This window comes from Daucus carota, chromosome 7 (genome assembly GCF_001625215.2).
Source record: "Daucus carota subsp. sativus chromosome 7, DH1 v3.0, whole genome shotgun sequence".
NCBI classification, from domain to species: domain Eukaryota; kingdom Viridiplantae; phylum Streptophyta; class Magnoliopsida; order Apiales; family Apiaceae; genus Daucus; species Daucus carota.
The window spans coordinates 22,805,221-23,084,853 of NC_030387.2; the positions used below are offsets into that span (position 1 = coordinate 22,805,221).

The following is a 279,633-nucleotide window of genomic DNA, read 5'->3' on the forward strand; positions in this document are numbered from 1 at the left end:
GCCATCAGAAGTAATACATCCTCCTGAGAATTTTAATTAAGAATAAGCGCGCCGGAGAAATAGTCCATCAAAATGATCAGCGTTTGCTCTTTCTGAATTGAAAGATATCGACATTAGGCGCGCCTAGACATACGGCGCGCCATGTTTTACTTACAAATATTATGTGACATAGCATAACAAGGAAAATGAACGAGCAAGCAATATCATAAAAGATAGCACTTGACAAAAGCAGTTAGTAATTAAATGCAAGAACAGCAATATGAGGGCGCGCCTCATATTCAAAATCCATCACAGTCTAGTTAACGAAAATTACAAATTGCAAGGTTACAGGGACCTGCACCCAAATAAACATTCAGACAGATAAAAATGCGATAAATTTAGACCTGGTCCTGAGAAGAGTCATGGATGTTGGGTTGTGACCCAGTCATCTCAGCTGTCTCGACAGTGAAGGGTTCCTGGAGAATATCACCACCAGACTGGATTCGAGGGACTTGGTTCTCTTGAAGTTCTTGGCCAACTTGGCGCGCCTCATCTTGATCATCTAGGCGCGCCTCGAGAGGAGAAGGTTGTTCCAGAAATTTCTTGGCAGAGTCAGACGCAGCCTCCAGTTCAATTTCCAACCTCCTCTCCTCGATGGCCTGGGCCTGTTCCACTTTGAACTCTTCAATCCATGTTCTGGTTGCAGGGACAAATTTGCTCCAGTCATAGTCTGGGTCTACGGCAAGAAAGCCAGTGACATAACTCCTGAATCCATCCGCATAAGCAAGGCGGCTGGCCTCAGCTTGTTGCCCCTCCAATTCTTCAACTTTCTTTTCCAAAGAGACAACTGTCTCACCAGCATTGGACAAATCTTGGGCTGTCTTGTTCAGTTCCACCCTGAGGTTGTCTGCATCTGATTTTAATCTGGAAATATCTTTAACAGCTCTGTTTTTGAACTTTTCCAACTCTGTCTTATCCTTCTCAGCCTCAGATAACTTCTTCTTTAACCTGGTATTCTCTTCCTTAGCCGTATCAAGGCTCGCCCTGAGTTTCTCAGTATCCGAAGGATTACAAGTCAGATGAAAAAACAGCTCAGCTGCGGCACGCCTACAGGCTTCGGCCGCCTGCTCCCCATTTCGCTGTTGCCAGCTCATGAACTTAGAGGGCTCGATATAACCGTCCGCTACCTTAGCGAACCAGTCGCCTGCAGCTGTCACTGGCGCCTCGTAAGGAAATTCAGACGGTGTTTCTTGCAGCTTTGATTTCTTTGGAGTGTGCACCTCCAATTCTTGGCTCTTTCTCTTATCAGTACCCCTTTTTTTAGGGGAAGGAGGTTTGGCAACCTGTTGACTGACAGACACCTTCGGTATCTGTTTAGAACTGGACGCGCCCTCGTTGATGGCGCGCCCACCTTTTACACCAAATCCAGCGGGCAGTGACATGTCTGGAAATATAAGAAAACATGAGAAAAGTTATGGACAGCAATATTAGTTAATACAAGTATCAGCATGTTTAACATAACAATGAAAGGGAATGTGAATAGCAGAGAACATGTAAACATATAGGGATAAAAGATTAACCATAATCAGGCGCGCCCTGATATTCAGGCGCGCCCTGATCCATGTCTTCTTCAGATTCAACTTCCTCCTCAGGTTCTGGCTCATCCACAACTTTTGCCTTTCTCTTTATAGGGCGGCCCCCGTAAAACTCCTGATATGAGCATATGTTACCCACAGATTCGCTTAGGAAACCATATTCTATCAAACGCTCAGTCGTGACTAGGTGATTAATGATCTTGCTCTCATAAGGAAGGTTGATTATGTTTTCCGCACGCTTCTTGGCGCGCCCAGAAAGCGTGGATTGTTTTCTTTCAACTAAAGAAAAAAGAGGGAGTAAAATGACTAAGTGTAAAAGAGTTAAGAGCAAAGGTGACCAAGGAAAAATTAACAAGGCGCGCCCAGAAGAGATGAAGACTTACTAGGTTTTATGTTAAATTGAGTCCTGATTCTTTCATCAGGCCAAGTATAGAAGAATGGTTCCTTCCATTTTTTGTCGTGGCTAGTCTTTCCTTCTGACCAGCGGGTAGAGTTGTGGGTTTTCCAAACAACCAGATAGTAGTATCCACAGCTGGACGCGCCCAAGCGGAAGAAAAAGCTGAGATCCTCCATGGTAGGGGCCCGGTTATTATGGTCACGGTATAGCATGTATAAAGCGAAGGCTAACTTCCAACTGTTGGGAGATAACTGAATAGGGGCGATATCATACCATTCGATGATGGACTTGAAGTAAGGATGAAGTGGGGGCCCGATGCCAAGCTTCACCAATTTAGGCGTTAAAACCATTCTTGGAATACGCAGTCGAGGGTTGTAATCAAAAACATGAGGTCTCATCCATGGATGAGGGCGCGCCCAGATGCATCCTTTATCGTAATACCGCAAACACCATTCAATCTCTGCCTTAGAGGCAGTAGAGGATAATCCTACACAGGCTAACTTTCCTGCCTTCTTGCGCCTCTTAGCTTTCAGGGTCTCGCGGATGTCCCCCTCCTCTTCCCAGTCAAAGTCCAATTCAGCATCAGTTATTGGGGGATGGGCATAAGGATTTGGAGAAGGAGCTGGAGAAGGAGGGCGCGCCTCATCTGGATGGCCCTCCTCATCTATAGCATTATAGAAGTTTCTAGCCTCTTCCTCAGCTGCAGCCTCCTCAGAATCTTCATCGCTTTCATCACCATCATTCTCTAAGCCATCCTCAGCGTGTTTATTTAGTTGATCGTTCTCAGATTCCGAAACGTGGCTCTTCTTAGAAAAATTACGAAGATCCTGCTCATCTTGATCTAGCAACTCATTTAGGTCAATTTGACGAGATTCATATAACTCAGGTGAAGAAGCCCCACTTTCCGTCACACCCATGGTAGATCGAGGAGGGAACGAGCGTAAAGGAATGGGTGAAAGAGGACCTGGCGCGCCCAGAATAGCCAGCTGCAAAAGAAAATGAACGGATTGTGACAACTGGGCGCGCCAAAATAAATATAAAAAAAAAGAAGAAGAAAAAGGAAAAAGAGATTGAAGCATAAGTAGAGAAGAAAAGAAGGGATGAATGAAAGGAATAGGTAAGCTTTAACCTCTATCCGCAACAATGCAAAAGAATATTGTACAGAAGGGTAAAGAGCGCGAGATAAGAATTAACGAATAGATGGGGACAAGGGGCGCGCCAGGAAAAGAGAAAAAGGAGAGCTCGACATAACAGACATATTTAATCCTATGGCATACACCTACATAGTAAAGAACCAGGAAATTTTGCATACTATTACGAGGCGCGTCTAGTCTATATCAAACAACTCAGACATCACAAACATCTATCTCAGATTAAAGATTCCTTAAACAAAATCAAACGCATATACATACACATATATGTACAGTAGAAGCGTGAAGAACAGCGAGGAAGATAAATAGTCACATGCTCAAATCTATTAAGTTACTCGGCGAAATAGGGGGATAAAGGTATGAGAAGATACCTTATGAAGAGAGGAACGCTGGGCTGGTCTCGGAATTTGAAATGGAGCACAGATGCGACCTGAGAAGCTCGATGAAGGTCGACGGCGACGAAAGGCGGTTATGGAGTAAAAGAAAGTGAGATGAAAATGAAGAAGTGAAAAAGAAAACCCGTATTTATACCTGGGAGAAAATAAAGAATTAAAATAAAGGAAAAATCACACGATCATGGGATACAGCTGTATACAACAAGGGCTTCAACGGTCATGAACCTAAGGCGCGCCTAGATAGGTCAAAGACAGTTGCTGAAAGGAGGTGAAAGTTTTAAAGATCTCGTCGACATTTTCAATATCACCAAGATCTGGGGGGTAGTTGTTATATACGAAATTGCGAGGACTTATTAAATGGGCCGAGCCCACGGAAGAAAGACTATCTGGGCCAGGGAAATCAAGATCAGTTCAATCTCAAAGTAACCCTGTCAAAAGATAGGGCGCGCCCTATCTTTAGGCGCGCCCACTTTCCGAGGGAAGTTCATTTTGTCATAATTTTGAAGGGCAGTGAGAGGTACTTTGTGCTCGGGGGGACGCCCTTGAGCGCGGGTAGATCTCATTGTTAAAGTAAGAAGACCCTACCTTGTAGTCTAGGGAGTTGTCCTCCTTGGGAGGTAGAGGATAGCGAAGAAGACGCCTTGGAAGGTCCTATCTCTGTAGTCTGGCGGGTTGTCCCTGTCGGGGAGTAGGGGAGTGTCCTTGCATTTGGGGTAAGCCCAAAGGGCTAGGCCTCATCGTATTGGACCCCTTCCAGGAGGAAGATTCTAGAAGGGGAGGCCCAGCCCACATGGGTCTCTTAGGAGAAAGAACTACGTAACGGCTTGATCCCCTATAAATAGGGGTACGTAGGCAGATTGTAGGCATCGATCATTCTTGAGAGCTATTCCAGTTAGCAATCTCGAACCCTTTGCTTACAATTGCAGCCACCCCCATAACAAACAACCAACCATCTCATACATTCTCGCCGACAGAAATCTTGATCCACGCCGCGAACCTCATCTTTGTTAACCTACCAGTTTTCTCCGTTAACAACAACATTTCAAATGAACAAAATCAAATAGAAATTATAACTAATATTAGGTTATAGTAAGGACTAGTGGAGTGGCTTAATCTAAAATATAGTACTTGCCCTGTATGAACAGTGTCTTAAATACTTTCTTCGGCCAAAATAAATCATGAAGTTAGTATAATCTTTTAATAAATAAAGATGTGATATATTATTATAAGAATAATATATGTATATAATTATATAATATAAATATTATACATATATTATATGCGGTGCGGTGCGGTTTGAACCGCGATACGTAAATATAAAACCACAACCCGCACCGCACCGCGCGGTTTGTAAAAAATTCAACCCGCGACCGCACCACGAAAATTTAAAACCACGTTCTGTGGTGCGGTTCGGTGCGGTGTGGGCGGTCCGGTGAACACCCCTAGTTAAAACAGAAAAACATCTACAATGATCATATATTTTATTTTAAATTTTACTAATTCTTCGATTTTACATTTAATCTTTTTTTTAAAAAAACTACCTAACGTTTAACTTATAATTATATGATATGACGTGTTAATTTGAGTTCCATCTATTGTTCAATATTTAGAGAATGGCAAATTTTGTTTTTTTATTCTTATAATACGAATTTGGATTTGAGGTTTTTAAAGATGAAAATATATATTCTCCTTTCAAATACACAAAATCACACCACAAAACAGCAAATCATGTCAACAAATAGGTACATGAGCGACAGACATACAAGCTGACTCAAGAGATATCTTATATAACATATTTTAAATTATAATTTAAGACATTTGGTGAAAAATGTTGATCCAATAAAATTCCAGCCATGTCAACTTGCAACCCTTATGCTCTTTTATAGAAAAGAAAAAAATCTGCCGAAAGTGAATCGTGGTTCGCTGGTAGCGTAAACCTGTTGTCTTATACCACAAATCATTTTTCATCTTTTAAAAAATATTACTTGCATAGACGACATAAAAAAAAAAAGGAAAAGAAATTGTCGCCTAGAGACAGCAGAATTGCGTATGTTGCGTTGGATTTGTGGTAAGACTATGACAGATCATATACCGAATGTTACTTTTAGACGCCTTTTAGGGGTTGAGTCTATCTCTAAGAAAATAAGGGAGGGGCGTTTACGTTGGTATGGACATGTTCGGCGTAAATGTAACTCAGCCCCGGTTCGAAGGGTTGAACGCATATCGGTTCGGGGAAAGAGAAAGAGAGAGGTCGGCCCCGTCGGACGTGGTCTGATCAATTGAGTTTGGACTTGGGAGCCCTAAATCTAACGGGAGATATGACATTAGATAAGAATGATTGGCGAAGGCGTATTAGAGTAGTTGAGACTCGGTTTAGTGGCTTACAGGGGTTTTGAGTGTTCTGGTGTTATGCTTTTAGGACAAGGCGCAGGTGCAACGGCTCAGATCATTCATGCACAGATGCATTGCCGATGAAGGTGAGTCCCATGTGTTAGCAATCATGGGCTAAGGTACAATCTACTTATATTTCACACAAAACTTTGTCTTGCACTAAGCCGGGGGTCTCACGGAAACAGCCTCCTTACTCTAAATGAGTAGGGGCATGGTCTGCGTACAGTTTACCCTCCCCTGACCCTGCTCTAAGCGGGATATACTGGGTTTGTTTGGTTTGGTTTACTATCATTTCTTTCTGAAGTCAGAGCAACTAAATTCTCATTGCAGTTTTCTTTCATCAACCATCCCACTAAAAAATCTCGGACTCCTCAACTTATCAAGTGATCAGCACCAAAAACAAACACTGATATAAATCACTATACAATCAAATGTTCTCCTTGTGTTTCTTTCTAATTGTATGTGCTCATTTTTTGTTTTTTTTTTTGTTTTTTTTTTGCATTGTTTGTAGTCCTGGATAACTTGGCTAGCACACGAATCCACTGAATTTGCATATTATATCACTATTTTCCATATATGACATTATAGGGACAAACCACATATCATTGAATCAAAAGGATGAAAATCTCTGAGTGTATGAAGACAGGACTCAGGAGAGTACAACAGCAATAATCATCACGAAAAACCAACTGAAATCTTCACCAGTTCTCAATTTTTTACTTAAAAGAGTACGTAATAAAACTGAATCTGATCACAAATATTAAACTGAATACGAGTCCACTCTCTGAAATCTTGTCCAACTAGCTTCAAGCGTAATTCAGCCGGAATACGTCATTCAACACATAAAAGCTTCCCTGTGGTGTAGGCATCAAATGGAACATCTGCGAAAAAATAAAGATGAATAAATTCCCAGTTATAACCAGAAAAAATAATCAATTGACAAGATAGATTAGTAAAAAGACATCAGAATAAGAAAAAAAGTTCTCTTGAACTATGCTGATTAGTGGAATAACTAGTTGTTTTGAGGCAGAATATATTACACGCTACCACAGACATTGTATAGTAAAACTTAAAACATCATAGGCTAGTATCCCATCTATGTACGAAGACCATAGCATTCAATTGAGGACATATAGTCAAGTGAAAAAAAGGATATATCTATCCTTACAAAAACAAAATAAGTAAAGAACACTTGTAAAGGTAATACGCGTGCCCATAAATCAAAGATGACCATAAATCACTCACAAGCAGCCATCAGACTTATGACAAAGAAGTGGCTGATTAAAAAGACACTATTACCCGATACTTCAATCGACACGATCTAAAGCTAATGTCTTTAATCATAATAAAGAGTCATAGTTCTAAATTAAAGCAGAAACTGAACCGATATTATGACAGACTACACACAAAGGACACCAAGAAAAGGTTCAATTAAAGATTTCGATCATTGGAACACAGTTCTTAATTTAATTTAGCCCCAATATTACCTAGTGATCAAGTCAACTAGAGGTACCATGATATCAAGTTTGGTTGCGGTGCTGATACGTATAAGAACTATATTACTACCTTCAAAGAGAACCCTATGGTTACCAATATTTATATTGGGAACTGTGTGTCCTTTCAACTAGAAGTTACAAAAATCAGTTGTACACTTGCATTCTTTCAATGTTCTAGACAAACAGAATTATATACATATCTTTCATGTAGACATCAGGTTACTTACGTTAAAACATACACTCCATTTCAAGGGAAGGAGATTATGATGCATGTTGTTTGGTCTTAAGTAATCTAACTGATACGTATGCAACTCCAATTTTTCTTAATTACAGAGAAAATTTTGGATCACATCTTTTAGTGAACAAAACATAATCAAACTCATTTACTAACCAAGTAATTGATACAGAGTAGGTTTGACCATATATCATCAATAAAAGGTGTGCAAGATGAAAGCATTAATAATTAAATTACACTTCTAATAAGAACATTATCAGGAGTAAGTTGACAGATTATCAAACCAAAAAATCAAATTTGGTGAAGCCCAGCAAGATCTTCAAGATTCACTACATAAATGCATATGCTAATGTATCTAGCAAGATATAAAAATAAAAAATATAATTATTCATTAAAAATATAAAAGCATTCAAAAGCATCCTTGCTAGCTTTGTGGTTCATTATTAATAATCTCTTCCTTGGCCAAACAAGACAGTCCAGCTTTTAGTTTTTACAAAAAAAACAGTGCAGCAAAATAACACAAAATTTGATGAGGGGAGAATGAAGTCAAACTATCAAAGAAAACAATTCCAATTCCAAATACTTTCAGATAGCATAATAGGCAGTACAATGCCATTAATAGTTCAATAGGTGATTTGACTGCTACAGACAGGTTGACAGGAAGCCTAGAGGTAAAAAAGACGTTAGACTTGACATTAACAAAGATCTGAGTAATTTTTACCTCTTAGACCTAGTTTAATACTGTAGTAAGAATTACCCTAATATTGAATTTCGAACCTCCTATCTAAGTAACATAAGAATAACATACACAAGCCAGAAAGAATCACACACCTAAGAACGAAATTCATTAGAGCATAAGCCACGAAGGAAAGCCCTTACATCTACCATCATTTAAAAAGCACATAATTCCAACAATCAAGCTGCCGAATCAGTTACATTACACATCTAAGTGATCTAACCAACCACAAAGCCATAGCAAGAGAAATCAATAAAGCCAATTTCACAATAATAGATCAATTCAGATCAAACACCCCCCCCCCCCCCTCCCCTCTCTCCAACACTAATTCTAATTCCAATTAGCATAAGCAATTGCAATACCAGAACAACTTCGAAATCGACTACTAACGTATAAAACACCTCAAACAATTACTAAGTAGAGGGAGGGAGGGAGGGAGAGAGAGAGAGAGAGAGAGAGAGAGAGAGAGAGAGAGAGAGGGAGAGAGAGTGAGGGAGGGGGAGGGAGAGGGAGAGAGAGACCTGACTAAACCTAAGAGCATGCTGTTCGCCAGCGAGCTGAAGATTCCCGGAGACAAAAACAAGCATACCACCAGCAGGACCAGAAGGCTGACAATCAACAGTGGAGATGCTATGTTTACACTGCTGAAACGGGAGAGAAGTAAGCTTAGCAACGATATTGACGGAGCCTTGAATCTTCTGACCTTCGAAAGTCAACATCGAAGCTTCCTGATACAAATTCCCCAGATTCGAACGATTGTTATCGAATGTTGAGTAGTAGTGCTCCACAAACGCCTTGGCCACTGCATCTGGATCCATCTCGCCTATACACACAGCTGCTCTTCTCTGCTCTCTGTATATATTTCTATGTATCAAAAATACCTAACTCTCTGGACCTTGAATCTTCTCCCCTGCCCCTAGTACTCTAATTATAATAAAAAAAATTATTAATAATTTATGAATTAAACGGTGTTGACAAAATTCTGATTAATTTTCAATGAAATGATGTCAATGAGATATTAACTTTATCTGTATCTAACTGAATTGTCATTTTTATATTATTAATTAATAATTAACAATATCTTCATTTTATGTCATCAATAATATAAATATAGTATTTTTATAATAATATAAATATAGTTTTAAATATGTAATATCTAAGGAATAATATACTATATACATTAATTAATTAGGGACATATTTGAAAATTCTGTAATTTTGAAAATTAATTTTACAAAGTAACTTGACATATTTATACTTGAAATATTTGTGTGGGATATAAATATAAGTGATAAATTCTTTTTCGATATTTTCAGATTTATAACAATCGATTGTGAATCAGAGCATGTCCAATAATTATGTTAAAAAAGAAGGAACTATCAGTATAATTTAATATTAAAAAATGATTATTTTTTGTGTTAAAATAGAAAAACATCTACAATGACTTTAGATTTTGTTTTAAATTTCACTAAATCACATATTTCACCTAAATTAAATCAAGCTGGATAAGAGTATTTTCTATGAGTTGGCTATAGTTGGAGATGATCTAACATGTTATATCTATTAGATTAAATTCTTGGATGGGATGAGTGAGACACAAACGATAAACTCTTAACCATCCAACCGTGCTCCTAACATGCTAATTATAGATCCAACTTTTTTTTTTTTTTTGAACAAAATTATAGATCCAAGTATTGTTCAATATTTAGAATATTTAGAGAATGGTAAGTTTTATTTTTTATTCTTATATATATATACAGATTTGGATTTGAGACTGTATACTGTTTTTAAGGATGAAATATAGATTCTGCTTTCAAATACACAAAATTACACCACAAAACACCAAATCATGCCAAAAATATGTACGTGAGCCAGAGACATAAAAGCTGACTAAAATTTGCTTCACATTACTCGTTACTAATTCTTAACAGTAATTACACCAAGTCCATAGATGATCAGATCATTGGCATTGTACAAAACAAACACACTCATTTGAGTATTGTCCTAGTATAACTACATGTAATCTATAGGAGAAGCTAGTTTATATATATACAACCTGCATAATCTTCTCTCAACCTAATTCTACTATTTCTGTAACACAATAAATATTATCGATCTCTATGATACAAACATCGACTCTCCGAAACCCCCTCAGACTGTATCTTTATCATGTCCTTCAAATTCTTCTCAGGTTTTTAGGTGATAATATCCTTCAGAGGCTCTTAGAAGACGATGAGATCAAAACTGCGTGGAAATGAATTGTGTCATCTCGCTCACAATCTGTACAAAGAATTCCCACATCTAATGCCTAGTATATACACTCCAGTTTGGTGGAATAAATTGGGTTCCTGGACAGATATGAAGCAAAGTCAATAAATTCGAATGCTGGTTTGGTTACTGATAAGGCCCAATCAAAGTTGGAACTGCCGACTAAGAAGTAAGAACTTACGATCGGGAAATATCTGGACCCCTCGTGAGCATTTCAACAAGATGTCTCAAGGAGCAGGCAAGAATGCTTCTATTATTGACATGCCTGCACCACTCTCCTGCAGATTAAATGAACTATACGAAAAAGCGTGAAACCTCACGATAGAGTTGTTCAGCTTCAAACGGTTTCGAGACATAACCATCCATTCCAGATTTTAGGCATTCTTCGTTGGTAGCATGAATCACGTCAGCAGTCATTGCCATAATAGGAATATGACATCTTGAGATGTCTTTGTGAGCTTCTTTTAACATTTCTCCATGTTGTATACGGCCATTAATTTTAGATTCCATGTCTCGGATCCTTCGTGTAGCTTCAAACCTTTATCAGAAAAATCTCACCATCAGTCATATTATGTAGTATTGAACACATTGACACTGACCAGATAAGCATGCTCAGTTGATAACAAAAATCAAAGAAGTGTACAGAATAATTAAAAGGAAAAAAAAAAAAAAGATAAGCTTTCAGGTGGTACTATCTACGACTGGCATAAATGTAAGCCACAACCATCTGCCACAAGGTTGAGCTTCGGATATACAAAATTAACTATTAAAAATAATTGTGATCCTGAAATATTTTGAAGATAATAAAAAAAGAAAAAATTGGAAAAGAGCTAGTAAGATAGTAACTTATAGGAGAATAGAAGATTTAATACGTACCCATCCATCTCAGGCATTTGGATATCCATGAAGCAAGCATCAAACTGGTGCGGGGGCTCCAGCAGTGATATTGCCTTCTTTCCGCTGTCTGCACAGACAACGTCAGCGCCATACTTTTTCAATGCACCAGCAGCTACTCTGAGGTTAACATTATTGTCATCTACAACTAGAATTTTTCTACCAAGGAGAAGACTACGGAGAGACAAACTCGGGAGCTCCCCATTTCGGTAATTTCCTCGGTTTTTTGCACCCGTGGCACGTTGTATAGAAGCAGCCAGCATGCTTGCTCTCAAGGGTTTCACAATGACGTATGGATAATAGTTACCCAAAGTTGCATGCCCGTTTCTGCTAGAATTTACAGAGTTAGCTAAAAGGAATACTTTCGGAGGAACACCTTGGTCAAAATTCATCAATCGACTGACAAAGAGAGCTGACATGCCTAAATCCTTGTCCCAAACTTCTTGTTCAACTAGGACCATGTCAATAACCTTTTTTCCACTGCTCATGACAGATAAACCATGACTCAAACCAATCACTACTTCGACCTGGATCCCAAGACGTTGAATATGATACCTTGATGCTTTTGCTCGGACCTCCCTACTGTCCACAACAATTGCTTTCATGCCTTGAAATTCTTTATATCCCGACTGCTGATTGATTTGCTGAATCTTCTGTGAATATGAACTATTGCCTCCATTCGTAAATACAGCAGTAAAGGTGAAGGTGGATCCTACCTTGGGTACGCTTACAAACCCGATTTCACCATTCATAAGGCCAACCAAGCACTTGCTTATGCTTAATCCAATTCCTGTGCCCCCATGTGTTCGAGAAATAGAGGGGCCTACTTGCATAAAGGGAGTGAAAACACGGGATTGGGCTTCTAAAGGGATTCCAACACCAGTGTCCTCCACTGATACAATGAGATTGATGGTATCAGAAGAAGATGATACAGAAGAATTTGACCCCTCTGGATTTAATATTTTAAATCCTGCCCAGCTCTTGCTTTGATCTGCTACTGGCAACCCACTTAAGGTGTTCTGCCACGATGATTCCTTCTCAACTTCTGTCATGTCCATCACCTCGTCAACAAGATGGACCGTTACGAAGATATGCCCTTTCTCAGTGAACTGTAAAATCGAAGAATAAACATTGCTGAGATATTTACAATTTTTTTTTTTTTTTAAGTGAGCTATTTACATTTTAAGAAACAGAATACAAAAAAAAAAGTAACTCGAGAAGAATGGTGTAAACTAAGTTGCACAAATAAATCTGCCTTTTGCAAGCTATCGAAAACTAAAGTCCAGACTAACACAGAATATATACTCCCAGTTCAATCTTTTCATATAGATACGTTTGATTGTCTAATGGAAGGAGTCTTATAGTTTGACCCCTTCCTATTTCATTTTCTGACAGCTGCTACTTTATACATGCCACGGTGATGTACCAAATTATTTTTTTTACATTAGATAGTATATTACTTGGTGCTAATTCCTTTGGTACGGACCCCGACTTCAGGTATTTATTTAACAACTGGGTCACATTTATAAACTTACTTTGATTGAGTTGCCCATAAGATTTGTGATGATCTGTCGGAATCTTCCAGGATCGCCAATTAGCATCTCAGGGACCTTGTCAGAAATGTAAACTGACAACTACAACAAGTGAAAGCCCTTTAGAACAGATATAAAATATTAAAAAGAAAGCCACAAAGGCAATTAAGAACAAAGAATGATGTCCTTTAGAACAGATAATAAAATATCAAAAGAAAACCTCAAAGCCAATAAACAACAGAGAAAGGTAACTACAAAAACTATATAGTTTACCTCCACTCCCTTGTCTTGAGATTTTCCAGAAAATAGAGACAAAACATCATCCAATATCTCTCTCAGATCAAACCGCACTGCTTCGAGCTCTAGCTTACCAGCTTCTATCTTTGCTTGGTCCAGAACCTCATTTATAAGAGAGACTAAAGCTTTTCCGCTGGCCTGTGCAGTCCTAACATAGTCTTGTTGAGTAACATCAAGATCTGTGTCCATGAGCATATGCAACATCCCTGCAGAGATGAAGCTACACATGAAATTTGAAACAAAAATACCTGGCATTTCTGTTTATTTTTCCTACCAATGTATAATGGTTAATGGAGATTAATTAATCTTACCGAGCACACCATTCATTGGGGTCCTGATCTCATGGGAAACTGTAGCAAGGAACTACAGCATGCAGATAGATTATTAGGAGCACATTAAAAATATATAAACGTAAAATTTAAATCATTAGTAAAAGTTATATACCTGTGATTTGGCAACATCAGCTGCCTCAGCACGTTTCTTCAGCTCTCTCATCTTTTGGAAATCATCTTCAACCTTGGTTATTCTATTCATAGTTGCATGAAATATTTGGGCAACAAGAAGCGTAATTACAAGGATCCCATATGAAGTTGTTATTGCTAGCCATGGCCAAGGGCGTTTCTGCTTAAATCTGCACACAAAATTTTTTTACTGAGGTGATCTGATAATAGTTGCATGAATATTTGTGTGAAATACAGAACACGCCGGTGGTTCTGATATATATAATAGCTGTTAATCATCTTAGTTGATCAAAAGTCGTCAGTTGTAACTAGTCAGTAACTTGAAATAGATGGGAATTGCAAGGGACTGCTTATATGAGGCAGGAAACCAGAAGAAATTAGTGCTCCGTAGTCAAAGAGACAAATAAAACTCTTGTACTCACTGCCAAAAGAGACATTAAACCCTTCTACCCACTGGCATTCTGTCTAGAAATTGTTTGACCGCAAAGTGTATAATATCACAATCAAGTGTTTCATTTCAACAGTGTAAGAGCATTCACTGTTTGAGAGAAGTTATTTAGGTAATGTAGGAGAGCTAGCATGGAGTTTGCATTTACAAATGACAATTACTCCTCTGCCTGATTATATGTATTTATGTGCGAGTCAAGGTGATTTTTGTCTACCGACCTGAGAAAGTATGATACTGATCCAATTCTTTAACATTCACAAGTACAATATTGTATCACTCACCTGCAACGCATCTCATGCTTTCTGAAGGGATCTCCAAAGTTAAGGGGACTAACATGCTCCAACAAATCTTCAAACTCATTTGAACCGTACATGCTGATAGGGGAAGATAGGTTGGTGGTATCATAGACATTCACGAGTATTGTTTGTTTGCTCGCAAGCTGTTGAAGTAACTTTTCTACAAGCGATTCAATATCAAATATTCCACCAAGGTACCTGATTGAAAACAAAAACCATTGTGATAAGGTTGTTCAATGTGTTGAAACTTTCTCTATTTCTTTTCTTGGCTAACGATAAGTATAGAAAATCCATCTGCGCTGAAAGTATTATTCGTTACACCCATTATTACATGGGGGTCGTTCAGTTTTCAAGTATAATAAAATTAATCTGGACTTTGTTCGTATATCATATCAACCAAAATAACAGCACTTGCTTATATTGGCACCTAATAAAGCACTTTGGTGTCAGAAGAACAAGATAATAATATTAACTACAAAGCAAATGATACTAGTTGAAACTTGAAAGTAACACTAAAAACAATTTGCAAGAGCTAAATATTAGGATTATAAATATTACCCATCAGTTGCTTGGACTCTCTCATCTGGTGTTGCATTAGAAGGAAAATCTATCTTGTAGACGGCAAAAGTCAGTATGACACCTAATCGATTTGATTTGAGCAGCTTGAAAGGAGCAGTGAGAACCCCTTTCCCAGATTCTCTTGCACGCAAGATATTATCACGATCTTCCTGTTAGTACCTAAGATGTTAAACTTTGAATTTATAGAGCAGTACTCCTTGTATATCGAACTTACCCACACATAATTATTCAAATATTTTTAATTATTCCTTTATACAGTACTAGAGCAGCAAGCAGATGCAAATTGTTAATATCATATGTGCAGCTTATATACTTTACACCACAATGGCCAACTTCAAATGCAAAATTATACGATCCTCTTACTGATCAAGTGTGAATATGATAATGCCATATTTTGAGATGATAATATTAATATGAATAGCTAATAACAGGAAATGTCAGTTAAAGTAGTTTAAAACTTGATGAATTTCTAAAATTTACCTTCCCTGACAGCATATCAATGGAAATTACGTGAGCAACAGTCTCCTGAGCAAAAATAACTGGAGCATATTCCTCCTGATTTGGCTGAATTAAAGATGGCTCTGGGGCTTCGGATTCTTCCCCATCATATACACCCTTAGGAACTGGGACTTGATCAGAATGATCCATCCTCTTAATTTTCCAGCCTTGCTGCTTCTCAAAATGTTCTCTTTCTGAGTGGAGCACCCTTACAGCATATGCTACACCACTTGTAAGGGGCCTCTCAAAAGCTGTTCTTTCAGTGTACCTGGCAAAGGTCCCCTGCAGGTTCATGATCAACTCTAAGATTCCAATCTGAGCTGTGCTAATACTAAATGAATTGTATTATTACAATTATATCAATATACGATATGCAGGCTAGAAGAAAATTTAATGCAATCAACGTTAGAATCATAAACACACACACACACACACACACCACTATATCAACTATAGCTACCTAGCATCCGGATATACGAGAAGAGGACAGTACCTGATCGATAGCAGAGGGATTCTTGGCATGGTGAAAGGTTGAAATCAAGATAGACATAGCTTGGACATGATTCATACTCACATTAAACTGATCTTGTAACATTCTAGCCCTCTCATCACACATACTTGCAAGAGTCTCCTTTCTTTTCTCCAAAGCTTGAGAGTTCATATACCAAAACACCCACATCGAAAACAAGGTTCCAATCAGCACCCATGTCACCAAAAGATTCCTCCACCAGCTTTTTCGAAATCTCTTTGGACTAAAATACTCAAAATAGAAATTATAAATCTTATAAGCACTGATCTTATCCCACCACACCAGCCATAGCTTCCTCCCATCCCCAAGCAAATCATTCTTAGTGCTCATAATTCCTCCATTAATGAACCAGCTCATTGAAATCAATGATATTATCCATCCCCATAGCATCAACAGCAACTGCCCCACCTTCAGAGCAAACCCAACAACATAAAAATAACTCATCCACAACAGTAACAACAATAAATTCACTCCTTCAAACAGTATCAAATTAATTAACCCCAACACAACAGTACTAAAAAAATACTCTACCAAAATAGAAGCCTCCCACTGTCAAATCCTCACAACTCTCTAGACAGACACAACATCAGTATATACATACACCACACTCAAACGAACTTAAAAGAAGAAAGAATGAAGCAAGAGAGATTGATATGACAAGCCCATCAGCCATCTCAAGAGCAGTAAATAAAAATATAAAAAAAGTATTTATATGATGCCAAAGGAAAGGATGATACTACCTTATCCACCCAAAATATCTTGAAAACTGGAATGCTGCAAGAAGTGAAAAAGATAAGAAACACGAGCACCCAAACACCCACCAAATCAAACCCAACCAAGAATCAAACCATCCTCAAGATTCTTAGTCCAAAAATTTGATCTTTATCCTATTTATCCACCAATCAAGCATAAAAACAAAAACCAAAAACAAAAAAAAACCCCAAGAAATAAGAAATCAAATCAGAGTAACTCAAACAAAGAATCTGACAGGAAATCTAGCAAGTAACTAACAAGTAGTAGTACTTGAAGAAGCTAATCAAAAGCATGTGGGTGTTGTTTGACTAACTCAAATAAGCCAATTATAAGTGTGTAATAAAGAAGCATGAGTGTGTGTATGTGTGTATGTGTTTTATGGACAGGAAATATAGGCAGAAGAATCTATGTAAGAAAAGATGAGGAGGAATAAATATGGTGGTAAAAATGTTTGTTAGCTAGCACATGCTCTTATCTTTATCCCTTCTTTCTATCTCCGTCTCAACTCTCAACCCACAATAATTCAATTTATAAATCACTAGACTCGTTGTAAATTTTTAAAGATTTATTTTTTATCTCGAAAGCTACTTTTAAGTTGGGAGCAGGCCGGAACTATACAGTGTCACTATAAACCGATAATAGATGCTGGCTCATTGTTCGGAAATTTCAGTAAGATTGGATGTTGATAATATATATTCGATTTGAAAAAATGTTGGACAAGAAAATTTTAGAATAAAAAATTTTTTCTGGATGATAACTAATTTTATAACATTCGTATTTATGCTCTCTCAAAAAACAAAAACATTCGTATTTATGCGGAGGTGATATATAATCGCTATATAAAAAGGCATACATTATGATGAGTTGATAAGCAAAATCACCAGTGTTTATAGTTCCAGGCATTGTATGTATCGTTTTCATACCATACATGTGTCAGAAGAAGAAAATGTGCTTTCCTTGATCTGCTTTTGTATTGCAGGTGTAACACAGATGGTTAATTATAATTTATAAAGTATACAAGAATGTTATTTATTATTTGTAATTAAGAAATTGTTAAAAGATAGTAAAACATAAATTTTAATTTGGTAATCTGAATAAATTTATTAACAAGAATTATCCAAGTGAGAACAGTTTGCTTGTGAGAATAATGAAACGGTTATTCAGTATTTTTTAAAAAGTGCAAAACAATTATTTTACAGTTATTTTATTTTTTCTAATATTATATTGTACTACAACAGAATAACATTGTTGCTAGTGTTTTTAAGCTAAAACGTGTACTTTATATAGCGCGATCCTTTGTTAATAATATATAATTTATGAAATATAAATAATTTGTAATATAATAATATAAATATTATTTATATTGAATCAAATTTCAGAAATCAATATAATTTAAGTAAAAAAGTTATTATTCACAATTCCACAATTTTAAATTAATAAATAATAAATTATTTATAAATATAATAAATAAACAATATAACAAACTGTTTTTGGTTTATGTCTAGATTAAATAATCTCATCCAAACAAGTTTGTATGTTTGCCCCCAAAATTGCACACAAAATTATAAAATAGAAATCCGGATTAATCAAACTCAGTACTCAGTAGACACATCATTTGTCAATGGGAAGAGCAGAACCAATATCAATGTTAAAAATAAGAATTATAAGACGGTTTGACATAAGTTAAAAAAATAGTTATTATTTATGAATGAGAAATTAGTTATATGTGAAAAGTAACTTTTTTTGACGAAAAGCGAAGATTTTGATAAAGAACTAAAATCCTGAGACACAAACCCTCGAATTGTCAATTACAACGTGATTAAGAAACGAAAAATGAGCTAAACATAAAACCGTTTTGTTTTTAGATCGCTTAACAAATATAATATTTAAATTCTTGATCCAAAAAGTATTACAATTAAATCTCAAACCTACATTAGTGGTGAAGATAGTAGCATCATAATAGACAATCACATAAACAGCATCTGTAGCCCAATGTTCAGAATTTTTAGTTACATAAACTGATATTGGATTAACAAATAACCCCAAAACATGAACAATTTTATGTAGTGAAAGGTGAGCTCTTGCGATATTCACCATCGTGCCATATTTGATACAAGTCTTACAGATCATCCAAAATATCATGTCTTCCCTTCTTAGAAACGTTATCGAAACTGAAACCAAAAAGAAAATACACAAAAATATGAAAACAAACACAAGCATTCCAAAAAGATGGGTACGGCCTTGATGACAATATACTTGATAAGAAAACTCACCCAAAAAGGGTTAGATATTAATTTTTATTAATATATTAATTTTTATTAATATATTAATTTTTATTAATATAACGACAATTAGGAAAAAAGATGAAAGAGCGAAGATGATTAATCAGTATGGAAGATGATGGTTGAAGAGCGAAGAAGTGACGGCTAGGACCCTAATTTTGGAGATAGACTCTCAAAACTGCAAACCCTTGTGAAAAGTAACTTTTATTTTATGTGTTTGGATAATTAACTTATATATATAACTTATAGGGTATAAAAAATTAATAAAATAAAAAATTATTATTAATTACTTTTTAAAATGGTCTTCAAAATATTTACAAATCAAGTTTCAAAAATAAAAAATAAGTCACTAAAAAAGGTACGGATTTTCAACAAGACTTGTATTATAACGACCAAACAATGAAGCAAGCCGATATTTTTACTGTCAATCTATATTTGATATTTTTTTCACACAAACGAAAATATTATTCCCATAGTCCTATCAGGGTTTTTACACGAACGGGGATTCGACAGGTATTTTAAAATTTTGATTAAATATAATTTTATAAATATTTTTACAAATACTTTTCTTTTGAATAAAATATAATATTCAAATTTTTATTCATAAAAGAAAATTTTCAAAAAAAAAAATGAAATTATACTTGATCGGAATCATGAAATACCTGTCGAGTTGTGAAAAAATATATTAAGTAATGAGTAAGATAAAGATATATTAAACAATACTCCATTTCCAAGGAGGCTCACGCAACAGAACAAAATCTTTGCACGTTGTGGACTTGTGGCCTTATTAATCGGTCGAAGCATGCATCTAACCATAACTCCACAAGTCAAGAATCACCGCTGTATGACAACCAACGTCCCATTGTGTTGGACGCTTGTTCACTTGCGTGCCATCATGAATTTGGCTCTCTTTGTCATTGCCCCTTAATTTGTTGCCATGTCTTCGTGTTCGCTTCTTTCATTCATAAACTGAAGTGTTGGTGGATACATATAATTTATTCGTCACTCGTGGATGTTAATTTCAGACACCTCTGTGTCCTATCAACATTTTCCTTAGCCAACGTAGTGTATACATGTAATTATTAGGTTAAGTAGGATTAAATAATCTAAATGTTGAGCACGATTGGAGGGTCAAGGGTTTATCCTCCCCGCGGTCAATACTGACACTATATCGCTATAAACCATATTAGTAAAAAAAATAGTTTAAATATCTTTCAGGCTCTGTTCTAAAAGTCGGTGATTAGTCATCGATTAATCCTTGTTCATAGCTCACTGAACTGATTAATTCTCCAATTAATCACCGATCAATCCGATTAATCTCTGATCAATTCAATTAATCCCCGATTAATCATTGTTCCGTGACTTCACCGATTAAATCCGTTTCCCGCTTTTTACAACACTGTTCAGGTCACTAAAGCAAGTATAATAGTATCTTAAATTGATGTCGTAAATCTAAATTCAAGGATCCAACGATATTCTAGTAATATTTTAACTGAAACTTTATTTCAAATTATATTCTCTTTTAATTATATTGTTTAGCTGAAACGAAAGAAAATAAATACATAATTTAACAACTAAATCATCACAATCACCCAGTCCCGTATAACAAGTGTTCGTCATAAACAATAAACACAATAATTCCGTTTTAATAATCATTTGCAAGATAATTTTTTCAAATTTTAATCTTATGATGTTTTTATTTTGGTCACGTAATTTTAGGTGGGATGGTGTATTGTGGAAATTGTATATTTGATTAATTTTATAATAAATTATAATTTGAAGTAGGTGTTTTTATTTTAAAAAAATTAAAACAATAAATGTAGTCAAAATATATAAAAGAACTTGTCAAACGTTACTTTTGTAAATTAGAATTTGGATTATATGTTTTTACTTAAATAATATTTAATACCTGACAATATATAAATATATATATATATATATATATATATATATATATAATCAAAACATTAAAAGAACGTGGTCAAAAGTCACTTTTTGTGCATTAAATTTGGATAATATGTTTTTATTCAAAAAAAAATTATACTAATATTTCTAAATACAGTTACAATAAACGGAAAAATATGTGTCAAAATTTGAAATAAACGAAAAAATATGTGTCAAAATGTAAAACGCCCCGTAATTATAAGAGAGTAAGAAAACCGCGGAGACTATATGAAATTTTGGACAAAATCAGTAAAATGCACATGTTAGTTCACCATGGAACTCGTACATATCTATCTGCTCACAAAAAAAAAAAAAAAAAAATTCATATATGAGCTTGGCAAAAGTTACAAGAACCCAAGGCTTCCTTAACAACCAAAGACATTGCAGCTAGTCAAATTAGCAGGTGTAAGATTAGGCTACAATCCATATAATTTGCTTCGTCCATTTCTGTTCTTCGCCGAACTTTAGTGCACGCTGACTTCTCGTCTTAGGTAAAAGTATCACTTTGATTAATCATTTTTATAGATGATCAATGGCTATTAGAGTATTAGGTAATTTACTTGCGACTTTGAACTTGTGAAAGAAAGAAAACAGAGTAAAAGGAAGAGAATTGTTTTTTTCTTTGACAGAAAAAGGAAGAGAATCGTTCAGTTTAAAGTTTTTGAAAAATATTGAAGATTGGAGCCAGAATTCACCAATGCACTGTAAATAATAAGGTTTTACGAGAAAATCATAAATTTAATGATTTAAGGAAAATTTGATGTATTAATTTAAGAGTGATTACAAGTAAACTGGCAGTGAAATTTTTGATTTCGAGTTAATTATGTATAAAAATTTGTAATCTGAAGAACACATAATAATAAATATTCATACAAAATTTTACACATCAAATAATTCAAAATTTTACACATTAATTAATTTTAATCGAATTTTGATTGTTCAAAATCTGACAACTAAAAAAAGACGGAAAAAGGACCGGGGATGAGTGAGAGAAACGGCTGGTAGATAAGAGCAAGTCCAATAAGTTACCTATCTCATTACTTATAAATAATATAAAATAATGAGGGCTAGTGAGTGCTAGTGATTTAGGAGCTCTAATTTTAGTATCCACTCCAATAGTGAATCTCTATTCTTGTTCCTTATTATTATTTTAATAATAAATTTGAATCTTACCCTTATTTGAATTTTAAAAAGCTGCAGATAAATATGACACGTATTAATAACATAACAGAGGGTTCGAGTTTACCTATTGTTTTCTAACGATTACAAAAGTAAGGTGTTTTATATATATACTACTCATGTGTGTCTATCTAGTATCAATCTTTTATTCAATCACCTTGTATATTCTTTCAAATCTCTGATGGATCCCCAGGATATTGTGACATATTTAATTCAAGAAGAAGAGGAGGAGGAGGAGGAGATGAACACGGTTGTAGCTATGTGTTATTTAGACAATGCAAACAATAAGTAATATTGTAGAGGGGGGGGGGGGGGGTTGAATACAATCTACAAAAATTTAATAACTTTTTGCACAACAGATCATATTCAAACTACAAGAGAATATAAAAGCTAAAACAGAAATTTAAAGAACAAGGGTCTTAAAAATTTCAGGTGGATTGTTTGATCCACCTGAGAGATTTTTATATCAAGAACCTTCCGAGTAAAAATACTTGGCTGCTTACAAAAGAATGAAGAGCAGAAGCTTACAATTTCTTGCTAACTTTCTCTAGTGCTTTGCTCTTCAGTTCTTGGTGTTTTGATACTTTTAAAATGTAAAATTACAAAGTGAATATATACTATTACAAACAAAACTAGTCTGTAAAAGCATTGTCCTACTCAGTCTCTAGCTAAAACAAATATAGAATTTCTTGGACTTGATACAGCATTTGGCAGCTTGAAATCCTTGTTGTTTTGCCAGAAATGGTAGGCTTCGAGGTTCTCAATATTTGACTAAACTGCTTTTTGTTTAGCTTCTAAAACTTGTGCAGTATCTGTCATATCAACCCATGTGCTCTTTGTCTTTATCTTGACTTGTTACTGTCAACTGCTAATCATCAACTGCTAATAATACCAGTTGATACTTTTCTGAAATAGCGGTTGATAGTCTTCTTTGAATTATGGGATAATGGTGTTGATGTAGCGGTTGATAATCTTCCTTCTAATTAGCCATTGATACTCCATGATTAGCGATCGATCTTCACTTCACTTGGATAGATTACATGACTTCTCATATTTATAATTATGTCACCCTATCTACACATCCATTGATAGATCAACTGCTAATCTAAAAGTATACATATTATTACATCAACTGCTAAGATACTCCAGCTTTGTTACAATTAGGGGTGTGCATTCGGTTAACCGAAACCGAAACCGAATTTTTTTTCGGTTAACCGAAACCGAACTTTATCAAAATCCTCTACCGAAAACCGAACCGAATTTATTTCGGTTTTATAACCGAACCGAAATTTAAATTTCGGTTATTACCGAAAACCGAATTTATAAACCGAATTTTTTAAAATATATTTGAAAATGTGAAATTTTCCTTCGCAAATCTGAAATCGGCAATTTTACATTATTACATATTCAAGTAGATTCAGCAGCAACAAACTATTTACGTCTTTAGACCAGAGCATATTCAGACCCAAGCACCCTGCTGCAAAGTCTTTGCAAATATATGCATCAAAGCTCTGCCAGTTTTATCAATTGTAAATTGCAGATGATATCAATTATATCAATTTTATTTATTACTCCATACACATTGATAAATGTTGTTGAATCACTCAGTGTATACACTATTCATATAAGATATATATAAATTTAGTTTGCTATCTCTCATAATTATATAATATTTATAATATTACCTAAAATATTATTATTTTAATTAAATATATATAAATTCGGTTAACCATTCGGTTTTCGGTTAACCGAATTAAAAAAACCGAAAAACCGAAAACCGAAATATATAAAATTTGGCTACCGAAAACCGAACCGAAATATAAATATCGGTTAACCGAACCGAAATTATTTCGGTTTTTCGGTTCGGTTTTCGGTTAACCGAACCGAATGCTCACCCCTAGTTACAATACCTCATCAGCCGTTGATGGGTTAATCTGATCAATTGATACTGCCTTAGCATGCTATCAATTGATCAGTTACATGCAATTTTATTCTAAGTAAGAATAAAATACTTTGTATCATCAAGCATCACATATTCCTAACAATCTCCCCCTATTTATATCAGTAGGAATTTCAGATTTAAATTTGAGGTGCTTGATGATTACAAAACACACAATAAAGAAAACAAATATCTTTGCATTAAGAATAAAACTTTTAATTGCATAAGGATAGGAGTTTTACAATGATTGGATTTTTGCTCCTCTAGACTGAGCAGATATTCATTGTTTCCTTTTCTTTTGTCTGGACAATTTATTGTTTATCTCCCTCTCTAGATCTTCAATGAACTTGGCCTCTTCTGTGATCTTAGAATTGAGTTTGTTCTGCATTGCCCTCAAGATGTCGATATCAGCATTTCTAGCATGATCCTTTAATCTGAAGAATCTCTTAATGCCTTGATCATCTCTAAAAGTCATCAGTCTTGAGGGATGATTGTGAATACAGCTGCCAATATCAGGAAGGGATAATCTTAAGGGGAGATCAGAAGGTTCATTCCATTTCTTCCTTATATCTTCAATTCTTTTAAGAATTTCACTTCTGATTCCTTGTGAATATGAGGTTCTGTTGTCCAGCTTCAGGTACACTGTCTTCAAATCATTGTAGTCTTGATCTAAGACCCTTTCTAATGGCCATGTAATTCTTGTCTGAGATGAGTAGTGGAATTCCAACCTTTCTGGAAGCTTCTTAGTCCTTGTCCGCCTTTACACTTAGAAATTCATTCGGATACAGATTGATTGTGGGCTGTTCACTGATATGAAATGCATAAGCATAAGTAGATTTAGGGACCTTGACAATTTCTGGTACAGGAGGGATCACCACTTCTCTTGAGGGAGACTTAACTTGAACAGGTCCAACTGGAGCCTTTTAGGATTTCCTCCTTTCTTTTTGATGTTACTAGGCACATGCTTGGCTTTACCTCCAGTTTTACTTTTCTTTGGCCTTAGAGAATCTGCCAGCCCATCCTCTTTAGTCACAAAGATTTTTGGAAAATTCATGGATGAGATGTCAAACTCTACAGGCTCTTCTTTTAGCTCTTTTGGATTTATGAAGGGTTCTAATTGAGCAGTAGAAGCAGGAGGTGGATCTTGTCTTGGAGACTTACCTTTTTCTTCTTCATGTACCACAGTTAAGTTTGGTACATTTTTCTTCACACCAGCCCTGGTCTTCTTTCTAGCCTTCTTTTTCATATTTTTCTTGGCTTCATCCAGAATTTGTTGCTGAATAGCAATGTTGGACTCATCAGCCAAATCACCAACTTCTTCACCAAGTTCTTGCAGCAATTCTGCAGCAAATCTTTCAATGTTTGCATCTTCATTTACAGAAGGCCCTTGGGTTCTTTCTTGTTCTTCTTTGGCCTTAGCATACAAGGGGTGTCAAGGAGGCACACAAATAACTTCATTGTTCCTTGTAATGTAGGCAAATTCAGATCTCCACACAGAGTCTTGATCTAATTTGCCAACAACTAGCTTTGGCTTGACAGGCTTCCCTTCTGCAAGATCTTTGGCTTCTTGCTCAGCCCTTTCCTTCTCAGCCTTCTCACTCTCTCTCTCTTTTCTTCCTCAGTCTCATCCCATTTCTTGCCAAATTTACCCATATGAATGGCAAGACCAAGTAGCTTAGATTTATCTGATTTTGGCATAGGGAAATCTATAGCCAACTTGTTCTTACCATGTGGCTTTATTGGTGATGGAGGATCAATCAGGCATGGCTTGAATTCATTCACTGAAGATGACTCACCTTGACATTTTATGCTCTTGACTGTGACAGTCTTAGCTTTCTTTGATGGCCTCTTCTTCTTTGCAACTGGAGGAGCTTTGGATTTTGACACAAGAGCAAGTTGCTCCCCCTTAGATAGTGGCTCCCTCTCAGATGTAGGCAATTGTTCTCTGGAGGGTAGAGGCAGAGTTGCAGGAAAGTTTTCAGAGATGGTGGTTGATGTAGATGGAGCTGATGTTGATGGTGGTGTAGTAGAAACATTAGAGGTTGCAACAGTAGTAGCAGCAACAGGAGCAGTAGAAGCAATAGAAGAAGTAGCAGCTCTTGAAGACTTATCCCCTTTTTTGGAATCAGCAAGCACATCACTAGGAATAGGAATGTTCTGAGCTTGGAGGAGAGTAAGAAGTAACCTTTGTTGAGTGTTCTGATTGATGAGAACCTGATTAAGTTGACACTCAACATCTGATACTCTTTTGTCTAGAGCATCAATAGAAGCAGCAAGTGGAGAATCTTGATGCAACTTGGATCTTATGTTGGCCATGGTGTCATAAGACATCCTAGCATCTAGATTTTTCTCATTATCCTTCTTGACATCAGATACTGCATTGTGAAGATCTCCAATTTCTTGTCTGAGTTGGGTAAGGTGAGATTTGTGAAGTCTCAAGTTATCCCTCACAAACATAGAGAGAGTTTTCTTCATTGGATCTTCATCTTCAGCCCACTCCATTGCTCTTTTATATTGCCTTAGAATTTCAATCTTTGTGTCACCAAAATTGAATTTGGCTGAACACCCAATCTGGCATTTCTGAAGGCCCAGCTACTTCTTCATCTTCATCATCATCTTCATCAGCCAGGGAGTCATCATATTTGGAATCACCCTGTGTAGAGAGCATGCCCTTAGGAACAGCAGCATGTGCAATTTGAGCTCTCTCCAGTGCTTTAGATGTGTGAAGCAGCCCCAAAGTTTCTTCTGCTTGGACATTGGATTGGCCAGCCATAATTTGGTAGGCTGACACTGGATGAATGAATTTAGAGGCATCCAAGGGGTCCACAGCAGTTTCCATCCTTGTTTCTTCTGTACCTGCATTTCTCTCATTATCTCTATATTCTTGCATCAGGGTCTCACCCTGGCTCACCACACCCTCACCTTCACCATCTAAGGTGGTATCCACAATCTCTCCTTTTGCCTGGGAGGAAGAAGTTCGCAGCCTCTTACTCACATCCTCTCCTTTTGCCTGTCTGCAAGACAGCCTCTCCTCTAGCTCACTTTCTCTCAGCCCTAAAAGTGCAGTAACAATGATAAGTTCTTCACTAGCAGCTCTTGTGATAGAAAGATGATCTAATTGAGTTGCATCTGCTAGTGGAACTTCTTCTATCAATGGCTGAGGAATAGCCATTGATGCTACATTGTCATTCATCAACGGCTGATTGTTGTTAAGCACATTCGTTGACAGAACTGCACTTACCGATTGGTGAGAAATACCGATCGATGATGTGAAAGAATTAGCAATTGATGCATTAGCAGTTGATGCATCAACAGTGACAACTAGTGAATCTGTGAAGAGTGATGGATTTGGTAATTCCACAACTTCACTAGTAGTCATAGAAGAAATTGATTGATGACCCAACAAATCCTGTGAAGGATGATCACCAATTTCAGAGATTGACTTCTCCAAGAACAGAGTTGGAGAATTTGGGTGGGGGATGTTGTATAGTAGATCAACATCCTCCATATGGAAATCTGAGATTGGAGAGAGTGTTTCAACTGGAGGGGACTGTGACTCCACATTTGTTGGAGCCACATCAATCTGAATTTGAGAAGTAGTTTGTACTGTCACAAAATCTGTGATTTTGGACTGCACAGTAGTGTGTGTGGCAAGTGTCCTTTTCTTGTTTCTCCTAGAGAAGGTTTTGGGAGGTGTTTGGTCAGTGTCCCTGCCCCTCTTGTTCTGTGCTCTTGGAGGAGAGCTCTTTTCAATAGTGGCATCTTGTTGAGAAGATGTCACTAGCAATGTGTTTGATTCTATATTAATCACCACATCTTTTTGGGAAGATGTGGGATGGTTTGGCTGGACCTCACTCACCTCTCCTTCCTTATTCTGGGGGCTTCTTTGATGATCACCCCTCCCCTCACCACTAACCACCTTCACACTCCCCTCAGATTGTGAAGAAGTTGTTACAACTGGTATCTTTTGGGAGACACCAGAGGTGGTTTTCTAAGATTTGGACTTAGGAATTTTCTTGGTTTTGACAGCTTGGGTAGGAAGTTGGGGGTGTTCAACTTTCATTGCTGCACTGGAAGTAGAAGAAGGTTGGGGATTGGAAGAAGTAATGGGAATAGAAGGTACCTGCATTAGTGATGGAAGTGACAAGGGTACTTGCTCATTTGCAAGTATTCTCATCAAGTCACCACAGACCCTCTTGCTTTGCATCCGGCAGTCCATCTTGTTTTCTGGCTGTGCAACTACTAAATCCTTGACTAGATGATTAGCAATGATCATCAAGAATCTAGCAAAATAAATATTATTGGGTCTTCCTTCATGGGGACCCAATTTAGCAACAATTTCATACAATACTAAATTACCAATGTTAAAGTAGTCATCAGTTAATAGCATGTAGAACATGGATTGCATAGACATAGTGAAAGCATCATAATTAGACACTTTACCAGAGAAAACCTTTATAAATGAATCACAAAGAAAACTCCACTCTTTGCGCATATGGCGCCTAAGAATCTGTCCTAAGTTAGATAAATCACCATTATAGTGCATATTTCTAAGCATGCTGACAATTTCATTATCCCTAGGCAATCTATCAGTAGAGTTCCTAGGCAGATTAAGAGCAGCCCTAACAATTTCACCATCAATATTGTAGCCAGTACCATTGATAGTAACAGACAAAGTTTTGGAGGTTGGGTCATACCTGGCAGATGTCCACATTTGCTCAACAATCTCACAGAAGATAGTTGGAGCATGAAGCATGGCATATGAGAACTTACACTCCTTGATGAAATCCATCATGGTATGAAAAGCTTCAGCATTTTTCCCATCTTGACATGATTATTCTGCTCATAGATAAACCCAGTTCGACTTGTGTTCTTGACAACAGGCGCCATTGATGAAAAAGCTTAAGAAAAGATTAGGGCTTGTAGGAGTTGAGAGAGAAGGAGAGTTAAAAGTTTGCAAATGCAGGTGAAAAGTGAAATAAAATTAAAGGCAAACTATTTATACTCTCAGTAAGAGTAAATGAAGTAACCGTTCAAAAAGTAGCCAAGCGTCACCGATCGATATATACACATATGTATGTATATATCGATCGATAATTTAATGGGGAACTGGCGGTTGCTATTTTAATATATCAATGGCTAAATAAAAGAGTCATTGATGTGTTAAAATTTCATTTACTTATCCAGTGATATGTGACACACTATCAATTGCTAAAATAGCGATCGATAGTGAACATTTAGACTAAGATAGCACAATATCCCATCTGTCACTTATCACAGGCTGCATAATATGAGATAAAAGCTAACTAGAGAAATTTAACATACCAAGTTCACTTACTAATCTTGAGAATGTAGATTCATCAAGTGGTTTGGTGAAAATATCTGCTAGTTGCTTTTCACTGGGAACAAAATGGAGTTCAATTGTTTCATTCATCACATGTTCCCTAATGAAGTGATACCTTATGTCAATGTGCTTTGTTCTTGAGTGCTGCACTGGATTCTCAGTTATAGCAATAGCACTTGTGTTGTCACAGAAAATAGGGATTTTGGAGATTCTCAATCCATAATCAACTAATTGATTTTTCATCCATAAAATCTGTGCACAACAGCTTCCAGCAGCAATATATTCAGCTTCTGCAGTCGATGTAGAAACTGAGTTTTGCTTTTTGCTGAACCAAGAAACCAGCTTGTTTCCTAGAAATTGACAAGTACCAGTAGTGCTTTTTCTGTCAATTCTACACCCTGCATAATCAGCATCTGAAAAACCAATTAAATCGAAACCAGAATCTCTAGGGTACCAAATGCCAAGATTTAGAGTACCCTTGAGATATCTGAAAATCCTATTAATTGCTATTAAATGAGATTCCCTAGGATCAGCTTGGAATCTAGCATAAAGACATGTGGCAAACATTATATCAGGTCTACTGGCTGTTAAATATAAAAGTGAGCCAACCATGCCTCTATAACTTGAAATGTCCACTTTCTTTTCCTTAGTATTCAATTCAAGTTTAGTGGCAGTGGCCATGGGAGTTTTAGCAGTTGAGCAATTTATAAGATCAAACTTTTTCAATAAGTCGTAGACATATTTAGTTTGACTTATAAATATGCCATCACTTACTTGTTTGACTTGCAAACCAAGAAAGTAGGTCAATTCTCCCATCATGCTCATTTCATATTTACTTTGCATTAGCTTGGCAAACTTTTTACAAAGTTTCTCATCTGTAGACCCAAATATAATGTCATCCACATAAATCTGAACAAGTATACTAGAACCATTAACATTTCTATAAAATAATGTTTTATCAACAGTACCTCTTGTGAAGTGATTCTCAAGAAGAAACTGTGATAAGGTGTCATACCAGGCTCTAGGTGCTTGCTTCAATACATAGAGAGCTTTCAGGAGAAGATACACAAATTCTGGAAAATTTGGATCTTCAAAACCAGGTGGCTGACTTACATAGACTTCTTCTTCAAGCTCACCATTCAGAAAGGCACTCTTGACATCCATTTGATAGACTTTGAAATTGGCATGGGCAGCATAAGCAAGAAAGATTCTGATGGCTTCAAGTCTGGTTACAGGAGCAAATGTCTCATCATAATCTATTCCTTCTTCTTGACAGTAGCCCTTAGCAACCAGTCTTGCTTTGTTCCTTGTCACCACACCATTTTCATCCATCTTATTTCTGAATACCCATCTTGTACCAACAATTGCTCTATCTTTGGGTTTGGGTACCAGCTTCCATACTTTGTTCCTTTCAAACTTATTTAGCTCTTCTTGCATAGCTAGAATCCAGTCAGGGTCAAGAAGAGCTTCTTCAACCTTTTTAGGTTCTTCCTGTGATGGAAAGCTGTTGTATAGTAGCTCTCCTTGTTTTGACACCAGCAGCAGCATCTCCAATAATAAGCTCAAAGGGATGATCCCTTGTCCATTTTCTTTGTGGAGGAAGATTTGATCTGGATGAACTGGCTTCATTTGTAAAGTCAGTTTCATTTTGAGAAGCTCCCCCTAAGTGTATGGACCTTGAACTACTAGCCATTGATGAACTAGTATTGAATAAATCATTAGCCATTGATGTAGATTGAGTTACATCAACTGCTGTTCTGGTATTGGGTAAATTATTACCAATTGATGGAGGAATCACATCAGAATTTATATTTTCAACACAGTCATCATCATCACTTTCCAGTTCAATTATTCCTTCAGATTCATTTTCAAATTGAAGGATATCATGAAATCCTTCATCATCTAAGCCTTGTATTTTTTTGTCATCAAACATCACATAGACAGATTCCATAACAATGTTTAATCTTAGATTATAAACTCTATAGGCTTTTCCAGCAGCATATCCAACAAATATTCCTTCATCTGCCTTTGCTTCAAATTTACCAATATTTTCACCTTGATTTCTTAACACAAAACACTTGCATCCAAAGACATGCAGAATGTTCAATGTTGGCTTCTTCATAGAGAGTCATTCCTTGTGCATGATTTATCAAAGAGATATTTTGAGTATAGCATGCTGTGTTAACAGCTTCAGCCCAAAAGTAAGTTGGCAACTTTGATTCTTCAAGCATTGTTCTAGCAGCTTCAATAAGAGTTCTGTTCTTCCTTTCAACTACACCATTTTGTTGGGGAGTTCTTGCAGCAGAGAACTCATGGTGAATACCTTTATCTTCACAGAAACTCTTCATAACAGAGTTTTTGAACTCAGTCCCATTATCACTTCTGATGCTTGAGACTTTTCTTCCTGGATCAATGTTGTCAACTATCTTAATATGATTGATGATGATTTCACTTGCTTCATCCTTGGAGTGAAGAAAATAGGTCCAAGTAAATCTTGTAAAATCATCCACAATCACAAGACAGTATTTCTTCTTTGAAATGGACATTATGTTGACTAGTCCAAACAAGTCCATATGTAGAAGCTGTAGAGGTCTATCAATTGATGATTTCAGTATGCTTTTGAAAGAGGAATTTTTTTGCCTTCCAATTTGACAAGCATCACACAGACCATCTTTGGAAAATTCCAATTTTGGCAATCCTCTAACAAGATCTTTTCTCACAAGATCATTCATAGCCTTGAAGTTTAAATGAGACAGTTTCTTATGCCACAGCCAACTGTCATCCAAGCTTGCTTTGCTGAACAAGCAAGTGAGGGAATCTGCACTGGTAGAGTTGAAATCAACTATGTAGACATTGCCTTTCCTATTTCCAGTTAGAACCACTTTGTTATCTTTCTTATCAGAGATAACACAGGCTTCTGTTGAGAACCAAACTTGATGTCTTCTGTCACAAAGTTGACTGATGCTAAGCAGATTGTGCTTAAGCCCTTTCACTAATGCAACATTATCAATGATGACATTTCCTTTTGAAATACTGCCATATCCCAGAGTAAATCCTTTGATGTCATCTCCAAAGGTAATACTTGGGCCAGCCCTTTTCTCAAACTTGCTGAGCAGGGTAGAATCTCCAGTCATGTGCCTTGAGCAGCCACTATCAAGATACCAAAGATTCTTTCTTCCTCCCTGCACAGATTCAAGACACTTTAAGTTGATTTTGGTACCCAAGCAGTCTTGGGTCCAGTTTTGTTAGATATAACCTTTGGTTTAGAAGAATTAATTTCTTTGGATTTAGAAGGCTTGGAAACAACTTCATCCTCAGAATTAATTTTCTTAACCTTAGGCATCACAGCAGAATTAGAGGAACCAGCATTAGTAGAGTTCACAGAAAATTGATTTAAATTAGCATGATTCATGTTGACATGAGGGTTGGACACAGCAGGCATGTTAAATGCACCAAAGAATGGATTAGGCATGAAAGGCATATTAGCATATTGAATGGGAGCATGTGGAAACATAGACATATAAGGTATGTGAGAATTCATCATAGGATTAGGCATGCAATAATTAGGTAGAGCATTTTTGCAGTTAACAGCAAGATGATTAACACTACCACATTTAGAACATGTTTTTCTGACAGCATTCTTGTCAGGTGTGTAATCATTCTTTTTGTTGATTCCAACTTTGCCATTCCTAGAGTTCTTCTTCTTTCCTTTTCCAGCTTCCATTCTTTCTTCACTATGACCAATCCCTTCTTTTTCAATCTTCTTGGAACTCCCAGATTCCTTCACAAAATTCTTATTGATGGGCCCATATTTCTTATCCAACTTCTTGAGTTTGTTTTCATCAACTGCTGTTTGATTCTTTGATGGATAGCTTTCATCCGTTGATTGAGTATCTATCAATGGATGATCACTATCCACTAAGAGATCAGATTCATCTAACAGTTTGTTGTTCTTTTTCCAGGAATTTTTACAAGATTCCTCAAGAACTTGTGTGGAGCACATGTTCTCAAGAACATTGCTAGAATCCTTCCATTTAGCAATTATCTCTTGTTCCCTTTGCAATTTCATTTTGAGAATTTCTTCTCTTATCAGAACAGCCAACAACTCATCTTTGGCAAGCTCAGAAGACTTTTTGATTTTATCCATTTGGATTAGATCAGTTTCAAGCTTTCCATTTCTTTCAGTAAGCAAATCATTAGTCCCTTTGATTCTAACATTTTCTTTTGTTAGAGATTTAAGAGAGACTCTAAGATTATAGATTTCATTAGACATGTCATCAATGATTTGCTTGCATTGAGATTTAGAGAGATCAGATGTGGTGGCAGTCTTTACCTGTCCATTGCTGGTGGTGGAAGAATCAACTTCATCTCCTATTGCCATCAAGGAAAGGTTGACATGCTCCTCATTGTCAGAATCACCTTCATCAGCAGCCCAGTCATCATCCTCAGTTATGAATGCCTTTTCCTTGCTTTGCTTGAGTAGATCAAAATATTTTCTTCTGTAATCTACATTTTCTGAAGATGATCCTTTCTTTTCAGCAGAAGGTCTTCTGCACTCATTAGAGAAATGTCCAGGCAGACCATAGTTGAAGCACTTGAATTTAGATCTATCAACCATACCAGATGGTTTGGATTGACTTCCTTTGTTGAAAGGTCTAGAGCTGACATCATTCCTTTTGAATTTGAGTTTGGAGAATATTCTGGCAAGAAATGCTAGATGTTCATCAAGATCATCTAGCTCATCTTGAGCTGAAAGTTCTTCATTTTCTTCAATAATTTTTCCTTTCTTCTTTCCATCATCCTTCTTTCCTTCACAAGCAGAGCTGCTTGAGGTCTTTCCAGCACTCACAGACTTTAATGCCTTCTCCTCTTCCTCTTCCTTTTCTGCTACAAGAGCCACAGTTTTCTCCCCCTTGGAGTTCTTTTACAGTTCTTCATCTTGCTGTATTTCAAGCTCATAAGTTTTAAGAATACCATATAATTTGTCAAGAGAGTATTCATTAAAATTCTAAGCCTGTCTTAGAGCAACAGTCATAGGTTTCCAATCTCTTGGTAAAGCTCTCAAGAATTTGAGATTTGAATCCTTGACCATGTAGATTCTGCCATACAGCTTTAATCCATTTAACAGTTTTTGAAATCTGTTAAACAAATCATTTAGAGATTCTCCAGATTTAGAGTGAAAGCTCTCATACTGTTGAACAAACACCTGCATTTTGTTTTCCCTAACTTGATCAGTGCCTTCACATAGAGTTTGAATAGTGCCCCATACTTCTTTTGCAGTTGGACAGTTGATAACACTATCAAACATGTCATCATCAATACCATTGAAAAGAATGTTCATGGCCTTGTTATCCTTGTGTACTTCTTTCTCATCTTCCTCAGTGAACTCAGAAGGATTTTTAGGCACTTCAACATCTTCTACTTCACTTCCATCAAGTCTCAGGGCAGTGTTGATTTTAACTGGAACATGTGGTCATTTCTCAATACAGTTGGTGTAGCTAGGATCCAAGGAGAGAAGATGCATCCCCATTTTTACTTTCCAATGAAAGTAGTGTTCTTTGACCAGCATTGGAATCTTGACTCCTTCATCTCTTCTTCCCATTGTTGATTGTCTTTAGGATCTGAAAACTTCTTGTATGTTAGAAGCCCAACTCTTATACCAATTGTTATTTAGACAATGCAAACAATAAGTAAGATTGTAGAAGGGGGGGTTGAATACAATCTACAAAAATTTCAATAACTTTTTGCACAACAGATCATATTCAAACTACAAGAGAATATAAAAGCTAAAACAGAAATTTAAAGAACAAGGGTCTTAAAAATTTCAGGTGGATTGTTTGATCCACCTGAGAGATTTTTATATCAAGAACCTTCCGAGTAAAAATACTTGGCTGCTTACAAAAGAATGAAGAGCAGAAGCTTACAATTTCTTGCTAACTTTCTCTAGTGCTTTGCTCTTCAGTTCTTGGTGTTTTGATACTTTTAAAATGTAAAATTACAAAGTGAATATATACTATTACAAATAAAACTAGTTTGTAAAAGCATTGTCCTACTCAGTCTCTAGCTAAAACAAATATAGAATTTCTTGGACTTGATACAGCATTTGGCAGCTTGAAATCCTTGTTGTTTTGCCAGAAATGGTAGGCTTCGAGGTTCTCAATATTTGACTAAACTGCTTTTTGTTTAGCTTCCAAAACTGGTGCAGTATCTTTCATATCAACCCATGTGCTCTTTGTCTTTATCTTGACTTGTTACTGTCAACTGCTAATCATCAACTGCTAATAATACGAGTTGATACTTTTCTGAAATAGCGGTTGATAGTCTTCTTTGAATTATGGGATAATGGTGTTGATGTAGCGGTTGATAATCTTCCTTCTAATTAGCCATTGATACTCCATGATTAGCGATCGATCTTCACTTCACTTGGATAGATTACATGACTTCTCATATTTACAATTATGTCACCCTATCTACACATCCATTGATAGATCAACTGCTAATCTAAAAGTATACATATTATTACATCAACTGCTAAGATACTCCAGCTTTGTTACAATACCTCATCAGCCGTTGATGGGTTAATCTGATCAATTGATACTGCCTTAGCATGCTATCAATTGATCAGCTACATGCAATTTTCTTCTAAGTAAGAATAAAATACTTTGTATCATCAAGCATCATATATTCCTAACACTATGTATGCAAAATCAGAGCAGATGCACAATCCAAGTCGTCATGTCGGGCCAGTTCCTAATCGTCGATTTATTGATCGTAATAGAGCATTAGGTCATCAACGTATATATAGGGATTATTTTGGCGACAATCCTACATATCCCGATTATATTTTTCGTAGAAGATTTCGTATGCGAAGAAATTTGTTCTCGCGAATTGTAGAAGCCTTCGAGTCCCACGACTCATACTTTGTGCAAAGGTTTAATGTTGTTGGAGTCCCAGGACTATCAACACTTCAAAAGATAACTGCTGCAATGAGAATTATCGCATACGGAGTATTCGTTGATGTCGTAGATGATTACATTCGTATTGCTAAAAGCACAGCCATCGAAAGTGTTAGAAAATTTGTGATAGCAATTGTTCATATATTTGGTGAGCAGTACTTAAGAAGTCCAAATGACGCTGACATTCAAAGGTTAATGGAGGTGGCTGAACAGAGGAGATTTTCGAGAATGTTAGGTAGCATAGATTGTATGCATTGGAGGTGGAAGAACTGTCCAACCGCGTGGCATGGGGCTTTTTTATGTCGTTATCATGAGCCAACTATCATTCTTGAAGCTATAGCTTCACATGATCTTTGGATATGGCACGCTTACTTTGGATTACCAGGGTCACTGAATGATATAAATCTTTTGGATCGTTCTAATTTATTTTCTGAATGGGCAGAAGGACGAGCACCCAAAGTTTAATATACAATTAACGGTCACGCGTATGATATGGGATACTATTTAGCCGATGGCATATATCCACCCTATCCCACCTTTGTGTAGACAATTTCTGCTCCCCAAGGGAATAAAAGAAAGCATTTTGCTCAAATGCAAGAGTCGGCCAGAAAAGACGTTGAACGAGATTTCGGAGTGCTTCAAGCCAGATTTGTTATAGTGCGTGGACCAGCTCGTTTTTGGGATATTGAGACACTTAAACACATCATGTTAGCATGTATAGTGATGCATAATATGATTATTGAAGATGAAAGGGATCTACAAAATCTAGATTATGATTATGAGACATTTGACGAAGCACTTTCTATTCAAATATCACATGAAAACACAAGTACAACTCAAGAATTTATGCAGTTTCACCATCGAATTAGAGATAAAAGTGCTCATATTCAGCTTCAAAATGACCTTGTGGAGCATTTATGGGAAAAATTTGGTGGGTAGATAGTTCTCAGGTGGTCTGCTGTTTTTGTGGGCTTTGCTGTTGGTTCCCTGTCCTGCTGGATTTTTTGTTTGTTCTTAGTCTGTTGTTTTCAATTTCTCAGTCTGTTGTTAAGCTTTCCTTTCGCAAAGAAGGGTTTCTTTTCATGAATGGATGTTTTAAAAAAAGAATATGGTTAAAGATTGTATTAATTCTGTTTTGGTTGTGTTATATTTAATCACTTAGTACTTTAATCACTGTTTTGCCTAAATATGACATTTGTACTTTGTTAATGATGTTGGTCTGAAATATTCTTGTATTTCAGCAGGTTATATATCTGTTAATGTGATTAATTTACTGTTTAGAGCTTCTTTTTCTGTCTTCTGATGGTTTCTTGATTTCAGCTTAATATTCAATATACAAGTGAGGGGATGCAAGAATGTAGTTGCAGGCTTAGTGTGTTCCATGAGGTTTTGTGGTGATTCACATTCAAGCAAAGGTTCTAGTTATTTAGAGCTCATACTATTCATGTCGAGCAATAACTATTTCTTACCATTTTTACATTGTCTGCAGGCTCCATGCATATAAGATCAGTTTACATTGTCTGCAGACTCTATTTATTTACAGTAAGTAGCACAACTCATGAAAAATTCACTATAAGTAGCATCACAGAAATAGAACTACTATACATCACAGAAATTGGTCTGGTAGATCATTCACAAATTAAGGCAATCATTCACCAGCTTCATTCACAAAAGACTACAAAATTAGCATCATTCACTTGCACTGCTACCATTCACAAAATAAGGCAATCTGCCAAAGCATCTAGACATTTAATAACTTCACAAAAGATTTAGAGGCGGAGAATGTATTATCTATATAGAAAAACGAGTGCGCCTTCTTTCCATGATTTCTTGTTTCCTCGAGTTAAAATATTCAACTTCAATAGCTCCCATAGCACTTGTATCCATTGCCATTATTTTTGCATCAGCTTCATCTTGTTCCTTGATTTCTCTTCTCTTGTCACGTTCATCCTGCTCCTTTGCTAATTGTATCATCTCCTTAAGGTGTTCATTTCTTTGTTTTCCAGATTCAAGTAAATCAGCTCTCATTTGTTCCAAAATTGCAGCTCCACCATTATCATCACATTCACTTCCCATTCTCTTTTTTTTTTCTTTTGCAGCTCTTTAGCAGCCTTTCTTCCAACAGGCCTTTCAAATTCTGATTTCTCTAACATTTCACATTCTTGTGAGGAAGAAAGTGGGGGACTTTCTTTCCGAGCTTTCGATTTTTTGGTAGCAAACTCAGTATTCCATTTCAGCAAATGCCTTAGCATATTCCAGCAATGCTCCAGAGAAAAGGTAACATTGAGAACATCCTTATACAGCTTCTTTGCATGTGCAATCTGTTGTTAGCCACAATATTAGATAACTACTATGATTAACAATCAATTATTAGCCAAAAAAGAAGGATGATTACCTTATCAAGTTCTGTAAACCCACTCCGTCCATCAAATTGGTTATAAAATCCTTGAAATTTGTTGACTCCAAGTTGAATCACAGACCAGCGGTGCGTTAACGAAGTGATACTACGATCAGATTTGAAGTATTTATGTTTCATAAAATAGCTTTGTATTCTCTGCCAATAAGTACCATTTGTTTGATCAGAACCCGTAATCGAATCTAGTGAAATACTTTCCCACGCTGGAATAAGCATTTCATCTTCTTGCTTTGTAAAATTTTTAGTTCTAGCCCTTTTTTCTTTTGCTTTTTCCGGAGAAACTTGAGATGGAACAGGAGTTGCTTCAACAATTTTTTCTTCACCGATTCTTTGTGAAAAATAAAAGTTTTGAGTTGGCCTTGCAAGCTCCTCATACTCAGAATATTCTGAGTTAAGCATGTCCAGAAATGAAGACACTTGATCACTGGAATTCGTCTCGAAATGCACCTAATAGTTATATGTCACAAAAAATGCAAGATTTAAATATCAAATTTGTATTAAAAAAATAATGGACTTTATACTGAATAATCCTGGGGTTGATGATTCTGTGATCCCATCTACTTGAATTGGAGTGGTTCGCCAAGAAAGTCCTGGGGACTTTTAGTATCTCACTGATAGAAATAAAAGAGGGGAAGGGTGAAAAGAGAGGGAAAGAATGAGAAAGAGAGGGAAAGGATAAAACGAAAAGGAGGGAAATAAATTTTTTATTCATAAATAATATATAGGTAGTGGCTAGTGGTTACTTAAAAATAGGTAATGGCTAGCATATTGGAGCATGTGCTAGTGATTTAAGAGCTCACTAGGAGAGTGTTCGAGTGATTTTTTTTGGTTCATTACCTAAACGTGAGTTTAACACATCTTATAGGTAACTTATTGGACTTGCTCTAAGCTGCGGTAAATGATGGCAAGAGGGCAAAAGGTGAATGGCATAAAACGTAATATAACTAGAAAAGAGAGGGTGAAAATGATGGTGCCGGCGCTCTTTTATCAAGACATATCACGGCAACTGATTAGGCCATCACTCACTCCCACCGCACCCCCTCGAAAATGACTCGCCACCTCACCGCACCGAGTCCTTTCCACGGTCCAATGAGGTGGCCACGCGTGGCGCATTCGTAATGGCTTTGGCTTCCTGCCTCGATCCGTGTAAATTCCAGAGGGCAGAGGTAAAGTCCAAACGGCCTTATGACACGTGGCTTGATGGGACGACCTGCCAACCCCTGGACAACAACGTTCTCGTGAAACTTGTTTTTATTGGACACCTTTCACTTGCCCTTTGTTTCTCGAATTGTTGATGCGTTTACCGTAAATCCGTGGCTTGCGTTTAACGAGTATTATCCCGTGCTCGGGTCGGGTTGGTTTAGTTTGGTTCAAGATTAAATTTTATCGAGCATATAGAAATATTTGATTATTGAAATATTTGTTATAAATTTTTTTGTTTGATAATAAATAATAGGGGTGTGCACGGGTCGATTCGGCTCGGTTTCTACCTAAAACCGTTACCGAACCGTGTATTTCGGTTCGGTTTTTAGGTAGAAACCGTAACCGAACCGTTTCAAACGGTTTTTTCCGGTTCGGTTAACCGTTGGTCGGTTTCGGTTTTTTTCCGGTTTTTATATGATTGGAAGCTACTACTCCCTCTGTCCCATTTTAACTGCCTTTTTAGAGAGATGCACACAAACCAATTTTTACATTTATGGAGGTGTTTATTTGAATACTTTTACCTAGTTACCCCTAATAAAGTCAAACTAAACCACTATTTGTATTGCATAGAAAATATAAGGTGCATTAATGAGGGGTAGAATTGAAATTCACCTACCAAATAGTTCACGAAAACAAGAAAAAATCACTTATTTTGGGACAACAACCAAATTCTAAAAAGGCTGTTAAAATGGGACGGAGGGAGTATACAAATTTAATACTTTTATTAATTTTAGAAAAATATTTATATACTTATTATATCAATTTCTCTTACTAAAATATATAATTAATATATTGTTGCACATATATATATATATATAATATGTTATATATAATAATATATAATAAATGTTGTATTTTTATTATATATCATATAAACGGTTTGGTTTTTTGGTTCAAACTACTATACAAATTTAATACTTTATAAATTTTAGAAAAATATTTATATACTTATTATATCAATTTCTCTTACTAGAATATATAATTAATATATTGTAGCACATATATATTTAATATGTTATATATAATAATAAATGTTATATTTTTATTATATATTATATAAACGGTTCGGTTTTTCGGTTCGGTTTTAGGGGTAAAACCGTAACCGTTACCAAACCGTTATATCGGTTCGGTTCGGTTACGGTTTTTTTCGGTTTTTGTCGGTTACGGTTTTTCGGTTTTTCGGCTCGGTTTCGGTTTTCCGGTTTTTTTTTGCTCACCCCTAATAAAAAATATTTTGATTATCCAAATTTGTATATAATTGATCATTATAAGTAATTTTCTTTGATAAAAAAAATTAATTCATTAACTAAAAGTCATACGACATCTGCAAATACAATCGAAATTAGACAGACGCATAAGAATATCGTTGTTGAATCTTTCTTTTTTGGAGAGACAACTAAGCGATTTGAAGATGATTTGAATATATGTAGAAGTATGATTTTTTTACACCTCAAATTACGTGAAAAAAGTCAAAACGACACTTATTTTGGGCAGGGCCGTGCCTGAAATTTAAAGTGCCATGTGCAAAAATGTAAAACATGTGCCCTAATAGTCTGAAATACAACTATATGAAATAATAAAATTTGACACAAAACTGTAAAAATCATATTACAATTAAAGTGCATAAAATATTTTTTTTTCATATTATAAAAATTAACTGAAAACTGTAAAGAAATTAAACAAGTACATAGATAACATAAAATTATCTGAAAATTGTTCTTCTAGCATTTTTTGAAGCAAAACTATTTTAATGACATAAAATTTTTTGAAGCATTTTCTAACAAACTATTTTCATATTTGATATATATATATATATATACATGTATAAATTAAAAATGAATATAATTTAAAATAATTTTGTTACTAAAGATTGAATCATTATTATTTTAATGATATAGTACATCATATGGTCATCAAGAAAAAAAATAGTATAAGTATCTAAATTAATTAACTTTAATGAAATCATTGAAGTTAACAGTTAAATTAGAATTTTACCTCGAGAGCAGAATAACAGTAACTGTTACAATTTTCTATGCAATTAATTTTCAATGCAAGTATCTATTTCTATCAACATGATTAAGGTATTAGTATTCTTTAGAATTTATATAACTTATTCAAGATAACATTTTTCATTTTTTTAAAGAAAAAAAATAACATTTAAAAATTATTGAAGTGTATAATATTTTTCATTTACAATTTTTAATCTTAAAAATAAAGTTTATCTTTTTTTTACTATTTTTTCATTTTGATTATACACATATATATATATAAGCCTACATAAAAAAAATGTGCCCATAACATTTGAGGATCTTGTTCTATTGAACACCCCGCACACCCTCATGCTCCGGCTTTGATTTTGGGACAGGAAGTATATCAAAAATCAAAATATTAAATAAAATATATTTTTAATATAAATGATTCGATGAATATCTGAAATTTAATATATTTGTCCGTTTCCAAATACTTGAGATCCAATCTAAATTTTATAGTACTAGACTACTAGTGACAAACGAATATGAAACTATCATATGAATTATGACCTACTTGAAAGTTGGAAAGCAGTGCATACATTCTAGTACAGGAGTAATTTTTAAAGGGTTAAATATGGAGGTGGTCATTGAGGTGGAATTCATATATCACTTTGCTCACTGATCTTAACAGGGTATCATTTCAATCATTAAAATCACAATAAACATCAATCAAGTACCTCCAAATTTTAGTTCAAGGAGTAAAAATACTGTTTATAGAGTTTTACACATTTTATTGAATGTTACCACAACCAAGTAAAATGTTATAACTTCTAGTATTTATGACAATATATTTAGATTTATCAATTTTGTTTACTATTTATTTTTAATTAAAACAAAAATAATAATTATATAATAAAAAATAAATAGTAAATAAATTTTATAAAATCTAAATATATTATCATAAATAATAGAAGTCATAATCTTTTACTTGGTTGTGATGTCATCAAACTCTATAAATAATATTTTTACTCCTTAGAACTAAAATTTGGGGGTATTTGATTGATATTCATTGTGATTTTAATGATTGGAATGATACCCTGTTGAGATCAGTAAGAGAAGTGATATGTGACCTCTATTTCATTGACCAGTTTGATATTTAACCCAAATTTTAAACTTCTATCCGGTATAATTAACACAAACATTGTACGTAACCCCTGCATGGCATATATCCGAGGCGTGACGTGTCTGCCCGGCAGGGAGACAAGAAAATTAAGCTAATGGAGTCCTCAACAGCTAGCCATCTTCATTCTTAGCTAGATCCCCAACATATTTGTCTCTACTCTCTACTAACATCACCCACCTTTATTATAGGAGTGATAACATAAATTATTCGTAGCCGAAAAATTTGTTTGTTAAATCCGACCCAAAGTCCAAGCAACCAAAATTTTGGATGATCGACTCGTTCAAATTGTTCATATAAAGACAGCAGAACAAAAAGCAAGAACCGAAATTCAAAGCTAATAATACCCAACATCAAGTTGTAGCATATTATAATTGTTAATCGGCATTTAAAGTCTAAAGGTGCCGGAAAATAATTACTACAATATAATAACGGCGCCTTATATTCATACCACAAGGAACACTTCTTATATTTTAAGCCCGTATGTGATGTTATCACACGCATGGGACGCCAAAAAACTGCATTTTTGTTTATATCTACGTGTGGAGAGTTTATAATTTATTTACACTTACTTTATAAATTATATTTATTTATTTACACAACATAATATTTATAAAATATTTAATGTTATTGATTTGACGGGAAAATACTTATTCTTGTATTTCTTTTAAAATAAGTGACTCATTCCTAAAAACTACAATAAGTTAAACGAACCCAATATATAAAGTTCATCCAGATCGCTATTTAAGCAAATATTAATCAAATTAACATTTATTTACAATTAAATAAAAATCTAAATTTTAATAGCCAAATATCTTTTATAACAGATAATTCTATTCATTTAATATTATAATATTATACTCTCTTCGTCCCAAAATAATTGTCGTTTTGACTTTTTTCACGTAATTTAAGATGAAAAAAATCATAATCTTATATATTATTTTTCAATTTTTTTTCCTGAATAAAAGTTTAACATTTATATTTTTATTTATAAAAAGAAAATTTAGAAAATAATGCGTAAAAGTATGTCTTTTTTGTACTTTAAATTATGTGCAGAACGTCATGACATTTATATTGGGAACGAGGGAGTATTTGAAATAAAAGTTATTCAGTCGACAACGTTCCTCGCTAATCAAGTAAAGTTCATGTTTCTTGTCGAGATCAAGGTTTTACAGAATGTTATGCCGGCTGCCGCCATGTCACCGTCACTATAGCACCAATTTCGCAAAATACACGCACACGTGTAACTAACAGAAACAAGACATGTTACTTGTGGGAATTAAAAGCCTAGCTTAAACTAGTCTACCTAATCCTGCTACTATTACTTTAATCACTTGAGTTTTCATATAATACATGTGTTCATTGCTTGATCGTCCAAATAATACTACAATAATCATAGTGGGGGATTAAAGTCTTTAGCTAAGCTCCTCGGATAGTGATTTATCCACGCCAGCTTTAATGTTGACAACTCACAGTTCTGTGCTCTCGAATACGGTTCTATAGTTACGTTTATTTGTATAAAATAAATATATTAGTGTGTGTGATTATAAAATATTATTATGCGAGTGACAGGATAATATAAGTTTGTTTTCCTCAGGATTTATATATTTTAGGTACTCATAACCGAATATGGGAGGCCGTCCGAGTAAATTTTAAAAAAAATAATTTTTGTTTAAAGTAAAAAAGGATTAGATGAAATGAGAAGTGAATTAATATTTATAACAAATTCAACTGTTTGAGAAATATCTAAAAGTCATCAACCAAAAAAAACTAGCTTCTTCCCGTTTGTTACAAGTGCTTCGGACTTTTTACACAAACAGATCAAAAAAATAGAAGCCGACTTCTTATGAAAAAAGCCAATAAATCAGCCAAACTCAGCACATTAACACTCCCTTCGACTTCCGAGTGCTAATTTTGTATCGTTTTATGTTATAGAAAAAATTCACCAAATTAATGATATTTTTATAATATGTATTAAAATAAAATAATGTTATTATTTGTTCTAAATAAAATAAATGATGGAGGGAGTTACAGTTGTCACCTCACAAATAATGAAAATGATGGAGGTCCTCTTAGAATTAAGTTAAGATTAAAATTATATGTATATTTAGAGAAGTCTATTTGAACATGATATAAAATATGAAAATTATATGTATATTTAGAGAAGTCTATTTGAACACGATATAAAATATGAAATCTAGAAGGAGAGATATGTTGTAATTCTAACACCAAACCACTTTTTGAGGCTAGATCATAGCTATTATATTCCTCCGTCCCTCCCATTTCTTATCGAATGGGTTGGGCACGGAGATTAAGAAATATGAATAAAGTAGTTGAAAAGAGAAAGAAAAGTGGGTGAAGTGGTGGGACCCACTGATTTTTAATGTATACTGTAAAAAGGAGATAGTGGAGTAAAAGTAGTGTGAAAAGGAAAGAAAAGCGGAGAAGTGGTGGGATCCATTAACCATATTTGGTAAGTTTTGAAATGTAAAGAATTGGATGGGACACCCCAAAAAAGAAATTGTAAAAAAATGGAAGGGTCGGAGGGAGTATCTATTTTAACACAATCTTCGACTTGCTCTAACATTTTTAAATATTTATGTCAAGACTAAAATAATAAGACAAATTTTATAATTGTAACTAAAGTTATGCTTGTCTCGCACTCCCGGTTGTCCGAATTTCAAATTTGTAATTTGACAGTCACATGTTATTTTTATGTTTTAGAAAAATGATTAAGAGATGCTTCTTTCAAGAAAAAACTACTCTTTGCTTAAACAAGTGATCCTAATTAACCCCTTTTCCCTAATAATTAAAATAATATATATATTACTATTCTAGTATTCTTTTACAATTTTCATATTCTAGTTATCAGAATGCTAAAACCGATAAAATTCAAGCATTAATATATAATCCTGCTCTAAATAATGATAAATATAAAAGTGAAACTTTATATATTAATTTCGTTTATTATATGATCGGTGACTCACCGAATACAGCCTGCACTACAAGTGAACAAATGGTGGAGATAAATAAAAGCGAGAGATGAAACTAGGCAGTGGGGGAGAGAAAGCGTGGCATATATGCGCAAGCAATTATGTGGAGACAATAGCTTTATGACGTATATTAGGTACACAGTTTCTACAGCTACGTGTGGAATAGACACAGGAAGCTAACATCTTTGTAGCGTTTTATCATTACTTGGCATCTTTTAAATTATTGATCCAACCACTAACTTACTTAGCCTTTTTAATCATTGCAACAAATGCTTAAGCAACCACACACATATTACTTGTGATTTTCGGTGCATGCATGCTTTATTAATCATGTTCAGGAATATGATTTTGGGCAACGATCATTAATTAAGGTTATGTTTTGTGGTTTAAAGGGAGTTTCTGTTCATGAAAGATGACTTTTAATATACATATGACCATGATTTAATATACTTAATAAGAAGGATTAATGTTGGGTCCGGAAATAGACCACACGTATAATGTGACCTAGAGGAGGCTTCGATGAGATGTAGAGGCCCGTGTGAGTAATAACAAGATTGGAGTGGTGTTTATCAAAAAATTTTAGATGCTTTGAAACTTGTTGAGAATCTTGACGTGATTCTGCGAGACCGCGACAATAACTTATTAAGACTGCCGCATGGTGTTCCAGATGGTTGGACAGTGACGCTTAAGACTTGCTATCTTGATGTCATGAGTTCGAATTCCTGAATGTTTTGGAATTAAGTGGGAGTAAATGAGCTACCATGCTCGATGGTATAAGTGTGCTAGTATGCTCAATCGGATTAGTCGAAGTGTGCACAAGTTGGTCGGATACCGATTTACCGGAAAAAAAAGAGAATAACTTATGAAGTGAGGTCGAAAATGAATCAAAATAAATATTTAATTTCTATTGTTCATTTACCCAGGTCTGTATATACAGAGAGTTTGTTCCTTGAATAACACTTTTCTATTCAAGAAATAAGAAATCATTAGTCTTGATATAATTTTTTCATAAATACACATACAAATATATATTATTAAAATTTAATAAGACACACAGTTCAATTATTTTTAATCTCGTGAAGTTTTGACGGCGGCTCAATATATTTTAGCATGCGTGTCTGCAGGACACTGGACCTCGAATTATTTATTTAATGATGACAATATTTGAAAACAAACAAACAATTGCAAGAATGATAGTAACAAGTACCTGAGTTGTAAACTTGTAAAGTTATAATATCAGTTGCCGCGAAGTCTCTCTCTATAGTAGGTTGTAAAATGGACCATTTAGCTCCGGCACTTTTAAAATAATCCATCTCTAGCCTGTCTATCCTATTACTCTTCACTACTTGAGATGATGATGATAATTTTGAACCAACGTCTCATAGGGCTAAAAAAAATCAGCCGGGTCCTCGCTGCACAAGGAATAAATAAATCTATAATTTTCAAATTTTTTTATATAAATATGAAATTTGAAGAATATATCGCACCTATATTATTTATAAAGCGAGCGAATTTGATATATATATATATATATTTTTTCGAGTCAAATATAAATACAGTCTGATCTGTTTGGACGGATGAATTTACAGCTTTGAAGTGTACTGCAGTTTTATTTACCATGACTTCCCAATTTAACAATAGAAAAAACAAGCACACATACAGTAGTATAGTTAACAGTAGTATGAAACTAGTGCTTGACAACTATTTTTGACAAGCATGAAAATGACTTGTAAAGGAATTCATATGTCGGTATGTTCTGAGTTTTGACAGTTCGTTTACAATGGGACGTTATCGTACATTTTCTAATAAATAAAGTCACTGAAGATTATTAACTTAGGCAACTTCAGTAACTCTACCAATATAAAACGCGTGAAGCCTTAGGATAAGTAGGCCCGCCCTTCTGAATCTGTCAATTGATTGCAACCACCACAGCCGAAGGAAGGAAACACATTGCTCATATATTTACGCTAGCCTACATTTTCAGAATTGGGTCGGCCCAATGTGCATGGGTTTGGGTCATAATTTCTTCATAAAGCCCATGAGACTAGTATCCCAATAACAATACTTTCAACATTAATGGAGTTGTCTGGCCGGATTGAAAAGTTACACCCTTGTTTGAGGAAAAAAGCAACATGCTTATTTTAGATTTCAAAAGTGGAAATTGAGAAGTTAGGAGTTCCAGCTTCTTTTTTTCCGCTTCTCACCTATTCACTAAAAAAATTTGTAAGTTCAAAAATAACAATTAAAAATTTTACTTTTGCTTCTCATTTCTATTCCATCTTTTTATTTTAACCAAGAAGTCACTTATTTTAAATTTAACCAAACGGCCCCATTATCTGTACTTCATCTGAGCAAGACAATTAGTAATGGTTGGGATATTTGATAAAGAGTAATGTTACAGACTTAGAGTTAGTAGTATCATTTTTTTAAGATGGCATATCACAGATTTTAATTTATGTTATTTTAAAAGTGGTTTATATTAAAAATATTTTGAAATGTAAGGAAACGAGAATCCGAAAATAATAATGTAAAGAAAATATCAGCAAATTAAGAAATTGGACCACAACATATACTGAGAACTAAGAGCATCGGGCCGCACCAAGACTTAACTTGCTATCAACCAGCCCACAACCCAAACAGAATGTCTGTTGTTATGTATACCCAATCACCACTTGCCACGTCTCAAAAACACGTGGCCAGTCCAATTAAATTGAAGAAGTAAATATAAAATAAGAGCCAAAAAAATAAAAAAATTCGTCTCGCCAGAAATCACAAAACCACGTCGCAATATCTCTCCGGCGATTATTTTTTCTGGCAGCTACAAAGCTTCTATAAGCAATGGTAAAGTTAATATTTTTAATTAAGTCGTTATTTCATTTCCTTGAATTGTTTTTATTTTATTGGAATTTTTAATTCTTTTAATACACTTGATTTCCTGTAAAGATTCAATTTTTACTACAACCTCAAGAAGCTTTAATCTTGATTAATGTTGTTGTCTATGGTAGTTAGCAGCGTGATTTTTGTTTTTAATGTGCGTTAAATGATAATATTGATCATGTTGTTTGATAAATACTTATTGTTCTGTTGTTCTATTTTGAAATTGAGCTTAGATACATGCTTTTGATTATTATCATGTGCTTGTATGCTAGCTTAATCAACTCACGACACTTTCTGGTCTTAGAATTAGTCCCAGTTCACTCACAGTTGTTTTACTTTAAGTTTGGTAGAGCTATACAATTGTATGATAGGCAGTTAGGCACAAATCACAATTATAATATTTTAGTGTTTTTACAGCTCCTCGGTTTGATCTGAGAATTATCGTTCTTAATAAATCTTTCACTGCGGTTTATATCACCTGCTGATTGCTCAAATGAAAGACTGCTATTGAATTGTGATATCCGGGTTATTTAGTTATTTCCTGTATAATGTATTTGGTGTGAATTAGGGAAAATTATGAGAAATAAAGTTGACAAAAACATGAATTGATACCGCGTTGTACAAAATTACTTCTTCTGGACGGTTTGTATTTGTGTATATGAGTTGTTTCTGGTGGAAATGAACTTTATTGGTATGGCTGGCTTGACAAATTCTTCTTTTTCAGACAACATCAAAGCGACTTGCTGATAAGAAGGTGCAACGGTTCCAGAAAAATATCACCAAGCGTGGAGCTGTGCCAGAAACAGTCTCAAAAAAAGGGGAGAAATATCCTGTCGGCCCTATATTGCTCGGGTTTTTTGTGTTTGTGGTGGTTGGCTCATGTAAGATAACCTCGCCTTACCTTTCCGGATTTACAAGTTGTTTACCTCTAAAAATTGTTTTTTTGTTCACTTTTTTGGGTGATATAAAATATCCGTTTTCTATGCTAAATAAGCTTGTTTGCCCCCTTGTAACTTTTTGGTTGTAAACTCATGATTAGTGTGACGAGGTTGTGAATTTGTTAACAATCCATATTCATTTACACAGTCTATGATCCATGAAATAATTTCATTAAGCTTCCATAAAATTATTTCAGTTGATGAAAATAGTCATATAAATAAGGCCCTAGTCCTGCTTTCGTTTTAGCATTGCGAAATCCATCCCATTGTAGTTCATGACTATTAACATAATAGATTAAGAAGTGATGATAATAATACTTTGGGACTAGATTAGATTAGAGTGTAAACAAAAAATCATGGTGTGTGAGCATTTACGCCATCAGAGGTTATATTGAGGTGGATTGTATAGTTAAGTTTCTTTTTCCTTACTAATGCACTCTCGTCTATCATATCTTCCTTTCTGATAGAGGACTTTTCTTTCTATGATCCAGCTCTATTTCAGATAATCAGGACAGCTACTAGCGGGGGAATGGCTTAACAATACAGTTGCACTGCTACAGTTGGCTTGTCTGTGTTGTAACACCATGCACACCCCTCAAACCTTGCCCAAACGTAGGATTGCAAGATTCCTTGTTCTGCTGAATCTGATCTATTGGTCTAAATTTGAAGTAAACTGAGCAAGTAATATATGAAGTTTGTTGTGTTTGTCCTGTTTTAACTTTCAATAACATAAACCACTAATTTGATAAATTACCATGATGTTTGTATTCGATTCATTTTTGGATTTATAGTTTAGGAAATTGTATCCGAGCAGACTAATTACCATGGTTAAATTACCATGTTTAACCCTAGCTGTTAAAATGCGTTGGACACTAATGTTGAAGTTAAATCTCCAATGGCTTGAATCGGTGGTTCACTGAATAGTAGAAATTAAATTCAAAAAGAAAAAAAATATGAAGGATTGTCTGCATATAAGCTTACTTTCGGAATTTAAATATTAGGATTCGATGAAATTTAACAGGCAATCAACATCGGAATTCCCTTTCGTAAACTAACCCAGCTACTACTGGATAACGACGGAGATCCAAGCACCGGGAAGCATCGATATTGGAATTTTATGATCAGCTCGTCTCAATTTGTTACTCCTCGACTCTTTGGGATATATATTTTCTTAAATAATTGAAAGCACCTTTTGACGCAATAGCGAAATTGGGCTCTTGTTAAAATCTCGGTTTTAAGCCATTTTCGACTTTAAATTGAAATATGTATATTTGTGGAACAAAACAGAAGCATGTTTAAAGTAAGAAGTAAAATAATTCAAAATTTGACTTAGAGTAAGAAGTGAAATAAGTCAAAAATTGACTTAAAGTGATAAGTTAGTTTGAGGTACTTTTTTCAATGATTTAAATTGTATCAAAACATATTTATTCTAATTCATTTAGGATTTTTGGTATAACAAATAAACTAAAGAAATCATGGATAAATCCGAGCGACCTTTTCTTAGGCGTCTGTCTCTAATTCAACCGGGGATCGAAAAGAGACTCCTATAATATTTAAATAAAAATTAATGTTTAAATTATTTAAATAAAAATTTAATGTTTAAATTTTTAATTTAAAAAAGAAAAAGAAAACCCCAAGAATAAGTTGTGAAACTATACTTTATTATATACATAATACACCTTACAATACATGCTAAATAATGAAATGAATCATAAACAAATTAGTGAGATGGAGGGAGTCTCGTACAAGGACCGAACCAAATTCTTTTTTTACAAAGATTTATATCCTCATAAATAAATTGTATCAAAATAACAAGGACACTCGACCATTTTGATAATACTCTTGAAAACAATATAGTGTCACATTTTTCTGAATTCTACTTGCTATAGATTGCTAGAATCCCAGCTCCAGCATTGTACCTTCACCAATATATATCACCCATACATGAAAATACTACACCGACGAAAAGACTACTAGTCAGAACTATTATCTATGACTGGCACACATCTACCAAGTTAAAAGAGTTGAGCACATGGATATTGCTTTCTTATGTTACTCGTGAATTTTTTCTGGTGCAGCCTGTTATCCACCTTAATGGACCACTAGTTAACAGTATCAACAAACAGTATAAGATTGCCCAAAGAAGCACCTCCCAGACTCCTAGGTGATTGCCCAAAAATTCTAAACCGGTAAAGAAAGTCTAGTTCTATATCATGGCTGGCCATCTGCCTTCAAGCCTCCAGGTCATACCAGTCAGACTATCTAAGATGCTTATTTTAAAAATCTAGAGCAAATAAATTTTTTGACAAAGCAACAACGTAATTCAGATGAAGGCAGCAAAGCTGACATCAATGTCAGAAGTAATGTTTTAACATTGAAGGAACATGGTTCATATAATATTTAGTTCAAAATATGTCAGAACTGCCATCTTAAAGAGAATCTGTAGAATTGCATTTTTGGAACATTTTTTACATTTTGATGGTACATTTACTCTTAGATATTACAGGAAACTCTTCCAATCAAAATGATCTCACCTATGGATTCGCTTCTTCCTGTTCACAAACCTCGCTGACAGGGATTGCTGGCAATTCCAAGTAGTCAAAATCCTCATTGATTCCTACCTACATTTAGTTTCAAAGGTACGTACATTAATTAGAACAACAGAAACAAGAGAAAATTTTAAAGGTAGACACCTATGTAATGAATAAAAAATCAGCCCATTAGTTTACATCTTAAGTATTATACTATCATGAATTATATAGTTTTATGATTCCACACTGATTGTGAGCATGATCAGGGTGTACTGTGGAATGCAAAATTATTTAAAAATGCAAATCTAAAAGTACCTCCTCATACAAGTGCTCCAGCTGCTCTTTAGCATTAGGAAAGTTTTTTGAACACCATTGTTGCAGTGTGAATGTGTTATCTGTTAAATGTTAGCAAGTGAGATAGCAAGGAAGAAATAATATAACAAGATTTACATTTGCAGTTAAATAACTTAAACCTGTCCATCTGTTAGCTGCTGCATGGGCAACTTCTATAGCACTTTCTGCCACAGTATATGAATTGTTTAGTGTATATATATGTGCCCATAAATTTTACATAATACTGAGATATGACAAGAAGACTATAGATATAGATATAGTTCAGCATATATACTCATAGCTTCGAAGGCAGCTGGATCGTTGTCTGCAAATTGGGCCATTTCATCCTGAAAGAGACAAAATAAAATGAATCACATTTGCATGAGGAGTATTTGATACTAATGTATAGTAGCTCAAAGTGGGGCATCAGCCACATGATCAACCTTTAGTTCCTTGTGTTTCTGTTCAGCAGCTTTCAGCTTGCTCAAAGCTTCCTCTCTTTCATCCTAGAGAAACAAAAATAGTAATGACTTACATATAAAGCAGCAGACAAGTTGGTTTAAATAATACTAAAAACATATTGGTACAAGGAATGTATAATAGACGGTTAATACTAAAAGGAAAAATATAATTTTTTATGCCAAAATGTAGGTTGCAATACTGATATTGATGGCATAATTTGCTAGTAAGCTAATGCTAGAGCATGAGCTTTGGAGACAGTCTTGTTTCTGAACAAACTGCAAGCATCCAATAGGCCTGGGTCATTCAGAGGTCAAAGTATATGACGCTTGGATAAGCACTAGCTAAAGTATATCTAGTACAAATTAACGTTCTTACAGAGTCTTCACGGCCCTTCTTTAAATCATTACATTGCTCAACAAGTTCTGTCATCCGCTTCTTACTGCCTCGTAAATCAAATTCAAGTTTTTGATACACATTCCTTAGCTGTAAAAAAGTGATATTACTATTTGGTACAAGAAAGGATTAATATAATTGCAGAAAAACACACACCGGAGATCTAGTTGAAACTGAAACAATAATCTGACCTGATTCCCAGCGCAACTAGGGAGGCTCCAAAAGTATACCTGCAATTTAATAGAACAACCTTAATGGCCGATATTCAGAAGCAAATCTCCAATTAATATTTCTGGAGTCGAATATACTTACAGAAGTTCCTATTTTATCTTTGAAGACAAGGTCATCATCTACTAGACTTTGTATAACATCTTTAACAGATTGGGATATGACACCCTTCTTCGGGCCTAATTTTTCAAGTTCCTTGAGCTGAATTCCGTGTACAATGCACAAAATAAACACAATCCGATTATAATTTGTCAAAATCCAACTACAAAATTTAAAGTCATATGTCCAAGGAAACACAACAACAGACCTCATGCAGAGAAGCTAAAGTACAAGTTCGCATCGCCACACAATTAGTCAATGAAGAAGCCTCTAATTTGACTAGCCGAAGAAATATATAAGAAACGCCTTATAAAGAAGTTCTGTAAAGGCTTAAAATACTCACAAGGTAGAAGTCTTGGGAGTCATAGAAGATCTGAAGCATCTTCTCTCGCTTCTCATCCAATGAAAGTCCTCTTTTCTTCGACTGTTGAGTCACAATAATAAGTAGTCTGATAGCACTAACCATCAAAGTCGTACGATAATCAACAAAAATATACTAAGCTGCTCCATAGTTTGAGAAAGAGTAATAATGGGTACAATTATCACACAATAACCAATCTACTCCATAAATTCAAATCTAAGTAATCGGCATTAAGAAACCTTACTAGAGTATGACTTGATGTCAATTTTAGGTATTCTTCCCATCACCGTTAATTTTACTTCGGTCCTTAGTGTTGTATTATTATCACAGATTACACCAACGAAAAATTCAGTTGCGCATTAGCTATTTATATAACTTTGATAAATAGATTAACTCCTAATCAAAGACACAGTAAAGTATGCCATGGAATTAGCAAATTGTACTCATAACTGATCTCAAAACACATGTAATTGAAATACAGAAATTTATAATCTGGTGGAGAATTAATCGGAATAGACATGGAAACTTATGATGTCGTACAAGTGTTCGGTGACACAATTAAACAAAGCCACAAAGGACATAATTGGCGGATAAAATACAAACATACATGTATATAATATAGCGATAGATATGTAAATACCATTGGAACTGATTGATTTGTTGCAGACCAAGCCGAAAGTGGCGGAAGAATGAATCAAGAAGCTCCAGGTGTTTTGATAATTGAGTATCAATGCCCTTTTCTTTTATTGGCGGGAATAAATTTTATCGGGTCGAGTCAGGTCAGCCCATTTGCCTGACTCCCTTACTCCTGTTCATATGGTTCCAAACTGGTACTCCCCGAATTTTGATATTTTTATAAAATATAGTTTATAATATTTTTTAATTTATTTATTTTTAAATAAAAGTTTAAGTATCAAATTTTTATTCAGAATTTTTTTTAGAAAATATCAAGAAATTATATTTTAAAGAGATCTTAAAATGTTTACCAAACAATAATATTAACAATTCAACGAGACGGATGAAGTATAACATCTAACAGAAGAACAAAACCGAAGAAAATGGTCCCAAAATCACAATTTGAAATAAGAAAAAGAAAATATTCAACAAAGAAAGGATAGATGTTGCATTTGATAAATCAACACATTATGATCATCCGTTAACAAAAGAACCATCAACAGATGAGATTTGTTGTTGAAAAATAAAGTATCAGTTCACGAAAAAAAATTGAATGAAAAATTTGATTTTATATGTATAGAAATAATTTCAAAAATATAATACATTAATTTTGAGTGGTCATAAGGATAAAGTACTTGTTAGAAATTAATATACACATTATTACCTTTTAAACGGTTAAAGTTAACGATTGTTTTTAACAGAGTGATGAACCAGGGTTACAAACTGAACGCTAACACAAATTTAGGAGTACGAACTACCACGTTTCAAAGTGTGAGTACTCATTTGCTAATGACCCAAGTCTAGGGGTATAAAATGCAATACTCTCATTTTAAAAACGATATATTGTTGTCCTGTTTAAGAATTAGTTGTTAGCGGATTGGATCACATGTTTTGACTAGCTGATTGAAGTAGATGTTTTAACTAGCGGATTAAATTAGTTGTTTCTCGTAAAACTAGCAGATTGATTAGCTGTGTCTGGCACAAACCAAAACCTCTAATCCAAAAAACTCCTCAAAATAGTTTTTTCAAAATTAAGCTTTGGTGTACAAGACAATTGAGTTATAAATATTGATTGAAAAGAATAAATAAGACATCAATTTTTAGTCTATTTTGTAAACAATGTAATTTTGTAGGGCACTCTTTTTCCCCCGAGTTTTTTTCCCGTAGGGTTTTACTCTTGAGAGGTTTTAACATGGCCCTTTTTGTGGGTTATCACTTCTGACTTGAAAGGCTATGCTATCTAAGCTTCGGAGTATTTACATACTTTCGGTTAGATGATATACCTTCTTGAATGAAGGAAACTCTGTCCATCCGGATATTGTAACTTCCAATCTTGGTATAATACAACCGTTTTATGACAAAAAAAAACAATAAAAAAAATTAAATCTCTATTCCAATCGGCTAACCACCAAACACTAATTTTAACGGACCTCTAAGACAAGCCAAACATCTAATTTTGTCCCAAAACTCTAACTTACGGGGGCCATGTAATTCCAAAATTTAAAAACAAAACGATATCCACAGTAAAATCGGGGCCCGGAAACGTGGGACCACCGAGTCGTAATTTTAGCTCCGGGGTCACTCCTGGTAAGAATGAGCACTAAAGAATACTACTCCTCTCCGGGTAGATTGTAGAGCAACCGAGCCCACAGTCTCTCTCTGCACTTTCCTCTCTTTACATTTTCCTAAACCATTTCAATTCCAATTTAATCATAAATACAAATAAACACACAAAATCTGAATTCAAACTGATGATTATATTCCTTCTCCGATGTCTACATCATATTCACTCTTAATATATCTACTATGCTTACACATCCTCCAAATTTGTATATACACATCGGCCGTTGATGATTTTCCGGCACTGTTTCACGGGGATTACTCGCCGCCGTCGCCACCGCCGTCTTTACCGCCGTTACCTCCGCCGTTATCGTGCAAAGACGGATTAAACGGAACAGGATCGTTATACACCTCTTGTGAGCTCACTCACGATCTTTATTTCACTAGCAATATTTATATTTTTGGTGAAGGTAATTTAATTATTCATCCTGGAGTGAGGTTGAGTTGCCCTAGGCTAGGATGTGAAGTTACTGTCAATGTCAGCGGTGATTTTAAGTTAGGGTTAGGTTCGGTGATTATTGCTGGAAGTGTTCATGTCGTTGCCAAAAATGTTAGTTTGTTTAATGATTCGGTGGTGAATGTTACGGGACTGGCTGGTGCGCCTCCTGATCATACCAGTGGGAGACCTGATGGTGCTCAGGGTGCAGGGGGAGGGTACGGTGGGAGGGGAGCTAGTTGTGTTATGGATAATGACAAGTTGCCGTCGGATGTTTGGGGTGGGGATCCTTATGGGTGGGAATCGTTGGCTAAACCGGGGTGTTATGGGAGTAAAGGTGGAACCACGAGTAACGATGAGGATTATGGAGGGGAAGGAGGTGGCAGGATCCGGGTTGAAGTCAAGAATGTCTTTGATTTTCAAGGGAGTTTGCTAGCTGATGGAGGTGATGGTGGTGTTAAAGGCGGAGGAGGGTCCGGTGGCAGCATTTACATCGTGGCACATGATATGTAATTTTTCTTTCTTAAGATTTACTTGTTGTGATGCAGTATAGTTTTTTAGTCATTAGTGTATTGATACTTCAGTTTGTCATTGCTTTTATAATTAAAATTATGTGTTTCATATGGTTACAAAAATTCTGTAGTTGATTGTAGAAAATGCGTGTGTGCGTCTTCATAGTGTTTAGATATTCAAATCATATCTTCTGAACATTGTATTCAAAGAGTTAGGTTGGCTTACTCTGACGCTGGAGTTAAATTATTCCTTTTAGACCTTTAAAGTTTGTTTTGAAAGCATTTTTAGGTCTTAATAAATTGATAATAGGGACTATGGGATACTCTTCTTATGAAGCAAATCCTGAGATTTGTAAACTGCGAATTCATCTTTAGTTAAGATATTCAGGCTTAAGTATACATTTCCTAAAAATGAATTATGGATAATTGCTAATAGAAAGCAGAATAATGTAGGGTCAATAGCTGTTGATTAAAGCCGCAATTGGTTGTCTGATGCGTTTATTTGCAGATTTGATATAAAATTCAGTACAAGAGAGGTATACAATGAAGTGAAGTCCTAATTCTTATTATTTTTTCTTTTTTATCTTTTCGCCTGTTTGTAATATCAATAAACATATCTTGGTCATAGATTTTTATGTTGGAGGAGATGCTGGTTAGTTAAGTTTTTTCTTTTTTGTCGTCATTTGCTTTCTGATAGAGTTTGCATGTAAAAAGGTCCACTTGAACTGACATAATAGTAGCACATACCTATTCTAAAAACAAAATAATCATTACGCTGGTTTATAAGCAGATATCAACATCTAGGATTTAAAATTTATGTACATATATTTGTATGTAGCAATTATATTAGGATATGCTTGATAACTACTTCTAAAGAAAAAAAATGGAACCACAAGTTTTGAGAGGTGGTCAGCTGCTCTTCTCTCTACAGTTAGGTAGTATTAATTGACTTGAGATGACTACATAATATTTGGACATATTTTCACTTTTCCACCTATTTATAATTCTATACAGACTTAATGTCTAGACTAACTGGCTTCATCACGTTCAGAATGCTATGAAACTGATCTATAATTGATATTGAATGCATATCCAATGGCAGTTGCTTGTTCGTGTAGCAGTAACTACTAAATCTAAGAACACTTACAGTCATGAATACCAATTTTTTTTTTTTGGTGAATGTCTTTAGGTATTACTTTGGTTTTTCTCTCCATATTTAACTGTTTTTTTGATTAAGGGCAGGACCGGTAATGGCAGACTAAGTGCATCGGGAGGTAATGGGTTTGCTGGAGGAAGCGGTGGAAGAGTTTCTGTTGATATCTTCGCTGTTCGTGGTAATCCCATATATCTATTTCATGGTAAGTCTATATATTAGAGATATTTCATTTACTGTAGTCAGTATGCGTGGCCAGTAGTTAGTGTCACAAGTGATGATGTCAATTCAGTATTTGATAATTAATTTTTTGCTGTTGGTCCTTAACTTATTCATGAAGTGTATTTCTTTGTAAGGGCTTGCTCTTCATGGGTCTGCATGGAATGACGTGTGTGATAATTACTTGAGTTTTAAATTCCATATGGTTTAATGCTATGTCTATAAATAACTGATTACATATGTAGGCTTATTGAAGGTATGTAGTAGAAAATATATACTCATTTACTTTGTGGTAATGCTTATGTAAGAATGTAATGCCTCTCTAATACAGTCACATCATACAGTATTGCTAGTAAACTAGGCACACCTAATTCTAAACTGTATAAACAATATTATGATCGTAAGTTCGTAACCTTGAGTATAAGTAGGATCTATATTATGTTAAATGGATCACTCTTACCTGCAGATTAAGATGTACAATTTATTAAGGACTTTTTTTTCCTGTTGGATTGATGAGTTCCGAGCCACAAAATAGAGGTTAAATATATAATGATGTACCAATTGCACAACACTCCTTCAGACAGAATGGTCGAGTGATTGTAAGTAACTATTGTTATGTAGGTTTACGCTCATATTCAAAGGTGAATTTTAAAAAAATTAGAGATATGTAACTTTTTCTGCTCATGTGTAAATGTTCTATTTTCTTTCCCTGTCATAATCGAACAGTTTGACTTGACAATCGTGTCTCCCCCAGTGCCCTTTTCTCAGTTCAATTGCCAGCATAATGTGAATAGTGAAACTTATAGTTTGCATTGAACATCTCTCATCTCTTTCTAGCAGTATCTCAGGTCATAAGCTTATTATTATTTATGTTCTTTGCATCCTTAAGTGTTGATTGTGTTGATTTCTGTGGTTGGCATGAAGTAAAGTAAGTTATTGGTTTTTGTTTGTGTTTTTTTCCATAATAAAGCTCTCTATATATGTTTGCAGGAGGGCTCAGTTATGGTTGTTCTGGGAACTCCGGTGCTGCAGGGACATTTTATGATACTCGCCCCCGGAAACTTACAGTCAGCAATCACAATATGTCAACGGAAACCGATACACTACTTATGGAGTTCCCATATCAGCCACTTTTGACCAATGTTTATATAGAAAATTGTGCCCGAGCTGCAGCACCTCTTCTTTGGAGTCGAATGCAGGTAACTAGATGGGTGACATCGTCTTCATTAAGAATCTATGCATGCAAAGATACTGTTGTTGGTGCAGCAAGGCTCTTGTTGGAGATGTATACCATCAACATGTCCTGCACACTATTAATTAGTCATGACACACTTTGTTGACCCATGTATTATGTTTTTTCTCTTTTAATAGAGAAGGTTATGGAAGAGTAGGTATCCAAGTAGAGGCTTAGTATGTGCAATATTATCATTTATTAACGCCTTCAAGGGTTTACATTACTTTGCCTCTTTAAACAAGGTCCTATAAAGTGTGAGACACAAGTATTTTTGGCTCTTCTGTCATTCACCTACTTTATATTTTCCCCTTTGTTTACCTGTTTTGTGGTATTTCCAGTGTTTAGCTTTGTCAAGGGACATATTAGCAGATATTTGCTTCTTTTGTCACCCAGACTCATCTAGCCATCTGAAGGAGTTCAACATGGATATGTGACCAAGTGTTAAGCTCGCCAATATTTTAAATAACTTCTAAATTATTACCCTAAAATAAGTGAAATTCCCTGTTCGAGTGTCCAACCCGTGTCGAGTGTAGACAGGTACTTGAGGTGAAATAAGAAGTTGGGGTAGCTACTTATATATAGTGGTTGTTTATATACTTGTATGTCACCTTGGTCAAGAAGATGTATAGCTAGATATTTTGCGTTATCTAATTTATTACTGGCACTCTTTTATTATTTTCTTGTTGTGATCGGTTTACATTCTAATATATTATATAGGTTCGAGGACAACTTAGCTTGTCCTGTGGTGCAGTTTTAAGCTTTGGACTTCCACACTATGCACTATCAGAATACGAGTTGATTGCAGATGAGGTTTTGTTAAGCGACTCAATGATCAAGGCAAGCAAGAGACACTAATTTCTGGTTTTGAATTTGGCATAATTAGATTACACTAAACAATATATTATGTTTTTAACCAATGTGTACTCATTTGATTTTTGGCCTCCTTCGGGTTCTTGTTACAGATTCTAGACTATGTTCCTAGATATGCTTGTTTCTTTATTTGTATGATGGTACAATAATTACAAGCAAAATCTGGTCGCTTGCACCACCACCTGGAAAAGAATAGGAATAGAGACTCTAAATAGTATCCCCCATCTGGAAAAAACATCTAAGACGGGAATACGGGATAATATATGTAGCCTTTTCCTTAAATTTATGGCAGCATAAAACCTGTTTGCTGAACCTTCAGCTTATTCTTATTCCTATGAGTATCTGTCCTTGACAGTGTTTCTTCATTTTCTTTTGTTTTAATTCGTAGCTGAACAACTTTTGAGTGTTCAATTGCCATTTGAAAGTTGTATAGCATGTCTACTTTGAACCAAGTAAATGCAATTTACTTTGAACCAAGTAAATGCAATTTACTTTGAACCAAGTAAAGCCCGTTGTCCAAACTCCAAAGGAGTTGGTTTCACTATACTAGTGTCTAAGAATTTCCTGCTGTTTATTAATTGCCTTGTGTTGTCAGAACCAAAGAAATAACAAATCAAGAAGGCATCGTTTAGTACAAATGGATCTTTGCTGACTATTTAATTTATTACCTGCACGATGCACCTGATGAGCTATAAATTTTTGTTTTTTGTTTTAACATGATTCGGCTTCATGGTGTCAGTCTCTGGAATATCTGGATTACATATCTTTTAATTAATAATAGGTATACGGGGCCTTGCGAATGTCTGTTAAAGTCTACTTAATGTGGAATTCCCAAATGCTTATAGATGGTGATGGTGATGCTATAGCTGCCACATCCATGCTTGAAGCCAGCAATATAGTGGTGTTACGGGTAACTTGCTCTTTGTTATTTAAGTATCATCCTCATATTCTTATCTTGTGGAATATTTAACTGGTGTCTATGTGCTTGTTAGGGATCATCTTTGATCCAATCAAATGCCAATTTAGGACTTCATGGGCAAGGTTCACTAAACTTGTCTGGACCTGGTGATGTTGTTGAAGCTCAGCGCTTGGTTTTATCACTATTCTACAATATTAATGTACGTATAATCGATTTATTTTGTGATTGCTAAGTATATCATTTTGTTCAACTCTGTTATTTGATTTCCTTTATTTAGAAATGAAATTTGCCCAAACTTTTACAGAAGGCCTTTCTTTATTATAAACAGTATAAAGAAGTCCCATATTGATAGAGTGTATATTTGTTTTTGGACCGCAGCTTATTAGATGAAGTTCGGTTCTTGTATATTGATTCTTTGAGTAGTCTTCTTAAACCTCTGAAGGAACAAGTGTATTTTAGTCATATATCTCACCGTGCTAGTTCTGTTTTGTCATAAAGGTTGGTCCTGGATCTACTCTGAGAGGTCCCTTGAAGAATGCAAGTAATAACAGGTAGGTCTGAAAAATATATATTATCCAAGATAAATCATGTATATGACTTCGGCAGTCAGTTGGTAACAGTCTTTATCCAGCAGTACGTCTATGCTATATTGTGAGCGCGAGGATTGCCCTATTGAATTAATTCATCCACCAGAAGATTGCAACGTGAACTCTTCATTGCCATTCACTGTTCAGGTGTCATATTTATATAATAATATCTGATAGTTAACTTCTCTTGCTTCTCATTTCAGTTTAATATAGTCAGAGATGTGCACATTAGAGTGCCAAGGTGTGCTTTTCACTTCTTATAATTGGATCTCTATTTTTTAATTATATCATGCAGATATGTAGAGTTGAAGATGTTAACGTTGAAGGTAAAATAGAAGGATCCGTTGTTCATTTTCACTGGGTTAGAACCGTAAATGTTGAATCGTCTGGAGCAATAAGTGCAACTGGGCTTGGTATCCCTCTATCTCAACTTTAAGTAGAACATTTAAGAACTTAAAAGTTAAAATTGAGAAGTCCTATCTATTTTGTTGGTATTGGTGGTTTAATATCCCACACCTTAAAGAAAAATTATGTCTTTTACACAAGATACTTACGCAACACAGGTTGTATAGCTGGTGTGGGTAGTGGAAAATTGTTGAGCAATGGTTTTGGGGGTGGTGGAGGACATGGTGGAAAGGGAGGGGATGGATACTACAACGGAAGCGTTATCGAGGGTGGTATTACTTATGGGAATGCTGATTTGCCCTGTGAACTTGGTAGTGGAAGTGGAAATATCAGTCTTCCTGGTTCAACTGCAGGTGGTGGAATAATTGGTAAGTTTTTTGATTTGGTGCTTATGTCTGCCTCACTTTTTGAGTTTTGTCCAAGTTCTGGTAAATGAAGGCAAAATTAGAAATATCTGAGTGACCTAGTGGCTAATATGCATATATTAATGTTATGATCTATATAATAGAATGTCACTTGGGATGTCTACTTTTACGAGATAAATGTCTTTAAGGTGGTAGTGTTGGACAAAGTCTTTACTTTGTCACAGTGGACTTTCTCCAGGACTTATATGAATTTTAATAAACATTCTTTTGCATATTTAGATATACATCAAGCATATCATATCTTTCGTATTACAGACATCTTTGTTGGATCCTGTACTAGAGCACTTGATTAGTATATTCCTGTGATATCTGCAACTAACGAAACTGCTCCCTAGTTTTGTGATGTCAGATATGGAGTTTATCTAGTCTGCAAAGCTTACAAATAGTACCTGGTCTTTATATTAGGATTGGTTTGTATATATCTATGGGGGAGTGGCCACATAGCATTCAAGTATCCTTCAAATGGATAAGTCTTGTAACAGGAGGCTAAGAGCTTATGTAAAATGTAAAGGAGAGTAAGAGATGTTACGATATGATTCTGAACACAGCATTTCTAATTTGTCCATGCACTAAATAATAACAATCTTTTAAAGAACTAATATAGTCTTCATGAGCTATGCTGATAATTATTGCTTCTAAAGTTCAGCTTCTATGTTTCATAATTTGATTGCGGTAAAACTTATTTTCTGTTATAGTGATGGGTTCATTGGAGCACTCGCTGTCAAGTTTGTATATTGACGGTTCCCTTAGAGCTGACGGAGAAAGCTATGGAGAAAAAATTGTAAATCAACACGGCATGCAAACTGCTGTCTTGAGCAATGGAGGTGGTGGATCAGGGGGAACTATCCTTTTGTTTCTTAATTCCATAGTCCTGGGTGACTCTTCAATTATCTCAACAAATGGCGGACATGGCAGTGTTGATGGTGGTGGTGGAGGTGGTGGTCGGGTTCACTTCCATTGGGCTGACATCAGCGTTGGCGATGAATACCTGCCTGTATCAACTGGAGAAGGAGCCATAAACGTCAGGTTTGCATCTGATGAAATATTCATTGTTACTGATATGATCTAGTTTTTTGACACTTCAGTGTAGTGCATATAGCTAACACACCTTAGCTTAATCTCCTTCTCTAATAAACTGTGTTAAGGCTTTCCTTGAGTTTTAGTATTACAATTTACAATTTTTATGAATGTTCTAAATAGTTGTAGATTACACCACATATAATCTAGTGTGTTTGGTTTTAATTTTGGAAGTTATGCCTCCACAAGTTTTAATAAACTCGAGGTTGTGAAAAGAGTCAATTTAATGATATCTGCAAAACCACTAGGGAGTTTAAATTGTATAAGTTTTAGGTGAGAAGTTACATGTTCGATGACTCTACACTAGATAAAACTAACAAAAACTAAAAACACAACCTTAGTCTCTGGGCCAGTACAGTTTCCTTTCAATTTACAGTTATGTAGTACAATGTGCATAAGCGAAATATTGAGCAAATGTAGACTTAAAATAGAAACTAATATAGCACATAGGGTGTAGGTCGAAAGGAAATGCTGTTTGCAACTTTTGTTCGGCAACAGTTAATCATGCTATAGCCTTATGCATCTAATGAATTAATTCATGATGCATGTAAAATTATTAATAGTTGTCTGTCGTCATGCCTGACGTGTTAGGCGAGCCAACACCTGCTCTTCCAAGCAATCAAAATCAATAGAATCAAAAAGACATTTTAAGTGTCTAAGTTTTCTTTCAACTTGGGATCTGATGGAGTTCTATCTTAGATGTCCACTGTTTTCCTGTTCAATTTTTTTAAAAAAATATCGAATCTTACATATGGCAGAGGAGGATCAGGTAAAGGTCTAGGATATGGTGGTGAAAACGGGAGTCTCAGTGGGAAATCTTGTCCTAAAGGGCTTTATGGCATTTTCTGTCAGGTAGTTTTACCTCTCTTATTTTCTCCCAAATTTTGATTAAGATGATTTCTATCTGTGCATATTTTTGACCCCACACTTGAGAGTCAGCTATATAATGCTTACTCTAAATGAATTGAGGTCATATACGTGTAACGTGATGGTCAAGTGATTGCTTGTTATTAATGCATGAGGCTTATGCACTGATTGAAAAACAGCAGTGAATGTTTTTGATAATGTCTGTCACACTGGGTTGGTTTGCAATTTATGAGAATTTCATCTCTGCTGTTTACCCATCACTGGAAAAAAATAGATATATCAATGTCTATGCTGTGTTCTTGTACTCATAGGTTTTTTCAAACAAGTACTGTATTTTTCTATGTGCAGCATTTAATTCTCCATACTACCAAGTACCAAAACTATTTTCGAATCAAGACCATCATAATTAAGGCTCCTAGAAGATAGAGTAAGTGGAAGGCCAAGTTCAAAAGCCTTATCTGTTTGGTATTATTGTAGTAAATGGAGCTCCATAGTATACTGGGTGGACGAACAGGACGGTTAGACAGCATACACCTTAGTGGTAGGAGATAGAATTCAGGTGAGTGAACTCTCATTTGAGGGCGGTGCATGTTGAGAGAAAAATCTGTAAAGTAACAAAATACTGCAAGGCATTGGCATATGTGGGGCAAGTACAGGTCGAACCACGGAGAGCGCAAATCAAGTTTTTAATTTTAAAAATCGAACGAAAAAAATCTAAACTAGCATTAAAAAAAAATTATCAATTAACAAATTGAAAGAACCGATTCGTAGGCTAAATAGAAAAATTATGGTGTAATCAATCTCTACTAAAAAATAAACACATAAGCATTCAATATATAGACAACCAGTAATTTCGAATCATATATTATTTAGAAGTTGTAAAAATTATTTTGTATAAATCTTACCAATTAAATTAATTTTCAAAAGCCTTAATAAAAAAATTAAATTACAAGTAAAAGATGTCTATGCTAGGAGCCTAGCAGGTCCAATTACAAAAGGAAATCAATTACAAAGATTTTTTTAATTCTGAATTACAATCATCTTGGTGACTTATCCCTTGCACAATTTTTGCTTCTTAACTGATTTGTTTCTTTACATGATCTCGCTGACTTGCCACGACAGGTCACTGTATCTTCACTTATTAATACAATATTCTGCCTTCATTAAGAAATCCTGAAAATCATCTTAATAATTTCACAAATAAGATAAATACAAACCAGGCATAAAAGGGGAAGTAACGTGTTAAATACATAATTTTGAACGCTTATAAATTGCAATAAACCAATACATAATGTTGAACGCTTATAAATTACAAATTAACTTATATATTAGTGTACATTATTTGACCGAATGGATATTAGTTAGCCATCAAGTTCATAGTGGTTTATAGTTGGTGCAGAAAAGAGATGAAGCAAATTAGACATCCCAATACCAGAGAGGGCTGAGAAAGAAACCTGTTAGGTAATGCATGAAATTACACAGCTTGGTATGAGGAAATAATTAATAAAAAATTGGACAGAGTAGGATGGAATGTAATGAGGTTATAGCTGAATGATTGGACAGTTAAGAGTTCAATTGTTTTGATTTATTGTGAATTTAAAGCGTAGAATTTTTTTAAGTGAATCGGTAGACTTCGATGAAGTGTAGGCGTAAAAGAGCCTGAATGAATCAAGACAAAGTATGTGGGAAATTGAAAGTCATAAAACAATTGTCATCCACTTGGTTAACTGAAGCAGTGCACTTTTCATTCAGTGTCAAATAGCACCTATACCTGTTGCAACTTATGCATATGTGTATGTATGTTTTGTATTTAATTAAATAAGAATTATATTTTAGATTTGAGGTCTTGACAATAATCAATTGTTGCAAAATTAAATTCTGAATTACAACAAAAATGCAAGTTACATGGAAACTAAAAGCGCCTTCTCTTAAGTTGGTGAGTTGGAAGCAATTATGTCGTCTTTTGTTGTACTAGCTTCTGTGATAGTAGGTAACTACTTAATTTATAGCACATGGAAAAATATTTAGCCATAGGCTCTCTGCCATGTTTCCTTCCCTAGTTTACAGATAATTGTCCTGCTTATTCTAAGAGCATCTTTTCAGGAATGTCCAAGAGGCACATTTAAGAATGTCACTGGATCTGACAAGGCCCATTGTCTTGAGTGCCCACCTACTGAGCTTCCTCGCCGTGCTAAATATGTTGCTGTTCGAGGTATATTGATTTCGGTGCGACTTTCCTATTGTCTGAAGTATTTCTTTGGCCTTGCATTTACCACGTTTTTATTAAGAGTTCATATTGTATTCGCTATACCCAGCTTAACTTATATCACCTCTACCTTCAAGCCTTGACTAGGCTCTGCAGAAAAGTAAAAGGCTTATCATGGTATATGCAATATACAAATTCTTATGGAAATTATGCTCTTTAGATATTAATTAGTAAAGAGGATCTTGGACCCTCTCAATGATTCTCCATGAAGTCTCATGTTTAATCTCATAAATACAAGGGATATTCTCAATGGGGCCACTGTGTAATTGGCTTTTCCTAGTGGTTCTATTTCGTATTTTCGACATATTCATTGTGCACCTGAACTTTTGAATTCGTTAGTCTTTTACTCTTGGTTTTAGCTAAATCAAGAAATTAGCAAACTATCCTGGAATATTTTTATATTAAAGGGAAATTATCTTTACTACCACTGGAATTTGCTTTCTCTCTGATGCCATTACTTTATTTGCTTCTATCAGTGGTTCCCCTGTGGTTCTGTTTTCCAAAGAATAATACCTCGGTGGTTTTGTTTTCCAAACAATACTACCCTTCCTTTCATCCAAACGTTAAAATCAAATCCAAACCTTATTTTAGTGCCGATTTTAACAAAATATAGTAGAGAATAATAATTTGTTTTTACCAAATACTTATGCATATTTGCATTCATTTAGCATCAAACAAGTGTTTACATTCGTTAAATAATGTTATTTAGGGATTGGTTTTTAAAGTATCGCCAAAAGGCAAATTTCATATCCACTGCCACCACACACAACAAGCCCACACGTTTTGACAACATAGCTACGGTTAATAATTAAGGTTTGCTGGCAGGTGCCTCTTTATAAACGGCCTTAATTTTGCAGTTAGCAGGTGCTTTGTCGTCCTTGATCTCTTCCTGAGGGTGTTTATTTCAATAACAAACAAACTTAATATAATACCCGCCTTCATTATCATATCAATTGCCTTCATTATCATTATCAAGAACATTGTCACAGTCCTCTCCATTCCCACCCATTTATTCCAATCAAATTTTTTCAACGTCGGAGGTTTCCCCTGCTTCTTTAGTAGTCTGCTTCCTTATAGGAGTCTGCTCCGCCATTTACTTTCAACTTTATAAGGAAAACGATATTTCTTGAGCAATAATCGTCTTCAATTTGTAAGTGCACGTTATTATTAGATTATTAAAATATAATCTAACAATAACATCCATAACAGTTTGTACTTAAGTATAGTACTGTTTTTTTTAAGTCTATTTTCTTCATTATTTTAAACTGTAATTTGTTAAAATTAGCGCCTAAATAGGGTTTGAATCTGATTTTAGTGTTTGGATAAACGGAGGGGTACTATTGTTTGGAAAAAAAACCCACAGAAGTATTATTGTTTGAAAAACAATAGTCACATAGGCACTGCTGAGAAGCAAATAATGTAGTGGCATCAGAGAGAAAAGCCAATTTCATAATCGGTACTAAAGAGAATTTCTCTTTACATAAAAATCAGGAAAAATTCCCTTTGATACTCTTTATCCTTTAAATCAACAATCACTAATGTATATTCATCAGAGTGTGTGTCTGCATCGTCTTCTTCCTAATCAGGTTCTTTCACAACTTCTTCCAACATTACCCGGACTCTTCCTACTAAAGAGAATTTCTCTTTACATAAAAATCAGTAGGGGTGTCAAACGGATAATTCGGATACGGATCTGCTTATATCCGGATTCGGATCCGAAAATCCATATCTGTATCCGTATCCGTATCCGAATCCGAAATTTTTTAAAGGATGATATCCGAATCCGGATCCGACGGATACTATCCGGATTCGGATAATATCCGGATCCGAATCTGATTTTTAATCAGAATTTTTATTTTTCTATTAAAATTTTTAAAAAATCATAAAAAAATAGTAAAAATAAAAAATTGATTTTTAAAAACTGAGTAAAAAAATTAAAATCATTAAGGAAGGTTTATATTAATTCAAAATTTTAATCTTATTAATCTTTCAATATAAATTTGTTATCTTTAAAATATTAAACTCAAATAAAATTATGATATATGTCTATAATATTTTAAAAATATACAAAATTTATATAAATATATTATTTTATGTATACATATATAAATACACATATTATATAGTTATTGAATAATAATAATAATATATAATATTTAATATCATATATATTTAATTTCAGATTCGGATATTATCGGATACGAATATGCCTATATTCGTATCCGTATCCTGAATTGTCGGATTCGGATGCGGATAATATCCGCTTTGTCTCGGATACGGATAATATCCGCTTTATCTCGGATACGAATGCGGATTTTTCGGACGGATATCGGATTTTTCGGACTTTTTTGACAGCCCTAAAAATCAGGAAAAATTCCCTTTGATACTCTTTATCCTTTAAATTAACAATCACCAATGTATATTCATCAGAGTGTGTGTCTGCATCGTCTTCTTCCTAATCAGGTTATTTCACAACTTCTTGACCCTACGTTACCCGTACTCTTTATTTTGCCTCGAGTACCCGTGTCGGACACCCGACATTCGGACATGGATATGGACACTCTGACACTCGTTTTAGGCCAAAAACATGTAAAATTTTCAGAATATTGCCGAGTCCGACACTCGAACACGTATCCAGTTTGGACACTTTCAGCTGAGTCCGGGTAACATAAACTTCTTATCTAATGTTTTTTAGTGTTGATCATGGTTGTTACGTCGCTCGACTAGTCGCGACTAGTCGACGACTAGTCGAGTAGTCGGTGGAGGACGGTCGACTGGCCTCCTCGACTGGCTGTTTGTAAGTATTTCGCTCGACTGGTTCATGACTGGTCGACTGGGTCGACTTGTCGACCCGACTGGTCGACCCAGTCACCCGACTGGTTCCAGATTTGCAAAAAAAGCCCAGATTTGCAAAAAAAAACCCGTCCAATCGGCCTCCAGTCGCCCTAATTCGCCTCCAGTGGCCTCCAACTTCAAATTTTCACAGGTATGCTTCATATTATTTGTAAAACCAGAGTACCCACACTCATATATACATACATAACACATATATATACACAGACTCACTGAGTCATATATGTATATACACACAGAATAGTTGTATGTATATATACACATAGTCAAACAATATATATTACACACAATTATACACACACACTTATAGAACAGATACTGGAATTAATACACTTGTTTTTTGTTTTTTGTTCAATGTTCCAGGATAACAGAAAATGGGGGACACAACTGACCCTAATTATGATCTCTGTCTTAGTTTACTTTGCTTCCTTTAATCCTATTTGTGCAGTCAGTTGTGTGTAGAATTGTAGAATATGTAGATATATATAAAATTACTAATTTTATACTTCGTCGACTAGTGTCGACTAGTCTACGACTAGTCACGACTAGTCACGACTCGACTTGCCGGACACTTCGGTCGACTCGACTCGACTTACCGACGTAACAACCATGGTGTTGATATCTGATGAGAGTATTGTCAATGCTACCACTAAAACCATTTGGAAAAGCCAATATTATTGAAAATGGCACCATCCAAAAAAGAAAAAAACCACAAGGATACCCCACACTTCTGATTCCCTGATAGTTCGATCTCTCCACAACTGCAGTTATTTTACAAATAATATATCCTAATGATACCTTGCTACGAGTATTTAACTTAAAGGTTTGACTTTTAAATATAAACAACTACTTTTCTTTTGTAAATAAAATTGTTCTTGTACATGCTATCTTACTAAATTACTATAAAAAATTTGAGAAGGGCTGCACATCATGAATAATATTCTTATATCAAGTCCTAAACAACTAAGCAAAATAACATACACACATATATGTATATATATGTGGTCTTAATTCAATAGAAACAAGTAAAACAGAAATCATGAGAAAGGGAAGGGTTGTGGGGGCCAAGAATCGACCCCGAAGTGGACCTAGTAGGGCCTGAATGGGGTCGGGTTGGGGGCTAGTTGGACCAAGGTGGTGCCTAGTAGGGCTCTTGGCGTGTCTGAGGTCTATTCTGAGATCTATTGGGAGCCTTTCGTGAGGCTCTAGTGGCACCAAGGTGGGGTCGCGGGTGGGTCTCGGGCGGGTTATTTCATATAAGGGGTGGGTGATGACATATAGGGGTGGGTTATGTCATATAAGGGATTCTCTTGGTTTCCATTTAAGTTGTTTCGTTTTTAATATTTGAATATATATATAAATATAAATATATATATATATATATATATAGAGAGTTTTACTCCAATAGAAACCTGCTTAGTCTAGAAACTAAAAACCAAGCTGAAATATCACTAAATCCTAAAGCAGATACCACTAAATTCTTAAACAACCACATCTCCACCTCCATCTTCACCAACCCCACCTCCATCTTCACCAACCCCATCTCAACATCCGCCATTGCCACCACCTCCGTCTTCACCTCTTCCATAACCACCACCACCTCTATGCCACCCGCCTCCTCCATCTCCACCTCCATTATTTCTCTAACAACACAATCTCCACCTCCATCTTCACCAACCCCATCTTGGTCGCTGCTTCAACCTTCTTCAGCCCCGTTCATACTTCTTTCTCCACCTCAGCTCAACTTCAAAACGCGGCGGAGCCGCCACTATTCCGGCAACGCTCCAACCCCCTACTTCAAGTCACCCACACCTTCGCTACAATCATCCTTCCTCCATCTCTACCTCCACCTCCACCATCTCCACCACCGTCACCACCATCTGAATCGAAAACGTGAACAGATCTGGAGATTTGAGCAGTTTTTCGAACATATATGGAGATTCTGGGCTGTTTCTGCAAGTTTTCACTAATTCTTGCAATACATATCACTAAATCCTAAAGAGAATATCACTAAATTGTACTGCGAATATCACTAACTTGTATTGGTTTCTAGTTTTTATTTTAAAAGTGGTTTCTATTTGATCATGAGCCTATATATATATATATATATATATATAGTCATTCTCCAATAGAAACCTCCTTATTCTGGAAACTAAAAACCAAGCTGAAATATAACTAAATCGTAAAGCAAATAACACTAAATTCTTAAACAACCCCATCTCCACCTCCATCTTCACCAACCCCACCTCCACAACCGCCACTGCCACCACCTCCGTCGTCACCTCCTCCATAACCACCACCACCTCTACGTCGCACGCCCCCTCCATCTCCACCTCCACCTCCATTATATCTCTAACAACACAATCTCCACTCCATCTTCACCAACCCAATCTCGGTCGCTGCTTCAACCTCCTTCAGCCCCGTTCATACTTTTTTCTCCACCTCGGCTCAACTTCAAAACACGGCGGAGCCACCACTATTCCGGCAACGCTCCAATCCTCTACTTCAAGCCGCCCACACCTTCACTACAATCATCCTTCCTCCATCTCCACCTTCACCTCCACCATCTCCACCACTGTCACCACCATCTGAATCGAAAACGTGAACAGATCTGGAGATTTGAGCAGTTTTTGGAACATACATGGAAATTCTGGGCGGTTTCTGCAAGTTTTCACTAACTCTTGCAACATAGATCACTAAATCCTAAAGAGAATATCACTAAATTGTACTGAGAATATCACTAACTTGTATTGGTTTCTAGTTTTTATTTTAAGAGTGGTTTCTATTTGATCATGAGCCTATATATATATATATATATATATAGAGAGAGAGAGAGAGAGAGAGAGAGAGAAAAAAGTTCTATGGAGATTGATTTATGTGGAGGCTTTAGAGACTTAATCATAGCCATCCATTTCTTACTCATATAAGGGCTGCAGATATTTGTCTTGCACATTTGTTTTCTCTCCTTATTCTGTCCTGCACTTCTAAATCGGTGAACGACAAGCAAAACTTCTAAATCCTGCATAATATAAAATAATAATTTCATAATATTGGTGTTCAATCACCGAAATCCTATCAAATAAAAATAATAATTGCATACAAAACAAAGATGTAGTTGGGCATTGCTATGATTGGCACTGAACTCATTGTCATTGTCCTGCAACGAATTGTATTTGTTGCAATACAAAATAACACTTCGATATATCACAAATATGCGGGACAAATTATTAATATTACATTACTAGAAATGCAGGATAAGAATATTAATAATACATTACTAGAAATGCTGGACAAGAATATTAATAATACATTACTAGAAATGCAGGACAAGAATAGTGTAAATTATTAATATTACATTACTAGAAATGCAGGACAAAAAATATTTAATCATGTCCATTAATTGCCAAATTATTTTAACGGTAGATCTTGTAGTCTCTAAGGACTCCAAAGATTTTGGTCTTCATTGAACCCAACTCCACATATATATATATAAGATCTTACTCCAATGGAAACAAGTTAAATAGAACCTAGGAGAATGAGAAGGGTTGTGGGGTTTGGGAATGGACCTTGAGGTGGACCTTCGATGGGCCTGGGTGGGACTTAGTGGGGGCTCATTGGTATGTTGTATGAGGTTTGTTAGGAGTCTTGGTGAGGCTCTAGTGGGCCTGGGGTGGTGGATTGAGTGGGGCCGGGGCTGGCCCCCGGATGGGTGAGGACAAATAGGGGGAGGGTGATGTCATGTATAGAAGTTTCTCTTGGTTTCTATTAGTTACTATATAAGTTATTTCTGCGCGCGCGCGCACACACACACATATAAATTTGCATTGCATGAAATTAAAACCGTGTACGTTAATAGTTGCAATTTGGTGGCGATAGTTTGCACCAAGTTTCAAAATGATGACTATAGTTTCAAATTTGTAAATCGGTGGTCCAAATTTTTGCTGAGTTTCAAAATCGAACTTGACTTGAACACGAACTTGATAACCTTATGGCTTCAAAATAAAATATGTGTTCTCAAATTTTTTTTTAAAATTACTATATGACTATTTTTCATATAGTATTTTTGGAATTATATTTGTTAAATTGAAAAAAATACCGCCACCGTTTTATAACTCGGCATAACTTATGGCCACTGATTGGTAAGTTTTTATGTTTAACCACTCTGTTATCATTTATCAAATATTTTAGCCAACGATATGCAAAATTAAAACTAGAGCCACCATTTTGAAACTCCGTGTAATGTAAGGCCATCGAATTGCAACCGACTTTTTTAGTAATTGTTAAAAGAACCAGAAATCTGTTTTTTTTCTTTTTATGACATTATTATCTATTGATGCTACAAAGAAGGAATTACTGTTACTTTGGCATTTCAATTTTTGTCCTTGTTCGTTGCAGGCGGTGTTGCAGATACTCCGTGCCCTTACAAGTGTATTTCTGAGAGATACCACATGCCACATTGCTATACAGCTCTTGAAGAGTTGATGTATACTTTTGGTGGACCATGGTTATTTGGTTTTATTCTCTTAAGCCTCCTCATTCTCTTAGGGATTGTGCTCAGCGTTGCTCGAATGAAATTTGTTAGCGGGGATGAATTGACGGGCATAGTGCAAGCTACACATGGTTTGCAAATAGATCGTTCATTCCCTTTCTTGGAATCTTTAAATGAGGTCCTCACTGGGATTTCTTGTGTTATTATCTCTATCTCTCCATCCTTGGAGAACTTTATATTTTTGGTTAAAGCACACTAGTAAAAGTGTCATTCTAGTCATTGTTATAGTTTTTCACTTGTAGGTTCTAGAAACAAATAGAACTGAGGAGTCCCGGAGTCATGTTCATAGAATGTTTTTCATGGGATCTAACAGTTTCAGCGAACCTTGGCATCTCCCGTATTCTCCTCCAGAACAAGTAGCACAAATTGTGTAAGCCGTCTCTCTCTCTCTCTCCATCCTCTTGATACTAGAGGATCACCCCCCCCCCCCCCCCCTCCCTCCCTCGAGTTGAATTATCTGTTTACTTGGCAGTTCTGAGGATCCCCCCCCCCCCCCCCCCCCCCCCCCCCCCCACACCATTGCCCTCTCCCTCCCTTAAGTTGAAATATATATTTACTTGGCAGTTATGAGGATGCATTCAACAGATTTGTGGATGAGATAAATAACTTAGCTGCATATCAATGGTGGGAAGGATCAATATACAGCATCATCTCAATTTTTGCGTACCCGCTTGCCTGGTCATGGCTTCAGTGGCGTCGGAAAAAGAAAATCCATACACTACGAGAATATGTTCGATCAGAGTATGACCATTCGTGTTTGCGCTCATGCAGGTCTCGTGCTCTATACGAGGGGCTCAAGGTTATTTTCTTCCTTGGAAGCCTTCCAACTGAATGTCTTTAAATAGCTCTTATATATGACATTTTAGCTGAGTTGTCACGTATTATTGTGGTCCCTGTGGAACTATACATTTTCTGGTAATAGTTTTCTTTAAGCTGCATATGTTGTACATGGTAAAGTGGAAAAGATTTCAGCAACTATGTTATGTCCAATTGTCCATGCACTCCAATGAGTTTCTAATTATCTAATTGTTTGGGACTTCAGAGAATCACCTTTCCAACCATTGCCTTATTAATTGTTTATGCCCTGATTAGTGCAGCTACAGACTTTTTGCTATTCAAGTTGCCACGTTCTTGTATTCTATTCAGTTTTTTTTGTTTTTTTTGCTAAATTCTATTCTTTTTATTTTTTTCCCCTTGGATTCATTTTGTTGTAACTCTGATTAATTGTTATAATACACCTTTACATTGATTTATTGTCTTCAGTGTTTAATAGGAAACCTATACATATATTTATTGTTTCACTCTGTTGATGTTTTCAGCTACATTGCAGGTTGCCACAACTAGTGATCTAATGCTTGCATATGTTGATTTTTTCCTTGGTGGAGATGAGAAGAGAGATGATCTTCCTCCTCCCCTTCATCAAAGATTTCCTTTGTCTTTAGTATTTGGGGGAGATGGAAGTTACATGACTCCTTTTACTCTTTACAGCGATAATATTTTGACAAGCCTTATTAGCCAGGTTTGTTATCAGCACCACTGCAATTCTTGTGTTTTCAACGATAGGGTTTTATATGAAATTTGTCGCAGTGTTAATATATCACTTTATTGCAGTCGATACCATCCACTATATGGTATAGATTAGTGGCTGGACTAAATGCGCAATTACGTTTAGTTCGACTTGGACATTTGAACAAAACTTTTCGACCAGTCATCAGCTGGCTTGAGACATATGCGAATCCAACTTTGAGACCTCATGGTGTAAGAGTTGAACTGTCCTGCTTTCAGCCCACAGCTTCTGGGTATTACCAATTTGGACTAGTTATGTGTAATTCTGATAATGAAACTGCACCTTCAGTTGGAAGGCCTGATTTATCTTCGTCTCCTGAGAGGCAGTCTCGGTAATATTCTTATTTTCTGTGATTTGTTTGATTGTTTTTTGTTAAAAGATTTATCCCTTCTCACCTTTTTTTCCTTGTATGTTTTTTTTTGATGCAGTTTCCTCAATTCTTCTCCTAGGAATTCAACAAGCCAATTAAGAATCAGCAAACCACTTTTGGTTCATAAAAAAATGATTAGTGCCACTGTACACGCAAAGAATTTAGAAATGGTCAAGGAGAAGAAAACAATATGTTACCCTTTCTCCTTTGTACTTTATAATACTAAACCAGTTGCTCATCAGGTACTTTTAAATTCATATTAGTTAAATTTTGTGTAATTTATTCACAACATACTTCTGATTATATACTTCATCTGGAATTGGTGCAGGATGTTGTCGGATTGGTCATATCTGTGATGCTGTTAGCAGATTTTAGCCTAGTCTTGCTAATGTTGTTGCAGCTCTATTCAAGTTCTCTGTTGCATTTCTTTTTGGTTTTGTCTATTCTTCCGCTTGGCATAGTACTTCCCTTCCCAGCTGGTCTAAATGCCTTGTTTAGTTATGGACCTAAGCGTTCTTCAGGTCCCGCGCGTGTATATGCTCTGTGGAATGTCACGTCTTTAATAAATGTGGTAAGTTGTTTGGGTGATTACCACCTCACATATTGACTCAGGAACTTGGCTTTTTTTTAAAGTCAAGTAAATGGACCCATAATACAGACTTATGTTTTCACTATAATTTTTGGTTATCAAGCATTTTATATTTTCACAGCTAAATTTATTATTGCAAATCTTATTAATTTCTTTAATATAATCTGCTACTAAAGGTAGCATGACTCAGTCTCTTCAGCTTCTTGATTGATTTAGGACCTTGTTCATTTCAAATAATACCTGATACTATTGTTAAATGATATGTGTCATGCTGAGTGACATCCCTGAATGGCGTTCTCTTCTGCTTGTAACAGGTTGTTGCATTCATATGCGGAATCTTCCATTACAATGCAAAGTTCTTACCTAGCAACAAACTTTCAAACATACAGTCCTTCAATTTGAACATGTAAGGACTACCTTTCCATTAAAACTAAGTTTCATGATATAGTCCATGACTAAGCTGAATAATAGTAACATGCTAACTTGTTGATATATCGGTGAATGCAGGGATGATAGCAGTTGGTGGGTGCTTCCTTCTGTTTTGGTATTTTGTAAATTCATTCAAGCACGGGTCATCGATTATCATGTGGCTAATCTTGAAATTCAGGATCGGACATTATACAGTGCCAATCCCCAGGATTTCTGGCAGACCTGAAAGACAATCTTTATGATCTTCTTGTTCTTGCATGCCTCTTCTGTCTCTGTAGAAAATTTGGTGAATTAGAATTCAGCGAGTGGTGAATATAGGAGAGAAATTAGATATACTGTACTTGTTGTGCATCCAACAAACTTTAGTCAGTCTAACCTTTTGACATTTTTCAATTTTCTTATGAAAAAAATTTAACTGGTTGTGTTAAATCCTGGCTGCACAATCAGATAGAGGGAACAAGGGCAATACTGATCTATTGCATAATATGGCATTTACAAAGTAAACTTGGGTAGAAGATAAGATGGAGTACAGAAACGGCTACTCAGTTTTATAAGTGGCTTTCATGTGCATGTTGTTCTGGTTTGTTTTTTGTAATTAACGTTGAATTTCGCTAGCTAATTTTGATTTTATTGTACAGTGTACATAGTAAATATACAGAATTATTTGTTATTAATTTATGTAGAATTTACATTGTTCTATAATAGTAGTGTAGGTATTTAACGCGTTTTGGTTTATAATAGCTTGCTAGATGGCACGGGTGATGTATAACATTTATAATTTCATCGTCTATATTTTAAATTTATTTCAAATATAAATTGATCATACTGATCGAATTTTTAAATGTTTTGGCTTAATAGCTTACTACTCTTTCTCTTTTTTCCGTATTCTCATCCTCCTCCCTCTTTTGGCCTTTAAGATTGTTGTCTTGTTATTCAAATATCAAACAATTTCTTATTTTTTTTCAGATCATATATTTGGATCATGATCAAGAGGGCAATTGACTCGATTATATTTAAGAGATGTTAAGTTCATGATTAATGAGTCCGGTTAATGGGAATTGAAACCTTAAAATCATGTTGTTACATGGTTAGTAATTGCTTGCACATCCTTTAGGATATGGCTGTCAAAAAAATCCGAAAGATCCGATATCCGTCCGAAAAATCCGTTACCGTATCCGAAAAAAAGCGGATATAATCCGTATCTGGAATAAAACGGATATTATCCGTATTCGAATCCGGGGTTTGCGGATACGGATATGGATATAGGCGTATCCGTATCCGAAATTATTGTTATATATATATAATAATACTTATATAAATTTATTATTTACTTATATTTTTTTATTTTATCATATAAATTTTGAAAAAGAATTAATATTTAAAATAAGAAAGAAACATTAAGTATCTTGCAAATGGAGAAATGGAACTATCTTTATCAAGCTTTTTCTTTTTAAAATTGTTGCAGATAGTGTTGTTTTGTGATTTTAAGTTATTCAAATTAATAGTATATTCGAAAAATTTGGCCTGAATCCCCAAACTTCTGTAAAGTATGTTATTAATTTCTGACTGGGTATATATTTGCTGTTGAACGGTTCAAAATATATTTTTTTAAATTAATCTCAGAATGTATATTTGATTTTTGATGATGTTTGAAAAAGCGGATACAGATATTATCCGTACCCGGATAATATCCGGCCGGATACGGATATGGATCTTTTTATTCTAAAATTTGCGTATCCATATCCGAATCCGATTTTGAGTAGGCGGATACGGATATAGGCAAATCCGTATCCGTTTTATCCGTTTGACACCCCTACTTTAGGATTCTCATTTCCAAGTCTTCTTATCCCATTCCCACACCCTGTCTAAACGCTCCCCAGGCCATTTCGCAATTGTGCAAGATGAGATTGATAAGGGTGATATTATGATCAAGAACTTACATCGAGGGATGAACTTGAGTTGTAATCTGACCAAATTTATATAACCTAAATAAATTGGGTCAAGGGATGAACTTGAGTTGTAATCTGATCAAATTTATATAACCTGAATAAATTGGGTCAGATAACTCATATTCCTCACCTTACAACTTATGAAATAACATCAATATACAATCAAAACAACAACTTAAAGATATATTAATTATATATAACCACATATAATCAAAATATATTTTACAATAATTTTTGAATGAAAATGCTACAAGCAGACCGGGTTCGGTTGTGTGTTAAAACTGTAAAATCTAAGGCCAAAGGAATCCTACCCACGCCCAAACTAGTTTAGGATTGGTTTGGGTCGGGTTATGCTTGTTGGTCGTTTTATGTTCAACCCGGTACCATATACAATTTAGGGGTGAACAAAAAACTGTTTAAACCGCAAAACCGACCCAACCCGCTCTTTATTTCGGTCGACCAAATCGAACCGTTCCAAACCGAAAAATAATTGGGTTCATTTTTTATCAACCCGAATAGATTGGGTTGGGTCAGGATTTTTAAATTATTAACCCCACCCAACCCGACCCGACCCAACCCGTTTAATATTTCAGCTGCTAGAGTCCACACTCTACAGATTATCTGCTTTTAAATCATTTACATGTTCTGAGTTTAATTTTTGCTGCTTGTGTTTTATGTTTCGTTGAATTATCTGACAGAACTAAGGATGATATAAGCAAACATGATCAGAGTTTTGTTAAGCTGAAGTGATAAATCTTTCACACACGTAATTGTTTTCGTAAGATACTACACAGGGCAATGGAAGTGGTCTAAAAAATGTCCAGTTAGGTTTCCCCTTCAGCGCTTTATGGTTTTGTCTTCGAGCCTAGACTTGAAATATTCCCGTGACCTACTATGTATGTGAAGCAGTGTCACTGGAGAATTTATAGAGAATCTTAACCTTCTGTCCCATAGAACTACAGAAACTGTATTAGCCAGATGAGGCTGCTTTTCATAATGCAAAAATGGGATTATTTTTTCATTTACTAACTTCTTACCAGCAAATGCAACTTGATCAGGATAACCCCATAAACCCGACTCTATCCAACCCAACCCGACGTATAAAAAATAGAGTTGGGTTGGAAATATTATTTTAGAGTTAACGGGTTCGAATTTTTATAAACCGACTATATTGGGTTGGGTTGAATTTTTGCCACTAACCCAGTCAACCCGACCCGTGTTCACCCTGATATACATGACAAAACAAGAACATAAGTTCGCTGTCAAAAAAGAAAAAGAAAAAGGAAGCAAAGATTAAATTATCTTTGTTTATCTCAATTAAAAAAAACACACATGCTTTTCGTTGCTTTACAGTTTATACTTACTAGCTTATAACCCGTGCAATGCACGGACGGTTAATATATTTGTTATTTTATCGTATATGTTATAAATTTAATTAATTTTATAAGATGCTTTAGTTAAAAAAGTAATTGCTATATTGCTTGATGTTATTTTAGAAAATTGAGTTTTTTAGTTAGAAAATATAAAAAGATAATATGTTTCAGTTAAAAAGAATAATTGGTTATATATATAGACCCGTATCCCGGCTCACATATCGACCGATCGGCCAAATTTTTAATGTTTCGGTATTATTGTGAGGTCATTAGAGTGTTTAAAAATAATTTTTATTTTAGTTGAAAATATCATCGATAATTTTATTTATCATTATATATAATAATGTTATCTTTTTATATTATGTTGCCCGTATTATTTTAGAAGATGAGAGTTTTAGTTAGAAAATCTAAAAGATGATGTGTTTTAGTTAAAGAAGGTAATTGATATGTTGCTCAATGTTAATTTTGGAAGATTGAGCGATTTTAATTAGAAAATATAGAAAAGATAATATGTTTCAGTTAAAAGTGATAATTGTTTGTATAAATAGGGCCATAGGCCAAGTACCGACCGACCAAACTTTTAATGTTTTGGCTTTAATAGTATAGTATAGATATGATCTTGGCTATCTTTCGAAGATTAATTCATATTCGTACATAAACTATAAAATAAAGATCCTTCTTTCTTTCTCTCTGCAGCTATGTCGAGAAAGACGAGAGATGAAAGAGAGGAGGAGAGGGGTTTGTTCTGGGATGGGGTTATAGAGGGAATGCCTCTGTTTGCTAAAGAATTGATTGCTGGTGGCGTGGCTGGGGGCGTTGCAAAAACTCTCGTCGCTCCTCTTGAACGTGTCAAGATTTTGTTTCAGGTTTCTTGTTCTTATGAGTTTCATCACTGTTGTTTATCTTGATTTTTGTATTTTTATTATTCTATCTGTTGTTTGTTTTATGGGTTGTTAGTAATTGTGTAGCATTGGTGTTGGTTTTACTCAATCTGTGTGTTTTGGGGAACATTGGTTGTGGCTAGGGATGTAAACCTGTAGAATATTGCCAGACCTGGATTGTGGCATGTATGTATTAACTTAAAGTTCTGCTTGACTTGAAACTCCGGATACTTAAATTTGGCTGGAAAGCTTGAATTTAATGTACCGAATATTGTATTTTTCATGAGGGAAGGTGGAATTTGATTAACTCGGCTTGAATTGGACTTGGTCTTATGCCTGTAAGGTGTGATTTGATTTGGAATATTAGGTGGATTTGAAATTATATGCATATAGGAAAATGATCAAGTAGAAACTAGAAACTCTTTATATTATACCTACCCACTCTATTTCAACCCACCTCCTGCACATCTACTTGCCATCCTCGTCCATCATGCCATCCAACCCGATACCTCATATCAGACGGTCTTCTTTATCCACCCTGTCTAATTATTATCGACCATCTTCCTCCACAGTCCATCATTGGTTCCCCACAACCACCGTCATCGTCCTCCTCTTTTGTCTACATTTCTCTACACATAATAATCCCTGTGAATTCTAATTATAAATTCCAGCACCTTCCTTCATTAAATATCGCGATGAGAGTGAGATAGGAGATGATGATATAATGGTGTCTATACGTATGTAACAACTATGTATCATTCTTTTTAGTGATTTCTACAATATAAATCAGTGATTTTTGTAACAACAATTGGTGATTGCAGTCAGAATCTGACAATTATAAGTAATATGCGAAAGTAATGATTCTTATGTAAGATGTTGATCGATAGTCATTGATAATAGCTACAATTAATGGTGGAGTGGTAGTCGGTCAGTGATTGATCGAAGATCCATTTGTATATTTTGATATGTGTATTTATTTAATTAATAAAGCTGAATAATCACTAAATATAATTGTAATAATCATTGGTTTCTAGTTTCTAGTTTAAGTGGGTTTCTAGTGGAGTAAGCCCATATATTATATATATATATATATATATATATATATATATATATGTGTGACCAAAATCTTAATGAGGATTGCAAGCTTCACGAATTGAGTAATTGGATTTGAGCTCAAGCTCGGCTAGATTATTTAGGAGTTAAATTCGAATGTCTTGTCTCTTGTGAGCACATTCAAGTAGCTCACTAATTACTTGACAGCTTACACCCTTATTGTTTCAGGACAGCGGGTCAACAGGTCATATAGCCCAGTATCTAAAATCCCCCTGTCCCCCTGGATAGCATACATTAGGGGACGTGGCACACACTTTAATGCTCCTATAAAGTATAGTTTTGTAACTTATTTTTAAGATTTTTTTTCCTGAATAAAAATTTAACATCTAAGTTTTTATTCAGAAAAAAATCTTAAAAATCAGTTATAGAACTATACTTTATAAGAGCATTGAAATGTGTGTCGAGCAGTGAAAAAAAACGTATAGAATTAAATGAGACAAAGGGAGTAATAATGATCTACTTACTATATAAAATGTACAGTAAAGTACACTTAGTCCTAGATAGGAGCATAACATAAAATATATGCGAGTTATGTATTATTCGTTGCACTGCAGCACGCCCCTTGTTCTTTATGTTTTGATGCTAATAATATTCTTTACATTTTTGTGGAATGTGAATAGGTGACTATTGCATTTATATTGACTTTTAAGCTGGTTCTATCATTTTTTATTATATTTATTGCTGAGACTGGTAGATGGTTTTATGAGTATCACACTGTTCATAATGTCTAGCTAATTTCAGAATGGTGTTTTTTCAGCATTTGGGGAAGCATACATTTTAGTTTATGCAATTGAATGGCCAGGGATTTAGCATAAGTGTAATAAAAGGAAGAGGAAGTGGGACTGAATATGGATAACTAAATTTTTTTGCCTGCTCAGGAGTTCAATAATATAGGTCTAATTTGGTTGTTCTTGGTAAAAATAATATACAAGGATTTTTGTGTAGAATGGGATCAGATTTGTCTTTTACCAGTTTAATGTCTAGTACTATAGGCTTTATGGTTCTGCAACCAGCTCCAGGAAGAATTTGTTGTCGTCATAAAGTAACCGAGAAGAAGGTTTTTCCTACTTAATAAGGAGGTATGGCACATAAAAATGATAAATATAGAAAGAATCACATCTGTGTTAGGCGGTTAGGCATTTGGGCAAGTACTTTATGCTGCAAGTGTATGTTTACTGAAGTTGTTTTGTAATAGTACTTGAGCTATGTACAATCTTCAAAATTCATAAAATTGGCACAAAGTAATGACAAGTGATAAGACTGGTAACTTTTCCAAAAATATATAAACTTAAGAGTAGGCTGCTGCTCCTTGGTGTATTATTAATGTTCCTACGCAGAACTAGATCTTAAAGTCATTCATTCCATCATCTTTGCTTTCTTTCCCAGACTAGAAGAGCAGAATACCACAGTGTTGGGCTTTTAGGCTCCTTTAATAAGATTGCTAAAACAGAAGGACCACTTGGCTTTTATAGGTAAATTTTTTAATTTCATTGTAAAGATGTTTCTATTGTTTAAACAGGTTAGATATGTGTTACAATCCCATATTTTGTTGTCCAACATTTGTGATACTAGTTATCTTTAGGGGGAATGGAGCAAGTGTTGCTCGAATTGTTCCATATGCAGCACTGCACTATATGGCTTATGAGCAATACAGGCGGTGGATTGCATACAGCTTTCCTGAAATTGGAGGAGGTCCCATTCTTGATCTTGTGGCAGGATCTTTTTCTGGAGGCACGGCTGTTCTCTTTACCTACCCACTTGATTTGGTTAGGACCAAATTGGCTTATCAGGTAATTAGCAGTAATTAAGACCCATACAATCTCTACACAGGTACACAAACCACTCCCTCTACGGGCGCATGCTGTTAAACAAATTACCAGCTTAGATGCTCACATCCTATAAAGACAGACACACTCCAATATCCATGTTCTGATTTTGCTTTTTGATGAATGAACTAGTGAAATGTCAGTTTCTTGTATGTGCAATTGAAAGTTTAGCTCTTTGTAACGGTATAGGTTGTGGGAACCAGTAAATTGAATGTTAAAGGGATTATTCCCTCTGAAGAAGCTTATAAAGGAATATTGGATTGCTTTTCCAAGACTTATAGAGGGGCTGGATTTAGAGGCTTATATCGTGGTGTGGGTATGTTGTACTGCAAGTCTTTTCTTTGTCAGCTCAAATCCGTCATCTCTTTTCTCTATGCCTCCTCTGATACTTAAATGCACTTGTGTCAGCTCCATCATTGTATGGGATATTTCCATACGCGGGGTTGAAATTTTACTTCTACGAGGAAATGAAAAGTCGTGTTCCAGAAGAACACAAAAAGGGTATAATGGTGAAACTTGTATGTGGATCTATTGCAGGTTTACTGGGTCAGACTTTCACTTATCCTCTTGATGTCGTTAGGCGGCAAATGCAGGTAATATTGTATTTCATTATAAGTTATCATGTTTATGCACTGTTGTTGCTTGTGACTTTAGAAATTCTCACTCCGTGACTTGTGATAAAATATGCAATAAAGCTTATGTTTAACATAAGTGAGAAGAGTAGAAATATGAGGAATGCTACGTACCCCAAATTCTGTTCCCAATTTTTTTCCCGAATGACGTGGCAGACATATGACTAATTTTAATTGGGTGGTTTATGTGCATACAGAGGGCCCCATTATTATTAGTGTGAGTGGCAACTAGATTTGGGAACAGTTTTTGGGTACCTATATTTTTTCAAGAAATATATACAACTTGATTTATTAGCAGAGTAGAATTTTGGCATAATAATTAATTGATGATTATTTTTTGTTTTTAACTATACCCTAATAAATTGTATTGCAAATGGACAACTTGGTAACGAGTTGAGATCTTATTGGATTTTGGAATATATGCATTGCACTTTGCAATATCTGAGAATGACACTTAAAATGGAAATTCAAAAAATGTGGAAGGAGTATATAGCACATATACATTTCATTGTGCAACCATATTAGTATTGTAATGTTAAGTTTTATACAGGTCCAGCAACTCTCGCCTTCTAATAGCCAAGAAATGAAAGGCACGATGGATAGTCTTGTTATGATAGTACGAAAGCAAGGATACAAGCAATTATTTTCTGGGCTTAGTATTAATTACCTGAAGGTAAGAGGAAGCCTGTAATATGGATGCTTGCTGTGGCACTTGCTAATAAATTTAATATTTTCTGTTTGAACATTTTGTAGGTTGTACCATCAGTTGCAATTGGCTTTACTGTTTATGATACAATGAAAGCATTCCTAAGAGTTCCATCTCGAGATGAAGCTGGCATAGTAGTGACAAATCAAACAAGCAACAAACAGGCGTCCTTGCAGTCCTAGTAGCCACCAATGCTGGAATATGATTTAACCAATAATGAGGCTCCTTGAGGTCATTTCATTTGTACATTCCATCCTATTGTGATTCAAGACGACCATTAGGAAGGTTGCTATTCTTAGAGTAGAGATTAACATTCTTGAATTTATTGCGACGAAAAGGTCGTTGTATAGATGTACTGTCTGGTGTCTCCTTTCACCTCTGGGAGATCCACTTCCGTGTACATAAAACATTATACAGATCAAAGGTGGAATCATTTCTTTTATAGGAACATCTATACAAGTGTAATAGATCCAGGTTTGACAGTTTATGAATGATAAATAGACTCGTGTTAAAATTTATTCCTCAGAAATCTCAGAAAAGCAGTAACAATCTTAGGGGCACACCGCGGGACGTAGGCCTGTAAACGGATCGGATTTAGATCAGATCTAGCTAAATTCATATCCTAATCTATTTAATTTTACTGGATTTGGATCGGATCAGGAGTCGGATATTTTACAAGTCAATTTATATCCAGTCCATTCGGATCATGGATAATCGGATCGGATCTCCGATCCACTAAATTTACGAAATATTTTTTTTCACCATGGACAATGTTTTAACCTTCCACAAAGAAACAAAGTGATATTTTCTAACTATATTAATTCATGAGTTTTAACATAACAAGCACAAAAAATAAAACTAATAAAGCAGTAAAGTAAAGTCTGCAATTTCATGTTATTAAAAAAAATGTAACTGAAAAATTTTGTTGGTTGTTCCTGTAAAACCTTTAACATATAATGTATCAAGTGAATTGGAAAAACAATAAATAAGTTGCTTAATATTTTTGGAGGAAACAAATTATGATCTGCTCTTCTATTCAATAAAGATTAAAATCAATAAATATGTCCTAAATACAGAAGTAGGTGATTGAGGAGGTGTTAAGTGCAAGAGTTTAGCTCTCATGTGTTTATACTCACTCTACACAAGCAACGAGTGATTATTTGATTAACCAGATAATAAAAGTGAGAGTCGGGTCAAGATTTAGAAGCGGCTGATTGGTTATAAGAAAATATGATTTAGGGTTCTGTCTTGAAATTTTTATTTTGTATGTAATATATTAATATAATATAATATAGTTAAGCATGAATCGGATCAGATCGTTAACAGATCGGATTTAACCATATCCATATCCATTCTTTATCGGACCGGATTATTATCGGATCGGATTATTAGCAGATCAGATTATTTTAATAAGGATCCATATCCATTTATTTAACCACGGATCGGATCGGATATCCGATCCATTTACAGGCCTATGCGGGAGGAAGCAATGCAATACAATACAAGAAATCTGCGTGACAAAAGCAACGTACTGTTTTAAAACATCTCCGCTGGTATTCTTAAATTGTTTTTAAAATATAATATTTTGTTGGGGTTAATAAAATAAAACGTTATGAGTTAACATTTTTTTCAAAAATTAGAAACATTATTATTTATAGTTGATAAATGATGTTTAAAATTATTTTTCTCAATTTTATTATTTTGAACATTACTCGTCAAAGGACATCCTCGTTTTAAATTTAGCCATACGAAGAGCAAGAGGCCAGCGTGCATCATCATCGACCATTAATGGTTCGATTCGGCACTACAAAGAAACAATATGATGTACTATCGTAACTATGCTAATCATAACAAAAACCCATTTGAAATGGCCAACCGTTTTGCCTCTATTTTAACTGGCAAATCTCTTTCCTTATCCTCTACAGCTACTTCACCTAGCATTCTAATTTTTAATTCTATTTCTTTACCACAGTTTTCCAACAAATTAAGCAAAAGGGTTGGTCTTTTTAACTATAATAAGAGACCCCGTCGTGTAGTTTTGGGACTTGGGGTTGCGTTTTGGGCACAGTTCCTTAATATGGCGGGTCATTTTGGCGGCAAATCCTTCTTGGCTTCAGCCAGACAAAAGAGTGAAGTTGATAAGGTAATTTTTTGACTTAAATTTGGTATTTCTTGGTGCTTTGTTTTATTTGATCTCTTAGAGTTCGAAATTTGATGATTGGTTGCTGTTTAATTGGGGAAACTAGGCGGAGATGATCGAAAAAATATCTTAGGGTTTGGTGAATTTGGTTAAAATAATGAATTTGTTTTCTTTGTGTACTAGGTGTTCTTTTTTCATATGAGCATACATGAAGGGGGTATTAGAAATACTTTCTTTGAAATTTTAATTGATTACTGAATCTTGTCGAACTGAGAAGTCTTTTTCTATATAAAAATTATGTGTTAAAAGGTGAGGTTCTCTACTTAAATTCCACATAGAGTCACTAGTCAACCTTCAAGTATTTAAATACCTCCATTGCAATATATCTGTATGTGCTGAGATTAATTTTTTTATTTATTGTGTCATTCCCCATATGTTTTTAAATATTACAGATACTAGAGAATGTGGAGTGGCCTGAGCAGTTTCCTTTCAAGGAAGAGGACTTTCAGCGTTTTGATGAGTAAGAACTCTTATTGAATGTCTTAGAGCAAGTCCAAGAGTGTCCTAAACTAGTGTCCTAAACTAGAATTTAAGGCATTTTGTATAAATGGATGGTCCAACAATGTCCTAGTGGTGCCTTAAAACACTAGGACATCCATCAAGTGCCTCATTTATAAGAGCATCTCCAAGAGCCTCTTAGAGCAAGTCCAACAGTGTCCTAGTTGGAGCTCTAAATATAATATAAAAAATTATGTCCTAGTAGTTTAGGACATATTGTACTAACTTCAACTCCAACAATGTGCCTTATTTTTACTATATGTCAAATATTTTATTATTAAAAGTGCACTTTCATCATTAAAACATAATATAAAAGAGAGAGAGAATGAGAGTGTTGGTAAGAATTTATTATAAAATATGAGATAGGGCAAGGAGAGAGAGCCTCAAAAATAGGGCTTGAATGGGTTGTCCTAGTGATATAGGGCATCACTAGGACATTGTTGGATCAAGTTTTTTCATCAAATGCCCTATATTATGACTTAGGACACTAAATAGGGCTGCTGTTGGACTTGCTCTTAGTTGGCTCCTAAATATAATATAAACAATGTGGCTCTTAGCAATTTAGTACAAATTTAAGAGTGTAAACTCCAACAATACTCTCTATATCTCTTCTCTATTTCATATTTTATTCATATTGAGCTCCACTATAAAACAAAAAGGAGAGGGAAAGGTGGAGATAAATTGGAGTGAATGATTTTTTTATTGTGTAAAATTAAGTTAAGAGCTATGTGGTGGCTCTTAACTTTGAGGAGAGAGGAGAGAGAAATAAGAGGCTCTTAGTGATTTGAGGAGCCACTGAGAGTCTGTTGGAGCAATTTTTTTCCTCATCCTCCTCAATCTCAAGTTAAGAGCCTAAATGAAGAGTCTCTTGGAGATGCTCTAAGGCATCACTAGGCATTGCCCTATTTCACTTATATCAATAAAAAATTCATTTCCCTCACTTTTTACCCATCTCTTCTCTCTCACCTTTTCTCTTCCCTCCAATTATAATTCCAATGTAATATTATATTAATTATAGGGCACTATTATAAGGCATATTGTTGGAGTTCATATACAAAAATTATGTCTTAAATCACTAGGACACTATAATTTATTATATTTATGCATGTAGTTGGACATTGTTGGACTTGCTCTTAGGTGGATTGCAATTTCTCTTTCTCCATGTTTTGATGTCTTATCTGCAGCAACATGCTACATCATTGTTAAGTGACCTTATTTTTCAAAACCTAGGTATTAGGACGCGAGTTGATATGTACATCATGTTTTAAGCATCTCCAATATAGGCGCCAAGAAGGGTGCCAACATCTTTGTGGCATTACACTCTTGGGTGCCAATTGGAGTTGCAAGGGTGCCTAGAGAAGTTGCCAACTTCTGGTAACCCCTTGAAATGATTAAAACAAAGTTTTTGTATTAAAAGTAGAAAACATCTATATCTATTGTATTATATAGGGTGCCAATTAACTGAGTTAAACGGTGCCAAATTTGACATTGATGAAAGATAATATCATAAATAAGTTGGCACTATTTTTTTTGCTAATTGAAATTGTATTAGAAAATATATATATACATAATCTAGAGGCATGCCCTGTGAAACAGAAAAAGAAGGAACCAGTAACATTGCAGAAGAAGCACAAGCTCTTACCCGAACTTGGATACAAACCAGAAGCTTTAGAGAAGCTAGTGACAGAGTCCATATTATTACTCCCTTTACAGAAAAGAAATAATTCAGCACTATTAAGGTTCAGGGACTAAGGGACCTTGCTGCAAACCAGAGTTACATTTAATATATCCCTTTAGAGACTCGTTGACTTTTATAGAAATTATACAGCCCTTTATACATGTGCAATCCAGTTCAAGAAAGTGGTGGGGAAATCCCATTTTTCACAGAGCTTCAAATAAGAACTCCCAATAATCATATCGGATGCTTTGTGGATGTCGAGCTTAAATGCACACCTAGGAGTTCCTGCATTACAGTGATAGTCCTTACATAGTGCTGTTCAAGCATAAAATTGTCACCAATATTTCGGTTAGGAACAATAAGCTGGCAATGTTTGGCACTCCTAAATGGTGACTCTGTTGGAGATGCTCCTTCACTGGGAAGTCTTTTGAACAGGAAAGTAGAGCACTTGATTTTTCACTCGTGTCCTTAAGTTGGAGTACAAATTCATTTGTTGGTATGCGTAATTTTGAGAGTAAAAAGAGCTCTGACATAGATCCATTAGGTAGAAAGGGCTACCATATGATATTAAGACTTATAAGTGATTAATGTGTTTGGGAAAGAAGTAGAAGCCCTGAAACAAAAGCTAGTATTCCTAGCTTTTTACAAGTACTTCTTGACTTTTTACACAAACGGTACGAATAAGTGTTTCTGACTTATAAACCTAGAAGCACGGCTTTTAAGTGGTAGCCAAACACCCCCAAGTTTATAACTATCCTAAAACATTAAATAACTGGAATGATACCTTATATCTACTGTATTAAGACATGCTAAATATGTATTGCATAGCATGACTGTCTTGATAATAACCAAGTATAATGTGTAAGAATATTGTTTGTAAGTTGTATCCAGCAAGCAGATTATTGAGATATAGAGTCTTGAGTGGTACTCAATTACGCAATTATACAATTTTGTGTGTCATTGCATCTTTTTGTGTATTGAATACTAACTCGGTAAATTTGCTTTTCAGGTCACCGGACACGGTTTTCTATGATGCTCCACGATTTGTGACACATATAGATGATCCAGCCATTGCTGCACTCACCAAATATTACTCACAGGTGTTTCCTCCCAGTAACACCCCAGGAATAGCTATCCTTGACATGTGCAGCAGTTGGGTGAGCAATTGTTAATATACACAGCTTGGTTCTTTGCTCTGTAATGTGGACTAATCATAATTTTTTCTTATATCTAGGTTAGTCATTTTCCTGCAGGATATAAGCAAGAACGGATAGCAGGAATGGGTCTGAATGATGAAGAGTTGAAACGTAATCCGGTAAAATATTTTACTCCTCAATTCTTTTTTCCATTCTTACAGTCCTACAATTGCAGAGTGATTGTCAGTACTTATTGCAATTTAATTCGTCTTAGTAATATGCAATTCGAATGTCAGTTACAGAACATCAGCTTGTTACATTTCCACCTGAGCTTGGTAAATATTTGTCTGTGCTGAATGCTGATTCCTGAAAATCAGCCTTGCATAAGCAGTGGATCGACATGTCCATCAAATTGATAATGGTTCTAATTTTACTTACTTTTTGATAAAAGAAAAATTACTGAAAATGCGAAGAAATTGTTATACTAGTGTAGACGTACTGAATAAACTGATTTAAGTTTCATAAGAGGCGTTGCAGTATTCATAGTTATAATCTGGAAGAATGTGATGAGATTTAAGAATTTTGAAATACAGTAGTTTCCATAATCAATATTCTTCCCTTTTAATCATGAGATTAAGATATATCAGTTCATTCAGTTTATTTTTACTTATAAACTTAGGTTCTGACCGAGTATGTTGTGCAAGACTTGAACACTAACCCTAGACTTCCATTTGAAGAAAATTCCTTTGATGTTATTACAAATGTGGTATGTGGATCTTTCTCTTCATTTGAATATTTGGTGTTAAAGTAACTTATGTATAATATATTGGTCGGTGAATGTTTGACATTATATACATACAGTGAGATGCTATTTGAGCACTTGATATCTGCAGTTGCACATTCTTTTATACATCCTAAAGCTAGGAGTTAAGTTCTTGAACAGTAAATATCATGCACATGGAAGGTATAAGCAATTCTTAGCAATCACATCTAATATCATGATGGTTATACCATATCATTGAACAGGTCAATAAACCTGTATTTTCTGCAAATATAAGTTGCTTAACTAGGAATGTTGATATCTTCTTGTAAGGATCAAACAATCGTAAAAATTACCGAACTTCCTCATTTAACAGATCAAAGCCTCAAATGGTAACCAACTCAGAGCGGCACAAACACATTATCATTAGAACTCGATAAAGGTTTTCATTCCACTCTTTTTTCTCTTCACTATTTCTTTTGAGAGCGTAATGAGTGTTCTGTCATGATGCCCAATCTACTCCAGAAGTCCGTGCTCTAATACACTCCTTTGGCCTAGTATTTTATCATACAAACCCACAGAAATATATTTCATGTTTTGCTTTTTATTTACATATATTTTCAGTTGTTTTGTTCTTGTGCAAAACATATCTACTTTTGCAGGTCAGTGTTGACTATCTGACAAAGCCTTTGGATGTTTTCAAGGAGATGAACCGTGTCCTGAAGCCAGATGGTCTGGCTATAATGAGGTAATAAATTGACTTGATTTTTATCTCTTCTAAGTTATAACCCCTGAACTAGAGTTCAAGGTCGACTGTTACAACTGTTAGAAGTTAGAACAATAGTATGACCTGTGGTGAACCAAATATAAATTATCTTTAGAATGTTATAACCAAGGAAAAATATGTGAAACAATCAAATTTCATATTTCTGTACGCTATTTGGGATTAGTGAAAGTTGAAAAGTAAATACAAAATTTTCAACACCATGGTACTATAGCAACTATTGTCTAACAAATGTTGTTGAACCACAAGTATCAGAGTGTGGAACACATATTATGTAAAATTTCTTTTTATGTGCTTTTTTTAATAAAAGAAATGTTTTTTTTAATTATATTTGACACTCTATATAAATAAGGATTAACATGAAAGATTTACAAGTTTGTATTTGATCCTCTCCCTATATATGTATTAATGCATTCATATGGTGAATTAATTCTGATTATGTTGGTCACTTGTAATTTGGTAACCAGCTTTTCCAATCGTTGCTTTTGGACAAAGGCAATCTCGATCTGGACGTCAACTAGTGATGCTGATCATGTTATGATAGTTGGATCTTATTTCCATTATGCTGGAGGGTTTGAACCTCCTAAGGTAATTTAAAACCAGTTTTCCTGCAACCGACCCCCTCTTACACCCTCCCATTTGACAGTAAATTTGTGTGGTATGCTGTTCTATAATTCCGGTGAATAATTGCTTAATATTGCAATTCGACAACCAGCAGTGCTTTATATTGCAATTTGACAACCACTCGTTGCTTTATATTGAAATTCGACAATCATTGAGTATTGGTGCGCCCTTGTACATCCAACAAATGTTAATATATCCTTTTATTACAGGCTATGGATATATCACCAAACCCTGGTCGTACAGATCCGATGTATATTGTGTATTCCAAAAAGCTATCTACTTGAAAAGAAATGCATCAAAATTGTGGAAGCTGAAAGATCTGCATTCTTCGGATGAAATTCTTACACGAAAGTAGAGTCATGACTAAGGTACATATACAACTGGACTTTCCTTCTTTATCTCAAGCAGGTCTTCCATTTGGAGTAGCAATGTAGACAAGGATGACTACTTTTAATCTATCTTGGTTTTAGGAGGAGAAACTGAAGCTGAGGTTGGTTTGTGAGGGTCATGTTGTATTGAATTCAGATGTTTTTGTTTACACAAGAACTAAATTTGTATTACATTTGGGTTAATACAAATGAAATTTCCGACAACAGCAGAATAGGCGGAGAAATTTACATCAGTTCTACGAGATGGTAACTGGTTGTCTTCTTGGTGCAAAGGTTTGTCTTGTTTAATAGAGTCTGAGAAAAGCACTGGATCTTTAATGTTCTTGCTAGTAAATTCCAAAATTTTCTTCAAAAGCCAAAAACAGTTTGTAACCATATGACTGCTGTCCAAACAATTGGAATCCCCATACACAGCTACTCGACCACTACTTGCCTCCAAAAATCCGAGAATAGGTGTATCTGCCTGAAATCAGTTAATATCATCATAAATCCGTAGTGAAAAAATATGAAAGGTTTTATAAATACAAATCAGACAGCATACAAAAATACAGTTCGCTAACTTCAGCCATCCACCACCTTTAACTTAGGAGATACAAGAAAGGCTATGTCACTCGGACTCTTCATTTTTCCTCGAAGTATCCATGTCGGACACTCGACACTCAGACATGGACACTTGGACCAGGAAACTTGTTTTAAGCTAAAAACATGTAAAATTTTCAGAATATTGCCGAGTCCGACACATGGACATGTATCCATGGTGGACACTTCTAGCCGGGTCCGAGTAACATAGAAGAAAGGAAGATAACTTGATCCCATCTTGATTGAAATTATTTTTAAAAATGTACTTTAGGACAAGAAATAAGAAAAGGAAGGACTTGAGAAGACACGAGACATGCCTTGTTTACAAAAACAGATTTAGATTCCCCTATAAATTAATACAAAGGTCCTTATCGTTCATTTTATAAGTATCCTTAAAATTTCGTTTTGTGATTAGCATATTTTCGGGTAAAATAAATATTTTAACTATAAGAATCATAATTAAACTGTATATTGTTTAATACAAAAATCAGTAAAAAGGATCATCATATCAACCTGTGAATCCGATTCACAAGTTATCGTACCCGATTCATAAAAGCAAACTAACGTTTCATGTACCTGATCCTGTACCACGTGCCAGACTCGCTAACCATGCAAATTTAATATAATATCCAGGAAAAAAAATTAAGTTGGGTAGCTTACAAAAGTTTTTATTTGATCCGGCTCCTATATATAATAGCACAAGCTGCACAACAAAGGGTTTGTCAATTTTTATGAAATTACAATCTAACCCCTACTTATTGATAATAATAAATTAATAGCATAAATATTAATGTATATTAATTACTTTGTTACTAAATCGAATCATCTCTCCGATACTGACATATTAATCACATATTTATTGTTTATATGTAATGATTAATAAATTCATTCATGTGGAATTACAATAGTATCCCTTTACAATCATATTATATTTATATTACCTCTGTTAATGTAAAATAGTTACTGAGACATTAAACCTATTACATTATTATATTTGTACATTATGTTTTCCTAATATATTTTGCAAGCAGTCTGGCGATGCCTCCCAGTACTTCAATTACAATTAGGATGAGCTTTTCCACCAAGAACCAATCTATGACATAAGTCAGCAAGAGTAGACATATTCTTCAAATTTGGATGAACAAGAACATCTAATTCTTGTAATTCATATTTTAGATGGATCTTTTTTCTTTCAAAAAATATTCTGGATAAAATTTCTCAGCTAACTTGCAAAATTCTTTATGTTGAAATACTTGTAAGCAGATTTAACAACTCTGGCTAAAGAAATTTATCAAATCAACATTTTTGAAGTTTACGAGGATGATTTTCTGGACCCGAGAAAGTATGAACTTGCACAAGCTGATATGGACCAAGATCAATATATGCCCTCCAAATTATTTATTTGGATCATAAGTCTCAATTTGTTTATGCAAACTAGAATCGCCTATTAACGAATTGAAATCAATACATTCATCAATATAATCAGAATCAATACTTTCATTAAAAATCTCAAGGAAAATAGATATTTTTCATCACCCACCTTATTGTGTCTTTGGAAACTTACCACTCAACTATAAAAATCCGAATATAACGTTAGTGACTAAAAAAATCCGAACATAATATTAGTGACTAAAAGAATTTTTTTTATAGTTTAGTGGTAAGTTCTCAAATACACAAGTTGGGTGCGAAGAAAAGTTATTATCCCTTATAATAATAATAAAATATTCGTTTTTGAAGAGAATAAAATATTATATTTGATATTTTTTTTATGTGTCAAATTTGTAAAAGAAAAGGGAAAATGAATTTTTTTGTCACTCAACTATTACTCTTTTTAGAAACCTACCACCCATCTATTATGTCTTTATTTTTTGTCACTAACGTTATATGGGCACTAGAAGTTTACCACTCTTTTAAGTTCCGTTAAATTGTAATGCCAGTCTGGTTCTATTTTGCTGATGTGACTTGCTGACATTGCTGATTTATAAATGAGTTATAATAAAAGAGAAAATATTGAAACATAAAACCTACTGCTAAAGAGTGAGATCGAGGGAATTTAAAAAGGGAAAATAAATTTAATCGTCCTTGAACTTTACTGGTTTTATGATCTATGTCCTTGAACTATAAAAAAAAAAAAATACGATCCTTGAACTTTTTAATATTTCTGATTCGAGTCCTTCTGTCCAAATAAAGTTAACGGACGTTAACTTTTGCTTAGGTGGCAGCTGATAAAATTAAAAGAAAAATGTTGGATGCTATATGGATATTATGTGGCACTTTAATAAAATTTTGTATTGGATGTTATTGCACTTTAATAAAATTTTATTTTCATTAATTGATTTTTTTTTTACTCTAATATTTTTCTATAACACAAAGCAAAACTGAAACAAAAACAAAGATAAGATTGAAATAAAGTACTTGAACATTAATTGATAGACCCAATTACCAGATTCTTGTTTTTTCTCTGTGAAACATATATGTATATTATGTTTTTATATGTATATTACATATTTAAATTAAATTAGTTAAATGAACTTATGAGTCAGCATCCACGTGTTTAATTCTAATAATATTTTATATATTATTTATTTAAATTCCTGCCACCTAAGCAAAAGTTAACGTTCGTTAACTTTATTTGGACAGAAGGACCCGAATCAGAAATATTAAAAAGTTCAAGGATCGTATTTATTTTTTTTATAGTTCAAGGACGTAGATCATAAAACAAGTAAAGTTCAAGGACGGTTGAATTTATTTTCCCAATTTAAAAATTAGGGTTCTAAAAGGATCTACTGTAAATGCACGTAAATCTAATTGGTATACCTCCCTTATAGTAATATATACCTTGTTTCTTCTCAAATTCACCTTCATCATGATGATTCTTCGATTTTTGAAACCCGATTAATTCTTATAATTTTTTCTCAATCGAAATATATATAATAAATTATTAAAATAAAATAAAATATTGTATTTTATTGTATAATATCGGTAGCTCAACCGATTTTATTTTAATATTGTATTTTAAAATAAAATACAATAAAAGAATAATGTTACAGACTACAGAGGAAGGCGGGGGCCTAATTTTTTAAATCAAACTATCCGTTGCCATTCTAAAACGACATTAGCATCTTTGTAAACAGAAAGAAATTCAGCAGTACAAATCTGCTGTTATTATTTGACGGATTCCATATCATACCAAAAATATCTCAGTTCAACATTTGATTTGATTGAGTCGAATGGAATGGGCGCGTTTCCTAGATTAAAGAGAGAGGATTACACCCGCACCAAACATGATTCTGCTTTCTCTGATTGGAAGGTCTCTCTCTCTCTCTCTCTCTCTCTCTCTCTCTCTCTCTCCCCCTCTCCCTCTCCTGTGTGTGCCATTTAAACAGCAATTGCGATAATTTTGGGTTCAATTACCGAAAGTGAATATATTTCATGTTTATAATTCAATCTATCATGTCTTCGGTTACTACCACTTCACTGCCTTGTATATGATTATATTTTACTTCTAAATTTTGGCAATTGGAAGCTTTAAATTTTATTTCCATTAAGTATTAAGATCTGAGAAGTTCCTGAAGGCTGAATGCTTAACTGGTAAACGTTGATTTAAAAGTAAAGATGCCCCATTTATGCTCTTAAGATATTCGGTCTTAGTACTAGGATAATTCTCCTAATCAAATTAATCTTACAGCGTGGGTTTTGCCACCGAAATATACAATTTAAATATTGTTCAAGTATGGTGGATTTAACCTTCAATTGAATTTTAATAACATAAAAAAAAAATTTATATAATATAATGACTATTATCGGCACATTGATGTCAAAAAACTTTGAAAATCAGCAATCAATTTCCAGGATATGACTAATACAAATAAGTTCCATCAGTGTCATAAGTATCAGTGGTAATTTATGTTACTGTGTAATAGTCAGTTGTCACGGTATCAAACAGTACATATTAATATATTATAGGAGACATGTATATGGTTTATAATTTTAAAAAGCAGAACCTTCATAACATTTCTGCTGTCTCACTGGAAGGCCTTGAAGATATCGATAAAAATTGTTTAGCCATCTTATGATGGCTATGTTTGAAGACTATATTTTCCGTCCTAGACTAGACTAGTGAGCATATCATAATAAGTTATTTGAAGTATCTTTTGATATAGGATATTTGTGTATGCGGCTTACTTATTCTCCATGAGCAAATTTCATTTAATCTCATGAAGCACCTCACCGCAAGTAAGTTTAAACTGTTACTTCAAAAAAGTATCGTTTGTCAAATGAAATATAATTTTTCAACCCTTTTAACAACAAGAAACTGTATTAGTGTCGTGTGGATATTAAAGTACCTGGCAGCTTTGAGACTAAGTTTCTTGAGGTATCCCTAATTTACAAACGTTGTCTTGCCATCTTTTGCTGCTTTATGTGTTGTTGTTTACATTTTTCATAATCCGTTACAACTTGGATACATTTTGTTCATTTTCAGATTCTTATTGGGCCATCTGATTGGGAAGATCATTTACTGAATAAAGATGGAGCAGAAAGATATAGGACCCAAAATCTCCCAAATTGCTGTTCTTGTCCAGGACTTTATGAGCTTGGGATAGCTGTATCACGCCCTCGGACCGGACGAGAATTTGACAAGCTAAACAGCAACAACATAATTCCTGTTTACGTAGGACAAGCCAACAATGTTAGAACTAGACTACAAAGATATGGCCGCGAAGGTGCTCATTTGGAAAAGGGATTTCCAAATACTGAGCTGAATGACAGCGAAGGGCTTCAATTATTTACCGAAATATTTTCAAGGGGATTTCCTATAGTCTATAGATGGGCACCTGTAAGTACTTGTTTTAAACATTTAGCCAAATTTATATGATCATGTGACTTATATATCACTAAAGCTAACATCATTCTTTTTAGAAAAAAACAATGTAATGTTACTATGCACTTGATTGGGGTTTTGATGATTCATGAGGGAATGATTGATAAACACCCAATAGAAGAAGTCAGATCTGTATCTGCAATGATTTTGTCATGCCTGTAGACATGTTTAAGTGAGACCAAATTTAGGTCTGCGTGATCCAAATGAATATGCAGCATTCTGGTGAAGATCAAACTGTCTCTTCAGATCAATGAAACACTTAAGAATCTAATATTAAATACTATAATCACATGCTGTGCTACTACTAGCTAAATCTTATTTTGTCATCGTTTGTCCTTCAGCATTTTGTTCTGTGTATTTGAGTAAATAATATATAATCTATAAATATATAAGTATATAAGAATTATTATCATGCAAAAATTTAAACAGTTTGGTGTTTCTTTTACTTGATCAGATGAAAAGTAAAAAGGTTGCCGAGGAAACAGAAGCCAGCCTTCTTGGCGTGTTCGATTATGCATGGAACAGAGGTGGTAATGGTGCTCGTCGTCCAAATGCAATATTCCATAAACTTGATCGAAGTATATCAAGTGCTGCTTGGTCTCATCCTATTATTAGGAGGCTACAAAGTTTCCGACAGAAGGAAGTGGGTCTCAAAATCATTACTCATCAAGACGAATCAGATGCCTACAGTGAGCAAGCTAGCAAAAACATTATATCTAGAATTTTTAAATTTGGCAGATCACGGCCAACATTAGTTTCAGATAGGTTCAAAGTGGACAAGGATGGTAATAATATGTGTGGTGTGGCATTAGGTCAAGGATACATTTGTACAAGCCCTCCAGTATATGGTAGAAAGAGATGCAGTGAACACAAAGGAATGAAAGTCAACAGCTCCAAGTGCACGTCCGAGATGAACTCACTATTAAAAAGTGCAGCAAATAATCCCTTTTATGTTGATCACTCGGGTACGCTAAAGCTTCAACATCAAAATTGTGTTGCTGATGAGAAGATGTCTTTTACCTGTGGACTAGTGATGCCTGATGGCTCTCTCTGTGCAAGGGAACCTGTACGTGGGAGAAAAAGGTGTGAGGAACATAAAGGAAGGAGGATAAACAAAACCTTTTTGAAACTAGTTAGAGAAGAGAAAACACATAACTTAGAAATTCCAGGTTTGGATCTGCGAACTCTTAGTGGTGATAATGAGACGAATAAAACTGTTAAACATCAGTCCTCTTGTAGCTCGGAGAGGTGTATTGTCAGTATTCATGAAGCATCTGCTCAAGAAGAATCGCCTACCTGTGGGGCAAAGACTCGTAATGGTTCCTTTTGCAAAAGGAAGCCGGGAAAAAATAGTAAAAGGTGTTGGCAACATCATGACAAGAGTTCTGATAAGTGATAATAGCTGAGACCTTGGTGAGCAAGTCATATACATCATCACAGTGCTAACTCTGATGAATTATACAGTGTAATGGTTGTAAGGGTCTTGTAGCTAAAGGCAGCGGAATTTGATTTCTTCATGAGGTTGGCATATACTTTTTCTTATTAGTTTATGTTTCAATGATATTCATTCTCAGTGTGATATACAATACCATTTTGATTTTCCGCAACCCTTTATTAGGCATCATAAACATGATGCTAAAGAACAATAATTAATTGTCTCAGTTGTAATGTTTGAATTGAGGTCATTTATATTCACATAAAATCGCATGTTTCATATATTATATATTTGTTTAGAAGTTTAAAATATTATGTGAATATTTTTAAATATAATATCATTGATGTATCTTATAATGTTACAATTTAATTTGATTGCTAAGATGGTCTGTGTATACTTCTTAGTTCTTACTCTTTTCGTGATATGTCATTAAACCAAAAAGAAATTTGAATATGTATACAAAAGTATAGCCACTCATGTATATGTTGATAAGTCTGGTCTGTGCTGTAATAGCCTGAACTGCCTTGCAAATGGAATCTCTGGTGCCAAAAACCTCAGTTCTTTCATTTGTCTGCATTCCAGTTCCAAGACCCTCCTTCTTCTGTTCATCCCAAAACAATCTCACTTATAAACATATCTCCATTAACTCGGCACTTTCGAACAAAAGCCGCAATAAATCTCTTAAATCCTCAAACCCATCCCTCTCAAACCCCCTAGCAACTAATGCTGATTTGATTGGTTTGTGCCGACAAGGTAAGATTGAACAAGCCCTCGACTCCTTGTCTCTTGGTGTTCAAGTGGAACGTCCTGTTTTCGAGCTTCTTTTGGATTCTTGCAAGAATTCGAGGGCTCTTGACTTGGGAAAGAAGGTTCATAAATTGTTGATCCGGTCGCCTTTTAATGGCGATGTTGAGTTGAATTATAATTTGATTGAGATGTATATGAAATGTGGGAGTATGAGAGATGCACGGAGGGTGTTTGATAGAATGCGGGAGAGGAATATGTGGTCTTGGCATTTGATGATATATGGGTATGCGAGTAATGGGCAGGGTGATGATGGGTTGCTGTTGTTTGAGAAAATGAAGGAGATGGGGTTGCGACCAAATGAGGATACTTTCGTGCTTGTTCTTTTGGCTTGTGCTGCTTCGGAAGCTGTTGAAGAGTGTTTAGTGTATTTTAAGTCGATGAAGAATGACTACGGGATTGTTCCAGGATATGAGCATTATTTAGGCGTGGTTGATGTTCTTGGAAAATCTGGTCACTTGAATGAAGCTGTGGAATTTGTAGACAATATGCCAGTTGAGCCCACAGCTGAAATTTGGGAAGCTTTGGTAAATCTTTCACGACTACACGGGGATATTGAGCTTGAAGATCGAGCTGAGGAGATGTTGGCATCTTTTGATCCCTCTAGAGAAAGAGTTGATAAGCTCCCTGTGCCTCTGCCAAAGAGGCATTCAGTGCCAAATATGCTTCAAGTGAACAATAAGGTTAGTGAATATCGGTGTTTGAATCCATATAAGGGAAATCGTTATGAAAACTTCAAAGGCCTGAATGGGCAGATGAGAGAAGCTGGGTATGTGCCAGACACGAGATATGTGCTTCATGATATTGATCAGGAGGCTAAAGAACAGGCCTTGATGTATCACAGTGAACGTTTGGCTATTGCGTATGGTTTGATTAGTACTCCGGCAAGAACCACTCTTAGGATCATCAAGAACTTGAGAATATGTGGTGACTGTCACAATGCAATAAAAATAATGTCCATGATTGTCGGCAGGGAACTGATTGTACGTGATAATAAAAGATTCCATCACTTCAGAGACGGTATATGCTCATGTGGAGATTACTGGTAAAATATAAACTTGAAATGTAACTAGACCTACGATAGACTTTTTGAAGGTGCCATCAGCCTTGTGTTACTGTAAATTCTGTAGTACTCCTTCATCAATGCACATCTAAATACTTCAGATTAAGATGGTAAATTTGTTAGAATGGAAATAAACTTTGAAAACTTGTTCCAAGAGGTTTGTTGATGGAATATCCTAACTTGTTACTCCCAATCCTATTTAATATTATACATTTGAGACCGGGTTCGGCATTGTATTTTAAGACTCTTATAAAATATGATTTCATAAGTTCTTTCGTATTTTTTATTCTTTTGTTTAAATTTTTATTCAAAAAAACAATTAAAAATAAGTTATACAATTATTTCAGAAAAAAGTTATACAATTATTTTTTTTTTGACGAAGTATAGAACTATATTTTTTAGAAGTCTTAAGATACGTGTCAAATGGAGGGTGTACTTGTTACGAGAATTTAAAGATTAATATTTAAATTTAAGATATTTTTTAATAAAATTCATAAATATGTTGAGTTAAAGTTGTTCGAAAATATGTTATGCGAGTTTAATCTCGCAACGAGTTTATAGATCTTGCGTTTACAACTATTAATATAAGTGAAATAATTGTGAAATATATATGTGTGTGTCCAAAGTTTTATGGAGTCCATAATAAATTGGAGTATTAGAGAACAAAATTAGATAAAATATAATCTAGTCATTTTAATTTTAATTTTAATTCTATAATATTCCTAAACGTCCAAAAACTCGTAGATTATGTTCTACAATATTATCATTGTAATTAAAAAAATAGAATAATTATTTTTATAAATCGCATGACACTATGTTTTTCAATATAATACATAAGAAGAATCTTAATGATCGTTAAAATTGAATATGTTAATGATTAATTGATATCATGTTTAAAACTACTTATAAACGATAAATTATATATAAATTTGAATAATCAAAGATAATATTTATTATTAAACTAAAACCTTATGACACATATGTCAATACTCCAACTTAAATGTGATGATATTTATTTAAATTTGTCAATATATTTCATTTGCAGAATATTTAATTACGATCGTTTTCGAAATCCAAATCCAACAAGTTCAAGTAATATATCGTTTCTCGAGAGTGCTATAATAACTAACAGAAAGATTAGCTACGAAGACAACAAACTACAATTCCTCACCAGCTTTTGCTTCTAAAAATAATTTTCTCCCTAGTTAGTGGTATGTAAGTGGTTGTAGTGTGCAAAATGTATATTAGAAAATACTTTTTGTTAGCTAACATTGATCAGTTCATTTTGGATGGTAAATGTTTTAAAGTTTGATTACGAATAATCAATTTAACGATAGTGGAATTCACCGGCACTTCACACTATATTAGTAGACAACTTCGGAGTCCTAAAATAAGTTATACTTTATTCTTCACCGACACGTGAACATGTCATTGAACTTCTTTCAGTATTCTGTGATTTCTTCGATTTCCTTGATAGTCTTATATATATGTACCTGTTTGTCATCTATCAATTTCTGTATCAAATTTGTTTATTATTTCTTATTATGGTGTTGAGTTATCACTATTATAATATGCATTACAACATTTATATATTTTTTTATTACTCATCATCTGACTAATTATCAATATGTATAAGAGCTCGTTTAGATAAATTTAAAATAATGACCCGTGATTATAATAACTTAAATGTGATAAGTACGAAATTTTAATTATCTATATGGATAATTTTATATTATAGGTGACTTATGAGATTTTAAAACTGGAATAATGAAAAATAAATCTAATAGAAGATTTAATTGAGTGATAAAATTTGCTTTTATTGAAAAAATCATAAAAAGTAAAATAAGTTGTTAAAAAAAATATATCCTACCAACATATTCAAAATTGAAAAAAATACTTCATCTGTCAAAAAAGAAAAAAAAAAGAAGAAAAAGATACTTCATCGCTCGCACTCATTTCTATACACTGCTGGACACATATTTTAATGTTATTTTAAATTTTTATTCAGCAAAAAATTTAAAAAAGTGTATATTATTATATTTTAGCGGAGCATATGTATATAATTCAGGATATGAGAGAGTAATATTATTTTTCATATTCAGAATTCAAAAATTCAAGAAAATTAAAAAAGTTAACTAGAACTATTTCAAAACATCTTTTTATTTGTACAAGTATATTGATGATATATTGATTGATGATTATATATACAAGTATATTGATGATATTATTGATGGATGATTATAGTTTTAACTTATCCTATATTGATTGATGATTATGATTTGAACTTTTGGAAATTATATTTATCATTATTGTGGTTTGTTTGGATTTGGTTTAATATATGATTGGGGAGCCGGCACCAAAAATAAAAGTTTATAAAGAAAAAGTTATATTAAGCAGTAGAGAATAAATTGAGTGGCCTCATCCATTTGAACTCCCCTCATCTAAAATTACACTCTATCTCATGGATGATCCAAGATTTGTGATCGAAGCTAGCGAAGCTGAATCAATGGCCAAAAAGTACGGGGTTTCAGTCCCTGAACTCCTCCCTAGGCTGGTGAAATCAGCTCAGACACTCGCCCGTCCCCCCACTTCCAACTACCACGTCGCCGCCGTCGGATTATCCTCCGATGGCCGGATCTTCATCGGCGTCAATATCGAATTCCCCGGCGTCCCTCTCCACCACTCGATCCATGCTGAACAGTTTCTTGTCACCAATCACGCCCTTCATAACTCTCCGCGCCTTTTGTATATCGCTGTTTCTTCTGCCCCTTGTGGCCATTGCCGCCAGTTTCTCCAAGAACTCCGGCAGGCCGGAGAGATTCAAATCTTGATCACATCGGAGCCTCAGAAAGATGTGATTTATAAGCCTCTTTTGTCATTACTGCCCAGCCCATTTGGCCCAACTGACCTTTTGGATCAGCAAACGCCTTTGATTCTTGAGAGTCATGATAATGGCTTGTGTTTGATGCAAAACAAGAATTTGGCAAATGGGGTTGATCAAGATTGCGAAAAGTTGAAATCTTTGGCTTTGGAAGCTGCTAATCATTCTCATGCTCCTTATACTCATTGTCCATCTGGTGTGGCTTTGATGGATGTCAATGGGAATGTTTTTAAGGGTTGTTATATGGAATCAGCAGCTTATAATCCTAGTTTGGGTCCCGTGCAAGCCGCATTGGTGGCTTTCATCGCTAGTGCTGGTGCTTCTTATCATGACATTGTTGCTGCCGTGCTTGTTGAGAAGGAAGAGGCAGCGGTTAGGCAAGAAGATACTGCTAGATTGTTGTTGAAGATGGTCGCACCTGATTGTGATTTTCGGGTTTTTCATTGTTGTTCCTCACTGAATGGATGTGTATAAACAAGTCAACCTTGGCTTTGCTTTATTTCATTGTAATACATCTATTCTTCACAATTGCTGGAAAGCTGATATCAATTATGATATGTATGATTGATTCAATGAATGAATGAATTATTATCCTTTGTTGTCCAGGTATGATTCCACTTTCTACTGCTTGTATAATTTCTGATTTCTGCTCGTGTTCGGATCAATAAATGAATTAGCAATATATGTTTTGAATCGTGCTGCACATTTTTATGGAAATATCATATGGATCACTGCTATAAATTTGTAAGGGCTTCTGTGAAAAAAAGAAGATATCTGTAAAAAAGATAAAAATAAAAGTATACCTCATCTGTAGTAGCTTTCTGCCTGAGCAAATAATCAGTAATACAGCTGTTATCCTTCATATTTGATATTTTATAGTTGTGTCATGTGTGCCATAAGATGTTAGGCAGCTAATAACTAAGTTCCTCGGTTATCACCTACTATTCTTATAATTTAATTTAAGTTGACATGACGGTGCACTAGTATTCTTATGAAACTTTGGTGTCCATATGGACCACTTTGATTGTATTGTCGCATACTATGTATGGTTGAATTGTAATATATTGTAATGTATATGATTGGTTGACAATTGAGTAGTTTAAGATGGAACTCTCAATCTAAATGACAATGACTGATAATCTACTACTAAAGCTGAATGCAAATCCACCACTTAAAGTGATATGATCGTACAAAGCTTTTTAGAATGATGATAATAATGCATTTGCTTATGTACAACTCGATGACTTTAAAAGGCTGTTTCAGAGTTGCAAGTAAGTGCAAGTGCAAAGTACAGGTGGAAACCAAAATAAAGATGAAAGGTGTCTCAAGTTCATTGAATAACTTCATTATGATTATAATAGTAAGAGAAAAGGAGACTTTCTTTTAAAGCAAAAGTGAAGACCCAAGTTAAGTGTTAAGCATGATTTTTAATCTACATGTACAGTCTCTATAGATAGAAGTTTGAAAAGAATAAACAACAGAGTTTACATGTATTAATCTTTACCAAAGATTCTGAGGTAGTGTTTGACATGATAATAAAATGTTTACTTGTTATTTGTTAGGTAACGATTTAAAACTCCTCCCAAAACCCAGATGTTGTTTTCAGTGGATACACTGCCATTCCAGTGAATTCAAGGTGCCCAAATTGTCGTTCAAGAACTAGGATGATTAGAATTAGAAATTTATTAGCCTCCCTCCCAAAATTTTTCAAGAATTTGAGTAGAACATTAGCGTCTGTAAAAGTATTGTTGTTTACCTATGTCCACGTGATCTTTATTAATTTCCCCACCTTTTAAAGGAGATTGTAATTTAACTATTTAAGATAGAAATTATGAACTGCACCAGATGGTTGCATACAGATGTCCTATGACACAAATTGTTTCAGTCAACTTATGAACACAAATGAAGGGGGAAATAATTGTCTTTAATAATGAAAGAGAATAATATATTAGAGGTACATATATGTAGCTTCTTTTTGCTTTTATTTGGTCTGTGGTTTAAGTCGGGGGTGAGTGTTCTGATGGCCTATGGCGAATTTGTCTGGAGGAGTTTAGCTTTAAAGCCCGAGTATCTGGTTGTGTTTGGTTGATTTTGTGATTTATTTGCTGCGTATGTTGGAGTCCTGGATGATGTTTGTGAACTTCAACTGCGTTTCTTCCTAGGTGTGAGTAATTTTTTGAGTTTTGGTTCTCCTGGATGATTAGAAGTTGTGATGTCTGGTATCTATCATCTCTTAGTTCTAAAAGCTATTTTGTAAGCATTGTTTCAAAAGGGATTGCTATTTGGAAGGTGCAGAGGAGTATAGCCAATAATATTATAAGTGTTTGATGGCTAACCTCAGGAAGCTAAAATCAAATTGGTTATATGTTGATGGGTCCAGTATTGTAGGGGCCATCTTGGTGAGGCAGTGCCTTTCATTCTGGTATGGACTGAAACTAGAATTATAGGTCCTGTCTTCTTCTTACTAGATGGCCAGCAAGTTTGGTTCGTCCCCAGATTAATCCACTATAGTTGTGTGGCTACATATGGTTCAGATTGTGCATTAATTTTTTTGTAGCACTGGAGCCTGGAGGGCTAATGTGGTAATTTTTGTGGGTCGTCTTGTTGTGGATTTATAAGGCTTGTACCTGTACTGTTACTCTAGAGTTTTTTTACTGTGAAGAAGAATATTAGCCTCTACCATTTGCTGGATTGGTTGGGTTCTTTTGTTCCAGATAATTATCGTGGTAAATGACCATGTTTGCGTTTATAGAAGGGTTCAGATTTTATGTGGTGATTTTGAGGGTTTTAATACTCTACATATCGATTGTTATTTAATTGGCTAATATTTTGGGGTATGCAGATTTGCAATAGGCTTACTGATGGAAGGACTTTGAAGGAATTTGTACAAGGCATCAGTTTGTTAATAGCAAAATGAAGAGGATAACATGTTTCTTTTATTACAAAATGGTGCAAGTTTCTTTGGCTGATTTTAAAAAAATAAATATCTTTGAGTGTTTTTCGAAGCTTGTTGTGAGTTGTTTCCTTCACATATCCTTCAAAAAACAGGTGTATAGGAATTCTCAATCTCGTATTTGGTTGACTGGCTGTGGATTTATAAAATTTTAATGGAATTTATCACTATTTTCTTTGTATTTTGTTCTGGTGTGTCTTTGTTAATTTTTCCTTCATGTGCATCATTCCTGGATATTAGTTTTTTGGGGAAAATAGACAATTTGGGATTGTTATGTCTTGTGTATCCTCTGTTATGCTGAGTACAGGAGTACAATGTTTGTCATGAGGCTGTAAGTGTTTTTGTCTGGACATCTTGATTGGAGATTAATGCTGAAGGAATTATGGAAACACAGGAAGCATAAATGCAGGTCCTTAATTCCTGTGTTTCTGATCTGATGATAGACGTCTGCAGTAAGAGTCTCTGTTATTGGATGCTCAATGCTCGGAAGATTGGAGTGGTGACAGATCACTTATTCAGCCGTCCTGATTCAGATGGTTTTGTTGCTGCGTCCTCAGCTATATTTATGTCTCCAGCTGGTGCAGTTTTATCTTTCAGCAGCAATATAGTTTGTTTTGGGTGGGTTCTACTGTGCGTTGCTGATTCTGATCGTATGGCTTATCCGCTGGGTGGAACGGGGAACAAAGGTGTATATTCTGGTTTTTCAGGCCTGCAGACTTATTCGACATGGTTGGTCTTGTGTTCTTCAGTGAGGATAGCTTCCCTTTGCCACTTCTCTATAGCGGATGTTTTGGGGTGCTCCCTTTGCTGGATTGGCGGAATTTGCAACTAGGGATGAAGTTATTTCAGTGTTTCCTATCGCCATTCATAGGTCTGAGAGAAAGATCACTCTCTTCTTGGTCCTTCTATGCTTAGTTTATATCATGTTGTAGATTGTAAAGATTATTATACTGTAAACTGAACCCAGACCAAAGAGGTATTATAGGACGCCATAATTTACCCGGTAACAAAATAATATTAAAACCACCCATTCTTCCTGACAAAAGAAAAAAAAACCCACCAATTATTTATTTAGAGAAGTGGTACTCTGTTACAATAAATATTAGGTCTTAAACATCATCCAACAATACGTGTGTAGAAACCAAGGTTGTAAAAATCGGAAATCGGTCCAGCTCGGTTTGATTCTGGAAAAATGAGTACTCGGAACTCGGGAGAGTACTCGGAATGAGTTATCGGATAACTAATCGGGTATTTTTTTTTTAATTAATTTTTTCTCTTATATATAGTTATATACTGATTAATAATAAAATTATCTAATAATATTAATATATTTATAACACACTTGAAATAATGAAGTCCAAATAAAAGTTACTTGTTTGATAGTGTTTGACATAATAATCATTCACAAGTTTTAATGATAAGACACATATACTTTCTAATTAATGTCAATACTTTGCAAAAAAAGATCAAAACATATATAAATTTACGTTTAGTCTCTTTTGAAATAATTTTCAAATAAAATAATAAAAAATTGATAAGTCAAACTCGGATTTGACCTCGAGTACTCGGAGTCAAACCGAGTTTTGACCGATTTTTTAATAAATCGGTTTTGAACCCGATCACTCGGAACTCGGATTGGACGAGGGGTTAAAAACGAGTAATCGGAATGAGTACTCGGCCGACTCGACGATTTTTAGAACACTGGTAGAAACTATAACTTCATACAAGTTGATATGGCCGAGTTGGTCTAAGGCGCCAGATTAAGGTTCTGGTCCGAAAGGGCGTGGGTTCAAATCCCACTGTCAACACATAATTTTTTGCCTTTTGGTTGTGGTCTTTAGCACAAGTGCTCTCGCTTACAAAAATTTTTAAGTCAGTCAATGAAAAATAAAACATGCGACCTTCTACATTTGTGTGCTTTATCATACTAGTAAAGAAGGTTTCAGTGATGATTAATAACGATTTATGACGGAGTGGGTTAGTGATTTAGGGTTTTGTTGAAATTGTCCGGGATTAGGGTTTGCTCACAAATCACAAGATTGGAGGTTAAGAGAGTATTTGTTCTCGTAAGGATTGCAACTTATTGGTAAATAATGTGAGCATGTATCTTATTTATAGGGAAAACCCCAGACATAATTTTTGGAGAACAAATAATCTAATCAGAGTCTGATAGGGGTGTATTCGATTGGAATTTTAATGCATTGTTTTTAGTCTATGGATTTTAATGGATTGTATGGGATTTTAATTTTGTGCGGATTTTTGATGAAATGTCGCAGAGTTGATAGGATTTAGGTACAATGCTTCAAAATCCCATTGAATTTGGTGGGATTTCAAAAAACTTAAAATACACTGAAGAATACCATAAAATCCATCATTTTATGAAATGAAAAAAAATCCATCAGCATTTGAATACCATCAGATTTTAATGGATTTTAAACAATCGCAATTGAATATCATCGGATTTTAAAGCATAATTTAAAATCCCAATTGAATACCACCAGATTTTATAGCATAATTTAAAATCCCAATTGAATACCTCAAGATTTTAATGGATTTCAAACAATCCCAATCGAATACCCTCGAATTTCATGAATGCAAAAAAATGTTTTAAAATCTCAATCCAATACACCCCTCGGAGATTAGGATTGTTAGGGATTAGTTTAGAATTAGTTTTTAAATATTATTAAATTTTAGTGTAGTTTTCTGAGGAGATAGGATGTTGATTATATAAACCCACCCAATTGCTTATATTAAGGGGGTGTATTCAACTGGAATCAGCCACTTCGGTTACATATACTGAAAAAGAATGTATATGCCTCGTCCCGATGGACATTCACCATAAATTGTGTTTCAAGAAATAATTGTCATAAGGTAGACCAAAATGTTACTGAAAAAGGTCAATGTACAAAATTCTGCTCGAGGGGGAGGGGGTCTCATTTCTCAACTGATGTTTGAAGACCTGTGTAAGGTAAACTGCTGAAGAAAGGATCCTCTGCTTTTCTGTTACTTCTTCTGAAACAGAAACAAACAATTTAGCTGCAATTGCAATACAAATGCAACATCACCTGATAACATTTTTAAGGTGTATACAAAATATAGTTTCATAACTTATTTTTAAGTTTTCCTTTTTTGTATAAGAATATAAACATTAAACTTTTATTCTGAAGAAAAAAATATTTAGAATAGAGAATAGTTACGAATACTTTAAAGGACCCTAAAAATACGTGTCAAACCATTTACCACCAATGTAAACAATTGGAGGTTACCAAGCGAGCATGTATTTTTGAAATAAATGAGTATACCTGGGCTCTCTTTGTCTGGTGAAGAGAACAAGTGCCCCGAACCCTACAACAATTGCAATTTTTATTGCCTGAAATATGAAACAGGTAAACTTCTTTTTCCTCTAAATGGCTTCAGCATCACAGACCAATCATCGATACAAATGTTGGAATGTCATGACTAAAAACCACTCAGGTAAATAGTTAATTTTATAAACTAGATATGTAGGAGTAGAGAGCACATAATCTTACATGTTTCACTGATCCTGTAAATGCATTATCCGCCCAGCATTCTGGCTTGCTATTTCTCAAATTTAGTGTGTCAGTTTCACTTTCTTTCATCTCTTCTGGTCCTACTGCGTGCTAAAATAAAAACCAAAAAATGATATAATTTAATAATCTATTATGATGAAAATGACATCCATCCATCCCAAATACATTCAAAAGAAATTATTTGTAATCTTGTCTGTCTGTTTGGTAGTTATTCTATAATTTAATTGTTAGCTTTATTTAAATATATCATGTTTAAGATCATGCAGAAATATCATTTTAATACTTGTGTATTGCTTGGCCAACGCCTCAGAACTTACTGTAATTACAAGAATGATAAAAAAAAAAATGATATAAGAAAACAGTTGCATCTTTTGGATTTTGAGAGTTTTAAAATAGCTCCTAATGTATGAAAACTCCTACGAAGAAATGCCATATAACATTGCAGTTGTTCTACAAGTATATCATTAAATTATGTAATTAAACTTTTAAGAGGAACGAGGAATGCTCGAACAGAGGCAAAGGTGCTCCCAGAGGTAGAAGAACTCTACAGTTTCAATCTCACCTCCCCCTCCCTCTATACTTAAAGGCAAAGGTGCTCCTAGTGCTAAAAGATCTCTAAACTTTCTTTCTCACCTGCTCCTAGTTCTAGGAGAAGCCTAAAGGTTGATTCTAACTTCTGCCTCCCCCACTTATAAAGGAAAACACTGAAAATATGTCAACTAAAAACAAATAATTAGAAAACTATAGTATATTACCTTTCCTTCAGTGTGGCAACCATCATACGAGTCAATTACTGCAGTAACCCCAGATGTTACACACATACGCCGTGCATCATTTGGGAATATCCATGCAGTGGAACTTCCATGCTGATGTTGCTCATCCTCATGAGGTGCTACTGTTTTCTGTTTTTCATTTGAAGACCCAAGATATTCATTTAAATATTCAGATTTGACTTCCTTCAATCCCTTAAAAAATGAAAACTTTTCAGAGCCTTCCTGCCAAGCATATACATCAGAAGGTTGGAGTTGAACTGAACCCTTCTCCTCTTGCTTTAGAACACTTGATGCTTTTGAAGCAGATGATCTCTCATCTGTAGAAGAATGATCCTGGTCCTTATTTGATTCTGATTTAATCTTCATAATTGCATCTGCTTCTGCTGATTCGACCTTTATTGCATTTGATATACTCGATACAATTAACTGTCTAGTGGCTACAGATGATTTAATATCACCAATATGCTTTCCTTTATTCATGCTATCTGGAGGTAACTGTTGCAGCTTCCCCAAAATAGTAGGTCTTCTGAGCTTTTCAGAGCTAATTTGGGGTGGACTTAAGAGCCTTCCTGAACTCGACACTTCTTCACTTCCTATCTGTTCTAGCCTCAAATCTGTCAGATATTCTGGCCTTTCAGAGTTTGGTTCTGGTTCTTTAACATTGGATACGACCTGATCTTTCAATAGACCTTCCTTCCTAGCTCTATTTGATTGAGACTTGGATGGAACTTGTATAGGAGTCTTCTTTTCCTGCTTCAAATCCCATATGAAATCTCTTGTAATAATTAGAGAACGAAAGAATGTTGCTAGAAGTATCTTTCCATAGTTACCTGAACTAGGGTAGTTTCGAAGGCATTTATCATTTTCATTATGCTACTCGCTGGTTTCCTCTGAGGAAACTGCTTCTCATGTTTACCAGCCGGAGTATCCTCCATCCTCAAGAGAACTGGCTTTATTTTTGCAACTGATTCAGTACCTCCTGAAATCAATGAATTGTTTTGTGAAAGATGGGGATGCGTGTCATTTTTTCTTACTGGCAAATGTTGAACTTCAGTCCTCAGTGACATTTTAGAAGACGAAGACTCTTCACTATTATCTGTAGCATTCTAAAAAACAAGGAAATTAATGTCAAAAGAATTCACAGCTTATACTAGACTTTCAATTACATGAACAACAAACATATTATATTGCAATATGATAAATCCTTAACTGGGGCTATATGCTTCTGTAGAAGAGCTTCTTCTTTTCCATTGTTAGACTGTAAATTCCTGGAAATTGTATCAGAATATGGTAAAGCAGATTCCTTTCCTGCAACTCGAGCAAATAAATCTTTTTAACATCAACGAAAGGCCTTTCAGAGAACAAGGTATAGTTTTCATCTTCTCTTTTACTTTACTATCATTATATTTTGTCTAATAAGTCAGGCAAGATCAAACCTGAGACCTCATTGTTGATGGGAGAAGATGCAACTGAATCACTGGCATCACTTGCCATATTGAAATATCGTGTATCTTTACTGAGCTCTTCCAGTTGCTTCTTTTTCAATGCTAATTCTCTCTAAAACAAAAATTAGGTAAAACTTGGAAAATTGCACCTATAAAGATGTATGGCACATGAACATTGAAGTAAATATGTTATTGGTTACTTGCTTTCAGCATGAAATTTCTAGTTTGAGGAGCAATGAAGAATCATATTCAGGAACGAACAAAATTTCATGATATATACTTGGTAGCCATCAAATCAAAATTGTTCTAGATTCTGTCAAAGAGTGAAAAGTTTTGGTACCATGCCACGTATTCGGCTGCGCTCCTCTTCATTGAGATTAAATTGCAGCTTCATATGCACATGTCCACCTTCTTGGAGGGGAAATAAGTCATCCCAGATGCCCTTCTCCACGATAGCCATCGAATGGACACCTGTCTCAAAAACAGTAATAGCTTGTATCAGCATATATCTTCACCCTCAGAAGAAAAAACATATATAATGCCATCAAATAGCGATCACCTATCTTTGATATCTCATTCCCCTCAGGATCTTGAATCGTAACAGTCAAAGAGTCCCGCAATGTGGTTAATGGACTGTGCTAAAGCAACATTTAGGTGCTTATTATAGACAATCACATAACAAAAATCAACAGGAAAGCAATACTGTAATTAAAATTGATGGTCATATGCAATAAAGAAACTTACAAAGAGAAATCTCCTTTGTCCCATGTTTGATACTCAGTTTTCCCCAATGAAACTGCATTGAAAAAAGATTTGAGCAACTATAAATAAAAATCACACAAATAAATTCAAATATTATGTCGAATACAAGGAGGGAGGGAGGGAGGGAGGGAGAGAGGAGGGGGGGAGAGAGAGAGAGATCAATGCTTACCCTTGAGAAAAACGGATGAAGGGGGTGATGAAGAAGCTATCCCCTTGAACTCTAACACTGCAGTCATAAAAATGAGCGTGAATGCAAAAAATTAATGTGGGGGGTAAGGAAGAGATTGAAGAAAGCTTTGGTACCTGAAACATGGATAGTTCCTGGCATTGGAGATAGGAATTGCTATAGAGTAAGTAGAATTGTTTGTTTAAGTTATACACGAAATGATTCCGGTTGTTTCCGTGTGCATACTATATTTCTCAACTTAGGATTGGATGGCAGAATGTGTATGTGGCTGGACATCAAGGAAAGAAGAGACAAAAAGTCTTCAAGTAGGATCCATTAAGCTGCAAGTCTTTGGTTCACCACCTTAAAATCTATTAATGGTCCCGGTCCCCGTCCAGGTCATTGCTGGAAACATCTTATATAACATATAATTTTGGGATGAATATTCAAAATACTTTCTTAATATGTTATAACACTTTTTAACCGTCGGACGAGTACACGTCCAACATTTTTTAACCAACTCATTCCCATCATCTAACTTTAAAAAACTTTGAACTGACGAATAATCATTTTATTCATTCACCAGTTAAAAAAGAAAGGGTTGAACAGTTAAAAAAATATTATAATCTCGATGGCCGGATATTCATCCAACAGTTAAAAAAATATTATAATCCTAGCAACCGGATATTTATCCAACGAACTCGAAAATTGTATGTTTGTACAAAATGCCGAGGATCAGGACCATCTATTAAATAACATCTTCAAAATCACTCATTTATCAAAATATAGAGAGCATGATCACTCTTGCCTGCTTTTAAGAAATTTAAGAATTTCTTCTCTTTTCTCCATTTAAAGAGATATTTAACCAGATAATACTGAGGAAACTGTTACATAAGATGTCGCCATAACTTGATATGTACAGAAGCTGACGGACAACTGTTTAAAACAGCTTAATGTCAATCTACTTATCCTAGATAACAAAATTTGTCAGCATATACTATGATCATCAGGTGATGGGCACAAAAGAATTAATACCACAGAATTTGCCTTCTAATATATCAGTTGCTGCCTCTGTCTACAATCCTTACTTTTAGTGTTACTTTCTATCACATAATCACTCCAGTGTATCACTTCAATAGTTCTTGCTTTTGATTTTCGGGAATGGGTAGGTCCACATCCACAGGTTCCATGGTCACAATTGGAGGACTTGAGATTGCAGTTAGAGACCTAGCTTTTGATTCAGCTTTCAATGTAGCATCCTCTTTGCCCGTGCTTTTTCTCCTTGGCGTGGCAAACATATATGCTGCAATACATCAGATAAAGGTTAAATGAAACAGCTCATATATTACATAGATAAACTACAAGCGCTGGGATATACAAAAGTTTAGTTTCAAGTAGTATACAATGCTACATATCATAGACATTACATAATATTTTCACAAACAAACCTTCTACTGGCATAGAATGTGCTGCCAGAACCAGATATTAGCACCCATGGCGTTTGACACTATGCACTCAGTATGACTGTCGAGCTAACATTAAATCATTCCAGATTGACCTTGAACAAATGTGTTATGCTCAAGCGTATATTAACACCAAAAAATTTCATGTTTGAAGTTGAGCTCAAATCATTAAACAAATTGTGAACTTCAAGTTTTAATTGTTTAAGCCTAAAACTGACAGTTGGATACAAGAAACCTTATTTAAGCGTGGTTTGATTCACATACATGACTCAGGCCACAAGTCATATGAACTAGTTCAAACTGTGGCCTAGTGGTTCAACTCCAACTACAGACCTAAAAACTCTGTAATCATGTACGTTAATAAAAAATATGGAGTTAATAAATAAAAATAATTAAGTAGGAACAAGATCATAATATAACATCTTATGCACAAACAGCAACATAATATCATAGCTTATGCACATACAGCAACATGAGGAAAAGGGCATGTAAACATAAGAAACAAGAACATAATATAATAGCTTATGCACAAAAAGCATGAAGCAAAATATTGTGGCGAAAGAGCATGTGAATCATTAGGAACTCGAAGAACATAATATATTATATATAGCTTATGCACAAGAGCATCATTTAGAATATTGTGGTGAGATATAAACAATAAGCAGTGTGAATATCCAAAGTGCAGCAGTGTTAAGTTCCATAGGTTGCCATCTCAAAATGAAGTCCCATCCAAAGGACAAGCTCAAAAAGAGCAATTCATGTGGAGATACTGTTTCTTTTTTCCTCAATAAAAAGAAGACCAAGTAGATACATGTGTGTTTGAGCGAAAATCCATTTTCTCTGTTCTAAAAAACGGTGATTAATCACGATTAATTCCTGTTTTGTAGCTAACCAAACTGATTAAATCTTCAATTATTCGATTAATCATCCGATTAGTCTCTAATCAATCCAATTAATCTCCGATTATTCCTTGTTCGGTGGCTTTACTGATTAAGTCCGATTCTCGTTTTTTACATCACTGGTGGTAAGTTGGTTTGAAAGATAAAAGCTTCGGTTTCAGCTCTTACTCTTGTAATTGGCATTGGGCGGACAAGAAGAACTAATGGGGGAACACATTAATTAAGCGCCAATACAATTTGATTTCATACATGAAGTAATATGCAAAGCAGTGAATTACATGTACAAGTTTACACATTGATGGAAGATGATAAGTAAATAATAATAATTAATACATAAAAAGCCAAAGGGGAACAAGTAAAAGACCTCCAAGAGCGAGATTGGAGATGATGAGAAGACGCCATACCAATTTATACCGCACTCCTACCGACTGTACCATCTTTTATTCCGATCACCCTGGGCCTAGTCTACTCGATCTCTCTCTCCGATCTCTCTCTCTCTCTCTATCTCGCTCTCTCTGATCTCTCGTACAGTTCAACTTACGGGCTATACTCGTTTCTATCTTTTCGGCCTGTTTACTGTACATGACACTCAAGCCCACCTCTTATAAACCCTGGATCACAAATTAGCCCATCATAGATCATACTTTATTAATTTGATTTTATTCTTTATTGTTCCTTTTTACTAAGTTTAATGCTATGCTTGCCCATATTATTCTTTATCTTCGTGTCCTGTTCAAACATTAAAAAGTTGGTGAAATGTTTGATTACAGGATGTACCACAGGTTCGTAAATGAGAAAAGATTTTACTAAATTATAAGGAGTCACTAGTATAGTTCAAGCTCCAAGAAAGACATATTTACGTTAGTAAACTCTTTACCTTTTTCTATACCATGATCATATATATTTATGTTAATTATAAAATATTATAGAATATGGATCAGATACGATACCACCGGTTACTTTTTATTTCAATTTCATCTAGGAATACCTGAATACTTTTTCGTCCAAATTTACATGTCCTTTTTGAAAAAATATTTGTCCCGAAATGCTTGGCCCTCTCTCCTTTCAAACTAATGTTTTAAATGATTTTTCTTACAATACTCTTAAAACATATTCTCACAACACATTTTAATCTAGTGCAAATATAAAATTTTGATAAGAAAATTAAATACACAACCAACATTTTTTTAAAGAAACATTTAAATTACAACTGAGGGAGTATTTGTCCAATTGGTTAACATAAAGAACTTGGTCTTAGTGTTGGCTTTGTGCGCGGTTTTCAACTTTGAACACATCATAGTATAATACTCTTTATGTTTTTTATTATTTGACGTTTTGACCCTTGACACATATTTTTAGGTGAGTTGATTGGATATTAAAAATTATTATTTTTCATTAATTATTTTTGTGAATAAAAGTTTTAGTTATATATTTTTATTCAGAAAAAAAATTAGAAAATAATATTTTTAACTAGCTAGTCAAAGCACTTAAGAGTGTGTGCCCAAAATCAAAGTATGAAAAAAAAAAGGAGTAATAGCTTTGTTTTGAGGAGATTTGTATTCATTCAATTTTAAATAAATTGTCCCAAATTAGATGACATTTTTGAAAAAAAAAATTATTCCAAAATAGTTAAGCCTCTCTCGTTTTAATGCATGTTATCACCATTCTTCTATTCTCTCTCATTTTAATGCATGTTATCACCATTCTTCTATTATTACTCTTGCTTATTTATCATTTCCAATATACCATCTAGCTAATACTCTCACCGTTCTTTTATGTTAGTCACTTTGATTTTGTGCATATAATTTGATATGTACAAAAAACATAATTCTACGTATTATTTTTCAAATTTTCTTTTTCTAAATAAAAGAACATCTATATTTTTATTATGAAAAAGAAAATTTAAAAAATAGTGTGTAGAAATACATTTTTTTCGCACCTCAAAATACGTGCAAGAAGTCAAAGCGACTAACATAAAAGAACGGAGGGAGTACCATAGAAAGTCAACACAATAAATATGGGAAGAGATGAAAAAAAGAACAATCATTTAATACTCCTTAATATGTATAAAATGAGCAAAAGGCTCGTGTAAATTGAGATGGATGGAGTATTTTATGTTTTCAAAACTTTAATTCGTTTTTCATCATAAATATTGTGCTCTTTGGCCGAGGCTTAAAAGCTCGGCTTCCAGATTTATAAGTTAGAAGCACTTATTCGTTGCTCATTTTGCTTGCATCTTCGATGACTAGGAGCTCATGTAGTAACAAACAATATTTATGAAGAGGGTCTCAAGTAACTCTTGGAGTTTCTCTGGCAAGTAATTATCATTTTCCAACAGATACTAACTTATTTTTTAAAAAAAATAGATATATTTTGGACACTCGACTTGCTTCATATTGCAAGGAAAGCTTAATATAATCAGTACCATATATAAGATTATAATTTGGTACGCCTGTTTAGGAATCTTCATATTTAAGGCAGCAGTAACGAACTAATTTTTGATGCAATAGAAATTTTATTACTTGTGATGCTACATTAGTTCAAGTCCAGTTGCAATCATTGCAGCACACCTGCAAAGGAGACTTACTGTTGCTTATGGACGAAAAACAAAATTTGTACGATGGGGCCATCATGGGGTGAAAAAAACAGTATCCGGTATTAGAAGTCAGATCGGACTGGGTTTTGAATTCTGAAAAATCAATTTGTTGAAGTAACATGCCAAAAATTAAAGAAAAGAAAGAGACAAAGCGGTTTTTAAACAATTGGAAGACTAATTCTATTGTTGTATAAAGCCTTAGCGTGTATAGTTAGTCAGCCTCTTTAGAACATGTATGAAACTTTTGAATCTAATTGGAACTACAGCTACAACATTATACTATCAGAAACACAAAAACTGTCGAAGCTCAAAATCATTAGGTCATGTTGACCAGACAAGAGGCCTAGACAAGGGGTAATGCGATGATCTTACAGCCAAAATGTTACCTCAAAGCTATGGACTGCTGTAACGGCCTGTTCCAGATCCCTTCCTTCGGCGCCTTCTCTTCTTCTGAATTCTCCAGAAGCTCAAGAGCAGAAGACCTAAATCCAAAAAGGAAAAAGCAACGTATTATCAACTGTAGTAATTTTTGGTATCAAGTGACTATATCTTTAAATCTATGTTACCCGGACTCTCCGTTTTTGTGCTAATTATACCCACGTCCACCGCACATGACATGGGTGTGCATATGGGATCTGAGTCAGATCCTTCTTACAACTTGTAGCATCCCAGTTCAAAATGAAAATTTAGGACTTGTTACAACTTGTTTATAGAGATCAAGGTCCAAGGATGACTTTATCTATGTTATTCTATTTGTTTTATGCTACAATTAGACGTACACATTTAAGTGTGTGTGATTTATGTGCATAGACACTATTTTTATGAATGTAAAACAAATCAGTCTATGTAAAGTTTAAGCATCAAGTCCCCGCACCCATGTCTAATTTTGGATCCATCTCCAAGAATCCTAATTATCTTTGTGTCAGCTTGACCTTTCATAAGTGGATCCACACCCATATCCAACACCCATACCCCCAAGTCTGGGTAACATAGTATGGAATTAACTTAACTAACCAGAAACAGCAACAATAACAGGAACAAACCAGCGGCTTGCAACTTGCACAGGCACATCAAGCTGCAAGAAGAACAAAACCATATATCATCAACTTAGTAAAAATCCCACAAGTTCAAAGTAAAGCAGACATATCGAGTTATAGACAACACTATCACAAAAGCAATGTATAGCTCCTTACATCGTCCTTATTAAATAAGCCCAAGTACTTGTTCGTCGAGTCAAGTATATTGCTTTTAGCTGTTTCGAAACTCTTTAAGCCAGACATCTCTAAATCAAAACTTATGTTTCTACTCAAAGCACTAACTGGATACCCAGGCAATTTGCGATTTCTTCTGCTGAACTGTAAACTATAACCCCTCGTTCCCCAAACTTCAAATCTGGAGTCACTTCTGCAAATCAATTCCTTTCCGACAACAGCGGAATAGGTGGAGAAATTTACATCAGTTCTACGAGATGGTAACTGGTTGTCTTCTTGGTGCAAAGGTTTATCTTGTTTAATAGATTCTGAGAAAAGCACTGGATCTTTAATGTTCTTGCTGGTAAATTCCAAAATTTTCTTCAAAAGCCAAAAACAGTTCGTAACCATATGACTGCTGTCCAAACAATTGGAATCCCCATACACAGCTACTCGACCACTACTTGCCTCCAAAAATCCGAGAATAGGTGTATCTGCCTGCAATCAGTTAATATCATCATAAATCCATAGTGAAAAATATGAAAGGTTTTATAAATACAAATCAGACAGCATACAAAAATACAGTTGAGTCACACTAAAACATGCTATATATAATAGACCTCTACCCAGCTACTGTATCTGTCACCCTCCCTCCCATGGGAATGTTCCGGTAAAAAACTTTTTAAGTTGCAGACTTTTAAAAGTTTAATTTTTTATCAATTGCTATTTTTGTAAATAATTGATAAATGATTACTACCCAAGTACAAAACATATTTTTGATAATTTTGTAAAAACTAAATTTTTTGTAACAATATTCAACATATATAACTTGAGTTCAACATCTTTTGTTGACTAATAATTATTTTTGTGTTGAATCAAAAATATAATTACATCTACAATGATATAATTAAGTAGAACGAATTGAATAATCAATTTTTTATATTTCTATACCCTGATTCGGTATTGATGAACCACCGAATGATAGTTTAAACTATTCAACAGATGATGTTGAACTCGAGCTATAAGCCTTGTCGAATGCAAATTATAAAAAAAACTTTTAATTTTCTATTTTTTATTGAAAGGCTATGTTTTTTTAATTGCTTTTGAGATAAACCCTTAATATAACAAAAATATAACACAGTCTCAGGCTATGGAACTTCGGCAATTCCCTCGTTCTGGAACACGATTCCTCTTCGACTTGGATCTCTAAGGATCATGTGGAACACGTTTCCTCTTCCACTTGGATCTCTAAGGATCATGCACGCTCTAGTTCGCTAACTTCGGCAATCCACCACCAAAACTTAGGAGATACAAGAAAGGAAGATAACTTTTTGACTAATATGGCTTATAGCCTTACAATTCCAGAGTCGAACTCAGGACTGGACCTGGGCCAACAGAGAATAAACCCTTAACCACTAAGCTATCCAATCGTGATTGGAATTATTTTTAATATTTTTAAAATTTACTTTAGGACAAGAAACAAGAAAAGGAAGGAGTTGATAAGACACGAGACATGCCTTATTTACAAAAACAGATTTAGATTCCCCTATAAATTCATATAAAAGGTCCTCATCGTTCATTTTATAAGTATCCTTCAAATTTTATTTTGTGATTAGCATATTTTCGGGTAAAATAAATATTTTAACTATAAAAATCATAATTAAACTATATATTGTTTAATACAAAAATCAGTAAAAAGGATCATCATATCAACCCGCAAATCCAATTCACAAGTCATCGTACCCGATTCATAAAAGCAAGCTAACGTTTCATGTACCTGATCCCGTACCACGTGCCAGACTCGCTAACCATGCAAATTTGATATTATATCCAGGATAAAAAATTAAGTTGGGTAGCTTACAAAAGTTTTTATTTGATCCTACTCCTATATATAATAGCACAACAAAGGGTTTGTTATTTATATGAAATTAAAATCTAACCCCTACTTACTGATAATGATAAATTAAAAGCATAAATATTAATGTATATTAATTACTTTGTTACTAAATCGAATCATCTCTCCGATACTGACATATTAATCACATATTTATTGATTTATATTAATCTTTAACATAGTTTTGTAGTAATAACAACAAAAAATTTGTGCATAACACTCACACATGCAATATAACAAACCTCTGTTAGAATAAAAACACTTACATAATGAACATAAAAATAATGCACACAAGCTGAAGAGCTAGTTAGTTTAAAGAAAAATATCAAGTTCAAAAATGTCAAAATCAGCGCAGAAATATCACTAAATTTCATCTACTTCAACCAAACAACAATTAATACAATATAGAGAAAGCAAAATTCACATCTCTAATACGTTTCCGTAAACTATACTCCGTAATACTTTATCTAGCCTAGAGCCAAGCAGTCACTTTATTTTTGAGAGGAAGTTGAGAGATCACCCAATAGTGCAATTACCGATCTATATGTTCACTGTTACTAGGACAGATAATGAAAACTACATTCAAAAGTTTCACTTAAATCAAAAAGAAGAAATAACTTCTTAATCTAACTACTACTAATCTTCACTCAAAGTATTGCCTATAAGATCATTGTAGTTAACGTGTACAGAGCTGCTTAATTTTCATATGCATATTTTGTTAACAAAAAGTGAGTATCAAGCAGCCTTAATTGCTAACCTTGGTTGTGCTGGAGACCAAGATGTTCTGTGTGGCTCCACTTTCCGAGTCATCCGAGAAGGGGAAGCTGTGTACATAACCACCCCTCGGAAATTTTACTATGTTGGTTCCAGATGCATATCGACTCTGCTCACCAGTAACAGAAAAATCACCATTAAGAATCTTATCTCCGAATGCAATTCCAAGTGGGGCCAAAAGATCATTTAGTGCTGGGACATTTGCACCGCCAGTTACAGGGGTCCACCAGCTACGTGTATTATCATCAAAAAATCTCATCTTAACCATTGTGTCCACGTTATACCAGTCGGCAAAAACAGCCAGACCCAGTCCTGAATTGATAACATCATCCCTCAACTTCTTTATCTCCTCAGGAAAATACTCATCTTCTAGATCTACCATCATAAGTGTCCCATATTGATTAGCATCAAAGCATGTAAGAGGTGAACCAAGTACTTCCACATAATACCCTGAATCTCTTAACATGTTGAACATGATATGGAAATTTGTGTGCAGGTGATCCCCATGCCAGTCAAGAATGTCAGTTCGAACATCAAGAGAATCTCTTGGAATGTAACCCGGTGGATATTTGATACTGTGATATTGATCCCACAGTACTCTCGCAGATCTTGGAGGAGTAGGAATTACTTGCAATTTTAACTGTAGGACACAAGTACTGCTTCGATGGACCTTCTCTCCAGGGGCCGGTGGGCTATGGATTTTAACAGTTACATTGCCTTCGATCACCCCTGAGAAATGAGATCCTTCCTCCTTGATTTGCATATGCAACGCCAGGTATCCAGTCCAGGGCCAAATGACATCGGAATAAGTAAAATGGATGCTAACAAGATTGCCTTCCTCCGAAAAAGGATGCCATGTTGGGGGATTTTCAACATAACCAATTACCCCCATTCCATTTAAAATGGTAGTGTTAAAGATAACAGGCATTGCACCTGCATAGAGTGGTTGACGACAAAATGGCCATGTATAAGGGCAATCTGTAGTATCAAGAATAACAGGGAAGATGCTTGATCTAGGTTTGTAGTTCTTCAAAATTTCAAAAGATTCCAACCTGACATAAAATGTAAATTTAAAAGCTGGGAGACGGACTATAAAATTTAAATAATAGATTGCGGCACTTATTGCTCCGGAAACTCACAAATCAACTCTGCCCGCACCCTGCTCATACATATTTGGGCCAGAAAGCTTTGCAGCTCCCTCAACCAGAGCTTGTTTCATGCTTGCTGGATTTAAAATATTCTTTCGATTGTTCTCTGGGATGACACTAACAAGCAGACAAACAACACCAGCAACAACAGGACTTGCTACACTGGTTCCTGACAAGCTTTTGCAACCTGTACTGATCTTGGATCCCATGATTTCTCGTCCATAAGCAACAACATCTGGTTTCACTCGACCATAGCTGCAAAAAGTAGTGTTTTAATTTGTAATTTTACACATAAAATCAGACATCAGGGTAATTAAAGAAATGATATGACAGCTCCATACATGATAAACATCGACTTTACTATGTGTTTTTTAATCCTAAATATGCGTGTCAAAGTTTTGACAGAAAAATATGCGTGTTAAAATCAAATGAAACTACTATTTAGGACCAGAGGGAGCCTAAACTTATTCAATTATGTGCATATTGACTTCAGCATGTTAGCTTGACCTTTTACTTTAGGAGGATAAGCATAATTTAGCAAATTTAACATAAAATTTGTTAAATTTAACAAATTTTATGTTAAATTTGTCTCTCTTGATTCCGGAAGAAATACATAATGTAGCATACTTGGTACATATATTATACATGTAAAAGAATAAACCGCGAATTATAAGGTCATATATCATGAGTGCTCTCAGAACTGAAGTAAAGAATACACAGAGAAAGAAGTTAAGCTTGAAAGACGATTGATGGGAAAAAAAATGGTGCAGACAGACTACCCATGAGGAATCTCCCAAGTACTCATGCCTCGTGAAGAGAATGAGGCTATATGATCACTATAATCAATGCCGCCCACACCGATAACATCACTTTGATCTGCTGGATTATTTAATGTACCGTATAATGGTCCATCATTTCCTATTGCTGAGACCATGATAATGTTATTAGCCGTCAGTTCCCATACCTATAACCAAAAAAGGGGCCAGATATATTATTTCCAGTAGTAAGAACAAAATGTTACTTCCCAGTACATCTAGTATCACCATTACAAATAGGTCCTAGGGTAGAATGTTCAAATATTCTTTTATATTTTCTTATTTTTATATTTCTTCGCATAGGAACACCCTAGACCTAGGGCTTACAATAGATCAATTATTGAGCCAGCAGATCCTATTATCCATATCTAAGAGCAAATCCAATGCTAGATGCAAAATGGCTACAGTTATTTTGGTGCTAAAATAAAAGTCCAAATACAATGCTAGTTGCATAACTAGTTCATAATTTAACCAACTCTTTTAACTTTTACCTAACTCCATATGTTGTTGGTATTTAGGGTGTACAATGCAATAATCATTCAAGTACTTCCCCTCCATTTTTAATTCTTAATGATGTGGCAATGATGCACATCATATCTTGGTAACATTACATGTAGGAATGATTTGAAAAGACGTTAAAAAGAGATGGAATATAATGGCCAAAGAAAATATATTTTTTTTTTAAAAAAGAGAAGAAATAGAACGGGAAAAGATAAAGAAAATTCGTATTTCCCCAGTTCTATGTATTTGCCGGTAATAATTTATCTTTGGCCAAGTTCTTTTTTGTAAACGCAGTTCTGTGCGATTCTCTTTATATATGAATTAAGAAACTGATGTTCCGTTTAATTGGGGAGAATGGAAAGGAGTGACTAAAATAAAAGATATAATAAAATAAAGGTAGGAAGTTTTGAAAAAAATGGGTGAGTGCAAATTTGCTATGATGAGATTTGCGAAGAAATTGGGTATATGAGAGAATGAAGCATTCCTTCTCAAATAGGGGATGTGACATCTACTTTAAGGTGTAAGGAACGGAATTTATTCATTCTATTCGTTCCAAATTCATTCATCCAAGCCAAACACAATATAATTTTTATAGATAATTATATTTTGTACAGAATTGTACTCCCTCCTTCCCACCCAATTTCTTACATTGAGGTTGGGCATACCAAAAAGGAAAGTGTAAGAGAATGGATGGAACAGAGTGAGTACAAGTTTCGAGGACCCAAAATAGAAAAGTCATAAGTATTACTCCCTCTGTCCCCCTAGGTAGTTTACCTTGGGGGACGAGAGTTTGGCACGCATTCTAATGCTCCTAGAAAATACAGTTTCATAAAATATTTTTTAATCTTTTTTCTTTTGAATAAAAATTTGATGTTTGATTTTTTATACACAAAAGAAAATCTCAAAAATAGATTACGGAACTATGTTTTATAAGAGCATTAAAATAAGTGCCGAGCAGTGAAAAAAACTGTAAAGAAATGAGAGGGACGGAGGGAGTAACTTTTATAATGGGCCAGTTTAACCTAAAAAATTTAGAATGGACAAATATTTAGAACCAGAGGAATCATATTGTTTTACTGAAAATATACAATTTTAAGTTACAAGCAGAACAAGTACTAAAATATTCAATAAAGTCTCACCTTTTCTACGAATGGGATATCTAAGTAATCAGGACCGCCAATGCTCAAATTCAGCACATCCATATTGGTTGCAATTGCATAATTAAATGCATCAAGGAACCATGATGTGTATGACACCTGCAGTAACCTGATTATGAACTTTTCATAGTCTTGCAATAGCTTAAATGTATAAATCTAAACAAATGGAATTGAAAAAACAGGACTAGTCCCAACATTTCTGCATTGTCTTATATCACTTAGAATTTTACTCCCCAGATTAATGCAACACTCTAGTAATCTAGTTCCATCTTCATGCATCTCATCTGTCACCTAACTATTAGGTTTGATATTTATATATATATAAACAAAAGGTGATACTGTTGAAATATTGTGCAAGCTTCCTGAAGTTTCTAGAAGTATTGAGAAGATAATTATCTAGGTTCTTGCATTAGAAAGTTCATGTATCTGCATTTAATGTAAGTACTATGAATCTGTTTAGCCTCATGTATCTAAACTAAACATCTAGAATAACCTACTGCTTCTATATATTGTAATCTGCACATTTGTGTATGATCAGATTGAGAAATAAGAATATTTCATTAGTAATATCTCTGTTCACTCTTAAGTTAACAGCAGTGTGTGAGTTTTCTGCCTAGTGTGAAGAATCTGATCTTCGGCCTGCAGTTAGTGTCTCTGCTGCAGTTTAGAGAGTGTCAATAATTCTCATAACTTGGTATCAGAGCTGTGTTATCAGCTGTTCTGTGAAGGTTGTTCGCTGGCAGAAAATTTGTTCTAGGCAGAAAAGAAGGCGCAACTATGTCCTAATTTGTCTAGTCATATGCTACGGCTAGTACCTGGTGCCATTTTTATTTAATTTCATTTTAAAACATGACCCTAAATTACATATATTTTATATACCACCCACGCTATTTAAAATTATATATAACATTTACTTTAATTATTTATTTTATATAACTGAATAATACAAGCAAAATGACCTGTCCTGAGTATAGATGCTACATGAATAGTATTTTGAATTTTGAAATGCACAACATGCATTACCTGCGCATCAGTAAATACACGATAAGCATATATTTCTGCATCTGGTGCAAAACCCAGACACTCAGCTTCTTCACCAGCAATAACTCCAGCAACAAATGTCCCATGACCCAAATTGTCATTCAGTGTATCTTCGTTAGTCCAATTTGTGCGCTCCTGAAAATAATTAATGATGTTTATTAGAGATGCTTTACAAAGACCTTGTTTAGTACCAAACCAACTGAAGTTGATGAGTTCTTTTTGACATCTGACAGGATACATTCTAGTACACAATAAAAAACAATTTAAATCTATATATTTACAAGGCCCTACGGTACCTTGATATTGCGAAAATGTGGGTGATCTGCTCGAATACCAGTATCAAATATTGCCATCTTAACTTTTGCTCCGGTGTACCCTTTTGACCAAATCGTTTCTGCTCCAAACAGAGATGTAACTTGAGATTTCTGCAAAATAGAAAGTACAATGAAATAATGAAGGCTGCCGAAGAAGGAAACTATTTAATTTTCCTTTTCAATCTAAATATTTAGCATTGGCTTTTCAGGAGTATTTAATGTTTTACTTGAAAAGTTTAGTTTCACATCACTGAAAAGTGAGACCATGTCTACTCCAAGGCATAAAATAAAACCAGTGCACTGGTAGAACATAAATTTTGATGACTGACAAAATCATACCAAGCAAATCAATACAGATTTTGACCCAATTTAATATTGAAATACAATCTTATAAATCATTTTATTATTTGACCATAGAGCACCCGTGCTACTTTTGAACTATATGTTTTACTTTTAGATTCCAATTTATAATAATAGAAACACAAAAGATACATCACACTGCTAATAATTATCATAAAAATCAAACCCCTTCCTCTCTACACTGTATAAAACAGTAAAATATCTACCGTCACGTGAGACATATGCAGAATTCTTAGAAAGTACTTAAAAGAGGAAAAGCAATATAAATAGTGAACTTCATGTAAAGATACAATAACTAGGTCCAAGAAAAAGGACCTAAACTTTAATCAAATAATTTCCAAAGTGATATGGTTCTACTTTCTACTTGTCTAAACCTTTTATGGGCCTATCCAAATCACCTATAAGCTGTCTTAGAACAGTAATGACCATTATAAACGGTGTGCTCCCCCTTCCGGTCATTTTAAAAAGCGTACTAAATTATTAAAACATTGAAACGATAAGATAAACAATGCAATAAGAAACTATGTTACTACAACTCTTCTTTTTAGGTAGCATACCCGTGTCCGACACTCAGGCAAGACACTTATTCTGTGTCGGATCCTTTGATTGAAATGGGGACACTTTGACCAACTACAATACCACATATAAGTTGATTATACAATGCAAACCAGAGGGAAAAAAAACGTATATAAAAAACAAGTAGAGAGCATCCCTAATTTGCTAAATTCCTTACAAAATTGTGTATATGATCTGAACTTAATACTTACTTTTTTTAAGGTATCTACTTACCAAACTTGTTTATTAATGTATTATGGCGTGTTATGATTTTTCGAGTATGACACTTGGTTAACATGTCGTGTCCGACACTTCATACCCTGAGTCAGAGTAATATAGATAACAAAACAATTAATATGAAATAACACTTAATATCATGTTTTGCCATCCCAAACATTCTCACTCTAGAACTGACTGATCATAAAATTCTTAACAATTTGGAACAACCAAATAAGATCTTCTGCAAGGAAGTACCTGCGATAACAGATTCCGGCTCCAATTAATACTGGCATTAGCAGTGGTGGCAGCAGCAACAAACGCATCGCCTTCACCAAACGACATGGATGTAAAGATCTTCCCAGGCCGCTTCCTCCCATCGACAAACGCTCCCATTCTCTCCCTAGTTTTGAAATTGCCAAGCAAACTCCTCCTCTCGTAACTCATATCAACATGAACATCCTTAACCAACTCCAATTTCTCCAGTTTTTCAATCAACACCTTCTTCATAACACTATCGTCATCATCTGGGATCGAAAGCAAGCCAAAATCAGTGGGATACTTGGCGGCCGGGTTCCTCCTCTCAATCCATTTCCACTGCAGCTTCAAACCTAGATTATCACTTAGATAATCTCTGTGATCTTCCCATTTCTTGTACTCGACGAATCTGACTATGTAATTGCGGGTTGAGTTGAGATTTAGGGTTTCGTTTTTGATTGTTTTAGGAGGAGAGACGAGGAGAGAGATGACCAGAATCAGGAGAGAGATGGTGAAAATTAGCAAAGTCGTCATGGCCGGTTGTTTCATCCACCACCGCGGAGCTGATTATTTAAATTTGATCGGGGTTGCATTTTGGTGGATTCCACCCGCTTGTTTGCCCGTTACGTCTGTATATTTGCCACTGAACTCTCCGAGAGACTCCAAATCCGAATTTTTAAATATTTATTTGAATCCGAATTCTAAAAGCATAATAATGTTGATTAATTTCAAACAATTTTTTAAGTTGTTGAAATATAATTATTAAGATAAGTTGTGAATTTTGCGGATTTACTTATTTTATTTAAAAATTAATTAACTAATTGAATATATTTTGAAAAATCTTTCATTAAATGAATCAAAATTTCATAATTTTATTAAGTTCTATTATGTTAGTTCTATTATGTACCGTGTGCCTGATATACGGACATTTGATATAATTTCTTGTCCCAAGAGATGATATGTATGTTGTTTATATATTGTGGTTAAGAAAACTACCAAATCGGATATGTTGTTTATATATCGTGGGTAGGAAAACTACCAAATCGGCACGGTAAGGTTTTTACGCCTCACTCTGCTATCACAGAGAATGATATTAATAAAACTACCCTTGCACAAGAGGGCATTTTGATAATTATTTCTTACGCCAAGAGATGATAATGTATGTATTGTAGGTTGAAAAACTGTCAATTCGGCACAACGTAGTCCATGCGCCCTTCTATTAGTGTCGAGGATAATATTTATTAAACTACCCTGGACAAAGTAATCGAATTAAAACCCGTCATATAATCTATTCTCATTAACTCAATCGTGACTTGTTTTTAAATTATGCTCCCACGTAAATATAAAACGAACTCATCATAGTTTTCTTGAGAAGTTGAGTTGTTAAGCTTTTAAATGAGTAACGAAACTCTGTCCAAATTTAATTTTGATTATAGACTCTTGAAACTCATTTGAATATCTTCACGTTCATATGAAAATAAGTTGCAACTCGTTGCAAAGGCAGAAAAATGAATATCCTTATGGGGACAAAAACAACCACAAAAACAAAGTAAACAAGCATTGCAATCAAAAAATCAACTAGAACAACAAACTAAAAATCAAAACAAAAGCAACCAACTGGATCCAAAGTAATCGGTTTGACGTGGAAGGCTACAGGCTCAAGTACAAGTCGATTATATCCGGGACGATCTCGACGAACAAGCTCAAAGACTTGAGAAGGGATAAGTGTGAAGGTGCCGTTGTTTGGTTGAATATCGATGAAGGTAGTAGATATGAGGATGAGTTGGAGTTTTCGGTAGGGATTGTTTCCGCGGATTTCGGTGTCGTGAATTTCGAGGAGAGTTCGCAGTGTGGGTGTGGATGGGTCGTGGTATTTGAAACGGTTTCTTTATCGAAGCGAAAAGGTTCTTTATAGAAAGGTGAGAGAGAGACGGCGTGAGAGTTTGTTTCTGGAGTGAGAGATAGAGTGTGAGATGAGAGAGAAGGAGAGATATGTAATAAAGAAATAAAATAGTGAAGATAGTATTTTGGCAATTTAATTGATTATATGTTATAAAAGATAGTATATCTGCAAGATTTTAGAGAAGGTAGTACCAATATAATCCAAAAAAATAGTATACTTCGTAAATTCCCTTTGATTAATTAAAAATGACTATAAATCTTGTTACAATAAAAGCAATATTACCTTGGAAGAAATGAAGGAGATAATGAGTCCAATGTATTGCTGTTGGATCCAACTAGTTTTTTAACCCGTGCAGAGCATCGGTTGTTGTAAATTATTTTTTCAATATATCTTATATCTCTTCGTTCATCTTTTTAAAATTGAGATTATTTATATTATAAAATTAATTTAAATCTAATATTTATTTATATTTTAAGTCATATTATGTTGATGTCTATATATACATATATCTTCACTATTATGATATTTATTTAAATATAAATATAAAAAATATACATTATATTAAAATTTTATTATATAATTAAATTAAATTATCACTCCTAAAATTATTAAAAATTTGATATAAATATGAGATTCTTCTATAAAATTATTGAAAATTCGATATAAATTTTCATAACACCGTATTTTCTACTCCTAATATTCCACTCAAAGAAGTTTCAAACATTATATGAATTTTATTGAAGTGTTTTATAAATGTAATTGTTTGAGTTTTAAAAGTTAAACTAGCGTAAAAGCTCGTGCGAGGCACGGGCCCGTCATTTATAAGTTATTTTGCATATAATATATTTTGATTCATAGTTCAAAATTTGAATTTTTTTATAATAAAATAGTAATTTTATTGAATTTTTAGACATATTTTTTACAATAAACTAATAATATCCATGATAACTGATTCAATATAACTGATAAATTTCCATATAGCTCGAATTGACACTGTAAAATTGCATATGAAAGAGGTTTATATTGCAATTTTTCAGCGTGTTTTCAATCAAACATAATAAAATGTGTTCATGAACGATAAAATTTATTGGAGCGTTTGAGTGAATCATATAAACAACCCCATGAAATAGTTGATAATTAAATTGATTTAATATGCTCATGTGCTATGATTATTAGAAAGAAATAAGTTCGAACACTGATGGATATACTATATAAAACATGCTTGTAAGAGGCAACCATATAGTTAAGATAAACATAATACTTGTTGATATTTATTATTTTTCCTTCCCTCTGTCTTTCCTACTCCCCTTCTTTTTCAAGTAAATCTCTATATATTTATATATCCTACTCATCAGCGTGTTTTACTAATTATCAATCAATTATCAGTTAGTAATGCATGGATTATCAGTCGGTAGTATTATGGATAATAAATACGAGATTCAAATTCGTATCAATAATACAATCAACCAAATTATGATAATCAAGCCTAATATACTCAAGCATCCGCTCTTAGGTAATACCCAAGTCTACATCTTGAACTCACATAATAGAGAAAATATGATCATGTATATATAGTCATTTTAAATTTATCTAAATCAGAATCTATTTCTAAAATACCTAACTCCAATTCCAAAATCTCTAATTAGGATCAGAATACGATTATTATTCATATATATTTAATATTTAATACCATCCAAGTCCATGATATTAGTATAATGTGTAGATACCTAACATGTCGATAGACTGTTGTTACCTTGTGATCGGAGTTTATCGATATCTAACGGACTTTTTTTTATATTATAATTAATAAATGATTATTTGTTAAAAAGATTCAACAAAAGACAGAACCAAATCCACTATCTGTTTTACGTCAAGCAATACGTGGAGTAACTCCCGATATAGCAGTAAAAGCAAGACGTGTAGGTGGATCGACTCATCAAGTTCCCATTGAAATAGGATTCACACAAGGAAAAGCACTTGCCATTCGTTGGTTATTAGCGGTATCCCGAAAACGTCCGAGTCAAAATATGGCTTTCAAATTAAATTCCGAATTAGTGGATGCTGCCAAAGGGAGTGGCGATGCCATACGCAAAAAGGAAGAGACTCATAGAATGGCAGAGAAATGTATTAACTAAAATTCGATTAATTTGATCGATAACTCGACCGAGTAGCCGCGCACCGAGTTGGACATATTAGTTGGATGATAATTCAATTTTGAGTTTAACTCGGATAAAACTCAACATAACTCGAGTCAAAAATTTCTTTTTTCCGTTGGAAATTTTGTTATTTTAGTTTCTATTGACACTCCCTCTTTGAGATGTGTTCTTCGAGATTTTAACTTGACGAGTCCTCTCGTTGTGAATTCTCTTTTCTTGGTATAATATTTGACAAGGTGTAGTCCTCATTTACCAAAATAATAAATAAATCATGGCAACTTGGATTATACATTCAATTGAAAAATAAAGAACAAGTAAAAAACGGAAAAAATCTCACATGATAACATAATTATCTAACATTTGTAAAATTTATATAATATAATATTATAATATAAACTATAAATTATTATATAATTTATATATATATATATATATATATTAATGATTTTTAATATCTAAAATCAGTTTATAAATATATCAATTTTTTAATTAAGTAATTTTCAACTTATATGAGTACTCGTTACTCAATAGGTTTATCAAGTCAAATCGAAATTTAAATTTTAGAACATTAGTTAGTTGTTAATTGACTTGCTACTTAGTGTTAGAGTTTTATTCAACACCAACACCAATCATATTTCTTAGATCACGAGATATATGCCTAAAACAAAAAAATTTGTACTCCCGCTCTTTAACACGAGACGTAACAAATCTACTATTTGTTATGAAATTTAGTGTTAATAATTAATGTAAAACTCTAAATTAATAAATATGATCTGTGTGTGAGATTAAATATAAGATTAGTAAACAAAATCACTCCATTAAAAATATAAAAACTAATTAATTATAATATTAGAACCAACACAATAAGTTAAATCGAAATTAATTTGAGATATCCGCACATGTAAAAAAAATTATAATTTATTTTGATAAAATGAGAATCTAAAGATCTTAATTTAATAGTTATGATCGTAGAGTTTACATGAGAGTTAGTTTAAATATCTCAAGTTCAATTCACATATTTCATTTTTTTTTAATGAGCGGTCATAAATAAATGACAACTGTAATTAAATAGATATTTATTATGTAGATGTATTAATTACTAATACTTAATATTTCAAATATAATAAATGGATCATCTATTGGCAATTTTGTAATTATAATTAACATAGGGGTATAATGGATATTTCACAGTCATATTATTTGCTATTTTTGCCCTTGGTTACCATTTAATATATGAATAATTTTGTTAATGATTTAACTATGTTGGTGGAATAGCTGTTACATTACAAAAATCTTAACCAATACGAAGTCTTTTCATTATATAATAATAATTATAAAATCCTAATTAAAACTAAAGTCTTTAATCATAAAATTCTAATCAAGATGAAAGTCTTTTCATAATTATATAAAAGTCTTTTCGTAATAGTATATATAACAATTATTGTTATTAAATAAATAAATTACATCACTCTAACCAAATATTAATAAAGTGTATCGATTAAGCAATAAAAGGCAATAAATAATATAATTTACGATATTTACAGAAACAAATATTTTGTTTAAAACCTTTTCATATATCTAACTTTCTGAATTTTACGACTTTTATAATCTTTTAGAAAAGTTCAACAAGCTCCCGGAAATTAAATGACAAATTCACCTTTATTTTGTCAAAAAAGAAAAACAGATAAAATATCTCATCAAAAAATCTATACAGACGTGCTTATGACTATCTACGTACTCTGCCTAGTTCTAGTAAAATTCGGTGTCAATCTTTGCCGACTTCCATACTATACATATATATATATGGCTTCTTGGCGACAAAATATTTCAATAGATACAACCCTTTTCTTGGAGAACATCACTAATGAATCCAAGTATGCCAGTTGCTGTTGACTCTGACGACCCTAAAATTATCAACGACAAGATCCACAAGTGTCTAATGATTGACAAGTGTCTAATAGGGTGTTTAATTTTTATATCCATCGCATTCGTTGTGTATTTATTGCTACTTGATCTATTTTGCACTCTCAATGGCAAGGTTAAAGATCTCAAAGTACTGGAAATCGATTCACTTACAGCCTCAAACTTTAACCTCTCGTCGCGTCCTAACCAGATTTCCGCGGACTGGAACGTTCAAATGAGTTTCAAGACCATGAATAAGCTCGGATATTTCAAGTTCTTGAACACCAACGTGTCTGTATATTACGATGACAAGAGAATTGCGCTGAAAGAATTTAGGACGTTTGTGCTGAGTTCAAAGCACCGTCCAATGCACTTTGGTGGAGAGTTCTCAGGCTCCTCGGGTGACATTGATGATTCTGTAATCAGAAACGTGAGTCGGGGAATCAGGGCGGGTACTGTGAGATTCAATATTGTTTTTGAAGCGTCGGTGCAAAAAGCTTTTTTTAAAGGACATCTGGAAGAATGGATAGGTAACCGCGTAGGCTACTGCGAAAACGTGGAAATGTTTTTCGGGTTGCCGAATTCATCGAAGGCAAGGATGTTGAATGGCCCCCAGGAATGCAAACTTTATGAAAACAAGCCTTTGGTTAGATATTATCATAGAGATGCTTATCCTTTATGTTTCTGTACTTCTGGTGGGGGGAGGATATGTGTGTAGTCCAAGAAGTTGAGATGTTCTCCTTTCAAGATATTATACAAACTAGGGCTTATATTATATATTAACTATTAACTATTAGTTTAGTTCAATTTATTTGTTACTTTAGAGATTTACCGTATGTATTCGATTCGATTGTGATTTTAATGGATTGTTTTTAGTTTATGGATTTTAATGGATTGTATGTGATTCAAATTTTGTGTGGATTCTTGATAAAATATCACAAAGTTGATAGGATTTAAGTACAATACTTCAAAATCTCATGGATTTTGGTGGGATTTCAAAAAGAAAAATGCCAGAGACCCCAAAAAATTGCCCCAAAAATTCTTTCCAAAGGACGTGTTGAAATTTGATTGGCTGCATTTACTTCCATAATAACGAGACCCCTTGTAGATGCATCAATCACCCGATCACAATCTTCCACAAGGCTGTCACGACAAAATTTGGTAAAATTTATTGAGTTCTGTAGTATTACCCTTTCAAAAAACTTATAAAATTTTAATGGATTTTAAACAATCTCAATTGAATACTATCAGATTTTAAAGCATAATTTAAAATCCTAATTGAATATCACGAGATTCTATAACATAATTTACAAGATTTTAATGGATTTCAAACAACCACAATCGAATACGCTCAGATTTTATAAATGAAAAAAAATGATTTCAAATCCCAATACAGTACAGCCCTCTCAAACTAAGACAAAATTAGAATTAAGGAGGGTTGCATATTAAAATGGGTATTAGAAATAATATTTATTTATCGTCTTCTTATAAATATTTTTTAAATGTTAACATATGTTATTAAATAGTAGTTTTTTTTACTAATTATAAATTATAATTTTCATATGTTTATTTTTTAGTTTATAAAAAAATTATTATTATTTTGGAATAGAAGACATTACAGTTAAGAAGATTCACGCTTATTTACATAAATTTTTTATTTGACTTCCAATTTATTTTTATAAGTTATACATCTATTCATAGTTATTTATAATATTAATATATGTTAATGATAGTAGTTTTTTATTTTTAACTAAATTTAAATTATATTTACAAGAATAATTGTGAAATATTTTTTGATCCTTAGGACCGAAAAATTTAAACATTAATTTATCCTAAGTTGATAAATATCAAATACAATTTACTTATTGAAAATATAAATGGAGTTGAACATCATAAATATATGCAAAAAATATGTTTTATAAATTTTATTAACATTTTATATCATATTAATTAAAATTATAAAAATAAATTATTACGACAGGCACACAGGGTATATTGCTAGTTAAGTAGTTATGATAAAAAATTAAAAAGGGCCCAGCTTTGTATTTTAAATAAAAGAAAATCGAAATAAAAGTGGGTCTACTTTGCAATTGCCATTTGCCAAGTCCAAGTTGGAGCATGAAGCGCCGAGCAACCAGGAGAGTAATTATGATGATATTTAAGCTGTTTGTATTTTTTTGTTACGTGCTATTTACATGAATGAGAAAAATACAGTAGTGACACTGAGTATCTTTGAATCAAGAAACAGTAGGTTCCGATCGAGATGATGTTGCATGCTAAATCAGAGTCGGATGGATCAACAAGCTCAACTCCGAAATCGACAACATCTCATAATCAGCCTCTCTACTATGTGATTAGCCCTCCTCATGATTTTTCACCCCCGCAAACCTCACCTCTGTTTAGTAGTCCCATAAATTCTCCCCTGCACCCCTCGCGCCCTTCGAATTCTTCGAATACCAGCAGCAGAGTGCACTCTCATTCGTCGTACAGTAGTCGGGTTTCGGGATTCGGGAGAAGGTACTGGAGCCGCAAGAGAGGCTGGAATGAGTGCAATGTGATCAAAGAAGAAGAGGATTTCGACATCCTGTATTGTGATTATCGACGGTGCAAGTGTTTGATCGCGGTCCTTGGTTTAGCTTCGGTGTTTTCACTGTTTTGCTTGATTATTTGGGGGGCTAGCAGGCCTTATCATCCTCAAGTTTCTTTAAAGGTAATCAATTTTTCATACTTCTCTGTATGGACCTTTAATTACAATCTGTCTGCTGCATTTTTCAAATGTTAATATTATATTAATATAATAAAGTAAAATCTAATCAAATAAGAAATTACACTTGATACAACATTGGTATCTAAGAAAAAGAAGGCCAATTTAGGTCACCAAATCTTTCAAAAGCCAAGTTGTGCCCTTCTAAAAGGTCAGAGTACCTGCAATGGAAATTAGCTTAACTCTTCGTGTCTCCTCGGGGCACCTGCTAAAAATTGGCTGGCCAGTTATGGATTTTGTATTGAATCTGTGCCTACTCAGCCTGCACTCGCATATATTCACATGAGTAAGGTAGAGCACACAGAGGAAACCATATGTAATTTGATGTTTCACACACACGGTTCAAACTAATAAATAAAAACTAAAATGCAAACCAATACTTTTAAAAAATGAAGAGATTTGCGAGTGTCAAGAATGGATATCAAGCTTGGCCTTGGTAACTGGTAAGGACTAAGTGGGGGCTAGTCGACATGGGTGGGGCCTAATAAAACAAGGGTGGGATCAAGTATTGGCTCTTGAGCTTACCCGGGGCCTGTCCGGAGTCTTAGTGAGGCTCTACTGGGCCGAGATGGACTGAGTGGGGTGAAAGTGTTTCCCGGATGGGTGATATCATCTAAGGGGGTGGGTGATGGCATATATGACTGGTTCCCCTGGTTTTTATTCAATGATTTAATTATTGTGGTGCAACCTACACTCTCTTCCCTACTTTAATCTTCCTCATTCATTCTCACGTCAATTGTTTGTTCTTTACTTCGGAAGTGATGGACATTCCCCCTTGACAAAAGTTGATCATGTATTTCAATACATACATGAGTCCCCTTATTCAGACAGTTCACTTGAGATTACTCCCTATTTGGTGGATACAACTGTCACCGCTCAAAACACTAAGGTGATGGTTGTCTTTCTTGGCCTGGAAACAACCAATAATATCTTACCTCTCCAATCTCAAGTAATTACCAATTTTGAGATTGTTGTCACAACCCTAGTTATTGTAATTAAAGACACAATCTTTGTTAGTGTCATAGGTTCTCCAACACTTCACAGTATCATTTACACGAAAGCTATCAAGATATTTACTCCAAGAGCACCTTTAACTCAGACAACAAGAGCCATTTTCTATGTGGCTCCTTTACATAAGATACCGTGTGTGTGTGTTATATTGAGATCACTATTTTATTGAAGATCTCGGAGACCATATATATACTTCAAGCGAAATATATTTTGCATAATAATATATTTTATAATATTTTGCTTGCAGTACATATATGATCTTTGAAGTCTCCAATTAAAAGATGGTCTTGAACTTAACCATATATATATATATATACATATATATACTCCTTTTTTACTGCATGATATAAAGTTCTCATACACATGCATTTAGGTTGGGTGAGCATAAAAAAGGGGGGGGGGGGGGGGGCAGGTAAAAGACTTGGCAAAAGTAGATGGATTAAGCATGTCAAGAAAATTATTGAGGGAGCCCTATAGAAACAGGCAATAGCCTTAAGAGTTCTAAAACTATGAGGGATGATGAGATCATCCATAAAAACTAAGAAAGTACGAGAACCTAATTCAGCCATGTTCCACTTATTTTTCAGGTTTACACTAGACAAGTAATTTTTTTTAAAGAGGATCCCTCAAGGTTATAAGTCGTTAAACTTCATCAACTGAACATGAAAGTAAAATTTGATATAATCTCCTCCAAGAGATATTACTTGGATATTATAACTTTCTTGAATCCATATTGAACACCTTGGAGACAAAAATAAGATCTAAAAATCATATTTGGGATAATAAATCTTTACACGATTATTATGATATTTTCATAAATACTGACATATTCATTTAAAATATTTGGCTTTTTGTAGAGCTTGACGGTCTATAATTTTTACTCTGGGGAAGGATCAGATTTTTCAGGGGTACCGACAAAGATGCTGACAATAAATTGTTCACTGAATATGAGCATAACTAACCCTGCAACATTCTTTGGTATTCATGTTCATTCAACCACTGTTAATCTTATATTTTCTCAAATTACAGTCGCAACTGGTTTGGTAAGATTCTTGTTACCTTAATATTGTCTAGTTAATTGTGTGTTTATGTGTGAAAGACTCGAGTACAATTTGACATGTCTACATGAGGATATGAAAATCATAATTATAAGCCTTTCACCTACCCACACTTAGATTTGCTTCTGCGGGCTGCAGCTTCAAAGAAAATACTTACCAAGAACAAGCCAAAGGACTGTTCATGTAAACATGAAGGGGGAAATGATACCACTCTACGGTGCTGGAGCAAGCTTACCTGTAATGTCAAATAAACCAGATAGAGTTCCAGTGAAGCTACACATGGAAGTAATATCAAATGGTAACGTGGTGGGGAAATTAGTGAAGACAAAGCATCTGCAGCATATTACTTGTTATTTGGTCATCACCAACTCCAAAAACATTGAAGTCATTATGTTCAAAGAAGAATTATGTATGCATAATTGAGTAGTTTGGTGTTCCATCTTCAATGAATCTGTCTCTAGTTTTAGGAAAGAATAAAATTCGACTGAAACCAAATTACAAAACAAAGAATTATTTTTTTTTTGCTTTTTTTACCTTGGTTTTTCAATCTGCATCAATGCAATTATAGTTCTCATTCAAACTCCTGGTTACTCTCAGGTTAATTTGTTAGCTTACACTATGAAAATAAAAGAAAACAATGTGTATGTATTCTAATTTCCAATACAATCCACAGGGGAAGCTTCCCTTAGTGGGCAAGTCACTTGACAATCTATTCTAAATTCTTTACCTCCTTTTCTTGCTTACTTTAGTTTTTAAATTACTTCAGTACCACCGGATTAAAATTATATAATAAAGAATTTCTACCATATATATATATATATATATATATATATATATATATATATATAACATATAGATCAATTATATATGAAAAAATACATGGTTGATTCACACTAAGAATGCTGCTAGCAACTGTTACATTATTAATACAAGTACCAAAATGACTTATTAAGTACTTAATCTATTTATGATGATCAATTTTAGGTGGAGGCTAGGTGACTTTTATTGTTGGATATGGATAATTATATTTGCATTTGATTCTGTCTACATAATTTCATCTTGCATATACCTGAATTTGTTTAGCGGCCGTCTCGATAATAATTAATTTAACATCAGATTAAAATTTTATAATAATCACTCCTTACTACAATCATGACAAGATAAAGTTGAATCATAGTATTCAACTAAAAACAATGATCGCATGAATGACCCTCAAATATATAAAATATATAGTTAATTATATACTGAACAACATATTGTTGATTCACACTAAGTATAATGTTAGAAAGTGTAACATTATTAATACAAGTACCAGAATATCTTATTAAGTACTCCACTCTATTTATGATGATCAATCTTAGGTGGAGGCTAGGTGAATTCTGTTGGATATTGGTAAGTATATTTGTGGGTGATTATTCAGCATAATTTTATCTTGCATAAACTTGAATTTGTTTAACGATTGTCTCCGTCATTATTATTTTAACACCATACTAAAATTTTATAATAATCACTCATTACTACCTAAATCATGACAATATTAAGTTGAATTATAGTACTCAACTAATAAGAATGATCGCATGAATGACCCTCATATATATAAAACATATGGTCAATTATATATAAAACAATATATGGTTGATTCACACTAAGAATGTTTCAAGAAAGTGTGACATTATTAATACAAGGACCAAAATATCTTATTAAGTACTCGAGTCTACTTATGATGATCAATTTTAGGTAGAGGCTAGGTGACTTTTGTTGCTTGGTAAGTATATTTTCATTTGAATCTTTCTACATGATTTTATTTTGCATACTTCAATTTGTTTAGCGACTGTCCCGACATTATTATTTTAACACCAGATTAAAATTTATAATAATCACTCCTTACCACAATCATGACAATATGAAGTTAAATTATAGTATTCAACTAAAAACAATGATCGCATGAATGACACTCATATATATAAGAATATAGTTAATGATATATAGAACAATATATGGTTGATTCACACTAAGAGTGATGTTAGAAAAAGTTACAGTACATTATTAATACAAGTACCAAAATGTCTTATCAAGTACTCCAATCTATTTATAATGATCAGTTTTAGGTGGAGGCTGGGTGACTTCTTTTAATGGATATTGGTAAGTATATTTGAGTTTGATTCTTTCTACATAATTTTATTTTTCATATACCTGAATTCGTTTAGCGACTGTCCCAATCATTATTATAGTTATATATAATCACTCCTTTCAACCAAAATCATGACAAGATGAAGTTGAATTATAGTACTCAACAAAAAAGAATGATCAAATGAATGACCCTCATGTACATATAAAACATATAGTCAATTATATATAAAATAATATATGGTTGATTCACACTAATAATGTTGTTAAGATGACTTACATTACTAATACAAGTACCAGATCCCTTATTAAGTACTACGATCTATTTATGATGATCAATTTTAGGTGGAGGCTAGGTTACTTCTGTTGCTGGATATTGGCAAGTATATATGTGTTTCATTCTTTGTACATGAATTTATCTTACATATATATTATTATTTCAACTCCCACCACCACCACCACCCATGACCACAAAGCTTATAGGCACCAGTGTTTCATTTTGGTCGAGGTGGATGTCTTAATTTATCATTGTTGTTGGAATTTCATTAGAAGTTGCATTATTTTGGTTGCAGCATGCACATAAAGTTATTGTCAGCCTAAACTTAGTTTACTGCTATTGGTATGACCATTTGCTCAAACTGCAAATGACAACAACATCTAAAATGTTCATATCCTACCACGTCAAGAACATAAACTTGTCAAGAATACCATTGGTGGTTGTATTGGTCGATGTCAATCACAAATCTTAAGTGGAAGGATATCAACTATGCTTGTTCTATTAACTAACACGGTAGTCCTGCCGCTATAAGATACTAGTATTTTTGTCTTGTTTTACTACAAAAACTAGAATTTTTTTTGCAAATGTATACTTGTTTGCCTACATACTAAAGATCAAATGCACACACAACTTGCTCTTCTTTTAACCTCAACCTTCTCTCTTCCTTAGAGTAAATAATTTTGTAATTTCAACCAAATTGAGGATAACAAATTAAGTAATAACAAATAAAACTATTTCTAAAAAAGCAAAATTCAATAGGTCATGAGCTTCTTCCTTTTGTCACAAACAAACACATGTTATAGACATTTTGTATGTAAACACACCTTTCTTGCATTTTCTGGTCATTGAGGTGATCGAATTATTTAAAAGCTCTAGTGATATTTGTTCTTAAATTTGTAAATTATTATTATGTTGAAGCTTTGGAAATGGTACCAAAATACCTTGGTTGTTCATCCAGTGAAGACACAAGTTATAAGCTCAGGAGTCATATGGGGTGTTGGAGATATTGCTGCCCAGTTTATTACTCATTCTACTGCCAAAACTCTTTCTCACACTCATGTGGGTAGTGCTACACCTCCAAATCAATTTTAATGTTTATGGATTTGTATAACTTTTGCATATATTAATTCATGTTTAATTCATCTTTTCAAGAAACCATTATAACTATCTTTTTCTATTTGCCAATATTGAACCAATTACTGCACAAGTCTATTAGGATTTTGATTCTTGTTTCATAAAATACCCATTTATCTATTTTGTATAACTTGCATAGTTTTTGGAGATCATTTTCATCATATACCGGTCTTTTAACTTACTTGAGAATCGATTTATCGCGTTGTTGGAAGTATTGCTTATAGTCAGATTTATTGCAAGTACGGGACATTGCACAAGCACTAGAGTAAGAATAGTTATACCAAGTTTCTGTAGTGCACATGAGTCAAGACTTGCTCGCCACAGTTGTAAAAGAGTGGACAGTTTCGGACTTGAGATTTTTTGTCCATGTTTACGCATTCAATGTACTAAACCAACCTTTATTTCATTGTGCTTTTGCCATATCTGGATTGCATTTCCCTTTATACTCTACACTAAGATAACCCAATTTTACAATAACAGTCATACCACATTGCGTGAAATAATTGTTAACCTTATCATTTTGATGTATTTTATACTTTATGTAGAATTCTTGCTTGTTTCTTCAATTTCTACTTTCTGTATTCTGTTGTAAAACGCCATGGACCCATATATACCTAGCACATTCAGTGATATTATATAAATTTCTTTAATGTTCAAAATGCCAAGGTATTTGATGTCTTGTTGCTGACTATTTTTCTATTTTGCACAACAGCATGAAGATAAAGAATTCAAAATTAGCTGGAGGAGGGTGGTAATCACAAGCTTATTTGGGTTTGGCTTTGTTGGACCATTTGGTCACTTCTGGTTAGCTAATTTTGTTTTCATCTTATTTGAGTATCCTTCTAACATAGTACCTGATTTTTGTACTTATGGCTTATAGATCATATATTCTGAGTGGATAATTTTTTTTATGGATTAGTAGTAGTTAGTTCAAAGGCAGTTAAGTTAGTTCAAAGGCAGGTAGTGTTGTAATTATGCTATGGCATCATAACATTGTTGAAGGATTTTCTTGGATATATCCTTATTTCTAATCACAAACAATATAAAATACTATACATTGGTTTTTATACATTCTATTTTTGTGAACATATACAAAAACAATACATAATGATTTTGCTTCTTCACCGAAAATTATGTCCTCAACATTAATGAACTCACCTTGTATTTGATTTTACAAAGACAAAGATCAACATTATAGAGTATTAGGAATGTAATATAAATTTACTAAATAAAACTTGATCACTATTTGTTATTATATAATTATATATATATGTATATATATTATCTTTGTCATTATGTTCTTATTAAGACTTACATTTAATTTTATAGTTTTTTTACAATAATAGGTATGAAGGTATGGATCGATTTATCAAGTCTGGTCTTAAACTGCAACCAAATACAGTACGATTTGTGGCCACTAAAGTGGCTATGGATGGCCTCATTTTTGGACCTTTGGATTTGCTAGTATTCCTTAGTTACATGGGATATTCTAGCGGTAAAAACAGTCTTCAAGTAAAGGAAGATTTAAAAAGAGATTTCCTCCCAGCATTTATTCTTCAAGGTGCAGCATGGCCAGTTCTTCAAATTGCAAACTTCCGGTATATTCCGCTAAGATATCAGCTTCTATATGTTAACATCTTCTGCTTGGTTGATAGCGCTTTCTTGTCTTGGTTGGAACAACAACAAGATGCATCTTGGAAGCATTTTCTCGTGTCATCTATAACCTCCAAAGGCCAAGACAGATGATGACATCCGTTTTCAAATTTTCCCGTGTTGCTCTCAATTGATTGATCACAGATAAACATTTATGTATAACTACAAAAAGACAGAGGTGTTAATCTTGTTTATTTTCCAACACTCGAATCAATTTTCCAACTATCTATGTCAAATTTTTAATGGGATTTGAATTATAAGGAATAAACCATAACTATTACATTGAAATGGAAGAATTAAATAACCTAAATAAAATTTAATATGTGTTTGTTAAAATAATAAGATAATGATTTTGCGTTGTTGTAGTCTAGAGGAGCACTCTTATATGTACATTTCTCAAATCTGATTACTCTTTGTACTTCAAATTTAAAATTTTCTTTTCTCGTGTAAAAGTGTTTTGTTATCATCAAGGTTAAAATATATGTGTGGATTTCCTATAGTCATAAATTGAGAGAGATTGTTAGGAATTACTTGATTTTGATGATAACATACACTTAGTCTTTCTAGTATTTAGTTTAAGTTCTATAACTATCAACGAATGACATCTATCCGTTGATTGTTTTCATATCAACTGATAATAGATTAATAACATGTTCAAGTTAGATGCTCTGTCAACTGATAAAATGTATGATGTTAGTTCAATGATCCATCAACGGCTATTTAGAATATGGTGGTCAATTGTATATACCTTATGCCATGTAATTCTATCTAAGTGAATGATGATCAACGGATGAGCAGCTAGCAAATATCAACATATGATATTTAACGGATGAAGTTTTAACTAATAAAGTTTGTAATTCAATCAACGGATAAAGAGCATTTCAACAGCTAGGTCAACATCCGTTGAAAATGACTTGTGCTAAATCTGACAGATCACATGGATTGATTACATTAATTTGGACATGGAATCCTATTTATTTACGGAAAATAAAAAAAGAAGTAGAAATATTCTTATTATATGCAAGCAACTTGGATTAAATCGAGAAGATCAGTCAAGACAAAGACCATCCAGGAGACTTGCATAAGACAAGAATGAAGAAACAAAACATAGATTTGAACGTCATGTTTATATTCTAGTCTATCTTGTAAACTTGGAAAATATAATCAAGTAGTATCAACACTGCATGTGTGTGAAAAATATTAGAAAAGTTCAGATTCTCATTTGTTCTAGTGTTAAAACCAGCAGTTGTGTATTTGTAAGAATATCACATATTATTTTTTCTATACATAAATATATCGGGTGGAAAATCAATCCACCCGAAATTTTAAACATCTTGTGTTATTTACTTGTTTGTTTGAAATTGCTTGTTATTTATCTTGAACAGAGTTGTAGAAAATCTTAATTCAACCCCCTTTTACAATTTTCTCTACTGGTTAGTGTAAAATAACAACTTTAAAAAAAGGGAGAATGATAAAACACTCGAGCCTACCCATATTGGTAGGATAAGAACTTTTTCATAAAATACTTAACCTAAAATATAAGGTCGAAGGAGGAGTGTCAGTTAAGATACTAAGACATGAGAATCACCCTTTTTAAAAAAGGCTAGAGGATAAAAGGGAACTTGAAATATCAACTTGATCTTTTATGACGGCACCAAAGACTCGAAAGAAAAATTAACTTATTTGATTAATTCGATCAATTATGCATACATAGACCTCACTTATTTGTAGGTTATTTGCCTTTACACCAAGGAAAAATTCACAAAGATGAATTTGTGGGCTACCACAAAAATCGATTAATATATGGGTCGAATTCAAGAAGACATTTCTCAACAAGTCTAAATGTGATTAAGATTAATATTATCAATGCATCAAAAAGATTAATATTATCAAAATCAGCATTAGTCATCCGTGAAGAACATTAATGATGTTTATTGTTTGAATGATAGAGTGAACCTTCATTGTAGTAAATCATTGTAGAAAATTTAAACATTGTTCCTATTATGAAAGTTGCCATTAGTGATTTGTCTTGAAAGGTATAAATAGACCGTCTTTCACAAACTAGCTTTTCTAAATGATGCTTTAATGATAGGCAACTTTTGATTGTTTAATGATGAGACTCATGACATTTATGATGCTTAGTTAAGTCTTATTTTAAAAATTGATCAAAGATATTTCACTTAATTAGTTTGATTTTTAAAATTTAATTTATATAATTATTTTAAAAATATACAATATTTTTTATTATATTACTAAGGTTATACATATTAGTTACAAATTATAAATAAATTTATCCAATTTGATAAACTAACAATTAGTTTTCCTTATAATTTCATACTTATTACCAAACTCTGAGAATTCTTAGCCCTTAATATAATTGATTTTTGTGAGAATTTAATGCAAAACCACAAAGACAGGTGAAAGGACAGGTAGTTTGCTCCAGAGGAGAGGTAGTTAATTACCCCTTGCATGTCTCTCCCGGGCTTTTAGCCAGTATCAATAAATCCCACCATTCATTTTGTTCAAGCTACATTCCCAGCTTCGAAACTAAGCTAAGCAATCTGCAAAGATTGCTTCTCCCTTTATTCGAAAAGGAAAATCACAAGAACCCCTTTTTTTGACATTTCTTCTAAAGAGGAGGCGAGACTGAGGGGTATTTCTTTTTCCAGTTTTCCTCTGAGATAACCATTTTCCTCGAGTCAATATGCATTCCAGATAATACTTAATATCTTGATAACCCGGAAAAAAATATTGATGGACTTGAACAAATGGAAACAGCAGAGCTGCTCTAACCAGAAGAACTGCAACTAGAAGCAAGGAAAAAAATTAGTACCAGTATATAATTAACAATTTAGGAAATATGTCAGATGATAAACAGAAGAATGGGGCTAAAACCCCGCCACCAGAGCGACACATTTCAGGTTTCTTTCTCAGAAAGATTGTATATTGCTTTTAATTTAGGAAAATTTACGAAAATACCCATGATTTCAAACTTATTTTCAAGAATACGGTCGAAGTTGCAAGTGAGATTGCAACACAGTTGATTTTCAAGTTGCACCGTATTTTTGAAAATAATTTCTGCAACTTGGGTATTTTTGAAAAACCCCCTTTAGTTTACTACTTGAACAAAGTAGCAAAGACAAAAGACAATATTACAAACATATGTTTTTCTTTCTGTATTAGATCTCGACTTGATGAAGGAGCGATTTTCCAAGCTACTCTTAGGGGAGGACATGTCAGGTGGTGGTAAAGGAGTCTCCTCAGCTTTGGCTTTGTCTAACGCGATTACTAATCTTGCTGGTAAGTACTAAATACATAGAGGATCTAAAGGATAAATTATCTTGTAAAGCTACTATCTGACAAAATGCATTCTCACTTGTGTTTTCATTTTATTGGTGATGCAGCTTCTGTATTTGGAGAACAGAGGAAATTGGAACCTATGGATCCGGATAGGAAAGTGAGGTGGAAAAAAGAAGTAGATTGGCTCTTATCTGTAACAGATTACATTGTTGAATTTGTCCCTTCTCAGCAGAAAGCAAAAGATGGAACTACTATGGAGGTAAAATCTATTTCTAACACAGATTCCCTAACTATTGGCTTAGATAATCTGTTTGTACTTCTAGACCTTAATGCATGGTATTCTGTTCCACCAGATAATGATTACACAACAGAGAAGAGATTTGCTTATGAACATTCCGGCTCTGCGCAAGCTGGACACAATGCTTATTGTAAGAAGCTGATGTCTCTATCTTTATGCCCAATTAGATATGATTTTGTAATGGAATTTTAGTACATAATAATTGGAGGGATCATTTGTTTGAATAGGATTGCCTAGACAACTTTAAGGGTCCCAATGAATTCAGGTATGTTTCGAAAGATGCTGACGAATCTGAGAAAGGAGTGCAAAGAGACGACAAATGGTGGCTGCCTACCATCAAGGTACCATCTGAAGGTCTATCAGAAACATCGCGAAAATTCCTACAGTATCAGAAAGATTGTGTCAACCAAGTGCTTAAAGCATCGATGGCAATCAATGCACAAGTTCTATCTGAAATGGACATTCCTGATAATTACACTGAAACACTCCCAAAGGTATGAGAAAAAACATTGTGAATTTGTAATTTCTTCACAGAAGGTGGCCTCTAAACGCGGGGACATTTTTCTCTAATATTTTTTATTCCATAGAATGGAAGATCGAGCCTTGGCGATCAAATGTATAAAAGCATAACGGTAGAGTACTTTGATCCTGACCAATTCCTAATATCAGCAGACTTGTCATCGGAACACAAAGTTCTTGATCTAAAGAATAAAATAGAAGCTTCTATAGTGATTTGGAAAAGGAAAATGGTGGCAAAGGATGGAAAAACGAACTGGGGTTCAGCTGTTAGCCTGGAAAAGAGGGAGCTCTTTGAAGAGAGAGCAGAAACCATATTGCTACTCTTGAAACAGAGGTTCCCAGGCCTTCCTCAATCCTCACTAGAGATCACTAAGATCCAATGCAATAGGGTAAGCATGGAGAGAGTCCTAAGACTGCTTAAACTAACGAAAATACTTTATGCACAAAACTGAATACAAAATCTCACGAAATGACATACTTTAACTTTTAATTAAAATGGACCCATGTGTGAATATTCACATAGACAGTATCAATTAAAATATCTCGTCTCAAAAATTTTGTATCCAGTTTTATGCACGTAATCCTCATTATCTTTTTGTATAGGACGTGGGCCATGCAATTCTCGAAAGCTATTCCAGGGTTTTAGAAAGTCTGGCAAACACAGTTATGTCCCGAATAGAAGATGTCCTATACGCTGATTCTTTGACTCAAAATCCATCACTCGCAATCAACAAAATGAAAACAACAATCGATTCATCACCACGCCCAAGAATGTCAAGTGCTGAGGATGAGTCCGAGAAGCCAACTCCTGTCGGAACTCCCGGTTCGATGACACTTTCGGATTTCATGGGTTGGAATTTCGAGGCGGCAGACTCAGACATGAAAAAGAATAACTCGACTGGTAATTTAGAAAAGGAATATGAAGCAAAGGTTTCGAGCAAGCCTGCTAACGTTGCCACCAAGAAAAAGTTCTCGTACCTTGATAAACTCGAATGGAGTGGCTTGAGGAGTCCTACAGCTCGTCATTAGTAGTTTAGAAAAGGGAAAGAAAAAAACAAAAAAAAAAGAGAGCCAAAAGTGACATGATGCAAAGAGTACTTGCTACCCATCAAGTGTAAAAATAGCGTACTGTATATGATGATATATTTGACCATTTTATGGAATCTATTGGGTTGAATTTCTTTCTTCTTCTGCAATATGGTAAACAGAAAATCGGCTGACTGTAACGGGTAATATCATCTCCAACCCATGATCATAACAAGATAATGTAACTTCTAAATTATTTAATGTTAAAATTATATATAGTTCATAAAATATATTCAAATTTATTGACACACTAATTTAACTAAATGAATATTGTTTATAAAATTTGGGTTGTTAATAAAAACGGCTGATTTTGTTGAAATTTTTGAAAGATGTCAAATTTATATAAAAATTATATTAGATTTGATATTACATTATTGATTTGGTATAAATTTTACGCCAATTTAAAATATTCAAGTTTCATAAATTCTAATGAAGATTTTAAATAACGTAATTGTATAGTCACATTTCTTAACAGCGAACGCCATTAAAATGTCAAAAATCCATCCCGGGCCAACAAAATAATGTGGGAACATATATCCTTCCATGTCCACCACCTTCATTAGGGATGTTTATCAAACCACTCACACCGCATAAATCGCCCGCATTGCTCCGCACCACACCGTAAAATGCGGTTTTTCTTTTCCGTGATGCGGTTGCGGGTTGAAATTTTAACAAACTGCGCGGTGCGGTGCGGGTTGCAGTTTGACATTATACAAGCACGGTTCAAACCGCACCGCACCGCTATTTTCTAAATATTAAAAATAATCACATATTATTATAAATATTTGTATTATACAGATAGATTATCTATTATGATGTTAACTCGTATGTGTATGTATATATATGTTCAAGTTACTCAACTTAACTTTAATAATTTACGATATAAATTAAGGTTAGTTCTAAGATGACAAATTAAATATTATAATTAAATCTGTTTTCTGTAAAATAATTTGTCAGTGTTGAAAATTTTTCATCTTCATCATTGTCATACTTATATTTTAGTTTATATTTCTTTTGATTAATATCTTAACTCTAAATTTGTAAATATATATATACACACACAAATTCATTATAAAAATTATTTTTAAATACATATAATTTAAATTATATTTATATTTTCATTCAAAAGTATAAATTTTTTGAAAGTATAAACCCCACAAACCGCATGAACCGCACCACGCCGCACCGCAAATTTTTTATTTTTTTTTAACGTAGCAACCCGCAGCCGCTACCCTTCGGGTGCGCACTGGGTAAACCCACGAGCTCACGCAATAGCCTGCAAACTACGTGAACCAAGGTAAACCGCACCTAAGCGCGACAGGCTCTGATCCAGGAGGCATAATCACAAATTCTGCTACTTTCGGGAGTCGAACCTGTGACCAAGAGGATACATGTCCTCTCTTTAACCAGGTTGTGGCGTGGTTTACGAGGTTTTTATATTATGTGGTGCGGTTGCGATTTACGAATTTTCTCAAACCGCATGCATGGGTTGGTTTACGATTTTAGAAAAAAACCGCACCGCTTGCACTGCGAATACCCCTGGCCTTCATCTCCACTATCACCACCACTGCCACCACCACCTGAATCGGCAATTAGAACAAATCTGGAGATTCGGAGCAGTTTTTGGAACAGACCGAATATTCTGGGCAGTTTCTGCGAGTTTTCACTAATTTCTGCAACACAGATCACTAAACTGTACTAAGAATATAACTAAATTGTACTAGGAATATCACTAAACTGAATTGGTTTCTACTTTTTATTTTAAGGTGGTTTCCATTTGATCATGGGTCTATATATATGTATTAGAATTACTAGATAATTATTTGATAAATATATTAGAATCTTAGAATATCAAAGTAAGATTTTCTTAAAAATTATTTAAAATTTTAAATTACTTAATAATATTGTGATATCTTATAAAACTCCATGGTATTATTCCACAGAGGTTATTGTGCATTCATCAGCAAGATAAGATAAATTAGAGAGTTACTCGGGAGACATTGCATGTGCATCTATTACGGTTATCACTCAGTCTACGACACCTGTCCCGACCCACTGGCCTGGAAATCTTCAGGTTTGATTTATGCGCTAAGAATTACTATGATTGGTTTATTTAAAAGATAATTATATAAATACACTTTTTTTAATAAACATATATAAGTATACTTTTTACATTTTAAACTACGTTTAAAAATTTTAAATTACACTTATTTTAAATGAAAATAACTAAAATTTTAAATTGAGAATCAAATTATTCGACTTTTGTATCTTTAAAATCGAGAAATCCATGATATAAAAAACCAGCACATACATTATTGTTATGACTTAGGACCATCTCTTTTATATTGGGTTTTATATTAAAAGAGCCACTCGTTCTATTCAAAAATTTCATATAGACCACCCATTGGAAAATGATATCATTTAAACCACTAAATTGAGCATATATATCATTATTTTTGATAACGTCATGGTAATTGACGGAGAACGTTGAGTTTTTAAACTTTCTATCCCAATTCAAACTTAAGGGGTCAAATTTATGATCTTCCAAATTCATTTTATCCCAAATGAATAGTTTAATTAGGATTTTTATTCTACTCACAATTTTATTTGGTTGACCAGATTAATCTTTTTACCAATTTTTTTTAGACGCCATGTCAGATGCATGCCGGAAGCAAATTTGATGAACACGTCAACTTTGAATTGAGACAAAAGTTTGAAAATTTAACATTTTCTGTCAATCACCATAACATCATCAAAAAGAATGATATATATACTCATTTTAGTGGTTTAAATAATATGGTTTTTTAATGGGTGATCTAGGTGAGATTTTTGGACAGAACGAATGGCCTTTTTGATATAAAACCACCTTTGTATTATATATAAAACCCCCTTTGTATTATATCAACAGTTCAGGGGATTTGACAAAAAATAAATTCATATTGTATTTATCGTATTTTGTTATCGTATTCGGGACAAAATATATTGTATTTTGAAAACAGAAATAAGCAGGAGTTTGGGAGAAATATTTATTATAATGAGCAGCTAAAAAGCAAGTGGAGATATTACTATAAAGTACTATTACGATAACTCCTCTCGCGCTCTGATACAGGTATGAACATGATCTATGTTTCAGATTTCATGCGCATTTGTGTGTATATTTGCTATATCGTTTTGGATCTTGGATCGTCGAATGCTTCAGTTACTAATTTACAAGTATTTTTATTATAATTATTCTGTTAAATGTTGAATTTTGATCTAAACCCATGTTTAGATGGTTAATCATATACATTCAATTTTTTAACATTATCATCACATGTGTTTGTGTCTAGTAGTCAGGTGTTTTTAGGGAGAGATGATCAGAGACAGACACTTAGGTTGATTTGAATCAAGTTGTAATGTAGTTTACATTATTTAATTTCCAGATTTGATTGAGGTTTCTGAGGAGGTAGAAATAGAAAATTTAATATTCAGTCCATTCTGTTGTATTATCTATTGTTAAATATTCACTCCAGGTCTGTATATTGAAGCAAGGAAGGATTTACAATGTGAAAGCACTAGTTTTCTTAATTTTTATGATGTAACATGTTGCAGTGTGATTCGAAGTCTCTCCAAGATACCTGATTTGGAGGGAAGAGTGAGAGATTCACAGTATGTGGGCTCACCTACACGGTTCTGCTTCCACACACAAGCGGATGTTGCTGAAAGATAATTCTGTTTCACCGGACATAGAGGAAAATTCAGGTAATACCATCGATGCTCAACAATTAATCAGCTTGCTGTTCTTTACACCGACCTTTTATTGGGTTACTATGCAGCTGAAGATTCTTTAAAAGGGTTTTTGTCTATTTATAGATACTAGTATTTGCTATTGGTACTAAAAATATATATAAGTGTCGGGTTTGGATATTAATGATTAGTGGCGCAAATGTATATTAACTTCTTGTTCTCCTTTTAGCTCTGTTACAGAATGGTATGGGACAAGAGAGCAGGAATCCCTCCTTGAAGCGCTCATTTCCCCATGTACTCGTGGCAACATTAGCTTCATTCTTATGCGGCTACCATCTTGGGTTAGTTCTGAATGTTTGATACATGTATATATATGTATGAAAAATTTGCAATGTTACATTAGAAATACTCTTCGAAAGACACTGAATTGTTATTGGTTATGCTGTAAGAGGCTAGAATTTGTGACTTGTGACACTTCATTCACACAGAGTAGTAAATGAACCACTTGAAAGCATATCTACTGATCTCGGTTTCAATGGGGACACTATGGTGGAAGGTATGCTATCAAAACATTTTCTTTCCAAGTGTTGATATATATATTTATGTGAGTTCTAAGTATCAATATTCGATGTAAGTATGGTAAAATAACCTATTATTGCCTACTGCGATCAAGTTTCTTAGCTGTTTCTGTGTCAAATCAAGGTCTGGTGGTCAGTATGTGTCTCGGTGGTGCATTAGGAGGGTGTCTAGTCAGTGGTTGGATTGCTGATGGGATCGGGCGACGTAGGGCTTTTCAATTATGTGCTTTACCTATGATAATTGGTGCTGCAATCAGGTAATATGTCTTTAATGTCAGTTCATCTATACACCAGGCATAGTTCTTCTCACTTATTAGACTCTAGAAATATGTAAATCTGAGTCCTAGTCCTAGATCTTCGCTCATTGTCTTTGGAGATATATATTTCTTGACAATAATTTGCACGTTTGGTTCAGGTTATAGTCAACCTGAAATAGTTCACACTTTAGTCCACAAAGAAAATCCATGCATCTTGCATTCCTATTCTGTCTCATCCCAATTGCTCTTTTGTCCTTGAAAGCAAAATGAAATTTACATGCCGAAGTAAGAGAATGTACACACAGAACCAGAAATTGTAACATGATGATTTCCTTTGGTCTGCGCACATATAAGTTACAACTTTTGATCTCTAATTTCTAAGGTCAAGTTTGTCGCCAGTAACATAAATTATTTCTCCAAATCACGAGCATAATTTATAAAGATTATATATCTTTTAACTTTTAATGCATCTCGTAGTTCGAATGTTTTCTTATCTGTGCTTGTACTTCTGTGGATACTAAAGTATGCTTTTTCAGTGCATCAGCCAACACAGTTATGGGTATGCTTCTTGGAAGGTTTTCAGTTGGGATTGGCTTGGGTCTTGGTCCTGCTGTAGCAGCTCTCTATATCACGGAGGTCACAACTATTCTGTTTTGCTTATGAGCACAATCATACATCCTATGCATTTTCTGCTCACTTCTATCTATCTGAGTTTCTGCTGTTTGTGCAAACAGATTTCTCCTTCCTTTGTCAGAGGTACATATGGAAGCTTTATTCAAATTGCAACATGTTTAGGACTTATGGCGGCTTTGCTGATCGGAATTCCTGTAAAGGATATTCCTGGCTGGTAAGCATGTTCACAGATGGATGTTCGCTTTATTTACACTCATAGGAAAGCCTTTGGCATTGATTAAATATTTGCCTTCCAATCCTAGTATATGTGCCCTTTTAATATGTAGCTATAACCGCGATTTTACTCATAAAATTATCCACCCAAAAGTAGGAGAATCCGCCAAATATATCTGTGACCAATCAAATTTAATTAGTTATGTTGTTGTAACTTGAGAAACGAAAGAAGTAATATTATAATTCATTTAATTTTGTGTAGTTTGTTTCTGCAAGTCACAGACTTGGAAGCTGAATCATTGTCAAGCCCCCTCCATTTCACCTCCCACTTATTAACCTTTCCTACTGGTACAAACACAGTACTACTTTAATTAGCATGTTCCACTTATAAACAGGTGGCGCATATGTTTTTGGGTGTCTACAGTTCCAGCAGTCATACTTGCTATTGGCATGGAATTCTCTGCAGAAAGTCCACATTGGCTCTACAAGGTTGGTTGCATCATCTTAAAATAATTTGTTTCTGTAAACTAAAGCATTGATCTGCTCTCTGAATATATATGTTATTTATGGAGATCACTTCTTAATTGGCTTTTATCTACCTGTTAGAAGAGTTGATGCAAATATGATAATACCATTGGACTCATAACTTTCTTTCTCGACAATCAGAATGTTAATGGGTTCTTCTACTCTTATTGTCTGACCTATCTAAAATTCTCTAGTCATGTCTTTTAAGTATAATGAAGTGAGTGCATATTGTAAAAAAGTGTGGTGATTCTTTATTTAATGCAACAAACATGGCCGATATGTTTCTCCTTTGATTCATTACGAGCCATCTAATAGAGGTATGCCAGTGCCAAGATTTCTAATTTTTCATTGGTTAATATGGAGGAGAACAAAAATGTCTAAGCATTTATTATGTACTAGTTTTAGCAAGCGCAAATTACAAGATATTGTCCACAAAGTCCTTGAACTCTTATACCTATGATAGCATATCGATTACTGAAAAACAACTAATGAGCTGAGGCGAGCTATTAGTATATGTATATGACATTACGACTATTGTACTTCCATACTGTTAAAGAAGTTTGGAACATGCTGATCAGGGCTATGCCCCTTCTTAATTATGTGCTGCTTTTTGTAAAATGGTACATTTGATTTGTGACAAGCATGTGTTAAACTTCAAAAAGGCAACAAAGTTTACTAATACTGCTTACTAGAGAAAAATATTAATTAGCAACCAAAGTTGGTCTTTTATCCTTCTGAGTTGGCAAAATAATATAATTGCTCCATATCTGATTTGATTATAGCAAGGAAGAATTGCTGAAGCTGAGTATCAGTTTGAGAGACTCTTAGGAGTAACGCATGGGAAATCTGCAATGGCAGAATTTTCGAAGTCAGATAGAGGGGATGAGACAGATACTGTTAGCTTTTCAGAATTGATTCACGGACCTCATTTCAGAGGTAATGTACACATGTATATTTTATATGAAAGTTTTCTACAGAATAAGTGCTGTATTGTTTTGGTTGCCCCATATTTTTTACATGTACTTTATTCAAAGTGCTTTTTTATTCACTTTTTTCTTTTGCAGTTGTTTTTATCGGGTCAACTCTGTTTGCTTTACAACAACTATCTGGAATAAATGCTGTATTTTATTTCTCTTCTACTGTATTTAGAAGTGCGGGAGTACCTTCAAATCTTGCAAATGCCTTTATAGGAGTTTCAAATTTAATTGGTACATGCTTCATCACCAATCACTGTATGTACTAACTTCTTAATAGTGCTTTAATTACCAAGTGTGACGCTTACAATTGACTGCATATATTTGTCTTCAGGATCCGTCATCGCTTTGATTTTAATGGATAAATTAGGAAGGAAAATTCTTCTGTTGTGGAGCTTTTCTGGCATGGTAAATAATCTCATATATGGCTAAGGAAGTCGGCTTATGCCCTACAAGTTTCTGACTATGTTTCATATAAAATTGACAATGTAATTGTGATTTTTAAGCTGCGTATAAAGGAATAATTTTTTTTAGCTGCTTATCATGGGTAGAAAAAGTATGGAGCGTAAATGACATTAAGTATGTTCATAAGAAATTTATGAACTTTGGAATGCTTAAGATTTTAGATCTGTAACTTTATATAAAGCCTGTTTCTTATTTTGCACTGGTAGAACAACTATATGATTTTTTTCAACACATCCAAGTAGGAGTTAGGACATCCTTCATCTGTGAGCAAGCTAGCAAATCATGCATCTTCTGTAATTCTATTTACTAAATATTATTGTTCATTTTTTGCCCTTGTAAGGATGTGTCTAAATTTTACTGTGTGTTCTGCTCAGGTGCTATCAACATGTCTTCAAGTTGCTGCAGGAGGAGTGTTTGCATCAAGTTTAGGAGGGCAGTACCTATCTGTCATTGGCATGCTGATGTGAGTGTTATATTTTGTTATTTGTTTTCACACATATATATATATAGGGTCCTACTCCAGTACAAACTCCTTACTGTACAAACGTACAAACTAGTGATTATGACAATAATATTTAGTGATTAACAGTTTTAATTTAACAAATACATACATATATCCATCACCATCACCACCACAATCACCTCGAATCACCACCACCACCGCCCACTAGCGCCACACACACACACACTCTCTCTCTCAACCACCCACCACCACCACCAATGCCAGCAGCTCTCTCTCTGGTTGTTTGTCTTCACTGAGCAGTGCTATACATGCACACGATATCACCACTGCTTTTCTCCTCACCCACAATCGTGTCTCTCTCCCTCAATCGTGTTTCTAGCACTGCAGCCGTGTTGGCGTCGCGGCTGCTGCCGGCCGCGCTGCATCACCACGCGGCTACGCCGCCCCGTAAGTGCTTCCCTCCCCTTATCTCTCCATCAGACCCGCCTGGTAGATTTAGTGATTCTATTCAAACATTTAGTAATTATGTTCAACACATTTAGTGATTGTTTGTATATTTGTACTGTAAGGAGTTTGTATTTGAGCACTTGCCTTTGTGAAAATATATAGGAAGGATAGTGTCCCACTTGCTCCTTTTAGTGATCATTATCTTGGAGCGTTTGAGGCCTTGGTGGTAGTCCACCCCTCCCTCCCGGTGCCTGTATATACTTTTGTAATAGGCTGTTGAAATTACAATATAGCATGAGCTTGTATGATGCTTGCACAGGCTTGGTCAGTATGAATTGAAGTTACAAGTCAGATTTTACTTTGCAGGTTTGTCTTCTCATTTGCTGTGGGCGTAGGCCCTGTTCCTGGTCTGCTCTTGCCTGAAATTTTTACAAACAGAATCAGGGCCAAAGCTGTGGCATTTTGCATGTCGGTGCATTGGGTAATATACCTCATCGCCAATTTGTTATATTTTGTAGAAACTTTTATGTGTTATATAAATCTTGTTTGACCTATTTTTTTTTGTCCAAGTACAAGATTAGGGTATGACCTTAGCTCTAATTTAGTAGTCGGTCTGAATCATATTTAGGTTTTCAACTTCTTGGTTGGCTTGTTATTCTTGCGACTGCTTGAGAAGATGGGGGCACAGCTCCTGTATACTATGTTTGGCATCTTCTGCTTGATGGGGGTGGTTTTTGTAAAGAGAAATGTGATGGAAACTAAAGGAAAATCACTTCAAGAAATTGAGATAGCTCTTCTTCCGCCGGAGCAAATATTGTAAATGGTCAACATGGAATTTTCATTTGTTCTTCTATTTTGGCCGCTAAGCACCTAGACTTTGATCGGTCCTTCTGAGGTCTAGACAGAGGGGGGTTTTACAATGCTTCTAGCACTTCCATACCCATGGGAGGTGCTGAGTTGCCAATTCTTTTAATCAATATGGCATTCCCACGAGTCTCTTACTGTAAAAATAGAATGCATCTCACATGTGAGCTCAACTTCATTGCTGGTTTAGAACGTTTAAAATTAGTATTCAATGTAACGGCTTTGTGCAGACTTATTTTAAAGTAGACCCGGCTAGAAGTGTGCTTGGTCTTATTAAGTAGACAATGTGATTGGTTTGATTTTGGTTCTACAGTAATAATATAGTTTTGGTTGGGTTATTTGAACCTAAATCAGTTTCACTGGACGTGGTTCGGAATTTGGTTCTGGTTTTTATAATTTTAGTTCTATGGAATAATTAATTCTAGTTATTATAAATAGAATATATTGTTTTAATATGATAAAAAAATTGATTTGATATTATGCTGCAGATTTCTAGATCAGGAGGTGGCTAATATGATTTTTATATATATATAAAAAAGAATATAATGAAGTTAGAAATTAAAGTATAAATTCACACTTCTCTCTAGTTCTTGTGTCCCCATTATTCATTACACTAAACATTTTATTTGAGATAGAAAGAAAATCGAATTCCCAGAGTTTCCACAATGGAAGCAATCTTTCTTGCTGTTTGATTCCTATTCGAAAACTTTGCTTCCACTACATTATTTCAATACAGGTGAGGGAGGGAAATGTCAATGTGTCATCCTGGTATTTTATTGTACTCCCTCTGTTTTTTAATATATGACGTTTGACTTTTTGACACACACTTTTAAGTGCTTTGACCGGGTAGTTAAAAGTATTATTTTTGAAATTTTCTTTTTCTGAATAAAAATATATAAACAAAATTTTAATTCACAAAAAAAATCAATTAAAAATAATAATTTTTACTAGCTGGTCAATGCACCTAAAGGTCCATGCTCAAGTCAAAAGTGACATAAAAAAAACAGTCAAAAGTGACATAAAAAAAACAGACGGAGTAATTAACTTTTAGCTACTTCAACTGAAACTTCTGTTTTTTCTTGGTAACATCCATGACTGAAATATTAGATTTCTACAAATTAAACAGTAGTCGCAAAATATGAATCTTACTACGAAGACAGTGCCTAGAGCCCTAGACATTGAATAGCCAAAGACATCACATATCGACATCCACATATTACCATCATATTCATAGCCTAGAGAATGAAGAAGTTCCTATGGCTATCTTTTCCATTTGCTAACAGAATAAGATAGACTTCCACAAAATCGACAAATTCCCTCCAGCTACAATATATGCATACCAGCATTCACTGATGTACATGTAGCAAGAGAAGAGTTTGATCTGTTGAACTACTAAAGCAATTGCAGGAGCTCGATCATGCCAAAAGTCTGTTGTTTTTGTCCATTTGGAAACAGCATTTGTTAAGCACCACAACCTCCGCATACCATACTCTGGCTGATATGAAACATAGAACATGCAAGACTTAGTGGATAATAACAATAACATCGAAAAACTATAACTTAAAATTAAGGGACTGCATAATATTAGTGTTACTAAACAGGAAAGCAAACTACCTGTATTTGTCTTACCCTTCAGTAATGGTATCATTTAAGGAAATATTAAAATTAAGCTCAAACCTTCCATTAAATTAAAGGGGTACATTACAATAACAGAAAATATTTACATATACAGTGGACTACAAAACTAGACTATGCTTCTTTCGTTACTGCAGTACCCAAAAGTAGACCGGCCATTGAGCAATATTGTTCTATAATACAAATTTTGTAGCCACATTTACTACAGAGGAGATACTGTATATCCATGTATAAAAGTTTATGTATGCTGGAATTAAGTGCAGAACATTACTGAAACAAAAAATTCTTTCAAGATATTAAACTTTTCTTTAAAAGGACACAATAACAAGTTTTAGGCCCAGACCCTGCAAAAATACTTGTCTAAATGCATTCAAAGTGCTAAATCATAAATGTGTGTGAGCAAATCTGAGACACTTACACAATTGAGCAACCAGAGCTTCTACGTCTAGTCTTCCTTGCAATTTCCTTCCTCCTTGGAGGTTGAAGTACAGCCTTGATAGCAGTATCAAAAACAGCTTTGACATTCTGGCATTGAGTAAAAACATCAAATATACTGTGAATTGGTTTTAAATGAACTGTAGTAACTTAATTATTTTGCAACACCTAAAATTAAGCAAAAACATATATAATTATCAAGCAGTTAGTAAATAAGATTCTCTTATCACCTGCTGCGTTCTAGAGCTGCACTCTATATAAGCTGCTGCACCAATTTGTTTCCTAAGCTCTTCGCCCTGTAATTGCGATTCAGTTAAAAACATGTTCTGCAATATGAAGCATAAAGTTTGGGAGGTAAATAATGCACAAAAATATTGAACAAACTTGAGAAGTTGTAATGAGATCATATCCCATGTGATGAGCTAGATATCCATCTTCACGAAGATCTGTGAAAAAACACAAGTCCGAATGACATGTAGAAATATATTGAACCACAAAGGGGGTGGCTGATGTTAGAAAATCTAGTTAAAAATAATAGGGTTTTTTTCAAAAATACCCAAGTTTGAATTATTTTTTCCAAAAATACGGTGCGAAACCATATATGCAACCTTGTTTGCAACTTGAGTAACATGATAATCAACTGTTTTCAACCAGCACTGCAACCTCATTTGCAACTTCGACCGTACTTTTGAAAATAAATTTAAAATCATGGGTACTTTTGCAAATTTCCAATATAAAATTAGAATACCTAGCTTTGTTCCCACAAGAACAATAGGTACATTGGGTGCAAATCGACGGAGCTCTGGCATCCACTGCACAGAGAGATAGGTATAAAAACACAGCAAACAAGATGATACTTATATAAATAATCCTGGCCTAAAAACACAAAAAAATAAAAATAATTTAGTGTAATCAACCTTTTTGAGCACATTTTCGTAGCTTGCCCTGCTGATTAATGAGAAAGCTAAGACAAAAATATCAGCACCTCTATAACTCAAAGGCCTCAGCCTGCTATAATCTTCCTGGCCTAAATACACAAGCAAATAATTAATAAATAATATTAAAAAGCAAATAATTTTACAAGAAAAAATTTAATTTGAAAGGCACCTGCAGTATCCCATAGGCCCAAGTTGACAATGCTTCCGTCCACAGCCACATTAGCACTAAAATTATCAAACACCGTTGGAATATAATCCTGCAACACAGCAGCAAGACTTTAATTGTGATCCCAAGCAGCAGTAATGTTGTATTAGAAGTAAGTGGGCTACCATGCTCGGGGATACGAGTGTGACAGTATGCCTAATCGGATTAGTCGAGGTGGACGCAGGCTAGCCCGGACACCGGACTAAAAAAAAAATGTTGTTTTAGAAGAAGCAACTGAACTTACGGTGGGGAACTTATTGCTGGTGTAGCAGATGAGCATGCAAGTCTTGCCAACAGCTCCATCTCCCACAGTGACACATTTTATGAACTTTGAAGCACTCATCATCTTTAACCTTCACCTCTTCTTTCTTTTCTTCTCTACAAAGTTGCAGCTGTCTAGAATCACTGGTCAAAAGTCAAAATACAAAGAAACAGAGGAATGAATTTAAGTGAATAAGAAATGAAGTGTTGGGCTTGGAGTCTTGAGACACTGGTTAAGAGAGAGAGAGACCTGAATATATTAATGGGCGCAGGAGTGATTCAAACAATTTTTATAACATTTCCGATTCATAGAGGATAAAATAATATTTTTCGTTACGAAGGTTTAATTTAAAACAAAGTTTTTATAAAAAAATAAGAGAAGTGAGTTGGTCAAAGAAAGATGACAGGAGCTTTTAAGATCTCCCTCTCGAAAACAAGAGAACAGAAACAAATTTTGAAATGCAAATTTGCAGAATGGACAAACAGATGATGGGGCCCAATGTCTCAAACGGCACCAAAGAATACACCTTTTATAGCTGGGTTCCATTATTTGCTTCCGGAAGGTAGAGTTAATTACAGTAATTTACTCCTTAAAACTGTCTTAGTTTCGCTTCTTCCAAGATCATTTATTGTTACTTGCTTCTTTGGTCCCGGTGAGTAGCATCTATCTATCTATCTATATTATAAAGCCTGTTGCCAAAATACCATTGAAATGACCATTTGACCCATGCTTATACACTTCTATTACAAAAACATCACAACATACATACGGCATACATACGATCCTCGCCATCCAAACCGTTCTTTCCTTCCCGTATTCCACGTGCTGCTCATCCCTCCCTCTGTCATTCTCTCGCCCTAATTCATGTTATACATTTCAAACTTTCAAATTTAATTGAAACTGCAACAGGTAAAGCTTCTTCCCCGTACAGTTCTTTGCTGTGTTTTAGTGTAATCAAAATGACTCCATTCATTGTATCAATTATTCGTTTTATAGTATTTGATTTGTAATTTTTGCACAAAAATCTTATCTTCTTTTGATGGTCTTCTTAGATTCGTAATTGATGGATTCTTTGAAAAGGGGTAATCTTAAGTCGCCGGCTCCAGAATTGGAACGGAGTACTCTCAAATCGACGCCTCCACAATTGGGTAATTTTATGTGACCCATCTCTGTTTCTGATACCTCTACCTATTATAATTTTGTATGAGATTTTGTTCTCTATTTGTTGTTTGCTCCTGTAATTAGTTTTCTTTTCCTGTATTTTTTATTAGGTAAAGATGAGTTTCATTTTGGCCATGTTAATTCTGATCACATAACAATCCATGAGTTTGTTCCAGATTATTTCATCTATTAATTTTATTCACTTTACAACTTGAAAATATGGTGATGTGTTTAACAAAAAAAAGAATTGGAACTGTTAAGTAGTGGGCTACCATATATTGATTGTGAGTTCTCTGATGATGTACTTTATAACTCAGATATGTTAAGAGTACTATGTTGTGTTATACTAATTTTTTTTATATTATCCTCTACAGTGGATGACATGAGTGAATACCGAGTATTTAGGGTATAGTGCTGGATTTCCTGTTATACAGTGGTTTTGGGAGGTTGTACAGAGTTTTATCAAGGAGGATAACGGACGACTCTTACAGTTTGTTACTGGCACCTCAAAGGTACATACTTAGATTCTGTCATCTATATGTGTATGCCTGCATAGAGGAATCTACTTAGATTCTGTCATCTATATGTGCCTCAGGAGGAAGTAGAGAAGAATGTTAGTTCCTGTCATTGAGTCTAAGACATCACATATGCTAATGCTACTATGTTTATATGGTTTATTATAGGTGTAATTAGTGTGAGATTTGGACAAAGCAATGGTTTCAAGTTTGCTTTGTTTAGTTGATAATTATAAATTAAAGGTTTGCTTAAGTAATAAGAACTTTAAGTTTATACTATTTGTTTGTATTATTTAAACTTTGTTGGAAATTTGTATAAATCTCACTGTATATATTTTAATAAAATTACGAGAACAAAAATAACCACCAAAATAAACACTAAATACACTTAAAATGAAGTCCTTTGATTTTAAGAATTTGTAATTATTTGTTATGTGTCTTAGTTTATATGTTATGCGCCTTCTATCACAGTCTCGCATCCAGGAACGGTATGCGGTCAGTTCCTATTCTGGATTTTTGAGTTTGGATATGCTTTATTATTCAAAGAACTTTGCCGAAAAAAAAAGAAGAAAAAACATTGGCAGTAAGTAAACTGTGACTTAACAAGTAGTTTATAATCGTTCACATCAAGTTGTATATACATATTTCTCTCTTTTTAAACTTGAGATATGTTTCACTTTGCATTTCGATAAGAATAATGTTTTATGTCCCTACAGGTTGGAAAAAACTACTTAAGCACAGAATGGAAGCAAGAATTAATCACATTTTTTGAGTTTTTCAAGAGGATTCAGACCAATGACGGTACTACTGTGTCTATTGACATCCAAAAATTGCCTAAATTGTGTAATTGTAAGTTCTTATATATTATATTGAAAAGAACATTGTATCATAAATATAAAATACTTATGCAGATGATGCTTGCCAATTAGGTAGAAATATTAAGGGTTAAGATTAAATTGAGTTATTATCTCATCCTCAATCCAACTGAATGAGATGTAACCGGTCAGTAAAAATGACTGCACTCTCTATTTTCAATTGTTGTTTGTTAACTTAACCAACTAATACTCCGGGAGCTGAAGGTTTAATCTTTCACATATATTGCAGGGGTGACATTGTTCAAGTGGCCTACTGGGAAAAATATATTGCGTCGTGATTGGCTTCTTCGTGACTACAATGCAGGTGAAACATTAACTAGAGCTTCGAAGTAAAAACATATGCTGTTAAAAATATATGCCTATTTATTACCTAATTTATAAACATAATATTTGGTAGATGCGACCCTTGAGAAGAAATTATTGATTCACTGAATTATTTTATGACAAGCTATCGAGTTATTTATACACCAGTGTACATCTCTTCCCCTAGCACGCACAAATTTTCCACCAGTATAGTGGTATCAGCAACTAGCTTCGAATAAAACATAACTCCTCAACTCTTATTTCATTTGGATTCCAATGGCCTGCTTTAGATTGTGTGTATTTCATTGGAAGATGGAAATGGTCCAGGTTCTCACTAGCAGATTGTAGAGACAGTGAGGAGATATGGAGGTCCTGAAATATGCACACAAAAGAGTATTAATTGTAACCAATTAAGGCTTCTGAATTTACATCATTAATTCTATTACAAAAACTGATCTAGCATTTTCATTATTTTCACTGGTTTAGTAATGATATGGAGACTGATAATTCTTTGAATTAAAATGGCTACATCATCCTGGCCAAGTTTCTAATATCTGTTATTTGCTGCATTAGTTTATAATATTACATCAGTAAGTTTTAGGATTGATTGTCAAAACTAAGTAGTATATATAGATTCTGCTTTCGAGAGTATAGATTTATGTTCTGGTACAGGTACAGTCAACACACAAATACCTATGGTATTGATGTTGCTGTGGAATGTAGATCTTCCGTGACAATAATATAATTTGAGGTTTAAATCTCTCTTCTTCTCTGTTTGACTATACTTGACCAGACATGCACACACATATATACCAGAAATCTAGGACTCCATCTGATATACAGGATATGCACATGAATTTCAATATGAAATTTATGTTGTGTCCTGTTTGGTTGGTTTTATGTGTGAGTGCTTGATGAGGTGTTTCGGATATAGATTGACAGTAGAGTACTGGTTTATATTGTATATGTACACTATTATAGGATTTTATTGCTTCACTTCACAAGCGAAAGACAGAGCTGTTTATGGTCCTCATTGAGAAGAAGTTGCTGCCTCTACGGCCTGGTGTTACAAAGTAAGCTACTGGATTATCTAATATCTGAGTGTCAAATTAGATGCAATTGAACATAATAATGGATGCACTCAAGCATCAGGTGAAATTAATATTAATGTTTTCCGAAGATGATATTTACTTATACTGTTATTATTTTGTATATTCAAAATAATGCTCACGATTCCAATTCTTATTTATACTTTTAAGCATTTTAATTTGATATCTACAATCAATGTAAATTATTGACTTTGAATCTTACAATGTAGCTTCCAAAATAATATTTGGTGCTCGGACTCCACCCAGACATCCAAGCCATGGAGTAAAGAATTCAATTCAAGCACCAGGTATTTAGCTTCTCAGATGCTGAAGCTATCAAAATGTCTGTTTTCTATGTGTTTGAGTTGTCATTGCAGAAAATGGAGTGTCAACATTTCTTTCTTTTGAATAATAATCTCTTGCAATAGAGGTATGTTAATCCACGTGCTGAAGCTGCAACTAAGGCACACAAGTTTACTGCCCAGGTAAGAAATCATCATCCATCACATAATTGTTATAGCTTAGTAATTGATGTCACTCAGTCACCCATGCCGTCACATAAATTATTCTCACATTTGATCGAGATTAGACTATAGAGATTTCTGTGTGGGCCTGATGTTTTTATTTATATGATGTAACAGAAAAAGTTTTACAATGTATCTGTACAAATCCATCCGCATCAAGTAACTTTACAAACTTGGGGATACAAGGAAAACACGCCATCATGCTACAAAAATTGAAAGAACGATTCAGCCTTCTAAAAAATGAAAGTGTAATGTGCAAGAAGAGGGTGAAGAGATTACCTCAGTTAAAGGAATGAAAATGAACAAAGCGGTGATTTGAAAAGAGGTAGACTTCAAAGTGGCATATGGTTTCCCCAGAATGCTTTTACTGAATATCAAAGACTTTGTCTAATTTCGTTAATGTCTTTGTCTAACTTTGACTAATTTTGTCTAATTTTGTAAAATAAAATTGTTGATTAAATTTTATTATGTCTTTCAAATACATAATTTTGTACCAATCCTATAATAAAAATTATATTCATTATTGGTTAACACTAAAAAAATATAAATGTGCATAGAATGTATATTAAATTCTTTATAGTGCAAAACCAAAAACGGAAATTCTAATTGTAAACAAAAACCTATCTGGCAAAATACAAAAAAGAAAAAAGAAAAAGTTAATAGCAAAATATAAAGAAACAATTTATTAACATAGAATTTACTTATCAATTTATTAATTAATTAGATACAATTATAGATTTATTGTAAAAACATTATTTTATAAATAATTTTTTTATCGTATTGGAAAAAGAATTTAATTATTCCACCCACAACGCGGCCAAACAACTAAATAAAATTTTCATCTTATAGAAATAAATAAAAATTTCTATAAAAACATACTTTTCTAGCAATCCTATAATAAAAATTATATTCATTATTGGTTAACACTAAAAAAGGTATAAATATTAAATTGTTTACATTTCAAAACCGAAAAACAGGAATTTTATTCACAAATAAGAACTTATCTGCACAAATACAAAGAAAAAAAGAAAAGATACAAAAATAATAGCAAAAAAAAAATCTTTATTAACATAAAAATTATTCATCAATTTATTAATTAATTAAATATAATTATAAATTTATTGTAAAAACTTAATTTTATAGATATAAAATTCTTTTGTCGTGTTGGAAAAAGAATTTAATTGATCCACCCGCAACGCGGGCAAACATACTAGTACACATATAGGCTGAGTATCATGTCCGAGAAGAAAATTGTATAAAAATGAATGGGACCGAAAAAATAATAAATCATCAGCCCCAATTTCGCGTTATGTTAAAATCCATCTCTGAAAATCTGAATTCATATCCGAATCTGCACTAAAATCTTATGATAGTTTGAACATAATATCTGAATTTAAACATGATAAATAATATCCGAATAATTTAAGATAATCATATCTTTAAATTTAATAATAATAATTGAATAATTTAGTTATTATAAAAATAAGAGTTAAAAGTGAAAATATTATTATATAATATGTTAACATATAATATATATGTCATATTATTAAAGAAAATCCACGCTTATATTTCTACAAAAATATCAAAAAATAAATAAAATATATGATATTAATTATAATTAATTAAAGAATATATTTTTTTATTTATTTTTCGAATGGGATACACTATATCCATACATATCCGAGATAGGTCCTGCGTTTTTCTTTTTGATAATTTGTTATGGAAACTATCTTTGCTCCCCCAAATACTGTAAAAACAAGAACACTATTGACACCCACAAGGCCATTACCGATCCTTATACCATGGAACAAATATAAGACTTATTATCCTGCGCTAAGGGTTGTTGTTTTGAGGTCATGAGTTTGATTTCGTGGGCGCTCGGGGATAAGTGGACTCTTATGTTCGGGATATGAGTGTGCACCCAACCAATTTAACAAAAAAATAATAAAAATAAGGCTTTTTTTTTTTGAAGAAAAAACTAAGACTTATTGAAATGATTTTTAATCAATTCTTCGTCAAAAGGTTAGAATACTATCTTGGTTAGATTGAAGAAACATGGGTGTTGATGCTGCAAGCGACGATGAAGCCTGAGAATGACTTAACATCTCGGCCATTGACTGGGTTTGACATGTATGAACAAGACTTGAACTCTCTGTAGAATCGCCACCTGCAGTTGCTCTCTGCTAAGAGTGTGAGCTGAGTTTCATGATTCTTTAAAGATCAGTTCAACAGTCATCTATCTCACCTTTGGATAGTCATACATAGTCTATATATAGAGCCACAATAATATTGTGATTCTACAAACACCGCAGAGAATTTTAAGCTGTGGTTAACAAATTTCAGCACACATCCTATTGTAAATATTACAAAATTTACTACAAAACTGTACAGCCACAATAAATTTTCTTGGTCAAGTTTCCCCCCATAAATATCACTCAGTTAGTTTTAGATACAAAAGATCCAACTTCGTGTGTGTATTTGCATTACTTTCTAATTATAGGATGTTGATAGCTATATATGATCGGAGACATGCAAATATGTGAAGAACTATAAACAAAAATGATCCAATAAATGATTTTGAAGGTCTCAATTATTAGTAAAATGGCAATGGCGAGAGATATTTTTTGCATAAGGCCAAGATTAACGACAGCCATGATGCCAAGTCTGAGACCTTTTCTTCTCCTCATTCTCTTATCGCTTTGGGTTTGTGTCGAAAGCGCTGATCCTGGTTTTCAAAAGACCATCACTACAGGGTCCAAGTTCGGGTTTCTGGGAAGAGGCCCTTTTGGTGGTATCTTCCAAGGACAAGTTACTGTAGAACATGGATCTGATGATCCTTCATTGCCCGCATCAAATCCTTCATTGCCCGCATCAGATCCTTCATTGTCCGCTAGCAATGATGGTGGCAGCAGCAGTAGCAGCGGCGGTGACCAGGTGGAGAGTGCAAGAAAGATGATGAACAGCAACAAAGGGGACTCATCAGATCATACTTCTCACACGAGTCAAGACGCGACACCTGTTATCGGACCAGATGGTAATCCTATTCTTTCACCTGAAAAACCAAGATTTGAGTCCAACTCCCTTGGCAAATGGAGAATAACCACTCAAAATGCTGGCATTTCCGCCATGCAATTACAAACAATGCCAGAAGATAAGGTAGTGTGGTTTGACACAACATTTCTGGGGCCTTCTGCGCTTGAGCTGAAACCTAAGGGAAATTGTCCTATCAATTTTGAGACCAATGTTCCGGATTGCTATGCTCATGCTCTAGAGTATGATGGGCTACACGATACCACCAGACCGCTAACTGTATGTATATAGCATCATAATATTTCTTCCCTATGTGTAATCAAAAAAATTGAGCATCTAATTTAATTATTGGGTTTTTCATGCTCTGTATGTACGTAGATTAAATCTGATCCGTGGTGCTCAGTTGGAAGTTTATCGGCTACTGGAACCCTAGTAGGCTCAGGAGGGTATTACAAAGGAAGAAGTGCTATTCGTCTTCTCAAGCCATGCCCCAACTGTGATTTCACAGAGAAGTCTTTCGTTTTAGGTTCTGAGAGATGGTAATATAATCATCATATATGCATATTACTTAATGAGCATTTGTGCCTGAGCCTAACCTCTGTACATTCATGTAACAGGTATGCTTCACAACACATCTTGGAAGATGGCAATCTTGTAATAGTTGGCGGTCGAAAATCCTTCAATTACGAAATTATTCCACCAGATACATTCAATATCCCTATAAAAAAATTTGATTTCCCCTTTCTCCAACAAACCACTGACCCTGTTGAAAACAACCTCTACCCTTTCTTGTATCTGGTTCCAGATGGAAATCTTTTCCTCTTTGCCAACAACCGCTCTATAATTTTCGACCCTAAAACCGCAAAAATCATCCGTGAATTGCCACCACTTGCTGGTGGCTCCAGGAACTACCCTGCCTCAGGCATGTCTGCCGTTCTTCCCATCAAAATCGACCCTAAAAACCCCGAAAAAGTATACTTTGACATCATGGTCTGTGGGGGAGCTTCACCATTTGCCTTTTTTCCAGTGGACAGTGTCCAAGCTAGGCCAAAGCCTAAGAATGTATACTGGCCAGCCCTTCAAGATTGTAACAAGATCAAGCTGATGGACCCGAATCCACACTGGGAAAAAGACATGCTCTTGTCTCCTCGTGTCATGGGAGACATGCTAATTCTCCCCACAGGAGACCTTCTGATTCTCAATGGCGCAAAGAAAGGCGCTGCAGGGTGGTGGAATGGCGACGATCCCAACCTCACCCCCGAGCTCTACATGCCCAAACAGAAGCTCGGAAGCAGGTTCAAGCAGCTCCACCCCACCACAATCCCAAGAATGTACCATTCCACCTCAGCAGTCCTATCCAACGGAGAAGTCCTCGTAGCCGGAAGCAATGAAAACGACAGATACGTCTACCAGGGAGTCCCCTTCCCAACCGAGCTCCGCGTGGAGAAGTTCACCCCACCTTATCTCGACAAAAGCCTCGATAAGCACAGACCAAAAATACTAACTAAGCCCAAGAAAGTGAAACATGGAGGCCCATTTTCTTTTAAATATGCGATCACTACTCCACCCCCACAGCCCCTGGAGGCCTCAGACTTGAAGATGCATATGTTATCGCCACCCTTTACGACTCATGGGTATTCACAGCAACAGAGAATGCTTGTGTTGGATGTGAGGATGAGGGGTCCTGACACCGTTCAAGCGGTGGCGCCACCAAACGCGAGAATTGCTCCACCAGGGTATTATATTTTGTTTTTGGTTCACCGGGGAGTACCTAGTGCTGGAATTTGGGTTAGACTTGTCACCAAATAGGTTGTGTGCATTTTTCGTCATGCTGTTTTTATGTAACTTTGATTAAGAGTTGAAATAGGTGAATACGTGTAAACAAAATAGGTAGTATTATATGTAGTGTTGGGTTTCACGGATGAAATTAAACCTGCTCGTTCTATTTTCTTGAATGATTTTTTGTACAGGAATAAAGAATCTTTCTGCAAAGTAAATGTTTCCATTATTTTAGCCATATCCAATTATATATATAGTAACAGTGTATATTCCAAGTCTCTGATTCTATATTCTCAGTTATCGACAAATAATGTTTTGATTATCTAAATCAAGTATTATAACAATGTACTCATATGATAAAGACACAATTTTGTCTAACCTTCCGAATAAGGAGAAAACCCTAATTATCCACATGATTTCTACCGGTGGAAAGCCCCAAAACCTTTTATTTCCTTTCTTTTGTGTTTTCTTCTTTCTTTCAATAAAACCTTTTTGACATTAGCTTGTTTTTTCGGATCTAAGGATTTAAAGCCTTTTCTGATTCGGTCATCTTTTTATTAGATCTCAATTCCACAGAATTATAGATTTCTTGTTCTTCCCAGCGCTTTTATCCTCGAAAGTGGTCCGACTTATTTTGTTTTTGTGGGTTGTTCTCCAGATCTAAGGATTGCCTTGGTTAGCTAATATTTTATTTACGCATTTGGTTGTTGAGTTGGCACGTTTGGTTCTGGTTTTTTGGTTGTCTCACCATTTTGTGGGAGTTTGTTATTTTCTCACCGCCGTTTGTGTGAGTATGGTGCTTGATTTAGTAATAAAAATTGTCAAAAGATTGCATTCTCACTCGATAGCTCAAACTGTTTGTAGCGGAAGCGAAAGTGGTAAAGTATGTGTATATATCATCTTCAACAAATCATGTGATTTTATCTCCAAGAATATTGGATTAATCAGTGATTGTTTCTGTATTTTGTTTGTTCGACGCGACTGTTTATTTAGATGTCGTGTGACTTTTTATTATTGAATTAACTCGTTTATAAAAAAAACAATGTACTTATATAAATTCGATACAGAGTGCTGGTATAAAATATAATTCAATAATTTATTTTAAAATTTTTTGTCTTCGGAATAAAATTTTAAGTTTTACTTTATATCATAAACAACAATTTTTAAAGACTAAGTTACAGAATGATAATTTATAGAAGTTTAAATACGTGTCATGCGATATAAAAATGAGTAGTATGAACGGAGCAATAGCTACAGTAGTATCTAAGTTACTGTACTGTAGAAAGAAAAATTGGGTTTGGACCCCAAATAACCAAATTTGGGGTGGAAATGCCCCAAATATCAAAATACCCGGAAATTGGCCCTCACTGACCAATAAAGACGCGGCTGGTGTAGCGTCTTTATTAAAAAATGTAAGACGCTACATCCTGTAGCGTTTAGGTCATTTGATTTATATAAAATCAGGAAGACGCTACTTGGTATCACGTTCAACCTGAATTCATTTGCTGCTTTATATGTGATGGGCCTTTGTAATGGGCTTCTTTTATCTGCCAAAACGTTATACACAATAGCGTTTAATGCATGTTTTATTGTTTTCGGGTTTTTGTTAAGATCAAACGCCACCTCATGTGACGTTTCTCTTTTATTATAAATTAAAACGCTAATTCCCTCGGCGTTTCTTTTGTTTTTTTTTCTCAAATATTAATTATTCTAAAATCAGTCCTAAACTCTAACCGTTAGTCAATTTAATTTAAAATATAAATTAATCATTCTAAAAACCCAAACATAAACCCTAAATGTTAACGACTGTTAATTTATTTTTTAAACTGGTTTCTCGGCTTTAGGGCCTTCGGCCCTGCAGCCTCGCATTAATTAGGATTTAGGCTCGAGGGAGTAGGGCCTATCGGCCCTACACCCTCAATCCTGAACCCTAACCGTCGGCCAATTTAATATATAGTACGAATGAATCATTCTGCAACCCAAACCTAAACCCTAAATATTAACAGTTGTAAATTTATTTATTCCGCCGGCGTCTCGGCTTCAGGGCCTTCGGCCCTTCAGCCTCACATAATTAGGGTTTAGGCTCGAGGGAGTAGGGCCTACCGGCCCTACACCCTCAATCCTAAACCCTAACCGTCGGCCAATTTAATATACAGTACGAATTAATCATTCCGCAACCCAAACCTAAACCCTAAATGTTAACGGTTGTAAATTTATTTATTCCGCCGGCGTCTCGGCTTCAGGGCCTTCGGCCCTGCAGCCTCGCTTAATTAGTGTTTAGGCTCGACCTACACCCTCAATCCTAAACCCTAACCGTCGGCCAATTTAATATACAGTACGAATTAATCATTCTGCAACCCACCCTAAATGTTAACGGTTGTAAATTTATTTATTTCGCCGGTTTCTCGGCTTTAGGGCCTTCGGCCCTGCAGCCTCGCATTAATTAGGGTTTAGGCTCGAGGGAGCAGGACCTACCGGCCCTACACCCTCAATCATAAACCCTAACTGTCAGTCAATTTAATTTAATTTTTAAATTAATCATTCTAAAACCCAAATATAAACCCTAAATGTTAACGACTATAAATTTGTTGTTAATTTTATTTATAAATAAACATATAATAAAAAGTTTATAAACACTACTTCAAATAGCGTCTTCTCTTTTGTTAAAAGTAGAAGATGCTACACGAAGTCCTGCACGTCTCTTATGGTCATTCACGGCCATTTTATCAAATTGAGATAATCTGGGCCTTACTTTTCATATTTTGGTTATTACGGGCCATCTTTCAGAAAAAAAAAAATTGGTTATTGCCAAAATTTAGAAGGCGGCGGACTTTATTGGCTAATAAATAGGTGAAATAAAGTTGTTAAGGATAAATAATGATGGGAATGAAATCCTGAGCTACATAATTAGGGATGTTAAATTGATTAGTGATGACAAACTAACAAATAAAGGTGGACACAAATGGACACGGTGGCGCGTGGTTAAGCAAGCGCGTACGGAAATAGAAGGTCTCATGTAGTCTAGTCACCCCACCAAGAAAAAAGCAAGCCATTAATCTTCACACATGCGCCATATATTATACATCTCTCTCTCTCTCTCTCTCTCTCTCTCTCTCTCTCTCTCTCTATTAGCTCCATATACATCCCTGTCTACTCACACACAGCTTAGTTGTAGTTGTAGTTATCGTTCTAGTTGTAGTTGAGGCCACTGTCTCAAGACACATTTCAGGCAAGTAGGCCTTTCCTGTATTATTATTGTTCTCTTCATTTGACTGTCTTGTGTTTGGTTTTTTGTAATATGGATAAGCTTTTTCAACTAGTGTTGTACTAATCATCATTTATCTTATATTTTTTTATACAGATTTGGGCATTTTTTTTACAATTTGCAATCCACAACTAGTTTGTTATTGTTAATACTAGCAATTATAATAATAGAGTGAGTACTGTGATTGGATTTTGCACAAAGAATGAAGCTTCTCTGATGAGTCTTTTGGTAATTCAAGAATCTTGGTTTCTTTTGATATAATGGGGTGTGTTTATTCCAAAGATTGTATTGGTGAGATATGCACACCTAAGGATTCTAAGGTTAAACAGACTGGTAATGCTAGAGCAGCTGAAATTGGTGTTTTTTCGCCAGCTACTTCGTATGGGGATGACGAAGATGAAGCGAGAGACCAATCCACTCACCTTAGGGACCATGAAGCGGGTATAACCAGGTTGTCCAGGGTTTCAGCTCAATTTCTGCCTCCCAATGGCTCTCGAACTGTTCAAGTTCCGACTCCAAAGTATGAGTTGCGCTATTCTTTTTTGTCTCAGCGTGGCTTTTATCCTGATGCTCTTGATAAAGCTAATCAAGATAGTTTTTGCATTCATACTCCTTTTGGGACAAATCCCAATGACCATTTTTTTGGGGTTTTTGATGGTCATGGAGAATATGGAGCTCAATGCTCACAATTTGTTAAGCAGAAGTTATGTGAAAATTTACTTAGGAATAGTCGGTTTCATATGGATGCTGTGGAAGCATGTCATGCTGCTTTCTTGAAGACAAATTCAGAGCTACATGATGATGATATAGATGATAGCATGAGTGGGACGACAGCAGTTACAATATTAGTCCGGGATAGGACTATTTATGTTGCTAATTCCGGAGATTCCAGGGCTGTTATTGCTGAAAGGAGAGGAACAGATGTTGTTGCTCTTGACCTATCAATAGATCAAACTCCTTTTAGGGATGATGAACTTGAACGGGTTAAGCTATGTGGAGCTAGGGTCCTTACGTTGGATCAGATCGAAGGGCTTAAAAACCCAGATGTACAGTGTTGGGATACCGAAGAGGGCGATGATGGTGATCCTCCTCGATTATGGGTTCCAAATGGGATGTATCCGGGCACAGCATTCACGAGAAGCCTTGGTGACTCAATTGCAGAGTCAATCGGGGTTGTTGCCAACCCTGAAATCGTAGCCTTTGAACTTACAGCTGATCATCCTTTCTTCGTTCTTGCCAGTGATGGGGTGTTTGAGTTTCTTTCTAGCCAAGCAGTGGTTGACATGGTAAGGTACTTTTTGGTTTACTCAAGTATTGTGTTTGAAGTTAATGGCGGTAGGACAATTATCTGTCCATTTTTTTTTGTTACATGACTTCTTCATTTTCAGCACATACCTTTAGGTGAATTGACCATACAGTAGAAATTATTAATTTTCATTGAATTTTTTCTGTGAATTAAAATTTGGATTAAATATTTTTTATTTCAGAAAAAAGAATATTTAAATAATAATATTTTTAACTATGCGGTCAAAGCACCTAAAAGTGTGTGCCAAAAGTCAAAGCATCATATAAAAAATGGAGGGAGTATTTTGCATGATCTGTAAAACAGGAACACAGGTTCTAACCTTGATTGCATCATATGCTATTTTTCTGTAGATGTCAGATAGTGGTACTGAGATGCTGTATATATCTCCTAGAACTTACTATGTGAAATTCTATTACAATTGCTGCTTGCTGAATACACTGATCTTACATATATTTAACTGAGATGAGGATCAACCTTCTTAAGAGTATATACTGAACCCCAGGGTTGAGAAAATGACATAAGCATTGAGGACTAAAGCCCCAGGTCGTTAGGTCTATGCTTCGTAGAAAAAGAATGATACACTCTATCCAGCCCAAAGTAAATCACATTTGACATGGTAGTATGTAGTTTATGGCACATAAAAAGTCTATTGACTGAATCACTTTATCTATTTAAATTGCTTTGTATTAGTATGTCAATTAATATCGCACCAACAAAACAGAGCACATAACACTGACGTGTTTCTTGGGTTGATGGTTTTCTGACATAATTTCTTGAACCAAACAACAGATTTATTATGTCTTAACGAAATGTATAAATGGCAAACATAGAGAGGGTATGGACTTTTGGATTTAAAATTAACAACAAATTCTGCCTATTTTTTAGTTTAATCTGCATTTGATCCAGAGTTGTAGCCAAACCCATAGATAGGCCAAGTTAGTTTAGTACTTTAGTGTGACTGACTAAGTCTTACAGTGGAGTTGATGAAACTTAAGGTGAATTAAAGAAGTTAATTATTTGAAGGTTAAAGGGTGTAGGATGTTGAGGAGAGTTTCAAACTATATAGGATTGTTAATTTGGACTCATATAAAGGGATTGGTGCACTAGTGAGGTATAAGTCTTAATGACTGCTAAAGGTACTTCATGCAAGAAAGTGGAACAACAAAAGTAAATAATCTTCATTCCGATGCTATCTTACGTGACTCAACTTTAACGGCCTGAAATTCAGTTAATTGGGGGAGTTGGGTTGGTAGGTCGATTATAGATTCCTTTTTGCTTTATGAAGATTTATATTCTCAGTTTAATACTCAGGCCAATTTGTGGTTAAAGCTTTTTGTCGTCTTTTCCTAGGTCGCAGTTATAGTTTCATTTCCCTTTTCATATAAAAGAGGCAGGCCAACCTGTTAATGTTTTTTCCATTGTATTTGTTTATTTACTTTGTTGGTGCCTTGCAACTTCAATGTTTTTTTCCAATATGTGAACATTAAGCGGACTTTTTTATTTGTAAAGTTGGATCATATTAATTAAGGACCAGCAATGGAAAGTGAAGAGTAATTTGGCTATGCCTCAGAAAGGCAGATCTTTTGTTCTCTCAACTAAGACTTTATGTTTTGCTGCTTGTGTTTGCTTTCATTTCTCCTATTTCCTTTGTATCTCCTTAGTCATCTAATATACTCTTTAAAACTGCCTTTTGTTCCCAAACTGCTAGGTAGCAAAATACAAGGATCCACGTGATGCTTGTGCAGCCATTGTTGCTGAATCTTATCGACTGTGGCTACAGTATGAAACTCGTACAGATGATATTACAGTAATTGTTGTGCATATTAGCGGGTTAACAAATGTAAGAAATCACATTTACTCGACCTATTTGGTTATTTCAGTTGTGCTGCATTTGGTTTTCTTATATTTAATGTAAATTATATTAATAAAAATTTATACATATATTCATATCTTGTCAGAGTTCTGGTGTTCATTCAGCAAGCTCTAGTGATGTTCTAAAACCTCCAGTGCCCCAATTTGTAGAGCTTTCGGGATCTGAGTCTCCTTCATTGCTGGGCTGGAATATTCGGCATCAGCGTGTGAGGCAAGATATATCAAGAACGCGTCTTCGTGCAATTGAAAGTTCTTTGGAGAATGGACATGCATGGGTACCTCCATCTCCAGCCCACAGGAAAACTTGGGAAGAAGAAGTAACAATTTCAATTCCTTCTTTTCTGGGATTCAGCACAACTTTATGTCAATACTAGAGCAATATCATAGTTTTGGTAACTGTGTGGCACTTCTTTACCTATGTGCCAGGCTAATAATCTGACAACGATTTGTTACAGGCACATATTGAGAGGGCCTTGCACGATCATTTTCTATTCAGAAAGCTTACTGATTCTCAGTGCCACGTACTGCTAGATTGCATGCAACGAGTGGAATTTCAACCAGGAGATATTGTGGTGAAATTGGTTAGCGCAACAAACCTTATATCTCTTGATTCAATTCTTCAATATATTTTGATTGAGAATGTAATTAATTGGGGTTTGAGGTAAATCATCGTTCAAGGCCCATTAACTCTTTGAGAACAAACTGAACTAAATTTGTATGTAGAAAAATTACATTGATTTATTTAAGCCACTATTGTTAATTAAAAACAAAAAAATGGTCTCTAGGCCACTTCCTTAATTATGTGGTATGATCTGGAATTGGTAGAGAAATCCAGATTTCTGCAATAACCAAAGGAAGTTTCCCATGATGCTATACCTGATGCATATTTGGGGGAGGGATGGATTAGGCATGCACCTAATTCTTCCTTCTGGTTGGGAGGGGGAACCGATAAAGCATAAGCCCCTGAGTTATATATGAAACATTAAGACGACTAATTTTCAATGAGTTAGGAGCTAGTAACGTTAAGAAACAAACTCAGCTAGTTCTTTGGAGTTGGGATGAAAAAGATTTAAGAATAAATCTCCTATGATATTGGACGATATAGATAGTAATTTTTAGTTTAAAAGGGTTTGAGTAGGTCTCAACTACTTCCTATAAACTTGGAAAACATATTAATTAAATAGTCGAGACTAGGTATATATTAAAACATAGTATATAATGTAATCCTTGTAAATTGAGTCTAGATGAATTCCTGGTCATTCTCAAAGCAATTCGGAGCTGAAAATTGTCTTCAAGTGATTCTAATTGGAGTATCTCAGCTTTGCTGAATCGAATAGATTGTTGTGACTCGTGAGCCTGTCTTGGTCTAGTTCCAGCTTGCTGAAACGAATAAGATATTTCTTTTTGAATCTTCATTTTAAATTGCCTATTGTAACATACATAGTCTTGCAAAAACATAGTTAAGATAAACCAAAGCAGCAGGCTTTTATAAAAAAATCAAGCTTTCCAGCTTGCTAAATTTTATCATCAGAATCCATAGAGTTTAAGTTTTTTAGTGTGTAAATATATAGACCAGTTGTAGCATTACTTACAAATTACAAATATTTTTCTTGAAATCTTACAAATTTGATTATCTTCTTATACAGTATGCACATGTAACATATTTAGTCCTTTTGTTGTCTTTATTACTCCCATGCACTGAAGATGTAAAATATCTTGTTATATTGTGGCAGATGCTTTTTTTTCACTGCAATTTTTTTGACATACCCTGCTTAATAATAATGAATATTCAGGGTGGAGAAGGGGACTGCTTTTATGTTGTAGGCAGTGGAGTATTTGAGGTCTTGGCAAAGCAGGTTCTCATTAATCTCTCCCAGTCCAATTACTTAATGTTACTCTTCAAATTAGTTGCTTTAAAATTGTCTATGCCATATCACAGATAATAGTAGTCTTCATCATTGAGATCCTACTAGTCATTTATTTCTGTATGAAGTACCTTGTAATCCCAGCACTGTAGATGATTTGAACTCTTCTGTATCTGATATAGACTATATGACAGGAAGAAACAACCGGAGAGGTGCCCAAGGTCTTGCAACAATATACAGCTGAAAAATTCTCATCATTTGGAGAGCTTGCACTCATGTATAATCACTTCTGCCATTTCTATTCCATATGAAAAAACATCATTTAGCGAAGAAGAACATTTGTTTATTTAAGAAAGAGCGCGAGCGCACACACACACGAAAGGCTTATATACTTATATTTAATATGAAAATTTCTTTGAGGTTTACTAGCCTGTGTAGTATATTAGTACGGAATTTGGCAAGTTTTTGAAAATAAAATCATGTTTGCTGAGCAAGGGGCTATCAAACCGAACATTAAAAGGATAACATAATTTATGTAAGATTCTTTAAAACATATAATAATAGATTATCATGTGCTTTAAACATTTTAATCTTATTCATTTAAAATTCGGTGTCACTTAAAGCTAGAGTCTTGCCTGGGTATAACAAGCTAGCATGATGTTTCATACTGATACTTTCTGATGTAAACCAAAATTTTCAGATTTCATTGCTCATCATCAGTCAGTATTTTCACAGTTCTGACACCAGATAGGATATGTTGAAATATAGGTATAATAAACCCCTACAGGCTTCTGTCCGGGCTGTGACACATGGAACCCTTTGGGCTCTGAAAAGAGAAGATTTTAGAGGAATTCTTATGTCAGAGTTTTCTAATTTGTCATCACTGAAGTTGCTGCGGTCAGTGGATCTTCTCTCAAAACTGACTATACTGCAACTGAGTCATATTGCAGATTCTCTTTCAGAAGTTTTCTTCTCTGATGGCCAGATAATAATCAATAATGTAAGTCACCAATACTCCCTTAGAATGCAAATGTACCTCTGGTTCGCTTTCTGAGCTCTTACATTTTTTTTTTTTTTTTTGCAATTTTTACCTCAGAATGAGGATCTTCAGGGACTTTATATTGTCCAGAAGGGACAAGTGATAATTAATTTTGACTTGGAAGCAGTAAGAGATCGAAATGCCACGAGCCTTCTGTCTGATAGTCTAAATCAAGAAGATGCAGCAGTTAGCAGTAAAGCATCCACAGTGAAGAAGACCGAGGGAAGCTATTTTGGCGAGTGGACACTCATTGGTGAAAACATAAAGTCCTTGAACGCTACTGCAGTGGGTGATGTGGCTTGTGCTATTTTGACAAAGGAAAAGTTTGAGTCCGTTGTTGGCCCTCTAGCTAAACTTCCGCAGGATGACTATTACAAGTATGATGTACTCTATTGCATATTAAAATTTCTTGTTTGAAAACATTAGCTGAAGCCTGAAATGCTGAAATACACATGTTTCTGTAATAAAATCTAAATATTTTCTTCAGTAAAAGCTGAATATATTTTGTGTTCGTTCATTATATAATTCCATCAGGTTAAAAAGTAGATATATGATATATCTGATGGTTTTGATCGAATTAGGTCAAGGGAAAGTTCTGCAAGATTTGCTAAGGAGTCTGTTGGAAATGCTGATCCTGCAACGCTTGCAACAGTTCAACTTTCGGATTTGGTAAGTTGTAATTTATCCTGATTTTGTTTGCTTTCACGATGCCATATGTAAAAAGACTCTTATATAAATGGTTTTATAGGAGTGGAGGTCATGCAAATATACTACTGACTGCAGTGAAATTGGCCTTGTTCTTTTGAGGAATTCAGGTGGGTTATTTCTGTAATCCTCTTCTGTGCAACTGGAATTTATCTTTAATATCAGCCTTTAAGTTAATGTCTGCAGTTGATATTATAGTGTAGTTGCTTGCCTAAGTAGAGAAGATATCCGTTGTTATGGTGATTTTCAGAAAATATAATAATTTATTTGCTCTGATATACATTTCCCTCTGACTCAGAAAACTTGCTTACTTTGAAGAGGTTCTCGAAACAGAAAATAAGAAATCTGGAAAAAGAAGCCCAGGTTTTGAAGGAAAAGGATCTCATGAAAAGTTTAAGCCACTCCCCTTTTGTGCCACAACTTCTATGCACATGTGCTGATCGGACACATGCAGGCATGCTTCTAAATACATGCATTGCTTGCCCTATTACTTCCATTCTTCAGAACCCACTTGATGAACCTTCTGCAAGGTTCTGTGCTGCCTCTGTTGTCATTGCCCTAGAAGATTTACACAAGGTTACTGGATTAACATTGGATTGCTAACTTATTTAAATATACTTGTTTCACCTTGTTTAAGCTTTTCCATTTGTTAATTTCAGAATGGTGTTCTTTACAGAGGTGTGTCGCCAGATGTTCTAATGCTTGATCAAACAGGACATCTGCAGGTTTGATTACTATACTCTGTTAATATGTGGCTGCTTTTTGTTTAGCAGTTTCTTTAGCCACATGTATTAAGTCACATGACCTACATATTTACATTTGTGTCACTAATGAGTACTCGCTGCATCAACAAACAATTTAAAATCAAACTAAATGTAGCCTATATATCCAACTTCTAGTATGGTCCAGAAATGGTAAGATGTACGCAGACCTTACCACTACTTATAATCAAAGAGGTGGTTTCTGAATATAACCCTGCGCAGCAACAATGCTAACGTATATTTTATTGCATTGTAGCTTGTGGACTTCAGGTTCGGGAAGAAATTAGCTGGTGAAAGGACATTTACAATATGTGGAATGGCTGACTCTTTAGCTCCAGAAATAGTCCAAGGGAAAGGACATGGTCTTCCTGCTGACTGGTATAAGAACAACTTGTATTCCACTTGGTTAATGTAATGAGGTTGTAATCGTTCTTCAAATGCTACTACGTCTGACAATGTGACGCAGCCGCATGAATGATTTGTTGTGGCACTAATTATAGTTAGATAGTAAACAAACTAACGTGAACAAATAAAGAAAAAGAACTTGACTTTGCTTCGTACCATCTGGTTCTGTTTTTTGGTGCCAGTTGAGTTTGTCCTTGTTAAGTGACCAATTCTTCTAACAGCGCAAGGTATCAGGAGGAGGACTTACCGGGATCATATTGTATTCTAACAGTCCTGTCTAAAAACATATACTTGAAACTTCATTAAGGCTGTGCAACAGTTTTTTTTTGCTCAACTGGCTATTAGAGGATTAATGTTGCTACACCAGCACCCGTTTCTTGTATTACTGAAGCATAACAATGCAATATATGTCATTGTGGTTGATTTAAGCAATTCACAGAATACTGTACTTTTTAAATATCCTGAAGTGTTCACCGTTCACTGTGGTCTCACATCTTTTCTGAAATGTGCAGGTGGGCCTTGGGTGTGTTGGTCTATTTTATGCTAAAAGGTGAAATGCCGTTTGGTTCATGGCGAGAAAGTGAGATTGATACATTTGCAAAGATTGCAAAAGGAAAGTTCACACTTCCACAAAATTTCAGCCCTGAAGTAGTTGATCTCATCACTAAGGTATCACTACTTATAACTACATTACTGCACCGTCAACTTGTGTACAGTTCTCTAACAAAAACAGAAGCCTGGTCTTACTTGATTAATTATTTAGTTACTAGACGTTGATGAAAACACAAGACTTGGAAGCCAAGGCGCTGACTCTGTTAAAAGGCATCCTTGGTTTAGTACGGTTAATTGGGAAGAAGTAGAAGGTCGTACTTTTCCCATTCCTGATGAGATCATGTGCCGTGTTAATCAACATTTGGAAAGTCACATTGAACAGGTAGCTTCCTCTGCACTTTCCCCAGTCCGAGACTTGGAAGAACTCAACACTCCAGAATGGCTCGAGGATTGGTAGTAGACCATATACGCATGTCTTGTTTGCTTCTTTTGCACTTTCTCCAGTCCGAAACTCTGAAGAACTCTATACTCCAGAATGTCTGAAGGACTGGTAGTCGGACATATACTCATGTCCTCTTTACTTTTTGAGCACTCGGAAGAACTAATGGTCCAGAATGGCTCGACGATTGGTAGTAGATCTCATATGCACCTCTTCTTTGTTCCTCAGCAAGAAAGACTCCGTCCAACCTCTTTTATTGTATGAACCCCTAAACTTGAGGTAAATTGGAGAGAATATTGTGGGTTACAGATGATGATTTGGATGCACGAGTAATACAGAGTAGCACAATATGTTTTCGTACTGCTTGAGCCTCCTACACCAGATTGATGCAAAGGCAAGTTAAAAAGGTTTCCCTCGGCATAATATCCAAGTTTCTGTATAGAACTTAAATTTGTAGAGGAGAGCGTTTATTTCTAATTCTTTCCTGGAAAACAAATTTCAGATTATTATAATCCTTGTCGATTTCCAGTCATAGAATGCTTAAAATTTAAGTTTGTTTCGTTATTCATAATAAGATGTTAATTAGCTTAAAATTAAAATTTAATTCAAATTTATATGAGATTCTATATTCGTAACTAAAGTGTACTCAACATAAGAGTGTTCTTCTTTAAGCCATGACGGGTGTACATGACCTGATACTCTTGCTAGTCACAACTAAATGAATATTCCGTTGAACTAAATAGGATTTCAAGAACTTGCAAAAATTATGTGCATATAACAAACTTCAAAGCTTGTGACTAACTATATATCCATCTACACATCAAAAGTTTGCCTTGTGTTCTGAAACTCTGGTGTACTTGTGTCTCTGTTTGCAAACCATTCAACTGTTTTTCTTGCAATTGGCAACCACATCCTCCTTATCCTCTCCTCCTTGACATTATCCGAATTCTCCTGATTCCTCCCAGCAGAATTCTCTGCATCAATTCTTATGCTAATATCTGTGAATCTTGGATGAGTTACAATTTCAGACATTGATCTCTTCTCATTTACACCCGAAATCTTCGATGTACTAGCATTCTTCTCAACTGAGGTTTCATCAGTTTGTTTAATTTCCATTACTTTCTTAAGTTCCTCACCATCAGATTCCTTGAATGGTAATCTCCCGCTAGACAAACCATGACTCAACTCTGAATTCAAGAACATGAGATCCGAAGAGCTAATATTACTCCATCTGTTCTTCAACACGGCATCAGAAACAATGATCCTGTGATTAAACTTATGTAAAATCTCCTCATCATTTTCGTGAATTGGCAACTCTTCTTTTTCCTCCTCATTCTTGCTTCTGAAGCTACCTCCAACACGGAAACTGGATGACCTGTGATTATAATCCTCTTCTCTCTGAACAAAAATCTCCAAACTTGAGTCCTGTCTCACGTCTGAGTGCCCTGCAGCCAGGAACCTCAAACTGTGAGAATACGTGAGTACTGAAAGATCCTCGGTGCTGACCTTATGCCTGCACAGCGGGCACGTAGAGTGCTTCTCAAGCCACTTATCAACGCAATCTATATGAAACGCGTGTTTACAAGCTGGCAGTAGCCTTAAAATCTCGATATCTTCAAATTTTGACAAACAGACAGAGCACTCAAGACCGCCTCTGGCTCCTCTGAGTGCAGAGAATCTAAAAAAAGGAAGTGACTCAATAAGAGTTTTGTCGATACCAGAGTACCGAGATCTGGATCTTGTGAGCAGGCCTTGAATCGGAGAAGTGGTCATCGGTGAGCTTCGGTGGCAGTACTTGGCATAAGCAAGAAGGATGAAAGTAAAAATAACCATACAACAGAGTACACCTATGATAGCTGCAAGGCTCGGATGGAAATTGTTTGGTGCATCTCCAGGTGCTAATTGTGCAGGGTTTGATTGGGATTGTGTTTTCACAATCAAGAGCATGAGAAAAAGAGTCAACTTATGCATTTTAATGCAGGAGATCATGGGAAAACCATGGCAGTTTTTTTGTTTGGGTGAGGCTGATTAGCTGAGGGTTCAGTTTGGAGCTAACTCATAATTCTTAAATATAGATAAAAGTCCTAATGAATCTTCATTTCGCCAAGTCAGTCATGAAAAGGATGTATTCTTTTTATAAACAAGTTAGAGCAAGTCCAGGTCCAGGTAGCTTCTCAAATATAAAAAGATTGTGATATAATATCGTGTGCCTGGAGTATAATAAAGATTTCCTTCAGTCCGTTAGACATCTACAAAATTATCAGTTAATCCCATTTTTTTAATAATCATTAATCACTTCTTATTTATTTATTTGTAATATAAAATATTCATTTCCTCTTTGTGTCCTTACTATTTTTAATTTCTATATGTTTTGTTCTCGTTTTTTCTCATTTACTAATTCAAATATATTATTATAACAGTAATGAGAAATGAAAATATTGAAATTGATCGGAAACTAGTCGTATAAAATCTTTAAGGATTTATTATTTTATAGTATTTAAGACGTCGTTTGATTTAAGAAAATTAGGGATATCGATTTTGTTCATTCTAAATCCATACTTGATGGTTGGTTTAGAAAAATCAAATTTCAAAATCATATCTCAAACTCCTGAGATATGGATTTCTGATGCCAACGGGGAGGTGAGAATAAGATAGAGCCGGGAGGTATAAAAGAAGTCAATTTTATTTTTGAATTTTTTGTATCCATTTAGATAATTAAATATTAATATTTAATACAAGAATACTCAATGATGCAAAAATATATAATCATAATGATTTTATGATATTCTTAATTAACATAATTTTTTTTGAAAAATCGAAAATACCGATTCCAACACTCAACCAAACACATGATATCAGATATGGATAATTAATTCTTACGTCACTGAATTATAGGCTGTTTATTATATAGATCCCTATCCTATTATTTGTAATAATGCGATCCTTAAACTTTCAAATTTTTATTCAGGTCCTTCCGTTAAAAGTCAACTAACATCCGTTAGTCAATGCTTACGTGGCAAATACGAAAAATTAAAATTAAAACAGTAATAACTAATTCATCACAGCAATACTCTCTTCTATCACCATCCTCTCTTCTTGATCTCTCTCTCCCCCTCTCCTCTCTCTCCCTCTCTTTCCCTGTAGCTCCCTCCCTAGGATATGCAGCAGAAGAATTGAAGGGAGAAACTAAACACAAAACCCATTAATCAGACCTATTAATACAATTATTTGCATTATACATACACACAAATGTTGTGTGTATCTGTGTGCAAGAATGTAAGTATGTGTGTATATATACTCCACAACCTGTTAATATATGTACACTCTCCCGTTTCTTTAGGTCCAAGATCAAGAAGAGAGGATGGTGATGGTTATGGTGAGTTGGTGACGAAGGAGAGTATTGATGTGATGAGTTTCTGATGAGTCAGCTATTATTGTTTTCATTTTTATTTTTTATATTTGCCATGTAAGCATTGATTAACGGATGTTAGTTGACTTTTAACGGAAGGATCCGAATCAGAAAAGTATGAAAGTTTAAGGATCGTATTAATGTAAAAAATAGGATAGGGACCCAGATAATAAACAACCTATAGTTCTGGGACCTTAGAATTAATTATCCCTATCAGATATAATACCTTAAACTTATACTATCTTAATCTGGTTACTCATTTTAACAAGTCTAACTGAGAATGGAGTACGATACTATTAATATTATTTATGAGAGCATCTTCAATGCTACTTTTAAATCACTCTTTAAAATATAATATAATATATGACTTCTAACAAGTTAATAAATCGAATATCATCATAAATCCAACTGTGCTCTTTATACTTACTTTCTATTCATATTTTATTATTATTTAAGAGAAAAGTTGTGGTGAGGATGAGACAGGTGAATATTATATTTAATAATAATAGGTTAAGAGCACTGGGATGTTTTTTTAAAAGAGAGAAGAGAGAAAAAACTTCAAAAATTTTGAAATGCAAATAGAAATTTATTTGAATATTAATTTTTCAAATCTTTTTAAATTCAGTGTTAAGAGTTTATTTAAAGAGCTCATTGGAATCACATATACGAAATGAACACTTAAATGCAATATGTACATCTGAATATTCTTTTCGAAAAATCTTTAATTTTTTATTTCAAATAGTAAGGGACAATCTTTACTTTTGCTAGATAAACTGGACAAACTACAAAGGCTCCCTTGGTCTATCATATTTGTATAACTTACACTCCAACCAGATGTAGCTGTTAGTTTCTCTAAAAATATCATTTGTTAATATGATCTTGTTTCTTCTGAGGAGAGCCATATTTATTTATTAATGTCGGGACAAAAGGTTAAGTATATGAAATTCAAGACTTCAGAAGAGGCTTATATATTTAGCTGTACAAATTTGACCACATTAGTTGACTCTGTACATGGCCGATTTCCCATCTTCTACGTTTTAATAGTTCGGCTAGTGTTTTAAATATAAGCTGTAACTGAGAGGGGGGGCCGATTCTACGACTCATTTTATATTAAAAATTAATTCTATAGATACTCACAATTCACTTCCCGTTCTTCGTGTTTCTTTGGTTTTTAAACATAATTCGGAGATGTATAAAACATATTTCTGATTGTATTTTCAAGATAAAAGTTTATATTTCATAATTTTATTTTAAAAATATTAAAAATAATGAGAAAACTACATTTTCATATAATTTAAATGACATGTAAAAATTAAAAGGATACGGTAGAACAAAGCGGAAAGAATATAAATATATTTATTCGATCACAAGTCAACCATTTCATGAAATCTTAAATTATCAAATTTTGGGTGAACGAAAATTAGAAACGACAAAGATCGAAACTTAAAGGAACGATTCGTTCCAATCATATTTTAGGACCAATTATGAACATCTGCAACTTTTCCTCTGTAAAATTAAATAATGTAAAATTCAAATAATATTTTAAAATTTATTTATGTTATTGTCATTAGAATGCGTTTGACCGGCATTGTTTTTACTTATAAATTACAGGCAGCTTATTTATACCGTCCGTCCCACCAGATTCTTTACGGTTTCATTTTTGGAAAATCCTATCCAATTCTTTACATTTCAAAACTTACCAAATATAATCAATAAGTCCCATCATTTCCCAACTTTTACTCCCTTTTCACACTACTTTTACTCCACTATCTCTATTTTATACATTAAAAATTGATCGGTCCCGCCATTTCACCCACTTTTCTTTCTCTTTTCCACTAATTTATACATATTTCTTAACCTCCGTGCCCACACCAAACGTAAAGAATTGGCTGAGACGGAGGGAGCACCTTTTCACATAGGTCACATTTGATATTATTCTTCCGGATAATTCTAATAATTGTTTGCTGAAAAATAGATTAAAAAAATTGTTTGATAAAAATATAGAACGGTTTTCCGAAATAGCAGACTATGACTGAAAAATTGGATTTAGAGAATGTAGTATTTCATATTTCTGGGAGGAAAAAAACTGTTTTTCAATTTTTGCAGGGAGTTTTCATAATTTCATCATCAAAATTCATCAAAAATATTAGTTTTTTATATTATAATTCAAAATATGAAAACAAAATCAAATAGTTATCCGATTTATACCAATATTTTTTTAATAGTATAGTAATTTTGAACAACACAGGCCCTTATAAATTAAAATCCAATAAGTTAAAAATCCAAATTCTTTCTCATTTATTCCAATTTTGAAATTTGGCTTCATCAAGTTATATATAATCATTATAAAATTAGTTTATAATTTTTTTATTTTATTTGTTCTACATCTAATGAATTATAGATATGAACTAATTTAAGAGAACAGATAATTTAAAAATATTTGTATTTATAAAAGGGATGTATTCAACTGAAAATATAATGGATTGTATCTGTTTTGATTTATTCGATTTTAAATAAAATGTTGCAAATTTGATACAGAGTATTTAGGATTTAAATAGAATGCTTTAAATCCCTTTAATTCTGACTAGATTAAAAAACTTAAACTATATCAAATAATCTCACAAAATTCATCATTTTATAAAATTTAAACAAATTCAACAACATTTGAATATCGTATTCTAATGAATTTTATGTAATATCAATTGGATATCATCGAATTTTTAAATATAATGAAAAGTTATAATGAAATACTATCAAATTTTATAGTATGATACTATGATTTAATATTATAATATACTTTTTAAAATCTAAATCAAATATACCCAAATTTAATAAATAATTTCTTTAGAAAAACTCATTTGAATACATTCCGGACGAAGAGTCCCAGATCTCTTTTCAATCTTTTAACGAACAATAATTTTGTGACAACTATTACGTTAGTACTGCAGATATGACAACTTGTATATGTCGGATTGTGTTGTCGATATACATAGCTGTTATATTTTGAATATTACTATCATTATTTGTGGCTATTGTTCTTCTTTACAGTTTTTTGTCATACATGAACTAAAGATTTGATTATTTTATTTTTCTTAAAACCTTTATTATAGTGCAGTAGTTATAACCACACCAGTTTAACGCAATCTATATTTTTTCGACGTTTGTTGTATACCCTGTCACTGTCACCTTCGAAGGTGGATGATCGATAATCAACTAAAAATTACTCACTCCGTCCCCTTGTTTACGTTCACTTTTTGTAAGCATTTTGAGGTTCCTATAAAATATAGTTTCATAATTTAAAAAAAAAAAGTAATAAAAGTTTAAACATCAAACTTTTATTCATAAATTTAAAAAAAAAAAGTAATAAAAGTTTAACGCAATCTATATTTAACCAGCATTTCTGATTTTGAGGTTCCTATAAAATATAGTTTCATAATTTAAAAAAAAAAAGTAATAAAAGTTTAAACATCAAACTTTTATTCATAAATTTAAAAAAAAAAAGTAATAAAAGTTTAACATCAAACCAGTTTAACATCAAACTTTTATTCATAGAAAAAAAATTTTAAAAAAAGTTGCAGAACTATACTTTAAATGGCCCGCAAGGGTTGGTTCAGCTGGTTAAAAGAGATGACATGTATCCTCTTGGTCACAGGTTCGACTCCCGAAGGGAGCAAAATTTGTGATTATGCCTCCTGGATCAGAGCCTGTCGCGCTTAGGTTGTGATTATGCCTCCTGGATCAGAGCCTGTCGCGCTTAGGTGCGGTTTACCTTGGTTCACGTAGTTTGCAGGCTATTGCGTGATATTGTCACTGATGTTTACATACCAATTATCTCAACTCGTGGACTTGTGGTATGTTCTCTGCTAATAAAACGCTTTATTTCAATGGCCCCTGACCTAAATATTTTGGGGAAAAAGACATTTAACTTTTTCAGAAAAACTGAAAGATCTTTGTATTTCGGATCGTCAGATTTCGAAATAGCTAAATTTATCAAAACGGAGCCATCTTTAAATTTTTTTGATATACTGGAGCAAAAGATATCGGAAAATATAAATTCTACGTGAAGTAGTAGCAGATTTTTCAAGTATCTTGAAGCATTTCTGATTTTGATCTGATTGATTTTTCAGACGCTGACTACATAAGGTGCAAGATTGATAGATAGAGTACAACATGCACCTGTCAATTCCTAGGAAACAAGCTTATTTCTATTGATACGGGGAATGCTGTTGAACAAAAATTGGATGCACAAATAGGTAGAATGAAATTGGTCGTACGAATAGGGGGAAGATCATTCAAGGTACATCGATGACAACGATTTTGACGAATACAAGTGCGCAAAGTAGTCGAGAGCTAACTCTTACGACATTATACATATTCAAAACAAGGAACTTATTACAACATATAACAAGAATTATGACCCGGTATAAAACAGTACACTGTCCAGTAATGAAGATTTCTGCAACAGCTGTCGGCTAGCTTTGAGCTGAGGCGGCAGAGTTGCTACTAGGAAATACTACTCCAGATGCATTTCCTTGATTGGTTGGCAGCTCCTCGTTAGCATGCAAAATAAACTCTTCGGGGGACATGTGCAATCCATGACATGCACAAACAATTCGAACTTGGGTGTTACTAACCCTATAGGTTACACCGGATATTGTCCTGCCCTTTGGACCGGAACCTGTTGTAGAAACCCATGGCAAATCTGGAACTGAACCAGTCCCGGAAAATTTCAAATCGCCAGCAATACCTGGTTGTATAGCTTGAAACTCATAAGCACACCCGTCGACTCTTGGCTGGTCAGATGTGTTTTGCCCGATCATGATACTATTTTGTTTCACATTGGTTGCTGTCTGAGAAGAGGATCCTTCTTCTCCAGCATGATGGTTTCCCTCTGCCTTGGATGCTTCTAATGCCTTCCCGTCAAATTGTGAACCCCCAGACTTGTTCATTACTGACGCATTAGTTGCAGCAAATAGATTAGAATAAGGTACAGACCTCGTAGCACAACAAGATGCTCAAACTTAAATGTAGAAACAGAAGTATTCACTAATGCATAGAAGTATACTGATTACTTCAGCGGAGATGTATAACAGTATCAATAAGTAGGTGTCTAGGTCATCTATCATTTACTTATACATATAAGGAAAGAGGAAAAAGCAAAACGTAAAAATAATACATTTAAAAATGGAAAACGTCGGTACCCCAGATGTTGTCCCAGAAACATTTCCAAATGCATGTATCATGTGTTGATTGGTTATATGGTTACATTCCAATAAAAAATAATGGAGCCCATAACACAAGTTAAAAAATGGGTCCCTGGCATTGCTCTTTATGAAACGGTTAGAGAAAAGTATTAACAGATAAATCTAAAGAGATACTAAATAAAATGAGATAAGACCACAATATACACCTGATATGTATTACATAATCTCTATACTACTCAGACCCGAATTGGACAAGACACAGATCAGTGTCAGACTTGGAGTCTATGATAATAAGAGATGTGAAGACCCTGTCCAATTTGGAAGGAATAATTTTATTTATAAGCAAGTATATTATACAAATTATCCTGACAATAAAAACTCATATCAAGCATGACTTTGCAAGGGATTTTAAGAAGTAAGAGTCTTCTATTTTCTCCTTTCTCACTATCTTATTTTTATGTGTTAGCATGTTAAGTTCATTCAAGTTTTCTTGGGAAAAAAAAAAAAGTTCATTCAAGTTGTAGTCTTTTAGAGTGCGAAGAGTCTACTCAAATGATCTAAAATGGAATAAGTGTTTTTATTCGGTGTATTAACACATAAAAGAAAACAACAATCCCCCCATTTAATAATTACTTTTTGTGTACCATAAGAAAATTTAGAAATAGACAAGAAAGAGTTAAACCTTCTGAAAACCTAAGTCTGCCGTTCTGCTTGTCTGAATCTGGCAGACCCCTAATGAAATAGGACGAGTTGACCTGTGGTGAATGAGGAACAAGACCCTGAGAATTATCTTTGTCCAACACCGGAAGCTGGCCAGGAGAGTATCCAAATGTCAATTGACTATTTGCAGGTATCATATGTTGATTTATTGGTCTTTCACTATTTGAAGAAGCCATCATATGCATGATACCAGGTAGTGCATGCTTTGAAGTTCCAGGTACAACAATTGGATTAGACTCCTTTACTGCTAAATTATATGGCATGTTCATGATGTTTGCTGGCTGATTCGAGAATGGGATGCTATATGAAACATTTCTAACCTTAGGTTCACTTTCTGATGAAACAGTGAATCTGTTTTGTTCGAGACCACTTAAACTAGAAACGCCACAAACCTCCTTAGGAACCTCAGATAAGACACCACCAGTCCCATCCCTCTTAGAATTATCATTATGGTGAGTTCTGAGCTTTGAAGTTGATCCCTCGGCTTCGGAATCTGCTATATCTTCATTTTCAGCAGTGGAGCCTTCATCAGTGTTTATTGAAATGTGAGAGGCTCTTGTGGTTTCAGAATCTATCCTGCGCTTCTTTTGAAGGGTTATCTCATCAAAAACATTCCTAGATTTACTTGACGCCTCTAGTCTCTTTTCTTCATCACCTTCAGAAGGCTTCTTATTATTAGCAATCCAGAATTCTGCACCATTCAAGTTTGTAGAGGTATCCATGTTCATAGCTGGACTTGAAAGATTATCAAAGAAGTTCTCTTCGGGTTTCACGGAATCACTTTTCTGAGTTCCAGCATGAAGAAAGTTTCTAAAATCATCGATTATTTTGCTACCTCTATCAACATCTTCTATCCTAGTCTCTGAAGAGCTGTCGTTCCTAGACCTTGGGGTGGTAGATGATTTACCCAAAGATAGACCCAACCGAAGCTCAAGGCCATTGTCATCCTCCATTTGAAAGTGACACAAAGTGTTCAATATGATTCACAGAGAATAATCAAGTTTCAAAATTGCAGCTTCAAGTGAAGCATTTCCTTGATGGTCAACGATGTCAACTTTTAAAGTCTACAGACCATCAAAACTGAACTGCAGCATAAGAAAAGCCTTTATTAAACACTAACTTTAGTCTTTTGCATCAAAAAATTTAATAAAATGCATACAAGATTTAACCATCATTCATCATGCACTAGTTGTATTAAACTGGCCTAGTGGTAGTTACTGTAGTTTTAAATCTATTTATTTCGCACATAAAAATTACTGGTATACAAATATAGCAAACGAACTCCGTTGGGTATAAGTAATGTGAACGTTAACAAAAAAAGTAAAAAGCATCATTTCTTGCAATTATGTATAGAACATAACTTACAATACAAAAATAAAATGAACACCCATATTTCGTTCTTTCTATTAAAACACTCTCAAAACTCGCTCCAATAACCCATAAATTTGAAAGGTCCAACGTGTCCCGTGCTTCAACTCCCAAAACAGCAGCGAAACCAGCTTAAACCACCTTAGAACTTGTTCACAGAAGCGTGAAAACTGATCTAATTCAAACCTGGCTCCAAAAACTGATCTAAAGCAAAAATAGGCTTTCAAAGCCGACACTTTTTTACTTGATTAATCATATATAGTACAAATATGTGCGTATCAGGCTTGCAGATTCTGAAAATGAATTGGGCGGTATTTATTGAGCTTAGAATTTTAAGGTAGTCTTCATTTATTAACAGGGAAACACGATAACACTGATGAACAAGATTGCACAAACCATCATTTATTTAAGAGAATAATAATTGAGTTCTGTAAATATTACTACAGAATCCTCAAATCCAAAGACTACCCATGTTAGATTCAGCTATGATTAAATACCCACAAGCCGCAGATATAGAAAATCAAACATAAAGAATTAAAAAGCAATCGAAATCAAGAAAACCCATATACTGTAATTAATAAACAAAAGAAGATAAGTAAAGAAAAGGGAGCTTGGAGTACCTGAGTGATGAGAAAGGGCGAGAGAAAGAAGATGAATAGTACCAACCAAGGGAGTCAATATGAAACTCGTTTCCTCCTCTTTCAACCTAACCTTACTTTACTCTTTTCCCTTTGCAACACGTGCTTATTCACTCTCTTGTGCTTATCTCGTGGAGAAAAAATAATACTTACATCGGTTCGTTTTGATTTTTCCTAAGATTATTATCAGATTGTATTATATTAGCTCGGTTCCTTTATCAGAAAATTGAACCATTTGAAAGTAATTTCCATTTAGTTAATTGTTGATCATTTCAGTTTTCTTCAATTTATAGCTTTCATATTTACATTGCAACCTCCTCATATATATTTCACTCATTTTTACTTTGGCAACGGCTTAAAAGCCGGCTTCTGAGTTTATAAGTTAGAATTACTTATTTCGTACCGTTTGTCTAAAAAGTCAAGAAGCATTTATAAAAAACTAAGAATACTAACTTTTGTTTCATGACTTCTACTTCTTTCTCAAAAATTTTAATCACTTATAAATCTTAATTTGCTTCTAACTTCTACTTCACTTCTTTACTTTAAGAAAGAAGCATTTATTATAAACTCACTCAAATGGCCCCTATTTCTTTACTTAACTGACTAATCATACATGTTACATGCATACATAATACACAACATAATACACGGAGTAATTATTGAATAACACATGTTCATGAGTTTAAAATATAACAACATATTTAATTATGATTTTGGCCGTTAATTATGTAGTCACTCTCTTCACTCACGCAAACAATTTCGATCACAATTTTGAAATTGAAAAGGTTAACTTATCATTGTCATATATTGTGTCTTGATATCAAAATGCAAAATCTTTAGCTAATTTCAACCATACCTGATAATGAACAAAAAGATTGAACAATTATTTGATTCATCTTATTCATGTAGGAGGAATTTATATTCCTATCATATAATTTAATTTAAATAGACAAAATTGTATAATATCTGAGTTGACGAATTTCAAGTAAAGTATTTTGATTGATTTGTGATATGTGTATGATTTTTAAAACATCTTTTCTGGAGTAAGTTACATGTATAATATATGGAAGTTATTTGTGATTTTATTATGATTTAAGAGATATTATAGTATGTTGTCATGAGTGGAGAGAATCTCATACTCGATGCCTCATGCATATTCGATGTATTTAAATAGTGGGGGCGTCTCGTCGAAGTTAGGGACACATATTATCAGTCTTCAGGTAGTAATTTTCTTAATGTTTCGCAAACACTAGTAATATTTTGATCGACATTTTCTTTTATGTTATACAAGTTCTTGTAAATTTTAGTTTCGATGACTACATATTTTGTCAAATAAAAAATGTAATACATCATGCAAGTGTAAAGTTTTCATTCATGTTAGTGCGTAAGTAATTTCTTTTTAGCATTTTTCAAAGATCACTCCAATGACCGGCATTTTGTGATGTTAACTTTTATTGTTAAGATTTTATTTATAATTGGATACATATAAAGTATTTTTTTCATTATTAGAACCGAAGATGAAGTTGACATCCTACTTTATAAAATGTCAACTTTTGACACCCCAAAACATCCTTTACCACATCATTTGGTACGCCATTTATATCTCACAACTTCACAAAAAGGTGTCATGTTATTTGACAGTCATGTCATATCATCGACTAGTGCCTTCTCATTAGGCGTTAGCACCATTCCTTTCATCATTTATAATACACGCAAAAGTTACTATATATGTTAAAATTTAAAATTAACTTATTAAAAATATAATACACGCAAAAGTTACTCTAATCTTAAGTCTCTTTCTTTAATTTTAAAAGACTCGTAATAACACATGATTATGTTTGATTAATTCTGTTAGGTCCAATCAGACGTAGAAGGGGGGGGGTTGAATACGTCTATACCAAATTCTTGGAATAATTCAATTGCGGAATATTACTGTTTAAGTCCAGTTAAATCAATCGTAAATAAACAACTCCAGCAAGTCGGGGAATATTCTTATATTAAAAATAATCCTCGGATGCTACAAACTCCAACACGAATGTCGGCTGCAGAGACTACAAGCACTCCAATACAAACTCTCGACTAAAATGATATTCTAACTTTGCTCTCGAGAATGTGTATAGTGTGTGCACTTTACAAAGTGTGTAGTTGTTCTCAAATGAAAACACAAAGCTCTATTTATAGACTTTGGGGGACAAACTCAGCTTGTGCTTGCTCTTGGCGCAAGGAAGCTTTCAACCAATCAGAACATAGCTTCCTCGTTCCTTGTATTGGCTTCCTTGCTCCAATCTAGCTTGCTCCTCCTTTAACTTGCGCCAAAACAATTCAGAAGAATTGTTTAAATAAATCAAACGGCGCAAGGAAGAAATTATGTGTGAATTCCTTCCTCGTTCCAGTTGAAACAATTCAAAAGAATTGTTTAATCTTGGCGCAACCAAACCAATGTCTTCCTTGTTCCAATTGGCGCAAGAAAGACAATTCCTTCCTTGTTCCAATTGGCGCAAGGAGGACAAATCCTTCCTTGTTCCAATTGGCGCAAGGAGGACAATTTCTTCCTTGTTCCAATTGGCGCAAGGATGAGAATGGCTTGGACATGAATTGGCGCAAGGAGGAATTAAACAATAATTCCTTCCTTGTTCCATTCTTGGCGGAAGGAGGAATTATATTTAAATTTCTTCCTTGCTCCATTTCTTCCTTGTTCCAAAACAGAACAGGCTAGCACACTTATACATATATATATATATATGTGTCACATATATACATATAAGTATTTACTAGTCAATTTGGAGGATGCTTTGCCTTGACTTGATTAAGTTATCCTTGACTGAATCCTTCGAATCCAATTCACACGCACTGACGTCCTGTGCACTAGTCTGGTTCACGAACGACTAATACAGAATTAATTCTCCGTCTTCTTTTCTTGACAACATACTTAATCAGTCTCACTAGACTTGAGTATTGCTTCAGTGATTCTGATTACGAATAATCAGAGAGGATGTACTTGAATCTTTCAGAACTGAGAATCTTGATCTTTGGACAACCTTGACATCAGAAACCACTTAGACTTTATTCTTCACCGAGGCTTGAACATTTTAATGAACTTCTATCAGTGATTTGCTGTACGTCTCAGATATCCTGATTGCCTTCAACTTCTTGAGTCGTATCTTCAACTCTGTAGATTCCTGTACGATACTTAGTTACTGTTTCCTGTTCTTATTCTACTGTTGAGTTATCGACATTACATTACATTACATATTACATTATGCTTTACAATCTCCCCCTATTTGTTTGTTAGAGTTCGACAAGCAAATCCTTTAGGAGGATAACTCAACTGATACAGAAAAAGCACTTATACTTAAACAGGAAATAATACTAAGTACAATCTGGATTATATATTACAAGTTCCAGAAATCAAAAATAAATACAAGTGGCCAATTGCTCCTCTAGACTGAGCTAATCTCTTCTTGCTTTCTTGGCTGTTGCATTTAGTAGGACTTCTTCTGCTTTCTTCTTCGCTGCTTTCTCAGCTTTCAATTGATCTAACTTAGCCTCAATTTCTTTGATCCTGGATGTGATGATGTTATAAGCTCCAACCTCTAAAGCATTTACTGGAGGAGTCGTTTCAAATCTTCTTTGCATTTTCTCCAGAGAGGTTAGGTGCCTCATTTTCTTAAGCCTTTTGAATGGAATATTCAAATTCATTCCTTCCACTTTCATCATTAGTCTTGAAGGATGAGCACGAACTCTTTCGGTGTCTTGAGCAGTCTCAGTACATTTCTTTACTCTCAATATTTCAAGTAGAGGGATGAGTACAGCTTTGTCCTCTTTGATCACTGAGTACTTGACTTGTCGAATTGCACGAGAGATACACTTAGAGGTGCAATCACCAATTTCTTCAAGAGTTAGCTTTTTAGGCTCAGATTCCTTGCTCTTTCTGAAAGTGATGGAAGTTGGATTGTATGACACACAAGCTGGTTTCACAAACTCAGGGGTTTCAGGATCAAGAGGAGGCAGTGGATATGGTTGTTCACGTTCAATGAATTCAAGACTTTTGTTCTTCAGAGCTGCATAGTTCAGACGATAAGCATATAGAAGTTCTGCAGTAAGTCTTCCCTTTTTGGTATTCGAACACTTTCTTCTGATTTCTCCTTCCAGATAACTCAGTATTCTTGGATGATATCCGGATAATGCTTCATCTTTCAGACCAATGCTTTGGATCATCTTATCCTTGAAGTACTTGATCACTGGAGGATTATCATGAATATCTACACTGATGTTAGTAAGCCATTCCACTACCTTATCTCTGAAGACTTCGTTGCATTTCTCGCCAGTGGCAATAATCTTGTTTTTCACTACGAACAGTTCTGTCAGAGATAAGTTCCTCAGCAACTCACAAGTCACATGTTTGAATCTTCTACTTTCACCATTCAGAATAAATGTTATATGCACGGACCATCCATGTGCAGGAATAACCATGATAGATACTGATGTGATTGCCTTGTCCAACGCTTCGTGAAACTCATGAAGATTCTCATAGTTGCTTTTGAAGACGTCGAAGATTTCTTGAACTTCTTTATCATGATTACCCTTTACCACTTCAGGAAATTCAAACACTGACCTTGCAATATCCCATTCAACTCCTTGTTTCAACCTTGTTGCTTCTAGTTTCTCCCTTCGTATCCGTCTTTGATTTTCAAGCCTTTCCCTTACTTTGTTTCTCTCAAGCCTTTTCTGTCGGACAACAGGAATATCCTGAGGATTAGTAATTGAAATCTCTTCTTCTAGAAACATGTCATCATGATATGCAAGCTCGTCCACAAAGACTTCATCTACTTGCGGGATTTCTCCTTCTTCCAGATCTTCTTCATTCATCACATTTCCAGGAATGAACTCTGTCTCAACGTGTTCAGGAATATATGGTTCATCATTAAGTGGAACCCCGTCGAGTGCAGATTCAAACACTTCTTCAGTTAAGCCTTTCAGCACAGCTTTGTCTTTGCCTTTTACTGCTTTTTCTACCACTCTCTCCCCCTCAGTTGATTTATCCTCCTGAGATATTTGAGAAGCGATAGATCGAGCTTCCAAAGTTGCTAATCTCTGTTCAAGCTGGCTAGAAAATGTCTTGACTTCCAGTAACTCTTCTCTTAGCACAAGATTCTCAGCCTTTAAGTGACTAACTTCAAATTCCAGGGCTTCAAATCGAGCAAGTGATACAGTTGGTGGAGGTGAAGATATGGCTTTTGAAGGGTCCTCACTTATTCGTTCTGTAGGTGTTTCTCTCGATTCACTCAAGTTTTGATCACTCGGTTGGGCTGGGGTGTGCTGTTTAACATGTTCTGTTGGTGTATCACTCACACTCACACTAGCTCCAGCTCCAAGTAATAAAGGTGTACCTGCAGAAGAAATCTCCCTAGCCCCTTTTAAAGAGGTCAGTGGAGGTGCAATGAGGATTCGTAAGGCCTCGTCCTCGGTTTCCTCGTCAGACGAATCTGAGTCATTAGAAGCAAGTTGGCGACTACCCGAAGGCAGTGAGTCCTTAGTTGGATCTTGGATTGGAATTCCAAGGTGGGTAGACACAGGGCTCGAAGGATGTGATCCTGTAGTTGGCGAAGCACCCTGGTTTCCCACAACTGCTGTTGACAGCGAATGACTTGTAGTCAAGTCCTCTACAATTGGCTCACTTCTTGATATGAAGGGCACAACTGCAGATTGCCGTTCACCTTCCAGGGGTGAAGGGTCCCGTGGGGGATCTGGGAATGTTCCTCCCAGGAGGGTAGACAAGGATGTAGAAGTTGGCAGAACATCCAAGTTTCCCTCATTTGCCTGTGAAGGCACTTGATCCTCGAAAGAATCAAAAACAGCAGTGTCTGACCGTGACATGGTCGACAAGGTGTTTGCAACCGTCAATTCATCAAGTGTGTGCACCTTACTGTGCGAAGTAGTGATATGAGTTGGTAGTGGTGATGAAATTGGCGGTGTTACAGTTGCCTCATGTTCTAGATCTCCTGAAGTGCTAAGAGATAAGGTGGTAGTGTCAGAAACAACACTTTTTAGTGGTGCACTTAGAAGATCTTCTCCCTCTCTCTCAGAATTTGTAGCTGTATGGCTAGAGGGGTGTGAGGTTTCTGCTTCAGAGGTGTGTGAAGGAATGCCTTGGTTATGAGTTTGTGGGATTGCAAACGCATTGGCATGTAGAAGAAGAGGATCATCTGTGTCTAGCAAATTCATCCACAAGTCATCAGGATGAAAAGATAAATTATCAGGAATAAGTTCAGAAGAACCTGTTGGTTGCTCCGGAGTGTAGTTGTCTGTGAATAGATCATCATAGTTTACAGTCCTTTCAGAGACGACATCAGACTCACGTGGAGGGACTACTGGATCAGCATCAACATCCATAGGAGCATGTCCCTCAGTGGCTTCAGTCACTGGCTCTGCAGCAGGATCAACTTCAGCAGCTTCTTCATTAATCACATCATCCTGGACTTCGGGAGCAGCATGTCCTTGTGGTACCTGTACCTGTACATTCATATTCTCAAAGAAATTTCTTAGTACTTGGGTTAGTACCACAGGATTATTATTTGGATAATTGGCTTTGTTATGGAGAATCATCAGCTGTTTGAGAGAAAGAAAGGAATGATTAGAAGTTACACAACGAGCATATGCAGCTTTCTCCGTTGTGGACAGTTCATGATTGAAGACCAGTTGGAAGAATCGTGGATACAACATTGAAGTACGAGGTCCTGTCAGTGTCCTTTGGAACTCTTCCATGATCAGATGCCCAAAGTTGATTGGCCGGTTTTCAGCAATGGCAATGCCAAAATTCTGATTGAAAGTTGTGAGACCATGAAATCCGCCAACCTTCGGAGCAAAGACATATGATACACAGGAGAAGAAGAAGTTCCATTCCTTTGGGAGATGAGTAACATATATCTTTTTGGGTAACCTCCCTTGATCATCAAGTGAACAGTTGATCTGATGGAAAAATGCTGTTCGTTCCTCTTCAGTAGGTACTGGGACAAAATTGGCAGTTGGAAGTCCCGGTACTTCATTCAGCAATGTTTCAGTTATAGTGATGCCCCGACCTTGAATCACGCAACTTACACCTAAAACTTGATCAACATCGCTAACACGTGCTGTGTTCATAAAATCTCGAAGCAAATCATTAGTCAGCAGTGTATGTTGAGTCATGGCTGTACGTGCAAGTGAAGCTTCACTCAAGAAACGAACCCATCTTTTAAAATTTTGCGGTTTGATTAAATCATTATTTGCAACAATAGTGTAATTTGTCTTTGGAATTACAAAATTTGCAGCCATTTTTAATTTAAATAAATTAAAAATGAAGGAAAATTTTGTTTGTTTAGAAACGAGACAAATATATCACAATGGTACGAAAATAATAATTTAAACACGAGCCGAAAAACCCTAATTCTTATAATTTCGAAACTTGATGAAACTAGAGTATGTTGTTCCTTTCGAAATTCTAAGACTAATGGGATCCGAATCGCAAATTTTTAACACCAAAATCACGTAGAAACTAAGCCCGGAAGTTGAAAAGTCTTGGAAAATCCCAACGAAAAACGATAACGGATCGTCAAGTTTTTTATATGAAAAGAACGGGCTTTGCGTGAGGAGTCCAAAACTACAATCGGTTTTAAAAATGGGCAGAGTTTCAATATGATTTTGATTGTAAGAAGAGCAGCAGTTCGTGAGTTTGTTTTAAAAAAAATGACGATGAATAAAGTTGAAGTGAACAGTGTGTGTATATGTCCATGCGTGAGTGGCGCAAGGAAAGAAATAAAAATAAAAATAAAAAAAAACTGAAGCGTTCACCTGGCGCAAGGAAAGGAGAGCGCAAAAAAAAAATAATAAATTAAAAAGAAATAGCTTCCTTGCGCCAAGAGGAAACGAGGCGCAAGGAGAGGAGGCGCGAGGAATTTCCTGGCGCAAGGAAGGAATTGCGCAAGGAACAGAAAATAAAATAAAATAAATAAAAATAAATAAGTAATACATACCTGGCGCAAGTAAGGAAGCGCAAGGTAAGGATTTTTGATATTGTTTTAATCAACGATTGTGTGGCGCAAGTTAGAAATCAATTGAGAATTTTAACTTAATTAAAAATTTGATTCTTGGCGCCAGTTGAGACATCTGGGCGCAAGGAACAAATCTAATCAAATTAAAATTAAAAATAAAAGAACATGAGGAGTTTTTGATAAACTAAGTTGCACCAACATTCGATTAAAACAGAAAACAAATCCACAGTTAGTAACTTAAATCGAATTAAACTATATTAACAATAGTCAATTCAAGTTAAATTTAACTATGCTACCAAAAGAAAATCACAGTTATTATTTAAATTAAATTAAACTAAATTGACTTTAGTAAACTTAATTTAAATATACTATGCTGCTTATTTTAGTTTAAATTTAATTAATGGAAACTAATAATCATTGAATTGCTTCACGTCCATTAACTAATCTTAAACTAAAGATAACTGAATCATTTAAATATTTATATTCATTAATTGAATAAAACACTTAAACAATTTATGCAATTAATTTTAACAATCTACCATTTAAGCAATTAAAACACATAATCACACATATCATGGCAAATCAATTAGGACCAATTGGCAATTAAATACATAAAATACTGGATGCACTTGTAAATTCACAAGTCCCAGAAATATTGACATTTAAATACTTGTGAACTTACGAACAAATTGCAGTTATTGATTGTCTAATTTAATTAGACAGATTTAACATCCCAAGTTCACCAACCAATCTAGAGAAAGTGGATTCGTCTAGTGGTTTAGTGAAGATGTCTGCAATTTGTTGATCAGTAGGTACAAAGTGTAACTCTACTGTTCCATTCATGACATGCTCACGAAGAAAATGATACCTGATATCAATATGCTTTGTCCTTGTGTGTTGAACAGGATTGTTGGCAATGGCAATGGCACTCGTGTTATCACACAGAATCGGAATTTTATCCAACATGAATCCATAATCTTGTAGTTGATTCCTCATCCACAAAATTTGAGCACAGCAACTCCCAGCAGCTATGTATTCAGCTTCTGCTGTAGACGTAGACACGGAGTGTTGCTTCTTGCTGTACCATGACACCAACCTTCGTCCAAGAAACTGACAGCTTCCTGAAGTACTTTTCCTATCAATCTTACATCCTGCAAAGTCAGAATCTGTATAGCCAATCAGATCAAAACCTGTATCTTTAGGATACCATATCCCAAGATTGGGGGTTCCCTTAAGATACCTAAAAATACGCTTAACAGCTATAAGATGAGACTCTTTAGGATCAGCCTGGAATCTAGCACATAAATAAGTTGCGAACATGATATCTGGCCTACTAGCAGTTAAGTACAAGAGAGAGCCAATCATACCTCGATACCTCGTGATGTCAACTGACTTACCAGATTTGTCCTGATCAAGTTTGACAGCAGTTAGCATAGGGGTTTTGGCAGGAGATGCCTCTTCCATTCCATACTTCTTCAGAAGATCCTTGATGTACTTTGATTGACAGATAAAAATACCGTCAGGCTTCTGAAGTACTTGAAGTCCTAGGAAGAAGGACAATTCTCCCATCATGCTCATCTCGTACTTGCTCTGCATAAGCTTAGCAAATCTCTCGCACAAAAGATCATTAGTAGAACCAAATATAATGTCATCGACATATACTTGTACCAGAATTACATCATTCTTATATTTTTATGGAAAAGAGTTTTATCGATGATACCTCTGGTGAAACCATTTTCAAGTAGAAACTTGGAAAGAGTGTCATACCAGGTTCGAGGGGCTTGCTTCAGACCATAAAGGGCTTTGAAGAGAAAATACACGAAGTCTTCAAATTCCTTGTCTTCGAACCCAGGGGGTTGTTCAACATAGACTTCCTCTTCGAGATCACCATTCAGGAATGCACTTTTCACATCCATCTGATATAATTTGAAGTTGGAGTGTGCAGCAAATGCTAAGAACATCCTGATTGCTTCAAGCCTAGCAACTGGAGCATAGGTTTCATCATAATCGATTCCTTCCTCTTGCGAGTAACCCTTTGCTACCAGTCTTGCCTTATTCCTCGTAACAGTACCATCTTCATCCAGCTTGTTTCTAAAAACCCATCTAGTGCCAACTATAGATTTTCCTTTAGGTCTTGGCACCAGCTTCCAAACTTTCTGCCTTTCAAATTGATTGAGTTCTTCCTGCATTGTAGATACCCAATCTGGATCATTTAGAGCCTCTTCAACTTTCTTTGGTTCTGTCTGAGACAAAAATCCAGCAAAGTTGCATTCATTTTGAGTTGCTCTTCTAGTCTGTACTCCTGTGTCAGGATCACCAATGATTTGTTCAATGGGATGGTCTCTGCTCCATACCCTTTGTCTTGGCAGATTCAATCTTGATGATTCACCGTAATCATTGTTGTGTTGAGTGTGACGACTAGTAGATCCACTAATATGACTTGCTCCCCCTGAACTGATGCTAATCCTATTTGATGATCCTCCACTTTGACCACTGTGATCATGATGATCATTTGTATTGTTACCAACACTTCCTCCAGATGGTTCAGGATCAACAGTTCTTTCAGTTGCATTAGGTTCTCTAGTATCAGCTTCAGGTTCATCTTCTCCAATATAGATGTCATCTAAGTTCTCAAATTCTAGAGAATCAGATTCATTTTCCTTTTGAAGACTTGGGAGCTTGGTATCATCAAACCTTACATTGATGCTTTCAATCAGCTTGTCGTCATTGATCAGATAAACCCTGTAGGCCTTTGACTCTAAGGAATAACCCAGAAAGATGCCTTCTTCAGCTTTAGCATCAAACTTACCCAGATGCTCTTCTTTAAGAACATAGCATTTTGCACCAAACACATGAAAGTAACTCAGTGATGGTTTTCTGTTGGCCATTACTTCGTACGGAGTCTTATCCAAATCTTTGTTAATCAGGGTACGATTTTGAGTGTAGCAAGCAGTATTCACAGCTTCAGCCCAGAAATAGATTGGAAGTCTTGATTGACTAATCATTGTCCTTGCTGCTTCAATCAAGGTCCTGTTCTTCCTTTCTACGACACCATTTTGTTGTGGAGACCTTGGAGCTGAATACTGACGAGAAATACCCTTATCAGTACAGAATTCATTAAGAACAGCATTTCAAAATTCTGTTCCATTATCTGATCTGATTGCCCTTACCGGCAAATCTGCTTCCTTTTCAATCTTCTTGATATGATCAATGATGACTTGTGCTGCTTCATCCTTTGTATGTAAGAATAATACCCATGTGTATTTTGAGTAGTCATCGACGATCACAAGAGCATATCTCTTTCTTGACATAGAAGGAATGTTGACTGGTCCAAACAGATCCATATGAATCAGTTGAAGGGGTGAACCAATGTCAGTCATGCCTTTGCTTCTGTGTGATGCTTTCTTTGACTTCCCTTTTTCACATGCATCGCAGAGTCCTTCTTGACAGAATTCTTTCTGCGGCAGTCCTCTCACAAGTTCTCTTTTGACTAAAGAATATATAGTCTTAAAGTTCAAGTGTGAGAGCTTCCGATGCCATAACCAACTATCATCAGCAGAGGCCTTGCTATAGAAACACTTGACCTCCCCCTTACTTGCTGAATCTATGTCGGCTATAAACAAACTTGATTTTCTTACACCACGGAGTGTAAGATCCTTGTTCTTCCGGTTCTGGATCAAGCAAACCTCTTTCTGAAAGATTACGTCATATCCTTTGTCACAGAACTGACTGATACTCAGTAAATTGTGCTTGAGTCCTTCCACCAGAGAAATATCTTCAATGATGACATTTCCAACTTTCAGCTTACCATATCCTGTTGTGAATCCTTTGCTGTCATCTCCAAAGACTACAATCGGGCCGGTTCTCATAACCACATTTGTGAGCAGGGACTTTTCACCAGTCATGTGTCTTGAACAACCACTATCAAGAACCCACACAACTTTGCCTTTCTTTCCTGTGCCCTGCATTCACAAATGGATTAAATTTTCTTTGGTACCCAGACGCTCTTGGGTCCAGGTGGTTTAGTGGCAACAGGAGTATTAACAAAATCTGACTTAACATGTGATGGTTCAGGTGTGACTGGACTCTTCTCCTTTTTAGTCTTAGCAGAAGTGCCTTTAGACTTTGAGTTTGGAGTCTCCTTCTTCTTAGAAGGGCAAGCAGTCTTTGCCACATGGGCAGCAGAAGGTGCAAGCATATTCATATTCATGGCAGGTGATGCAGAAAAAGATGCATTTAACATGGTAAAACATGCAGACATCATATTCATAGCACATTGCATGCAACCTACTCTACCACATGGCAAGTGAACAGCATTCATGTTAACAGTATTGGGCATGCATGCTAGTAACATGAGTATCTACTCTAGTCATTTTACATGCATGAGTAAGATGATTAGTAGAATTGCAATTGTTACAAACCTTTCTAGCACTAGGAGTCCTAGAGTTAGTTTTCTTAGCATCTAGCTTGCCATTCCTGTTGTTCTTCTTTTTGTTGGAACTAGTACTTCCTAATCCATTTCTATCAGAATCTTCTCTAACTTGGGGATTAGAAGGTACGTCTTGTGTTTCCTGTTTTACTTGAGGCTCAACAACTTCCTCATTTTTCAACTCTTCCTTGATGACAAGGTCTTCTTCTATCAGAGGTTCTGTTTGTGCCTTTCTAAAGATAGGGGTCTTGGTGTTCTTCAGAATTTTAGGTACATTTGTTCCTTCAGGAGCATTCTCAGTTCCTGCTGAAACAAATATGCCTTCATTCTCTTTTCTCTTCTTTCTTTTAGCACTTTCCAAAGAACTATAGTCAAGGCCAATAGCAACCTTCTTATCAACCCGTTGACTATCCAAGATCTCTTTCTGTAGAAAAGCAGAATTCTGATAGGCCCTAAGCTTAGTTTCTAGGTCAGCAATCTGAGACCTAAGGGATTCCTCAATTTCTGCACTACACTTCTCCTTATTCTCTAGATATTCAATTCTATCTTTAAGGTTAGTGTTCATGAGTTTCTCTAAAGCTAATTCATCTACTCGTTCTTCAAGTTTAGCTATCTTTAGAGAGAGACTACAATTGTCTGATTCTGAAGCTAATAAACTAGTGTGCAAGTTATACATCTCTTGACCTAGTTCATTTATAGTCTTTTTATAATCAGCAGTAGTCATGTCATCAACAGAAATTTCAGGAGATACCTGAGATGGAGATTCCTCGACAGTGTCAGCTATTAATGCAAATGCATAATTGCTCTGGACAGGTTCATCATCAGAATCTGTGTCATCCCAGCTTTTTCCCTCAGCAATGTAAGCCCTTCCTTTATGCTTGGCCACCATTGCTTCCAACTTTGCTTTTAGCTTCTCATTCTCTTTCTTCAGATCCTCATAAGAATTCTTCTTATCATATGAGTTGCTTCTTTCTTTGGCAGGAGCCGCTTTGGGTTTCCTGCACTCTGTTGCAAAGTGCCCTAAGTCATTGCAGTTGTAGCATCTGACCTTGCTTTTGTCATACAAATTTGGTTTGTAACTGCCAGTACTCTTTGACCCTGACCCTGAGTATCCTCCTTTACCCTGAAACTTGTTCCCTGAAGCTTTCTTGTACCGGGGGTTCTTCCTGAACTTGATATGCTTGAACCTTGCAGCCATATAAGCCATTGACTTATCTTCCAGCTGCTCCAGCTCTTCCTGAGTGTAGAACTCATCCTCCGGTTCTCCAGAAACTTCATCAATTTCAGATTCTACAATCTCAGTATTGGTAGAAGGATAGTCAGCTTTGATGGATGAACAATCACTCTGAGCAACAGTGTGATCATTGATACCATATTCAACTAATTGTTGATAACCAAAGTATGGTTGATCAGCAATAAGTGCAGTGGTCTTCTGTAAGGCCATACTCTTGGATTCTGTTGATCCACCACCATATATGATCTTTCTTTGTTCAAGTTCCATCTCAAACGTCTTCGGTTTTCCAAACAGCTTTTCCAAAGTCATAGTTCTGAAGTCGCTTCTTTCCCGGATGGTCTCTGTCTTTACAACTAGATGGGGTGGCATCACAAATGAGAACTTTCTGTTAATCTCTTTCTGTGGATAAGTCTTTCCATGCAGGGTGAGTTCATTCAACAACAACATGAACCTTTCATAGATTTGAGAAATGTTCTCTCCAGGTATTGCCTGAAATGCTTCATATCTGGCAATTAGCGTATCTGTTTTCCCTGACTTCTTCAGATCCCTCCATCAATGCCTCTATAGTGTCCCACATCTGCTTTGAAGTTTTCAGACTTAGTATCAGATGTGTCATAGTCTTGGTCATTGATTCAACAATTATGAGTTGCAGATTATGGTCATGTGCAATATACTCCTTATCAGTCTCAGTGTATTCGCTTTTCTCTTTGGGAACAGACTTCTGTGGAATACGAACACCATTTTCAACAGATTCAGGAATAATCTTCATAGGCAAAAACGGACCATTTTCCAGAATCCCAATGTACATGGGATTAGCAACTCTGATGTACAGCAACATCTTCATCTTCCAGTTGTTGTAGTCATCCTTGTCAAATGGAGGTACTTTGATTCCTAACTTATGTGTCGACATTGTTATCAGATAAAATTACGATTGTACGGACAGCTAGCTTTTCAGATTGGTTACGGATCTCAGATCTGTATATCGATCAGCCTCGCTCTGATACCAATTGTTAGGTCCAATCAGACGTAGAAGGGGGGGTTGAATACGTCTGTACCAAATTCTTGGATTAATTCAATTGCGGAATATTACTGTTTAAGTCCAGTTAAATCAATCGTAAATAAACAACTCCAGCAAGTCGGGGAATATTCTTATATTAAAAATAATCCTCGGATGCTACAAACTCCAACACGAATGTCGGCTGCAGAGACTACAAGCACTCCAATACAAACTCTCGACTAAAATGATATTCTAACTTTGCTCTCGAGAATGTGTATAGTGTGTGCACTTTACAAAGTGTGTAGTTGTTCTCAAATGAAAACACAAAGCTCTATTTATAGACTTTGGGGGACAAACTCAGCTTGTGCTTGCTCTTGGCGCAAGGAAGCTTTCAACCAATCAGAACATAGCTTCCTCGTTCCTTGTATTGGCTTCCTTGCTCCAATCTAGCTTGCTCCTCCTTTAACTTGCGCCAAAACAATTCAGAAGAATTGTTTAAATAAATCAAACGGCGCAAGGAAGAAATTATGTGTGAATTCCTTCCTCGTTCCAGTTGAAACAATTCAAAAGAATTGTTTAATCCTGGCGCAACCAAACCAATGTCTTCCTTGTTCCAATTGGCGCAAGGAAGACAATTCCTTCCTTGTTCCAATTGGCGCAAGGAGGACAAATCCTTCCTTGTTCCAATTGGCGCAAGGAGGACAATTTCTTCCTTGTTCCAATTGGCGCAAGGAAGAGAATGGCTTGGTCAGGAATTGGCGCAAGGAGGAATTAAACAATAATTCCTTCCTTGTTCCATTCTTGGCGCAAGGAGGAATTATATTTAAATTTCTTCCTTGCTCCATTTCTTCCTTGTTCCAAAACAGAACAGGCTAGCACACTTATACATACATATATATATATATATATATATATATATATATATGTGTCACATATATACATATAAGTATTTACTAGTCAATTTGGAGGATGCTTTGCCTTGACTTGATTAAGTTATCCTTGACTGAATCCTTCGAATCCAATTCACACGCACTGACGTCCTGTGCACTGGTCTGGTTCACGAACGACTAATACAGAATTAATTCTCCGTCTTCTTTTCTTGACAACATACTTAATCAGTCTCACTAGACTTGAGTATTGCTTCAGTGATTCTGATTACGAATAATCAGAGAGGATGTACTTGAATCTTGATCTTTGGACAACCTTGACATCAGAAACCACTTAGACTTTATTCTTCACCGAGGCTTGAACATTCTAATGAACTTCTATCAGTGATTTGCTGTACGTCTCAGATATCCTGATTGCCTTCAACTTCTTGAGTCGTATCTTCAACTCTGTAGATTCCTGTACGATACTTAGTTATTGTTTCCTGTTCTAATTCTACTGTTGAGTTATCGACATTACATCACATTACATATTACATTATGCTTTACAAATTCTACTCCAGATATAATAGTATTTATGCTACATGATTAAATGTGGTTTATCCTCCTACCGTCTCATGAATTCAGTGTTTATGAAATTTGTTTATTATAGTAGATGTTTCATTATAATAAATGCATATTAATTATAAAATTTAAATATAATTGAATTAACTTTACAAATCATTTTTTTATCAGGGATCCTGAAATCGTTGTCCATCTCTTTTAATACATAAATCTATCTAATTCTTATAATCACTAATATCCTAAAACAAAACATAAATTGTCACGGATCCTTGATCGCTATATATATTCTCTATATATATTCTCTTCGATACGTAAATCCATTTAATTCTAATAATCTGCTTCACTTGCAGCATAGATCAATACTTACACTCGCGTGTTTAAATCCACTGCATTTAACTTTTACTCTGAACTAATGCATGTGATCTTCAGTTTTACCCTAAACTGATGCATGTCGTCTCAAAACTCCAGCTCCAAAGTCATCAAGTGTGGATTGCGATACATGTCATCTCACAGCTTCAGCTCCAAGACACCAACTACAGATTGCGATACATGTCATCTCAAAACTCCAACTCCAAGTCACCAACTGTAGATTGTTTGACCGAATATTTTTTTACTACTTATGGACTTATAATGAGAAGCAGTCTATTCTTACCGTTTGTGCAAAGAACTTATAAGTCAATTTCCGACTTATAAGTCAGAATATGAGAAGTTGAAAATCCTAGTTTTTTTAGTGACCTTTTTTCCTTCCGAAATTTGATTTTTTTCAAAAATGTATAAGACCACTTTAAAAGATAATTTATATTATATTCTTACTATATTAATATTTTTTTACCTAATAAGTTGTAAAATACCATAAAAATTGTCCAAACACATAAATTAAAAGTTAGTTTTCACTTATAATTAACTTCTCATATATAAACAATAAACACTTTTTTTGACTTAATCCAAACTCAAATGAGGATTTCTTTTACAAGTTTGAAATTGCATATGGGAAAACATATTATTTGACAAACAGTATGTACATATAATCATGCATTTAGATCACAATAGTTGGACTTGGCCCTAAAGTGAAGTGCCATACCAAACATGGATCATCATATGAGAAAAAGATTAAGAATGAGAAATCAAGAACAGATTTATATATGTCGTAAGAAACGCAGATTATTTCCATACAATATAGCTAAGCTAGCAATTTAGCAAGTTCATCAACCCTCAGGCTTCCACGGGGAACAATATTTGAGAAATCTTCTCTTGAACTCTTCTTCCGTTGATTTGTTAAACTTTTGTTCACACTTCTACCTTTCTCCGGAATAACCATAATTTCTGCTGCATCTACTGCTTCTACTGCTCCAGCCCTACTAGCATAAGCTTCTACCTCTCCCCCAACTTTGCTTGCATCATCTTTTTTGACAGACGCCTTCCTGGGTCGCTTTTCAAAAGCAGGCCCCTTGGGAGCAGATTTGGCAAGAGTAACAGCTCTCTCATAAACAATATCAGCATCCAAACAAGATTTCTCTAAAAGAACTGCACTACCACCCTCAATAGCCTTATTTCGAAGCATAATCACTCCTTCCATCCAATGCATCTTCATATCATCTGTCTTGCAAAGACCACGATTTTCACAAACATCTTGCACCTCATTACAAGTTTGGGGAGCCACATTGTTAGCATCTGATGGTATTTCTTCTGGCCCACCACAAATAGCTATTGTTCCAGAGGTTTTTGTCAAAGTTTCTGCACCGTCAGCAGTGGAGCCAGAACATGATGGAATATCATCACTGATTCCAGATAATAGATCCTCATCCATATTCACTCTCAATTTTTTGCTTTCGTCAGGGTCAACAACTTCACCAACAAAGGGAGAGGGACTAATGTCAACATTGTTGCTGCCTGCAATCTCAATTGAACAATGTAAATTCGTATTAACTTGACCTTCTGGATGCGATGTAATGGACGTACTTTCAATTTCAGACTTCCCAAATTTCTCTTCTTCGGAAAACTGAGACTTCCAATCCCTTCCTCTCCACATTAGTATGTGTTCATGTTCAAATGAGATTAATACACATGGAACGAGATCCTACAATGATTGAGCAAGTCATAATGACACATAAGAACCTTTAGTATGATGTAAGGTATAAATATAAAAACACAGAGTCATACCTTGAGTTTGGCCCCTATCTTCCGATAGTCACTGGGATTCAACCCTTGACAATCAATTCGGACCAATTCACAGGCTTCAAATGCTTCCCTGACATTCTTCGCAAGGTCACAGTAGACACCATTTTTTCCTACGAAATGCATACATAGTGTGAGAAAGTTGCAATGCCAACTTCATGAACTTGACCTTTTGAGAATAGAAGTAATATACCAAGTTTGCGTATAGGTATAAGTTCACGTCCCTTTTTGCGCAATTCACTGGCTTCTTCTAGTGTTAGACCCTCTGGAGCTCGCTTGACCAACCTCGGGTAAACAGGGGTTATTGGTTTCCACAACATAAGAGGATATCTAGGACGAGTCTTGTAATTGTAATTTCTACCTCGGAAAAGGAACAGAACCCCCCCTCTAGCATATATAATCTGTCCTCCTGTTTTCTCCTAGCAAAACATCCAAGCTTCTAGTAAAACCAAGGTGAGGCAATAAATTTGTAATATATAATGAAAGCATGTTTGGTTACATTAAAAACTTAGAATGTCCTTCCAGTCTTCCACTCCATTCTGAACTTGTTGAATGAATTCTTGGCAAGTTTTTAAATTTACTTTATGAGTGAGAAATTTTAAACTTAAATGATATAAGTCAGCATTTCGTGGTGTAGATGTCATTTACCTAGTCTTTCATTCAGTAACTGAATCTGCATACATACGTTTTGTATTCCAAATATAAATTGGCACAGCCTTATCATTTTTACGAGGCTTTAGACTGTGTCTCCTACATTGCAGTTTACATTCTCTTGCCACATACTACTATGAAATCTTTCAACATATAAAGACAACACAAATTGAAATGACAAGTGTATCAAAGTTAATGATACCAACCTCCAATTGTTTACGGACATTATCCATGTCCACGGTACACACACCTTTACACTTGATCTTGCACACCCTTCGCCGCTTCCAATGAGCATGAATATTTTCCAACATGTTATGCGTAAAACCGTCTCTCCCTAAAACACAAACAATAAACTCTAGAAACACTACAAACACAAAAGAAGACACAATTAAGAGAATAAAAAAAACAAAGAATACCCAAATTAAGCTGGCGGGAAGATTTATAACAAGAATTAACAAGGTCAGTAATCTCCTCCTGAGTCAAGGGCTCCCCTAAAATATCTTCCCTAGAATGAACATACTTCGGACCCGAGCCAGCCAAAAAAGGACCAGGAGACTGTACAGGCTTAACGCCTTTTTTATGTGGCGGCGGCAACTTAAAAGAATCAAACTCGAAACTCTTTTTACTAGGCGGCAACGGCTTTCTACCCGTCCACGGTCTAGGCATAGTATCGGGTCCAAAAGGCGGAATTGCAGCTTCACGGAGCTTCAAAGGCTTAACATCCTTGGGAGTTTCGGTATAACTATACCGATACTCAAACGGAGCATCCGGAACCAAATAAGAAACTCCATTCTCCCCAATTTTGATACCCGAAACAGCAGCAGCTGAAGCTGAAGCTGAAGCTCCTTGTGGAATTTTCTGGAATTTAGGAAATGCTTTGAAAGCGGGGTGAACTTTTTTCGAGTATTTTGATTGTCGGCCGGGAATCGAGGGGCGTGAAGGTACGGAGGGAGTGCCGATTGATTTCGTGTTTTGCTTGTCGTTTTCGCCGTCGTCGATTATGTTTTCGGCGGATTCGAAGCGTCTGGTCATCCGGAGCTCGTCTTCGATTTCTTTCTGACTTCGTTTCGGCGCATTGTATTTCTCCGCGTTGGCGTTGTTCCACCGGGCGAATCGAATTTCGGTCGCCGGACGTTGAGGATTCGGCGACGTGAAGGGGAAGACGAAGGGGAAGAGTGTTTTCAGTAACATTTTCTGGATTAATCGGCTACTCCGCCTTCATTTCTTTCTCTTAACGGATAACTAGTTAAAGATACCGCACTAATTTACAAATACATAAATATCATGTCATATTATTATTATTATATTATTATTATTATTATTATTATTATTATTATTATATGAATAATTAATGTATTACATTTAACATAATTTTTTATGTAATTTTTGTGAATAATCTTACAGATAATATCATACGATATGATGTATATTTTATGTTTTCAAAAAAATATTATTTTTCAACAAACAATTCTGAATATTGATCGCATATATATAATAATTAGTTTTAAATTTTTTTCTAAACAAAGATATTAAAATTATATTTTAGTTAATGAAAAAGATTTGAAAACATCGATTGTTATCATTATGTCAATGCACTTGAAAATGTGTGTCAAAGAAGTAAACATTGTGAAAACAAAGAAAGTAATAGTTAAAATTACTGTCGAATTAATATAAGTCAAATTCAAATAAATTATTATATAATTGATATTTAAAATAAAATATGAAATCCAATTTATGTTTCTACCATCTATTAATCTATTATCTATTATATATTATTATCTATCTAATAGAGCAACTGCGAGTAATTTAATTCGAAAACTAAACTACCCTTGCCCACTATACATATATTAATATATATACATATATATATATATATATATATATATATATATATATATATATATATATATACGGTCTTTCTAATGTGTGCCCAATGGCACACAATAAGCACCAACTTTCATGAAAATGGCTTGTTTTGATTGGTGGAATTGATGTGAATGCAGGGGGGGGGCCATTTACATTTATTATCCATCCACCAATCAAAAGTTAAAATTCTCATGAGAGTTAGTGACTATTGAGTGCCCTTGGCACACCATAGAAAATTCGATATATATATATATATAAAGGTTATTACGGACTTTTAAAACTAGCCTATTTATTACTCTCCGTCCCATTTAATTCTATACACTTTCCTTTTTTGGATGTCACATTCAATTTTATACATTTCAAAACTTTCCCAAAATAATAAACTTTTATAATATAAAAAATCCACTCACTCACTACTTTCAACTACTTTCCCAAATCTATCAATTACATATTGATGGATCCCACCACTTTACCCATTTTTCTTTCTCTTTCTCATTACTTTACATTACTTTATATACTTTTCTTAGTCTCCGTGTCCAATCCATATGTATACATTTGAGAGGGACGGAGAGAGTAGACATTAATGTCTATATCCAAGAGACCTTAATCCAAATATAATGTTCGAAAACACTATAGATAAAAATGAACAATCAAATTAGATATAAAATATTTGAGAGCAAGGAAGGAAGTGTTAAAGGAAAATTTTCACGTGGAGGGAGGAGTTGGCCGCACAGAAAATGAATTATCATTTGAGTTTTAAGACGTTTGGAGAAGCAATTCCTCGACAATATGCAATTCAGGTTCTTGATGAACTGACTAATGGAAGTTTTAAATTTTAATATTTTACCTGATTTATTCAATTTTTGACCAACTAATCATCGTTTTAACCGAATTTTGTCAAATCGGATTAAAAATCCATTCGATTATCGATTAATCGACTGCTTTTTAGAATATTTAATTATCATGATTTAATAAAACTATGTATATATAATAAAATTGTGATATTTTTTATATCTATATTTTAACAAATATCATAATAGCGATAATATAAGCACATACAGACTTGAACATAATATGACTTAAAAAATATGAACACACACATCTTAGTAGCTCAAGGAAGGGAAATCAACCGAGACTCTGTTACTAGCTTAAAGTATAAACTAGAACATCTGACTAGCTAAAGGAAAGAAATCAACCGACACTCCGTTACTAGCGGCGAGCGAGAGCGGATTGACAATTTTAAGAAAAACAAACAAGAATCTTCGTTTCTCAGCAAAATGTTCACTGGTTTTTCGTCAGGTTTCATTCGACTTTTTTGATTAGATGATGGAAAAATTAAATATCAAATTAATTTTTTTTATAATACAAATAATCTTAATTTAAAAAGATGAACAAAGAGATATAAGAAATATTAAAAAAAAAAATTTAGAAAACCCGTGCACGTGCTTGGCTAATAGAAAGCTAGTCTTAATAAAATTTTAAATAAACAATAATTAAAAAGGTGCACAATGTGAGGGACTGAAAAAAACGCCTTTTAAGTGAAATTTACGTTGTAGTTATGGTAGCAAAGAAAAAAGAAAAAGTCAATGTCGGCTACTCTGTATCTACCAGTATACACTATAGCGAAGTGGTAGTCTTGAATCTCATCACTCATCATCAGACCAGTGTTAGTGGATGCTCTCAACTTTCATAATGCTTGATTTTGATTGTTTTCTTAGTCTTCACTTTTCCGTTGCCTCTTATTAGTTATTAGTACTGTACTGTGTCTGAACCTCTTCAGCAGTTTGTGTTTGTCAAGTGATGCTTTACTTTCTTCTAAGTTCTGTTCTTCTGTCTGGTTCTTGTTCGTGTTGATTTAATTGTTTTATTTTTTATCTTACATGAACAATTTCAACTGAACTTATCAATAACTTTTTCTCAATTCACAAGCCTGCTGCTACATTACTGCTGCTATTCCTTTGAATTTCTTCGAGATCATAATAGAATATGACAAAGCTATGTCAAGTTAAGATCCACAAGTTGCTTCTGATTCCTGTCATCATAGTAGCTCTAGTAGTTGTATTCCAGGTTATTAATTTTCCTTACAGAAATAACATCTTAGTTGTGTCGAAAGAAAGTAACTTTTCGCGTGCTATAGAATTAAGTAGCTCACCGGCAGTTAATGAGGGGGTGGGAAGTACTCGGATTGTCCCTAATTTGGATGAGGACACAATGTATAAGAGTGAAGCAATTCACTTGGACACATCTGATGATGAAGCTATGCCTCATTTGTCTCGAGCAGGAGAAATTATGATGAAATCTGAGAGGCGTGACAAGAGCTCAACAATGAGGCATGTCAGAAATGCAGACAACAGTTCTACTAATGGAAATGAGATGTCATTGAATACTGACAACATATTGAAATCAGATTTTACTTTTCCGCAAGATGATGACCACCACAATTCAAGCCCACTTTCAGCAGAATGGGACCTCAGCAACCATAGTCTTGGGACTCAACATAAGAGCTTAAAGTCTGTTACTTTGAGAAATAAAGCGATGGTAGCTTTGCACACTTCAGGAAGGAACCATTTGAACAAGGCAATACCAATAGAAAATATGACTGCATCTTGGCTACAGCTTTCTAGTGCTGCTACTAGTTCAAATGTAAGGATTACAATCAATTTTTTGTGTTATTTTAAAACTGATATACTGAAGGATTTGTGAAACTATTTTTCCACTTTGCATGTAGAGGGTGCATTGGTCATCTCCACGGGATCGAGAACTTCAATATGCAAGGTTACAGATTAAAAATGCTCCAGAGAAGAGAAACCTTCCTGACCTTCAGTCTTCTGTTTTCCAGAATGTTTCCATGTTCAAAAGGTAGAAGTCTTTAACCTTTTAAGTGTGATTGGGGTTTACAATGTGGTGCTGGTATTTCTGTCAACTTTCTGAAGGAGCACTAATATATGTTTCAACCATAAGTACACTTCGGAAAAGACTGGCCTATAAATTTAATTTTTTTATGCAGGAAAACGAGTAAATGTATTGTATAGGAGGATCTCTTGGATATTCTACAGTCGAACATTCAAATACAATTTATATGTATAGAATTACAGATGTCAGTCTGAAGATGGTATGCATAGAAGAGTTGAGCATCTGCACACACATTTGATTTTAGTTTTAAAGTTGAGCGGCTTTATAATTTCTAGTATCTTTATACGGTACACTTGCAGGTATTATTGTTTTGTATCTATATATATACCACACTTGGACTTATTATGTAACTAAAATATATTCAAACTTTAGGATTCAGACACTACTTTAATGTGCAATTGTGCGTTTGTTAATTTTGCAGTCCATGTCTTCAGACATTGAAATGATAGGTATCTCTGTTAAATACATTGTTGGAGCTATGGCCTGTGAATTGTAACTAAATCCTCCATGTGATTATGATTACAGGAGCTACGACTTGATGGAACAAACACTAAAGGTTTATGTATATAACGAAGGGGACAAACCAATATTTCATGATCCAAAAATGAGGGGAATATATGCTTCTGAAGGATGGTTCATGAGTCTGATGAAGAAAAGCAAACCATTCGTTGTGAGGGATCCCAGAAAAGCTCACCTCTTTTATCTACCTTTCAGTTCAAAAATGCTTAGGATATCTATTCTTGAGCAAAATCAAAGCAGTCAAACAGGGAATATATTCTTAATGAACTATATTAACTTAATTGCAAAAAAGTATCGTTTCTGGAACAGAACAAATGGAGCTGATCATTTCTTAGTCGCTTGTCATGATTGGGTATGTTTCTCATAACTTTGTTGTCTCAATTACTGGAATTAAAACATTGAATATTGTAAATCCTCTATTTTATTTGTTTGTATTAGTGCAGAAAGCTTTGCTTGGGTGCATATAATTTTAAAATCTTATTGATTCTACTGAAGTCCTTGCATCTATATGTTATTTTTATAAAATGTTTGGTTAATAAAAACCACTTCTAAAGAAATCTCATATTCATAGGCATAGAAATCTGATGTGATGAATGATGATACAGCTCTTTACTGAAAGATACAGGAAAAGGTTCTTGAGGCATCTAGATACCTTAGTCATATAGCAAGGTTAAAATGCAGAAATTATATACTCTCTTAGTTCCACTAAAGAAACCCCATTTAAGGTCTTTGTAAAGTAAAATACTTGTCCGAATGTATGTCAATAAAATTGATAATGATGCTAAACCCGATAGATGATATTGCTTTAGAAACATTACTAAGCATTGTTTTTTATGCTTCTTCATTATTCTTATGCACATTATTTCTGAAATTCACAGGCCCCAAAGTTGACAAGAAATCATATGGGAAATTGTATTAGAGCTCTTTGCAATTCTAATCTAGGCAGTGGCTTCAAAATCGGGAAGGATGTCTCTCTACCAGTCACTTACATTCGTACAACACGAGATCCTCAAAGAGATATTGGAGGTAATCCTCCTCTAGAAAGACCTATTTTAGCCTTCTTTGCTGGTAGCATGCATGGCTACCTCCGCCCAATCCTTCTACAGTACTGGAACAATAGAGAACCTGACATGATAATTTCGGGACCTATGAATCGTAGTATTGAAGGTAAAGGTAGATACAGAAAACTCATGAAGAACAGCAAGTATTGCATATGCGCGAGGGGATATGAAGTCCATACTCCCCGACTAATTGAGTCCATATTCTACGAGTGTGTACCAGTTATCATATCAGATAACTATGTTCCCCCATTCTTGGAGGTTTTGAAGTGGGAAACTTTCTCCGTGTTTGTTTTGGAGAAAGACATTCCTAATTTGAGAAACATACTCCTCTCGATATCGGAGGAAAAGTATCTGGCGATGCAGCAGAGAGTGAAGATGGTACAACAACACTTCCTATGGCACAAGCAACCAGTGAAGTATGACTTGTTTCATATGATCCTTCACTCAGTCTGGTACAACAGAATATTTCAACTCAAATCGACGTGAGAGGCTGCGGGAAATTCCGACATCTGATTATGATCCATATGTTAGAAAAATGCAGAGCTGAAGAAGCGTGCAACTTGTATAGTTGTTGTAGAGGAGAGCTGAGAAATTCTTTTGTCAAGTCGGTTATTACAGTTGTTGAAAGAATATTACAAGAGTGAATAGTGAAATGTAAGTTTATGTGAAGATAACTGTAATCGTTCATGGTTCAATTAATTAGAGAGATGTAATGATATCAAACTAATCACTTATTTAAAAATTGATCGACAGAAAGACTAAAATTTATTAAAAAATTAAAAAAAATTATATTTTTAAAAAAAATTAAAATACATGTCAAACACCGTAAAGAAAGCAACCGTAAAGAAGAAGTAGCAAGAACTGCTGACAGTGAAAACTTTAAACTTGTCTTGTGTCCCCAACAACGTATACGTGCTAAACGCCAACTCTACCTAGCCTACCAATAATGGCAAAAAAACAAAAACTGGGTTAAATAATTCACCACCAAATCAGTTATTTGAAATTGTTATTACAAGAAAATGAATTTTAAGTAAAATATTGGTCTGAATCTCATGGGCATTTATGAGTCGTCGGCAGCACTAGAGTAATACCAAGTGGAGATACAGTAGTAAGTCATACTAAGTCAAAGTGTCAAGAAAGCTAAAACCCTCAAATCTCTGCACACTCACTTCACTTGCTAGGGTTTGCTGCTTCAGCTGCTATTACTTACAACTTGTATGTATGTATGTATACTTGTCCGCCCACTTAATTCTTCAAATTGTTTGCATTTTTCTATGATCCCAACTTGCGCATTCTTGATCCTATTTTGGTCTGAATTACAGACTATACAATACCCAGATTTGGATTTGATGAATTTGTTTCAGATGTGTTGCTCCTTTTTACTTTGATAACTTCGAATTGAGTCGTTGATATAGCCTGATCGTATATCGTTGATATGAATTTCTTGTCTCGAATTAAATTAGTATTTCTCAGTGGGACAAGGAGATGGGTTTTTGTGGTGGTTTTAGTAGCTGTAACTCATTTATTTTGTCAGTCCCTCATGCTTCCATATACGAATTCTGTGCTCTCTCTGTTGCAACATGGCATGCTCCCACTGCAGGGGCAACTCAACATCGTTAATGCTTCATCCGTCAGCAATGACTCCGAATCTGCAGCTACTACTCTACGCCTGGACAAGGGATCTAAAAGCAGTGATAATTCAGATATCAAAGTTCCCTTGGAGACGGATTTCGATATGGAAGGAATTCAGGTGGAGAATGCTCGTCTTCAAGATGATGTCTACACATTGGAGACGAAGGCCAGCCTTTCACTGAAACAGATTGCGGAACCGATTACTTCAGTTTTTGAGAAAGATGTTCCACATATAAATGAAAGTCTTGCTTTAGATATTGCGAGTGCTCTTCCATCTCCTCTTGTTCAATTAAGGGAAGGGACTTCTTTGATCAACATCACATTTCCAACTGATTCCACAACTGTAAGCATCGTTGACCATTCAACTCCAAATATTTCCTTGCTTGACCGAGAAATGGAGGAATTCCCAACTGATGGAGACCTTATACTTCTTCCAAGTCATAATTTGGTCAATGTTTCGGCAAACATGAGTAATCCTGTTAAGAAGAAAATGAGGTGTTTGACGCCGCCAAAGTCAATAACATCACTATATGAGATGAATCGTTTATTGCTCAGGCATCGTCGTGCAATGGTAAAAAGGACTTTTCTTTAAATATTGGAATCATTCATTCTCTGAATGCAGTTGTAAGATTTAATTTTTCTTCTTTGGATTGTTTGTAGAGGCCAAGATGGTCCTCAGAACGTGACCGCGAAATTTTAGCTGCAAAGTCACAAATTCAAAATGCTCCAATTGTGAGAAACAATGCAGAACTGTTTTCTCCTCTCTTTCGTAATGTTTCCACGTTTAAAAGGTTAGCATTCGTTTGTACAGAAGAATTGAATTCATAGGATAATACTCAATTTTATATGTAGAGGATATTGTAAAAGTCTGCAGTTTTCAATTTTCTGTTGAAGGCGACCTCTACTTATAGGAGTACATTGCTTAGATAGATAGTCATGTCAAAAAATAGATGTAATGGCCTAATGGGTTATTATGCACTCCTTCAAATTGGAGGATAACAATACCATTTTCACTTGAAGGTACTTTCTAGAAATGGACAATTCCAGTCATCTTAATATGTTCACTCCCCCTTGTTGCACTTATTCGTCCTCAGTGTCTTATTTTGTGTCCCCCAAAGTTATTGTCCATATTCAGTAAATATAATAAATTATGTCAATTTTATGGTAACTATTGGTTTTATATATTATGGTTAGATATTCTAATTATGGACAAAATTAGTGTGGGGGGTAAAAGTTATTTGATTTATATATCTGAACTATAAATCGAGTGCGCGTGTCACTTTTATAGTTATATGATGCTAAACTCACTAAAATCCTCTAATACTTGCCCACTACAACTTTAGTTTTCCAGTGCTGCAACGTGGAACTTCAAAAATTTGCTTCATGTAATAATCTTCCTCATAGACTGTATCTTATTGTTATTGTGTACCTTCAGAAGAGAATAAAATCCAAGTTGCTAAAGTAATATAAGTGATAATGAAAAGTAACTAGGGAGAGTACTTCTGTGAAAAGTTTTTCGACTTAATATTATTTTGTTGGCAGGAGCTATGAAATCATGGAACGCGTATTGAAAGTTTATGTATACAAGGATGGGGAAAAGCCTATCTTCCATCAACCCGTTCTCAAGGGCTTGTATGCATCTGAGGGATGGTTTATGAAACTGATGGAGGGAAATGGACAATTTTCTGTGAAGGATCCCCGAAAAGCACACTTGTTTTATATGCCCTTCAGTTCTCGCATATTAGGGAGCATGCTATATGTACCAAACTCTCACAATCGAACAGGTCTGCGTGGGTATTTGAAGAATTACGCTGAGAAGCTTGCAGCAAAATATCCCTTTTGGAACAGGACTGGTGGCGCAGATCACTTCCTTGTTGCTTGCCATGATTGGGTATGCTTCCTATCTGTCATGATTTCATGAATCTGCCTCAGTTCCTTGATTGTGCTGAATGCCTGTTGAGATACCCAGAGTCCCAGACATACATAAAAGTTTTGTGTTTAAACTACATCTTACTTGTCAAATGCTGGGATTAGGAACATTAATGGAACTTCTCCACAAATTTAGAGGTATATTATACACTAATACAAGCATAAATGATAAGGGCGCACAGATATAAGAGCCAGAAGCATGAAGAAGCTATTGAGATATTTTATATCACAGTTGCATAGTCAGTCAAGTTATAACTTCTCAATCACCTTACAATTGCTTAGTCTATTCTAGTTAGTTTCGAGAGCAAGGGGAGCTTCTTTGATTAAGACATCCTAAGTGCCACTGTTGTTGGCTTTAAAACTTAAATTAGTCTCAGCATCTTTCATCAACAGCAACATGGTTCCCCAGATGGTACACGAGGCTTCCAATCAATATCCAGTTATTTCATTGAGCCCTACAGATTTTACTCCCCTATTTAGTCTCTTTTGAAAGTGGTTCTCTTCAATCAGATGGTACACGAGGCTTCCAATCATATGCTTCTTTGATCGATGATTCTCTTCAATCAGCCACATACTTTGAGCAATTATGTATTCAAATAAATGGATGCTAAAGTGATGAAATATCATTTGAAAATAATAATGTGCCAAGTTTTAAAATATAAGTGTAATATTCAAATGCCTTCTCTGCCTATTAAATGCATTGATAGATAGGAAAGTCTGCTATTAAATGCATTGATACATACCTTGCATTTTTTACAGGCTCCGTATGAGACAAGGCATCATATGGAACACTGCATTAAAGCTCTCTGCAATACAGATGTAACTGAGGGCTTCAAAATCGGAAGAGATGTTTCCCTGCCAGAAACATATGTGCGATCTGCAAGAAATCCTCAAAGAGACCTCGGAGGAAAGCCACCTTCTCAAAGACATGTACTTGCCTTCTATGCTGGTAACATGCATGGATATTTGCGTCCTATATTGCTCAAGCATTGGAAGGATAAAGATCCCGACATGAAGATATTCGGTCCAATGCCTCCTGGTGTTGCAAGTAAAATGAATTACATTCAGCATATGAAGAGCAGCAAGTACTGCCTTTGCCCTAAAGGGTATGAGGTCGCCAGCCCTAGGATTGTTGAAGCCTTCTTTTACGAGTGCGTACCTGTGATTATATCTGACAACTTTGTGCCGCCATTTTTTGAGGTTTTGAATTGGGATGCATTTGCGATAATTCTAGCAGAGAAAGACATTCCGAACTTGAAAAATATACTTCTATCCATCTCTCAAGAGAAGTACCTAGAAATGCAGCTTGCAGTTCGGAAGGTGCAGAGGCATTTTATATGGCATGCTAAACCGACAAAGTATGATCTCTTTCACATGACTCTTCATTCCATCTGGTACAACAGAGTGTTTCAGTTCAAACCGAGATAATAACCTGAGATATATTTCTTCGAGCATCTAGGCTAGTAAAAAATAAAACAAGGCTTAGTTCCGAGGAATTTTCATGCGATTGAGATGCCTATAAAGGGGTGCAACATTTTGAGATTTTCGGGGGTTTTCCTGTAACTAGCTATAGTGAGAGTGGACCTATACCTGATATTTTAAGCTGTTGAATTGTAACTAGCTTTTGTACATATGCTGTAACATTTCCTATTAAAACAGATTTACCACAGATACGGACCTCGCCTTGTGTATGTATGTTACTGGTTTATACTTTATATTAAGAAAAACCCGAATCTTATAATACACTAGCCTACATAAACCGCAGGAAAATCTTTTGAAATCTGCTAGTACATTTGCAAAGGGATCAAATAGCATTCGATGTAATACTAGCTATAACTATAACATCTGCATGCTATTTCAACTTGAATCGCATTTTACAGATGCAAAATCATGTGGAAGGATCATACTAACAGTTTACTGACATTGTAGCTTCAGAAAATGACTCCATCGCCATCACATTCGAGAACCAACTTTGCTCTAAAGCCATTCTTAAGATCCGTCTTTAAAAAGAGAGTGATGGTTTTGAGATGCTCTCAAGAATCATCATCAAAGAATGTATTCCAGATATGGATTTCAAATAGAATTGGCTAGAAAAATAAGACGTTTGTTTCAGTGTGTATCTTATCCATAATATTTATGTATCGAGTCGTCAATAGAAAAAAAAAAAAAAAAAAAAAAAACCAGCCCTATGATTCATTGCCCGCATATAATCTATATATATTAAGCTTTAACAAACTTTAAGAAGCTTAAAATTTCATGCGTCAGGAATTAAATATGCTGAGGATTCTGTAAATTGCTCACAAAGTGTGTATCTTGTTAACTATCTGAACAAAAAAGTGTTTCAATACCAGGTCAAAATTGTTTAATTTTACTGATTAAAATATGTATCAGCAGTTACATCTCAGGTGAAAACAGCATCGGAGTAGTATTAAGAACTTGGAATGATCAGTTTTGCTAGCAAGAACACTGATGAACTATCCCTCTGGCTCGGTGCGTACAAATCTATATCTGTTACATGTAAAATACCCAACATAAATAATACGAAGTTCGTAGTTAATGCCAGGGATTTTTCTTCCTTTTTACACTTCTATCTCTGTTTGCTGATGAGCTAGATTTCTGCATGTCAAGAAGATCAATAAGAAAATGCACATGTTAGTAGAGGACTAAATCATAGTAGAACAACGAAAAAAAGATCTTCATTCATGCAAATTGTACCGATTTAGATTTCTTTGTCTTGGACCGAATCCTGTTTCTCGGAGGCTTCAGTTTGTATATACGTACCATCCAGTGATGAGTTGTGAATACCTGTATTAGTTGGAAACCACGACCGTAACTGTATTTAGACACGCAAATTTCAAAAAGTGGGACACTTATTCCCAAGTAAATACGATTAGAAAATCTAGGATAGCATATAAACTGAGATGTTCATTAAGTGCCTCTTAGTTCTTATCAGCTCACTTGGGTCTCCCGAGTTCATTAATTAGGCAGTAAGCCAAGTAAGAACTCCTGTTTAAAACCTGAACACCCTTAAACTTGCTTTGTTATGGTTTCACAGAAAGTCAGTAACATATCTCCTCAGGGAGCTCCTTTAGTTTTATGGCCACCTTAAATGAGATGTTTGTAGAGGTGGATACACTGAACATAATTTTACAAAATATTGGACTAATTTTGATACCCAATTTAAATTTTCAACCTTATCCCGCAATTTTGAATAAAATGGGATATAAACTTAATCTAACTGTGCGTGCCAACCTTGACCCTGATACTCTTCCTACTTGGTAGGCCATTTTTAAAGAAAATAAAAACAGTCTTTACTTGCCAGCCTATTATTTGCCATTGTAAATGACGCAATTAAAGTTAAAGTTGTGCCAACTGTGTATGCCATAATCAATGACTTACATGTCTTTTACTTTTCCCCAGCTACCTTCCTACAGACTTGCATTGTACATTGTACACCATGTATGCCATCGCAAATGACGTACTTAAAATTAGAGTTGTGCCGACTATGTACGCCAGAGTCCTACTTGCATTACATTATATTCAAACCGAGGCTATTTCAGGTGCCCACGTTTGCAAACTTATGTTCAGGGTACCCAGACTCGCAAACATTTCATTCAAGGTACCAATAAAACTAATGGAGCCGTACTTGGGGAGATGTATTCAATTTTAGAAAATAGCTTTTAACGGATAAAAAATGATCTATGGATCTTAAAATATTGTAGTTGATTTTAATTTTAGGCAAAGTCTACCGGAGTTGAGGTAAAATCCATATAATCTTTAGGATTTAAGCACAAATCCTTCAAAATCTCATTGGTTTTGGAAAGATTTCTAAGAAAATAAAAAATTAGTAATAAAGCTTCAGAATCCATAATTTTATGAAGTCCAAATAAATCCATTAGTTTTTAATACCATGAAATTTTAATGGATTTTAAATAATCTCAATTGAATACCACTATATTGTTAATGATAATTTAAAATACCACCAGAGTTTTGATAACTTAAAATCCTGATTAAACACCTCAATATTTTAATGTATTTTTTGAAATCCAAAATGAATAAACTTGCATTTCTTAAATCTATAAAATTTCCGAGGCTTCCAAATTAAATACACAAACTAAAGCATTATGTTATGTAGTACCAAAAAAATGATCCAAGCAATTTGTCGACTACATTATTATCATAAACTTAATAAAGTCCTTACCTCCTCGAAATGAGTTAGTTTAATATACTTCTTCCCAATTTCAGTCCGCCTTACTCTGTCAAACGCTTTACCACCATCTGTCTCCACAAACCTAAGGAAAGGTGAGAAGGGGGGTGAGTTCTTAATTGGAAATGTGAAATTGTGAATAATCAGGAGAAGCAAAACCTCAAATTACAAATATTGCCTTTATTAGAATGAAATCTGCATACCTATAATAGGATAATTTGTACATGAGACAATTTAACATGGTGGGAGTTGCCTCGGAGTCGATTCGATACTGGCCATCTCTCTTTAAAAAACAAAAATGTGAGATTAGTTACGTGATGTTTCTAAAATTATAATATGAAGCTATAAGATGTTCTGCTATGAAATAAAGGTCTGACATCTTTATTCTTCTATTTCTCCGGTAACCTTTGATATATAGTGCACAATATTTTATTTTACTAGGATAAATATTCTCAAAATCAAGTCAACATGTAACAAGACAAAACTTTGGTTGTGCATGTATGATATTGAACAAATAAACTATGAGCAAATCTGTCTTCAGGAGAGAATAATTATTGCTTTCTATCGCAATTTACAGAATCAACTTTCAAGAATATTAAAGACTTTGTTTCGTGTCTTTATGTAAAATCAGACTCTAGCAGACACTGAATTTCCACAAGTACATCTAATACTAAATATTGATATTAAAATACTAATATAAATATCAAACCTTGACCTTGGACATGAAATAAATATTACACTAGTGTTTTGTAGTTGTCAATCATGGGCCTCCCATTTCGGTAGGTGTACGGTTGGGCAGCCATTCTAAATTTCTAATTCCATGTACATAACCTGTCACTGTCGACGCAAGGTTATTGACCCCCCCCCCCCAAAACAGGACCATATATGCTACACGGAACAAAGTACATGCAGCACAATCTTTCCTTACCAGATAGTCAGGTTCCTTGATGTGAGGAAACACACCTCCTCCTATACGAACCATCCACAGGAATTTATTTATATCGTCACTAGGATAGCCAACAAGACCTGCCACATAAGGTCATGTATAATTATAGCTATACTCCTATATATATCTTATCTTAATTGATTTTTTCTCAAATATCAATGAACAAAAGCTTAGGGACCAACCTCCAAAGACAACAAGAACATATTTTACATCCAAAGAGTTAAATATTTCCCAAGCTGCCTTTTCAGGAGATGACATGGCAGTCCCAACTGTCGCAATATGCGTGTTGTTCCAGGTGTTGTTATCAACAATAACAGTTCGATTAGCCATAGCAGTAGTTTGATAACCATAATCCCACCAAGATGCAACCTGAAAGAATGAAATAAGTCAAGTGGTTCATGGTTCTCTGTTAAGATACCCTACAAGCTCTATTTTGAAAGTACTCAATAAAGAGGTACAGTTAATAGAGTTTAAAGATTTAGAACAGTTAGAATAAACAACAACTACCATGTTAAAAGATCTTTACAAAATATTTGCTCAGTAAAATAAGCAAACGTGAAGCAGTAATGGCCAAAAGATAGCATCTACGTGATATATGAAATGCAGCTCACTTTATCATCCACGTCCGTGTTGTGGCTTAGCCATGCATAAGCTTCCCTAAAATCATCAAAAACGTGAAGACCATCCTGTGTATGAGATGTTAGCACAATAGAAGGGGCTGAATACGCTTCTGCTGCTGCCCAGACACAGTGAATCTGCAGGAGCGGCATAAATTAGATTGAAAATATCAAAGAAGATTAGATACCTGACAAGACCAGCAGCCATAGTATGGATTAGAATCGAGAACAAATATATTAGCGTAACCCATGTAAATTAAATTGAATTCGGAATCAAATCTTAGGTACGACTGTTAGAGTTGAGCAGCAAGTACTGCAACAAGAGGGGCAAAGGTTGGTGTGTATAACTTAAAACCAGGTCTTACACACCTATATGAACAGGATCAACATATTCCTTGAAAACAATATATAGGACTGGATCAGGTTTGGAATAAGCACTTCTAATCAACACAAAAATGAAATGGGAGGTAAGACCCTGGAAAATATTGGAGTACGTGAATACAAACAACAAGGATAACTTTCACCCAAGCAGCAATTGAGTGTACAAAAATTGTGTTCAAAACCTCTCCCTCCCCTTCCCCTCCCCCTCCCCTTATACTTAGAAAACCATGTAAAATCCAAACAACAACAACAAAAAAAGTCTCACCAAAAAATTGTTCTCTTATTTTATTGGCCAATGTTAGGCTGTTAGCTAAACGTGTTGCTTATAGTACTTTATACTTTATAGAACTGAAACACCTGTGACAATTAGTTCTCTTGCGTTGGTATTACAGATTCTTGCACATCTTATATGATTTGGAAAATTTCGTATCAAGTACCTAAAAATTTCAGGTGTATATTATGAAACTTGCCAAATATCAAGAGTAAATCATTAGTTTCTGGGTACAGATACATTTGAGTGCGTGATGCCAAGAGAAAGTAAATATTCCAGATATTAGAGGAAGCGGAATACATACAACATAGAAAGCACCCAGCAACACCAGTAAAAAAAGAGCAATTATAGATGTCTCCAGAGGTAAAACCAAAAGCCTCTTCTCAGTTCTTGACTTGATAGAAGGCTTGGAAGGTCTTTCCATATTCTCCTTCTCCTTCCTTTTGTTCTTCCTTGAAGGCCGTTCCTTTACTGGCTCATCATCTTTATCGGTTTTTAGAACATTTTCGATGACATCAGCAGATGGTTCAGAACCGGCATCTCCTGCCTTAATTGTCCATGGCATATAGGAAATGTCACTCTACTAGCTAACTGGGCAATTTGCTCAAATTGAATCACTAAATTTATGCACAAAATAATTTACTCAACTTACACTAATCTGTTGACTCTCTGATACACCAGGAAGCTGAAGTATAATTGAACGTGTAAAAACACCGAAAGCTTCAGAAAGAGCTATGCCAGACATTATACATGCTGCTGGAGCAAGTACAAGCATTAATCGCACCTGTAATGGTGACAAACAAAGAGTTGAATTTAATAACAAGTTGAAAAGAATATACATGTCGATGTCGCTATTCTGTGCTTATTACCATAACACCTGAGAAGTACACTGATGTCACAATATAGAGGATCACAAAGGAGCTTGCATCAGAGAGTGGCAAAAAGCATGCCTGAAAAGTATTGAAACCAGTATGAAAAATAAAATGACAATTATACAACAAAATTTCCTAATGGAATATGATACATTGACATCCTCAAGTAATATTAATCAATTATTGAGAACTTACGACAATGCCAGCTGGAACCAAGAATGCTAAGACATTAATGTCCATAAAGTAAGAAGGCCAAGTAGGTGGCTGATGTTCACTAACACTGGCAATGATCGGTATGTATTTGCTTGCATAAGTTCTACACAATTCAAAAGATTGAAAATTGTAGGGGAGGAATGTCAGCATATATAGTTCTGGAAAAACTAAAAGCAAATACATTATGGTCCATATAGAAGTAAAACAAGCCTGGAACTTAAGCAAAAACGAGTATTGAATTTCTAAAATTACATATAATCGAGCAAAACTAATTTAGAGAACCGATTCATAAAGTAAATCTTGACTCCAATATCAGAAAAACATGTAGAACTGCAAGCAGCTAAGCAGTTAACATATGCTCATACCCAAGACACAGAGAGGAGTGTGAAGCCCAATCTAATAGGCAGTGAAACTTTCACGAGACACTTTGATTATCCGACCATAAGTCGATAATAAAAAGTCAGGAATATAGTGTGCGCCATTCCCATCTCTGACTTTTTTAAATAAACAATATGCAACTTTGACCAGATCATGACATATCTATCAGTGTCTGTAGTCTGTACAGCTGAGAATTGAGGATATGGGTGCAGGCACGTAGTTCAGGATACATAAATTAAAAAAATATAATAATATGGGGATTCGGCCTTCGGGTGCCAGGGTCAGGAAATATATAAATACAATTTATCATATATACATTTGATGTTACACATACAAAGACCTATAAACAAAACAAAACAAAAATGTATGCAAATTAAATAAATACATGATTTATTCATCTAAAACACAAAAATACAATTAAAATCTTATTATTAATGCAAAAATGAATATTAGCATCAATACATATGTATTTGCTAATAGACATCAACACTTAATTATGTGTAAGTAATTAGTTAACACAAATTTTACTACATAGTATTTTTAAATAACTCAAGATTAGGATGGTGGAAGAATTTCGAGATTCCAAGACAGGGATACACAGCAAGTGACCCAAGTGTCCCTGCTTCCTGGCTCTGCAGGCACTTCATATAGTTACCAGAAACTATTATACTACTAATTCGGGAAAATTATAACTGGGTATAATACAATTTCAGATAACCAAGTCTCCTAAAACCTTCAGGTGTTGGGGGAAGCCACTATATGAGTTTCATAACTCATCACATGGGCATTACAGAAAATTTAATAGACGGAGTATAGAATATGAAGCTTACGGATCAAGCAAGCTTAAACTACGTCCACTCCATCCTTTCGTGGGACTGGATGCTACCAGGGCAACAAGGACAGCTACCACAGCACAACAAACAACCCTGGAAAATTACAAAAGATAGATAAGTCAGTTAAAGGTTGATTGCATAGTGCCATATATATCTATAATTACAGGAAAAAGGAACCATCCGTAACTTGCACCCAACTGACAGTGGCGCAACATCAAAATTTGGTTTATAACTTTATGTGACCCTAGAGAATCAAGTAAACTTTATGAATAAGTATTACTGTAATTAATACATCTTTTACTTTGCAATCATTTGTTATTTATCATCTCTTATTATTGCAACAAAGTCGGAAATTTACACTTTGGGAGGCAAAAGAAACTTACAGCCCAACTGATACAACAAAAGTAACTGCAACTTTGAACATCTTTGGAGAGAGGATTCCTTTGATATAATATGCTAGCGCCACCACATGAATAATAATGAAAACCTGCATATGAGAAATATTTAGGAAGATACGTAGTTATTGTTTTACATTAAAGATACAATAAATCACATGTAAGATTGACACTAACGTCACAAAGTGAAACAACTGAACAGCCAAACAAAAAAAAACATTATAGAATAAACAGCATATTTCCAATAAAAACAAACATCAGCAAAAGCTTCTTCTCGAGATTAGGACACTATATTTTAATATTCTTGCACAATTATTAAAATCAAACAATTTATTAATTAACTTTGCAATCACTAACCGATAATTTTAGATGTGACCTAGAAGGTAATACAAAAGCCAAAAAATCCACAATGCATCAACTTATAAGATAACAAACAAATTACAAATCAGATACATAATCTTAAATTTTAATATAGTGACCTGTTGCACAGATTATAGACAGCCTTTGATGTCCTATGTTACTCAAACTCGGTACAAAGTTCTGGACACGATACATATCCGGGTGTGGGACTCGAAAAATCTGAAATTTTGGGACACGGGGACACGGCCTATTTTTGGACACGGGTACGGGGACACAACATAATACATTAATTAACAAGCATGTTGTGTAGATACCTTAATATAAAGTGACAATCAAAATCAGAGATTAGACACAATTTTATAAAGAATTTTGCAAATTAGGGATTTTCTGTGCTTACTTTTTATTTTTGCTTCTTTCTTTTTGCTCATTTTTTTTGTTTTCATTTTATATTCAACTTATATCTGGTCTTGAACTTGGTCAAAGTGTCCACATTTCAGTCAAAGGATCCAACACGGAATAAGTGTCGTGTCCGAGTGTCAACGGGTACAGATACCTAAACAGAAGAGTCGGAGTAACATAATTCAAAGTTATCCATATCAAAGCTGATCATTTTTATACCCACTAAGCAGTTCGCAGGTTTTCCTTCAAATTTCTTTCATTTGTACTAAAATATACAAAAATTGTATACACTTGTAGGGTCAAGACCAAATCAAAATTTGGTTATAATTAGAACTTGGAAGTTAGAACCAATATTAGCTTAAGATGTATGTTTAATCAAAATATCATATTTATTTGTTGCTGTAAACAAAAGCTTTTTGTTCTGTTGGACAACTAAATATACATTTATTAGAAAAATATTCTGCTAAATTAGAGAAATCTTTTCTGTAGATCATATACTTGCTTATTTCGAATAGCACAATTTTTTTCTTAATCTTGTAAACGAAGTTTTTAAGAAAATATTTACAAAATATTATGTTCTGCAAAACAACATAAAATCTATGTGTCACAGATCTACTTCAGAATTATTTTATTTAGCCGTATGTACACTTTTATGTGATTTAAGGTAACATGGTTTATTCATGATAATTAGTGTAAATAATTGAGCAATTAAACTCTTACCAAAAATGAAGCAAAATGCTCTGACGTCAAGACAGCATTGAAACCAACAACAGGAACTAATGCAGCTAGCAATGTTCCTAAAACAACCTGTGCATAAGAGAACAATATAGGGTAGAATGAGGTACAATTGATTAGTAAACTAAGCATAAATCGGAACTTAAGGGCGTCTAATAAAAATATTTAACCATCTTCAACAATTTTGATCTTTACGAATAAAAAGGCTACATTCGCATAAAATAAAATAAAAAGCACAACAGGTCATGTAGTGATGGGAATAATGACTCAAGACTACAAAGTAAAAGCTACACAATTATTTAGCAGCACAAATGTTATCAATGTGAAGCATAATTTAAAAAAAAAAAATTAGAAAAGACTGCAAACAAGTGATGGCAACAAAACCAATAAAAGCTATCTGTACATGGAAGGACAATGGATGGTACATCCTGCATATAACGAGCTACTATTCCATACAGATTTACACATACATAGTCCCACAGAAATGGAAAAAAGCAGTCACTTAATCTTAATCAGTGCATAATCTTGCAAATAATACAGATCTGCAAATTTACGTCCTCTTGTCTCTTCTTTAAAGTCACTCATTTTTATGCAAACACGTTACTCTCATGTTTAATCATCCTAAATTTCCTTAGTTCACTCCATGTCTCCATGTCATCTAATATAATAATCCCCCCGTTCTGTTTTTCCTGTCCATCAATCAAAATCCAACTTTTATTCAATCATAATAAATAAGTTACATGTTCCCAAGAATGTGTATTATTTTTCAAAATAAAAAAAATAATAATAAAAATCGAACATGAAATTTACTAAATTAACTTAATGTGGCCTGTTCTTTTGGGACCAAAAAAAAAGGAAATGAGGACAATACAAACAGAAAGGAGGGAGTAATTTTTAAGTCAGAGGAAATACTCTCCACTACTAGCAATATTTAATGTATAAATACACTTTAGATGCATTTCAATCTTCATAAAATACAACTTACAAGTGGACAATATGCTATGTATAGCCGAGAAGAATATCGACCGGTGACGATGCACAGAAGCGCATGCATTGGAATCAGGTTAATAATGAAGGTGTATCCTCCCCAAGAACAGACCTGGAAGTACGAAGTGGTAATTGATGTAAATTACAAGTCCAAAGATAAAGTCAATGCCAAAACACAAATACAGGCACAGGTTTAAGCAGCACCTAGAAGATTAGAAGAACAAGCTCACCATGTAAAAGTAAGCTATTGCATTTAAAGTTGCATAGAAAAGTGATCCCGTATTCAAGGTCTGCAAAACATGAAGGTAAAGTTATCATGAAAGAGTCATAGTACAAACCCAAGGTCCAACTCTTAAATAACCTTTGGCAGGGAAAATATAGGAACAATCAAATTATAATGTATTTTAATAAGCACATATGTACATAAATCTAACCTTCACATAAAGATAGAAAGTAAAGATAAGAGCAAATATAGCTACAGCTTCATTGTCATAGCTTCCAGCAACAGATCGAGATATATAGGATGGAACCTGCATAAAATAACATTATACAGATAAATCTGTATAAATGATGATATTTGGTACTACTACCATAGAGCATGTAAAAAGATTTTAGAACATTAAAACTAACCGTACAACAATACTATCAGCTTTTAAAGGGTGCTTTTGATTACATACGGATAGGAACAATTTGAAAAACTCAACCAAACCCAAGGGAAATAGTTTAAGTACAATTGATATATACATACACATATAGAAGATTAGATATTGTAGATAGTATTAGGCAGAAACTATAAGTGTGATTGAGAGCTTCCTAGATGCCATCCCGAATTGCTGTCCGCGTTCCACTTCATCAATTCACGATGTAAAAGCAATATACAGTAGTATGGGTTTTGCCTATGAAATTGGTGCCTAGTCACCAGTACAAGACCAATGTCAATTATCTCTTACCTCTTTTTTAATCACTTCAAAAAGTATTGATAGAAAAGCAGAATGCTATGTGGCACTGGCATGCAATCACGTATCATATAGTTTTCCTTAAACATTTGAACAGAATTCTCCGAAAACAGACATGTAGATTAGAAAACATTCTTCTTTTAGAGGGAGATTTACCATGGCCAATAGAGCTGCCGCAGCAAGTCCTGCACCTGTGCCCTTGACCTCCTGGATAAAGGTCATGAACATAAATTGGGGATCCCAGTTCAACAAGTTAACAACCTAGCAAATGGATGTTGGTACAATCCAGAAACATGTATATCTAGTAGAAAACAAACCTTTGTCAGAAAGTAGGTTGCCCAGGCAGCAAAAGCAGAGAATACGGGAGCAGTGAAAACACAAACAGTCTCAACAGATAATGGAATATTCAAAGAATTTAATATCCTGGACGCCATAGACTTAAAATCATTAGCTTCAGAGCAGTTACAGGACACCAACTATTATTGGCTCGTATTAAGCACATAGATATTAGCAAACCAGAAACTGATCACAAATACGCACCACCATAAAGTTCCTGCTGTTAATGTTAATCCAGGGTAAACAGTTCCACCAATCACACGACCAAGAGGATACCTTAAGACAAAAAAATAGGTACATTGTCACTCAGTGATGGTATAACCAGGAGAGAATAATTTAAAATATGAATTTTTTTTCCCAAAAAACTGATAGTGACAGTTACCAGGTCCGATCATCAAACCAGTTCCAGAAGTCATATATTCCATTCTTTGTAAGGAACTGAGATCAAAACATTATTGTAAACATAAGCAGAACATGCATTTAAATACAAATTCTCAGTTGAAAAAAGGTTTCTCAGCTTTTTTGGCCAGTTGTCATATTCTGGGCAAAATCAACTCGTCCTTTAGTTTAAGAAATGTGGCATCTATAAAATTGCAACTAAATCCTAAAACCTAGTTATAGAGTTGTTGAGACAATATTTCAAACAGCAGTGTCAGTATAAACGAAACTAATAATTATGAAAATCAGGCTTTTTGTTATTTGATTTTTGATTGGAAAAAATTAGACAATTGATAACACAATGCGATAAAAGGAATCCTATTTCCAACATCACTTGTAACCGTGGGGTTTTCAAGGCTGTCTAAGAAGATGTTTGGCAATGCTTAAATTTGCATAGTTCAGCTTTAAGTTGGATGAGGTGTTTGCCTGCACTTATATTATTTGAGTTCAAAGCTAGTTTTAGCCCATAATACATAAGTACATTTGAGCTATGTTATCCCGACTCTTCATTTTGCCTCAAGTACCCGTGTTGGACACTCGGCCCTCGGACATGGGTATGGACACTCCGACACGTATTTTAAGCCAAATACATGTAAAATTATCAGAATATTGCCGAGTCCGACACTCGCACACGCAGGGACGGATCCACCATGGGGGTAGTGGGGGTACTTGCCCCCGCTGAATTTTGTATATATATGATATACCTTCTATTATTATGGAAATGTTAGTTTTTGCCCTTGACACATAAGAGCGTGTTTTTTCTTCAAAAAAAAATTTCATTTTGCTTGCTTTTGTACCTCGATTTTTTCCTATATCATGTTTAAACTGATATAAAATCTCACCAGTTATTAGGTTTAAACTTTTTTGCCCCCACAACTGCCAATTTCTAGATCCATCCCTGCGGACACGTATCCATGTTTGACATTTTTAGCCGAGTCCGGATAATGAGGTACTTACTTTCAGCTTTTTCCTCACTTATTTTCAAAAGTAAATCTAATATGGCAGCTGCTCAAATGAGAACCTCATGCCTATGTGAGATATGAGAACTAATCTCAGTCGTATATTCAATCTAACTAACGCCCTGTCAGGACATCACACACAAATACAATACACCCTCACACACACAATCCCACCTAATCCCTTCTGTTTTTAATTTTATTTTTCCTATCAATCGGTAAACTTTTTTTAAAATCCGACTTCACTGAATTTTTATTTAATCTCCCAACGATCAATTTGCATACCATCTGTGCTATGTTTCGACGTGGTTCTCATTTAGTTCTCATTTTAAGAGTTCTCATTAGAATAACACTCAATCTAATATATATACTAAAAGGAAATAAGTCTAAAGCATAGACATGAAGTCCTTTGTACTTGAACTGAAAAAAATAAAATCATCAATTATGCAGAGCAAAATTGGTATAAATGCGGTATTTATAGTATTATGTGAGTGTAGTCAGTTTGGATCATGTGCAATTAAGAGAGTGCAAATGCGGTTGAGTTGAGTATGTAAACCTGAGTGACTCTGTAATTGAAATAAGGATCGAACTCATGAATAACACTCTCGTATTTAATCACCTGCAGGAAACATGAAATGAACGGATCGGATCAAAAAAATTAAAAGGAAAATTGAATAATATAAGTATCGGATGAAGAATTAGAATTACCGAGAAAAGACGAATGGAGAAAGCGAGAACGCCGATGAGAAGGAGAATGAAGAAACACAAGACGTTGCCAAACGCGTAACGGAGAGTCGATACCATTCTTCTTCACGCCCAATCCACTTGTGTGAGCGCGCTAGGTCTCACTGCGCTCCAGTCTGTGTCAACTCAAGGGGAGACTTGTTCGTAGCAGCCCAGGCCAGCCTCCCTTGTTTTTACTGCACTACTTTTACTTTTACCCCATTTTCACTATTTTTTTTCTTCACGCATTGTGGCATCACCTCATTGGCTCTTACACGTATTGCTTGTTGGACATGGCTCCCGCCCACCTAATTTATTTTCTTTTACAATTTTTCAATTTCTTGTTACTTAAAATTACAAACTAAAAATCAGCTGTTATGGCTAATCTAGTGTATTCAGTGTTCTAAAAGTCGGGCGACTCGTTGTTCGGTCGGCCACCGTCTCGATTAAGCGTTGATCGGTGAAAAAATTGTTTTTCTCAAAATTGGTCAAAGACGAGATTAATCGGAAAAAGTCGGTCGAAAATCGATGAATTTAAGAAACAAAATTTAAAATTAAAAATTTAATATCTAATAAAACAAAAGGCATGGAAATGACAAATAACAGAAGTTAAAGTCACACTCTTTCAATATAAGCCCCTAAATTCTAACTACAAAAATCTGCAATATTTTCCTTAGCAGTTGCTATCAAATTCTAGTTTATATATGAAATGACTGGACTTGTATATGTATATAAAGACATGTTTTGTGTTATAAAAAATCATTAATTTTTTGATTTTATAAAACTATAAATGTTTACATATATAATTATATTAATATATGTATAATTTTAAAAATAATATTAAATTGATTACGATTAATGATCCGATTAATCACTCCGATTAATTCCCGATTATCCGATTAATCGTTAGACTGTGTCTTCACCGACTAAGTCTGATTTCTACTTTTTACGACACTTATTGTATTAGATATTTTGTATGAAATTGGGTATTTAATTGTTATTTTTATATATTTTTTTTGTCAAGGTTATTTTATATTTTAAATAGATACTTAGTACTCATAATCTCTTCGAGATGGTTTTTTAGAAATTAATTTATTATTTGTTAACTATTAATTACAAATGACTGGTGATACGATTAAGTGGCGACTTCTAGTTTTTCTCAAAATAATAACTTCAAAACATGACCTATACAAATATTAGACATGTTAGATCATTAAAATATATTATGCAAAAAAATGTTAAACATAACCTATTAAAATAATAAACATGTATATTAAAGGGGTTAATTATCAAATTCATCACTTAAGTTAGACAAAATATATCAACTTTATTACTTATCTTCACGGAATCTCAGTCGAATCATTAAACTGATATATTGATATCAAAAACATCACTCATTAGTTAACGGAATCACAGACGGAGTGACAACTAGATAGTGTATATGACAAAAAAATGGTCGGAAGCAACAACCAGTAGAATAAAAGACAAACGGTTAGTTGAATTTTTCTACGATGTCTGTACCAAACAAAGATATGGACAAATATTTGTATTTTCTTCCCCAAAAAACTAATATATATTTGTCTTAACTATGTATTTGGGAAAAAAATGAGAGGAATGCAACAAAATATTTTAATACTTGAACAAGAGACTAAATTTCAGAAAAAACATAGTTAATTATTTCTTATATGGAGATTAAGTTCGGCTTATTAATTTTAATATTATGCATAATATTATTTTTATCCGGTGTTTTGTTTAAGGTAAGATAATAATAATTTTGTAACAAGGAGATTTATATGTTTCTGCCCAGCTGTCCGTCTATGATATTTTAGCCAATTTAATCGCAGTGATGTTTTTGATACCGCCAAATAGTTCGGTAAGTCAAGTGGGACTCCATGATGAATATTGATGAAGTTGATATATTTTGTCGAGTTTTAGTAATTAACTCTATATTAAAGTGTTAATTGAGCTTTGGCAAAAAAAAAAAGTGTTAATTGAGCATAAATTTAGAAGTAAGAGATATTTGGATTTACGATTTCATATATCTCTCATTTTATAATCCTTTGAAATAGAAAATAACAGTAAGTCAGAAAAAAAAAAAAACAGTAAGTCAGAAAGTGTGAGATATTTGGAATTTATCAATTTCATAATTCTTTCACAGAATTAGCCGTAAACCGATTACTGCATTACTTGAGAGGTAAGACACCTCATTACTCTCGTTGATAAATCGAGATCAACTAAAGCTTCTTGTTATCTGAACATCGGGTTATAAAAAGGAAAATCTAAACTACTGTACAGGGCTTACAAAATCAAAATTTGATCCACTCTGAGCCATCAATGAAGCTAAGTGATATAAAAGGCTTGGCTTCTTGATCGGTAAGTTCTCTGGACCATGATACTCTTCCTGCAAAATTAGCACCTGCTCCACTGCACTTGTACTGCCCATAAAACACAGTCCTGAAAACCATCCATTACAAATAATCAACCATGGTTCATCACTTAAAACTGAATCAAATCAAGCTCTGTGAAACATGTAACAGTGTCTGGAACCATCTTAAATGACATGCACAAAGCCACGATGAACCGGAAAAAAAAAAAGCACAATATAAGATCCGGAATAAAATGAGCACCAAATATGATAATGTAACTAAAGCTATGCCGCCTTCTAATTAACCTATTTATGCTTTAGATTTATTAAGTTTTCAGTTTACGCGAGGCGTAATAGGCCTCTTGAGGTGAGTGGCATCGTCCCGACCCAAACCAACCCACTGGAGACAGTGTTAGAGCTTTCCACCTAACGCACAGTGTCTGATACTTTTATGTGAAATTTAGGTGTTATATAGAATACCAAATCAACAAGATATACTAGAGTATAAAGACATCTGGGATCTCCACCTACTGCTCTAAATCTGATAATGTATAATATTAGATGAATATAAAATCTTGAAATGAGAATGTGCTCTGACCAATATACCACAGATGATATAACAATAGAAAGTGCAGAAAAAGATTAGAATACGCGGACCAAAAACACGACTTATTAGGAAGGGGGAAAGATGAGTCTTACATTTCTCGAGTGGGATCACCCCAGTTATACCATCCTTTAGGGACAATAATGTCGTCCATGTAAGTGTAAGCGAAAATTACTCTAGAGAAGGGACCCCAAGCTCTTCCAAGGTACAGGGCTCCTGCCCCGGTCACCTTACACTTCAGAAATGAGAAGCCTGTGTCTTCTAATAGGCTGTTTCTTCCTTGTGCAGTTAAGGCCCCTGTAAATGGTGCTATCGCGTGTACGTGACATCCCTGTAGGCGTATCAAATCATATTTGGTTTATTATTGCCTTCACTGTAATGTACTTTAAATTTAAGTTTTGAATTCTAGTGGAAATACAGTAGGTCCATTATACTATTTTAAACTAATGGAGTTAAAATTGTGTTGTGTGACAAAGTGTGCGGGAAAGATGTATAATACTAGCAGGAGGATCAAACTGAACCTCGAAAAGAGAGAGGCCATTGCCAAAGATGAAATCCACAGAGCCCTCGACATAGCAGTCCTTATAGTAATGTCTACCCAAATGATCATAAAGCGTATCCTGTGCCCCCAAGAATCTACAACCAACAAAAGCTGCTGTATCTGCTGATATCCGAAATGCCACTGCTTGTTTTCCAACAGCCCCTGGTGGTGGCACCGGTGTAGTGTTCTACAAAACAGAAGCAACTTGTTGAATTAAAATCAGTGATATCCAGAATCTCTTGAAAAGCTAAGCATTCTAATTTATTAACTAGTCTAGAGAAAGAATATTGAACCTTGAATGTAATGTTCTTAGCAATGAAATACAGGGAGTTGACAGCAAATGTAGCAGAGCCATATGTGCCAAGAGGCTGCCCTTTAGGCCCCAGTGTTTGAGCTGTATCTCCCCATTCGACAATCGTTTTATCTGCCCCTGCTCCTTCAATCGTTATGTATGATTTTAGCGGAGGAATAATAACCTTCTCCCTGAATTTTTAAAATTTAAAGTTAGACAATAAAAACAGAATTCTGAATCAACAACCACAGTCACATGCATTGCCAACCAGCTAAAGATCGATGTATAAGAACTTTATTAAAAAGCCAGTCCATGACAACTTGCTACATACTTCCCAAGTGTTTGTCTCTATGCATGTTTCCCATTACACCAAAATCAAATCGATATAAAAAATTCTACTACCGTATTGAGCATAGTACTACTGATAGACTGATAGTTAAATATATGATGCAAACATAATAAAAAGGAACAGAACTCACTTGTAAACTCCTGCATGGACTTTGATCAAGACTCTGACAAGGTTAACAAAAGGAAGAGAATCAATAGCATCTTGAATGGACGTGAAATCTCCGGTGGCGGGGTTTCTATCAACAGTAAGAGTGAAGGAAGGGAAGAGCTTGTTCTGGGCTGTGTTGAAAACAGAGTGTTTGAGGCTGCCAACAAAATTCACCCACTTGATAAACTGTTGTTCTGAGTACTGGGTTTGTGTCATATTTGGTGTTAATTGTTTTCGACCACCTGAGGACCTTCTCTTGGATCTCAGTCCCTTGGTGTGACATTCTGTGTACTGTATATTATGAACAACAATAACGATGATCCAGAAAATGTGTCTCAGATTAGACATGAAACTATAAATGTTAGAAGAAGCTGAGGATAAAAAGATCAAAGGAAGTTTTTAGTTTTGTTTCGTTTTCAAGTAAGTAGAATGAGACTTGCTAGCTATTTGTGTCCTTTATATATAGGCATTTAATCATACATGTGTGCGCATGTGTTTGGTAGAGGCTTAGAAAAACTCCAAACCGTCTTGGGGATGATTTTGGCTTGGTTTAAATAAATACTTATTGTTTATTTAAAATGAAAAATAATTTTTAAATTATATATTTGACCTATTTTTTTATTTATTAATTAATTGAATATAAGAGTTATTAAAATAATAAAAATTATATTATAAATTACATTTTAATGTGATTTTTTACATTTCTTAAAATCAAAAATAGATACAAGTCAAAAAAAATATGATTTTCAACCTTATAGACAGAACTGTTTTCGATTTATAAGTCAGGTTTTTGAAATTTACTTCTAATTTTTGACAGAAGAACTGTTTTCGATTAATAAGTCGGGTTTAAAAACCTGACCAAACATGACCTCGATTCTAAAATTCAATAAATTTCCAAATCATGTATCGTATAGAAGCATGAAGTATTAGGTAAAAAGTGGGGGTGCACTAGAGAATAATGACATGGAGGGGGAGCTCACGGGTGGTGCTTTTTTATTAAAACTGACATGAATGGAGGGAAAGAGAAGTGGAAGAGCGTAGGGCCGTATAATTATAATCAAGCTGCAAACAGCCTTCCAATGAGACAACTTTTTGCGTATTAAAAAGCTTCATCTTTCTTCTCCTAATTTAATTTTGCCTTTGTTGCTCCTGCTGGTGCTGCCCGTGATTGTCCCTCTCGCGGCTTGTGCTCGTATATATTCGTTTACAACTACAATCATCACAATTCATACCACCGATATTATATGCTCTATTTCAAGTTAACCATAATATATATATTGATTCGGGAAACCATGATTCGTAGCCATCTTGATTCTTGTCTTGTATATGAATTAATTCATATCACATTTACATTAATCGAACTTATCAATCATGAACAAAATATGAATATTTTTTATAAATAATCAAGTGCACTTGAATATTTTGATGAAAACATATCTTTTCGATTCAATTTTATTTTTAGGTAATTTTTCAGTGAGGTCTCGAACCTCCTTAATTTATAACGGATTCTTTGGATATCTTTATTATAATTATAAGACACGTGTTTTCAGTCCAATCTACTATCTACTATCTACTTCTACTATATCTATTATACGAGAACATGCCCTTCTCCTGAGCAAATTAATTCAGTGTTAAAAGACGGTTCAACCCTTCAAAGGAAAGCCAGATGTATTACCGAAGCAATGTTTTTCACAATCCTGTCCTTTCGACCCTGAATCCAAACTGGTTCCCGGCCTAGCTATCATCCTCGGCGGTCATTTCTGTCGGCTCATGCTCGGTTCCTTCCGTCTTCTGTCCGCTGCACTGCTTCCGTCGTGATCAAGAGGAGCGGGGTTATCTCATTTCAGAGCTGCTTTGTTGGTTGGGAGGCCTCTCGGTTGTACGCAAGCATCTCTTCAGAGCTTCTATCTCTCTGAGCCCTTCAATCCATTGCGGCTAATTCCGGTACGTTCCCAGATATATTATCGGTCTATATTATCAAGGCCTTGTAATTGAAAAGTAAGATGAGGCAAACATGGCCTAATTTTTTAATTGGGTGTTGGATGTAGCTATATATTGTCGAATTTCGTGATTTTCAAATTTGTGAGCAGTAATTGGAGTTGATAGGCTTTTTTCGCAGTGTTTTAGGCTTACACTGTTAAAAAAATTGTTGGTAGTAATTGTGGTGGTTGGTAACTTGGTATGTATTGATTTTCGGAGTAATGTTTTAGGCTTATATTGTGGAGTTGGAATCCTTTCTTCTGTATTTTTTTTAAATTTTTTTAGTAGTGATTCGATTGTGTCGGGTGATTTATTGATGTATGTTGAGTTGGAATTCTTTGCCGAATATGTTAGTAGTAATTGGAGTGTTTTATTCTATGTGTTTATGTGTTGATTTGTTGGAGTGTGAAATACAGGTTTATACTGTGGAGTTGGAATCACTGGTGACACATTTGGAGGAGGAAAATGCGGGGTTAATGCAAGAGGAGGTAGTGTTTTCTGAAGTTTATATAAGTTGCATATTTGATAATGTTGGTAGATGTTGGAAGTGACCATCTTTTTATTGTTTGGCTGTGACGAATGGGGAATAATATATTCGATTTGTGTCAGTATAACAAGTCTTGGGTTGTTTAAACAAGAATGTGGTGATTATTGTATATCTGTCGATCAACAATTGATATCCTTTATTGTTTAAGGCTACCTTCTCCATGAAATAGGGTTCAGATCTCAGAGTAGCACATGACATTTTATTCATTCTTTGAATCCTAATTTTCGGTTGAAAATCGTGAAACCTTGCATTATCATTTGAGTTGATTTTACCAATATCCAGTAAAATAAGTTCCTAAGTCCTTGATTCCAATTTTGGAGGCTTATTCAATTATCAAAATACATATTGTGTGATGAATAAATTTCATGTTGTTAAACTATATGATTAACTGTTATTTAAGCTTCCATTAATAAAAGATCTGTTATTACCAAACCGTCTTGCATTGATTTGTGGTCTTATTTATTCTTGGAAGGCTTGTGCATCTTTTAAGAGTTAAGGATGATTATCGTCGAGGACATATTTATAATTCATCTCCTTTTTCATTGTAGGCTGAGCAGACCAGAGAGCGATTTAAGCAGGTATGATGCTTTATTTGTATTGTTTCTGTGAGATATATAGGAGCACCTAAATTATGTACAAGACTACCTTTTTTTTTCTTACAGTTCCTCCTTGATATTTATAATGCCGTTCTTCCTTAACTACCTACTGCCGCGTGTACCTTTTGGCTACCTGTCCTACAAAACGTGTATGATCGTGCTAAACATAGCTCTTTGGGTAAATGATGTGGACTTTTCGACATAATGTAGTGTTGCTTCATTGCTGTCTATGTTTCTGCTTTGTAAACTGTGTACTCTTTTCTGGTGCTTGAACTTAATGAGTTTAGAGGATAACACTGAACCAGCCCCAATTCCTTTAACAATTGGCACCATGTCCGTCCTTCAAGGGTCTCAAGCAATTTAATGAACTACTGCACCAGTAGAATTTTCAGCCAGTTATTCATACCTGTTTCTCTTATATATAGTTGTTTTTTCATCTACATGAATTGTGCAAGGTGTAAAGCATGCTCCCTTTTTTATTGGCTGATCTAATTGTGGCTCTGACTGCAATTTTTGTTTTAAACAAATGTATAAAGCATAGTAAAACTGATTGCATGGTGCCCTTATACGGAGCTCCTTAAGTAGTTAGGGCTATAGGCTTCTGTGGCAAGTGACAACTGACTGGTAATTTATTTTTAAGACTATCTTTGCTACCCTCACCTGTAGAGTAGTTCAGCATCATCTCTTTATTCTGGTCTTTATCAAAATGGAAGGACCTTTGGACACGGACTCTTCAGCATATATATGACCATTGTAACAAGATTGTTTACCAATCATTGGCTTATCGCCTATGCTCCGAGTGATACTGAGCAACAGAAAGTAATGAAGTTTCACTCATAAAATCTTGCATTTAACTGCATCCTTCATAACTAGGACCTATTTCTAAAATAACCATTCTTACCATATGGTTTCCATCCTTTAAACAACTAACTCGTTGACCTGCTAGCATTTTGTTTCTCAGTATAAACCACATGTTTACTATTAGGTACGTCTCAGTAATAGAGCTTATTGTTATTCATATAGAAATTTAATTGAAATACTCGGTGTCTGATTGAGAACTATAACAATGACAGACCATGTGTAGTATTAGTATATTACATTTTCCCATACATATTTCAAATTCAGCTAGATGAGTAGATCTACTATAGCCACCGTCAACAAAGAAAAATGTGTTGACTAATGTTGGGTTATTTGCTTCTCATATGTCATATTTGAGTGCATCTTGCTCGCACAGAAGAAAAATAGTTGCCTGTTATCTCTGATTTTACCTCATACACATTTCAGTTTATTCATAAATGTTTGATAAAAAATTTCCCGCACAGCTTTGCATATTATATATAAAGTTGAAGGTCCCATATGATTGTAATACTATTTAATTTTAGTGTTTCTTGGTTCAGTGCAACTTATAGGGCACATTAATTATGCGATGCTAGGTGTTTTCTTATGTTAATTTTTTGGGCACGGTCTGCTAAGTGTTACTTTTTTCCTAGCTGTGACTCCGATACTCTTGTAGTTTTTATAGAAAGTGGTGTTATATAGTTAACTATAAATAAGTTTGTGAGACGATTTTAGTTGCTTTCTCATCCATTATATTTTACTGTGGCTTCTATATCACACTTTACAATGACATTTTTGTGCATTTTGCAGAATACCATTTCATGATTGTTCTATTGGCACATACCGACAAAGGTATTTTCACAATGAGATTGATCCGGGGGTTTTTTCAAGTTTTTGGTGACTACTGAGTGTCGGTGTATATTTTGATATCAGCTACCAAGCAAGCACGTGGTTTTCAGTTGTCCAATTTTTGTAATATCCTATTTTGTTTCTGGCATACTAGAGAGGTCCATAATCAATCACATTGATAAAGCAATACATTGGTATTTATATATGTTGGTCATTTTTGGCATCATCTGCTAATGTGATTTCTAGCTCTGACCTTTGTAGTGCGCATCAAAACTTGTGCTATGTTGGTTACAGTCAAGGCTGTGGGAGGGCTTGTGTTGACTAATATTAGGTTATTTGCTTCTCGTATGTCATATTTCAGTCTATCTTCGTACCATATTGATTAGGGAGTTTTTTGTACCTTTTGCAAGGTCTTAGTTCATCGGCACATGCTGGTAAAGGTGAATTTTGCACTGATATTGACTCAGGCATTCTCGATTTTCTTGAGGAATGTCACGAAAATTTTAGCATAGGCAAGAACGTGGTTTTCATCGGAGAAACTTTCCCAATTCCAACCTTCTTTCCGCTACCTAGAAGGCATGTCTTTATCTCTAAGGTCCACAATTTTGGTACTCAAACTAAATTTGTGTTATTGCCCCCTCTTGTAGCTTTGTTAGTATTTACTCACGTATTTGTGTTCTGGCTAGATGTATCTCTGTTTTTTGGTCTTTGTTTCTTTTTTATGTTTAAATTTTCCACCCTTTTATAAATTAGTTATGTCTGATTGTTAAATTTTGTGGCTATTGGGGCCAAATTTGATTGTGGAATGAAGGTATATATGTGGGGTAGTCGTGTGTTCTGCAGGGGGACAGGAGGAGTGGTGTTTGGCTGGAAATATAGTTATTAAGGTATTTTTTGTCCGTTTTTGACAGTTGTTTTTCAAAATACTTGCATTTTGTTATTCTTTACTCATGCGCTCATGTCTGCCAGACTTAAGCTTTGCTTTTAAGATTCAGCTATCTATGGCCTGCCAATAGCTATAATTCTAGAGTAGTTAGGTAGTTGCTGGTGCCTTATATAATGCACTGAATTGTTTCGGTTAGAACTTTGCAGCTATCGTAGTTTCGAGACAGCAGTTGTATTAAGTGGCTTTCAAATAATCACTTTGGCAGTACCTACAGGGTTCTGAAGTACACTCTTATTAGGAAGCACCAGATTCTAATTTTCTCAGCCAGCAAGTAGAAGACTACATTAGAAAATTATTCTTTGTATACAGGGAAGATAAACACTTTTTATTTCCAACTATATAGTTCATCCTGGAAACTAAATGTCATGGTCATATCTATTCAAACTAAGTCCAATAAACTATGACATAAGATGAAGTGTTGAGCGTTCCTGGAGCCTTGTTGCTTTAATTTAAAAACTCAAAAAACTATATGTATGGCGGTCTTTACTTGTGATAGTCACCTCATCAGGTGATTTTCAGCTCAATGACATGTTAGACATCAGGCATAAGAGCGAAACTGGTAAGATCCAGGTTCTGTCAAAGAGAAATTTATGCAGTCTGTCATGTAATGTCCAGCCTCCTTGAAACTCTGAGCCCCATGGGTTTTGGTGTAAATGACAACAGTGGCTTGTCTTTGTAGATCATTGTTTTCAGCGGTTGGAATAATGGAGTAAGCTGGATCTAGAATTAGGTGGCCAAAACATCGAGGGAGGTCACAGATAAAGAGTGAACGGCAGCAAAGTTAATTTGCACGGCTAAAAACAGTAGCCTCAAAGGTAAGTTTTTGATGTGGTATACATATAAATGCTTGTATTCGTTATTAAACATATGCTTACTTTGTTGCTTATACTAACAAGGCACCCTGGTCTACTCTGTCAGCGGGGAAATGGACACTCCTCCGAGGAAAAGAGGCAGGCCGAGGGTTGTTGTGACAGATGCTGTTCTTGAGCAGCGTCGGCTGGCTAAGCAGCGTAGCAACGCTGCACGCGGAAGAGGTCAGTGTGATAGATGTATCTGTGTGATTCCATATCCGCGCAGGTTGATGGGTTCCTCAGATTGCCTAAGGAAATTTTTTGTGTGTGTGAATTGTAGCAGATGGTCCATCCAACACGGCTCCACAGGCTTCTCATGTATCAGGTACCATTATCTTGCTGTCGGTTTTCGGTGCCTGACCGAGCCCCAGTGATTAATTTGGTGCCAACTCATGTAGGTGGTGAGCATTTACTAAATAATTTGATTCCCTCTAGGAAAAATCTGCCATGTTTGAATTTATGCCTATCAATGTCCTAAAAACAAGTAGCTGGATATGCACAGGCAGGCTTGCATATTTAACTTTGGCCCTGCACTAGAGGCACCATAATTTTAGCGGTTGTTTTTCAAACTTGACACAGCCCCAGTGTTTATTTCGATGCCACCTTATTAATCTGGTTAGCCTTTAATAAATACGATATGGTGGCTTTCTCAATGGCACCTTAAGAATCTGGTGATCCTTTGATTGATGGGATTTTTCCTTTCAGGAAAACATATTTATGCAAAACATGGTATAACATGCAAAACTAAATTTGCCCTGTTCATGTTCTTTTTCCTTCCCATTGTTGTGGCAGGGGCAGAAACACCTCGGAAGCGCAATAGAATCAACATGAAGAAACGCCTGTTTGGTGAGGCCCTGGGCCCGTGCTAACACCTGATTTCTTCTTCTCTGTGTTGCTTATGTTTGTTCTGAAATGTGGCTAACGCTTTTAACAAGATATTTTTGTTGCAGCAAGCGGCAACACAATCTTGGACGTGGGTAAGCTAGACCGTGTTTGCGGCTTTTGCCAGGCATTAGTGTGGGATGCTGAGTCCACTGGCAGACATACGGGTAATGGCCCAAAGGGGTATACAATTTGCTGTGGAAAGGGCAAAGTCCAGCTCCCGTTAATGTATCAAACACCCCCTGAACTTCTTCAGCTCCTCACCTCTCGTGGACGAGCAGGTGACATTTTTCATGCACAGATTCGAGTGTACAATAATATATTTGCATTTGTGTCATTTGGTGGGAACATTGATCATTCTGTAAATGCTGGCCGGGGTCCCTTTGTGTTCCGTGTAAGAGGACACACCTACCACAGTCTGGGCTCACTTGAACCTCCACCGGGCTGTACGCCCAAGTTTGCACAGATTTACATGTACGACGGCCAGGAGGCACTGTATCACCGGATGCAGTTTTCAGGCCACGAGGTGCCTTTGGATCATGCTGTTGTATCATTATTATCTGACATGCTGAATCGTGAAAATGCCCTGGTCGGAATTTTTAGGCAGATTCGTGAACGGTATAGAGACTCTGAACAAGAAAATGTCCGAGTTAGACTTTTTGAGAGGAGAGCAACCGATGGTCGTTATGTTAATTTACCAACTCGGAATGACTATGAATTTGCAGGCCTTGTCCTTGATAATGATTTTGTTAATAAAAGAGACATTCTTGTCGAGCGTCGTAGGGAAGGCCTTGAACGGATTACTGATTTGCACCCTTGTTTTATGTCCTTGCAATATCCATTGTTGTTCACACATGGGGAGGATGGTTTTAGATTAAACATAAAGCACAGGAATGTTGATGTCCCTGATAATGGCCGGAACAAAACAGTTAGCTCCAGAGAGTACTATGCATTCAAATTACAATATAGACAAGCCGAAGGCCACACCCTCCTCCTTGCGGGCAGGTTGTTTTTGCAGTTCATTGTTGATGCTTGGTGTGCCGTGGAGCGTAGCCGCCTGCAGTGGATCCGTGAACACCAATCAATAATCAGATCCGATTTGTACAACAACATTGTTGATAGTGTTTAGCGCGGCGACGTAATAGCTTCTGAAGTTGGCAAGCGTGTAGTCTTGCCATCAAGCTTCACAGGTGGCTATAGATACATGCAACAAAACTTTCAGGATTCCCTAGCTATCTGTAAAGAATACGGCCACCCCGACCTATTCATTACATTTACATGTAATCCAAAATGGGAGGAGATCTTGCATGCTGTGCGAATGTGTGGTTCTCGTGATGCCTCGGTTCGACCGGACATAGTTGCTCGAGTGTTCAAACTCAAGCTCGACGTAATGATGACGGATCTGACTGAGAATAATGTGTTGGGTCGAGTATTGGCATGTATGTTCCCTTTGCTTTGAACTCATGAGTGCCTTTTTATGGTGTGATTGATTACCATCCACTTTTATTTCAATATACCATTTATGCCATGTCTGATTTAGTTCCATATTTGTTTGCCTATGTGAAATGATATGTACTTGGATGCATCTAAGAGTTCTTGGCTTAATGACATCTAGGAGGAACATGACCCCATATATATATATTGCATATAGAGAGAGGGAGGACCACAGAATTCATGTCTATTTCTACGCACCTACAAACATTTTTGATTGTCCTCATACCTCTAAGTATCTTCAGTTGAACGTGTGATCATGAACAAAAATACAAAGATAAAGAATAGAGCAGGATAGAAAATCAAATTTATACAGTTGACAGTCGGATATCTTGCCAAGGACCATTGTAAAAGTAATGCACTGCAGCTGCATAAGCTTCTTGAAAGATAAAAAGATATTCTTCAACTCCAAATAACAGGAAAGCCTGGCATTCTGGCCAAGTGCTGGAGAATAGTCCATTCCTTGCGAAAAAATAAGATTGTAAAAAGAATCAGTATCTTAATAAATTAATGAGCTGAGGTTTATAACATAAAAATGCACATAATATGTGCAGAAAAATTAAGCTTTAAGCTCCTCCTTTAGATTGATGCATTTTAGCGTGGAAGGCGAAGAGGATATAAACACACTAGGTTCTTCAATACCTATCGTCAGATTCAACCCAGGATTAAACACTGCTATTAAATACAGCCTATAGTCTAGACAGATCAGATGTCTGAGAAAAGCTGAAAGGTTAATTTCATTCTTGTACCAGGTGAAAATATGTATAATCAGGTAGTTCATATAATTCCTTTCATCTAAATCCAAAAAACAACAAAGCCATTTCAGGATAATCTATTACTCTTTATTAAAAGACAAAATACCCTTTAAATGTTAAATGCAGCGATAGTTTATAATTCGCAACGAAGTTAAAATATTACTTTTAGTGTATTATAATTTAAATTACCTAATCAATTAAAATTCTACTTGGATTGCATGTAAAAAGCATATATTTATATCTGCATATATTTCAAACCAAGCCTATCTTTTGTCCCTGAAATTGCTTAGTCCTGCATTCCACTAGAATTAGAAATCAAATCTTTGCTTCATTTGAAATATGTATGCCATGTGATGTTCCTCGTTAGTGTTGAGGTAAAAACTTGTTTCATGTGTTGTGCCCTTGCAAAACCTCCCTTGGCAATTGAGAATGCCTTCCCTTTTGAGCGGTGTTTTAACTCCCTTCATCAGTAGTCTACTTCCAAATATTGCTTTGGAACAGTTTAGTTGTAAATCTGATGACAAGTAAAGACCTGTTTCCTACTGAGCCTTTGGGATCTTGCGAATTGGTGGTTGTTTAAAGTTTGTATTTCAAAGGGTTTTCAAAGCTATTTAGTGATACCTGTTGCATGTCCCAGCAATCCAATGGCGATGATCTTTGTTATTCAGGTTTAGTCTCTTTTGCCATTTCAGGTTATGATCCATTTTATCATGACTCTTTATTTTAAAGTTGATTTGCTGCTACCATTCACCTTGTGGTTCGGATAGCTGCTATTTATCATGCCTTTATTGCTGAGGGCTATGCCTTAAGTGGGTTGATATAATTTCTTCTGCAAACAATTAACACAGGCTGGAATGTTTTGACCCTTTTTAAAAAAATTATGATCTACTTTTGGATTAGTGGTTATGCGTACAACTACCATCTTGTTTTGATAGTTATTGCTAACGTATCAGTAATCATAATTACTAGTGATGTTGTACCCTGGCCAAATAACACCTGTTAGAGTCGTGATTTAAAGGTGAATGAAAATGTGTCGGTGCTAGAGTGTCTCTGTGCTTTGCTAGACTTGTGCATTTGGTTAACTAGGCAGACCAATAGATAGTAGTTGTGGTTGTTATTAGCATTTTTCCGATAACTCCAAAGGGTAAATGTATAGAATTCCAGTGTAGTCGGTTGTGAAAATGGTAAATGACTGGAATATCAGTTGTTAACTCATTATATCATGTGCGGGGTCACTTCAAGGCCTTATTAGGGATAGCTTTTGCAATACTGCCTCCTACCCAAATTGTCCTCTCTTTATTTAATTGTTCTTGAGTGCCTCCAATTGTTCTCCGTAGCTGTCTACACCGTGGAGTTCCAGAAACGAGGCCTCCCCCATGCCCACATTGTGTTATGGTTGGCTGATGAGGATAAGTTAAAGACCCCTGAGGACATTGATGAGGTGATATGTGCCGAGATACCTGACAAAGAAACCGATACTATTGGGTACAGAGCAGTCTCCCAACTCATGATGCATGGTCCGTGCGGGGAAGCAAATCCGAAATGTCCATGTATGTTCAGAGGGAGATGTGGAAAACATTTTCCCAAGCCTTTTAGCAACAGCACCACTATCAACAATGATGGGTATGCTTTGTACAGGAGGAGAAACACTCAAAGAACAGTGAAATGCAATAACATATATCTCGATAACAGGTTTGCTATTACTTTAAGCGGTTTAGTTTCCAGCATGCAGTCTCTCTCTGACCATGTTATAAGCAGATTATATGCTCATTATTGTGCTCATGCATTTGTAACCGCAGGCATGTTGTTCCTTACAATCGTGGGCTGCTTGTCAAATACCAAGGACACATTAATGTCGAAAGGTGTAATCGTTCCCAATCGATAAAATATCTTTTCAAATATATTGGGAAAGGACCGGACACAACAACAGCTGTAATGGAATCAGATGTTCAAACTGGGCCTGATATACATGCCAGAATCAACAATGAAAGAGAGGTTGAAGGTGATGAGATTAAAAATTATATATCTTGCCGTTATGTCTCTGCAGCAGAGGCTTGTTGGTGTATCTTTGAGTTTCCTATCCATCATAGAGAGCCATATGTGCAAAGACTATACTTCCATCTTGAAAATGAACAGGAGGTCATGTTTCGTGACAATGAGTCGTTGCCAGAAGTTGTGAACAGGGTCGACCCAGATGGAACTATGTTTGTGCAGTGGTTATTAAGCAATCGTTATGACGAGTCAGGGAGACACCCAACGTTTGTGACTTATCCGAAGTATTATCGGTGGGATTTATCTGCAAAGCGTTGGTTTCGACGCCGGCAAAATGTATCTGTTGTTGGCCGTATGGTTTATGCACATCCTGCGTCTGGGGAACGCTTCTATATGCGAATGATATTGAATTTTGTAGCTGGAGCAAAAAACTTTGCCGATGTGCGAACTGTGGATGGCGTTGTGTGCTCTACTTATAAGGAAGCATGTTTCCGCAGGGGCCTCCTCGAGTCTGATAGAGAATGGCACATTGCAATTGATGATGCTGCTAACTATGCTACTGCTCCAAAACTTCGTGAGTTGTTTGTCACTCTCTTGATATTTTGTGAAGTCACTGATCCTGGGACACTATGGGATAAACATTATCTGCAATTGTGTGATGATGTTGAGTACAACCGTCGGAAACTCTTAAATATGCCAAATCTTAGCATCAGCGAACAGGACAAGCAAATGCTCGCACTCAAAGAGATTAATGATCTGTTAAAACAACATGGTAAACGCTTGGAGGATTTTCCAGGAATGCCCCTGCTTAACATGTCAGGCCTTTCAAGGTATAAGAATGACCTTTTGCTAGAAGAAATGATGTACGATCGAAGTCAGCTCCAGTGTCAAGCTTCAGAGAAGGTGACTTGTTTGAATCATATGCAGCGGACTGTTTATCATCGTGTGATGGGAGCTGTTACATCTAACAATGGAGCCCTTCTTTTCGTTTATGGTCATGGAGGTACAGGCAAGACCTTTTTGTGGTCAGCTATAGTCGCACATCTAAGGAGTGAGGGTAAAATTGTGTTGGCCGTCGCCTCTTCTGGTATAGCATCTTTATTGATGGAAGGTAGGCGGACTGCTCACTCGAGATTTAAGATACCAATAGATCTCGATGAGCATAGCTGCTGTGATATTAAAAAAAATACAAACCTCGCGGATTTGATATGCCAGACAAGTCTTGTGGTTTGGGATGAAGCTCCAATGAACCACCGTTTTGTGTTTGAATTAGTGGATCGCACATTCCGTGACATTTTGACTAAAATAAATCCAAGGGCACGTTCCATGCCATTTGGTGGATTGACAGTCCTGCTTGGTGGAGATTTCAGGCAAACCCTTCCTGTAATTCCTAACAAAGGGCGTGCACATATTATCGAAGCGTGTATATGTAAATCCCACTTGTGGCAATACTGTGAGGTCTACCGATTGGAAGAGAATATGCGTCTTGAAAGGAATGTTCCCCCCATTACTGTTGATGGCAGGGAGGTGGCATTTCAGGAGTGGGTTTTGAGGCTCGGCAATGGGACCGAAAGGATGTACTCTCTGGATGATGATAACGAACCTGCTTGGATAAGGATCCCCACGGAGGTATGTACGTCAATCAGTACAATTACCCTTTTATGACTACTGTACGCAAAAAAAACAGGCATTTACTATATTCGATGTCAATAGATAGTGCCGTCTGCTGATGGCTGAGTAAGGCGGGTGGTATACATTAATTTCTTTGTTTACAATATGCTATCTTCGCTGATGCCTCCCCCAACTCAATGCATACACAGCTTGAGAATCACTTATTATAATCTGCAGCACTTAGCCAAAGATTGAAAATGTACTGAATGTGGGATTTTGCTCCAATCACATTTATTTCCATGTGGCACTATGAATCATGGGGAAATTATACCCTCCAGAAAGATAAAATGGTCCCAAGTGTGACATAATAATAGGCAAAAACTATTATGCCTGCTTTTAGTTAATCTATATGTTGCAATCTGAGTAAGGCGGGTGGTAAACATTACTTTCTTTGTTTACAATATGCTATCTGTGCTGATGCCTCCCCCAACTTCATGCGTACACAGCTTGAGAATCACTTATTATAATTTGCACCACTTAGCCAAAGCTTAAAAATGTGCTGAATGTGCCATTTTGCTCCAATAACATTTATGTCCATGTGGTACTATAAATCATGGGGAAATTATACCCTCCAGAAAGATAAAATGGTCCAAACTGTAGCATAATGATATGCAAAAACTATTATGCTTGCTTTTGGTTAATCTATATGTTGCAATCTGATTTTAAACGTGATTCTGGGTAGGTTGGAAAATGGATTCCCCTTTTAATAAGACACAAAACAGTGGATTATACTTGCTGCTATCTGCTGCCTAATATATAACAGCCTATAATGTTTATATTATCCTGGCTGCTTGACCACCTTCATAGGTATCATTTCTTAAGATTCATATTCAATTCCAATATTACTGTGCCATGCCATTGATTTTTGACATCATTCTAACCGCACTCTGTGAAAGAGCTCCGTTTAGGAAATTGTTAGCCACATGTTAAATCTTCAGAAAATTAGCAGGCCTGATATTAGACTGCAACTAAACATTAGAGCACTAAATACTTTTTCCGGGGTACCATCTACTTACAAAGATTAGGGAACGACTTTATACCATAGCTTATTGTACTTGAGGAATCATTTGCCGGCGCGATGTACGATAACCTCTGAAAGTTTCATCACTAAATTTGGTAGTATGGTGGGAAATTGTATATATAATGCATGTTATTCCCCTGTTACACACAAAAACACATAACGATGAAAATGGGTTGCAAGATTCGGAGCTCGAATTCTTGGATAAGTTTTGGGTTCATTAGAAATCTTAATATATGTGGAATCAGAGTTGTAGGTGAGTATATTGTATTTGATACAAATTGTTAGGATAGGATTATTATATTATATAATCGATACTTAATTTTGGATTTCGCAGTATAGTTTCTCCCAACCGAACTATTGGGCACCGATCGATATCCTTTTAAGATCGACTACCTTTAACCCTGGATGAGGCGCGGCCGAAAATACAACTAAAAATATTATTTGTAATTTACTTTTCACCGACTTTTTATTCTTTCATATAAGAGGCATTCTATGATCTACCTGTTTCAAAAAATAGAGGTGGTCATGAAAAATATTAGAGGTCGAAGAATTGATTTAGAATCTTGATATATGAAAAAATAGATATGACCACAAATAAAAGCCTGACAAAGAATTATGCAGGTGCCAAGAAGGGTGGATTACATTCCTGCTACTTGCTACTTGTTTGAAGAGTAATGCTATGTCCATCGCTACAGAAAAGATTTACATAATGACGTGTCGGCATGAGTTGGACGTAACAATCAATACCTTGTCGGCCACTTACCTAGATATCAGTTGTCTTCTCTTTTATTATCATACACTTTATGTTTTCTTTTATTTGTGCTATGTCTTGATATCTTTTATTTGTGTTATCTTTTAATATTTTAGTTTTAGAGTACTTGCTGATTTTATATATTAGATTTTCATATTTATACATATCATTTTAAATTCTTATTTGAATGACCCGTATTTACATAAGCATGTGTATTTGTATAATATAATTAATGAAAATGAAGAGTTTAATTTAAATATATCACGTGTGATTTTTTTTCAAAACACTAAAACAATTTCGCAAAAGTTTAATTTATGTATTTCACCGTCTAATTTTATACCCTTTTCTTTTTAATTACTAATATGACTTATATTACTTGTATAATATTTTGATGTGAACTGATGACTTTACTATATTAGACAAAAATAACTAAAAAACCCTCACATATTATATATATAAAAATTTCAATTTACATCAAAATATCATACAGTTATAATAACTGATTACTGATTAAAAAAAGACAATAAAAGTTAAAAGGTGAGATACATAAGGAAGAAAATAAAATAGAAAAGGAAAATATAATTCACATAAATTAAATTCTTTTGAAATTGTTTTAGTTTTTTGAAAAAATCACATGCGATATGTTTAAATTAAACTCTTCATTTTAATTAATTATCTTATACAAATACATATGTTTATGTAAATATGGGTTGTTTAAATAAGAAATTTATAATGATATGCATAAATTCTAAAATTTAATATATGAAATTAGCATTTACTCAAAAAATAAAAGATATTAGAAGATAGCACAAATAAAAGATAACATAAAGTGTAAGAAAATAAAAGAGAATACAACTGATATTTAGATAAGTGGCAGACAAGACGTCCAACTCATGTAGGCATGTCATTCTGTAACTCTTTCCTGTAGTGTTTTCTGTGGATGAAGCATTACTCTTGTTTGGAATATCTTTTGTCATAGCTTGTTTTCCGTCTAATCCTCATTGCAACTTACTAAAAAAAAAGGGTGATTTATTCCCCCTCAGCCTGTTGTTTGCTGAAATGAATACGGCAGTGAATGTAACCTGTGGAACTGAAAATGGCACTGAAAGGTCCGATTTGCCTTTTCAGTATCCCCAGCTTAAATGATCTCCTCTCACTCAGGTCTATAAAATGTGCTCCTACCAGCATACCAAAAAGACTACGGCCTTTCAAACCGAAGAGGAAAAATAATTGGCAGAAAAAATGATTCTCATCCCAGCTTTGAATCCGTAGAATGCTACATCTCCTATCCTGGTGCGCGCAACCCGGATTTGGGAATCAATCAATAAGGAAACAAAGCAGGTCTTTCACACAAATGTGGTGCTCGTGGATGAGGAGGTCAGTTTATGCGAACTTATAACCTCCAAAATGTCATAATTAATCATCCTATATGTATATATGGATCAGCTCACGTCACTTCCTTCTTGTCTGCAGGGTAACCAGATTGTTGCAATGGTTCGGAATACTCAAAAGGCAAATTGTTTCCCCCTCATCTCTGAAGGTAAGGTCTACCAGATTTCCAATGCAAAGGTTGTCACTGCTGCTAAGGCTTTCAGGGCTATTGACCGGAATGTGTCTCTGCTAATCTTTCACGGGACCCGAATACAGCCGGCTGCTGACACTGACCTCATCCTGAGACACAGGTTTGACCTTACTCCTTTCGAGGAGGTGGCACGCCTCATCAATACGACAACCAATTTGATAGGTAATAAAAATTGCAACAAACACATGTCTTCATTTATGCTTATTCCTCGATAATATGCTTGACAGAAAAAACTCTGCGTAGATGTCATCGGTCTGGTCACAGATTATGGGAATTTGGAAACGATCGCAAACGGGGCACAAAAGCTGGATATCATCCTGGAAAATGAAAGGTACACCTGTATGTTATGGTCTTCAAAGTTTACTGCACCATCCAGATAAATAACTCAGTAAAACACTTAACCAAGACGCATTCGTATGGCTTTCTGGCAGGAATAAGAAAATGGCCATCGCCCTCTGGGAGGACAAGGCACAGTAGTTTCTGGGGACTTTGCACGAGACACCGTCTGTTCCAGCCTTCATTGTTGTGTGTGGCCTCCTGCCGAAATCATTTGCCGGTAATGTTTTTCGCAATCAACTGCTTGTACATAACACAATCAACACGATTTCAGGCTCATTCATGATGAACATCCAGTTATTTATTAGCTTCAATTTTAATTACTATAGCTTTCTTGAATCAATTGACACATAGTTCTTGGCGCTATTCAACTACAGTTTATTCCCAATGTAATTCGTCTTAAATGAATTTAGCATATTTAGGAGTGACTACCCAATCTGCATGCTTTTCTAAGAGATACAAATTTCGTTAACTCATTGCCACAACAATGACAGGCCTTAGTTTAATGCTGTGACCCACATAACAAATGCCACTCACCTCAGGACTGAAGACTTATACCATAAAATATTTGCATACATTTCCTTAACTGCTTGAAGAAACAATGTTCAGCCACACCACCGTCCTCCCATGTTGATTCCTTTGAATTAGGACTTAAATCTGGTTGAAGGTTAGTCAGAAAAAGACTACTCTATGACGGAACAAACAGGAACTATAGATCTACATATGAATTCTGTTAGTTAGTGGTCCCCACATTCACGTATTAGCTAAATGTTCTCACTTCAGATTTTCCAAAGATTGTTAGTGGTAAAATTTTAATGCCCTTGTGACTATTTTAGTGTGATGGAGGAATATATGTTGACAGTATAGCTCCATGTCCACTTAAGTATGTGATACGCAGGCAGCACACGGTCGATTTGTAGTCAACCATAATATGTTCAAGAAGAGGGGATGTGTGTGGAGGCCTTACTGGGATCCCTAACTTATTGAAATATTATGTCTGATAATAATGACTTTGCAGCCTTGCCCGCTTCTGGTATTCCAATTTTAATATCTTACTCGTTAGCGTGCCCTGCATTCTAGAACAGGATAATAGATTGATTGCGACACAGACCTTCAATATGTATGAATTGATTTAGCCGTCTGCAGAATTGTGCAGACCCTAGGCATGAACATCATACGAAATACTCCCCACACTAGAACTACACCGTAGCCACCAAAACATTAGCTCAGCAGACTTTTGCATTTAGCATCATGGCCTCGCTTGTCTTTTCACTGTGCTTCAGTTTTTTATAATTCTCTTTTGTTGTACAACCATTGATTGTGCATTTCCACAGGCAATCCGTCCCTGTCAAGCACGGATGCAACAAAGTGCTACCTTAATATAGATTACAGCCGCTCAATGATCTTAGGGGCATGATTTCAGCTGCCGCGGGGAACCAGCTGAGCTGCTTGGGGCTCCTGTGAATCGCCCCACTGTGGAAGCCAATGCAAACAACTTGAAGCACCTAACTATTCAAGAAATTCTGGAATACCACCTACCAGCTGGAGAAAACTTAAGCGTACATGTCTTTGCGCAACTGAAAGAAAGGTGCATGTTAGCTATAGGCGCCCATGAATTAATCTGAAAAGATGCCCGTAACTATATTACCTACATCAATTTATTTATGTCCATCATATAGAACAACTACTCAATTACGTCGTTAGAAACTCTGTATTGAAAGAAATTTTTGGAAAATAACTTTTCACTGTGACAGATGTCTCGCTGCCTCTGCCTCGCAGAGATTGTTGCTGTTTTGGAAGAGGAGGGGTGGTACTACAACTGCTGTTCAAAATGTTCGCGCAAAACCTGATTGCTTGGCCAGAATAACTACTGCGACAGCTGCGCAGAAAATGTGCCAGAACTGAAACAAAGGTACAAACAATGAAGAGTCAAATTTAAATATTTCCCATGTGAATTTGATATGCTCTTACATATGCCATGTTCATCAACCAGCTACTTCCAGCTCTCTAATAAAATGGGCATGCCCCCGATATTTTTATATAACCCTCCCTGCTTGCCATTTCTGCTTTGCTGTTCCCCTAGCTTAGATAGCCACTAAATTGCCTTCTACTCAAATGTCTGAGCCGTTACATGGTACAGGAATGTGCTTTGTTAAAGAAGTTCCAACTCATACTATAAGATGGTTAGAAAAACCCCTGCATCTACAAAACCTGAATTTCTTCGTTTTAATTTAAGTTTATAGTACTCCTTGATCTTTTTATGTATTATAGTGCCATATTTTAACAGGCACACCTGAACAGGGACCATGCTAATCAAACTTCTTCCGTGATAGGTACAAGCTGATTGTGCGAGTCAAGGATCAGAGTGGGAGCACCACTTTCACTCTTTTCAACAAGGAGGTTGAGCGAGTCATTCGAGTGCCCGTGGAGAAAGTTATTGCGGAAACTAACAAGATTTTTTATTACTTGCTATTATGACATATCCCCCACCTCCAACTCAAATGCTAACGGCAATTATAATGCTGGACACTATAGCAGCTACAATTCCAACAGTGGTGAAGAATGTGGTGGGCAAGAGATGTGTGTTTGATATTAAGATCAATAACTACAACACTAACTTGGGCTACGAGGAGTACACTGTTATCAAGTTGTCTGAGAGCTCAGTCGGTGATGCCAACCCAACAGCAGAGCACGGTGGACCGCCGGAGAAGAGGCAAAGGATGTCCTAAATAGGAATCCAACTATCTATCTACAGAAAGCTGGATACAGCTGGCCCATGAACTATATCTAAATAAGGTTTAAATCTCATGAACTAAATGACATTATAGTTTCTAAGTTTTCCATGTTATTCCACTGAACATAAGGGATCCTTCCCTCTATTATAAAGCATATTATATGCATTACTCTGTCATCCTTGGTTTGCACCAGAAATAACATTATAAGCTTGCCATATATATACATTGTGAGTGAGGTCCTCCACCCAATGACATCATTTCCAAAGTTGCCCTTGATTCAGTTACAATATGTTGCTGCGTTCAATACATGTCAATTCATCATCAACCGAAAAATAGATAAATAGAGTTATAAACTTAACCTCCTAAATGGAACGCATGGGACATTACTTGGAACCCTTTTTTGGACAAGATAAATAAATTCGGTAATGGCCAACTAAGGTATATCATCGAAGAGTATTACATATTCTGTTTTTCATATTTACATCCCGTTTCCCTGCAATCTCCTAGCGGATTACATTGTGGAGGCATTTTCGTATCGTAGTTTGACTGACACTTTAGTGTTATGCTTTGACCATGGCTGGCGCACAGTTAAGGCTATTTAGGCGACCGCCTAAGGCATGCACTTTTCAGAGACCCCATATTTATATTAAGCATGTGTATATATAAGTATGTATATGTGGAAAAAAATTCAGAGAATTTATTTTCAGTTCAATTAATATTTTGATTCTGATCTTAGTAACAAAATTCTTTTCATTATTACAACTTATTTAAAATATTTCATCAAAATATTTCCAACATTTAATATTATCTTCAATTTTTACATCTTAACATTAATTTCGAAAAAATATTTATTTAACAATTTACTTCTACAATATAACTTTGAATACGAAAATATAGTAATATAGTAATTAAATAAAAGTTCTTAGCTTGAGATTGTATCCCAAAACAATAATATATATATATATATATATATATATATATATATATAACATATAATTAATTTAATTCTAATACACACGGTATTTAATTATGTTTGCCTTTGAATTTATTAAAATTAAATATGTTTATTTAGAATAAATTATATATTTATTAACGACTACTTCTACTATATTATGAAAAATCATCGTTACATAAAAATATTTTTTTTATATACTAAAAGACATAATCAATAAAATTAATAACATAAGCTATTAGATATAATAGTGTGTTTATGGCGATTTTATGTTTATAACATTTGAATATTGCAAATATTTGTATTTATATTATTAAGAAAATATTTATTTTTTAAGGCCCCACTATTATGATTCGCCCAAGGCTTCAGCAGGCCCTGGGTTTAACTACGTCAACAAACCGATCAAAAGCAGGACTTATTGCTATATATGCTCAACATCGGGTAACATGGAATACATGTATTTTGTCCTATGTTTTCCCATGTCCTTCATTCTGGTGATAGCCAAAATTCAATAGGGTCACACATGTCTGTGTTAACAAGATTCTACCATGAATTACCCTAGTGCATCTACTAATTATAGCATTGCACGCAACATATTCACGGAAATTGAGCCTCAAAAAAGTTATGTTTGGAAAAATACCGGGCAAGACCATTTTTGAAAAAACATATTCAGCCTCGACATTAATAAAATGCCCACTGGACCAATTCGGTAACCACATTTAGCTTTCTTAGAAAGATGGTTGGAAAAATCAAAAGATCTTTTCCGACCAGAGTACGTCCCCTTTTTCATTGACCTGAGTGTAATTAATATATTAAAACAAATTCTGGATGTACATATAAATTTATCATATCTTACTTATATTCAACATGGTGAAGGTCATTTCCGACCAGATTACGCCCCCCTTTTCATCGACTTAATGTAATTACTATATTAAAACAAAGTCTGGATATACATATAAATTTATCATAGCTCGCTTATATTCAACACGTGGGCTGGGATCTAACACGGTGATATTGATTAAATTTAGATCTACTATTTTTTTAGGAATTATGTTATATCCACTATTGCTAAAGTCAACATTAATTTACATCGTCAAATGTAATTTAACTTCTAGGCTTTTTTGTATTTTCGTGTACTATAAAAAATTGATTTTAACTGGGCTAATATAATTAGTTAAACATATATTAACCATAAGCGCTGAGATTTTGCCGAGGCCACGCCACATTAACTTCAAAACTGGAGATACAAAATCTCTTCGTCAGTGTGAGCGATATTTGAAAAAATATTATATGCCGCATGAGTTCAGCGTGCGAGACAATTATCAATGACTTGCTACACAACATAACATGTCAGACTATCACAGACTATTCAGATTCGGCTACACTAATTGCCATCATGGAGATCATATTAATTAAATTTAATAAACTAACCTCCTCATTTCCTAACCTGACTCAGGTACCCAGTTATATACACCCACCTTGGATCTGCACCTACCATTCGGCAAACAGCAGGGGATGCACCACGAACAGTATGAACACTCTCAGCACACTAGGATTTGGTCACCACGAAAACAAATTCTTGGCAAGAATTATGACCTTATGGGAAAGCTTCTCCAACAACGCTTACTATACACCGATGCTTAATTTCACATTGGTGGACACGGAGGTATTTTTTAACACACATGCTACATAACAATGACTTAGGCATATGTTATCATAATATCCATGCATGACCTGCTCAAGACTTGTGCATTGCAGCATGAACAGTACTGGGCTATCGCTCCCCCTTCTGAACGCGAGCGCCTCTTGCCTACGGTGTTCCCCGGGATGCTTTATCACATAACGAATTTCAAAATAATAGCCTCACAAGGTCCCTTCAGGCCCCTCAGTACTCCCAAAATACTTGTATTTGGTAGCGACACTAAGTGGGAAGACTATGTATTTCCAAGCTCAATCCCGCGCTTCAAATTCAACTTAACTTCATGGCCGAGGATACTTACAAGGATTGCCAAGGACACGTTACTCAGCGGTGATCACATGCTTTAGAAATTAAACTCACACTAAATTAAATTGATTTATTACAGTTATTTTTATCTTACTTATGGATGTTTTGACGTGAGCAGATGTGGCGGGCGTGATTATATGTGTCGAAGATATAAAACTCTCACAAAATGGCATCCAAAGGCTCAATCTCACCTTAATTGACGAGAGGTACTTGACCATATCCACATGCATGATTCCACGTTACAAATGAATAACTGCACAGGCAATTTTAAATTATATCAAATTTCATGTTTGCACATAAAATCACCTCTGCGGAATGCAGCCTTATACATATCCATGTATCCTTGTGGGATGTAAAGGCAAGATCGTTCCAGCGTGACTTTAAGGAACACCGCTGGAAAAATGTTCTTACCGTAATGACTGGATTACTGGTGAAGAACAGTAAAGGTGAGTCATCTGCAAACCATCCACAAGATAAATAACCTGGTTCAATTATAAACTATCCATGTGGTTAATATATTTATTTCTGTTCAGTCCTTATGTCCTGTCCTTCTCTTCAACATAGGCTGATTGACTTATGAAACGGGCAAGTAGAATTCCCTTTAGAGGTCCGAAACCCTTTCAGATCAGAGGAATATTTAATCACATATGATTAGGCAATGCTGTCACGTGAATTTGACTGGGTACAAAACCCATGGAACCGTACATAAGAACATCCCAACAGAGTAGTTACCTTACCTCAGAGCTTTATGCTGGTACTACCCGGGGACTGTAAGCTCAACGGAACATTGTATAAAATTATATTATCTGGGGTAGATGGGGATATACAAACACAATAGCATTACAAATTTAATACACCAACACCTATAGGCTAGCCTTCGCTCCTAATACAAGTGACTGATCACACAACAGCACATAGCATGTCTCATACAGTGCCTCATTCTACAGGAACAGTCTACCTATCATCGACCCCGGGAACAAGCATTTTCTTCAATCCATCAGCTGAACCGATATGCAACCTTCCAAAGAGTATCAGTTGTGCATATGGCGACTTCATATGCCGCCAACCTCAGGAAATTGAACGGAGGTACCAAATCTTGCCGCAGGAACACATTATGACACCACTTTTGACAATACAACAAATACTCGGTATTCGGCTATGGCTTTACCAGAAGGTAATCTCAGACTATTATCAATTACGAATGAATGGATCTAACAACTGATAATCCAGTGTATGCTATGTACCTAACATAAAGCTACATTGTCTGACATAAACCGGCCTAGTACCACTGCAATGTCACAATAATTGACATACTGCTTCGTGGCTGCCGTCACAATGGATCATGCCTTCACTGCAAAGGTTCTGTGATCGGAACTGAAGCCAGATATTACTGCGCTGCATGTGGACGGAATTTCATTACCCCTTCCACAAGGTAACTGCAGATGCCTGAAAGATTTTATATAAAAGATGACGTCCACAAAAATATTATAATGTATGCTAAAACTATATATGAAACAGGCCCAGCATTGTCCTCCATGTCAAAGACCACACTGGAGAAATAAGAATCAACCTCCAGCCACCGGAACTTAGCCTGCTGACAGGGTACTCGCGGAGGGAACTTCTAAGAGATCGCACTCTGGTTCGCATACTTTCTGCATGCATACACACTTCCATTATTTAACACTTCCATATTCATGGCACACCAAACAATCGGACGACTTTACATTTTCATGTCTGCCCATCACAGGTTAATGGGATTTGGACCTTTTCAACTGCTTCGGGGATCATCAAAGGCGCTAATTGCACTTTTGAGCTTATGATGGCGCCCTCCTCTTATTCAAATACAACTGGAAAACTAATAGTGGACGGAATTGTCCAATACAGCAAGAAGAAGAGGACATACCCAGCTTAGTTGCAACACTGTTCTGATATGCAAGTACATACACAACATTCACCCTTCTGGCCCGCATTCTGAAAAGTGACTCTGATCCCCGCCGCTCGATAACTACGCATCGTCATGTACTTGCTCTCTTTCAGCTTCCGTTATATCTATTACTCGCCATATATTTCTAGCGTATTAGTGGGTGTGCCCAGCTCTATCCTTTTATGTTCCTATTCAAATCTCTGGTTTAGTTCTTCGCTGTTAGGTTTATTCCCTGGCATCATATTTTAATGTCAGGTTTAGACAGAACGATATTGTGTTTATCAAAATCTGAAATCTTACATTTACCACAGAGCCTGATACAGGACTGCAATGACTTCACATCTGTTTCCAACCGAGGTGGTTCTTCAAAATTTCGGACTATTAACATAAATTAGTGACACTTATACCGTCACTGAAGAATGAGATGCACCACACATTCACATCCTGCTGATATTCATCCTAGGCCATGGATGTGGAACCCCCAAAAATGTTATCTGATAGTTGTATATGGACTTAGAGTGAGAAAATAGATTATAGGTGACAAATCACCTGTGACACATGGATTTCTCCGTATCTATAAATCGGTGTTTCTGTTCACAGTTTACATTTCTGTTAAACGGAATTTGACATTCAGCATAAACTGTCTCGCTTAGTGAAACAAGTCGACGCAATGATGAACGATCGGACTAATGGCTCATTTGCTTAGTTCTGAATGGGGATTAATGATACACAGCTAAACGTTTCTTCTTATTCGGATTGTTTGGGTTTTCTTCAAAATTGCCTGATCCAATTTCACAATTGCTTAACCGGGCATTTACGAAATCCTGCTTCGCTCATTCCTACACCTGCAGAGTCACTTGGCACCCATATTAGAAAAACTGTGATAAATGTATCATGTACATATAATCATTGTTTATATTCCATAATTCGCCTTTTCTGAACTTATATACTTATCCAAATAATTTTATTAGATGACTAACTAAATGAAAGAATTTGACAAAGTAATTCTTTATGTTTTAATTTGTTATAAAGTATCATTATGATGTCATGCACGATCGACATATAAATTGTCACATAATTTAATATACCATATAAAATAACGGAAATGTCATTCAGATATCACGAAAAATATCAAATGCTATTATTGATTCAAAATCAAATTTTGAATTGATTCATATCGATCGCATATATTAATTATTCGGATGAAAATCATACGTATTTGCCAGATGACCATTGAGGATAATATGTTGCGTCGAGTATTGGCGTGTATGTCCCCTTTCCTCTTAACTCATGATTGTCTATTTGTAGTTTACTTGTTGCACATCCACATTTTTTCTTCATTTGGCATCTAATTCCAGGTAAAATCTGATACCTACAGCGCATAGGAACTGCCAGGAATCAATTCAAACACGAAAAATATTATATTTGGCATTAATAGTGGTGATGCTTATAAAAATATTTTCCACAAAGGCACATAACAATTTCTGATCGTTCAAAATCTGATAGCACTATTCAACATTATAAATATAAATGTAATATACTTTTTTCGATTTCTTGAATTATTAACTTACGATTTTATTCAAGTCGAACACTATAAAGATAACTCTGAAAAAATTATTATCTTATTATTTTATCCGGATTTTTGATTACTTACATTGGCCCAGGTCGGGACCGGACAGATTTATTATTTTAGACAGTTTATTACTTTAGAGTGTAATCTCTATGGCAAGAAAATAGGAAAATGGGAAGACAAACTTGTAAAAAAAATAATAGTTCAAATGTAACACATTGTGGTGCCTTGATATGATCATATGTCCGTAATCCGGAACATGGAAGAATTTGTTTTGGGTAAATTATATATCAGCATTGTACAAAAGAAATAAGGTCGAGAGAATATTTATAGTTAATTTTTGAAGGGTGGATATAAATAAAGCTACATACGGGTTGTTTGGTTCATGCAGTGATATGAGGTTGACGTAAATAAACGTGTTAGAATCGTATGAGGTTCAAGTATCATCTCTGATACAATGTGTGTGGTTGAGTGTGATAATCAATTAATTTAATTTTAAATATTATTATATTATTGAATAAAATATATTATTTCATCAAATAAAAGGTTATGAAAATTATTATTATTATTATTATTATTATTATTATTATTATTATTATTATTATTTATTTGTACATATAAAGATATTTTGATTTTTATTAATAATTTTTCAAAAAATAAAATAATAATATTAATAGAAACACTCATACCATCGTTCATGCCCGCTCCTCACTTTGGGTTCCAAAAATTTATAATACGGGGTTTGAGGTATGGGTATGAGAATTACTAAGACTGTCCAGCCGAACACACGGTATATGTTGGTTGATTTCATACTTATGCCTAATTCCTAATACCACCCAATCAAACAACCGCATACTTCAGTTTTTTGGAGTGTTTATTACATTTTCAGGTAAAAATAGTTCGCCATCTGTCTGGGATATTTTTGATTCAAATTTAAATCTAAATATTTTCGCAGTCTAACTAAAATTCAAATCCATTCTTATACGAGAAAATTAGACCGTATAATGAATTGGGCGAGTCAGATGATAATATGATTATCTGCAAGTTCAGGCTGGTCTGGAAAATATATTTTTGCTTTGGTACATGTCGGTTAGTGCACTAGGTACTACCACTTACACGCACCTAGCTCTTGCATGCTTATTTTATGCCATGACTTTTGCTTACACGGGTCTCGACCAATTTATAAGACAGTGAAAACATATAACTGTGTGTCAAACATGGTATGGACTTGGGCAAACACACTTTATTTAATAGCCGCAACATAGCGTTCAACATTACTTAGACACGGGTATTAAGGTTTGCTCTACATATCAGACAACTTATAACTCAAACTCTTGCTTATCCTCTGACGCATAGGAAGTGGAACTTGCACCTTCTTCGTGAAACGGTTGAAAATCCATGCAACCTCACAAAAAAAAACACAGCCCCGACACCGAGCTATTGTTCTGAAACAGCTCGTCATCAAGCACAGGATGAAAAGGACATCCAATTTTATTAGCAACTTCAGCTGCAGCACACGACGGGGATATGGATGAGAAAATCAATTCTATACTCGAAACAGCCCCACCAATCTGAAACCTGTAATGTGGAGATTTGTGCAAGTCAACAAGGGCCTCGAGACCGGATAAACTAGTATGACGGCCGTACATAATACTGAGTATAAAGTTTGCGAACTTGCCGAGAAAGTGCCCGTCGTTAGCCACTTTAGTGAGAGCATCAAAGTTAGCCTCAAAATCCCCATCCAGACGGATTAGATCACGGCAGCATGCGTAAACAATGGCATCAGCTACTCGAAGATGAACACCGACCCCAATGAAACGATGAAAGCAGGCAATATTAGCATGAGTTCCCACATTGCCATACTTGTACAGAGATCGAACAGGAAGCTTGTCCAACAACCCAAATATCATATTTCACCTCTGGCTTTGCGACCATGCTTTGAAGAAGGTGTAAAAGGCTTCAAAACCGGAAGATAACAGGAGCTTGAGGAATACACCAAGGATGTCAAAAGGCATTGTCTGAAGACTACTATGACCTGGATCCATAACCCCTGTTGATGAAAACCTGGGAGAAAAAAGACATTCAACACACCTCCCATTTATACAGAGTTTAATAGCCAAATAATTGCCGAGTATTAAGACACTATCAGTTACACTGTTGCTTCACGTCCCAACTCTGGCCAAATGGAATACGAAGAGGAAGGAAAAAGGTTTTTTTATTGATCAACGTAAAAAACATTAACGGAAAAAGTGAGGATTAAACGAATCAAATAAGTTTGAATTTTAATTGATATGTGGATTACCCAAACACTTATTCAATGTGTCACGATTTCCTGTTTAAATATATAATATTTATTCTGTCTGGAAATAAGTTTATGGGCATATGAATTAAACCGCTTAAATCTTCTGCGCTCTAATTTTCATTTATAAGAAGCTTACGTGTTAATGTAATATATAAATTAACAAAGGGATTAGTAGAGACACTGATATATAAGATGATGCAAAACTCTTTTGTAAAATATAAATACAATTATGTGTCGTGTTGTCATAAAAATTTCTTAATACGTATTCATATTATAAAAAACAGAAATATAAACTACTCTAAATATAAAAAGGAGGAAGTGAATGATAATATATGATAAAGAAAGCATAAAATCAGATATAAACCAAAATAAGGTCTTTCTATATAGGATAGGGTCTCCCATTGCAATCCTGCTTAAGGCCATACAAATTAATTAACACTGTCAACTGACTAAACCAAAACATATTCCATAAGTATAGAGAGTAAACAATACTATTTCATGCCTGAATGTGTGCTTCAAAGCATACTTCCCACTTCATATGATCATCTCTGAGAAACAAATTATATGTGTTCCTCTAATCAATTGACAGGATCTTTCTCTAAAATTTGGACGAGCAACTACACAGTGTGCCTATTGATAAAGTGGACTCCCGGTATTTGTATAATTATTGTGTTCAGCTTCGTTAAGTGTCCATTGGTGCATTGATAAGCAGCATTTCGTGAAAAGGGACAACGAGGATAAATAATCAACGACTATTGTCAGACAACCTCGTGGTACGGCCATTCTGTTAGACAGTATTTTCGCATTATACAGATTCTCTCAGACTTCGTCCAGCATTCCTTCCGACATGTTACAATCAAATTCGTTGCATTTCTAACAAAAAAAATAACAAACGCGTGCAAAGATAAATCACATGTATTTTTAAACTTCGAAAATAGAATGATGAGGCATATTTTCATAAAATGTGATTCGTACAAAAAGGGTATTTTATCACGTTAAAATATTTAATATCTCGCCCAACAGTTACACCGCAACAACATTAAAAACATCAAATATGAATGAATCATGTGGCTCATACTCAAATTGTATGAGGATGGTATTTTGCTCGACAAAATGGTGGAAAATTTGATAAAAATGGAATTATTAACGATGACTCTCTTAAGCTGATACGCTGCATGAAAAACCTGTGGCAGATCAACCTTCTCTTACATCCTCCAGCCCACCGCACTGGTCCTCTGGAGTATGCAACACACATTTCAATACTCAAAGCCCAGTCAAGAACATACTCATGAGTCTCAATCAAAATTAATACTGGCTCTGAGGTCATTTTGCAGTTTATTGCAATCCATTCTACTACTATCTACAGATTAATTTTACGACTCACTGGCCCTGTATTTAGTGTCTATTCTTATCTAACTCAATTCTTTATGCCATGATATTCATATTCTCTTTGGTGTCTAAACTTCATACAAACACCCTGTTGAATGATCGATAAGTTAATGTCTAATTTTTACGAAATTGTATATGCATGAACCAGCTTCATGCTACGAAGCGATCCTACCTGTCAGGTCATCCAATCAACCTCCTTCTGTTCTCAAGGTGGACTTCATTACAGTCGGTAGTTATTATAAAACCTTAAAAGGTAGTTGTGTGCGTGATATCTTCTCCTATACATTCTATTCATTATACTTGCTTATCTATCCGGTACGCATGAATATATCTCAGATGACACTACAAGGTGGTTCTTCAGAATTTCTTACTATTAACATAAATTAATGAGAGTTAAACCGTGAATGGAGAATGAGATGCGGCACACATTCATATCCTGCTGATATTCATTATAGACCATGGATGTGGAACTCCGAAAAATGTTATCTGATAGTTGTAGATGGGCTTAGAGTGAGAAAATAGATTACAGGTGATAAATCGCCTGTGACACATGGATTTCTCTATATCTATAAATCGGTATTTCTGTTAAATTTAGCTTATATTACTTGTATTTATCATGCGGAATTTAATATGTTGATATTAATTGAGTTTACATTTCTTCTTTCTGTAAGAATAAAAATTTTCTTATATCTATACTTGCGAATACAGATATCCCAAATGTCAAGAAGTACTTTCTTTAGTAATAATCGTGGACCAGACTGTCAAGCAGCATCAATGCAGCGTAAAATCAGAAAGTAACAAAAGCATCATCACAAGAAGAAGGCCATGTATTATCCAAAAGGTGATAAACAACACAAAACTGCCACACACTACCAAATTTTAGCATAGCTAATATTACCATGGACGAAACGGTACTCAGCAAACTTGTCGATGAAAAATATAACGAAACAGTGCAAAACTAACAAACAAAGAAAATATAAAATCAGTATTGCCACTAACGTAACAAGGTTGGGGGAAACATCAACAGGGTCGAGGCTTCTATAATAAAAACAGTCGATACTAAACCGACAATTAGTGATACTAAACATCAGGGAAATATACTCTTTCCGAACACCGGGAATCAGACCATAAACTAGGTCATGAAAGGAGAAAATGATCGTTCGAAGGGACCAAGAACGAAACAGATGTTACATGCATGACATCCAAAACGATCATGTTCTTCGTCACCATCAGAAGCTGCCAATGAGACGGGATGGGTTTTGCATCGAAATCCGGATACTCGACTAATAAAGAGCGGATTCACAGCCTCATTCGCGGCAATAATTTCAAGAAAACGAACCTTTCACATACATAACTCCCGTTGTTAGGGTAGCCAAACAGATCGCGAACGCTGTTCGCAACAGAAATGTTATCACCACCGTTGTACAACAGCTGAAAGGCGACCCATGCGACTTTCGAGAAGAAATGACCCTCGCTTGACACACCCAGCAGCACATCTAACTGTGCGTCGATGTTTCCAACTCCACAAACAAGTTTTTTGCACGGGACAAAACACCGGGCTGCCGGTATCTCTAGGCTGCAAGCTATAAACAAAAACCGGTGGAAATAGGCAACTTCACTCGGGCTATTATCGGATGCAAACTTAAAGAGCTCCTAAATTGGATATGCATGCACGCAGCAGATGGATAATCACACAACGCCGTTGGCTCCGGGACCATGCTATGAAACAGTGAAAAAAATCTTCAAAACAAACAGTTGCCAATTTCTTCAGGAGAAAAACAACCATATCAACAGGAATATTAGTTAGGTTGCGGGGCAGAAAATCCATGGTGTGATAACGATCACCGACAACTGGAACGAGACACTCTCTGCAAAATGCCAACTGGTGCGGGAGACACCACTTATATACACGCAACCAAGTATTCAATAAACATTAGAGCAGAGCAGACGTTTTGCTAAAAACCGGCCAACTTTAAATGAATTGTCGGTCTGCATTCTTAACTCTTATGCTAATTTACTGTCCAGCACAAGAGTCACAACCGTTATTTCAGCTGGGGCCTACACCAACGTCGAGTGCCTCATGCATTTCAATACACACTGAAATAAGATATGCTGAGCATTTATAAATCTCATGTTATACCCATCTCCCGAAACAAGCCGCTACTCACTTAGGTTTGAAGGTATATTTTGGGTAATATTTGACAGTTCGATTATTTGTAATCGACAGATACCATTTGCTGCACTACATATACGGTTACCTGAATATTGTGCAAATAGTATACCTATATTTCATCGCTCAATAAATTGCTGTAGAAAGAATGTGTTCAAGATGCCGTGTCAGCTGATAATTTTGAAAATTATTTCTGCTTCCTAACGTAAATATACAAATATCATACACGAGCTCACTACACTCATACAATTTTGGTTTATTTTATTATCTATTATTTTAATAATCACTACAGATTTTAATATCATGTAACCCAAATTCTCTAAAAAATCATTTCCTCATACAGGGCTGTTCAGATAATGAGACTAAAGGTGGTCTACGAGGTGAAATTAATATATCTTAAACTAAAAGCATTATATAAGGAGCAAGGAGAACAATATTAACAAACTTCAAAAAATACTTAAAATATAAGTGCACGACAAACAAGCCAGAATATAAAAAACCAACCTGCAAAAAAGAATTCCGGAAATCCACAATTCATTCTTATCTAAATTATTTACTGCACTCCCAATATTGTCTTAAAATAACATATATCTCAATATTGCCTAAACAACTTGAATTACACCCTGCTCCAGCCAGATTCGGGCAGCCAGAGGGCAAGCTGGCAAAGACTGACACCTACAGCGCAGAGAAACTGTCAACAAAAAATTACGATTTCCACTTGCAATGGCTTCAGTTATGCAAATGGACGAAAGTGCATGACTTACTTCCAACGGCGTCTACGACAAAGCGGCTAAAATTCATCTACATTGCCGTTCATATATTCAACAAACTCTTATGTAACACTGTTCATGACTGTCTCTCTCTCAAGCTATGTTTCGCTGCAATGACAATTGTCCCAGCTTCATGTCAGGCCCGTGCCTCGCACGGGCACTGGTGCTAGTTTTTTAATTAAATTTTGAACGGATATTTGAGTCTGTGGGCTTCTTAATTCATAAAATATTATAATGAGTCTTTTAATTATAATTGTAATTGTAATATTTTAAACATTCTCATGGAAACATTTCTTTTCTATACTGTATTACTAGAAGCATTTTGTTTGTCTCAAGAAAACGGATTGAAATTCAAGGAACGAAAAAACACGGAAGAAAATCATACTCCCTCCGTCCCATTTTAATTGACACTTATTCTTTTTTGGGACATATCAAAAAGAAAGAACCTATTACACTTACTATTTTTGAACACTACTTTTCACTATTACACCCACTACTTCTTCCACTATCTCTATTCTATAATAATATAAACACTATTACACCCACTATTTTCCTCCACTATCTCAAATCTATTATTAAAATTTTGATGGGTCCCATCACTTTACCAACTTTTCAACTAATTTAATTTCTTTTACTACCTTTTTCTTAATCTCCGTGAAAGTCAAAACAGTTCAATCTTTTTGGGACGGAAGTAGTACTACATTGTATAACTT

At 35.0% G+C, this 279,633-nt stretch overlaps 29 protein-coding genes, 1 long non-coding RNA gene and 1 other non-coding gene across 51 annotated transcripts; 18 read left to right on the plus strand and 13 right to left on the minus strand.

Moving 5' to 3' along the window:
* Positions 1-6,490: 6,490 nt before the first annotated feature.
* Positions 6,491-9,289, minus strand: LOC108195830 (nuclear transport factor 2B). Its single transcript, XM_017362800.1, has 2 exons — positions 8,897-9,289; positions 6,491-6,789 (listed from the first exon to the last, which is right to left on the minus strand). Exons 1-2 carry the CDS (start codon positions 9,191-9,193, stop codon positions 6,715-6,717), a joined length of 372 nt encoding a protein of 123 aa, XP_017218289.1. The 5' UTR covers positions 9,194-9,289; the 3' UTR covers positions 6,491-6,714.
* Positions 9,290-10,261: 972 nt separating this feature from the next.
* LOC108195829 (histidine kinase 3) lies at positions 10,262-17,431 on the minus strand. Of its 4 annotated transcripts, XR_010285707.1 has the most exons (12): positions 16,917-17,427; positions 16,141-16,584; positions 15,630-15,929; positions 15,129-15,298; positions 14,556-14,768; positions 13,810-13,996; positions 13,677-13,728; positions 13,342-13,571; positions 13,072-13,170; positions 11,519-12,645; positions 10,824-11,180; positions 10,262-10,722 (listed from the first exon to the last, which is right to left on the minus strand). XR_010285707.1 is itself a non-coding variant. In XM_017362798.2 (11 exons), exons 2-11 carry the CDS (start codon positions 16,564-16,566, stop codon positions 10,937-10,939), a joined length of 3,048 nt encoding a protein of 1,015 aa, XP_017218287.2. In that variant the 5' UTR covers positions 16,567-16,584; positions 16,917-17,431; the 3' UTR covers positions 10,262-10,936. The 4 variants fall into 4 exon arrangements, 2 of the variants coding, with proteins under 2 accessions (XP_017218287.2, XP_017218286.2); XR_001801633.2 differs by having other exon boundaries at positions 16,141-17,372; XM_017362798.2 differs by having other exon boundaries at positions 10,262-11,180; positions 16,917-17,431.
* An 18,881-nt stretch (positions 17,432-36,312) lies between these two features.
* Positions 36,313-37,512, plus strand: LOC108194744 (uncharacterized). The gene is made up of 2 exons (XM_017361682.1): positions 36,313-37,032; positions 37,120-37,512. The coding sequence occupies exons 1-2, from the start codon at positions 36,313-36,315 to the stop codon at positions 37,510-37,512; spliced, it is 1,113 nt and encodes a 370-aa protein (XP_017217171.1).
* A 1,085-nt stretch (positions 37,513-38,597) lies between these two features.
* On the minus strand, positions 38,598-40,102 carry LOC108194745 (glutathione S-transferase T3-like). The gene is made up of 3 exons (XM_017361683.1): positions 40,016-40,102; positions 38,969-39,436; positions 38,598-38,894 (listed from the first exon to the last, which is right to left on the minus strand). The coding sequence occupies exons 1-3, from the start codon at positions 40,100-40,102 to the stop codon at positions 38,598-38,600; spliced, it is 852 nt and encodes a 283-aa protein (XP_017217172.1).
* Positions 40,103-49,016: 8,914 nt separating this feature from the next.
* LOC108193516 (uncharacterized) lies at positions 49,017-50,926 on the plus strand. The gene is made up of 3 exons (XM_017360208.2): positions 49,017-49,176; positions 49,937-50,093; positions 50,642-50,926. Exons 1-3 carry the CDS (start codon positions 49,174-49,176, stop codon positions 50,686-50,688), a joined length of 207 nt encoding a protein of 68 aa, XP_017215697.1. The 5' UTR covers positions 49,017-49,173; the 3' UTR covers positions 50,689-50,926.
* A 910-nt stretch (positions 50,927-51,836) lies between these two features.
* LOC108193515 (meiotic nuclear division protein 1 homolog) lies at positions 51,837-55,353 on the minus strand. 2 transcript variants are annotated; one of them, XM_017360205.2, is made up of 11 exons: positions 55,198-55,353; positions 54,540-54,620; positions 54,182-54,298; positions 54,061-54,099; positions 53,852-53,959; positions 53,458-53,520; positions 53,310-53,361; positions 53,155-53,199; positions 52,997-53,076; positions 52,685-52,771; positions 51,837-52,069 (listed from the first exon to the last, which is right to left on the minus strand). In XM_017360205.2, the coding sequence occupies exons 1-10, from the start codon at positions 55,198-55,200 to the stop codon at positions 52,685-52,687; spliced, it is 675 nt and encodes a 224-aa protein (XP_017215694.1). In that variant the 5' UTR covers positions 55,201-55,353; the 3' UTR covers positions 51,837-52,069. The 2 variants fall into 2 exon arrangements, with proteins under 2 accessions (XP_017215694.1, XP_017215695.1); XM_017360206.2 differs by lacking the exons at positions 51,837-52,069; positions 55,198-55,353 and adding an exon at positions 54,802-55,066 and having other exon boundaries at positions 52,479-52,771.
* A 1,467-nt stretch (positions 55,354-56,820) lies between these two features.
* On the plus strand, positions 56,821-78,900 carry LOC108196064 (uncharacterized). 3 transcript variants are annotated; one of them, XM_017363150.2, is made up of 22 exons: positions 56,821-57,797; positions 59,043-59,158; positions 60,163-60,371; positions 61,124-61,243; positions 62,058-62,186; positions 62,269-62,394; positions 62,694-62,746; positions 62,827-62,929; positions 63,078-63,195; positions 63,346-63,555; positions 64,308-64,638; positions 65,448-65,541; positions 67,660-67,768; positions 75,071-75,342; positions 75,467-75,594; positions 75,810-76,023; positions 76,555-76,743; positions 76,836-77,122; positions 77,220-77,403; positions 77,490-77,732; positions 78,065-78,156; positions 78,258-78,900. In XM_017363150.2, exons 1-22 carry the CDS (start codon positions 57,004-57,006, stop codon positions 78,403-78,405), a joined length of 4,269 nt encoding a protein of 1,422 aa, XP_017218639.1. In that variant the 5' UTR covers positions 56,821-57,003; the 3' UTR covers positions 78,406-78,900. The 3 variants fall into 3 exon arrangements, with proteins under 3 accessions (XP_017218639.1, XP_017218637.1, XP_017218638.1); XM_017363148.2 differs by having other exon boundaries at positions 56,822-57,797; positions 75,789-76,023; XM_017363149.2 differs by having other exon boundaries at positions 56,822-57,797; positions 62,830-62,929; positions 75,789-76,023.
* A 3,220-nt stretch (positions 78,901-82,120) lies between these two features.
* Positions 82,121-87,177, plus strand: LOC108193569 (mitochondrial carrier protein CoAc2). Of its 2 annotated transcripts, none has more exons than XM_017360282.2 (7): positions 82,121-82,367; positions 84,882-84,967; positions 85,078-85,285; positions 85,511-85,637; positions 85,859-85,914; positions 86,504-86,626; positions 86,707-87,177. In XM_017360282.2, the coding sequence occupies exons 1-7, from the start codon at positions 82,200-82,202 to the stop codon at positions 86,839-86,841; spliced, it is 903 nt and encodes a 300-aa protein (XP_017215771.1). In that variant the 5' UTR covers positions 82,121-82,199; the 3' UTR covers positions 86,842-87,177. The 2 variants fall into 2 exon arrangements, with proteins under 2 accessions (XP_017215771.1, XP_017215770.1); XM_017360281.2 differs by having other exon boundaries at positions 82,124-82,367; positions 85,730-85,914.
* Positions 87,178-88,410: 1,233 nt separating this feature from the next.
* LOC108193143 (hypothetical protein) lies at positions 88,411-94,932 on the plus strand. Of its 2 annotated transcripts, XM_064081745.1 has the most exons (8): positions 88,411-88,802; positions 89,252-89,319; positions 92,045-92,192; positions 92,270-92,350; positions 92,851-92,937; positions 93,594-93,679; positions 94,183-94,303; positions 94,549-94,932. In XM_064081745.1, exons 1-8 carry the CDS (start codon positions 88,479-88,481, stop codon positions 94,621-94,623), a joined length of 990 nt encoding a protein of 329 aa, XP_063937815.1. In that variant the 5' UTR covers positions 88,411-88,478; the 3' UTR covers positions 94,624-94,932. The 2 variants fall into 2 exon arrangements, with proteins under 2 accessions (XP_063937815.1, XP_063937816.1); XM_064081746.1 differs by lacking the exon at positions 92,851-92,937 and having other exon boundaries at positions 88,412-88,802.
* A 3,460-nt stretch (positions 94,933-98,392) lies between these two features.
* On the plus strand, positions 98,393-101,762 carry LOC108193376 (protein EFFECTOR OF TRANSCRIPTION 2). The gene is made up of 3 exons (XM_017359993.2): positions 98,393-98,617; positions 99,791-100,144; positions 100,644-101,762. Exons 1-3 carry the CDS (start codon positions 98,543-98,545, stop codon positions 101,583-101,585), a joined length of 1,371 nt encoding a protein of 456 aa, XP_017215482.1. The 5' UTR covers positions 98,393-98,542; the 3' UTR covers positions 101,586-101,762.
* A 231-nt stretch (positions 101,763-101,993) lies between these two features.
* Positions 101,994-103,597, plus strand: LOC108193377 (pentatricopeptide repeat-containing protein At2g15690, mitochondrial). Its single transcript, XM_017359994.2, has one exon. The coding sequence runs from the start codon at positions 102,155-102,157 to the stop codon at positions 103,475-103,477; it is 1,323 nt and encodes a 440-aa protein (XP_017215483.1). The 5' UTR covers positions 101,994-102,154; the 3' UTR covers positions 103,478-103,597.
* Positions 103,598-105,853: 2,256 nt separating this feature from the next.
* Positions 105,854-106,977, plus strand: LOC108193668 (cytidine deaminase 1). Its single transcript, XM_017360422.2, has one exon. It carries the CDS (start codon positions 105,953-105,955, stop codon positions 106,844-106,846), a length of 894 nt encoding a protein of 297 aa, XP_017215911.1. The 5' UTR covers positions 105,854-105,952; the 3' UTR covers positions 106,847-106,977.
* A 4,075-nt stretch (positions 106,978-111,052) lies between these two features.
* Positions 111,053-111,133, plus strand: TRNAL-AAG (transfer RNA leucine (anticodon AAG)). Its single transcript has one exon. It is a non-coding gene; the product is annotated as a tRNA-Leu (tRNA).
* Positions 111,134-112,088: 955 nt separating this feature from the next.
* Positions 112,089-116,390, minus strand: LOC108196938 (uncharacterized). Of its 3 annotated transcripts, none has more exons than XM_017364443.2 (12): positions 116,160-116,390; positions 116,026-116,082; positions 115,839-115,890; positions 115,654-115,727; positions 115,435-115,565; positions 115,086-115,206; positions 114,860-114,957; positions 114,480-114,755; positions 113,632-114,399; positions 112,856-112,966; positions 112,628-112,670; positions 112,089-112,337 (listed from the first exon to the last, which is right to left on the minus strand). In XM_017364443.2, the coding sequence occupies exons 1-12, from the start codon at positions 116,182-116,184 to the stop codon at positions 112,210-112,212; spliced, it is 1,884 nt and encodes a 627-aa protein (XP_017219932.1). In that variant the 5' UTR covers positions 116,185-116,390; the 3' UTR covers positions 112,089-112,209. The 3 variants fall into 3 exon arrangements, with proteins under 3 accessions (XP_017219932.1, XP_017219934.1, XP_017219933.1); XM_017364445.2 differs by having other exon boundaries at positions 115,654-115,732; XM_017364444.2 differs by having other exon boundaries at positions 112,628-112,695; positions 116,160-116,386.
* A 444-nt stretch (positions 116,391-116,834) lies between these two features.
* On the minus strand, positions 116,835-131,869 carry LOC108196558 (subtilisin-like protease SBT6.1). Of its 3 annotated transcripts, XM_064081674.1 has the most exons (11): positions 131,204-131,869; positions 129,797-129,925; positions 129,483-129,635; positions 128,442-128,558; positions 126,766-126,950; positions 125,978-126,241; positions 124,822-125,890; positions 122,174-122,668; positions 121,995-122,055; positions 121,367-121,462; positions 116,835-117,325 (listed from the first exon to the last, which is right to left on the minus strand). In XM_064081674.1, exons 1-10 carry the CDS (start codon positions 131,750-131,752, stop codon positions 121,374-121,376), a joined length of 3,111 nt encoding a protein of 1,036 aa, XP_063937744.1. In that variant the 5' UTR covers positions 131,753-131,869; the 3' UTR covers positions 116,835-117,325; positions 121,367-121,373. The 3 variants fall into 3 exon arrangements, with proteins under 3 accessions (XP_063937744.1, XP_017219382.1, XP_063937745.1); XM_017363893.2 differs by lacking the exon at positions 116,835-117,325 and having other exon boundaries at positions 121,136-121,462; XM_064081675.1 differs by lacking the exons at positions 116,835-117,325; positions 131,204-131,869 and having other exon boundaries at positions 121,136-121,462; positions 128,442-128,568.
* Positions 131,870-144,402: 12,533 nt separating this feature from the next.
* Positions 144,403-147,394, plus strand: LOC108195562 (uncharacterized). Of its 2 annotated transcripts, XM_017362536.2 has the most exons (4): positions 144,403-144,503; positions 145,320-145,460; positions 146,248-146,339; positions 146,882-147,394. In XM_017362536.2, the coding sequence occupies exons 1-4, from the start codon at positions 144,453-144,455 to the stop codon at positions 147,279-147,281; spliced, it is 684 nt and encodes a 227-aa protein (XP_017218025.1). In that variant the 5' UTR covers positions 144,403-144,452; the 3' UTR covers positions 147,282-147,394. The 2 variants fall into 2 exon arrangements, with proteins under 2 accessions (XP_017218025.1, XP_017218027.1); XM_017362538.2 differs by lacking the exon at positions 144,403-144,503 and having other exon boundaries at positions 145,311-145,460.
* A 2,323-nt stretch (positions 147,395-149,717) lies between these two features.
* Positions 149,718-152,490, plus strand: LOC108195585 (rop guanine nucleotide exchange factor 12). The gene is made up of 7 exons (XM_017362563.2): positions 149,718-150,109; positions 150,372-150,488; positions 150,593-150,747; positions 150,842-150,916; positions 151,014-151,280; positions 151,374-151,694; positions 151,909-152,490. The coding sequence occupies exons 1-7, from the start codon at positions 150,049-150,051 to the stop codon at positions 152,332-152,334; spliced, it is 1,422 nt and encodes a 473-aa protein (XP_017218052.1). The 5' UTR covers positions 149,718-150,048; the 3' UTR covers positions 152,335-152,490.
* Positions 152,491-155,343: 2,853 nt separating this feature from the next.
* LOC108196847 (probable plastidic glucose transporter 2) lies at positions 155,344-161,900 on the plus strand. Of its 3 annotated transcripts, none has more exons than XR_010285625.1 (14): positions 155,344-155,500; positions 155,983-156,132; positions 156,347-156,458; positions 156,606-156,673; positions 156,820-156,952; positions 157,489-157,588; positions 157,687-157,799; positions 158,194-158,287; positions 159,106-159,259; positions 159,388-159,531; positions 159,632-159,705; positions 160,137-160,225; positions 161,025-161,153; positions 161,301-161,441. XR_010285625.1 is itself a non-coding variant. In XM_017364308.2 (14 exons), exons 2-14 carry the CDS (start codon positions 156,042-156,044, stop codon positions 161,490-161,492), a joined length of 1,479 nt encoding a protein of 492 aa, XP_017219797.1. In that variant the 5' UTR covers positions 155,345-155,500; positions 155,983-156,041; the 3' UTR covers positions 161,493-161,900. The 3 variants fall into 3 exon arrangements, 2 of the variants coding, with proteins under 2 accessions (XP_017219797.1, XP_063937480.1); XM_017364308.2 differs by having other exon boundaries at positions 155,345-155,500; positions 161,039-161,153; positions 161,301-161,900; XM_064081410.1 differs by lacking the exon at positions 155,344-155,500 and adding an exon at positions 155,580-155,604 and having other exon boundaries at positions 161,039-161,153; positions 161,301-161,900.
* A 673-nt stretch (positions 161,901-162,573) lies between these two features.
* On the minus strand, positions 162,574-165,410 carry LOC108194243 (rac-like GTP-binding protein ARAC7). Of its 2 annotated transcripts, XM_017361178.2 has the most exons (9): positions 165,261-165,410; positions 164,994-165,154; positions 164,714-164,801; positions 164,524-164,633; positions 164,355-164,418; positions 163,991-164,052; positions 163,837-163,902; positions 163,590-163,696; positions 162,574-163,031 (listed from the first exon to the last, which is right to left on the minus strand). In XM_017361178.2, exons 2-9 carry the CDS (start codon positions 165,093-165,095, stop codon positions 162,998-163,000), a joined length of 633 nt encoding a protein of 210 aa, XP_017216667.1. In that variant the 5' UTR covers positions 165,096-165,154; positions 165,261-165,410; the 3' UTR covers positions 162,574-162,997. The 2 variants fall into 2 exon arrangements, with proteins under 2 accessions (XP_017216667.1, XP_017216665.1); XM_017361176.2 differs by lacking the exon at positions 165,261-165,410 and having other exon boundaries at positions 164,994-165,254.
* Positions 165,411-165,569: 159 nt separating this feature from the next.
* LOC108195273 (uncharacterized) lies at positions 165,570-169,940 on the plus strand. 4 transcript variants are annotated; one of them, XR_010285627.1, is made up of 9 exons: positions 165,570-165,920; positions 166,064-166,159; positions 166,547-166,684; positions 167,159-167,270; positions 167,404-167,536; positions 167,792-168,938; positions 169,184-169,261; positions 169,331-169,438; positions 169,595-169,940. It is a non-coding gene; the product is annotated as an uncharacterized LOC108195273 (long non-coding RNA). The 4 variants fall into 4 exon arrangements; XR_010285626.1 differs by lacking the exon at positions 167,159-167,270 and having other exon boundaries at positions 165,579-165,920; positions 167,792-167,866; positions 168,847-168,938; XR_010285628.1 differs by lacking the exon at positions 167,159-167,270 and having other exon boundaries at positions 165,571-165,920; positions 167,404-167,488.
* Positions 169,941-171,917: 1,977 nt separating this feature from the next.
* LOC108194746 (putative aldehyde oxidase Art an 7) lies at positions 171,918-174,435 on the plus strand. Its single transcript, XM_017361685.2, has 3 exons — positions 171,918-172,786; positions 172,886-173,046; positions 173,125-174,435. Exons 1-3 carry the CDS (start codon positions 172,049-172,051, stop codon positions 174,314-174,316), a joined length of 2,091 nt encoding a protein of 696 aa, XP_017217174.2. The 5' UTR covers positions 171,918-172,048; the 3' UTR covers positions 174,317-174,435.
* A 2,916-nt stretch (positions 174,436-177,351) lies between these two features.
* Positions 177,352-187,050, plus strand: LOC108196090 (protein phosphatase 2C and cyclic nucleotide-binding/kinase domain-containing protein). The gene is made up of 16 exons (XM_017363190.2): positions 177,352-177,515; positions 177,648-178,837; positions 180,566-180,697; positions 180,816-181,046; positions 181,185-181,310; positions 182,523-182,585; positions 182,789-182,871; positions 183,363-183,594; positions 183,691-184,010; positions 184,215-184,302; positions 184,382-184,448; positions 184,637-184,914; positions 184,998-185,063; positions 185,356-185,477; positions 186,017-186,173; positions 186,268-187,050. Exons 2-16 carry the CDS (start codon positions 177,812-177,814, stop codon positions 186,511-186,513), a joined length of 3,237 nt encoding a protein of 1,078 aa, XP_017218679.1. The 5' UTR covers positions 177,352-177,515; positions 177,648-177,811; the 3' UTR covers positions 186,514-187,050.
* A 160-nt stretch (positions 187,051-187,210) lies between these two features.
* Positions 187,211-188,640, minus strand: LOC108193976 (E3 ubiquitin-protein ligase ATL42). The gene has a single exon (XM_017360843.2). The coding sequence runs from the start codon at positions 188,482-188,484 to the stop codon at positions 187,309-187,311; it is 1,176 nt and encodes a 391-aa protein (XP_017216332.1). The 5' UTR covers positions 188,485-188,640; the 3' UTR covers positions 187,211-187,308.
* A 5,518-nt stretch (positions 188,641-194,158) lies between these two features.
* LOC108196515 (ninja-family protein mc410) lies at positions 194,159-197,995 on the minus strand. Of its 2 annotated transcripts, none has more exons than XM_017363830.2 (3): positions 197,817-197,995; positions 195,791-196,913; positions 194,159-194,855 (listed from the first exon to the last, which is right to left on the minus strand). In XM_017363830.2, exons 2-3 carry the CDS (start codon positions 196,779-196,781, stop codon positions 194,377-194,379), a joined length of 1,470 nt encoding a protein of 489 aa, XP_017219319.1. In that variant the 5' UTR covers positions 196,782-196,913; positions 197,817-197,995; the 3' UTR covers positions 194,159-194,376. The 2 variants fall into 2 exon arrangements, with proteins under 2 accessions (XP_017219319.1, XP_017219320.1); XM_017363831.2 differs by having other exon boundaries at positions 195,791-196,908; positions 197,817-197,963.
* Positions 197,996-206,275: 8,280 nt separating this feature from the next.
* On the minus strand, positions 206,276-209,766 carry LOC135147936 (uncharacterized). Its single transcript, XM_064081994.1, has 5 exons — positions 209,670-209,766; positions 208,112-208,682; positions 207,821-207,952; positions 207,010-207,101; positions 206,276-206,322 (listed from the first exon to the last, which is right to left on the minus strand). Exons 1-5 carry the CDS (start codon positions 209,764-209,766, stop codon positions 206,276-206,278), a joined length of 939 nt encoding a protein of 312 aa, XP_063938064.1.
* A 5,320-nt stretch (positions 209,767-215,086) lies between these two features.
* Positions 215,087-218,063, minus strand: LOC108196667 (CRS2-associated factor 1, chloroplastic). The gene is made up of 5 exons (XM_017364065.2): positions 217,212-218,063; positions 217,002-217,129; positions 216,338-216,563; positions 216,130-216,257; positions 215,087-216,046 (listed from the first exon to the last, which is right to left on the minus strand). Exons 1-5 carry the CDS (start codon positions 217,984-217,986, stop codon positions 215,150-215,152), a joined length of 2,154 nt encoding a protein of 717 aa, XP_017219554.1. The 5' UTR covers positions 217,987-218,063; the 3' UTR covers positions 215,087-215,149.
* Positions 218,064-220,213: 2,150 nt separating this feature from the next.
* Positions 220,214-223,870, plus strand: LOC108193533 (probable glycosyltransferase At5g03795). The gene is made up of 4 exons (XM_017360235.2): positions 220,214-221,304; positions 221,390-221,520; positions 222,100-222,445; positions 222,972-223,870. Exons 1-4 carry the CDS (start codon positions 220,648-220,650, stop codon positions 223,638-223,640), a joined length of 1,803 nt encoding a protein of 600 aa, XP_017215724.1. The 5' UTR covers positions 220,214-220,647; the 3' UTR covers positions 223,641-223,870.
* A 284-nt stretch (positions 223,871-224,154) lies between these two features.
* LOC108195923 (probable glycosyltransferase At5g03795) lies at positions 224,155-228,384 on the plus strand. The gene is made up of 4 exons (XM_017362940.2): positions 224,155-225,357; positions 225,447-225,577; positions 226,329-226,677; positions 227,475-228,384. The coding sequence occupies exons 1-4, from the start codon at positions 224,590-224,592 to the stop codon at positions 228,141-228,143; spliced, it is 1,917 nt and encodes a 638-aa protein (XP_017218429.2). The 5' UTR covers positions 224,155-224,589; the 3' UTR covers positions 228,144-228,384.
* Positions 228,385-229,040: 656 nt separating this feature from the next.
* LOC108195922 (dolichyl-diphosphooligosaccharide--protein glycosyltransferase subunit STT3A) lies at positions 229,041-241,912 on the minus strand. Its single transcript, XM_017362939.2, has 23 exons — positions 241,704-241,912; positions 241,552-241,614; positions 239,984-240,039; positions 239,806-239,877; positions 239,583-239,688; positions 239,422-239,472; positions 238,744-238,839; positions 238,540-238,599; positions 238,308-238,421; positions 237,308-237,394; positions 235,817-235,920; positions 235,431-235,526; positions 234,205-234,325; positions 234,007-234,087; positions 233,790-233,921; positions 233,442-233,684; positions 232,480-232,623; positions 232,051-232,237; positions 231,851-231,948; positions 231,126-231,205; positions 230,917-231,007; positions 229,431-229,520; positions 229,041-229,331 (listed from the first exon to the last, which is right to left on the minus strand). The coding sequence occupies exons 1-23, from the start codon at positions 241,797-241,799 to the stop codon at positions 229,269-229,271; spliced, it is 2,331 nt and encodes a 776-aa protein (XP_017218428.1). The 5' UTR covers positions 241,800-241,912; the 3' UTR covers positions 229,041-229,268.
* A 1,928-nt stretch (positions 241,913-243,840) lies between these two features.
* Positions 243,841-246,430, minus strand: LOC108195530 (probable pectinesterase 53). The gene is made up of 5 exons (XM_017362502.2): positions 246,000-246,430; positions 245,522-245,711; positions 245,209-245,415; positions 244,783-245,018; positions 243,841-244,172 (listed from the first exon to the last, which is right to left on the minus strand). The coding sequence occupies exons 1-5, from the start codon at positions 246,362-246,364 to the stop codon at positions 244,025-244,027; spliced, it is 1,146 nt and encodes a 381-aa protein (XP_017217991.1). The 5' UTR covers positions 246,365-246,430; the 3' UTR covers positions 243,841-244,024.
* Positions 246,431-254,822: 8,392 nt separating this feature from the next.
* On the plus strand, positions 254,823-265,008 carry LOC108194747 (uncharacterized). The gene is made up of 7 exons (XM_017361686.1): positions 254,823-254,943; positions 257,088-257,442; positions 257,550-259,371; positions 262,659-262,892; positions 262,995-263,098; positions 264,527-264,691; positions 264,858-265,008. Exons 1-7 carry the CDS (start codon positions 254,823-254,825, stop codon positions 265,006-265,008), a joined length of 2,952 nt encoding a protein of 983 aa, XP_017217175.1.
* Positions 265,009-279,633: the final 14,625 nt, after the last annotated feature.

Coding starts and splice junctions, on each gene's coding strand:
- LOC108195830 (XM_017362800.1), bottom strand. CDS start 9,193: ATGGATCCAGATGCAGTGGCCAAGGCGTTTGTGGAGCACTACTACTCA. Junction 6,790..8,896: donor ATGCTCTTAGGTTTAGTCAG/GTCTCTCTCTCC, acceptor ATTTTTTCGCAG/ATGTTCCATTTGATGCCTAC.
- LOC108195829 (XM_017362797.2), bottom strand. CDS start 16,620: ATGAGTTATTTTTATGTTGTTGGGTTTGCTCTGAAGGTGGGGCAGTTG. Junction 13,572..13,676: donor CCCAATGAATGGTGTGCTCG/GTAAGATTAATT, acceptor TCATCTCTGCAG/GGATGTTGCATATGCTCATG. Junction 13,171..13,341: donor CTCAAGACAAGGGAGTGGAG/GTAAACTATATA, acceptor CACTTGTTGTAG/TTGTCAGTTTACATTTCTGA.
- LOC108194744 (XM_017361682.1), top strand. CDS start 36,313: ATGTATGCAAAATCAGAGCAGATGCACAATCCAAGTCGTCATGTCGGG. Junction 37,033..37,119: donor CAGAAGGACGAGCACCCAAA/GTTTAATATACA, acceptor ACCTTTGTGTAG/ACAATTTCTGCTCCCCAAGG.
- LOC108194745 (XM_017361683.1), bottom strand. CDS start 40,102: ATGCGCCACGCGTGGCCACCTCATTGGACCGTGGAAAGGACTCGGTGC. Junction 39,437..40,015: donor TTCGAGGGGGTGCGGTGGGA/GTGAGTGATGGC, acceptor TATAACTATTAG/GTGCATTTCGAGACGAATTC. Junction 38,895..38,968: donor GGTTTACAGAACTTGATAAG/GTAATCATCCTT, acceptor GGCTAACAACAG/ATTGCACATGCAAAGAAGCT.
- LOC108193516 (XM_017360208.2), top strand. Junction 50,094..50,641: donor GTTTGTGGTGGTTGGCTCAT/GTAAGATAACCT, acceptor TCTATGATCCAG/CTCTATTTCAGATAATCAGG.
- LOC108193515 (XM_017360205.2), bottom strand. Junction 53,362..53,457: donor AGAAACACAAGGAACTAAAG/GTTGATCATGTG, acceptor TGTCTCTTTCAG/GATGAAATGGCCCAATTTGC. Junction 53,200..53,309: donor AGCTGCCTTCGAAGCTATGA/GTATATATGCTG, acceptor ATACTGTGGCAG/AAAGTGCTATAGAAGTTGCC.
- LOC108196064 (XM_017363148.2), top strand. CDS start 57,004: ATGTCTACATCATATTCACTCTTAATATATCTACTATGCTTACACATC. Junction 67,769..75,070: donor TAAATATGTTGCTGTTCGAG/GTATATTGATTT, acceptor TGTTCGTTGCAG/GCGGTGTTGCAGATACTCCG. Junction 75,343..75,466: donor TCTTGGAATCTTTAAATGAG/GTCCTCACTGGG, acceptor TTTCACTTGTAG/GTTCTAGAAACAAATAGAAC.
- LOC108193569 (XM_017360281.2), top strand. CDS start 82,200: ATGTCGAGAAAGACGAGAGATGAAAGAGAGGAGGAGAGGGGTTTGTTC. Junction 85,286..85,510: donor GGACCAAATTGGCTTATCAG/GTAATTAGCAGT, acceptor GTAACGGTATAG/GTTGTGGGAACCAGTAAATT. Junction 85,915..86,503: donor TCGTTAGGCGGCAAATGCAG/GTAATATTGTAT, acceptor AGTTTTATACAG/GTCCAGCAACTCTCGCCTTC.
- LOC108193143 (XM_064081745.1), top strand. CDS start 88,479: ATGATGTACTATCGTAACTATGCTAATCATAACAAAAACCCATTTGAA. Junction 89,320..92,044: donor GACTTTCAGCGTTTTGATGA/GTAAGAACTCTT, acceptor TTTGCTTTTCAG/GTCACCGGACACGGTTTTCT. Junction 94,304..94,548: donor GAGGGTTTGAACCTCCTAAG/GTAATTTAAAAC, acceptor CTTTTATTACAG/GCTATGGATATATCACCAAA.
- LOC108193376 (XM_017359993.2), top strand. CDS start 98,543: ATGGGCGCGTTTCCTAGATTAAAGAGAGAGGATTACACCCGCACCAAA. Junction 98,618..99,790: donor CTGCTTTCTCTGATTGGAAG/GTCTCTCTCTCT, acceptor GTTCATTTTCAG/ATTCTTATTGGGCCATCTGA. Junction 100,145..100,643: donor TAGTCTATAGATGGGCACCT/GTAAGTACTTGT, acceptor TTACTTGATCAG/ATGAAAAGTAAAAAGGTTGC.
- LOC108193377 (XM_017359994.2), top strand. CDS start 102,155: ATGGAATCTCTGGTGCCAAAAACCTCAGTTCTTTCATTTGTCTGCATT.
- LOC108193668 (XM_017360422.2), top strand. CDS start 105,953: ATGGATGATCCAAGATTTGTGATCGAAGCTAGCGAAGCTGAATCAATG.
- LOC108196938 (XM_017364443.2), bottom strand. CDS start 116,184: ATGCCAGGAACTATCCATGTTTCAG. Junction 114,958..115,085: donor CATCAACAATGAGGTCTCAG/GTTTGATCTTGC, acceptor CTCGAGTTGCAG/GAAAGGAATCTGCTTTACCA. Junction 112,671..112,855: donor TTACAGGATCAGTGAAACAT/GTAAGATTATGT, acceptor CAATTGTTGTAG/GGTTCGGGGCACTTGTTCTC.
- LOC108196558 (XM_064081674.1), bottom strand. CDS start 131,752: ATGAAACAACCGGCCATGACGACTTTGCTAATTTTCACCATCTCTCTC. Junction 129,926..131,203: donor GCCGGAATCTGTTATCGCAG/GTACTTCCTTGC, acceptor TCTATTTTGCAG/AAATCTCAAGTTACATCTCT. Junction 128,559..129,482: donor GTGTATTTACTGATGCGCAG/GTAATGCATGTT, acceptor AGGTTACTGCAG/GTGTCATACACATCATGGTT.
- LOC108195562 (XM_017362536.2), top strand. CDS start 144,453: ATGATGATCAATTTTAGGTGGAGGCTAGGTTACTTCTGTTGCTGGATA. Junction 144,504..145,319: donor ACTTCTGTTGCTGGATATTG/GCAAGTATATAT, acceptor ATTATGTTGAAG/CTTTGGAAATGGTACCAAAA. Junction 145,461..146,247: donor AAACTCTTTCTCACACTCAT/GTGGGTAGTGCT, acceptor TTTGCACAACAG/CATGAAGATAAAGAATTCAA.
- LOC108195585 (XM_017362563.2), top strand. CDS start 150,049: ATGTCAGATGATAAACAGAAGAATGGGGCTAAAACCCCGCCACCAGAG. Junction 151,281..151,373: donor ACACTGAAACACTCCCAAAG/GTATGAGAAAAA, acceptor TTTATTCCATAG/AATGGAAGATCGAGCCTTGG. Junction 151,695..151,908: donor CTAAGATCCAATGCAATAGG/GTAAGCATGGAG, acceptor CTTTTTGTATAG/GACGTGGGCCATGCAATTCT.
- LOC108196847 (XM_017364308.2), top strand. CDS start 156,042: ATGTGGGCTCACCTACACGGTTCTGCTTCCACACACAAGCGGATGTTG. Junction 156,459..156,605: donor TTATGCGGCTACCATCTTGG/GTTAGTTCTGAA, acceptor TCATTCACACAG/AGTAGTAAATGAACCACTTG. Junction 156,674..156,819: donor TGGGGACACTATGGTGGAAG/GTATGCTATCAA, acceptor TGTCAAATCAAG/GTCTGGTGGTCAGTATGTGT.
- LOC108194243 (XM_017361178.2), bottom strand. CDS start 165,095: ATGATGAGTGCTTCAAAGTTCATAAAATGTGTCACTGTGGGAGATGGA. Junction 163,903..163,990: donor ATCTCATTACAACTTCTCAA/GTTTGTTCAATA, acceptor TCGCAATTACAG/GGCGAAGAGCTTAGGAAACA. Junction 163,697..163,836: donor GCAGCTCTAGAACGCAGCAG/GTGATAAGAGAA, acceptor ACTCAATGCCAG/AATGTCAAAGCTGTTTTTGA.
- LOC108194746 (XM_017361685.2), top strand. CDS start 172,049: ATGATTTTGAAGGTCTCAATTATTAGTAAAATGGCAATGGCGAGAGAT. Junction 172,787..172,885: donor ATACCACCAGACCGCTAACT/GTATGTATATAG, acceptor GTATGTACGTAG/ATTAAATCTGATCCGTGGTG. Junction 173,047..173,124: donor GTTTTAGGTTCTGAGAGATG/GTAATATAATCA, acceptor TTCATGTAACAG/GTATGCTTCACAACACATCT.
- LOC108196090 (XM_017363190.2), top strand. CDS start 177,812: ATGGGGTGTGTTTATTCCAAAGATTGTATTGGTGAGATATGCACACCT. Junction 180,698..180,815: donor ATATTAGCGGGTTAACAAAT/GTAAGAAATCAC, acceptor ATATCTTGTCAG/AGTTCTGGTGTTCATTCAGC. Junction 184,011..184,214: donor CCGCAGGATGACTATTACAA/GTATGATGTACT, acceptor TGATCGAATTAG/GTCAAGGGAAAGTTCTGCAA.
- LOC108193976 (XM_017360843.2), bottom strand. CDS start 188,484: ATGATCTCCTGCATTAAAATGCATAAGTTGACTCTTTTTCTCATGCTC.
- LOC108196515 (XM_017363830.2), bottom strand. CDS start 196,781: ATGGAGGATGACAATGGCCTTGAGCTTCGGTTGGGTCTATCTTTGGGT. Junction 194,856..195,790: donor CAGACTTAGGTTTTCAGAAG/GTTTAACTCTTT, acceptor CTAATGCGTCAG/TAATGAACAAGTCTGGGGGT.
- LOC135147936 (XM_064081994.1), bottom strand. CDS start 209,766: ATGACTGGTGAAAAGTCCCTGCTCACAAATGTGGTTATGAGAACCGGC. Junction 208,683..209,669: donor AGGATTCACAACAGGATATG/GTAAGCTGAAAG, acceptor ATGTTCTTAAAG/AAGAGCATCTGGGTAAGTTT. Junction 207,953..208,111: donor TGCAACTTTGCTGGATTTTT/GTCTCAGACAGA, acceptor ATGGGTTTTTAG/AAACAAGCTGGATGAAGATG.
- LOC108196667 (XM_017364065.2), bottom strand. CDS start 217,986: ATGTTACTGAAAACACTCTTCCCCTTCGTCTTCCCCTTCACGTCGCCG. Junction 216,258..216,337: donor TATACCTATACGCAAACTTG/GTATATTACTTC, acceptor TGCATTTCGTAG/GAAAAAATGGTGTCTACTGT. Junction 216,047..216,129: donor AGATAGGGGCCAAACTCAAG/GTATGACTCTGT, acceptor CAATCATTGTAG/GATCTCGTTCCATGTGTATT.
- LOC108193533 (XM_017360235.2), top strand. CDS start 220,648: ATGACAAAGCTATGTCAAGTTAAGATCCACAAGTTGCTTCTGATTCCT. Junction 221,521..222,099: donor AATGTTTCCATGTTCAAAAG/GTAGAAGTCTTT, acceptor TTATGATTACAG/GAGCTACGACTTGATGGAAC. Junction 222,446..222,971: donor TAGTCGCTTGTCATGATTGG/GTATGTTTCTCA, acceptor TGAAATTCACAG/GCCCCAAAGTTGACAAGAAA.
- LOC108195923 (XM_017362940.2), top strand. CDS start 224,590: ATGAATTTCTTGTCTCGAATTAAATTAGTATTTCTCAGTGGGACAAGG. Junction 225,358..225,446: donor TCAGGCATCGTCGTGCAATG/GTAAAAAGGACT, acceptor GATTGTTTGTAG/AGGCCAAGATGGTCCTCAGA. Junction 226,678..227,474: donor TTGTTGCTTGCCATGATTGG/GTATGCTTCCTA, acceptor CATTTTTTACAG/GCTCCGTATGAGACAAGGCA.
- LOC108195922 (XM_017362939.2), bottom strand. CDS start 241,799: ATGGTATCGACTCTCCGTTACGCGTTTGGCAACGTCTTGTGTTTCTTC. Junction 235,921..237,307: donor AGCATTTTGCTTCATTTTTG/GTAAGAGTTTAA, acceptor TCTCATATGCAG/GTTTTCATTATTATTCATGT. Junction 231,008..231,125: donor TACAAATTATCCTATTATAG/GTATGCAGATTT, acceptor ACCTTTCCTTAG/GTTTGTGGAGACAGATGGTG.
- LOC108195530 (XM_017362502.2), bottom strand. CDS start 246,364: ATGTCTAATCTGAGACACATTTTCTGGATCATCGTTATTGTTGTTCAT. Junction 245,712..245,999: donor GTCCATGCAGGAGTTTACAA/GTGAGTTCTGTT, acceptor TTAAAAATTCAG/GGAGAAGGTTATTATTCCTC. Junction 244,173..244,782: donor GGTGATCCCACTCGAGAAAT/GTAAGACTCATC, acceptor GATGGTTTTCAG/GACTGTGTTTTATGGGCAGT.
- LOC108194747 (XM_017361686.1), top strand. CDS start 254,823: ATGTGTGGTTCTCGTGATGCCTCGGTTCGACCGGACATAGTTGCTCGA. Junction 254,944..257,087: donor GTTGGGTCGAGTATTGGCAT/GTATGTTCCCTT, acceptor TGTTCTCCGTAG/CTGTCTACACCGTGGAGTTC. Junction 262,893..262,994: donor ACCTTACTCCTTTCGAGGAG/GTGGCACGCCTC, acceptor TATGCTTGACAG/AAAAAACTCTGCGTAGATGT.